Raw genomic sequence first — 236,694 nt, forward strand, 5'->3', positions numbered from 1 at the left:
CCCCTGTCTTATTGTCTGTAAAATGTTTCCCCCTTGCATTTGAGATGGTTCCGCAGGGCAGCTGCAAAATAACAAGCTTCTGTATTCAACTGACCAGGGCATTTGGGCAATTGGAAAATTAAACAAGCAGGTTATCCAATGGAATATTACTGTATTTTGAGGAGTATTTCCCTAACCAGGCACACTTTTAAATAGCAGTGTGAGTTGCACTGCAGGGTTGTTAGTCCAATAAAACGATAGTGAGCTAAATTGTACTACAGGGCAGTTATTACCTGACTACAATAAAACAAAAGAAGACTCAAAAGTGGATTTACTGGAATTTATGTTGACCGTGCACTTTATTTGGTTTGCTTTAAAAATAAATATAGCCTCATTCCTATTGGCAATTTTGATTCTGCTTTAAAGAAGTACCTAATACAAACCTGGAATTTCCTTTTCCAATAAATACATAGCTTATTTTATGAGTTCTCTCGTGATGTCCAGTACCCCAATAATAATATGCAAACAGGGAATTTCCATTAACGATCCCCAAGAGGCATGAAGAATCACAATTCTACTAATTTTGGAGTAAGATCATTTAATTCCCAAACGATTTTTAAAATATCAAAATTACATTTTTATATTGTACATCATTGAGAGTAATGTATGCATCAAGATAAACAAACAATTAAATATTGCATGAATACTTTTTAATAATGGGGTGGTTTCAGCCACGTGACATTTTTGTCCAATTTAAAATTTCTGTTTATTTATGAAGATCCCTATGATATTAGTATGCCAATTATTATTATTAAAATATAAAATCATATGTGCTGATTCTGCATAGTACACTCTACTATTTGGCATTACAAGAAAAAAATTGTTTTGAAATTGCCTGAAAGAAAGTGCGTTCCACCAATGCAAAAAAAACCCCAAACCCCAAGGTCAAACTATTTTAGTCTCCAATCATAGCATTGTTTTGATTTTGATTGTCCCTTCTAGATAACTGTAGGCAATCTGTGCAAAATTTTAATTATGAAAGCCAGTTTCATACCAATAAGATCAGATTCCTCTATCATGCTCCAGTAGGGGTTATGATTTCCCCTTTTTTCCTGCCACTCTGCAAAAAACTGCTGCATACTATTAAACAGAACTTGCAGGAAATTTGGCTTCTATAGTCACAAAATATAAGAAGCAGATGCTCAATTACCGCTAATGAAGGCCAGCCTCAAAACTCAATGTGTTATGTGATCCTATAAAACAATTCATATTTTTCTTGCTTCAGTATGAGTGATTTGGTTATTTTGGAATTCTTCTGAACAGCTGTCAAGTCATTCAGAATTTTTATTCCTAAGTTGAATCCCCTGAACAATTGCTGCCTTTTATTTTATTTTTAATCAACCTTATAGAGCTGCCTCTTAAATTTGTATTTTTTTTCAAAAAAGGAAATTTGAAACATAAAACATGAAGGTTAGATTTTGAAACCTAGGTTAAATGAAATAATTGGGTAAAAGCAGCCAAACAGCAAGCAATTCTTCACTCTGTCCCCCATTCCCTCAAAAAAATCTTCTTGAACTTTAGAAATGTTTGAGAAATCCTGGTCTTCAAGCATAAGGGAACCTGCCTCATCAGAATTGTAATTTGTGAGTGTCATAAATCAGAATGTCACATGACTGGACCAGAGGTGGATTCCTCACAGTTTGGACCAGTTTGACCAAACCAGTAGCAAACCGCTGATGACAATCTGAAGTTAGTTGGGGGAAAGATCAAAAACAACGTGAGAAAATATTATTTCACTGAAAGAGTAGTAGATCCTTGGAACAAACTTCTGGCAGACATGGTTGGTAAATCCACAGTAACTGAATTTAAACATGCCTGGCATAGTTCCCTCTAAGCTGAGCAGTGAGCAATCGCTCACTTAAAAATCATCATCAACTCAGAGTTTTTCAAACCTGCCCAGAAGCCGAAAGGGAAAGTGTTGTATCCTATGTAAATAGTTGGTTCCATGAGAAACACTGTCTGAGCTGGAAACAGGAAGTCGCGCCTGATTGGCTCAGACGCGGGCTGCTCTCTTTTGGCGGGAGTCGCAAATGTATAAAAAGAGCGGTTTCTCTCCAGGTAGAGCAGACGTGTTCCGCTGATTGTCACTTCCCTTTTTAAGAGCTGGATAAAGGAACCGTCTTTACTTAGCCTTGTCTCTGGACTTTTCACTGGCGACGACGGACGGAAAAACCACGCGTGCAAAATGAACAACCTTCAAATCAGCCGGGCTCCTGAATTCTTCGATCTGGAGAAATCCTCCTGGGACGCCTACATGGCCAAGTTCGAGATCTTCCTTGAAGCTGCCAGAATAAGGGACACCGACGCCGAACGAAAGCGGGCAATCTTCCTGAACTACTGCGGCCCAGAAATATTCGATCTCGCCCAGACTCTCACCGATCCGCTCCCAGCCAAATCCGTCGCTTGGGACATCCTGCAAACCAAGCTCGCGAGCCATTTCAAGCCTACAAAACCAGCCATCGTTTTCCGGCACCAGTTTTCAAGAATGGCTCAGCTAGAATCCGAATCCATTAATCAGTTCGCTACGCGTCTTCGAACGGTGCTTTCAAAATGTAAGTTTGATAGCCCAGAAGCTCGCCTCACTGATGCCCTAATCTTCGGCATGAGAAATGCCATAGTCCGAAACAAGCTCCTCACCGAAGACAAGCCGTCTCTCCAGGCAGTAATCAAGCTGGCACAAACCGCAGAGGTCGCCGACGCTGCTGCCAAGGAGCTGAAGGAGCACGACAATCGGGAAGTCATCGCCAAGATCGATTCCACGTTTTCCCACGCAGAAGCCCCAGCCGACCTCAGCCCACCAGCCCTCAACGAGGACAGCTGTTTTCTGCTGCAACAGGACCAGCCGAGACAACCCAGATACCCTCGCCCCGTCGCCCCCTGCGCCGGCTGCCGAGGAAACCATCCGCGCCAACGCTGCCCCTTCCGGGACGCCATTTGCCTCCGCTGCAACCGACGCGGCCATATCGCCAAAGCCTGCACAGCACCCTTGCCTGAGGAATCTTTCTCCACTCCTTGTCCTCCTCGTTTCCAGACCCAAACACCTCAACCGCGCGAAAACCGGTTTCCCTGGTTTTCCGGCCGCAAGAACTACTCAACCGCTAACCGCGACTACTCAAGAGATAACAATCAATTTTCCGTAAATAGCACGGCAACAAAAAATGGGGGCAAGATTGTAATCTCACTGCTCCTAAACAACAAGCCATGCTCTATGGAACTTGACACGGGGTCTAAATACACCATTATGCCATGGGAAAAGCTTATAATGTACATGCCTAGCCTCTCAAAGTCTGACCTTTTACAAACCTCATTGGTAATTAGAGATTTTCAAGGGGGAATAATACCTGTTCTAGGCCAAGTGAATGTACCTATTATGTTTAAGACTGTTAAATGTACCCTTCCTATGATTGTTGTTGCAGGGGCTAGACACTCTCTCCTGGGTTTGGCTTGGATGGAACCATTGGGAATTGAAATTTCTGGTATCTGTACTGTTAACTCTGATAGCATACCTAACTTCTTACAGGAATTCCCAGAAGTGTTTAGCCCCACTTTGGGATCGTATAAAGGGCCCCCTATCTCCTTTTCTATTGACCCCAAGGTCCATCCTGTCCGGTTCAAACCACGCAGGGTACCCCTCCCGCTCCTCCCCAAGCTTGACCTACAGCTAGATAAGCTCATAAGCCAGGGCATTTTAGTTCCTGTAGAGCAGGGGCCATGGGAAACACCCATAGTCATGCCTCTTAAACCGGATGGCTCTTTGAGGGTTTGCGCTGATTATAAGTCTACGCTCAACAAAGCCCTCCAACATCACCCTTACCCCATTCCAGTGGTACAACAGCTCCTTCACTCCCTGGGGGAAGGGAAAGTATTCGCAAAAATCGATTTAGCCCAAGCTTACCAGCAGCTCCCTGTCGATGAACCGACAGCACTCGCACAGACAATTGTCACCCACAGGGGTGCATTTAAATGTATCAGATTACAATTTGGGGTAAGCATAGCTCCCGGGATTTTTCAAAGCATAATGGAACGTTTGTTGTCAGGAATTAAAGGGACCATTCCCTATTTTGATGACATTTTAATTTCAGGAGAAAACCAATCTCAACTCAACAAAAGAATAAGAGAAGTATTACATAGACTACAAGATAAAGGGTTAAGGATCAAACCTGACAAATGTGTGTGGGGAACCAACAGTGTAGAATTCTTAGGATATAGAATAGATGGGGAAGGCATCCACCCCACTACTGAAAAATTAAAAGGCATCAGGGAAGCCCCAGAGCCACAGAATAAAACAGAATTGCAGGCATTCTTAGGCCTTCTAAACTTTTACTCTGTCTTTTTAAAACAGAAGGCAACAGCGGCAGAGCCTCTACACCGGCTACTTCAGAAAGGAACCCTTTGGACATGGGGGAGAACTGAGCACGAAGCCTTTTTACAAATAAAGCAGTTGTTAACTTCCGCAAGTGTAGTAGTCCAGTATAGCACTTTACTACCCGTTAGGCTTACGTGCGATGCGTCCCCATATGGCGTGGGAGGGGTCTTGGCACATGTGTTGCCAAATAATACAGAGGCCCCAATTGCTTTCTTTTCAAGGACAATGACCAATACGGAGAGAAATTACAGCCAACTAGATAAGGAGGCTTTAGCGTTAGTGGCTGGGGTGAAGAAGTTTCATAATTATCTCTTTGGCAGGAGTTTTGAATTGGTTACCGACCACAAGCCTTTACTAGGCCTCTTAGCCCCCAACAAACCAACTCCCCCATTTATGTCTCCAAGATTAATCAGGTGGGCCTTGTTTCTCTCAGGATACCAGTACGAGCTCATTCACTAAGGGGGTAAAACCATCAACCACGCAGATGGTCTCAGTAGGTGCCCAATGGCAGAGTTAGTAGAGGACCCTGCCCCATCTGCTGATGTTTTAATGATAGAGCTCGAAGATAGCCCAATAACAACAGCAAGGGAGGTGGCTGCGCAGACGCAGCAAGACCCAATTTTGAAAAAGGTGGTAAACTGTGTACTTAAGGGGTGGCAGAATGACTCTGTAGAAACAAATTTAAGTGATTTTAAAACCAAAAGATTGGAATTGTCATATGTTAAAGGTTGCCTGTTGTGGGGTGATAGAGTAATCATTCCTGAAAGTCTAAAGACCAAAGTACTCACAATGTTACATGTGGGCCACCCTGGTATTGTCAGGATGAAGGGCCTAGCTAGGGGGCACTTATGGTGGCCAGGTCTGGATACTGATATTGAAAAGTGGGTAGCCAAGTGTGATCCATGCCAAGAGTCTCGGCCTAACCCCCCCAAAACAACTCCAGCAGAGTGGGAACAACCTGCAGGGTCTTGGTCCAGGGTCCATATTGATTTCGCAGGGCCAGTGGGGTCACAATATTTCTTAATAGTGGTAGATGCATTTTCCAAGTGGGTGGAAATCATTGCAATGAATAATATAACCACGAGTGCCACAATTAAGGTTCTGCGCCATTTGTTTGCCACCCATGGCTGTCCTGACATCTTAGTGTCAGACAATGGACCCCAATTGACAGCCAGGCAATTTGAATTATTTTTAGATAACTTGGGGGTCAGACATGCTCTCATCTCGCCTTACTCGTCCTGGGCTAACGGGTTGGCAGAACAATACGTTCGGGTTGCAAAAGAGGCATTGCGCAGGTTAGGCCCTGGAGATGTACAACAGCATCTGGACCAATTTTTGTTAACACAACATATTACACCAAATTCCCACACACACATAAGCCCTGCTGAAATACTAATGGGAAGGAAACTTAGATCCCCACTAGATAGATTACACCCAAGGTTTTGTACTCATAATCCTATGTATGTGAACCCTGAAAGACAATTGTACTTGGGTCAAAGTGTTTTTGCAAAGAATTTTGATGGGGGTTTGAATTGGATGAAGGGAATAATTGTACAACAAACTGCTCCTAAAACATGCATTGTAAAATTGGATGATGGTCGAATGTGGAAGCGGCACATTGACCATGTACGAAAGCGCATGGAAACCTCCCCTGAGCAAACCGCTAAAACAGACTCTCCCACTCTAATAGACTGTAACGCGCAACCCGCCTTAATGGACATTCAAATGGACTTATCGAGTCAGGAAGGGTCCTCCAGCGACGCCGAGCCATCTTCATCCTCAGAGGTCGGTGTTGTGCCTGCCCAATCGACTCAGCGGGCCGGAGCCCAAACTAGGCCCCAGCCGCACTGGGGAAGTACAGGCGAACCGACCTCCACCGTTGGAAGCGAGGACTCAAATGAACTGCGCAGGTCGGAGCGAGCCCTGCGAAGACTGAGCAGATTGGAGGATTTCGTCACGTGGCTTTCTTGAGTGATGTATTCTGACTAAGGAGGGAGGGGTGTTGTATCCTATGTAAATAGTTGGTTCCATGAGAAACGCTGTCTGAGCTGGAAACAGGAAGTCGCGCCTGATTGGCTCAGACGCGGGCTGCTCTCTTTTGGCGGGAGCCGCAAATGTATAAAAAGAGCGGTTTCTCTCCAGGTAGAGCAGACGTGTTCCACTGATTGTCACTTCCCTTTTTAAGAGCTGAATAAAGGAACCATCTTTACTTAGCCTTGTCTCTGGACTTTTCAGAAAGAGTGAGAGGGAAGGAGAGAGAGAGGAAGAGAGGAAGAGAGAGAAACAGATAGAAAAAAGAGAGGAAGGAAAAGAGAAAGAAAAAGAATGGAAGTAAGGAAGAGAGAAAGAAAATCAACATCTAGTTTGAAACTAGCTCAACTATTTAAGTGGCATTTTGATATTGATAGAGTTGCCCTATTATGAGCTCACTGTTTTTTGTTTTTTTTAAAATAATTTTTTATTGATTTTTAAAAGTTTACATAAAACAAACATATAACAGTGCATGTGCCCATCACCTAACAACAACACCCCCCCCATCACCCCCACCACCCATACAAGAGGATTCAAAAAAATTTAATTGTTTATCTATTATTCCTTGGCTCTATCTTGATCAAGTATTACTAAAAGAGTGATTGCAATTTATTTTTCATATTTACATCACAGATTCTACTTAACATATAATCTTTTACCTTATTCCATCGCACCATCAACTTCTCCAATTTGTTGTCATCGAAATTGTTTAATCTTATTTCCATGATTTCAAAATGTATGTGGTCCACCATGTACCAGTACCAATTTTGTAATGTCCATTTTGTACAATCTTTCCAACCTAATACCATCACCGCTTGGGAACTTTCCAATGCTGCTGCTTTAATTTCCTTGAATTCTCCTAGTTCCCTATATTTAATTAAAATTGCTATTTCTTTTGTAATTATCCAGTTAATGTTTAACATTTTATTAATTTCGTTCTGCACTACATTCCAAAATTTCTGAATTTCTGCACACTCCCAGAGCATATGCATAAAAATTCCCTTTTTCTGGCACCCATGCCAACATTTACCCTTCTCTTTCCCCTGGAAGTGTGCAATTTGTACTGGTGTATAGTACCATTTATGTAAAATTTTCCTTCTCATCTCTCTAACTCTCGTATTTTTAATCTTATATATATTTTCTATTATTTCTTTCATTTCCCTTTCATCTATTTGTAAGTCGTCTTGCCAGCATCTTGTCAAACTTTTTGTTACTTCCTCTTCCATCTGCAATAGCATTCTGTATATATTACCGTCTTGTGCTTTACTCTCATTTATCTTTTCTCTTATTATTTTTTCTAAGCAATTTTCTTCTCGTAAGAAAGCTTCTTTATTTTCACTTTTATTTAAATATGTGCTTATTGCATTAATCTGCAACCATTTCTGTTTACCAATCCACCATTCCAATCAAGTTCTACTAACTCTTCCATCTTTCTCATATAATTGTTCAATTCTCGTTATCCCTTTACTATTTAATACTTTGATAATTCTACTTAAGTTATCATCATCCCCTATATTCAATACATATAACGTTGATAGCCTGGATACCCTTATTCCACTTTTCCTCTGCCATTTATACCATATTTCTAAACATGCTTTAAAAGGATCACTTAAGTTACTAATTTCTGTTCTACTCCAATTTTTAAATAATAATTCTTTATTATTTATGTTATTGATTTCTTTTTCTAACTCTACCCATTTCTTTCCCTCCCATAACTGTAGCTCCATTAACCTTTCCATTTGAAATGCATTTCTATATAATACTAGGCACAGGCTGCCCCCCCCCCCCTCTTTCTCTTGTGCAAACTGCCAATGCTTCCTTATTCTAGGTTTTTTGTCTCCTTCAATCCAAAAATTTAATTTGTTGTCCCATTCTCTTAGTTTCGCCTCAGGAAAACTACCCGGTAGAACCTGAAACAAATACATCATTTTTGGTATTATCATCATCTTAAGGGCCCTGATCTTAGCAATTCTTCCTAACTTTTTACCCTTCCAATTTTTTATCTGCTTCTGGATTTTTTTCCATATTAGGTTATAATTGGCCGTCACTATTTTTATTGGATTCTTGAACAACCAAATTCCCAAATATTTCATTTTTTTACAACCTAATTTCAAACCTGATATTTTTTGTATCTCGATTTGCTCTTTAGGGCCAGTATTTAAACATAGTATCTCCGATTTCTCTATATTAACCTTAAGTCCAGATTGATCTTTAAATTCCTGGAGCAATATCATTATTCTTTTCATCATTTCTATTGGGGTTTCAGACATCACTATAGCGTCGTCTGCAAACAAATTTAATTTCAATTCAAAATTCCCTATTTGGTAACCTCTCCATTCCTCATCATTTCTAATTTTGTTTGCTAAGGCCTCAATTGCTAATGCAAATAACATTGAGGATAGTGGGCAACCCTGCTTAGTTCCATTCTGAATTTTAATCATTTCTGTTCTGTTACCATTTACTCTGATTTGAGCTATATTATCCTTATATATTGTTTCCATAATTCTACAGAATGAATCTCCCATATTTAAATCTTTACATAGTTGAAATAGGTAATCATGGTTAACTTTATCAAAAGCTTTATAGACATCTAATTTTAGAATACTTAGTTTTCTTTTGGTATTGGTAGCATGGTGTAAAACATTGACCACATTCCTTATTGGTTCATAAATCTTCCTTCCTTTAACAAATCCATATTGATCTTCTCCAATTACTTTTGGTAAAATATTCTCCACCCTGTTTGCCAATATTTTCATAAATATTTTATAGTCCTGATTTAATAAGCTGATAGGGCGATAAGAACTAGGGTCAGTTAAATCACGATCTGGTTTTGGGACAGTTATAATTTCTGACATTTTCCACATCTGTGGAGTTTCAAAAGTCTCCATTACATTGTTAAACAATTTTTCCATATGCGGTAATAATTCATTCATATACATTTTATAATATTCAGCAGTAAAACCATCTGGACCTGGGGCTTTAGCAGGTTTCAACCGTTTAATAACTCTAGATATCTCATCATTTGTAATTTTTGCATTTAGCATTTGTCTATCCTCTTCCTTTAATTTCTTTTTAACCTCTGTGGTTTGCGAAATAACATACTCTTTTTTGTATAAGTTCCCATAAAAATCTCTCATTATTTTTTCCATTTCTACATTACTACGTTTAATTACACCTTCCTTATCTTTTAAAGCAGAGATGTGGGATTTCTCTTTTCTTTTTTTCAGGTAATGTACCATTTGCTTCATTGATTTATTACCCCATCCCTTAATTCTATGTTTTATAATTATCTTCATTTTATTCCATCTTTCTTCATCAAGTAATTGTAATTTCTTTTTCTTAAGTAATAATAGTGAATTCCATTCTCTATTTCTTGTAATTTTTAAAGTGTCTTGGATTAAATCTATTTCTCTTAATATGTTGTTCCTTTCAGCTTCCCAGGATTTCCTAATAAAAGCTTCAGTACTAATACAATTACCCCTCATAACAGCCTTATGTGTATCCCAGACTATTGTTTGTTTAATCTCACCTGTTGCATTAATACAAAAGAATCCATTCAGTTCCCTTTGTAATTTAATTCTATTCTCCTCATTAGCTGAAACCAGAGGGTTATATCTCCAAATTCTTTGTTTCCTACCGGTCCCTATCTCGATCACTGCCAAGAGAGGTGCGTGGTCTGATAACCAGATACTTTTCACTTCCACTTTCTTAAGATTTGCCTCATCTGTCTTATTAATTAACATATAATCAATACAACTAAATTTATTATGTCTTGCAGAGTAGAAGGTGTCTCTGTTTGCTATGTTTTCATGTAAATCCGTCATATTGATTTTATTTAAGTGTAACTTTTTCTTTCCCCCCCTCCCTGCTGTTAATTCCAAGTTGAAATCGCCTGCTAAGATCACTATACCTTCCGCAAAATTATCTAGTTTCCGTTTTACATTTATTATAAATTGTTTTGCATTTACATTAGGAGCATAAATTACCGCTAAGGTTACTAACTTATTTTTTATTTTCCCCTTAATAAATAACATTCTGCCATCTTTGTCCCTTTTAATATTAATTAATTGAAAGTACACTCTTCGGTTAAACAAGATGGCGACTCCTTTTGATTTGGTTGTGCCTCTCGACTCATCAACTTGTTGCCACTCACTATTTGTAACTAATCTATCTGTTTTTTCCCTTCCTTTATGAGTTTCTGATAAAAATAAAACATCAACTTTACTGTCCCTAGTCAGCTTCATGATTCTAAAACGTTTTTTCTGTGATGAAAGACCATTTACATTCAACGATAATAACCCTATATCACCCATTTACATAATTTTAAATACATTTCCCCCTCCTGCAAAACAGAGCCTACCGGAAAAATGTTTTTTAGTTGCCATGAATCCCCACCCTAGTGCCTCTACCCTAACACCCCCCCCAGGGGGAGGCAACGAAAAAACCTTTCGTTATCGAGAGGCACCCCTGGATCTGCGTTCCACCAGAAAGCTCCGCCCTTTCTCCCCATTTTACATCATATCAAAAGATTCCCCCCTCCTTCCCTCCTCTCCCCTTATTAATTAGCGATATTTTTTTTTAAAAGTACACAAGAAAGAGATTAGTTAGTTGAAAATCATAGTACCATATTAGCAAGTCAGCTCAGTTCAGTTTATTATTTTTTCTTCTGGCGGGTGACCCTTGGCTCGTCCCTCTTCTCTTTCTCCTGGAGAGAATCCAGTTCCTTCTGGAGTGCTGCGATCTTCTCCGCATTGCTTTGTTCTGCTACACGGATCGGTTGGAGCATAAACAACTCTCCCTCTGCTGCTTCTGGCCGGTTTTTTGATGTCTGTGCCTGGGACGCTTCGTCCGGATGTAACCCCAACTGATGAAGCAAATTTCTTCCCTCTTCCAACGATCTCGCCTGGAAAGCCTTGGAATCTTTAAAAACAAATATTGTAGCTGGATAACGCCATGAAAACCTAATTCCATTTTCATAAAGTTGGGAGGTCACTTCTCTCATCTGATTTCTCATTTTAAGGGTTTCAGCAGACAGATCTTTTAAAACACGTATTGGAATAGCTTTGTAGCGTAAGTTTAGAATCTGCTTCAACTCTTTGAATATTTCTGCCGCTCTCCTTTCTGAGGCAAACCTTACAATAATGTCTTTTGAATCCCCTCGATTCCGAGATCCAAAAGCCCAATGCGCTCTTTCAAATTCTTGTAGGTCACATTTAACCTTGTTTTCATTGAACCACTAAAGGATTTCTTGAATAAGATGTTTACTCTCCGCAAAGTCTTTGGGAAAACCCCTCAGACGAAGATTAGATCTGCGTTGTCTGTCCTCCAAGTTAATGATGCGGAGTTCCTGGCGAGACTTCCCCACCTCCAGTTTCCCAATTCTTTGATCTTGTGTTTTGGATTGTTCTTTCAAGTCTGCCATTCCAGCACCAACTATCGATAATTCCTTTTTCATATATTGGAGCAGCTGTCCCATGTCAGCAAATGCTTTAAGCAACGAATCCATCTTTCCTTCCAACTCCGAAGTAGACGCCATCTTTCCTTTGTTCTCGCTTATCCACTTACACATGTTAAAAACTATTACTGTACTTGGTTTTCAACAGCTTGTTCAATTTGCTTCCTCTCAATCCACTTTCACCGAGCTAGAGAGGGTTGTCGAGGGTTAACTTTTACTTTTCCTTCTTCACATGAGGGAGCTTTCTCTCGGTGCGTCTATTATGAGCTCACTGTTATAGACACCACAGTACAGTATTTTATTTTGAAATTCTCTGAGGCAAAACAGGGTGGGTTTTTTATTTATTTATTTGTTTGTTTGTTTAATTTATTTATTTATTTATTTAATATTTCTCTGCCGCCCAGTCCTGAAGGGACTGCCGCTCAGACACTATACTTTTCCGCCCCCCCAAAAAAAAAATTAGAGGGAACACTGATGCCTGAGATAAGCATATATCCATTGTAAGATAAAATACAGGAAATAGTATAAGGGCAGACTAGATGGACCATGAGGTCTTTTTCTGCTGTCAGTCTTCTATGTTTCTATGTTTCTATGACATAATGTTGATGTTATGGAACCAATTCAGTCAGTGCTGGTCCGTAGGCGCTGCCATCTTTTGGGAGGGAATTTTGGGGGAATATTTTTCTTTATTTTTGGAGAGGGAATTTTTTCCAGGGTTTTTGTTATTGTTGTTCTGTGCATTCACAGAAGCTGAGTTTCCTGCACTATGCATGCATCGCCACCTTGTTTTTGGCTTTTTTTTTTTAAAAAAATCAGGTTTTGTTTTGCACTGAGCATGCGCGCACACGCAAAGCACGTGTGGCCACGAGGCACTGCGACATGGCATGGGAGGAAGTGAACCAGCAGTAAGATAAGTTAGAATTCACCCCTGGAGTGGATCCATTTTTACAAGCTTTTCTTTGTGCTCGTCATTAAACAAATACTGTGGTAGTTAAGTGAGACAATGGTTTGGCGTGGGCAGTGAAGGGCTACCAAGATTTTTACTACCACCCTGTGGGCGTGGCTTATGCATTTTCTCTCAACATCTTTCAGTGCAAATTGGGTGCTTTGGGGTGGAGCCCCATTTTCGCTACCCCACTGCATTCCTCCCCATCCAGGCAGTAGCCCACCCCTGGATGTGGGTCCGGTTTGCCAAAAAACCAAAAATAATTGTCAGTTCTCAGCAAAAAAAATAATAAAACATGCTGTGTTTTATTATTATTATTATTTTGGCTGCAAATGGACGGAAATGTGGTTCAATTGCCAAGGGCTGAAAGTTCAGCCATGCGCCCAAGGAAGAGGCCCAGCCCTCAAAATTTCAGAATAGGCTGTGAGTATCTCCATGGAGGCCTGTTGTAACTTTGAATGGTCACTGAGCAACTGGTTGATTACTACAGGTAGTCCTCAAGTTATGACCACAATTGAGTCCAAAATTTATGCTGCTAAGTGAAACATTCATTAAGTGAGTTTTGCCCCATTTTACGACTTTTCTTGCCACATTTGTTAAGTGTTAAATTAGTAACATTGTTGTTAAGTGCATCTGGTTGTCTTTGCTTGTCAGACGGTTGGAAAAAAGAGATCACATCACCCCGGGACACTGTAACCGTCGTAAATATGAATCAGTTGTCCAGCATCCAAATGTAAATCACGTGAGAATGGGGATGTTGCAAAGGTCATAAGTGTGAAAAATGGTCATAAGCCACTTTTTCAGTGCCATTGGAACTTCGAACAGTCCCCAAGTGAACTGTTGTAAGTCAAGGACTACCTATACTTGAAATATATTTCAGTTTCAGGGACAGCTTACTCTAAAACATTACGATTACAAGCTAGTTGAAGAGTGGTTTACTTAGGATGATGGTTAGTGGTTCAGAATACTCGAAAGGACTTATCAATGGTTCCTTATCAAACTGGAAGGAGGAGTTAATTGGGAAACTACAGGTTTTATCCTAGGCCCTAAATTCCTCAATATTTTTTATAAGTGGCTTGGATAAAAAGATAGAGGAAATCAGTTGTCCAGCATCCAATTGTAAATCACGTGAGAATGGGGATGCTGCAAAGGTCATAAGTGTGAAAAATGGTCATAAGTCACTTTTTCAGTGCCATTGGAACTTCGAACAGTCCCCAAGTGACTCAACATCTAGAGACATTGTTAATATTTTAGAAAACCAAGAGAATTCAAAGTTGTGTGAGGTGAATGAAGAATTAAGAATGCTTAAACTTTGAACAAAGACCAGTGCAAAATTATTAACTTATGGTACAGAAATCAAACACACTAGCATAGGATGGAGGAACTCTCTGGGTTGTGAATAGTACTGTGGAAACAAGTTAATATACAGTAGTACCTCTACTTAAGAACTTTTCTACATAAGAACCGGATGTTCAAGATTTTTTTGCCTCTTCTTAAGAACCGTTTTCTACTTAAGAACCCGAGCCTGGAAAAATTTCCCAGGAGATTTCAGAGCGGCACGAAGGCCCAGCCAGCTTCCTGCTATTCACCCTTTAATTCTGGCCATCTCAGGCTTTTCTGAGTTGCCAGAGGAGCCTTTCAGTGGCACTTAAGAGCGAATGAAGATTTTCCTTTCTCTGGGTGCTTGATGTGAGAATAAACCACTGCCAGTGCCCAGAGAAAAGAAATGCTCCCTTCGCTCTGGGCAGCCCAGAGCATTTTCCTTTCTCTGGGCGCTTGGAGAGGGAATAAACCACTTTGCTGTGGTGACTCCCTCACACTGCCTCCCATACACCCGACGTGAGGTTGCCTCCCGGAGCGTCTGGGCGCAGAAAGGCAAAAGGGGGTGCTTCGCCTCGGCCGGATCAACTTGGCTTCAGCCAAACCAAGGAGTCACCACAGTGAAAGAAAGACACCGGCTACAAAGCAAGCAAGAGAGATGAGAGGGGAGCCCTTCAGCATGGGAAGGAAGAGGAAGCAGGTAGCAGCAGCAGCAGCCACTGCCTTTCAGTCAAAGAAGCAGGAGGTTCCCCCCTCTCGCCCGCCTGGGTTTCTCTCTCTGCCAAACAGAACTGCCAATGCAATACTCAGATTGAGGATTCCTTTTCCCCAAGTGCATTATTTTACATTTGGAAACATTAAACTGCATTTTCCATTGCTTTGACCATTTATCTAGTAAAGCTAAATCATTTACCATATTACAGACGCCTCCAGGAATATCAACCCTATTGCACACTTTAGAGTCATCGGCAAATAGGCAAACCTTCCCTACCAAACCTTCCCCTATGTCACTCACAAACATATTAAAAAGAATAGGACCCAGAACAGACCCTTGTGGCACACCGCTTGTAACCTGTCTCTGCTCAGAATACTCGCCATTAACAATAACTCTCTGATGTCTACGCTTCAGGTAGTGCATTCCAGGCATTTATCACCCTGTTGCTGGAGTTGTATTTTCTGCAGTTGAGTTTGGGGTGGTTTACATTAATCTATTTGAATCTATTACATGCTTGGGTATTGTTACGGTTGAAGCTGAAGTAATCATTGGCAGGAAGGACATTTTGGTATATGATTTTATGAACTACATTTAGATCAGAACGGAGGCGATGTAGTTGTACATTGTCTAATCCTAATATTTCAAATCTGGTGGAGTAAGAGTAAGGTATTTTATTGTGAGCAAAGTAGTGAAGGACTCTTCTTGTGAAATAACTCTCTCGATTGTATTAATGTCTGATATGCAGTGTGGGTTCCAGACAGGTGAGCTGTACTCTAGAATTGGTCTAGCAAATGTTTTGTATGCTCTGTTCAACAGTGTAGGATTGCCAGGAAAGAAGCTATGCAAGGTTAGGTTAACAACTCTGAATGCTTTTTTGGCAATGTTGTTACAGTGGGCTCTGGCACTTAGGTCATTCGATATGAGTACTCCAAGGATTTTGACAGAGTAAGGGTCATCTACAATGTTGTTTCCTCTAACTTTATATTTTGTATTCTGATTCTTTTTGCCAATGTGTAAGACAGAGCATTTGTTGGTTGCTTGAGCTCTTTTTGAAGGGTAGCAGCATTGTTGGTGGTGTTAAATAGTTTAAGACAGTCAGCAAAGCGATGTATACATTTCAGCTCCAACTAAGACTTGAACTCTACATATTTTAAACTTGCTGAAAATGAGATATATTCATTTGTTGTTTTGTAGTGAAGTACAGTAATCCCTTGTTTTTCATGGGTGATGCGTTCCAAGACCAAAATTCATGAAAAAGTAATTTCTGTGAAGTAGATGAAATATATTTTTTATGTATTTAACAAAGAATTTGGACTTTTAAAACCCACCCTTTGCATTAAGCAGTCATTTTATAATGTTTCTCAGCTGGAATTACATGTGATATCCTGCCAGTTTCTTTAATAGAGTACAGTAGTACTGTATAATAATTTTATGAATTTTCAATGGATTTAATGGATTTAAGCCCCCTTTGAAAACCCGTGAAGTAGCAAATCCGCAAAAGATGAACGACAAAGTAGTGAGGGATTACTGTATCTATATTATTCCATGTTCAGGAAACATTGGAAACTTGGCTATTTTTCCAGGTCTGGGATAGGGTAATTGTTCAGCACTTTTAAGATTTTACATTTGTTTATATAGTTTCTTTTTGGGGCATGTATAATCTGCTCACTTCATTGTTTCTCATTTTTAAAGTATAAATATCCCAGAGTCATTTAGAGCTGAGTGGTCTTTAAATTGTGAAAACAAACAAACTAGTGATACTTATTCATAGTTAACACAGGCTAAGTGCCATAAAAAGCATTAACCAATGGCTTGAGGCTGTCAAGATCTGCATAGGAAAAACAAACTTAGATTAAAATCCACCATGGCTAAACTGTAACCAGGCATGTCAACCTAATGACAGACAACGTTGACTAGACTGCTAAAGTTGGTAATATACATGCAATTCTTAAGGGAAAAATAAGATTTTCCTACTCTTATTTTTGCAGTAGTTTTTACCGAAGGAAAAGAATACAGTACCCAGTCTGGTAGTATCTTTGTTTCTGAAAGATCTTCAGTCTCTTTTATCTCAGTCTGGATCTCATCTATCAATTATGATTAAAGAAAGACACAAATAGTGGCTTTCCGGGTACCCGTAATTCAACTGAGATGATAAGGCTGGCATGCAATACTTAACACACACACAAAAAATCCCTAGCATACAACACACTATATCAATAGAGATAGTGTGTGTGTATGTATGTATTCTGTACAATTGTTTTACATAGTGAAAGGAAGTGTTTTGCGTCCCTGCTATATATTTGATTTCCTTGGACTGCTGACATTTTGATACCAAAATGAGCCAATATGGCTAACATATTTTCCATATCTCTATGCAAGTCCAAGTGAACCGGAACAAAGCATTTATTTCCCCATTTGTATTGCTTATTTTTCTGTACGGAGGTTAGGAGTGTATCCTCGGCAGAGATTTTAATGGCTGCGTTCCTCCCCACCCCCATTTGAGTCATTGTTAACTCTTGATGACTGCTTGGCTAGTCCTTGCGGATTTTCTTGGCAAGATTTTGGAAGTAGTTTGCCATTGCCTTCTTCGTGGACCTGAGAGAGAATGAAAGGTCAAGAGCTGGCTTTATGCCAAAGGCAGGACTAAAATTAACAGTGTCCCAAAGTCTTAACCACTATACCAAAGTGCCCTCATTTCTTCTCACTTTGTACTTATTTACAACCATGAAGGCGCCTAAAACACGATTTAAGTATTGCCCACAAGATCATATGCTGCAACGTCCTACCGGTCAATGACTACTTCAGCTTCAACCGCAACATCACAAGAGCACACAACAGATTCAAACTTAATGTTAACCACTCCAAACTTGACTGTAAAAAATATGACTTTAACAATCGAGTTGTCGAAGCGTGGAACTCATTACCAGACTCAATAGTGTCAACCCCTAACCCCCAACATTTCTCCCTTAGACTATCCACAATTGACCTCTCCAGGTTCCTAAGAGGTCAGTAAGGGGCGTACATAAGTGCACTAGTGTGCCTTTCGTACCCTGTTCAATTGTCTTTCCTTTATCTCATATATCATATATATTTTCTTCCTTTCATATATCTTCTCCTCTATTTTTACATACTATTATCTTTTTATATATTACTTCATGTCTATTCTCTTCCATATGTATCATGTATTGGACAAATGAATACATGAATAAATGAATAAATAAATAAATAAATAAAAATATGATATACTGTACAGCAGTCTGAATATGATCCAGATAGATCCTATGCATAATGTATCTGTTAAAAAAAGAAAAGTTAAATAAATGTATCCAATAACTAAAAGTCTCCCTAGTGCATTCTGCTTCTTCATGACATCATACCTTTCCACCTTCAGTAAGGAAGCTGTATAGAAGGAGAGAGCTGCCATATTTTATTATTTATTTTTCTTTTATTTATTTATTTGTCAAACATGTATAGAATAGTAGTTTGTATAAACATAACATAAGTAAAACATAATTTCAAAAGGACAATAGGACAGTATGAGAGGGACGGTAGGCACAATGGTGCGCTTATGCACACCCCTTATAGATCTCTTAGAAATGGGGAGAGGTCAACTGTAGACAATCTAAGGTTAAAGTTTTGGGTCGTTTGGGGAAGAAACCACAGAGTCAGGTAGTGCATTCCAGGCATTGATCACTCTATTGCTAAAGTCGTATTTTCTGCAATCAAGTTTAGAGCGGTTTAGTTTAGTTTGAATCTATTATGTGCTTGGGTATTGCTGCAGTTGAAGGTGAAGTAGTCATTAACAGGAAGGCCATTTTGGTATATGATTTAATGAAATACAGTTAGATCAGATCGGAGGCGATATAGTTATAAATTGTTTAATTGCATTATTTCAAGTCTGGTGGAATAAAGTATTATGTTGCAAGTGCAAGAGTGAAGGACTCTTCTTATGAAATATTTCTGGACTCTCTCGACTGTATTAATGTCTGATATGCAATGCGGGTTCCAGACAGTTGAGCTGTATTCTAGAATTGGTCTAACAAATGTTTTGTATGCTCTGTTGCCAGAGAAGAAGCTACGTAAGATTAGATTAACAATACTTAGTGCCTTTTTGGCAATGGTTGTTACAGTGGGCTCTAGCACTTAGGCTGTTGGATATGAGTACTCCAAGGTCTTTGATGGTGAGGGTCATCTACAATTTCATTTCCTCCAAGTTTGTATTTTGTATTCTCAGAGGAAAGACTACTAAAAAAACCCATGATTTGTGCTCCCTCCCCAGAACTCCACTCCTTCATGCACCCAGAGATGTTTGAGGAACAGTATTTGGCTGTCAGGCTGCATATAGTTCTCTAAAGAGTGACTGTATCATGGGCCACACATGTGTGTTACATAGTGAGAAAATGAAGACATTTATTTTCAGTGCTGATGATCTAAGAAGTGCAGAGCCAAGTACATTCAATCCAGGATTGCCAAGAAGCATTTTCTCAGCTCTGTTGTCTCGTATCCATTTGGTTACAAAGGCCATAATATGAGTCACTGATATCTCACAACATGCTTTTTGTTATTCAGCTCTTGCCCTTCCCCAGTTACGAAATCATCTGGTCATAAGTTATATTTAGAACGGAAAAAGTTGATGACATTTATTACAGATCAGACATATGGGAGATTAAATTTAGTTTCAAGTCACAGAAATAAGAGGTTGAGGCACATTTCTCTATAATGACAAAAGTGATTTGCGGCACATTCTCCTCCAATTGTAACTATTTAGGAAGAAATCCAGGTTTATTATGCATACTATATAGAGGTAGTCCTCAACTTACAATTGGAACTAGAGTTTCTGTTGCTAAGGAAAGTGACTTTTAAGCCAGGTAGGTCTCCAATGGCAATCACGTGACCCTTCAACTGCTGTAAATCCCTGCCAGTTGCCAAGCACCTGAATTTTGATCATGTTTCTGTGACGTGTGTAAATGCAAGGGCTTGTTGTAAGTCACTATTTTCAGAGCTTTTGTAACTTTGAACAGCTACTAGTTATAAGTTGAGAGCTACATGTATTGTAGGTAGTTATTAAATATTAATTACATCGATAATCTAAATAGGAGGGCAATGAAAGTATAGGGACATCAAATTTGACCATGGAACGCTCCAACTGGCCACAAAAGTGAGCTGGTTGCCAAGCACACAAAATGGGGTTGTGTGATTATGGAAGGAGGGGGTGCTGTTGGAACTCTGGAACCAGGTCATAGGTACTTTTTTGGGGGGGGTGAACCTTTGGGGAGGTCCTATTGGACCGGGGCAGATTCCTATTACCGTTACTAGTGTGCTGTGCCCGCAACTTCAGTTAGCATGTACAGAAGCAAAATATCACCGAAATCTCATGCATATATGTATCTTCTGATGAGATTTTTCTTCCTGTGCATGCGCAGAAGTAAAGACACACTGGAACGTATGCATAGGCATGCAAGGTAATTGAAGCTGTGCACATAGCCAGTAATGGGCAGCCAAAACTTTTACTGCCATACTGTGGGTGTGGCTTATTTTGTGGGTGTGGCTTAATGGTCATGTGACTGGGTAGGAGTGGCTTACCGATCATGTGATCAGGTGAGAGTGGCTTGAACGATCATCATTGTTCAAGTGAACTGTTAAGTCCTCAACTTACAACCTTACCAGTGTTGCTTGCTGGGGTGACAATTTGCTTTGTGTTTCTAGCGCTCTTCTTCCTGGGTCCCCTGCCCCCGCCTTAGGCTGGGTAGCTAGGCGAACGGGTGCTGCTAGAAGCATAAATGCTGCCAGCGCTGCTTCCACCCACGCCTTCTGCTTGCACCTCAGGCGGGAGGTGGCCACGTGAGGCTGGAGGGGAGCCAAGCAGGAGAGAGGGAAGCTCGTCCAAGGCCAGGAAGGAGGAAAGAGGAAAAAAGCAAGGAGTGCAGATGCAGCAGCAGCAGGGAAAAAAAGGAGAGCCAAGCGGAGACCAGTAATCCAGAAAGTGACAGCTGATGATCAGCTGGAGCTGTGCACGCATCTTCATTTCCGCCAGTGGAACTGCGTTCCATCCCGTCCTGCCTGCTGCCCACCCCTGCATATAGCGCAGTGATCACTACCGTTGCACCGTCCTTTACTGTACCGGTAGCAACACACTAATGTAATGGACTTAAGTGAAGACTACCCATACTCTTAACTTTCTGGAGATTCCAAATCTCATTGAAGCTGATGACAGGGACTGTGTTACCTACCTGTATATAACATTACCACTACATTCTCAGGAGTTCAGGCCCCAGTCTTTAAAATGACCACTTAAAAAAAAAAATCTGGGAGACAGAAAAAAAGGGCTTCACTTTAATTTTACCATTTAGAGTTTTAGACTACTTTAACAATACATTGCAAACTTTGAAAGAAGTAATAACCCAAGAAAAGATGTACCGGTATATTTTCTCACAATATAGCTTGCTAATGTATTACAGGAAGGAAGAGGAGCCATTTAAAAGATGTTTGCATGAAGACTTGCAATTATTTAGTTACTGGCAAAAGCTCATGTACAGGTAAATTAATTAAAAATCAAACACAAATAACAAAGACAAAATTAGTCTCTTTCCAAAGGAGTAAATCTTTAGCACAAAGCGTTACGTCTTTGACACCCTAATTTATATAACAGATAAAAACTTGTATTGTAGGCTGAACAGCCTCTCCATGAGAGTTACCTACCTTTTTGCTTCAGTCATGGAGTCATCTGGATTTTTGTTGCTATAGCAGTCTAAATATCTATATAAGATTGTCTGTCTTTTAAAATCTCCCATGGAGGTTCTCTGCAACTCAGAACCATCTAAGTTAGGTTTTACTGTGGTATAGACAATGCTCTTTTTGCTCCCACACCAACATTAAGGAAATTTATTTTCTAATTCTCACCCTGTGTTTTCTTCCACTTTGAAGATATTCACAAACTATAGCTTTTCTGTTGCTTTACTACACTAATTTTCGTTTCAATATCAGCCATTTGTTCTCTTTTAAATAATATGTTGTAACACAAAGATAAACACACATCGGCAAATCCCATCTCTCAAAATCCCTTTAGCTAAAAATCAAGTAGGTTTTAATGTAAATAAACCGTTAGCTGTTCCTAAGTGAATAATTTTTGCTGAAGTCTTTTAATGAAATGAGAAATTACATTAAAAGTGTAGGACAAGGAACAATTTTAGCAGCAAGGTAAAAACTAATAATTTGTTTAATTGATTTGGCTTGGGACAGGCAACATTACTGCCAAGAAGCTTATTCCTAATTCACTTTTACTTTTAACACTGCAGGTTTTTTTTTAATGAGAACAATGCCTACAAATTTGCAAGAGAATGCATTCTCATCATAAGGAACTAGGACCCTCTTGTGTGCTTTATCCAAAATAATGTATACAGTACTATTATTAATCTTAGTTTTTAATAAACTTACTGTTTTATTGGTCTGGCAGTGACATACATTTGAAAGTTATATACTGTAGTATATTTATATATATCATTCTGAAATCTGATATATCACTGTTATTAGAAATGTCTTGATTTAAAATATGTTTTCATTGATGGCTACTTTCTTTAGGCAAGAAAAACAAAACACACAGCTACAGTATATGTGGTACATTGCTCAACAGTAGTAACTGTGAGAGGGATCTTGGAGTCCTAGTGGACAACCATTTAAATATGAGCCAGCAATGTGCAGCAGCTGCCAAAAAAGCCAACACAGTTCTAGGCTGCATTAACAGAGGGATAGAATCAAGACCATGTGACGTGTTAATACCACTTTATAAGGCCTTGGAAAGGCCACACTTGGAATGCTGCATTCAGTTTTGGTCACCACGATGCAAAAGGAATATTGAGACTCTAGAAAAAGTGCAGAGAAGAGCGACAAAGATGATTAGGAGACTGGAGGATAAAACATATGAAGAACAGTTGCAGGAACTGGGCATGGCTAGTTTAATGAAAAGAAGTAGCAGGGGAGACATGATAGCATGTTCCAATATCTCAGGGGTTGCCACAAAGAAGGAGTCAACCTATTCTCCAATTGTTATTATTGTTATTATTATTACATTCTCTGTATGTAGAAAGGTACAATGTATTCCTTTAAATACCAGGTTCTGGCAATATATTATGTAAGCACTGGGGAATTGCCGGAGGACTGGAAAAGAGCTGATGTACTGTAGTTCCCACCTTCAAAAAAGGGGGAAAAAATAGATCCAGGAAATCCAGACCTATCAGTCTGATCTCAATACCAGGGAAGATTCTGGAAAAGATAATCAAGATTAAAAAATAATACAGGTAGTCCTCAATTTACGACCAATAATTGAGCCCAAAATTTATGTTAAGTGAGAAATTTGTTAAGTGAATTTTGCCCGATTTTACGACTTTTCTTGCCACATTTGTTAAGTGAATCCCTGCAATGGGTAAATTAGTAACCTAGTTGTTAAATGAATTTGGCTTCCCCATTGACTTTGCTCACCGGAAAGGAGTTCACATGACTACGAGATACTGCAACCATTATAAATGTGAGTCCTTTGTCAAGCATCTGAATGTAAATCACGAGACTATGGAGATGCTGCAATGGTCACTGTTGTGGTTGGCTCTGGCCCAGCTCCTGCCCCAAGGAATGTGGAGGTGGATGCAGGGGAAAAATCAACATGTCATAGGCCTGTTTAGATACTCTGAATCCTTTTCTGGAGTGAGTGGCATATAAACACAAACAAACTGTTAGAGAAATGGCTAGTTTATACTATTATATAAAAATTAAAAGTTGTTGGAATTTAGCCTGTTGCAGACAGACGTGATCCTTGGCCTAAAAAGATGGTGCATACTTATGGTGTCCTGTTTGTTAAAAAATGTGAAACGTTGAAAAATTTGCATTTCCTTGGATTAGGGTGGAATGAGAAGAATGGGTTCTGCAGGGAAAACATATACATTTTTTGAAGATGACCAAAGTAGATAGCCCAAAGAACATTTGTGCTCTACGCATGGAGTTGTTTATTGCCCTGAACTACAAATGAAATGAGGTTGATTCTGAAAACCAAAGGAATATTCAGAGCTTTAGCTGCCCAAAGCCCACAGATACACAGAAAGTTGCAACAACTGACTGCTAACAAATCCCTGCCTTGGATGGTGGGGATCACTATGTTATAATGTCTGTTTTTATGAATGAAACCCACACACACACACATTGGCAATACAGACGGTTTTGCAATATGCCAAGGGATAGCATGCTTCTTTCTGCTCTTACAAAAACATTTTTTTCTTTTTTTAGTGCACTGACACCAGCAAACACAGGTATCAATTGTTTTGACTCTCTTGAAAGAGGTTTTGTTACATGCTAGCAAAGAAAATAGCTGTCATTAATCCACAGACATTGACTAAACATCTTAGTAGAAAATATTGAGTGGCATATTTTGACTGTGCATGTGCATTATTTCTGGACTCTAAGGAGCTGGACACATGATCTAATTGATTTGAGTCTAAATTTGCAAACTTATCAGATGTTCCAAGAAAAATGGGATTTAAACTATTTCAGTTTTTATACAACTTCTTGGTTAGTGTTTCGGCTGTTGGATGATCTGAGGATATGGGCATATGATACTGTCAATCCTATTAAGTGGGTTTCCATAATAAATTACATTAAATCTCTCCTCCAACCCTGCAGTTAGGCTAGCAGACCAATATGTACCAGTACCTCCCATCCTTCCTACGCTTATCCAGAGCAGCAGAACTGATTAGTTCATAGTGGGAGAGAACCAATCCAGTCAACTCAACAGGCAAGAGAAGCTGGCCAAATCAAGGTAGATAGTGCACCTGCTAGATAACATCTATTGTGAAATTGTTATATTTTCCTCTTAATCTAACTGTAGTACAAGCCGTTTCTGTTCCATTTCTTTTGCATCCGCTACTCCCTTTTAAGGGACTGTTCTTACTAACACTGAAACATGAGACTTATTCTAAAATAAGGATTATGATTGAGACTTATAACAATGGAAGACCATCAAGAATTTTTGACATCGCTATTATTTTTAACACCTGCACAATGAAGGCTTCACTTGCAATTTGTTTTATATAAGGGGACAGAACTCAGGACAAGGTTCCCCAGAGATGAGCTAAAATGATCACCATTCAATTAATCTTACAGTAAACAAGCACAAACCAAGAAGCAAAAATATATGGAGAACCAGTTACTTAAAATCCTAATATTGTCCAAAGGCTACATATTACATCATAAGATATATTAAAATATGGCATATAATTAATGAATTAGACACATGTAAAATATATAATTTTGTCTAGCTTACTGGAGTTGTTCCAGAGACAATAGGACTTTCTTGCCATATTCTTATAAATTTACAAACTTGAGTTGTTTAATGTGCAAATAAATTATTTGTAGGATAATGGTGAGAAAAAGTCTGAGCAAAAAGCCCCCACTTTCTAAAAGGAGATAATGTTTATTTGGCCCCATTAGAGTCAACCTAAAATAAGCATTAGTTATTTTTTTCCAACTTTCTTTCAAAGAAAGCTGGAACATGTGGACAATCTAAAATCTACCATATGTTGCTGAAAGTTCTAACCAGAAGAGTCACGGGTGACAAATGCTAAGAGGACATCTCTTTTTTATCTCTTCTAGAGCCTTTATATAGGCTCTAGACTCAGCTAATTAAGGAATTTTGGGACTTCACACATCTACAAGTTGCCAAGGTTCTTGATTGAGAAAAATGGTGCCAAAGGTAAATAAAACTCCCAAGCTTTTTTCATCCAGTACCACAAACCTGCAGTAGTTCCATAAGCAAGCAGTTATTTCTTCCCAGTTGCGCCTCCCCAGAATCTAAGATGCTGAATAATACAATGAATGAGAACAACCTGTGGCAGAACTGGCTACATTCCACAAGTTTATTTTGAAGACAAATACATTGTATAAACCAGTGTTTCCCAACCTTGGCAACTTGAAGATATTTGGACTTCAACTCCCAGAATTCCCCAGCCAGCGTTTGCTGGCTGAGGAATTCTGGGAGTTGAAGTCCAGATATCTTCAAGTTGCCAAGGTTGGGAAACACTGGTATAAACTAACTGCCATCCACTCCCAAAATTATTCCTGTCTCTGATAGATTCAGACCAGCGGTGGGTTGCTCCCGGTTTGGTCTGGTCCGACAAACTGGTAGTAGTGGCGGGAGGCTCCACCCACCCGCCTGGGACTTTTCTGTGCATACACAGAAGCTTTTGTGCATGCACAAAGAACAGTACCAGTATTGACAGGATTTAGAACCCACTACTGATAATAATAATAATAATAATAATAATAATAATAATAATAATAATTTGCCGCTACATCACGCAGTCCTAGGTGCTTGGGAAGCGCCCGACTGGTGATGAAATACGAAATCCAGCATAGTGATCTTGTTTGCTGTGTTGTACTGACATAATAATAATAATAATAATAATAATAATAATAATAATAATAATAATAATAATATTTGTATGCCGCCCCTCTCCACAGACTGATTCAGACTATTATGAAGAATGAACACTTTATTGAACAATAACACTGAATGCACAAGATAGGATATGTTATTGATTTTTACAAAGGCACATCAACGAAGTTTGGCAAGTATTGGCAACATCGATTAGGTCCCACAGAGTCGCCCTTCTCCCGTCAACTAAACAATGTCATCTGGCAGGACCTAGGGGAGGAGTCTTCTCTGTGGTGGCCCCTGCCCTCTGGAATCAACTCCCCCTGAGATTCAAATTGCCCCCACCTTCCTTGCCTTCCATAAGATGTTGAAGACCCCTCTATACCGCCAAGCATCGGGGGATTAATTTCTCCCCTTACCTTTCCTGACTCAACATATGAGATTGGTATGATTGTTTTAGAATTGTTAGTTTTTTATAATAATGGTTTTTAAATGTAGTTTATATTGGATTTATATTTTATTGTATCTATTGTTGTTGTGAGCCGCTCCGATTCCTCGGAAGGGGGTGGCATACAAATCTAATGAATTATTATTAATTATTATCTTTGTTTCTTCTGTATTGGCAGTCTTCCCTTTTCCTGTTCTAATTCAAATCTTTCTCCTTTTTTAATTTGTACAGTACTTCAATATATTTTATTTCTGTTTTCTTCCCTCTTTAGGTCTTCTTTATGTGGAATGTTTGTCTATTGTTTTGTCATGTTGCTTATTCATCAGAAATCTAAAATGGGACTGAGAAAAACTGATAGGAATAAGAACAGTAGGAAAAATAATTTAAAACAGCAAAGGCCCCATTGCTGAGGGAGCCATTTTTGTCCTCTCTTACCTCAGGGTTATTATTTTTATTTTTGTTTTATGCTATGACTTTTTCTATTTTTAACAGTTTTATTTTGGCTATTTTATTTATTCTATGCTGCCTAGAATTTGTTTTGGGGAATGTGATGGCTATATATAATTAATGACTAATAAATAAAAATTCAAAAAAATGGTCGGTAAATATACCTGTAATGACCTAAAACAATGACTGGTCATATACACTTGCAAATACTAAGGCATGATTCTTTATAGCTTGTAGTTTGAACGGGTGGCTTTGTCATAGGAATGTAGGGCTTGCCTTCTGAGAAACCACACAAATACCTGATTTATTGGTGGTTTATAAATTTCACTTTCTATAGCAAGTTATCCTGGCTCATTCTTTCTGTTTAGGTGCCCTGTCTGAACTCTTCACCAGGCTACAACTGAGTGGGAGAGAATTGGCTAGAAAATGAAACTACACTCCTGGCTAAGAATTTTTCACTGGCACTTTTCCAAAAACAATTCTCCATTCTAATTTGGTTTGGCAAAGGGTTCTTTCTTTCTGCTTGGGTTTTCTTCTCACAAGCTGCCTCTCAAGACATCCTGTGGAGCAGATCTTCAAATTTGGCAACTTTAAAACTTGTGGACTTCAACTCCCAGAATTCTCCAGCCAGCAGAGCTGGCGTTGAAGTCCACAAGTCTTAAAGTTGCCAAGTTTGAAAACCTCTGCTGTGGAGCTTCTTGCCTGCTTTTTTTTCCCCAGAAAAAGAAATTTTGTAAATAATTTTAAACTACTATTACAGCCAGAAATAGGTTTAGGTTAGGTTTAGGTTTATTGGATTTATATGCCGCCCCTCTCCGCAAACTCCGGGCGGCTCACAACAATAATAAAAAAACAGTACAGTACACAATACCAAATCCAATGCCCACCCATCCAGTTCCAATTTAAATTAATAATCTTATAAAAAACAGTATATATAAAAAACAGGCACACAGTCAATCAATCAACAAAACAACATAGGCAAGGGGGAGGTGTTTTAGTTCCCCCATGCCTGACGGCAAAGGTGGGTCTTAAGGAGTTTACGAAAGGCAGGGAGGGTGGGGGCAATCCTAATCTCAGGGGGGAGCTGGTTCCAGAGGGTTGGGGCCCCCACAGAGAAGGCTCTTCCCCTGGGTCCCGCCAGACGACATTGTTTAGTCGACGGGACCCGGAGAAGGCCAACTCTGTGGGACCTAACCAGTCGCTGGGATTCGTGCGGCAGGAGGCGGTCCCGAAGATATTCTGGTCCGGTGCCATGAAGGGCTTTATAGGTCATAACCAACACTTTGAATTGTGACCGGAAACTGATCGGCAGCCAATGCAGACTGCGGAGTGTTGGAGTGATATGGGCATACTTGGAGAAGCCCATAATTGCTCTCGCAGCTGCATTCTGCACGATCTGAAGTTTCCGAACACTTTTCAAAGGTAGCCCCATGTAGAGAGCGTTACAGTAGTTGAGCCTCGAGGTGATGAAGGCATGAGTGACTGTGAGCAATGACCCCCGGTCCAAATAGGGCCGCAACTGGCGCACCAGGCGAACCTGGGCAAACGCCCCCCTCGCCACAGCTGAAAGGTGTTTTTCTAATGTGAGCTGTGGATCGAGGAGGACGCCCAAGTTGCGGACCCTCTCTGAGGGGGTCAATAATTCCCCCCCCAGGGTAATGGACGGACAGATAGAATTGTCCTTGGGAGGCAAAACCCACAGCCACTCCGTCTTGTCTGGGTTGAGTTTGAGTTTGTTGACACCCATCCAGGCCCCAACAGCCTCCAGGCACCGGCACATCACTTCCACTGCTTCGTTGACTGGACATGGGGTGGAGATGTACAACTGGGTATCATCGGCATATTGATGATACCTCACCCCATGCCCTTGGATGATCTCACCCAGCGGTTTCATGTAGATATTAAATAGCAGGGGGGAAAGGACCGACCCCTGAGGCACCCCACAAGGGAGAAACCTCGGGATCGACCTGTGACCCCCCACTAACACCGACTGCGACCGACCGGAGAGGTAGGAGGAGAACCACTGAAGAACAGTGCCTCCCACTCCCAACCCCTCCAGCCGGCGCAGAAGGATACCATGGTTGATGGTATCGAAAGCCGCTGAGAGGTCAAGGAGCACCAGGACAGAGGACAAACCCCTGTCCCGGGCCCGCCAGAGATCATCCATCAACGCGACCAAAGCAGTTTCCGTGCTGTAGCCGGGCCTGAATCCAGACTGCTGAGGACCTAGATAATAGATCAACTCTCCAATTGTGCTATTGTTTTATTTTGGACTGTTGCTTGTTTAATCACATCCAAGTATCCTGTTGGAATTTTGTAAATAATTTTAAAATACTACTACAGCCAGTAATAGATCAATTCTCCAATTGTTGTGATATTGTTTTATTTTGTTCTAATGCTAGGAATTTTTGTGACAGTAAAGTATTTCATCAATTTCCTTGCAGTATTCCAGAAGTGCCGATCTTAAGTATTGTATCCAAGTGTGGCCGCTGTGCAAAAACAAACTATAGTAAATTGGATCACAAGTCCATCTATTTCAGTCAAGCAACAGGATTCCAGATCTCCAGCGGACTTTTTTCTCACACTCCCTGGGCATGGGGCAGATGTTGAACCCAGAACCTTTGCAAGTATTCGCCTACAACTCAGCAAGTTCCAAGAAACACAGCATGACTGTTACTTGCTATATATTTATTTTAATTTGTCTTTTAATTAAACGTGTGGAGTCCATAATGGCATAAGTTAGGGGAAACTTGGTCATAATTTTGCATCTTAACACAAAGCCACAGGAAAGTATATAAGGCATATGTGCATTTATATAAAACTCTAGAACATGATTTCCCAATCATGGTAACTTTAATATACAAGGACGTAAAATCCCAGAATTCCCCCAGCCAGGTATGTAGGAAGTAAATGGGCCTTATAAAATCAAAGTTTTAATAATTGTCCAATAAATTCTAGAAAAGATTCTATAATTCAGAAGGCACAGAACCAGATGAAATTAACCTCTTTAGGTAGGGCCACCAGAAATAAAAATCAGAATGCCATTAATGAAGTTGAACTCAGATAAATATTTTTTTCTATGTTTAGAAGTCAAATACACATGTATAAGGGGATAATATATGTATATATGTTTGTATCCTTCAAATGCACATTTTAACATCTTTGGGGTTTTTTTTTACAATTTTTGAATTGTGCATTTTAATTTTTTGAAAATCATCATAATCTCTGCATATGGATAACCAGATGTGGACAGCCCCATGTAACTGAATTTTTGCATTGAAGAGAACATTGGACTAAACAGCTTCTTTCAGTTCAATGTTTATATGCTTCTATCCGGCAAACATCCCTTAAAAGTGGTGTTTAAAATAATCTTGTATGCAAAACCTTTGTAGATATGTTGAAGAAGCTAGAACTGATGCTACACATTCCACAATCCACAGGTTTAATAAGGTAAACAATATAGAAGTGACTATGGAGAATGGAATGGAATGGGAAGCAATGAGCCAGGGTGGCACAGCAGGTAGAGTGCTGTACTGCAGGCCACTGAAGCTGACTTGTAGATCTGAAGGTCAGCGGTTCAAATCTCATCACCGGCTCAAGGTTGACTCAGCCTTCCATCCTTCCGAGGTGGGTAAAATGAGGACCTGGATTGTGGGGGCAATAGCCTAGCTCTGTTAAAAAAGTGCTATTGCTAACGTGTTGTAAGCCGCCCTGAGTCTAAGGAGAAGGGCGGCATAAAAATCGAATGAATGAATGAATGAATGAATGAATGAATGAATGAATGAATGAATAAATAAATACCAAAGTAGTTTTTTCTTGTCTAATGGTGAGAAAAAAATCGGCGGAATAATAATTACCTGGAGAAAACATAGTATTTGTTTAGAAAAGCAAAATTGATAGAAAGCTTCTTCAAGCTAGATTATTTAAAAACAATGTTTTTAAGGAGGAGGGGTAGGGGGGGAAATCTACTGAAGAGGAATGCTTGCTCATTATTTGTCCACATTTATTTGGTTGTAATGAGAAATAACCCTCCTCCTCCACTTTAACTAAAATATTTAACTATTAAGGTTAGTTAAGAAAAAAGAGGATGTTGCAGCTTTTCTATTAGCATGGATTGTTGTGATTCTTGTGATCAATATCAATGAAAACATTTTATTTAAACATATATTGATTTAGTAAGAGCTACTATTTTTCTCCAAATATTAGCCCCATCAGTTTTCTATCAGAATCTTTTTCTCTGCTATTCCTCTAGCCCAAATACATTATCTTCAGGGAAAGGTTTCCCTCCTGTGGAAGCTTATTTAAATTTAAAGGGGGGCATTAGTATCATACAGTCTGTAGAGAAACCTAGCCCCTTTGTCCATGCTGGTTGTGAAGGAGATTTGGGGAAAGTGTTGTAGGAGAGGAAAAATGTTAAGAGGTTTTAATATATCTTGGGACATTGTAAAGATTACCTGTAAGATTAATATTCATCAGGTGACTATGTATTTGCCACAATAGTGACCAACCAGATGTAAACAATAAGTATGTCCAGGATCACATGAAACCACTTTAGCATGGATCTTAATGAAGGTAGGCAAGGGATTGAATAGAAAACTTTTAATGCTTTCTAATTATGAACACATGCCATTTTATTACTTTTTCATAATCTTTTATTGTTGAATTTTGAATTGAATGTTGAATTTATTACTAAATTCAATGATCTTTCAACTCCGAAGCCATATCTCAAGGCAAATATAGTATTATTACAATAACAATAACCAATCTGTTTTCTACTTTCTCAAGCCAGCTTTTTACATGGCGATTATGCTGCTGTCTTCAATACTCCCTTGCTATGTAATCAGGACCTCGACCACATGCAGTTTGCTTTGCCACTGCTTACAATCCAATGCTATGTTTTCCTTCTGCTGGTTCTTTTTGACTCCTTTCTGGGTCTTCTCCTTGGCCATGGATCATCTGGCACATCTGCTCCACATTTCCTCTTATCTGCTACAACTGGAATGTCAAACTTGAGGACAACATGACGAGGTGAATTTGACACCCCTGTGCTACAGCTTCTTTAAAACCGACAGTATGTATTAGCTGGTATTAACTTCTAAGGAGTTTTACACACATGCATATCTTTCTCTGCAAGCCCCTAGGACAGCTGACAATCAGATTAGCACATGTAACATTTTTCTTCTTTTTTATACAATTCTGCAGCTTATCTTCTATGTAAAAAGACTCATAATAAAAGTATAGAAAGGCAGGTGATTGGCTACAATGAATTCTTGGCACAATGGCAAAAAAACATTGAATAGGCTGGCTTCAGTTCCCATGAGGAATGTATAATACAGCAAAAAGAAATTTCTTTACATTGGAATAGTAGGGTATAAGGAGGAAAATATCCCGGGCTTAGAAATTGAAATCAAAGTTATATGCCAGTTTCAACTCTGGAAAAGTGTCTATTTCTCCTCCCAGCACATTTGTTTTAAAGCAATACCTTGGATTCTATATTTCTGATTACATCATAATTGAAAAAAGAAATATTTTAGAAGGTTTTCTTCCTGTGAATTTGACCTCTGGCCATGGAAAATAATCAAGTATGTCAGGATTTGATGAGTCCTTCAGGGCATTGGGGTAAAGTTCATTAGAGTTCAAAAAGAGAATAAAATATTTTGATAAATTTTGCTGAGAAGGCTGAAATGTAATGATTATTTTGTTATTCAAATCTAAAAACATACAAAAAGCTTAATGTTATGACTTTGTTAAACACACCTACCATGTAAAATTGCAACAATATTTTTCTTTCGATTCAACACAGTGCACAAATATTGCTAACAAGTAAAAAAATATTGTATCATGATTCCGTATGAAATTTGACATGACAATGAGAATTATAATTTTGAGAACTGGTAATAAAACACATTTAAAACCTCAAGTACACTTTCCCTAACTAAGTATCTTTTTTAAAAATTTTCATGATAGTATTTTAAGATGGTCTCTTAGGTGATGTCTTTTGCCAAAAAACTCATAGCTTTACTAAGTACATAATCCTTTACTCAATAAAAATGCTTTTTGGTTTGGCTTACGACCTAAAAAGTTTTGGAGCATGTCCATCCCATCTAATGAGCCTCCAGGCTTCAAGATAAGATTTTTGTATTTCATTCCAGCCTAAAATAATAAAAATAAAATGAGTAGGTTAAGGTTTCATGTTTATATAAACTTTCTACATTCACAAAAAAGTAAAGATAAAGTAAATCTGGCTACATGGCACTAGTTTGTAGTTCTCTCGTGATTATATCTGTGTTGCCACAAGCTATTTTTTTTTGCTGCAACTCAAAACGTCATTCCACAACGTGACCGGCATGGACATAATCAAGTAACCCATGCTCATAAGTTTCCATGTGTCAAGAAAATCTTTTAAAAGCATCTTATGCTGACAAAGATGATCAATGGACATTGGGCTCTCTGAGATGAACACATGAAGGTTTTTATCACAGTCTCATTTCGTGGCCAAGTTTTATATATGATAATCTGCTCTTAGCAGAGTTTCGTGTGCAGAAATATCTCCTGATTATTTATCACAAAAGTTTACCTGGCACCCAGTCAATTCCTGCCCCTACTTCCCCAGGGTTCTCTGTTACATAATTATGAGAATATTCTTTGTGTTTCTATAATCCTTTCAGAAGGTTGTTTTCCTTTGTCATGTTTTTATAACCATGGATTGTTCCAATAAAAAAATTCAGAACTATCTGTAGTACCTAAAAAACTAACTAACAGATTTAACAGTATAGAATTTCATAGGCAAGTCCCTGCTTCACTAAGGCAGATTGTTATCTTCTTTTGGCAATGTCTATTTATCCATTTTTGCCAGCTGAAAGTTTTAACCACAACATGTTATGTGGAAGGAGGAGGCATGCTATGTGATTACATATACTGGGTCTTGTCTTTGTGGTTGGGCATGTGGTAGAATCTATCCCAGAAACTCACACATTAACATGGTTACCTATGTTGGAGCATTAATAGCTAAAATATGGGCTTTGTTACTGTAGTCTTAATCTATGGATTCAGCAGCAGCCTTTATTACCCAATTACAGTCTTTCATGAAGGGGTGACACAACAGGGAAGCTAATAGGTTTGGGTTTCCCCCACCCTTAATAGTACATTTCCATTGCATTCCTAGTATCATTCCACTTTATATATACGTATCTGAAAGTGTTATTTCATTAATCCAAATCTTTGGAATTGCTTTCACATGGCATTTTATTGTTATCTACCTTTCTCTGAAGTCTAATTCATTTGAAATAATAGAAAATACTGTATTGTAGCCCTGGTTTTAGATTTTGGAAGTAGTTAGCTCTCCAAGCTTGTTTCATTTTATTTTCTGAACGTTTTGTTATCAGACTAGGTAATATGATCAGCAGGATTTTTTTGTTCTATACAGTATAAGATAAAGGGGAAATAGGACAAGAAAATCCTGCTGATCATGTTATCTGGTCTGGTAATGAAATGTTCAGAAACGAAATTGAAACAAGTTTGAAGAGTAAACCACTGCCCAAAACTAACCCATTTTACATATAATTTTCAAACCAGCCCTGAATATTCCTGGAGGTTTTCTACTGGTGAGAAAGATAAACTTCTTTATTACTGGCAAAATTGAGTTCATACTCAAGCTGCATGAAAACAGCTGGACATGAAGTAATGAGATTAGTATAAGCTCTTTTACTGGTTTTCCAATATACGGTTGATACTAATTAGCTGTATAGTTTTACTCATAACTATGACCTTGTTATTCTTCTTTTAGCTAAACAAAACATTAGATCTAATTCTTCAGGATACCTCCTGCTTTTCTGGTGGTACTAGAATTTACTTACTGTTTCATATACAGTGATACCTTGTCTTACAAACTTAATTGGTTCCGGGACGAGGTTCTTAAGGTGAAACATTTGTAAGATGAAACAATGTTTCCCATAGGAATCAATGGAAAAGCAATTAATGCGTGCAAGCCCAAAATTCACCCCTTTTGCCAGCCGAAGCGCCCGTTTTTGCACTGGTGGGATTCCCCTGAGGCTCCCCTCCATGGAAAACCCCACCTCCGGACTTCTGTGTTTTTGCAATGCTGCAGGGGAATCCCAGCAGGGGAATCCCAGCATCGCAAAAACGGGCACTTCGCTGGCAACAGAAGTCCGGAGGTGGGGTTTCCCAGCGAAGGGAACATCAGTGAAATCACAGTATCACAAAAACACCGAAGTCCTCGAAACCCCACCTTCGGACCTCTGTGTAGCATCATAAAAACATGGAAGTTTCCATGGAGGGGAGCCTCAGGAGAATCCCAGCAGTGCAAAAACGGGCGCTTTGCTGGCAACGGAAGTCCGGAGGCGGGGCATCCCAGCAATGGTGGTGGGTTTGTAAGGTGAAAATAGTTTGTAAGAAGAGGCAAAAAAATCTTAAACCCCGGGTTTGTATCTCGAAAAGTTTGTATGACGAGGTGTTTGTAAGATGAGGTATCACTGTATTAGTGGAATCTAGTCCAGTGATGGCAAACCTTTTTTTCCCCCTCAGGTGCCAAAAAGGTGCACAGGCAATAGCGCATGCACGTGTGCCCACACCCATAATGCAATGGCCAAAGCGTGCACAATCCTGCTGCCCTACCCCTCACGCATGTGCGCAGGCCTCACTGAAGCCTCTCGACTTCTGGTAGACCCACTGGGCCTCCCCATTTCACCCGCCAGAGCCTGTGGATAGCAAAAACCAGACACAATGGGCCTACCAAAAGTTCAGAAACAAACTTCTGGTAGGCCCGTTGAGCCGAAGCCTGGGGAGGGAGAAAAACAGCCCAACAGGCCTCCTGGAAGTTCATTTCCGAACTTCCAATAGGCCTGTTGGATCTGTTTTTCATCATCCACAGCTATGGAGGCTTTACTGAAGCCTGAGGAGGACGGGCCTCCCCCTCCTCTCCAAAAGGCTGAAAGTCAGCTGGTGCACATGTGTGCTGAAACTGACATAGGGCAATGCCTCACGTGCCCTCAGGTATGGCTCCGAGTGCCACCTGTGGCATGTGTGTCATCGGTTCCCCATCACAGATCTAGTCCTTCCTGCTCTTCAAGAAATCTTTCAAAATCTGTTTATTATTCTTCCATTATTTTCCTTCGGCATTTCCTTTTTCTCATCTATCTAAACTTTTAAATCTTCAGTTCTGTTTCAATTATTTTCCATCTGGCATTATATATATTCGGTTTATTAGGTAATAAAGCTAATAAAGCCATTTTATTAGTACTACTTACAGGACGATTGATCTTTATTTAACAATATACTTCATCAGGACTGAGAAGCTCTCACAATTAAAACAATAAATATAGTAAAGCATATTAAATTTTAAGCAAATATTAAAATATCTCAATATAAGCTTTATGATTTGTTTTATAAAAGTAAGGCCTTAAAACAAACATAGCAGCAAAATGCATGGCCTTAATAAAAATGCTAAGATAATAAACAAGCCAGATTCAATCTTGAAAGAGACAAAATACGTTTGGTTAATTCCTTTCTGCCATCATGTTGTCCTCCTATACTTAGAATCAGGTGGGGAAAAAGGATAACAAAGAATAAAACTAGTTTCCTTACCTTGGGATTCATTATCCCTTCACATTTAAAGCAACTATAAAAAATATCCATAGAAAACACCTCACTCCATAGGTATCCATAATATTGGCCATCATACCCGCTTGCCAAATGACCAAAGGTTGCTGGCATATTTGTACCTTAAAAATAAACCCAAATAATAATTCTGAATAGCTTGTGTAAAATAAGCAAAACACCACAGAGAACAATCCGAAGATGTTTAATTATGTTATTGAAATATTTATTATGTTTCAGACTGATTTGTCACGCTGAATATTGACAGCCCCAGAGACATTCAGTAATTAAATAGTTAACTGTGTGTGCTTTACTAAGGTCCTCCTATTATGATGTAACATCCTGCCTTTTCTAACATCACATCCTACTTCTTCACCCTCTTTGTTCTTCTCTTATATACCTTCATCACATGAAGACATGTTTTATTATGTTGTCCCTCGCGACATGTTTATTTTGTACTTTTATAATAAAAAGAAATCTTGTTTTTTTTAAACAAATGACTGGGCTCTCAGTCCATCACCTCCCCGGTAATTTCAAGTTCTAACGGACTTTATTTCTCAAACCGTGACATGGTTGGAATCAATGTAGGTATTGACGAGATTGCCATGTACTTCAGGTACTAATTTACTGAAAGACAGCCACATTAATTTGACCCAACAGAAATATATTCTCTCCCTATGTTCTGTGGCTTGAAGCTCATTGAACTGAATTCAAGCAAGCCTTAAGCGTAAAACATTTTCATCTGAGATTTTCTTTGTGTAAACCAGACGTGTCAAACTCGCAGTCCATGGGCCAGATGTGTCACACACTGGCTACGCCCACCCATTTTAGTGAAGGAAAAAAGTCACAATATGTCATATGATGATGCAAGTTTGACACCTCTGATCTAAACTATTTTATTAGCATTGTGCTTTTAAAAAAATAATAATAATGTGATTATATATTTATTCACAATCACATTTCTCTTGATGAAATACTGACAAGGGGTAAATAAAAATTTTGAATTTCCATACCAGAGGCATAGTTCCCTCTAAGCTGAGCAGTGAGCAATCGCTCACTTAAAAATCATCATCCACTCACAGTTTTCCAAACCTGCCCAGAAGCCGAGAGGGAAATTTTATTATTATTTCTGTGCCGCCCAGTCCCGAAGGGACTGCCGCTCAGACACTATACTTTTCCGCCCACCCAAAAAAAAATTTAGAACACTGACCAGAGGTTGCAGATATACCCAAAATTTCTTCACATAATTTGGCATATTCTTGGGCAGGATCAGCTGAAGACTGAGTATGAAGAGCCTGATCAACCTTGCTCAAAACAATCTGACGAAGAGTCAGAAGACCTAGTTTAAGAAGAACACCGAGAGAATATCAGCAGGCTTTGTTTATATAATTGTAACTATGAAAACTGGTCGGCATTCAGTATCAAGTCAAAGTTAGCAGAGAATCTTCTCTGTAATCATCTAGAAATGCTACTTTTGATCATACTGAAGTAGGCTGAACAACAGTGTAAGGAGGTTTTCTAAGATTCCAAATTAAACATTTATATGGGATTCAATATTGAATTCAGTACTCATTAAACTCTTTTACTATCTGAATAAAAATGTACATCACAGCAGATAACAGCATGTCCTCCTCGATCCACAGCTCACATTAGAGAAACATCTTTCAACTGTGGCGAGGGGGGCATTTGCGCAGGTTCGTCTGGTGCACCAGTTGCAGCCCTATTTGGACCGGGAGGCACTGCTCACAGTCACTCATGCACTCATCACCTCAAGGCTCGACTACTGCAATGCTCTCTACATGGGGCTACCTTTGAAAAGTGTTCGGAAAATTCAGATCGTGCAGAATGCACCTGCTAGAGCAGTCATGGGCTTCCCCAAATATGCCCATGTTACACTAACACTCCGCAGTCTGCATTGGTTGCCGATCAGTTTCCAGTCACAATTCAAAGTGTTGGTTATGACCTATAAAGCCCTTCATGGCACCGGACCAGATTATCTCAGGGACCGCCTTCTGCTGCACGAATCCCAGCGACCAGTTAGGTCTCACAGAGCCTTCTCCGGGTCCCGTCAACTAAACAATGTTGTTTGGCGGGACCCAGGGGAAGAACCTTCTCTGTGGTGGCCCCGGCCCTTTGGAACCAACTCCCCCCAGAGATTAGAATTGCCCCCACCCTCCTCGCCTTTCGTAAGCTTCTTAAACCCCACCTCTGCCGTCAGGCATGGGGGAACTGAGATATTCTTTCCCCCTAGGCGTTTACAATTTACGCATGGTATGTCTGTATGTATGTTTGGTTTTTATAATAAGGGGTTTCTTAGTTATTTTAGTATTGGATTGGATTGTTACATGTCATTTTTATCATTGCTGTTATTTATCTAATAAATAAACAAACAAACAAACAAACAAATAAATAACCTTGATTGATCTTGAAAAAACTAAGCTAGCCTGGTTTGGATAAGATTGGTATTTGGATGGAAAACCACTAGGAGAATCCAAGATAAGATATTCCTAAATGGTAAATTACTTCTATATTGTTAGCAATATACCAAGCAGCATGTAAATATTGATTTCGATTTGAGGGAGCCTCAATGTTTGAATGATTCAAGAAACATTTCTTAGATTCCCTTCATAAGTAATCTCATTTAAACAATATTCAACAAACTATATTCAAATATGCTCATTGATTTTCTCTAAGTGGGCTTGCTTCAATCTTTTCTCCATTTTGTAAGGGGATACTTTTCTTACATTTTAGATTTTTTGATAAATCTTACAAAATATATTCTTTATTATTCTGCTAGATTCAGATTACAGTGATCCCTCGGTTAGCGCGGGGGCTACGTTCCAAGACCTCCCGCGCTAACCGATTTCCGCGTTATACTGGATGCGGAAGTAAAAACACCATCTGCGCATGCGCGCCCTTTGTTCCATGGCCGCACATGCGCAGAAGGTGGAGCGACGCAAGTTCGGAGGCTGGCAATGCAATGGTGATTTTTCCGGGCTCCTCGCCGCTACCCACAGGGCAGCGCTGGCGGCAATGGCAATGGCAACCCTCCCTCCTTCCCTTCTCTCCCTCCCTCCTTCCTTCCTGATTTTGGCCAATCAGCAATCAGTATGACGTCATCGGGCGGGAAAAACCGTGGTGTAGGAAAAAAAACGCAAACTTATTTTTTAATTAATATTTTTTGAAAAACCGCGTTGCAGCGTTTCGCGCTAATCGAGAACGCGCAAATCGAGGGATCACTGTATAACAATTCTTTCTTTCAAAATCAAATAAACTAAACAATAATGAAAATACCTGTGTTGGCTAGTCTAGAAGCTACTAGTTTCTCAAGGAGTTCATCAGGGACCCGACTTCCATCTTTATAATGTCTGGACATTTGTTGTAGAGGTTCTTTTTCCCAAACCCAGTTTTCAAACATTTGTGAAGGTACTTCTACAAAATCTGTTTCCACATTAGTTCCGCTAAACCTTGCAAAATCAGTCTATGAAAGATGACAATGATATCAATGTATATACTAATATAAACGATAAAACTTTAAATTGTAGCATAGCTTGAGAAGTAGACATTCAATATTTTTTATAATAGTTTCAACATTTAGGCATGCTTCAAGTAATTCCTATATAGGAATGCAGCAAATTTCTCCAAAGAGCCTGGATAGTTGCATTTTCATTCTATTGTTTCCAGCTGTTCTACAGTGGGTTGGTATTGTCTAGACCAGTGATGGTGAATTTTTTTTGGTTTGAATGGGAAGAGTGCGGGGGGGGGGGGGGTATCGCACGCATGTGTGTCCACTCCCATAATTCAATGTGCTCCCCCTGCACATCCACACATGACCGGCACGCGATGGCAAACCTGTTTTTTGCTCTCCCCAGGCTTCAGAGCCTTTCTAGGAGACTAGAGAGGGCAAAAGCGGCCTTCCTCATCCCCCCTCCCGGGGGCTCCCCGGAGGCTCCATTTGCCATTTGCCAACTTTTGGTTGGACCAGAAGACCCGTTTTTTTGCTCTCCCCAAGCTCCCAAGCCTTTTTAGGAGACTGGGGTGGGCGAAAACAGCTTCCCCACCACCGGAGGTCCTCTGGAGGCCAGAAACATTCCATTTGCTGACTTCCAGTTGGACCGGAAGCCCTGTTTTTTTGCTCTCCTCAGGCGTCAGAGTCTTTATAGGGCCCTGGGAAAGGTGAAAACTGCTTTTCCCACCTCCACTGGAGGCCCTCTGGAGGTCAGAAATGGCCCGTTTTAAGTTGAGAAATGGGCCATTTCTGGTCTCCAAGGGTGGGGGCGGGGAAGGCCGTTTTCAACCACCCCAGGTTTCTAGAAAGGCTCTAGAGATGGGGAGAGAGAAAAAAACGGGCCTTCCCCACCCTGGGGTTACCTGACTCTCAGTGAGCCCAGAAGGCCAAATAAATCAGCTAGCCCGAAAATCAGCTGAGCTTGTGTGCCCACCGATATGGCTCCACGCATGCCACAGGTTCACTTAACTAGTTCAACTAAAATCACACGGATGAATGAATGAATGAAATAGACAAGTACATTCTGTTATCAGCTGCAAAATATGTAGCATTGAGTCCAACAGCATACAATTTGCAGTTCCCAGAATGGGTGGAGACAATTATTTCAGTGATTTGGGTAAATGATTAGATTTTAATTAGATATATGCAAAACAATGGCTGAGACTTATTTTATTTAAAACATCAGTTTAACCCTTTAAAATTTAGGACAATCTACTTATGAAGTATATCCGTGAATATGTTGTCTCCTTGACTTGGTATTTTAGTTCACATGCATGAAATAAAATTGTTCAATCACTATTTAACTTCTGGGAACTGACAATTTTTGTTCAATATAAATTGACTTAAGTAAGCCAATTTACCAATCCTACCATAGGTCATACCAGACTTTTCAGATAACATTCAAGCTGGTCCAGTTTAACATTCTAATGTATGAATGAATCAGGATCAAAAGTGGACTTTACGAGTACAAATTGGGATTATTCTGAATAGCCAATAAACAAATGCACAAGCAGGTTTATTCTGCTTGTAGTATGCTTATGGCTGAGCACATTGGGAACCATCATCACTGAAGAACCAAAGTTTAGAGCTTAGCTTGTAAGAACAGAACAAATAATAGATTTTGTTTTCTTTTGTTAGTCACAAAGTTGTGTCCGACCCATCACAACCCCATGGATAACATTCCTCATGGTAATGGATTTAGTAAACACTGTTAAATAAGCTGTAATTTACCACAATGTGTTAATTCAATCAGTATCTTTGCAAAAATCACTGACAAGTATCATAGTGACTTTTATGAAATCAGGGTTAAAGGAACTATTTTAAATCCAAGTAATAAATAAATAAATAAATAAATTATATTTCAGTTGAAAGAATTTGCCGTACAGTTCTTCACTGCTTGTTCCCTTTCAGCACAGAAGCCCCATACCCATAGTAGAAGAATTTCAGAATAAGGCAGAATACTTACCTGAGCGCATATCTGGTGCATTACATGCCCAAACTCATGGAAGTAAGTTTTCACTTCACTATGCTGCAGCAGTGATGGGCGATCTAAAGTTGGTTTTGTGAAATTAGTTACAAGAGCTGCTATGGACATCATTCTGCTGCCATCAGAAAGAAGGCAGCCAGGCTGGAGACCAAAGCATGCAGCATGCCCATATTTTCCTTCTCTGAGTAATAAAATAAAGTAGATCAAAAACAGAAAAAACATCACAAAGAAAGAAAATGAATTATTTCACACTTCTTAAGTATATGAATGACTCATCCTTTTCCTGGAAGAGTCAGGAACAATACATTTTTCTAAAATTCCATAATGAGCTTGCTTTTGAGATTCTGTCATTATAATAGTCATTGTATGTATAACATTGTATCTTTTAAAAATCTTAAAGCTAAACAGTTTCATTAAAAAAAATCGGTACAACTCTTAGGAGAAAGAGAAAAGGGATACTTTTGTAAGATGTTTCAACTGTATGCTGTATTAAGTCATAGCAATTATCCCAGAGTTATTCTATTGCTTGCAGCATTGGCTTTTCTTTCTACCTAATCTTTGTAAGTCTAGAATTAAAAATAGCAAAATAATGTCTAAAATATTGTAAGATAAAATAATATCTAAAGAAAAACCAATAAAAAGAAAAGTTAAGCCTGCAGGCGATGAGAGTGTAACCGGAGAAATGTTATAGAACGATTGTGTTTGAAGTCTGTAATCTGTGCTCCCTTATACTAACGGAAAGGTACGTGATGAAAAAACTATAGAGGGATTATCTTCAACCAGCCTGGGAAAGTGTTTGGCAGAATTCTGTCTGAAAAGGTATGAGACATAACAAGCAAACTTGGAGAAGAAAGCTGCATGGAGGAGAAAGAAGATTCACTACCTGTTTGTTGATGTAGAGAAAACATGACAAAACAAATCTTTTTGAATTATAGAATCAAATTTGCATGAATATGAACCAAAGGTTGGTTGCTTTAAATTAAAATTTGGTTGGAAGAAATTATACAACAGGTGACTGAATTGAATCCAGAACTACACCTGCTGGAAATTATTACACCAAAAATTAAAAAAAGGATAGATATATAATACTCCGTATAACAACCATGGCCAGGATAGTTTATGCACAAAGTTGGATATCAGATACATCCTCAATGGTGCTCAGAAAATTTTTAGAATGTGCTGAAATGTGCAAATTAACAATGGAGCTGTACAATAAAGAGATGGAATTCTATGAAGCATAGTAATAAATGTTAAAACAAAACAAAAAAAATCAAGTATTAATGAAGGCATTGTAATGGCTCTTGCTTACTTTTCTTACAATGTGATGTAAATAAATAGATATATGTAATTAAAATAGAAGAAATAGAAGTTGGAAACACATTAGGAAACTCAATCCATTGAATATAGAATTGTATAGGTATTAGAAATAGTTAAAATAAAAATAGAAATACTATAAATAACTATGAAAATGTTATGAAAAAGCTGTAAAAGTGGTTAGTTGTTTCTATGTTTTGTTTTCATTTTATGTTTTTGTATACTGTATTTTGTTGTTTTTAAAGGAAAAGCAAAATAAAGATTATTTTTTTAAAAAGTTTGTTCAAATTTTCACAGATTCTCACTGGATGACCTTGCACTAGTCCCAGACTGTAATCCTACAGTCTAATCCTTCTCTGGGAATACAATCATAGACTTGAATCATGTCTACTAAAAGAATTTCTTGGATAAAAAGATAAGATACAAATGCAATCTTTGAAAAAATGTGTTACCTTGGATACAGGTCTAAATAGAACTGCCCCAGAATTTCTCCTGTTGAGCTGTCTTTCACTGTGTAAAGAGTAACGCTCTCATGCCAAACCTGAGCATCTACCACTCGTTCAAATACAAGTCCCAACAGCTGCTGATAAATTTTCAGCAAGCCTTCTGTGACTGCTTCAATAGGAAAATACTCCTTCAGCTTCTCTTGGTCTACAGAATATTTGAGCTCTTCTGTCTGATTCATATAATAATGTAGGTCCCATGCGTTAATCTTTCCATCATATTCAACACCAATTTTTTCACATTCCTTTTTCTTCAGATTTAAAATAAATGTTGTCTCTTCTTTACCCAAAAGTTTTAGTTTATTATTTAGATCATCTGCAAAACAGAAATTTTAAAAAAATTACTTTGAGTGCTTGTTACATTCCATTTCATATTACATTCAAGACTATGAAAAATACTTTTCGCTTTCTCATGACATAATTATTGGATGCTAAAACAAGATACAGTTTTCAATTTGCTTGTGCTGATGTTTCCTGATTTGGTCTATATATCATATAATCACAAAAGAAATGTATTAAATTACAGCTTAGCATTATGAGCACCAGGTCTTCTATGCCAAATGATACTGATTCATAAATGTTTTGACTGATTCTTCCACAATTAAAAGCTAACATTAATGATATTAAAGAAGCAATTTCACTTAAAATAATAGTGAGAATGCACAAAAGAATTCATTTTGGTCCAAATATTATAGCAGATTAATTGAACCAAACCAGTTTGGAATTATATGATCTTGATAAGATTTTATTATGTTCAAAATATCTATTTTAGAACTGGTAGAATGGAATTCCATACTCTAAATCAAATAAAATTGGAAAGTTTTATAAGGTGTAAAATTCAAGAATATTAACTTCATGTCCTAGAAATTGTTCTAGTTAATAAACTAAAAATAATGAATTCAATTTTGAATCACTCGTCTTGTGTTTCATTATTAATTACACAAAAATGTGAAATCACAGCTGCCAGTTCTTTAGCTGGTCTTCATACTCATCAAGTTGTTTCCTTAATACAATATTATCATAATAATTATCTCTAAATTAACACACAATTACTATTTTTTAAAAATTAAAAATACTTCAGATTCATCCTGTCCCTGGCAAAAAGCTCTATTATTTTCACTATAAATGTTTTACTATGACTTAAATTACTCTGATAATATTTTACATGTTAAATGAAAACCAACCTAAGAATGTTATAACATTGTCTGTTATTTTTGCAGTGTTCATTTCAAGAACAAAACTTGCATGTGTGCTATAACCCAGACGTTCTGCTAGTTTTGCCCTCAAAGGAAGAAGCTGTTGAAGAATGTCAGCATTTTCCTAGGAAAATAAAGTTGTTTTGAATCATTAAATATAATATTAAAAACATAAACTCAAAATATGTTACAAATGTAGTTGAAAACTGCAACTTCATATTCTGAATGCAATCAAACTTAATTGTCTTATGAAATAACAGATTTTTAAAAACAGTTTAAAGTTCCCTTTTATTTTGTATTAAAGAATTTATAATGAATGTTTGGACTATTTAGGGAAGATTCTCAGAACAGTGATAAAAGTGTCTGGACTGTATGCCAAAAGTTTCATTTCCAATTCTGGCATCCTTAGAAAAAAGACTGCAGCATGATAACATTGAACATAATGTCTTAATTTAATAAAAAAGGCAAACAATTGCTTAGATGTATTATTCTGGAAATAGTATAAGTGTGTATACAAACAATACAGCATCCAATACGTTTTCTGAAAATAGGAAATGAATCCAATAAATTCAGTATGAAGTGGGTAACAATTAATCTGGCTTATCATTTATATCAGGTTAATTATGTTATTTAGTCCTGGGAAAAGTTATAATATCCTGGATTTTTAAGAATTATCAACATAATCACATTAAAAATGTAAAATGACAGCTAATACAATAATTTTCTTGTGATATAACTGCTTTAACAATGTATTTTTTCCAAGCAAACCTATCCATCTATTTTACTCACTTATTGCTCTGCCTGTAATTAATTCCTTGAATTTTATTCAGTTACATTAAATCTTCTGAGATATTTAGTCCCCAAATTATAGATTATTTTATATAATATTAATATAGAACATAAATCTGGAACATTCAATTTAGAAAGCTTATGCTTCCAAATTTAACACAGTACTTCATATATATAGCTTTGTTAATACAACCTTTATATTTTATTTTGATCTGATGAATGGGAACACTTTTTTCATACCTCTTTGCACCTGCTGTTAAAAGAAGTTTCCATTTTTCGTCTAGTATCTGGAACACTGCACTTCTTCATAACAGGAAAATAGTGGGGATATTTTAAGGTAACTTTATACTTGTCAGCTTCAATCTTCTCTAAACTACTGATAAAATCATCAGGCAGGGAACCTGAGAAACATATTTCAGTGCATGATTAATATAAGGATACATTTTTTCAGACATATCTTTTAACAATAATCAAAAATCATTTTAAATGTTTAGTGGCCAATAGATTTCTACAGGCAAAAGGCATTTAAGGATCTTTAAAATATAAGTTTATTTATTTATTTATTAGATTTGTATTGCCTCTATCTCCCAATGAGTAAGCAATGGTTTTATCAGTTATTCATATTACAGTAATAATTCTTATTCTATTACTAAGGAAGAGCAAAATTGTAGTTATCTATTTAAATGTGTTGTGATAACAATAGAAACTAAAACAGGTATTTATTTTCTGGAGTTAAATGATAAAATATTTAAAATCAAGGTAGAACTTTGTCAAGAACACAGGAACAAGTAGCCAAGACTGGTAGAAGAAAATTATAAACATAAACATAAATAAAGGGAAAATCAAATTAGACTGATTAAGGCTGATCAGCATATCAAACAATTTCAATATAGCACGAAAACTTTCTGTATTTTAATACTACTAATACTGTACTGTTTACCAATATGATGCTACTATTAAAATATAAATATAACTTATAAATAGCAAACAGAAATACTCACGAAGTTCATTTTGAGAAAATATCAGAAATGTGTTATCTTCATTGAGATTTTTGCTAAAATCTATACATAATTCACTCAGTTTTTGCTTGATTGTCTTGATTTCCTTAATGATAATTCATGTATAAAAAGCAAAATGTTACATTAAAGGCGCCACCGTTCATTCAAGTCATGCAGAGCATTCAAAACAAGTGCTTCTCAAGGTGGGTTGTCCCTAATGTTCAGTATGAACATGGAACAGTTTATGTCTATGAAGAAACTGCCATGACCCTCCTACAGGACACAAATGCATTAACGTTTCAAAGAGAGATGCTTTCCTTATGCTAAAATGCTTGTGAACAACCTACGTCCGTTGTTTTGTTTTGAAGAACATGGCCCAGTTTTATTTATTCTTATATTCTCTTCCCATCTTTGGCACACAGTTGTGAAGGAAACAAGAATATGCATCTTTTATAACTTTAGGAAACTATTATTTTTAAGTACTTTTCTGAACTATGGTACTATAGCTAGGTAAGAAAGATAAAGAAATATGATCAATTTATTTAATAAAGTATTATATAAAAGAAATTCCGAGTATTCTTCTAATACATCATTTTGACATAAGTCAACATGGTGTGCTCTCAACTAAAAGAAACACATTTAAATTTAGTAATTCAACTACCTGACACACACATGCATGCGCTTTGGAGCTGATGTAGGGCAATAGCTCGCGTGCTAGCAGATATGGCTCCGCGTGCCACCTGTGACACCCGTGCCATAGGTTCGCCATCACTGGCCTAGAGAAACTACCAATCAAACATGATACAAAGGCAAATGATGGAAAATGAGTCAAAAGGCAAAGGCTAGGATTTACATCCTGCAGGCACACCTATAGGCTCGATACCTATTCTCTAGAATCTTATGGATATACATTTACTTTTCTTTTTGTCTTCAATAAAGCAATTTATCCATCAGCGTTGCCTCTTCGAGAATCACTACTGTTAGATAGCTTCAGTATATGGGTAGAGTTGAGAAATACTGGGGAAAAATCTAACACTTATACAGATTCCCAGTATGTTATGAAGCCTACTCAACCACCTCAGTTTCATTACAGTTTTGAGAGGAGGTTCGCAAAAGAAGACTTGTCATTAATGGATGCTGTTCATGACTGGATTAACAGACCTTAATATCACCCAATATCCACTGGCATTTTATACCCATGTTTCCCTGAAAATAAGACCCTGTCTTATATTTTTTTGAACCCTGAAATAAGTGCTTGGCCTTATTGCCATGGACTCAAAAATCTGATTGGGCTTATTATCAGGGCATGTGTTATTTTGGGGAAAACAGAGTAGCTATTATTTTGGTTAGTTTCCTTGAATACGTATAATTAGAAAGTTGTCCATAATGCAAGGGAGCAATTAGCTAATAAAAAATTAATGTGGTGTTTAGGATAACAGAATTAGAAAACTTCAAATCCCCAATTAGTCATAAATCTTACTAAAAGAGACAGTTAATTAGTTTTACCTTAATGAATATTGTATGGCTATTATTTTATTCTACACTGTTGAGTCTTAAGTTAATGTCTGTTGTTGGCTATACCACACATGTCAAAGGAAAACTTAAGAAAATATGAAACAAATTTGGAAATACAACTTAATAATCCCAATCAATAAGATATGAAAATATCCAGGGCTATCTGGCAAAACATTCTTACCATATCTTCTAGGTAAGACTTTTATGAGATGTATACATTAAGAAGAATATAAAACAAAAGAACTTTAACTAAGACAATAAAATTATATCATTTGAAATAGTCTTTTATCATTTTTATTGTACAGAACTTGCAATCTTAGAATAAGTAGGAAACCAAGGGGACCTTTATATAGGATTTCAATGTCTTATTAAAGTTAAAATTAATTTACACAAATTTTTTTGGACAAATATGATTTTCCCCTTTTTAAAAAAATGTTGAGTTATGTTACACTTACATCCTGGACTTCTGCAGGAAGGTGAAGACCATTCCTTTCCCCCATTTTTATTGACTTCTCTAAGTATCTTTTAGCTTCTGGTCTTAAAATCTCAGGGTTACACATTTGCTAAAATGTAAAGAAATAATAACATTTAATATATGCAAAGTTCAGTATTAATACATGATTTGTATTTCTATATAAAACATGAAATATTTTGCTTGGTATCAGAAGAATAGTTTGACCCTGTGAATTTTATATTCAGTGATGCATGCCTGTTCAGCAGCAAAAACAGTTCTGGCAGAACAGATTCCTGTTTTCCAAATTTCTCGTAATTCCTAAATTGGATTAAAAGATCCTTTAATTTTTTTAAAAACAGATAACATAGCCGGGATATAAAACTGATGTTAAACAGCTTCTGTTGTACGCTAACAGCCTCATAATCTTGAAGACTAGATGTGTAGATCACAGCTAGAGTAAGATATAGTAGCCTGCCTTAAATCACCTAGTAATTTGTCTCAGAAGCAAAAAACCTGATACCAACTAATATTATATTAATATCAATTAACTACTAGTCAAAAACGCTGATCCGCCGGCCAGCCAGCCCCTCCTGCCTCCCTCTCCAGAGACGGTCATGTCCGTCCTCTTTCGGGGGCAGGCAGTTCACTAGCCACTGCTCCCGAACAGCCGAACCCTCAATGGGAGAAGGACAGGCAGCCAAGTAGTGGGGGTCGTGGGGGGAGAAGGCAGCTTGGGTGGCATCCCGTCCCTAGCTTCAGTTCCAGTCCACAGGGCTTGCTAAGTTAAGGTCTGCACTCACCCGAAGGATGGGGGCCAATGGGTGAATGGGATAATGTGGGCTGGGCAGCCTCATGATCCTGCAAGGGCTGGATTAATGGCTTTAGTAAGACCTACCCAGCTCGCCGGCTGTAGTTTGAAGACTCCTGTTTTATGACCATATAACAGCATCAAAGGTTGTAATTCTCAGTGAATGTGCTTTATGGACATGTTATGAATATGGAATACGGAAGAACTGATTTAGAGGTTGTGTGCTAAGCAAAATTATATCCAGAGTTTATAAACTATTGCCTGTTTCTTGGATTATATTAATACATAACTCTATACTGGATATATTGTATTTATTTTAAGTTTTGTGTGATGCATTAAGATTTAAAGTAGAAACGTAGAAAATTGACAGCAGAAAAAGACCTCATGGTCCATCTAGTCTGCCCTTATACTATTTCCTGTATTTTATCTTAGGATGGATATATGTTTATCCCAGGCATGTTTAAATTCAGTTACTGTGGATTTACCAACCACATCTCCTGGAAGTTTGTTCCAAGGATCTACTACTCTTTCAGTAAAATATTTTCTCATGTTGCTTCTGATCTTTCCCCCAACTAACCTCAGATTGTGCCCCCCTGTTCTTGCGTTCACTTTCCTATTAAAAACACTTCCCTCCTGAGCCTTATTTAACCCTTTAACATATTTAAATATTTCAATCATGTCCCCCATTTTCCTTCTGTCCTCCAGACTATACAGATTGAGTTCATGAAGTCTTTCCTGATAAGTTTTATGCTTCAGACCTTCCACCATTTTTGTAGCCCATCTTTGGACCCGTTCAGTTTTATCAATATATTTTTGTAGGGGAGGTCTCCAGAACTGAACACAGTATTCCAATTGTCACAAAGTGATGAGGAAGTGAATCCATGGCATTATTCTAAAAATACATAGAAATGTTGTTATGCGATATGCAAAAGGACTTTCACCATTCCTTTCTGTTCCTTACAACCTCAAGGTTTTTTAAAAAAAGTTTTGAGACAAGGGAATTCAGAAATGGAATGCATTGTGGCAGAAGAATAACATGAACTGAAGCGAGGCCTTTTCTTTGAGCAGAACCTTCATTCAACAAAGAGAGGCTGAATTCATTAGCTGTACAAGCCAAGCCAGATGCTTCTTTTCTGCTCATCAGCAAAAAACGGAATCAAATTGCAGGGCAACACCTCTGGGCAACTGAGCATCTTCTATTGAAAACCATCCATTTTAGAGACAGGCTTCCCGATGGAGCATTGTTTATTCATATAAAAGGAAAAAAACAATGCTCCAATGAACAGCAAAGGAATGGGCCACAAAGGTAATTCAGCTGTCATCAAGACTTGAAGAAGCCATTTAATTGGCTGCCCTTTTATGTACAAAAAACAGTTGTCAGGCAAATATCCAATGATGAATAGATTCTATGGAAAGTGTTAAACCTGGAATAAAGGTTCTTCATATGAAGATAATATAAATTTTCATATTATTGAAGATCATTAGATAGTTTTACAAGTTTGGTTTAAAGTGAGGTTCTTGTTGACTTATTAACTACAACTGTCTCCTCAGTGTACAGAAGCAGGTGAAAGTATTAGTATCTATCTCCCCACACCCCTCAAAATCCTAATTTCCTGTTAAATAAAGTTGAAACTGATATAAGGTAGTGACAACCACTATTCTTATCCCAGTGTTTACAGAGCAGACTTTGTGCTTTTGATGTGTGACTTCACATATTCTTGTAAGTAATAAAACAAATGAAAATGGTATTCCTTAGAAAATAAAGTACATTATTGGATGTTAGCGATCGCTCGGGCAGGCTATTAAATAAATAAAATTATTTTATTTTATTATGATAAAATCAGTATCATAGATATTTTCAATCTCATAAGTCAATGATTATGGAGAAAAACAGCATTTTAAGTGACGAGCAGTAGAATGAACATGGACGAGAGAAAGAAAAGCAGAGGGGCTTCTGAGGAGCAAAGGAAAAACGTACTAACCAAGCATTGTAAGGATAAAGACTAAAAAACCATTTCCAAAGAGGTTCATAGTCCGGACCCCTCGCATCCTGGACACAAACTGTTTCAACTCCTACCCTCAAAACGTCGCTACAGAGCACTGCAGTGCACACCAAGACAACTAGACACAAGAACAGTTTTTTCCCGAACGCCATCACTCTACTAAACAAACAATTCCCTCAATACTGTCAGACTTTTTACTAAATCTGCACTTCTATTTCTACCAGTTGTTTTGTTTTGTTTGTTTGTTTGTTTGTTTATTTATTTATTGGATTTGTATGCCGCCCCTCTCCAGAGACTCGGGGCGGCTAACAGCGACAATAAAACAGTGTGCAATAGTAATTTGGTATTGATGATTAAAAATCTATTAATATAAAAACCAAACATACATACATACATACCATGCATAGAATTGTAAAGGCCTAGGGGGAAAGAGGATCTCAATTCCCCCATGCCTGGCGGCAGAGGTGGGTTTTAAGTTGTTTACGAAAGGCAAGGAGGGAGGGGGCAGTTCTAATCTCTGGGGGGAGTTGGTTCCAGAGGGCTGGGGCCGCCACAGAGAAGGCTCTTCCCCTGGGTCCCACCAGGCGACATTGCTTAGTTTTTCTCATCATTCCTATCATCGTTTTCCTCTCACTTAGGACTGTATTTCTGTGACGTTGTTTATATCCTAAGATTTTTATTAATATTGATTGTTTCTTCATTGCTTATTTGACCCCTATGACAATCATTAAGTGTTGTACCACATGATTCTTGACAAATGTATCTTTTTCTTTTATGTACGCTGAGAGCATATGCACCAAGACAAATTCCTTGTGTGTCCAGTCACACTTGGCCAATAAAATTCTATTCTATTCTATTCTAAAGCACAGTTGCTGATATCAAAAATGTTAAAGTCCTCAGGACTATAGCCAACCTCCCTAGACATGGTCACAAGTGGAAAACTGACCCCAGACTGAACAGAAGGATAGTTTGAATGGTGTAGAAAGAACCAATGAACAGTTTAAAAGAGATTCTGTTAGACCTCCGAAGATCAAGATACAACAATATCAAGTTGCACCATCCATCGTCTCACTAAAAGATGCTGCCATGAGAGAAGACCCAGGAAGATTCCTCTTCTAAAAGGCAGACACACAACAAGCCAGTCTGGAGTTTGTTAAAATGAACGTTGACAAGTCACGTTTTGTAGGAGAATGCCCTCTGGAAAGATGAAAACAAATTAAAGCTTTTTGCTAAGTCACAGAAGAAAAAGTGATGCTATTAAAGAAAAGAACACCACTGTTTACTGAGAAACTGGATACTTTGAATCTGCTAGGGTACAAAGAAATCAGGAGACGATTAGGACATTTTGGAGCAAAATACACTCCTCATTCTTAGAAAATTCAGCCACACTTCATCTGGATAATGACCCAAAACATATATCTAAGAGAACTCAAGAAAGAGACAATAGCCTACACATTGTAAAGAATGGGATTGCCTCTGTAAATAGGACTGTCTGCCTTGTATAAGGCAGTGATAGCGAACCTTTTTTTCCTCGGATGCCGAAAGACCGTGTGCACACACTATTGCGCATGCATGAGTGCCCACACCCATAATTCAATGCCTGGGGAGAGTGAAAACAACTTCCCCTGCCCTTCAGAGGCCAGAAACGGCCTGTTTCCCAACTTCTGATGGGCCCAGTAGGCTCATGTTTTGCCTTCCGCAGGCTCCACAGCCTTCCCCCAGGCTCCAAAGGTAAAAATGACCTCCCCCATCCCCTCAGAGGCTCTCTGGGAGCCAAAGATACCCTCCCAGAGCCTCTGTGCAAGCCAAAAATCAGCTGGCTGGCACACACATGCATGTTGGAGCTAAGCTAGGGCAACAGCTCGCGTGCCAGCAGATATGGCTCCACATGCCACCTGTGGCACCCGTGCCATAGGTTCCCCATCACTGGCATAAGGCAATGATGGCTGATCTTTTTGGCACCGTGTGTCAAAAGCAATGCAATAATGCAATGTGTGCAAACCCCACCCCTGTGTGGACCACCTCCACGCATTCACATGCGAACCCCATGCATGCGCCCGCACTGTGCACGACTCCCCGTGCTCTCCCCACCCCGGACATATACACGCATGACCCCCACATGTGCCCCATCCTCCCACATGGCTCCTGCACGTGCAATCAAGCCCCCCTTGCTTGTTCCCCATGCATGTGCACACGACCCCCTGCATGTGGCCCACACATACACAAACCCCTGAATTCATGCACATCTGCATGTGTACCTCCCCTTGTACATATGCGTGCATTTCCCACATACATCCCATCCCCGCGCATACAAGGTAGAGAACCAAAAACCAGCTGGCCAGTAGGAGGTTCACATGCATGCATGGTGGAGCTGAGCTGGATCGATGGCTCATGTGCCCATAGAGAGGGCTCTGGGTGCCACCTGTGGCATGCATGCCATAGGTTTGCTATCACAGGTATAATGTTTCCTGATTTATTCTCAGTTTCATTTCCACTTATATGTTTAAATCAGAGAATTATGAGCAAAGAATCGGGCCTTATGCTGTTAAGTGCTCATGTCCAATTAGGTATTGGCCATCAGTGCAGTTTTCAATATAAATTGTGTTCTTTAGAAACTCCCTGCTTCACTTTCTGGGCATAGCCTAACAGGAATGAAAGAATCACCATATACTAGTGCCCAAATCACCCCTACCAAGTGATCCAGAAAGACACCACAGGTGTTAATATTGTAAACCAGAAGGACTAGCAGAGATACACTTTCCTTATGCATAGAAGGATGGAAGATTAAGTCAATCTTGAACCGGTCAGGATCAAACTCCTTCGCAGTGGGCAGAATTAGCCTGCAATACTGCACTCTTTCGGGGGCAGGCAGCTCACCGGCCACTCTCCCAGAATATCTGAGTGCCAAGTGGGAGAAGGACAGGGAGTCAAGTGGTGGGGGTGGGGGGACAAGGCGGCTTGGGTGGCTGTTGAGGCACCCAGTCCCTAGCTTACCCACATCCTGTCACCCCTGATTCACTAACAGAAGTCCGCCGGCTTGCAGGAGCCTCTTTTGGCCAGGGCTTGGAGCTCCAGGGTCGGGGTGGCTGCTTGCCCGCTTGGAGCGCTTTTTGATCGCTGCCCCGAGTCCAGGGATGGATGAAGCCCCAGCTAAGAAACAAACGTGGTGGTGGGGTGTTATTTTCCCTTCTCTAGACCCCAGTAAATCACTTTTTTTGCCTCCCCAGCCCCCAGAAGCACTTTTCTGGGCTCAAAGGGGAGGCATGTATGTCCCTGTGCATTGCGCTTTTGCCTCCTGATCCCCAGAAGTACTTTCCCAAGGACATAGGGAGGCACGAAGGCCCCCAGATTTTTGCCTCCCCAGAGCCAAGAAGCACTTTCCCAGGCAAAAGCAACCTTAACTTCCAGTTCCAGCCTGTGGGGCTTGTTAAGGTGAGGGCTGCACTGAGCTGAATAAGAATAGGAAGAGCTGAGATGGGATTAGCAATAGCAATAGGATGGAATGGAATGGAATTCAGCAAGGTTTCTCTTCCCAACCCTAATTTGCTATTCTAGAAGAGAGGGAGGAAGGGAGGGGGGAGGGAGAAAGTGAGATGAGAGATGAGAGATGTTGATTGTAATCCTTGGGGCTGAGAAATTTGCTACAAAACTGATTTTCTGAAGACTTGTAAACAACTTTAAAATAATCTTGTAAAAAGAAAAGTCAGACAAAACCAAATAAAACACCCTCAGCAGAAAAAACAAATTTTAATTTAATTTGTGTGTATTATTTAATGGACTGCCAAATTGGCAAAATGGACTACAGTAGTCCCGCGCTATATCGCGCTTCACCTACTGCGGCTTCACTTCATTGCGGGTTTTCAAGAAATATTAATGAGAAAAATCATTCGCGGATCTTCGCTGGTTTGCGGGTTTCTGAGGAAGTCGATCGGCAGATTTAAACAGCCCGCCGAACTCGATCGGCAGATTTTTCAAAAAAAATATATCTAAAATTGTAAATACTGTATTTAAATACTGTATCTAAAATAAATACTGTGTGGGAAGGGTTTATAAACACTTAAAACAATGAAAACTTACCAAACAATTACAATATAAATACTTAAATAAGTACTATCAGTCGATAAATTCCACATCGCGGATTTCACCTATCGCGGCTGGGTCTGGAACGTAACACCAGCGATAGGTGAGGGACTACTGTACTAAGTTGGCCATGCCCACTCAATCATACAGCCATAAAGCCATGCCCACCTAGCCAGTTTAGCCCCTCAACAGTCTGAGGGTCTGTGAAGTAGCCCCCTGCTGAAAAAGTTTGAGGACCTCTGCCCTAGAACAAGTAGGATTACTATAATGTGGCTTCATGAAGGAACTCTTTACGAGGAAATGTACCACCTTTCACAGGTTAACCAGGCATGAGGACTATCACAATGTAGGAAACGTTTATTTCCACTAAACTATTCACATCCATCATGCCTTTAGAGTGGACATTTAAGCATACAATCTTCCACCCCTCAAGAATGAAGACATTTCTGTGACCTGTCAGTCTAAAGCTGACTAGAGAATGATCTGGCATGATAACAAGTGCATACAAGAATAGAATAGAATAGAATAGAATAGAATAGAATTCTTTAATGGCCAAGTGTGATTGGACACACAAGGAATTTGTCTTTGGTGCATATGCTCTCAGTGTACATAAAATAAAATATATATTTGTCAGGAATCATGAGGTACAACACTTGTCATAGGGTACAAATAAGCAATCAGGAAACAATCAATATTAATAGAAATCTTAAGGATACAAGCAAAAAGTTACGGTCATACAGTCATAAGTGGGAGGAGATGGATGATAGGAATGATGAGAAAAAACTAGTAGTAATAGTAGGGCAGACTTAGTAAATAGTTGGACAGTGTTGAGGGAATTATTTGTTTAGCAGAGTGATGGCACTCGGGAAAAAACTGTTCTTGTGTCTAGTTGTCTTGATGTGCAGTGCTCTATAGCGACGTTTTGAGGGTAGGAGTTGAAACGGTTTATGTCCAGGATGCGAGGCGGTTAGTAAATATTTTCACAGCCCTCTTAAGATCTTCCATCTTACAATTTCTAGCTCTACGCAAACAAAGAAGCAGTGACTCCAGCTATCTCAGATCTGCAGTTCTTTAAATCCCAGACCTAGGTGATGCAATCTTAAGTAAATTGACTTTGTTGGAAGCGAACAGTGAAAGGTCTGATTGTGAAGAAAGTACTTCTCTAGCAGCAAGCAGACTGACAGATGCATTTTCGCTTTCCATCACTGTCCGCTTGGGCTTAGCAATGGTGGCCTTCTCAATTTCTATTCACAACGAAGCTTGCTGATGTGGCTGCATACTGGCTGCCATCACCATCAGGGGAAGAAGCACAATTTTTTTGCATTAGCAGAAAAGATATACAGTGGTACCTCTACCTAAGAACGCCTCTACTTACAAACTTTTCTAGATAAGAACTGGGTGTTCAAGATTTTTTTGCCTCTTCTCAAGGATTACTTTCCACTTATAAACCCAAGCCTCTGAAACTGTAACCAAAAAAGGCAGGGAGAAGCCTCCATGGGGCCTCTCTAGGAATCACCTGGGAGGAAACAGGGACGGAAAAGGTGGGGAGAAGCCTCTGTGGGGCCTCTCTAGGAATCTCCCGGGAGGAAACAGGGCCTCCACCCTCCCTGTGGTTTCCCCAATCGCACACATTATTTGCTTTTACATTGATTCCTATGGGAAAAATTGCTTCTTCTTACACCCATAATTCAATGCCCCTTTCCCCCACATATGCGTGCATGACCCTCTCCCACTGTCCCGCCCTGCTGCGCATATGAGGACAACCCCTCCCACGCTGCCAATTCCCGACTTCCAGTGGGCCTGGTAGGCTCATTTCTTTGCTCTCCCCAGGCTCCAAAAGCTTTCGTGGAGCCTGTGGAGGACAAAAATGGCCTCCCTTGTTCCCACGGAGGCCAAAAATGCCCTCCCAGAGCCTCCGAACAAGCAGAAAATGAGCTGGCCGGTGCATACATGCACACTGGAGCTCAGCTAGGGCAACAACTTGTGTATCAGCAGATATGGCTCTGTGTGCCACCTGTGGCACGCGTGCCATAGGTTCACCATCACTGGTCTATACCAGCCAAATACATTTCTATCTCTTAAACACCAACGGAAAGGATCATATTGGGAATCAAACTGAATCTGGGCAGTAAGTTATTTGATTTTATTGTAAAAAAAAAAAAAGTATAATATTGATTGTGGCTGCAGGTTGAAATGATATTGCTGCATTTTAAAAGTGTTGCAGGGAAGCAACTAGTTGCTGCCAGCTCAAACAGTGCCTTCCTGGCCTTCCCAAAATTGTACAGGGAAAGAAAAGGAACTATCCAGTGGAGACAGCTTTATAAAAGAGCCTAACTAGTCAAAACCCTGCTTCTCCTGTATCCCCTGTCACTATTTCCAGATGACTGTTTGACCAGATGCAGCCTTTTAGGATATGCAATGGTATCCATAGCTGGCTTATCTAGCTACACCTGGAATTCTTTTATGATGTGGTTCTTCTGTAGTCAGAACAGGTTGACTCATTCACCACACGTGAGAATTTGAGTTAAAGAGTTAAATGCAGAGTTAAGGGGGAAGGGAGGGCAAATAGCAAGACAATTAAATACAGAAGGTTCTGACAGCAGAAATAAAGCTAACAAAGGAGTCCACCAACAACTATTAACAGACAGCAAGGCTTATCAGAACCCAGTATTTCAGCCACAAAGACAAGAACAACAGGAAAAAACCACAAGTCTGCCTGAAATGTTGCTTGGGAGCTCAGATACTTAAGTAGCTGCCCAGCTTAGTGCTCATTTTGGATCTTTAGAACAACTCTGCAGGCAACCTGAAGGTAGTCAGCTCTGAAACAAGAAACCCTGGGGCAACCATGACTACGCCAACTTCCCTAGTGGACATTAGGATAACTAAATTGGCAAACTCCACGTGAAAGGGTCAATCAGTAGTGGGGTGCTGCAATGGACTGTCCAGTACACAGTCCTGGTTGGAAAAATGGAGGGGAGATGGGCAGATCAATGGCCACGGCAGCACGGAGTTCCCCCTCGCTGGTGGGGAGACACCGAATCCCCGCTGTCCGGGGGTTCTTGTTCCTATGGAACCAAACCAGATCCTCCCTGAAGGGGAGATGATGCTGGGGACGCTACCGGGGGGTATGATTTGGGGTCAGCATACCCCACTGGACGAACCGGCCTAGTCTTACACCGGCGGCAGTACGAAATCAGCTAGGCCAGGGTAGGCAAAGTTGGCTCTTCCATGACATTTGGACTTCAACTCCCAGAATTCCTGAGCTAGTATGTTTGGATCAGGAATTCTGGGAGTTGAAGTCCACAAATCATAGAAGAGCCAATTTTGCCTACCCCTGGGCTAGCCACGGAGACAATGCAACACAGAGTAACACCTGGGAAGAGGACGATTTAAAGCGCTGGCGAGGTGAGGAAAAATGAAGATGCAGACACATCTCGGCGTCCCCAGTGCGTGTATGCAAGCACCATTGCGAGATTTGGCTTCTGCACATGTGCAGGAAGCAAAATATCACATGAGGTTTCGCCAACTTTCAGTATTTTTTTGCTTTCGCGCATGTGGGAAAGCAAAGAAATTATCAAAAATCAGTGAAATCTCACGCAATTGTGAGATTTTGCTTCCTGCGCATGCCACGGAATCTGAATTCCACACCAGCACACATGACAGATACATGCGCGCGCGCGCACGCCGCATACATGTGTACACATGCCGGTCACCAATAGTGCTCTGGTATGGCCGGCGACGGGCAAGCCTTCATTGGTCAAGATATATTAAACCTTTGAGGTAATTCAGACAAGAAGCACAATGAATACTAGGTCTTTCTCAAGGTTACTTTAACAGAACCTTTAGATCTGTCATGATAGTCCTTGACTTACAACGGTTCATTTAGTGACTGTTCAAAGTTACAACAGCACTGAAAAAAGTGACTTATGATCATTTCTCACACTGATGAGAACTGCGGAATCCCCAGGGTCATGAGATAAAAATTCAAATGACTGGCAACTGACTCAGACTCACATTACAACGGTGGCAAGAAATATCGTAAAATGGGACAAAACTCACTTAACAAAGGAAAGGTCTCATTTAGCAACAGACATTTTGGGCTCAATGGTGATCGTAAGTCAAAGACTACCTGATTCCTCTCCTTCTTTCTTTTTTATTCTCTGAAAAACTAGGGAGGGTTCCTTCTAACTGCTCCCCACGCCCTCTCTGCTTCCCTGTGCTGGGATACCTTTTGCATGGTGGTTCTGTAGGCTGCGGCTCCTCCTTCTGTCTCCCAAAGACATTCCCACATAGAGTGCTGTTAAATCAACTCAGCCTATCATCAATAAACTGTACCCACAAGGAACAAAGATGGTAAAGAGGGCTTGTGTCAGGTACATGCTCAAACACAACACAGTGCTAAAAAGCCTTCTGCGTGCCTCCTATCATGGCTAAAAGAACTCACTCAAAATAATATTAAGAAATCCAGTCTACTTTAGAAGGGTCCACAATAGCTTTGGAAGATTTTTAAATGTGACTCTACTTCTGATGATTACATGGCAGGAGTGAATGAGTGTATCTTTCCTCAATTCTGTTAACAATTTAACCCATTTTTGCAGAGGTCTTTTTTAGGAATGCTAGCCCCAGCTAAGTCATTTATGACACACACACCCTTCCTTTATTTTGCTACCAAAATGAACTAAACAAGCTAATGGAAAGCAGAACCATTAAATATTAATTTAGATGGACACATCTTAGTTCCTGAATCATAGACTGTGTACTACAAACTTCAAATCTAGGAGCACTGCTCCCTGGCTCTCAGCATCAGTGGTGGGTTGCTACTGGTGGGTAGGTGACTCCTTACCAGTAGTGGCCTCCAGATTGGCAAGTTTGCGCACAACCGCTCCGGTGTCGGTTCTGTGGGCGCCACCATCTTTTCCCTTGAATTTTTGTCTTTTTTTGCTTCCTGCGCATGCACGGAAGCAAAATCTCACAAGGGGATGTGCGCGCGTATGTGTGCATAGCGCACGCGCACACACGAGAATTCTCATGGTGCGTGCGCAGCGCACCGGTAACAGCAGTTAACAGGAATCCACCCCTGCTCACCATGTTTTATGAACATTAAGAATGTATTTATGCAACTATTATATAGTTGTACGTAGACTTTTCACCTAATATTGCAAGACTGTTATATTTTTCAACTTGATAACTTCTTCAGGCATTTAATAATATTACTGCAGTGCCTTTTCTATCCTTTTCAAAGAGAGAGCAATTGACAAAGGTGACGAAAGCACCAAGTATCAAAACTCTAATGCTTTTCATTATAAAGAATTCTGCAAATAACCCATAATGTTTATTTCTATTTACCTGTAAATGGACAATCCTTTGGAACACATCCTTTCTCATGCTCATCTCAACATCAAAGTGAGAAAGCTTTTTATCAGCTTCAGTACTTGCTGCACGGACATCTTTATCAGGGGATATGTGTTGTGGGAAATCCAATATGCTCCTTTCCACTATCAGAAGGAAACGAAAACTTTAAAAGAAAATATAACAGATAATACGGTAGGCTGATTTTCTTTAAGTATTTGAAGGGGGAGACTTTCCCATTAGAAATATATCATGTAAACTTTAAACTATGATTACTAAGACATTTACTAGATCAGGGGTGTCAAACTCAAGGCCCACGGGTTGCTTAGATCTGGCTCGCAGAACTGGTCTGAAAATAGCAAAGGACTGGCCCGTGTTTCTGCTAGCAAAAATAGAGTGTGGGCGGGGTGTGTGCTCCCCCCCCCAATCACTTTTGGTCTCCAGAATACTCCAGTAGGCCTTCCAAGCCAAAAATGGGGGCTCCGGAATAGTCCAAGAGGCCGTCCTTGACTCAGAAGATTATAAAAGGGAGGAAAAATAAAATATTTTACCTTTCAGGCTTGTAAGATTCTGCTACTGTAGCCTATGTCAACAATTTATAGTTCTAGTCTTCCTATGGAGTCAGGTTCTTGATCTAGTCTCCTTTTCATAAGGTAATCAAGTAAATCAAGTAAGTATTAAAAAACCAAAATCACAGAAATGTAAACCTCCCTATTTTTATAAGTTTAGAAAACCATGTCTGTGGAGGTGCGGTCCTATGACCATGCCCACCTTGACCACGCCTACCATGACCATGCTCAGGTCCCACACCGGCCCTCCAAGGTCAAACCCAATCCTCATATGTTCCTCAATGAAATTGAGCTTGACACCCCTGTACTAGATGAACACCAGAGACTTTTGTAGGGTATTGAGCTGCTACAAAGATAAAACACATACAGTATTTAATAAACAAATTAGTTATAAATGGGAACAAAAGCAGCAGCAATAATAATAATAATAATAATAATAATAATAATAATAATAATAATAATGCTTTATTTTATAAAAAATGCCTTTAGTAAAAGAAACCATACAAAGTAATTAGCATTTAATATATCTAATTTAAATTCAGTAATACTAGAATAGAGAAATAGTGGGAAACTGGTAACCTGCTTAATGAACTACAACTTCCAGCATTTTCCCACACTGGCCTTGTTACCTAGATTTGTGGTAAGTTTAGTGTTAAGCAGCTTCTAGAGCACAATAGTTTCACATCTTTGAAAAAAAAGTTTTCAAAAATGTAAATAATTTTTTAACATTTTTGGTACATTTTCTACTGAACACTCTATTAAAATTCAGAAGCATGAGAAGGGAAAATATTTACCTAAAGAAAGTTATTTCCAATTACTTTATATGGTAGATAATTTTTGTAACACTAAAATATAAATATCAATTTTTATCTGTCCTCTTCCCATCATCCAAAAATTCTGAGCACAGTTCAATGAACTCATCTTAAAAAAACCGACCTTTAACTACATTGTGAAGCAAGGTAGAATAAACAGACACAGAGTGACTTCAGATTTCTAAGCAAATGTTCAAGGCTGATCAGAGTTTTAAAAATGCCAAAAAACATACAAATAAATCATATTATTGTTTGGTGCTATATGTGATCAGACCAATCTTTTGGCATAAGCACTTTTACTGTAAAATTACATTACACAATCTTTTCTTCTATCTCAGATTTTAATTTCCTACTTATGAAGCCAACTGATACCAGTTATCAATGTAACTGATAATGAGTCTTTGGAGAAGGGCTGCATACAAATCTAATAAATAATAATAATAACAACAATAACAACAACAACAATAATAATAATAACAACAACAACAACTATACTGATATTATATACAGTATATACCTGAATATTCCACTTCTAAATCTGCTAGAGTCTGTACGGTGTTCTCATAAGTGATTTCTTCCATATTAAGTAGGCCAACTTTGTCATAAACTTGCTTTGCTTTCTTGATAAGTTCTTCAGTTTTTGTTCTAATCTGCTCAGGTGAGAGATCCCATTTCAGGAAATTTTGGTCAGTTCCACTGTAAGAAGACACCTTGAGAAATGATGTAATCTCTGTTCCTAATGTCATTTTGAGTAAAATCCTTGGGTTTCTAACTCTGCAAGTTAAAGTAAAAGAGTAAGACAAAAAATTAATACTCCAGGATACTCAATTACAAAACCCAAAGATGAAAACAGAGACAACATATGTAACTGTCCATTAAGGAGAGATGAAAGAGCATGGATAATTATGCTTTTTTAAAAATCTCCCCTTAATGGATAATTATTATTTTGCTAAGGATATTATTATTTTGCTAAGAAATTATATTGAAGATAAAAAAAGGAAAATATGTATTTGGACAATGTATCCAGAAGAATGTTATAGATGAAACTAAAATAAATCATTTTGGGAAATTACAATCCTGGGGGAAAGTGGGAATAATTGACTTTATATATGCTTTTATTAGCTACTATTTATTGAATAAATTACAACAGATAGGTTTATACAACGGGCATCCACAGAAGTTTCTTGCTCTTATCAAAACGATGAAAGCAATGTTGTGATGAAAACTCAACTAATCAATTGGTTTCCTATGGGACCACACTTTCTCTACAAACCCAGCTTCTTTTGGCTGGAAAAGAAATCAAAATCACAGCTTCTGCAACAACTGTTTTATTTGAATGAGTTGTGAAATGGCCAACCCAGAGAGCACAAAGCTTTGAAGTCACATTCATTTTTAATGCATGTAACAGAACATATAGTCAAAAAGAACTGGTTCTTTTACACTTTTACAGCTTGACAGCAGGAAATTTCCTTCTCTGTGGCTGTTTTCCTGAATGCCTTAACAAGGCTTTTCCAGTAGCTGCAGGTCACCTATGCAAATTATCATGATCACTAGGTGGCAGCCAAGTTTTACAACAGCCTTTAGCTCTTTTCTGCCATCTAGTGACTGAAAAAGGTCTACTTATTGATCTACAGATTACAAAGCATCAACCCTGATTAGCTCATTCCTAGCTTAATGTCAATTATGAAAATGCAAATATGAAAGGACTTGCTTCTCCAATTCTATCGTAGTACAGTGATACCTCGTCTTACAAACGCCTCGTCTTACAAACTTTTCGAGATACAAACCCGGGGTTTAAGATTTTTTTTGCCTCGTCTGCCAAACTATTTTAACCTTACAAACCCGCCGCCGCTGGGATGCCCACCTCTGGACTTCCATTGCCAGCGAAGCACCCGTTTTTGCGCTGCTGGGATTTCCCTGAGGTTCCCCTCCATGGGAAAACCCACCTCCGGACTTCCGTGTTTTTGTGATGCTGCAGGGGAATCGCAAAAACACAGAAGTCTGGAGGTGGGTTTTCGAGGACTTCCCTGTTTTTGCGATGCTGCGATTTCACTGATGCTCCCTTCGCTGGGAAACCCCACCTCCATACCTCCGTTGCCAGCAAAGCACTCGTTTTTGTGATGCTGGGATTTCCCTGCTGGGATTCCCCTGCAACATTGCAAAAACACAGAAGTCCGGAGGTGGCGTTTCCCATGGAGGGGAGCCTCAGGGGAATCCCAGCAGCGCAAAAATTGGTGCTTCGGCTGGCGAAAGGGGTGAATTTTGGGCTTGCATGTATTAATTGCTTTTCCATTGATTCCTATGGGAAACATTGTTTCGTCTTACAAACTTTTCACCTTAAGAACCTCGTCCTGGAACCAATTAAGTTTGTAAGACAAAGTATCACTGTAGTTGGTAATTCCCCTCCAATGGCTGTTGCTCCCAGGAGAGTCTTGACTTCTTGGTTCCTTTCCTCACAATATTTTATTATTATTTATTAGATTTGTATGCCGCCCCTCTCGGGAAACTCAGAGTGGCTCACAACAACAAAACAGTACAAATCCAATGGTTAAAAACAATTTAAAACCCTTAATATAAAAAGCAATCATGTGTCCTTTAGGGTTGTTTATAGCTTCTCTATGGCTAAACACCTTTCTCAAATTCCCAAGAGTACTTTTCCACTTGCTGCATCATGGCTGTACAAGCCATTAATTACATTGACAATCAATTTGAAAAAAATCTTAAAATTTTACTGCCATCTAATGGCTGTTAGCATGAACAACAACTAACCTATCATTCAAGGATTTTTTATAAAAAGGGCAGCATTCAATCTGTTCCACATGTGCATTAAGAATGTGCAGTGAGGAATAGCACGATTTAGAGCAGTGGTTCTCAACCTGGGGGTTGGGACCCCTTTGGGGGTCAAATGACCATTTCATTTTTATTTTTTTTCAAATCTTTTTATTAATTTTCTTTAAAATGACAAACAAACTTACAAACATTTAACATACATTGTAGGGCTTCCGGTTTCGCTGAGGATCGCAGCGGAGTCTCTTGGCAGGGCTCTGCCTCGAGACCCCTCCAACCCTCCCAGAGGTCGCCCCAGCGCGATCGGATCGAGTCCGGATGGCTCGATCCTAGAAAAGGGGATTCCCCTCTGCCCGGGGAGCCATCGCCGAGGCTCCAGGACAGAGGGTTCATCCTGCAGCTCTGGTGCAGGGAGCACCGGTCCTCTCCCAAGAGGACACAGCCATTGCGATCCCACCTAACCAGTGGGAAGCAAGAAACATCAAGAGAGTAAAAAGCAGAGAAACTGAACAACCCTAATCGAAAAAGGAATATTGCCAAAGAAGCTACAATTAAGGTAAAAGTCTTTTCTATGTTCCATGCTAAACAAGAAGTTTAAAAAACAAGAAAATTGAATCGGAGTCTAAACGAAGGCGAAAGAGAAAGTTGTTAAAACAACATTGTATCCAGGCGCGAATTAACAGCCGGAACTTATTCTAACCACTTTCACTTGTTTTGAACTGTTAAATTTTTGCAAACAAGGAGATCTAGAAGATTTTAGAATGAGACATTAAAGGATTTATTATTTACAAAATGACATTATTTGGTTGAAAAAATTTTTTTCCCCTCTTGTGAAACATTTTTGAAACATTTGGTTACCGAAAGTTGAAAAATGAAGTCCGGGCTGGGATTTTTCTAGCGGAAGGACCAGACTGCTCACTATTTACCTACAAATTCTGAATAAACATTTATAAAGGGAAAAAAAAACTCTTTTCCTACATTTGAGAACTTTAAAATTTGGATTATTTAATCGACGTTTTTTTTTTTATTATTCTGTTGGATTATTTCCATTGGATTTCGTTTGGATTAATAGCGGTTTGTGGATTAACAGCATTTTCGTTGGATTTACTGCGGAGAGATTTCTTCCTGGGCTGTGAGAGACGGACCGACTTCATTTTAACTTCGTGAAATTAAACTGCATTTGCTTGGAAAAAGTTTTATAAATTTTCTAAAGACTATACCCTTCTTCAAAAAACGGAATACCTTTGCAGTACTTATTAAGGTGTTTCTGACAACAAATTAGATCTTCAATCAATTGTTTTTTTCTTGCGTTTTCCCTTTGATAATTTCAATTTTTGAATTTTAATTCTATATTACATTATATTACAATTGGTTCTGTTTATGCATTGCTAAATTTTCTTTTGGTCTTTGGTCCCCTGTTCCTCCTAATTGAATAATAGTCTTTAACTCTGATTGCCCCCTTTCTTCACATGCTTTTACCCTCCTTCTCACTTTGCTGACTTTTCCTCCTTATCTTTGCAGCTGTGTTAAACTAACCTTTTCCCCTTTTCCCCCTCTTCTTCTTCACATCTTCTTGATATAAACTTTGACTAGAGTAATAAGAATAAATAAGTTGAGCATTAATTAGATATATTTTAAATTTTAAGTGTGTTTGAAATTTAGCCTTTTATTTGAATTAGAACTTTTATTGCTATTAATTAATTGCCACTGATTTAGTATAACTGTTACTGTGGGTTTGGAATTTATAGAATCTCTTTACATACTGCTAACATAAAATAACACTAAATTTAAATTTGAAAATGTCAAGTTCTTCCACCCATACTAAAACAATCAAGAAGCAAACAACTGTTATTTCTTCCCCGCAAAGTTCACCACATCCATCTCCCGCACAGCAGACCTTATCTGCAACTATGTTCACCAAGGAAAAGGACAGGGAGAAACAACCATCTCTGGCTTCAATCCAAGAGACATTAACAACATTAAATGACTTTATGCTAAAATCTCAACAAGACGCAACACAACAGAGAGATGAAATTAAAGCAGAGATGGCGGAAATGAAAGTTGATACAGGTGAAATGAAAGACCAGATGAAGGAGATCAAGCAAGCCTTGCAAGATAATGAAGTACGAATGAAGGCAGTGGAAGAAAAGGCGGAAAAGGTGGAGAAAAGAATTGGTCACTTGGAGGACAAAGCTGCTTCACGTTACAGAGGGTATGATGAATCAATTACACATCTGGAAATGCAACGTGCGTCATATGGACTTCGATTTCAAAACGTAATAGAAGAAAAAGATGAAGATTTAAAGGCCATTATGGCTGACATTATTGGGAAAATCCTCCAGATGGACCCAGATGACATAAAAAGAGAAATCGATGAAGTCTTCAGAATTTCTAACAGCTATATTCGCCGTTTTAATCTTCCACGCGAGATTCACATCAAATTTGTAAGAAAAAGCATGAGAGATGATATATTGCATTGGTCAAGAGCGGGACAACTACAACACCAAGGCAAAGAAATAAAAATATTAAAACAAATCCCAAGACGTGTTCGAGAGACTAGAAGAGACTATCATTTCTTGACCAAACTTCTGATCAAAGAAAACATAACTTTTCGTTGGCTTATTCCACAAGGTCTATCATTGACATGGAAATCAACGAGATATAAATTGGAGAATCTAGACCAAGCAAGAGACTTTTATGAAAACAGTGGAATATGCGAAATGGAACAGATAACAAAAGAACTGGAAGCAATGCAGGCCGAAGCCATGGGGGCACTTGCACAAGTGGAGGACCAGGACCAAGGGACCAGAAGAAAGCAACCTCAACGCGAAACCAAGAAATACAACAAATGACTACATTGAGAGATTTAAAAATCTTTTCAGTAAATGTCAATGGACTTAATGAACCAAAAAAAAGAAAACAAATGTTTTCCAAAATTAAGAATCAAAAAGCTCAAATTGTGATACTCCAAGAAGTGCATATAAAAAAAAGTAATCGGAATTTATTGTTAAATAATAAAATTGGAAAGATGTATGCTGCGTTAGCAGACCAAAAGAAAAGAGGAGTGGCAATGTATGTTGAGAGTTCTATAAATTCCAAACAACTATATAGTGATGATGAAGGTAGAATTTTGATTGTCCAGATTGATATTGAACCCAAATCGCTTGTTATTGTTTCTATATATGCCCCAAATGATGACCAAATTGCATTTTATGAAAAATTACATCAAAAAATTTTAGAATTAAATTTGGAAAATATGTTAATTATTGGAGATTTTAATGCTATAACAAATAGACAATTAGACCATTCGGGGGTGAAGAAAAGTTGTAAAAAGAAAAAAAAGAATTTACTGCCCTCAACTTTTCAAAAAATGAAAGCAGAATTGCTATTGAATGATATATGGAGGGAAAGGCATCCTCATAGCAGGCAATATACTTTTTACTCAAACCCCCACAAAATTTGGACTAGAATAGATATGGTGTGGGCTCCCAAAACAACAGCAGAGTACATACAAGACGTAGAAATAGATGTTAATACTTGGGCAGATCATAATCCAGTTATAGTCTATATGAGAAATATTAAAAAACATCGCAATTGGCAAATGAATAGAAATATTTTGAAAGAGAAAGAATATAAAGAATGGATTGAAAAGGAATTAAAAATATTTTTCGAAATTAATAAAAATACAGACACCACCCCTCAGAACTTGTGGGATGCAACTAAAGCATACATAAGAGGATTAACAATATCCTATACTGCAAAATATAATAAAGAAAGAAAAAGAAAATATGAACAATTAATAAATGAATTAAAACAACTAGAGTTTCTATCACAACAAAATGTGAAAAATAAAGATTTGGGGGAAAAAATAAATTTAATTAAACACAAAATTAGATTACAAGAACAAAATCAGCTATTGGAAAAAATAAAGAAAGCTAAGCAACAATATTTTGAGCATGCCAATAAATCAGGTAGATGGTTAGCATATAAACTGAGAAAACAGAGACAATCTAAATTAATTAGAAAATTAGAAGATAAAGATGGAATAATAAAATATGACCCAGAGGGAAAAGCAAATATAGTTCAAAACTTTTTTAAAGAATTGTATAAAGATGATAATATTGAAGAAGAAGCCGTATTTAAATACCTAGAGAGTGCAGAGTTACCACAAATAACAGAAGAGCAACAAGAAAAGATGGAGAGTCCAATAACGATGGAAGAACTCCTTATAGTTATTAAAAAGCAGAAAAACAACAAAGCCACGGGACCGGACGCTATCCCGGCAGAGTGGTATAAAATAGAAAATGAAGTATTAAGAAATAATATGCTCCAAATTTTTAATGAATGTAGAGTAGATGGGAAAATTCCTAAATCATGGTCGGAATCTTTGATAACTTTAATTCACAAACCAGATACACCAAAAGAAAAAATTAAAAACTATAGACCAATATCTTTATTGAATGTAGATTATAAAATTTTTATAGCAATATACGCAGATAGATTGAAAAATGTGATAAACAGCAAAATTCACTCAGACCAAAATGGTTTCCTTCCAGGTAGACAAATTAAAAATAATCTTAGAACAATTATTAATGTATTAGAGTATTATGAGCAACATTCAGATAAAACATTATCTTTAATGTTCTTAGACGCGCAAAAAGCTTTTGATAACGTGAATTGGACATTTATAAAGATGCAATTAAATAAAATGAGATTCGGCCCCAAATTTGTTAATTTAATAGACGCTATTTATTCAGAACAAACGACAAAAATTATATTAAATAATGAACAATTAGAAGCGTTTAAAATAAATAAAGGAGTGCGGCAAGGATGTCCCATATCACCTCTTCTTTTCATTATGACTTTAGAAGCACTCTTAATAAAAATAAGATCAGATCCAAAGATAAAAGGTTTAACAGTTAGAAAAGAGATATACAAAGTCCAGGCCTTTGCAGATGATTTGACTTTTATAATGGAAGATCCGTTAGTCACAGCACCAAGATTAATCCAAACAATAGAACAATATGGCAAGGTGGCAGGTTTGAAAATAAATAAAAATAAAACAAAAATTATAACTAAAAACATGAGTAAAATACAAGAAAGCAATTTAGAATGTATTACTGGAATGCAAATAGTTAAAAAAGTAAAATATTTGGGAATATGGCTAACAGCCAAAACAATAACATTAAAAAATGATAATTATATAAAATTAATTAATGAAATTAAAAAGGATCTAGAAATATGGAACAATCTAAAAATATCATTTTTGGGAAGAATTGCTACGATTAAGATGAATATCTTACCTAAGGTATTATTTTTATTTCAAGTGATCCCAATCAATCCAGGGGCTAACTTTTTAAAAAACTTAACAAGTGTGGTTAAAAAATTTCTATGGCAAGGGAAAAAGGCAAGAATTAAGATAAATATGTTAGAAGACATAAAAGAGAGGGGGGGGTTTGCGCTCCCAAATTGGAAACTATATTATCAGGCAGCCGCTTTAACATGGATTAAAAACTGGATAACTTTAGAGGACATGAGAACATCAATATTAGAAGGACATGACCTCATGCTTGGCTGGCATGCTTTTGTGTGGTACGATAAAGATAAAAACCATTCTTACTTTAAAAGACACACGCTGAGAAAATATTTATTTGATGTCTGGAAAGACATAAAGAAAAACCACTTTTTAACAATTCCAGATTGGGTTACCCCCTTGGACGCAATAATACATCCAAATTCCATTAATGACTCAAGAAATATAAGATATAAAGACTTGTTAGACAATCAAATGAAATTAAAATCTAGAATTAAACTACAAGATGAAGGGATACAAATTGATTGGTGGCATTACGCACAGATTAGATCCAGATACCAGAAAGATAGTACACTCTATATATTTAACAAAAGTAAAAACCTGTTAAGTGAGTTAATCACTAAAAACCACAACAGAGTAATTGGAAAAATATATAAATATTTGATTACCCACAAGAATATTGAATTAACATTAAAAGATAGTATGATACATTGGTGTAGAAACATAGGTAAAGAAATTGATTTAGATACATGGGAGAAAGTTTGGATGTGCAATTGGAGAATGACTAAATCAGTTTCTTTGAAAGAGAACCAAATTAAAATGTTTTATAGATGGCATCTCCCACCAAGTAGATTAGCAAAAATGTTCCCAAAGACATCACCTCTGTGCTGGAAATGTAAGAAAGAAATAGGATCCTATTACCATCAATGGTGGACATGTAATAAAGCTAAAATGTATTGGAAAATGATAGAAAAAATGACAAAAGAAATTACAAAACAGAAAATAGATTTCACCCCGGAGTTTTGTTTGCTAGGAATTACTAACCAAAATTATAAAAAAGAAATTTTGTACTTGATTATACATATTTTTACAGCGGCAAGGATTATATACGCGCAAAATTGGAAAGGGGAAGATATCCCCAAAGAAGAGGGAGTTATTGCAAAAATATTAGACTGCGCGGAAATGGACATGATGACAAGACGCTTGAATGAACAGGAAGAAACCAAATTTTACGCAACATGGAACAATGTTTATGAATGGATAGATAAGAATAAAAAAATAAAGAAAGAAGAGTAGTAACAAGTATAGATATTTTAGATGATCTTTTCTTATTAAGATTTATATTAGATTTAGTTTACATAGATAGAATAGAAATTTGTTTTTTCTAAAGATTTTTTTGACTTGAAATTAATTAGAAATTTTTATATGACAGTTAATTTTTTTTACTAGATATTTTTTGTATTAGTAGCATTGAATTAGATATTCAACTGTATATTCCTTTTTCTGTATCTGCAATTATACTTTTGAGAAGAGCAGGGATGATACATCCCTACAATGTATGTCAAATGACCATTTCATAGGGGGTCACCTAAGACCATGGGAAAAGACAAAAATTCCCCATGGTATCAGGAACTAAAGCTTCTATTCTGGCGCCTTGGAACATATTTTTACAATCCGACCAATCAGTCGTTTACAGTGGGGGTGTCCCTCTGACCTTCCTGCCAATCAGTTGGGAGAATTGGCGCTGGACTTATGATTGGGGGTCATCACAACATGAGGAACTGTATTAAGGGGTTGCGGCATTAGAAAGATTGAGACCCACTGATTTAGAGTGAGATGATTTCCTGGAAGCTCTACTATAGGGTGGCAGCAGGGGTGGGATTCAAAATGTTTTACTATCGGTTCCGTGGGCGCGGTTTGATAGGCATGGCAGGGGAAGGTTACTGCAAAATCCCCATTTTCTCCCGATCAGCTGGGACTCGGGAGGCAGAGGGGAGGAGCCAGTCAGAAGTGGTATTTGCCGGTTCTTCGAACTACTCAAAATTTTCACTACCGGATCTCCAGGACTGGTCAGAACCTTCCGAATCCCACCTCTGGGTGGTAACATAAAAATAAAGCTGTGTGGACGTGGCCACAGACACATTTTCTGTAGGACAGAATGGTAACCGACATCAGCACACAGTCTACATTTAATTCCTTGCTTTCCACCAAGCACACTTGGTTGAACAAAACAATGTACAGCCTAGTGGATGAGAATTCAAAATTGCTTGTGATGTGCCCATCCATCAGACTCCCAGATTTGTTAAATAGGCATGAGAGAACAATGAGAAGTCACCTTTCGAAAAGGGGAATACAACATAATGTATGTAAGGAGTAAAAAAGAATAATGGAAGCCAGGGAAAGATCTTAGGTAAATATATCATATGAAGCAGGTCAGAATTCAATAGCAAGCCTATTGATAAGACAGCATGATAAGCCATGATTGGTTTTCTCCCTAAAACAACCAGCTGGCTTCATACAATAACTTCTCAGTAAAATAGTTAACCACAATTGCTGGTTAGCATAAAAGTTTATGATAAAACCAAACATGCCACATTAGTTTATATTGTGAACCAGATTATTTATGGGTATGAAATTGTGGAACTGAAATCCTGCTGAAGGTTAGCCTCTTAATACTCTGGGGCTGGGGTGCTCTTTGATAAAGGCAGAAAGCTTTTAAAAATACTATATTCTGATATTTTTTAAAAAGTCTTTCCCTTCTTCATCGTATTCTTGATCTCTTGTTCTGTCTCATCATTCTAAGTCTTTATATCAGAAATGTGTGTTTTGAAATTTTCCTCGAAGTAGCCCTTATCTGAGATGAAGAAAAAGTGCCTAGATATTTTATAGGGGACACTTCTTTTTTTCTCTTTTTTCTTTTTCCAGAATATGAAATTCTTCTAATTGCAAAACAGAAAAAACATCATCTGAGCAAAGTATGCAGTAAGGATGGAATGCCAAGGAATATTTCCCTATCGGCAAAACCATTAAAAGACCACACCAAAGAAATACAGTCATGGTTGGAATTTTGACACCATCAGAGAAACATAATACTGCTAGGTTTTATTCTTGTCTTCAAAGAAATGCTGGAGTCCTGGCATGCCTAAGACACAAATGAATTTTTTTCCTATCACAACATCCCACATAGCAACATAACAGACCAAAGCCATTTAGAGCTAAATTCTCTGGCAAAAATTCCTCAAGTTGACATAGCTTGAACTCAGCCTTCAAAGGAAAACATAGGAGGAGTCTTGTTCCTGTCTTATGTCCATTAATCAGGCAAAGAATCCTTCTGAGATTTTCATTAGCAGTACAAATTTAAAAAAACCAGTACTCTCAGGATGTTCTATGTACATGCATCATGGTAAGCAGAATTTGTTCAAACAAGGATGCTAAAACCCCTCTATTTTCAAACCACAAAGGCTTAATGCATTGTGAGAATGCAGTTCATATAAAAAGCTTTTATCCATTTATCAGCTCAAAAGTAAGTATGAGAAGTAAATAAGTACATGCAGCTAGATAAATGATTATTGGCTTTAATTCTGTAAATAGTTACAAATACAAATACAGTTAGACAGTAAGTAATGGAACTGCTTTTACAATTAAGCTTAAATATCATTACTCTTCTTCTTACTTTAAAAGATAAAACTAAATGTTTATGAGAATGCATTTAGCATTAGAAATAATAGAATTTATTTCTATCTCTGTTACTTTCCAACAGTAACAAAAAATATAGTTTTAAAGATATAATGGTAATATTACTTTCCAGACACTAATCCATTGTTCTGGGAATGGAGTTTTCTAGAGAATAAAATGTTCCCTTTTACTCATAGCAGGTCAAATCTCCTCTCAGACTACATCTTTCCCTGGGAAGTTTTCATAAACAAGTCCTCCAAAACAGAAGCCAGGTGCTTAAATAGCACAATACAGAAACAAGTTTAACATGCACTGGGCAAAAATAGAATGTTCCTGGGTTTTTCACAACATTCTATTCAAGGTATGCATTCCATTTTATAGTTGCATCATATTGTTTATGTGTTTTGCAGAAATAAAATGTCAACTAAAAATCAAACTCAAATATTTTCTGATTTTGTATACCTTTCCCTATAATATATTCACATTAGACATTTATGTGTCAGGCTTGCAGCTATCAACAATTTGCTGCTGGATATTAAGCAGATATATAAATGTAGATGAGTCTAAGCTTGGTACAATGATGCTAATGTTTTATCAATATAATCTGTGAAGGTGGCAAAATTGATAAATTCTGTCTGGGCTTTGAAGCTAAATTGGGTCAATATCTGCCAATGTCATTCCAATTGGCCATCAAGATCAAACTTTTCTATTAGATGTTTGAAGTTCACTCATTACTAAGTTAATTGACTCTAATGTCTACCTTTATTGTTTTATTGGTTTATTTTTGTAATTTGATTGTATTTTGTTTTCATCCTTTATCTTTTTCTTTTCCTGGAGGGGTCTGTAATATGGTAAATGATTTAGCTTTACTAGATAAATGGTCAAAACAATGGAAACTGCAGTTTAATGTTTCCAAATGTAAAATAATGCACTTGGGGAAAAGGAATCCTCGATCTGAGTATTGTATTGACAGTTCTGTGTTAGCAAATACTTCAAAAGAAAAGGATTTGGGGTAATGATTTCTGACAGTCTCAAAATGGGTGAACAGTGCAGTCAGGCGGTAGGGAAAGCAAGTAGGATGCTTGGCTGCATAGCTAGAGGTATAACAAGCAGGAAGAGGGAGATTATGATCCCGCTATATAGAATGCTGGTGAGACCACATTTGGAATACTGTGTTCAGTTCTGGAGACCTCACCTACAAAAAGATATTGACAAAATTGAACGGGTCCAAAGACGGGCTACAAGAATGGTGGAAGGTCTTAAGCATAAAACGTATCAGGAAAGACTTAATGAACTCAATCTGTATAGTCTGGAGGACAGAAGGAAAAGGGGGGGACATGATCGAAACATTTAAATACATTAAAGGGTTAAATAAGGTTCAGGAGGGAAGTGTTTTTAATAGGAAAGTGAACACAAGAACAAGGGGACACAATCTGAAGTTAGTTGGGGGAAAGATCAAAAGCAACATGAGAAAATATTATTTTACTGAAAGAGTAGTAGATCCTTGGAACAAACTTCCAGCAGACGTGGTAGATAAATTCACAGTAACTGAATTTAAACATGCCTGGGATAAACATATATCCATCCTAAGATAAAATACAGAAAATAGTATAAGGGCAGACTAGATGGACCATGGGGTCTTTTTCTGCCGTCAGACTTCTATGTTTCTATGTTTTATGTACACTGAGAGCATAGGCACCAAGACAAATTCCGTGTGTGTCCAATCACACTTGGCCAATAAAGAATTCTATTCTATTCTATTCCATCTATTTATAAATCATTGTGAGTTGTTCTGTTTCAGTGATACACAAATATTGATCAAGTGCCATTAGATCGGTGTTGATGCTCAGTGACCAAACAGATTTTCCCTAGGAAGATCTTTCCTCAGCCTGGTACTGTAGATCTCCCCACATTGTACCCTTCATTGCTATAATTCACTCCATTTAGTTTCTACTGATAGTTCCCTTTTCGTCTTTTCTTTCACCCTTCCCAGCATTAGACTTCTCCAGAGAACTAGATCTTTTTGTAACATGTCTGTAATATCTGACCCCGGTAGTGTGTGCTTCAATTGAACTATTATTATTCCATTTGTTTGTTTTCTTGGCTATCCATGGAATTCTTATGAGTTTTCATCAACACAAAGTAGCAAAAGCTTCAATATTCTTTTGATCCTACTTCTTCAATGTACAACCTTCACTCCCTGGAGTGTCACACAGAATATCATTGCCTGTGATCTTCAACAATGCCGGTTGGCGGGTCCCAGGGGAAGAGCCTTCTCTGTGGCGGCACCGGCTCTCTGGAACCAACTCCCCCCGGAGATTAGAACTGCCCCTACTCTTCCTGCCTTCCGAAAACTCCTTAAGACCCACCTTTGCCGTCAGGCATGGGGAAACTAAACATCTCCCCTGGGCACGTTAATTTATACATGGTATGCTTGTGAGTGTGTTTGCTATTACATGGGTTTTTTCTTAAATCGTTAAATATTTTAATTAATTGCATTGTTGTGACTGTTTTACTTGTTGTGAACCGCCCCGAGTCTTCGGAGAGGGGCGGCATACAAGTCCAACTAATAAATAATAAATAAAATAAATGAGCATAGTTACATCCTAGCAAAGCCTCCATTGCTACTCCAGCAAATATTAACCTGCAGTGTATTTTTTGGCTGCTGGTTCCTTTACTGATGATAGTTGATCCTAAAAGACAGAAACTATTAAAACTTCAATACCTTCAATGTCTAATGAGGGTGTATCTGTTGTTGCTGGTTTGATCAACTGTGTGTGTGTGTGTATGTATGTGTGATCTCTGAATCAGACGCAGTTTTAAAAATGTAATAAATAAAGTATAAATTGTTACTGTGTTCCTTGGCTTTTTAAAAATCAGCATGCAAATGGATTATTGAAATAAAATAGGATTTTGGTTGGTTTCCCGTGCTAAATAAGATAGAATAAGCTTGGGTTGGACTTATTGTGTTAAGGAATCCAGCCAATATATTTAAAAAAGTACCTTCATTTCAATTCAAATTTAAAACTTTAAATTTATATGAACAGACAGACAGCTGGGGTATGTATACCAATTATTTTTTAAAAAATTGCCTTTACCATTGCCATAATAATATATGCTTATACCAATAGATAATATATTCTTGTTGACTAGTGTAGCTGTGAAAAATATGTACTTCTTGAGCCATAGCCAAATATATTTAGTTCAGAAATAAGCTTTTCAAATTAATGATCTTATATAACAATTACTATTAGCTTTTTATTGTCACTGATCTGAATCTTGATTAATCAAAAACTATAGTATAATTTTGTAAAGTTAGCACCCACTCATTGAGGGGCTGCCTGTATGCTCCCAGTACGTGTATGTATATTTGTATACATACATATATTGCGCTACCAGTATGCTCCTGTATATGCATGTGTATTTGTATTGATACAATAGAAATGTATATAGATATGCTCCCGTATATGTATATTTGTATTGAAGTATTTTTAAAAGTATTCAATATTATTATTATTTTTTAAAGAGACCAGTTGTAATTCTTGCTGTGGGTTAACCCCATTGATCAATATGGGTTGGGGATTGCCCCTCTCCCAAATTAACTGACAGGAGGAAATCCAGATATTGTACAGGCGACTAGACGGTTCACCTTCTTGGCAACAGGCAATACGTTATCTGCATATCTGCATCTGCACCTCTATAACTGTCTGGTTTGATTCTGCAACCCAACAAGAACGACACAGACTTCAGAGGATAATCAGAACCGCAGAAAAAACAATTGCTGCCAACTTGCCTTCCATTGAGGACCTATATACTGCACAAGTGAAAGAGGGCTGTGAAAATATTTACTGACCCCTCGCATCCTGGACATAAACTGTTTCAACTCCTACTCTCAAAACGTTTCTATAGAGCACTGCACACTAAGACAACTAGACACAAGAACAGTTTCACTCTGCTAAACAAATAATTCCCTTGACACTGTCAAACCATTTACTAAGTCTGCACTAGTATTACTATTTTTTCTCATCTTTCATATCACCCATCTCCTCCCACTTATGACTGTACGACTGTAACTTGTATCCTTAAGATTTTTCTTAATATTGATTTTCCTGATTGCTTATTTGACTCCTATGACAATCATTAAGCATTGTACCATATGATTCGTGACAAATGCATGTTTTTCTTTTAGGTACATTGAGAGGCTATGCACCCAAGACGAACTCCTTGTGTGTCCAATCACACTTGGCCAATAAAGAATTCCATGCATCTGGTTAGGTCCCAGTCGGCCTTCTCGAGGTCCTGTCAACTGGACAATGTCACTTGGCGGGACCTAGGGGAAGAACCTTCTCTGTGGGGGGGCCGGCCCTCTGAAATCAGCTCCCCCCCCCCCGGATTTGTACTACCCCAACCCTCCTTGCCTTTCGTAAAAACTTAAAAACGTACTGGAGACCTCACCTACAAAAAGATATTGACAAAATTGAACGGGTCCAAAGACGGGCTACAAGAATGGTGGAAGGTCTTAAGCATAAAACGTATCAGGAAAGACTTAATGAACTCAATCTGTATAGTCTGGAGGACAGAAGGAAAAGGGGGGACATGATCGAAACATTTAAATATATTAAAGGGTTAAATAAGGTTCAGGAGGGAAGTGTTTTTAATAGGAAAGTGAACACAAGAACAAGGGGACACAATCTGAAGTTAGTTGGGGGAAAGATCAAAAGCAACATGAGAAAATATTATTTTACTGAAAGAGTAGTAGATCCTTGGAACAAACTTCCAGCAGACGTGGTAGATAAATCCACAGTAACTGAATTTAAACATGCCTGGGATAAACATATATCCATCCTAAGATAAAATACAGAAAATAGTATAAGGGCAGACTAGATGGACCATGAGGTCTTTTTCTGCCGTCAGACTTCTATGTTTCTATGTACTTATGCCACCAGGCTTGGAGTCCTTAGATTCCAGCCTCTGGGCACTGAATGTTTAGTATGCTTGGTTTGTAATTGAGTGAATGATTGTTGATATTTAACTTTTATAATGTTTTAGATTAACTATTTAATTAATTGGATCCAATTGTATTTTGTACACCGTTTTATGGTTGACATGTTGTGAGCCGCCCTGAGTTCATGGAGAGGGGCGGCATACAGATCCAATAAATAAATAAATAAATTCTATTCTACTCTATTCCATAATGGCTTTATAGATAGATACTGTAGATATAATTATTTATTGGCCAAGTGTGATTGCACAAACAAGGAATTTGTCTTTGGTGCATATGCTCCCAGTGTTCATAAAAGAAAAAGATACATTAAGGGGCGTACATAAGCGCACTAGAGTGCCTTCTGTCCCCTGTCCTATAGTCTCTCCTATATCTCACATATCTTCTCTACTATATCCTCTATATTTCATTGTGTATTATTGTGTATTGGACAAAATAAATAAATAAAAATTTAAAAAAATTGTCAAGAATCATGAGGTACAACATGTGGAGGTGATTGTCACAGGGGTCAAATAAGCAATGAAGAAACAATCTATATTAACAAAAATCTTAAGGATACAAGCAACAAGTTACAGCCATGCAGTCATAAGTGGGAGGAAATGGGTGATAGGAATGATGGAAGAAAAACGAGAGCAATGCAACGCTTTCATACAAAAGGCTCCACCTCAGAAAAAGTCTGACCCAGCCATTTTTTAAAATGCCTCTCCGTTTGCTAGAAAAGGTGCCGTTTTTAGGGGGATGGAAGGAAGGCGCGGACGATTTCACATCGCAGGCGGTTTGAGAGCCATCTCGTGCGAATCTTTACCGGGGTGACAAATGCCGGGCTGGTGAAAAACGGGTGTGTGTATGCGTTTGGGTGTGCCTTTTGCACCGAATACCTGCTCAAGCTTCGGCCCGCAGAAATGCCCAAGGACAGCATCGAGCGAGAGGAAGACAAGGAGAACGGCTGGACCGCGTTGCGAACGACCCACAGCCAGCCGAGCCGACAAGCCGCTTTCCCCCTCAGCGGCGGCCGCAGCTTCCCACCCACCACGTGCCGCCCAGAGCCACAGCCGGCGACTTGGGGAGGTGAGAGGGGAAAGAGAGCAAGAGAAAGAGAGGGGGAGAGAGAGCGGCGGAGTCACTTCCGCCCTTCTGAGCTCGGCGTCGGGCGCCCTCTACAGACTCGCGCGCGCGCGCGCGCAGCTCGCGTTTTCCTCCAGCGCCTCCTCCCCCTTCCGGAGAACACCGCGGGAGCCAGCCAGCCAGCGGAGGGGAGAAGTTTGCTGCTCCTGGAGTCGGCGGAGAGAAGCAAGCAAGCCATCAGCCCGCCCCGTCTGACCGGCCATTAGCAGCATCACGCCACCCCGCCCGTCCATTCCTGCCAGCACGGTAAGCCACGGCCGCGCGGGGAGGAAGGGAGGGAGGGATGCTGCTGTCCGCAGAATAGGAGCTGCGAGAGCTGTCGCCGCCTTTATACCTTATATGTATACTATATAAGCTGAGTTGGGGACCCGCATCTGGCTCCCCGGTTGGTTTTGTGCGTGCGGTCTCGGGTGTCAGGCCACGATCAAGGCAAGGCACCTGGCTTGCCTGGTTTCCCCTCCCCTCTCCTCCGCTCCCCTCCCCTCCGCTCCCCGGCCGTTATCTTTCCCTCTCCAGCATCCTTATAAGAGGACTGAAGGACCGGAGCCCGCGGCTGGTTGCGTCTTTAGGATTTAGGGGATGGGATGGGAAAGATGGACGAGATTTTGCGAGGTCTGCCTGGCAGGTGTTCCCGGTGTAAAAAAAAATAAAATAGAAAAAAAATAGGATTGCTCTCATTTTACGTGCTCAGACCGTTAAAGATGTCCAGCTGACGCTTGATTGCTTAGTGTAAATCCCAAAGATGTGACATAATTTCAAAGATCAAGATTGCCCAGTTATATAATCCCATCAAGCCATATCGCCAGGGGTTGAATGGCACCGCATCTTTGAATGGGTTGTACCACCATTCGGACAAAACATGCTTCTTTAATGTGGACACAAGCTTCCGCCTCCAGCGAGCCAGGCCCCATAGAAGAAAAATAATGTTTATATGGCAACACTTGCATTTCCATTCTTGCAAATTGCCACTTCATAGAAACATAGAAGATTGAGGGCAGAAAAAGACCTCATGGTCCATCTAGTCTGCCCTTATACTATTTTCCTGTATTTTATCTTAGGATGGATATACAGTATGTTTATCCCAGGTATGTTTAAATTCAGCTACTGTGGATTTACCAACCACGTCTGCTGGAAGTTTGTCCAAGCATCGACTACTCTTCCAGTAAAATAATATTTTCTCATGTTGCTTCTGATCTTTCCCCCAATTAACCTCCGATTGTGCCCCCTTGTTCTTGTGTTCACTTTCCTATTAAAAACACTTCCCTCCTTATTTAACCCTTCACTGTTCTCAAGAACAACACAACAACAACAAAAACCCTTTGTTGTCTTTTCAGCAGTAATTCAAGGTGTGTAAAGCTTATTTTTCAGGATAAAATGTGGAAAAAAATGTTACGAGAAAATGGAAGATGGGCTAAAATACTTTCGTGAAGTTATATAATTCTAATAGGGAGATGTTGCATGTAAATGAAGCTCTGATTCAGTATGTGCCGCTAATCACAAGTTTGCATTGAGGTCACAATGTTCTGGATTTCATTATAAAATGAAGGTTTATGAAAAGTTGGGCTGCTTATAAGTGAAGTGAAAAGTAAGACATTTTCGTGGCTGTCCACAAAGGAGTAGTAAGTAATAGCACCATGACTTCATTGTGGAAATGATGTGAATTTATAATTTGTGTCATTTTTGTGAGTATGTTATGTCATTTTACCTTCTTTGAGATATCTGCTGTCCCAATTATAATCAGATATTTTTGTTTTTCCCCCTAAATTCATTGTTTAAATTAAACATAATTCTGTTTAAATGACACTGAGGGCAGTTCTGAATTTGCAATCAATATTACAAAGAATAAGGGGACAGAAACCTATTTGGAAAAGTGTAGTCCATCCTTTGTAATATGCTTTTGGTTTGGTAGGTAGGACTAGCAAGGGCATAGTTTTAGTTTTAAAGTTTATTAAACATTTAGATTGCACAGCTTCTACTGCACAAATATCTATTTAAGTGCTATATTGTATGCCATATAGCAAAGTACTTAGCATTTGACATCACACAGCAAAATGCTAAATGGGTCTTAGCTATTTACTGTTATGGCTCTCTGTATAATGTGCAAATGGGAATAGTTACTAACTTTATTTATTGATACACTGCCTAAGCTGCCTTTATTATTTTTATAAATAACTTAAGGCAGCTAATATACACAATACTTTTCCCTCTTCCAACTTTCCCCACCACAACAACCCTGTCAGGTGAATTGGACTGAGAGTGACTGGCCATCACCCAGCCATCTTTCATGCCTAAAATGGGACTAGAACTCAGTTTCCTGGCTTCTAGCCTGATATTGTCACTATATGTGTGATTTCCTAGTTAGTTCTAGTTTGTTTTTCATGTCTTTTCCAAACCTCTATTCAATTTGTAGAAGTGCAAATTTAAAAGGAGGGAAGACCAATGGGGATTTGATCAAGAAGCTACATAAACTGTTCTTCCAGATTACGGTACTCTGATTCACATGGTCATTTGTGGTTTGTTTGTAGATTATTCCATAAGTCATATTGCTAAATTCATGCAATATGGAGAGTTGTATTGGTTATGTCATGTCTCTGAATTCATAGGAAAATTGCTACTGAGTTGTTGTTTCACGAGTCATTGTGTATATAAAGTGGGACTTAAAGATAATGGAGAACCCAATCAGAAGCAAAAAAACCCCACCCCTTTTTGATGTGTATGCTTACTTTGTAAATTTCTAATCAGAAGTGTATCTGTTGAGATTAGTAGGATTTATTTTCAGGTACAGGTGAAACTTGAAAAATTAAAATATCATGCAAAGGTTTATTTATTTGAGTAATGCGAAAGGTGAAATGTAATATATGAGGGGGACTCATTACATGCAAGGCAAGATAGTTCAAGCACAGTGGACCAACGCCAGCATATGACATGGCTCCCCAAATCAACACAGACTCTGGAAACTTCATACTATACTGCAAGCATATTGCTGTGTGCGCCTCTCCATTCTTCCTCCATACTCTGGGTCCCTGGTTTCCAAATGATATGCAAAAGTTTTCATAGTCTGTGTTGATTTGGGGAGCCATGTCATCTGCTGGTGTTGGTCCACTGTGCTTCATTAAGTCCAGGGTCAATGCAACTGTCTACCAGGAGATTTTGGAGCACTTTCATGCTTCCTTCTGCAGTCGAGCTTTATGGGGATAGTCACTTCAATTTTCCAGCAGGACTTGACACCAAGTCCTGATTCAATGACCGTAGGATTACTGTGCTTGATTGGCCAGCAAACTCGCCTGACCTGAACCCCATTGAGAATCCATGGGGCATTGCCAAGAGAAAGATCAGAGACATGAGACCGAACAATGCAGAAGAGCTGAAGGCCGCTATTGAAGCATCCTGGTCTTTCATAACACCTCAGCAGTGCCACAGGCTGATAGCTTCCATGCCACGCCACATTGAGGCAGTAATTGCTGCAAAAGGGGCCCTAGCCAAGTACTGAGTACATATGCATGCTTATACTTTCCAGAGGTCCAATAATATTCTATGTGCAATCCTTGTTTCATTGATCACATAAAATATTCTAATTTTCTGAGATGGTGGATATGGGGTTTTCATGAGCTATATCCCATAATCATCACAATTATGACAAATCACGGTTTGAACTATCTTGCCTTGCATATAATGATTCTCATATATTAGGTTTCATCTTTTAATAATAATTATATAATTAATAATAATTTATTAGATTTGTATGCTGCCACTCTCCGAAGACTCGGGGCGGCTCACAACAATGGTAAAAACAATATTATAGTGACACAAATCTAATATTAAAAGAAATAACTAAAACCCTATCATATTAAAACCAGACAACACATACATACCAAACATAAATTATAAGGAGCCTGGGGGAAAGATGTCTCAAATCCCCCATGCCTGGCGGTATAGGTGGGTCTTGAGTAGTTTATGAAAGACAAGGAGGGTGGGAGCAGTTCTAATCTCTGGGGGGAGTTGATTCCAGAGGTCCGGGGCCACCACAGAGAAGGCTTTTCCCCTGGGGCCTGCCAGACAACATTGTTTAGTCGACGGGACCCGGAGAAGGCCAACTCTGTGGGACCTTATCGGTCGCTGGGATTCGTGCGGTAGCAGGCGGTTCCGGAGGTACTCTGGTTTTCAATTGCATTACTGAAATAAATGAACTTTTGCCCGATATTCTAATTTTTTGAGTTTCACCTGTTGGATAGAGAAAAATAAAGAGGCAAGATTTGTGACACAAGCAAAGTTAAAGAGTTTTATTCTGGATGGATATCCACACTTTGTATGTTTGAAACTGGCAGGTGTCCTGTTGTAGATTTAATTCCTTTTTCCCTCTCTGCTCATTGCCAGTAGCAATGAACCTGAAGATTGACTAGAATGTAAAGATGAGCTGGGTTAATGTGGCAGAGAAGTTGAATTGTGAACCAGTAGCTAAAATCTGAGAAAAAAACCTTTTGAAAAGAAACCCTGTCCATTTTGGATTAAGACATCTAATTGTATTCTAAGTGTGGCAGAGATAAAGAAATGATAAAACTGGTTATACTGTACATTTTAGAATACTGTAAGGGAAAGAAATTGGGGAAGGAGAGGGAATCGAATTCAGAAACAAGTGGATGGCACAAAGAAAACACTACCCATTACACTGCAAAATAAACAATGACTGTACAACAAGCAGAGCCTCAAACTATCCCTCTCTCTGCCATTCTGTATTATAGTGCACCATTCATGTGTATAGGTTTTATTATTATTTATTGGAAGGAACCCCTTAGGCCTGCCTCAGCATAAGATGGATCCAGATATATTTAATTCTGAATTATTGGCAGTAGATTGCTTACAGCTAATGTTATGATAATTGCATTCCCCAAATTACATGATTGGCAGGAAAAAAAGCTGGGAAGAATCAAGAGTGGACCTGTGGGTAGAAAAACTGTCAAGTACTAGTACTGAAAATACATTTTTAGTGCTTAAATTCTTTGAGATCTGACACTTTTCATCTTATGTGTATGCATTTTACAACAGGTAATACTTGGTAAATTTGGGAATTCTAGAAAAATGCAAAGCAAATCATGCATGCCTCAAGCGTGCCCAACCCAGGCCTGTATAATGATGTATACTCAGAAATTCAAAGAGACAAGTTTAGTCTCTAAAAAAACCCTAGGATCAGCAGTGAATCAGAACAAAAAAATCCAGGACAGATATTAATCCATTAATTGACTTGTAAAAGTTACAAATTAACCCTTCAAATTTTTGTACTACATTAGAAATGGAAAAGGACCTTGATAGATAGTAGTATAATGCAGGCAGGAATTTAACATTCTTTAAAGCAGTGTTTCCCAACCTTGGCAACTTGTAGCTATTTGGACTTCAACTCCCAGAATTCCCCACCCAGCATTCGCTGGCTGGGGAATTCTGGGAGTTGAAGTCCAGATAGCTTCAAGTTGCCAAGGTTGGGAAACACTGCTTTAAAGGATAATTAACAACTATGATATTTTTAAACCAACCAAGAAGAAGAAAGGATATTTATTTTTTTGATTTGATTTGATTTGATTTGATTTGATTTGATTTGATTTGTATGCCGCCCCTCTCCACAACAGCAATAAAACAGCATATAATAATAATCCAATACTAAAACAGTTAAAAACCCTTATTATAAAATCAAACATATGTACAGACATACCATGCATAAAATTGTAAAGGCCTAGGGGGAAAGAGTATCTCAATTCCCCCATGCCTGGCGGCAGAGGTGGGTAGAATTAAGAAATAAGGTTATGAAATAACATTAAATTTTTTAATTAATAGAATGTTTAATATTATCAAAGAGTGATGTAGATTAATGTAAAGGCTGAAACTGATGAGTAAAACAGGAATTCTCAGACTTGCCAGAATTGTTGAACAAAAGTTTTCAAATCTCAAGACTGGGAAGAAAACAGCCCAATATTCTTTTATTTAAACATTTGGAGGAAAAATTGTGATTTGAACTTTGGAACAAACATATACTACATTTAAGGCCTGATCCTTCTGCACTATACATTATTTATCTTGTATGCAATAAAACAATTATACAAAGCTGTATTGTGTCTGCTGTGAGCCCAAGCAAACTCCTGGTTATGGATTTAATGTTTGGCAAGTCAAATTTCATTGCCATGCCTGACAAGTTTGACAAGCATACTACAAGAAACATTAGAATATATAGCTGGAGGAACTTTTGCTTCCCTTATAAGTCAGAATTTTATGATTTTCCAAGATATCTAAACTGGAAGACCAACTCCCAAATGGCCTTTTATCTCTAATGCTGAATCATTAGCTATTACATTCTACTCTACTGCTTTAGTGAAGAGCATCATTGCTTATGTAAAAGATGTAACAACCTCATTCCCAAATTTTAGCATGGTAGAACATGGCTGAAGAATATAAAATGAAAAAAGAGAAAGAAGTCAAGAAAGCTCTTTTCTCTTATTCTCAAAATTTTGGGACCATCCAGTAAAGCTAGTAAGAATTTTAAAATAGAGAAAAGGAATCAATTTTTCATGCAGTGAAATTCGGACTGATTCTATAGAACCATTAGTAACTTGGCGACCTGGGTGGCTGAAAACAGCAGCAAGAGTAGTAGATGCTTGGAACAAATTTCCAGCAGACGTGGTTGCTAACTGAATTTAAACATGCCTGGGATAAACATATCCATCCTAAGATAAAATACAGGAAATAGTATAAGGGCACACTAGATGGACCATGAGGTCTTTTTCTGGGGTCAACCTTCTATGTTTCTCTGTTTTAACCCAAGCCCGCCATGCCCTCGAGTCGGTTTTCTCGGTGGTAGGTGCTGCCATCTTGTTTTTTGCTTCTGCCTATGCACACAAAACATGCACTTCTGTCACAATGCGAACCGGTGAAGAAGACAAGTAGAATCCACCCCTGGTTAAATTGTTTATATATCTTGGGTTTAATTCCAGTCAAAGTCTAGAAGGGGCTTTGATTTGGCCCAAAGAACTACCATAGCAATTTTACAGTTAGAAGTGAAGAGAAGAGAATTCTTTATTGGCCAAATGTGATTGGACACACAAGGAATTTGTCTTTGGTGCATAAGCTCTCAGTGTACATAAAGGCTGTAAGTGATAAATCATGATCATAGTCATTCTAAAAATACATTCATCATAAATCATAAGATACAGTGATAGTCATGGGATACTAAATAAACAATTGACATAAACCATAGTAGGAAACTAATAATAATAATAACAACAACAATAATAACAGCAACAGCAGCAACAACAACAATAACACAGTATTATTATTCATAAAGAGATATATATTTATCTGAGGCTATTAAACTTTGCAGACAAAGGCTTAGTACAGTAGCTATGTGGGGCAACTGTCAGTTTGTAATCTAATTCTAGTCTACTGAGATCACTTCAATCTAGATTTCTCAGATTTATTTTTGGTACTCCCAAATGTGGTTCAGGTGTGGCTCAGGCTAGAAACAAGGCTGATTGGAATAGAAACGAAAGCTTCAAATTTTTAATTAGTCTTAAATTTATTTATTAGGCTACTGGGCTTCTTTATTGCGTTTTAAATAATTCCTTTCAATCTACTGTAAGAAGTCTCTTAAGCAGATAATACTTCCACGTAGTCTTTTTCAGACCGTTTTATGTACTGTTGGCTGCCCTTAGGCAAAATAATTCATTGTCAAATCATTATTTGAAATTGAGTTGCAGTATAATTTAAAGAGATTATTTAGCTTTTGATTGATTAAAAAAAACAATCAGAGAGGCTGTCTCTCCATCTAACTCGCTTACCCAAACTACCAGTGGACCTTTACTTAAGGGTGCTGCAATGTATTTACTACTGCATTGTTAAAGAACAAATATTGCAGAGTTTGTGGATCATTATCTCTGCTCATGTTGCACACAAGAAGTAGGTCAAATCATTTAATCATTTTCTTTTACATTGTTAATACAACATTGAGCCAAAACTATTTCCCCCATTTTAGGGTCAATCCCTAGTCACTAAGCTATATTCTGAGTTGTTTGCTGATAATATTTCTAATTCAACACACAATGTTGCAAGGTTTTGTTATTTAGCAGATTCCAGCAGGGGCTCCATAGTGGAAAAATTAGACTGATTGTTGTATAGATATGGTTTATTTACTGCTCTCTTATTATTTTATTTGCTGTCTAAAGGGCATGATACAGTTGAATGGAATACATTTGTGTTTGCTTCTTCAGATGAAAACATTGCATGCTGGAGGGCAGGTTTATGCACAGATTGGATCTAGCTTCTTCAGCCCACAGATGGAGGGTTCAGCTGTGGATTAAAAGAATGTTATGAAACTTCTAGCAGTTTGTTAATTTATAAACAGAATCCAAGGATGAAAGAAGACTATTTGCTTTAGACTCCATTTCTTATTCTGGCTATTGAAGATGGAGAAATGGAAATAAAATTAGTTAATCAAATTGGTGATTTAAACAATATCTTTAGAAACATAGAAACATAGAAGTCTGACGGCAGAAAAAGACCTCATGGTCCATCTAGTCTGCCCTTATACTATTTTCTGTATTTTATCTTAGGATGGATATATGTTTATCCCAGGCATGTTTAAATTCAGTTACTGTGGATTTATCTATATTTTTCTTTGAATTATTCTTTGTATTCTATTCATAGATTAATAGCGATAAAATAATATCTAAAAATTTCTTGACCTTTTTGAAGAACTGAGCCCATGATATTTAAAAATAATTGAAAGCTGTTCCTCAAGAAAGAGATTCTCAGTTAAAAATCTAATTCAGAATACAACTTCTCATTTGTCCATTTCTTTGATGCAATAGATGTTAACTTCATTAACAGTGTTTTCATTGTCCTGTTTTTATGATTCAGAGAAACTACATTAAATTTGAGAATGTCTTCAGTGAAGCACCTGGTTTATGCTATCATCCATTTCCTGAGAGAACAGAGTCAGATGGATACTTTCACATCAGATGAACAAGAAAGCTTGGAAGGTGTGTAGAGATGGGCAATTTGTTATTTAAATAAAATGTTGCTGTTAATAAGTGCTTTATTTATTGTATTTTTCTTCAAAAAAACTACTGTATTTTTCGGAGTATATTCGCACCAGAATATAAGATGCACCTTAGTTTTGGGGGAGGAAAATAAGGAAAAGAATCTGCTTACCAGGTATTCATCTGGCTAGTGTCCTTAGCCAACACATTATTTTATCCCCTGGTTAGGACTTTAAAAAACCTTTATTCGGAGAAAGTAACAATGAAAGAGCTTGCAAGCCAGTAAGAGCTGGGAACATCATTAGTACCTGGAAAGAAACATACGGAGCAAGTAGAGCAATGGAAAAACCCCTGCAAAGACTTAGGGCTTGGAAAATGTTCTTCACAGAGAGGAACAATAAAAGAGCTTGCAAGCTGGTAAGAGCTGGGAACATTGTTAGAACCTGGTTAGGGCTGGAATGAAACTTATTCAGAGCAAGTCAGAGCAATGAAAAAAACCCTGGAAAGTCTTAGGGCGTGGAAAATATTATTTGCAGAGAATAACAATGAAAGAGCTTGCAAGCCAGTAAGAGCTGGGAATATTGTTAGCAACTGGTTAGGGGTGGAAGCAAATATTCGGAGCAAGTAGAGAATGAGAAAAAAAAGTACAAAGACAGGGCTTGGAAAACATTCTTTGCATAGAGTAACAGTGAAAGAGCTTATAAGCTGGTAAGAGCTGGGATCATCGTTAGCACCTGGTTAGGGCTGGGAAGAAACGTATTCGGAGCAAATTAGAGCAATGAAAAAACTCTGCAAAGACTTAAGGCTTGGAAAACATTCTTCGCAGAGAGAAACAATGAAAGAGCCTGCAAGGTAAAAGCTGGGAAGATTGTTAGAAGCTGGTTAGGGCTGGAAAAAAAGCTACATTCAGAGTATAAGACACACCCAAATTATCAGCCTCTTTTAGGGAGGAAAAAGGTATGTCTTATGCTTCTAAAAATATGGTATTTTAAAACTAAAGAACTTTAGAGTCCCTTAGACATTTACCTCCGTCATTCTTTAAAAAGTAAAAGAGTGAATCAGAAAGATTGTTCAACAAAGTCAGTTTTCTCTTTCAATAGAGGAATGTTTGGTATTCCAGAATTTGTACCCAGTTCACATGGAGAATTATTGTGGCAGACAAGAATTCAGAAACCTAGTATAGATTGCATATGTAGGATTTATTTAGTATCTAGTAATGTTTACCTTACTATTTAATAAAGGGAAAGATACATTATTTCCTGCTGTATGTTAAGACCCAGCTTGATTGTAAGTACTAGAGTTAACCACCAGTATGCAGATATCTTGTGATGATAAAAGATTTATCTATCAGTCGCTTTAATACCTTGGATTTTCCATGTCACATGGAATTATAATAATTACATAGAAACATCCATGTAGTTTCCTTGATGGTAATATTGAAATATTTTGTGTTTATCTTCATCAGAGCTATTTTTTCACTTCCCAGGCTATTTATTTATCTATAAAATTTATTGGCCACCCATCTTGCCACAGGATAATTAGTCTGTGGTCCTTGAACTGTGATGGCAAACCTAAGACATATTAGGAGGCACACGAGCTCAGGTCCAGTATACATGCACGTACTGACTAGCTGATTTATGAGCCTTCTGGGCACACTGGGAATTGGGAAACAGGCTGTTTCCAGGCTCCGGAGGGGATGGGGAAGGCCCAATTTTTGTTCTTCCCAAGCTCCAAACCCTTTCTAAGAGCCTGGGGATGGCGAAAACGGCCTTCCCCATCCCCCCCTCAAGGTCCTCTGGAAGCTGCAAACATTTTTTTTGCCGAGTTCCAGTTGAACTCGAAATTCGGGGCGGGGGAGGGGGGTGTTCTCCCCAGGTTTCAAAACCTTACTAGGAGCCTGGGGAGGGTGAAAACAGCCTTCACTACCACCTTGAAGTCCCCTTGGAGGCCAGAAAGGGCCCATATCCCAAACAATACTGATAAAATTAGAAAAAAATGTATTTATTCAATTAAGTAGAATGGTACTTAAATCTATATGGGCAGGAAAAAAAGCACGTATAAAACTCAAATTATTGCAAGACAGCAGGGTAAAATGAAGATTTGGTCTCCCAAGCTGCAGCCATGACATGGGTAAAAGATTGGATTCAACTGAAAAACAAGATAATATTATTAGCAATAGAAGGCCATGATCTTCAACTCAGCTGGCTTGCCTTCTTTGGGAAGGAAAAAATAAATGTCACTCTTATTTTCAGAGACATTTGGTAAGAAACTCTTTGTTATTCACTTGGGAAAGAATAAAAAGAAATCATTATATGAAAATCCCAATTTGGTTGTCGACCATGGGAGCAATGACTTATCCAGATACTACAGATTTAAATAAAATGGTGAGCTACATAGTGCTACTGGATGAAAAAGATGAATTAAAATTGGTTCAAGATCTAAAGAAGCAGGGAATTGTTATTGAGTGGTGGCCATACGTACAAATTAAAACAAAATTTTAAAAAGGCGAAGAGAAATTTGGCATTCAAGAAAAACAATTGGAATTAGATAAAATATTATAAGGAACAGGTACAAAAATGATTACATAAGTATATAATTTCCTTTTATGATATAAATTAGAAGAAGAAACAGTTAAGGAAAATAATGATTAGTTGGGCTAGAAATTTTGGACATAACATTGAATTAGACCAGTGGGATAAATTATGGGAAATTAATTATAAACTTACAGTGGCAGCGGCCTATAAGAACAAACTGTATAAAATGTTTTACTGATGACATTTGCCACCAGCAAGATTGGCCTAAATGTTTCCAAATTTGTCTCCAGAATATTGGAAATAAAATTATAAATCGGGAACATTCTATCATATGTGGTGGACTTGCCCACACGCAAGAAAATACTGGCAAAATGTAAGGGAGTGTTTGTAAGGAATGATGGAATGTGAAATTCAAATGAAATCAGAACTGTGCTTATTAGGAATATTAGACCTGAAAATGGAAAAAGACAAACAATATTTAACCTTACACATACTAACTGTTGCCAGAATTATTTTTGCATAATACTGGAAGCGAAAAAAGATTTCGCCAGACGAAATGGTGATTAGCAAAATTTTAGAATGTGCTGAAAGGGATAGGATGACTATGGAACTAAAAGAAGAAGAGCAATCAGACTACCATAGAATTTGGAATACGGTAGAATTTATAATCAGCTAGAAAATAGGAACCAAAATAAGAAAAAGAAAAAAAATCAAAATTCAAATAACAAAAGTACGGTATTCATGTATATCTGTATTTATTGGGTTAAGCTATTAATAGTATAAGTAGTATTACAGTATTATAATAAGTACTATATTAAATGGTTAAGTATGAAAGTAGTATATCTTTTGACATGAAATACTGTAAAATATACAGTATTTTGTATTTACTCTATTTGATGTTTGTCTTATTTTTTATTTTTTTTTTGTATTTGTATTTTGTGTTTATTAATGTCAGAAAATGTTTAATAAAAATATTTTTTCTTAGAAAAAGAGTTTTTTCTGTCAAGTTCAACTCCTGCTGAACATATGGACATCATGATCATGATGCTGCTAGCTATAGGCCAACAAGTGTGTTGATTTGTTAAATATATTTTTTAAAAATATATTTTTAAATATATTTTTTCTACCATATGTTAAGTTATTCTTGCCAGCCAGGCAGTAGGTATTTGGAAATGGAGGCATATGATTGAGGTTGTGAAACTTATGTCTGAACAAATTTTGTTCACTGTTAAGTCTAGATAATTGAATCCAATTTTATAATATTCAAAATAAATTTATTATTTATCATTATTTGTTTATTTATTTATTTGTTTGTTTGTTTATTATTTATTTATTTATTTATTTATTTATTTATTTATTTATTTATTCGACTTCTAAGCCGCCCAATCCTGAAGGACTCAGGGCGGCTTACAACAATATAAAATACAAGACAATAAAAAGAAGTCAAATATAAAACTAAGTTATAAAACCATTAATTAAAAACCCTAATAAACATGATAAACTAACCCAACATGCATACTAAACATTCATAAAATTTGGCCATAGTTGTCGTTGGTTCATGGCCCCCAGGCCTGTCGGCAAAGCCAGGTCTTTGTGACCTTACAGAAAGCCAACAGGGTGGGAAAAGTACGGACATCCGGGTTGATTCCATAGAGCCGGGCCGGCAACAGAGAAGGTCCCGCCAGCCTGTATTGCTTGGTGGACGGGACCTGGAGGAGGCCAACTCTGTGTGCTTTTATAGGTCTCTGGGAGGTATATGGCAAGAGACAATCCCATAAATAATCCGGTCCTGAGCCATATAGGGCTTTATAGGTAATAACCAACACCTTGAATTGTGCCCGGAGACTAATAGGAAGCCAGTGCAGCTCTCGGAGCATAGGTGTTATACGCTCACGCGGCTGCATTCTGGACAATTTGGAGTCTCTGAACACTCTTTGAGGGTAGCCCCATGTAGAGCGCATTGCAATAATCAAGACGGGAAGTGATGAGGGCCTGAGCGACTGTGAGTACAGCCTCCTGGTCCAAGTTGGGCCGCAACTGATAAACCAGACAAACCTGGGCAAGATCCCCCTGGCCACAGCTGAGAGGTAGTGATCAAAGCTCAGCTGTGGATCCAAGAGGACACCCAAGTTGCAGACCCTATCTGAGGGGGAATGCAGAGTAGAAAAAGTTGTCGAAAATGAGAAGGTGAAGATCTTATGGGACAAGTAGAGATGGGTCAACGTGCCAGATATCACAGTTGTAGAGGACAGAATAGTGCAGTTTATTGATATCGCTATACCAGGAGATGCCAAAGTCAAAGAAAAAGAACTGGAAAAAAATTATGAAATATTGTGACCTGGTCATCGAACCTACACGGCTGTGGATGAAACATGTAACAGTGATATCCATTGTCATTGGGGCACTTGGTACAATGTCCAAGAATTTCACAAGACACATTAAGAAATTGCAGCTTCCTGCAATATCACCAGCAGAACTGCAAAAAACTGCACTACTCAGAACATCATATATTTTAAGAAGATATTTGGTTGATACCTAAGACGCCAGCAGCAACCCCCTATCAACCATTAGTAACAGTCAATGGTAATTGTAACACTTTTTAAAATGTTCGGTTGACTAAATTTCATGTTTAATGAATAAAAGAGATAATAATAAAACAAAAACACGTTAAAAAACAAAACAAAATGGGATCTGGGAGGTTGTATTCTTCTGGTTCAGACCAGTTCAGGCAAATCAGTAGCCCTGACTGCTGGTGGGCCTGCCTGGACCTAATGCTGTCCTATTTAGCCACATTTTCATGGCTGGGCGCATGCGTGAAAGTCACATGCATCAGTAAAGAGCATCCATGGGAGGCTTTGCACACGTGTGGAGGTGTGTTCACATTTGCAAACTGGTGGGGAAGGTAATACCACCCCTGATCTGGTTGCTCAGTATAGAAACATAGAGAAAAAATATATACAGTATACTATATACAGTATCTAACAAGGGCACCATCCATCCTGCATCCCAATCTTATTCCAATTTATGGTCATCAGAGTGTTGAGTTATATGATAGCTGTTCATTATGTAAGTTAAAACATCTTCAGACTATCAGAATCGAAAACCCAGGTTAACGATTATGGTATGAAATTGATGATGATGATAATAATAATATTATTTTTCTAATTTTTTATTTCTAGTGGCAATTCAGTGTTTGGAAACGGTCTTCAAAATTAATTTAGAAGATACCCGTTTTGCAGTACCTTCACGTTTGATAGAAATATTTGCAGATTCCTGTCATAAGGTACAAATAAATTATTTTTTTGTATTATTCTATCTATATAGAGATTCAAACATTTTAATAGGGTACACTTTTCTATAGAGAATTCTAGCTCTCGTTTGTTATCAAAGAATTATAAGAATGGCCTTTCTTATAGGTTATGCCATATTTATGAATAGTTATGATACTTTTGTTAGCCTGACCGAAAGATTTTCACTCAGCTTATAGAATTTATTTTCATCCCTTTTTTGCAAGTTCTGATGGTTGTGATTTCATATAGATCAAGAACTATTATTCATAGATTGATAGACTATTATTGACAACTTGTCATGATTTAAAAATATGGTTTAAAATGTATTTGAGAGCTTATTTGTTTCAAAAATGATAATTGTACATTGTAGACATAATAGCTTAGAAATGTAGAAATGTAAATTTCATGTAGAAATGTAAATAAATGTTTATAATTTAGTTTTATATACCTTCATACAAAGCACCTTGTTTATCTTCAGATATCATAGTTGCATTAATATTTAAACTTGCTTTAGTTTGTATATTTCATGTGTGTATGTGTGTGTGCGCGTGTGTGTATCTATCTGTCTGTCTGTCTGTCTGTCTATCTTTCTATCTATCTATCTATCTATCTATCTATCTATCTATATCTGTATGGAGAGAGAGAGAGAACGAGAAATATTTCAAGAGAAGGCAATCAGATCCATTTCTTCTACATACTGAAGTAAGAAATGGACATAATCAGAGGTGATTGAATATGGTGAAATCCAGCATAGATTGATGCATTGCTTATTCTACTACAGTGGTACCTCTACTTAAGAACTTAATTCATTTCATGACCAGGTTCTTAAGTAGAAACGTTCTTAAGTAGAAGCAATTTTTCCCATGGGAATCAAAGTAAAAGCAAATAATGCGTGCAAACCCATTAGGAAAGAAATAAAACCTCGGAATTTGGGTGTGGGGAGGAGGAGGAAGAAGAGGAGGAGGACAGTCGCTGCCGAAGGAAGAAGGTGAGGTGAGGGGAATTTTAAAAAATCGAAAACTTTAAGGCTTTTTTTAAAAAAAGGGACTTTGAGGCGGCGCCCAGAGAAAGGAAAATGCTCAGTTCACTCTGGGCTGCCAAAGCCTTAAGCACCACCGAAAGACTCCTCTGGCAGCCCAGAAAAGTCCAAGATGGCCAGGATTAAAGGGGAATGGCAGGAAAGTGGCTGGGCCTTCGTGCCGCTCTCAAATTTCCTGGGAAAATTTTCTGGGCTTGGGTTCTTAAGTAGAAAATAGTTCTTAAGTAGAGGCAAAAAAATCTTGAACACCCAGTTCTTATCTCGAAAAGTTCTTAAGTAGAGGCATTCTTAAGTAGAGGTACCACTGTACTTGTGTTCCAAATTAATATAGTAAATGGAACTCAAGATTGGAAATGTGGGCTTGAGTACTCCCAGATTACTATTTTGGATAGTGTCTCTGCTCTACTGTGCACTAAAAAGGAAATTACTTTATAGCATTGATTTGTTTCTGATATTACATTATCAATATTTATTGCAGAATAGGCCCTTTGTGGCTTGTTTAAGATGGGTGATATAAATGATCCTAAATAAAGGGTTATTGAAAATAATGTTTGTCTTTCTTTAAAATGCCCACAGAATGAGATTCTGCCTCTCTCAGATTCTTTGCCAGAGGACCTTGAAAAAGCTGATCAGCTCAAGGATGAAGGTAGGAAACTGAAAAGGAATTGAAGAAAAGAATTCTTTCTGCCATTGATAATGTAGTTCATTTGTTGGTCATGATGATAGATAAGCTCATGAATGAATTACAAATGCTCAGATTATTGGTGTTTAATAGATTATTTTGTATGGAATGAACAGTGTGAGTCTGTTTAAAGTTTAATGTCTCCTAGTTGCTGTGAAAGAATTTTAAAAAATCAAAAAAACATAAAATGTACAGCAAATCAGTATAAATGCTTATTTGAATTTAGGCATGGAAATGTATATTCATTTAAATCAAATATCACATTAGCATAGTCTGTCTTCCTTAATTTTGGTCTAGTGTATAGACTAATATAAGACTTTGTGCTATGCAGCCTATGGTTTATAACATGTTGTATTAACCTAAAAATCCTTAGAATTTCTTGTTCCATGAATCGAGCCTTTTTTATTTGCATCATTATCAGCTTCATTTTAGTAACATAATTTGTTTCCTTTCAGATCATAATATACTGTACATTCAGTGTGACTCCCATACAAATGAATGCGGTCTCATGTTTAGTAGAATGCAAGCAGTAGCTATTTTTGTTGCTACTCCAATTAGCAACTCCCTGCTCAATGCAGTAATATAAATTAAAGCATTTATGACAGATGGCTATCCATCTTCTGCCTCAATGCTTCATTCAAAGACAGTCCATTTCTTTGGACTGTCATTGGTAATTGGTTCCACTTTTAAAGTATTCTTTATAGCTCTATAACTATAACTTCAACCTGTTATTTTTCTATGGCTTAAAACTATTATTTTTTGTCCTGTGTAATTATATGTAATTATTATTACTAACTTAAGTTAAAGGATATTCAAAATTGCCATCATTCAAGACATGGCATCTGGACACAAATCATTTGATTTCAGCTATGATACTCGAGCTGTTAAAACTGTAATGGATCACTAATTTCAGCCAGTTTTTCAAGGAATGTGCCATCTCGTGTCAAACAAAATTACAGGAGACAAATTTTAATAGTCCCGGTTTGTATAATATTGCTCAAAATAATTTGTCTAAAAAAAAATTATGAAGGGCAACCAAGTTGTTATTTATGGGGTGTTTTTTACAGCGCCCTTAAGGCTATTGTTCAAAACAGCAATTCATCATTTCAATTATTCATGACCATTTTATTATGATGATTTATTTTAGGTAATAATCACATGAAAGAAGACAATTATGCAGCTGCTGTGGAGTGTTACACCAGGGCTATAGAATTAGATCCAAGTAATGCAGTCTATTACTGCAACAGGTGAAGTTCATATAAAGCATGCAGATATTTATTTCTGAATTACATTTATACTTTTCTCAGTATATGCCACTGTTCTTCAGAATGCTAGGCCAGATGTTTGTTAATGCCACTGATGTATTTATTGTCCTTCCTTAATTAGGCTCAAATCATCATTTGAAATTTAAGGCCCAATGGAGATCAATGGAACTTCTTTTGAAAAAAAACAAACTCCCATTTTAATAGAGTTAGATGGGTTAGACTTTCTTTAGTATTAGGAATGTGCAGCTCTTCAGTTCTGGAACAGAACAAATACTTTGGTAGACATGTGTGCATTCTTTAAGAAGTTGTTTCTTTTCCTGTCCTTACATAGTAACTCTGATCCCAAGAAAAGATCAGGCAGAGGTTACTTCCGGTTGTCTCCATTTAAATCAGTGTTTCTCAACCTCAGCAATTTTAAGATTTTTTTATTTTTTATTTTATTCATTTGTCCAATACACAAATACATAGGAAGAAAAATAGACATGTGATAATATAAAAGAGGGTGAAAGTGAACTTAGAGGAGAGGATATATGAAAGGAAGAGAATATATAAGATAGGTGAAAGAAAGGAAAGACAATTGGACAGGGGACGAAAGGCACACCAGTGCACTTATGTACGCCCCTTACTGGCCTCTTAGGAACCTGGAGAGGTCAATCGTGGAGAGTCTAAGGGAGAAGTGTTGGGGGTTAGGGATTGACATAATTGAGTCCGGTAATGAGTTCCACGCTTCGGTAACTCGATTGTTGAAATCATATTTTTTACAGTCAAGTTTGGAGCGGTTCGTATTAAGTTTGAATCTGTTGCGTGCTCTTGTGTTATTGCGGTTGAAGCTGAAGTAGTCATTGACCGGTAGGACATTGCAGCATATGATCTTGTGGGCAATACTCAAATCGTGTTTTAGGCGCCGTAGTTCTAGGCTTTCTAGGCCCAGGATTCTTAGTCTATTTTCGTAGGATATTCTGTTTCGAGTGGAGGAGTGAAGGGATCTTCTGGTGAAATATCTTTGGACATTTTCAAGGGTGTTGATGTCTGAGATGTGGTACGGGTTCCAGACAGATGAGCAGTAGTCTAGGATGGGTCTGGCAAAAGTTTTGTAGGCTCTTGTGAGTAGTGTGAGATTGCCTGAGCAGAAGCTGCGTAGGATGTGTGGACTTTTACAATTCTTCAGCTAGTATGTTGACTGAGGAATTATAGAACTACACACGTTGAAATTATTGAATTTGAGAAACAACGCCTTCAAACATGCTGTCTGTCAGAACCTAAGAATTGTGCCTTCCCTGATACAACACCTCCCATGTGGGAATAGCCTTCTGATGTTCTTCTAGAAGTCTTTAAAAGCATGGTTGTTCTCCCAGGCCTGAGGTTAGGGTGACTTTTAACTCCTGTCAGGTGTGTATTTATAAAATATGGAGGTTGTCTTGTCTGGATATATTTTTATTTATTTATTAGACTTGTATGGATATAGACTTTCTTCTGTTTACTTATTTGTTTATGTTTCCACAGAGTAAATTGTCTAGAATCACTCAAAAGTTATATGTCATTTATATTAATAAAACTCTAGAGTAGTGTTTCCTAAAACGTGGTCTGAGGACCCCTGTGGATCCCAAAGAACCCTTCATAAGTCCAAGAAATCTAAATGATTTGCCAGATATGGAAGATATTTGCAAAAATTTAAAACAAGACCATTCTTCTCATTAGTTTTATTTGGTTAAAAATGTAGGGCTTTTTATGAAAAATATTTAAGTTAATATTTAATTGTTATAATATTATTTTGACATGATTCCATAAATAACTATTCTATAAATGCATAGGTTTTAATTTTTAATATGATAAACATCAATGTGTGTGTGTGTGTGTAACACTTTAAAAAAAGGCTCTTTTGGGTCTCCGTAATTTTTAAAAGTGGGAAGGCGTCTGAGAGCAAAGAAGTATTAGAAATGCTGTTCTAAAGGTATTCTTAATTTTGTGAATAATGTGTTCCTTGACAAAACTCAAACATGATTTTGGTAGATCATTTTCCTCAATATTATTTTCCTTTTTAAAAATGTGTAATTGCTTAGTGGAAAAACAAACTACAGCCTTTTTTAAAAACACAAGACAACATGATAATTGTATTAATGGCTGGTCATCAAATGGAGATTATTTTGTTGACTTTTATATTTTTTGAGCTTTGTTCTTTTTTCACACCATAGAGCTGCTGCTCAAAGTAAACTGAACAATCACAGTGAAGCAATAAAAGACTGTGAGAGAGCAATTGCAATAGATCCAAAATACAGCAAAGCATATGGAAGAATGGGGTAAGTAAATTAACTTGTTATATCTCATATTTCTGGACCACCCATCTCCTTCAAAGAGGGACTTGTTCTATTTTTTGTTACATTCTCTTAAAACATGTACTGATGCTCTGAGAGATTTAAAACAGTCATGGAGCAAGATGCCATTCATTCATTCTTTGACATTCTTTCCTTTCTTTCTCCCTCCGTATTTTTCCTTCTCTAGCATTGTTGTCCTTTCTTTCCCTTCTCTCCTTTGTTCTCTTGTTCTCCACATTCTAATCTCTGTGGTATTCTTCTTTCATTCTTTCTTTTTATCCCCTTTTCTATTTTTTCACAAAAGAAGGACTTTGAAGCTCTTTCTAGCAGTCTGAACCATTTTCTCTAAGAGTAAAAGCCATAGATATTTAAAATATTTGCCAACATGTCAAATTAGTACTGTATTTTTCAGAGTATAAGACGCGCCTCCCAAACCTTCTGTACATTTCATTTTGGGAAAACACGGATGAAAAATGGGCCTTAAAAAAAACAACGACCTTTTTGCCTTCCCGCAGCCCCCAGGAGTATTCAGCAGGCTTCCCGAAACCTCTGTGTGCCCTGTTTTTTTTGCAAAAATGGGTGCAAAACAGGTTTGTTTTTTTAAAAAATGGGGTACGCAGAAGGAGACATGCAGAATGCTCCTGGGGGCTGGGGGAAGGCAAAAACACCATTGTTTTTGGGGAAAAATGTGGTGCACAGAGGATTTGAGAGACAACAAAAACTTTTTTTCCTTACTTACCTCTTTGAAATCTTGGTGCATCTTATACCCCTGTGCATCTTATAGTCCAAAAAATATGGTATATATTTTTATTTAACTACCAAGAAGCTAAAAGATTAATTTGAATTCATTAATCTGAATAATAATAATAATAATTTAATCAATTTAATTAGACTAAGCTGTTCAAATTAATACCCCTATGATGAAAGGACTATCTGGGTTACTGCATGACTTCATTCTGATATGCTTCATGATCAAAACCAAAGCAATTAATTTTCAGATTGTAATATGCATGTAACTGTATAGTAAATCCAGTTCTCATGATATCATACTACTCAGAATTGAATTCATATACCATTCACTATTTTCTAAATGTATGCCAATTGTAATAAAATTCTCCTTATATGTGGTGTGATACTTTTAGCTGCACATATGCTTTTAAAGGGGTTTAGTGGAAGACTTTGCTGTTAGGTGCACAGAATCAGAACTATTAATGTAGGTTGCAGCATAAATGATTTATTTATGGGATTTTTTTTCTCTCGACATACATTCAAACAACACAGTATAGCATCTAATTTTCCATGAATAAAATGTGGAATTTTGTTAGTAACTAATATCAATCATCAAAAAAGTTGCAAAGATTCTTTTTCTAATTTTGTCATCCAGTTACATACATTTTCTTTTAATTAAATTCCCTCCTTCATGTTCCTTCAAAAAATATAATACCAATCATATTTCTAACTTATTAACCATTATGCCATAGTGTTTCCTTCCTTTCTTTATTCATTTTTCTATAAACTAAGAAAACCTTGTATAACCAATCAGAATAAATGATGTATTTATGATTTATTCACTATATATGCTCTATAGCCTATGCACCATAGGCTATAGAGTATAGACCGTATATAATAAATAAATCATTTATGCTACAACCTACAAACAATATGATTGCTTATAAACAATAGAAACATAGAAGTCTGACGGCAGAAAAAGACCTCATGGTCCATCTAGTCTGCCCTTATACTATTTTCTGTATTTTATCTTAGGATGGATATATGTTTATCCCAGGCATGTTTAAATTCAGTTACTGTGGATTTATCTACCACGTCTGCTGGAAGTTTGTTCCAAGGATCTACTACTCTTTCAGTAAAATAATATTTTCTCATGTTGCTTTTGATCTTTTCCCCAATCTGATCAACTAACAATTAGCATTGAATTGGCTGAATTGACATTGATAAGTGTCAAAGAAGTCAAGGAGAGGCTAGGCTTGGATCACTTGTGGCAATCAATGCAAGGACTCTAAACTGATGATGTGTTTTATTCTGCCCCCATACGCAACTCTGCCTGCTCTTCTCCTACAAAAACACTTCAGCAATTCTACAGGTAGTTGAGATGAGGGAAGCTTATATGAAATTGCAGTAGAGAGTTACTGCTAGACACTGTAGATAAACTGAGCAATAAAGTTGCAAATATAAATATTTGATGAATGCTGTTTTATAGAGCCAGGGAAATATTAACATTTTTATTATTTTGTGGCATACTTTGAATGTATTTGAGCACATTCCTTTCCCTACAATTTAAACTGTATATTTTCAAAGAATAGATTTTTAAAAATAGAAATATTTATTCAGATTACCCTCATATTGGCTCCCTTTGTTCATATTAGATTGGCTCTGACTTCAATGAATAAATATCAAGAGGCAATTAACAGTTACCAAAAGGCACTGGATCTTGATCCAGAAAATGATTCTTATAAATCAAATCTGAAAATAGCAGAACAGAAATCAAGAGACATATCCAGTCCTGTAAGTTAGCTTTCAAATCATTTGTAAAAATACATTGTTTAAATGTTTTAGTTAACCAGTACTTCTTTACTTATAGCTGGCATATATTTATTTTTAGACGGGAACTGGTCTGAGTTTTGATATGGCAAGTTTGATAAACAATCCTGCCTTCATTAGCATGGTAAGTGTACTTAAAATTATTTTTGCTGTTCCCGGGTTCCACTTTTTCTCATATTGGCTAACTATTCCTTACTTTTCTTGATGTAATATTTTCATTAATTGTTAAGACGATGATGCCATTGATTAAAATTAAATCCTGTCTTTTGCCTTATTCAAAGTGCCTTGTAATTGGAATACAAAATAAAAAAACTCAACAATCAAACCAATACAATTAAAATCAATGGAGACAATGCAATATTCCTGACACCAGGACCATTGAAACTGCTTGAACAGCTAAAAGCCTGCTGAAAGAAAAAGTGTTTTTAATATTTTGCTAAAAACTGGGAGACTTGAGAGTAGAGTTAAGGGTTCGGAAACTTCAGATCGTGCAGAATGCAGCTGCGAGAGCAATCATGGGCTTTCCCAAATATGCCCATGTTACACCAACACTCCGCAGTCTGCATTGGTTGCCGATCAGTTTCCAGTCACAATTCAAAGTGTTGGTTATGACCTATAAAGCCCTTCATGGCACTGGACCAGATTACCTCAGGAACCGCCTTCTGCTGCACGAATCCCAGCGACCAGTTAGGTCCCACAGAGTGGGTCTTCTCTGGGTCCCGTCAACCAAGCAATGTTGCTTGGCGGGACCCAGGGGGAGAGCCTTCTCTGTGGCAGCCCCGGCCCTCTGGAACCAACTCCCCCCAGAGATTAGAATTGCCCCCACCCTCCTTGCCTTTCATAAGCTGCTTAAAACCCACCTCTGCCATCAGGCATGGGGGAACTGAGATACACTTCCCCCTAGGCCTTTACAATTTTATGCATGATGGTATGTCTGTATGTGTGATTGGTTTTTATATAATGGGTTTTTAACTGTTTTTAGTATTGGATTATTGTTATACAGTATACTGTTTTATTACTGTTGTTAGCCGCCCTGAGTCTGTGGAGAAGGACGGCATACAAATCCAATAAATAAATAAATTTCATAGCTTGGCACTTGAAAAGATAGCTGAGCTTCTGACAGTTTGGGCATCTTCAAAAGAACCACATGTTACTTATATAAGGCTCATAATAGGCTAGTAGTGAGATACCATAGTCATTTGATGTTAAGATTAATTAAATCTTAAATCTTTGACTTTCAAAGTGCAGGTTTAACCATTACTCATTACAACTGGCTAATTAAACTACCCTGCCTAATTATTGGCTTTCTTCTGGCTGAAATTATTTCATCTATTTCAGGCAGCAAGTTTAATGCAGAATCCTCAAGTCCAGCAACTGTAAGTATCAACACAGGCAACCTGTATTGTCATAGAGATGACAAAGCAAGCATAACATAGAGGATTAGGGTGAGCACACGTCACTTTCAGGAAACACACCTAGTACTGAACAATTTTATTTCTAGTAATGATTTTTCCATTTGTTAGGGTAGGATGAAGAAGAGATTCTTGCTCTGCTTTTGAACTCAAGAAGAAAATCTGGCATTTTCTTTCTAATATATTTCTGGCATTTTCTTTCTAGTATACAGTGTTCCCTCGATTTTTGCAGGTTCGAACTTCGCGAAAAGTCTCTACCACGGTTTTTCAAAAATATTAATTAAAAAATACTTTGCGGTTTCTTCCCTTATACCATGGTTTTTCCCGCCCGATGACGTCATATGTCATCACCAAACTTTCATCCGCCTTTAATAAATATTTTTTAAAATAAACTTTAATAAATAAACATGGTGAGTAATAATCTAAATCAGGGGTTCCCAAACTTGGCAACTTTAAGACTTGTGGACTTCAACTCCCAGAATTCTCCAGTCAGCTATGCTGTCTGAAGAATTCTGGGAGTTGAAGTCTACAAGTCTAAAAGTTGCCAAGTTTGAAGACCTCTGATCTAAATGGTTGCTAAGGGAAAGGGAAATTGTAATTTAGGGGTTTAAAGTGTTAAGGGAAGGCTTGTGATACTGTTCATAGCCAAAAATAGTATATTTACTTCTGCATCTCTACTTCGCGGAAATTCGACTTTCGCGGGCGGTCTCAGAACGCATCCCCTGTGAAAATTGAGGGAACACTGTATTTCTGTTCTATGATGGGTTCAAAGAAAATTAATATGAGTTTCTAAAATTCAAATCCTAAAAAATGAGTACATGCATGTTATGTGACATCGTTTCTATTACACCACACTTTTAGACTCTAGATGACTCATAATACCAATAGAATACAAAATATAAAGCTTGTAAGTAGTTTTGAGAGGTATCCCTAAGCAGTATGTGATAAAGAGAGCATCAGCGACTATTGAGCAGAATTTGCTGCTCAGAAAATTGTCACTCTGGTGCAACAGCTGAGTAAAGGTTATCCTAAACTTCCATCTGCTGTCCAGGATGGGTCAATAGTTTTGAATGTTGCTGGGAGGTTCAGTAGAGCAAGAAAAACTGCATTCTACCCATCTGGGTGATGATCAGGATGTTTTGATGTTTTGTTGGGAATGTTAAAATCCACTTCATCCAAGACTTTCTCTAGTCAATTCTCATCACATTCTTAGCCTTTGTGTAGAAAGAGCCAATTAAAAGCCCAGTGGTATTTGCTCAGTCAAGGGATCACTTCTTCAAAGTGACTGGAAGAGTCCCTTCCCTTAAAAGAAGTATTTTCCATCCCTCAAATCCAGTTGCCTGTTCCTTGTCTGCTTATGTAAGTCCAGGAAGGGAAAAAAAAACCTGCTTCAAAAGATTCCACAGGTTTAAAACAGTTCCAGAGAACCTTGGAAGCCATTGCATCAGCTATGTCATTGAATTTTACATTTAATTATGTGTGACCAGCTTGCAAATTTAAGTGATTTTTATCTCCAAAATGCCTGCTAAACAAGTCCCAGCAGCCTGAAGTTCTTTTCATCTATCATTCCCCTAACAGCATGTCAATCGATCTAAACCAATCGTTCTCAACCTTTCTAACTCCGCAACTCCTTAATACAGTTCCTCATGTTGTGGTGACCCCCAACCATAGCACCAATTCTCCCAACAGAGCTTTAAGCTAATTGGCAGGAAGGTCAGAGGGACACCCCCACTGTAAACACCGTTAGATTGTAAAAATATGTTCCAAGGCGCCAGAATAGAAGCTTTAGTTCCCAACACCATGGGAAATTTGTCTTTTCCTATGGTCTTAGGTGGCCCCTGTGAAACGGTTATTCGATCCCAAAAGGAGTCCTGACTCCCAGGTTGAGGACCATTGATCTAAACAGAGTTGTGAGATACACAGACATAATAAGGGCACTATTTCACCACCTTGACCAGTGAAATAAATATTTAACATTGTAAGCCACCCAGAGGTAAGATGGGTGGCTGATAAATTTGATTGATAGATGATAGATAGATAGATAGATAGATAGATAGATAGATAGATAGATAGATAGATAGATAGATAGATAGATGAGATAGAGAGGGGGAGGGAGAGATGGAGAGAGAGAGAGATGATAGGCAGATAGTGGATATCCAAACCTAGGCTTATACCAGTGTTCGGTCATATTTCTTCATTTATTAGTATCCGGAACAGGGGTGTCAAACTCACATCGTCACGGTGTCATCACGTGACGTATTCCAACTTTTTCTACCTTTGCTAAACCAGGCATGCCAGCTTGTGATGCATCTGGCATCCGGGCTATGAGTTTGACACTCCTGATCTAGAATCTGTAAAATCTATGTTTACAGTGGTACCTCTACTTACGAACTTAATTCGTTCCATGATCAGGTTCTTAAGTAGAAAGGTTTGTAAGAAACAGCAATGTAAAAGCAAATAATGCGTGCGATTGGGGAAACCACAGGGCGGATGGAGGCCCTATTTCCTCCCAGGAGATTCCTAGAGAGGCCGCATGGAGGCTTCTCCCCGCCTTTTCCGGCCCCGTTTCCTCCCAGGAGATTCCTAGAGAGGCCCCACAGAGGCTTCTCCCTGCCTTTTCTGGTTACACTTTTGGAGGCTCGGGTTTGTAAGTGGAAAAGGGTTCTTGAGAAGAAGTAAAAAAATATTGAACACCTGGTTGTTATCTAGAAAAGTTTGTAAGCAGAGGCATTCTTAGGTAGAGGTGCCACTGTAATTTTCTTGAGGGAACATCCTTGGATCAACAACCAGAGGGAGGTGTATGGAAGTGGGAGGAAAATCTTGCACAACAGCCTTGCTCACTCTCTATTCCAGAGATTAACTAAGAGACAAACTAATCACCAGATTGTTAGGGAAATCTTTAAAAGCCTCCTGAAAACCACTTCTATCCATAAGACATCTGAGGTGGATCATCATAGCTGGCGTCCCACCCCCGGTTTCTGCATAGATCACAAATGATAAGAACTTTCATGGTAAACAGGCAACTGTGTTTTATCAAAAAAAAAACCTCATTGTTCTTATTTGGATTTATGAGAGTGGAAATTGTTTGCATTAATATATCTCATTCTCAATGTAAATAGACTTTACATTTACTTGTAGTCTCTTAAAGAAAAAGAGTATACCATGACAGTTAATAACAATGGATTTGAAAATCTGTATTTCTCTCTCTCAGTGTCATATCTATTCCTTTTAGAATGTCAGGAATGATGACAAATGCCATTGGCGGTCCTGCTGCAGGTGTTGGTGGTCTCACGGATCTCTCAAGCCTAATTCACGCGTGAGTATATATGGGCATAGTTCCCTCTAAGCTGAGCAGTGAGCAATCGCTCACTTAAAAATCATCATCAACTCAGAGTTTTCCAAACCTGCCCAGAAGCCGAGAGGGAAAGAGTGAGAGGGAAGGAGAGAGAGAGGAAGAGAGAGAAACAGATAGAAAAAAGAGAGGAAGGAAAAGAGAAAGAAAAAGAATGGGAGTAAGGAAGAGAGAAAGAAAATCAAAATCTAGTTTGAAACTAGCTCAACTATTTAAGTGGCATTTTGATATTGATAGAGTTGCCCTATTATGAGCTCACTGTTATAGACACACAGTACAGTATTTTGTTTTGAAATTCTCTGAGGCAAAACAGGGTGGGTTTTTTGTTTGTTTGTTTGTTTGTTTGTTTGTTTATTTATTATTTCTGTACCACCCAGTCCCGAAGGGACTGCCGCTCAGACACTATACTTTCCCGCCCCCCCCAAAAAAAATTAGAGGGAACACTGTATATGGTTTAATCCATTTCGTTAGTTCAGTTCAGTTAGTTAGTTTAATCCATTTAGTTAATCCATTTAGTCAAACTTGATTTCATTGAGGGCCACATTAGGGTTGTGTTTGACCTCAGGGATAGGCTCACGGGGTGGGCGTGGCCAGGGTAGGCATGGCCAGCTCGATGGCACTCGTGTCGGGGCACCTGTAGTTGCCCGAGTGCTCTGCCAGTGAAAATGGGCTCCTGATCTCTGCTCTTGGTTGCAACTGTGTCCTGCCACCCTCTGCAAGTGAAAAGTGTGTGGCTTTGCCAAACTCCGTTTTCACTGGTAGAGGCACCATGGGCTGATCCTTTGTTATTTCCAGGGTGGCCCCATGGGCAAGATCTAAGCACCCTTCAGGCCAGATCCAGGCCTTGAGTTTGACACCCCTGAGTAAATTCCCTTGAGAAAAGGTTATGCTTGTTTAGTTTGTTTTGTTTATATCTTTGAGTTGAGTTGAGTCTCTTGGTAACTGCCTGGACAAGTCCCTGTCGTTTTCTTGGCAATATTTCAGAAGTGGTGTTACATTGCCTCCCTTTTAGGGCTGAGAGTAAGTGACTGGCCCAGCTGGATTCATGCCTTTGGATCCAAAGTTGAAAAGAGCTGCTTTAGTTTGGGTGTTAGCCTGCCCTTATTGTATATATGTTGCATTTATCTCCTTAAATAAGCCATCCCTTTTCATCAACTTGCACAGTGCCATTTCTATAGTGTGTGTTAACCAGGGGTGGGCTACTGCCCAGACGGGGAGGAACCCAGTGGGGTTGTGAAAATGGAGCTCCACCCCAGAGTACCCAATTTGCACTGAAAGATGTTGAAAGAAAATGCAGGGTGTCCTGCCTAAGCCACACCCACAGTGTGGTAGTAAAAATTTTGGTAGCCCTTCACTGGTTCTAACCCCCAGAAGAACCGTTGTACATACCTGAACGGTCTTCTCGATGCACTGGAAGGAGAGTCCAACATGGGTAATTACCAATCCTATTGGTAGAGACTGAGTTAATTTAAATATTTAAATGCGAGGTAGTCACCGCCCCTTAGCAGCCCCCAATACCTCAGTTTTAAAAACGAAGACAGTATAGAGGTAACACAATTTATTGAATTCCAACCATATAACAATTAACATAGAAACCTCGCAACCCAAATACTCCGGCGACCTGGCAACTACGCCAGGTGGGTTTGGACTCTCCTTCCAGTGCATCGAGAAGACCGTTCAGGTATGTACAACGGTTCTTCTCCACTGCACTGGGAAGGAGAGTCCAACATGGGATATACCAAAGTTCACATCCCTTGGGAGGGAAAAGGCTGTGCCACGGTCGACGGAGAGGAACAAACCCTCTGCAACACACGCCTCCCAAAGGAAGCTTCAGCCGAAGCAACCGAGTCAAGTTTATAATGACGAATGAAGGTTGTAGGTGAAGCCCAAGTCGCTGCCCTACAGATGTCATCGATAGAAGCTTGGGTATGCCATGCTGCAGACGCCGCCGCACTTCTGGTGGAATGCGCAGTTATGCCAGTCGGAGGCGACTGAGACCTAGCTTTGTACGCTTCTGCAATACAATCCCTAAGCCAGCGACTAATGGATTTGGATGATACCCCAAGTCCCATAGATCTTTGTGCAAATGAAACAAACATTCTGTCAGTTTTCCGAAATAGAGCAGTCCTTCTGATATAAATCTTTAAGGCCCTCCTAACATCCACCTTGTGCCACCTTAACTCCAAAGGATGTTGGCCATGTGTACAAAAGTCAGGAAGGACCAATTCCTGCGATCTGTGGAATCCAGAGTTGACCTTGGGAATAAAGGCCGGGTCCAGTCTCAACACCACTCTATCTGAGTGGAACACACACAAATCCTCACGAGTAGACAGGGCTGACAATTCGGACACTCGGCGCGCCGAAGTAATTGCCACAAGAAATGCCGTCTTAAATGTGAGCAGTCGAAGTGGAATAGATCTTAACGGCTCAAAGGGAGGTGCAGTAAGAGCCTTCAGCACGAGAGACAAATCCCAAGTAGGGAACCTATGTATCTGAGGTGAGTGAGAGTTGACCGCTCCTTTAATAAAGTCTCGCACCCAAGGGTGTTGTGCTAGTGAACGAGATTGAGGCACGTGCACAATGGTCGCGAGAGCTGCTAATTGTCTTCTCAAAGTATTTGGTGCCAGACCTCTATCCACTCCTGCTTGCAGGAACTGTAACACCAGAATAACTGAGGCTTGCTGCGGATTAGCACGCTGTGTTAAACAAAATTTACAAAATGCCGCCCAGGTAGCTTGATAGATTCGCACCGTAGACGGACGACGAGCAGCTTGCATAGTAGATACAACATTGTCCGGGATACATTGGTTTACCAATCTCAGCCTCTCAAGTGCCAGGCGGTCAGCTGGAACCATTGAGGGTTCGGATGACATACTGACCCCTGGCTCAACGCTATCTCGCAATCTGGAATCCTCCACGGAGGAGACACAGAAAAGGCTGTTAGATCTGCAAACCAAGGGCGTCTCGGCCAATGGGGAGCCATAAGTATCAGCTCCGCTCTCTCCTGCACCATCTTGTCCACTGTTCGTTGAATAAGGCATGTTGGTGGAAATGCGTAAAGTAGACCTTTGGGCCATGGAGACAGAAGAGCGTTGACCCCTTCCGCTCCTGGCGTTGTGAACCTGGAATAGAATCTGGGCAATTGGGCGTTTTCCGGAGTTGCAAAAAGATCCACCGATGGAACTCCGAAGCGGCGGGCTATGTCGTTGAAAAGAACCGGGGCGAGTCGCCATTCTGATGGATCCAGGGTCGCCCTGCTCAACCAGTCCGCTTGCACGTTGCTGGTCCCCGCAATGTGCTCCGCCCGCAATGAAGACAGATGAAGCTCGGCCCAATCGAAGAGAGCCGTAGTCTCGAGCATGAGACGCTGTGACTTCGTGCCCCCTTGATGATTGAGGTGGGCCCTGGTCGCTACGTTGTCTGTTAGGACCAGGATATCTCTGCCTTGAACCCAGCAAGCAAAGGCTCGAAGTGCCAGGAACACAGCCCTGAGCTCCAGGAAATTGATGTTGATAGGGGTTAGGTCGTCCTGAGACCATAGGCCCTGGGCCATATGAGGACCCATGTGAGCCCCCCAACCCGACAGACTCGCATCTGTGGTCAGAACCAAACTCTCGTGGCTGTGGAGAGGGGAACCCCGGAATAATGCTGGGGACAACCACCATTTCAGTGAATGTTTGACGTAAGCGGGAAGCCTCACCTGCCGTTGAGAATGGCTCACCTTGCCCTTTTGGTACGGCAATAGGAACCATTGGAGGCTCCTGATGTGGTGTCGAGCCCATGGTACGATCCCTATGGATGAGACGAGAGTTCCAAGTACCCTGGACAACAGGGCCAGCGATACCTGATGTTGACGACACAGATTGCTGACCAGTCGCCGTATGTTGAGGATCCTCTCCGGAGTCAAGGATACCGTGTCCTGAACAGTATCTATAATCGACCCCAGATGTTGGATGCTTGTGGAAGGAACAAGATGGCTCTTTTCCTCGTTGATGGTATAGCCATGTCGCTCCAGGACGGTTCGTGTAAGAGTCAAATCCTGTTGCGCTTGGGGCAGTGACTTGGACATGACGATGATGTCGTCCAAGTATGCCATCACCCGTACAGACTGGGCCCTGATATGCACCGTCAAAATGTCCATCAGCTTTGTAAATGACCGAGGTGCCGAGGACAGGCCGAAGGGCATCGCCCTGTACTGGTAGTGTGTACCGTGCAGGCAAAACCTGAGAAAACGACGATGGGCCGGCCAAACGGGAACGTGTAGGTAAGCATCCTTCAGGTCTATCGACGTCAGAAGGTCTTGATGACGAATAGAGGAGAGAATCGATTGGAGAGAGTGCATTCGAAATCTCCGATACCGGATGAAGGCATTCAGGGACTTTAGATTTAAGATCATCCTGAAGCCTCCGGACGCCTTTGGCACGAGAAAAACCATGGAATAGAACCCCGTGCCTTTGGCATGCTCGGGCACTCTCTCTATCGCCTTGATGTCCAAAAGATGGTCTATCTCCTGCTGCAAATGATGTCTTTTCAACGGATCTCGTGTTGATGGACACTGGACAAATCGGTGCGGTGGGGGCTGAAGAAACTCCAGACGCAACCCTTGAGAAATCGTGGCTAGCGCCCATTTGTCGGTGGAGATACTTCTCCAGGAGACACTGAAAAGTTGTAGCCTGCCTCCTATGGGCGCTAACAGATGCAAGTCACTTGGAGTTGCGCTTGAAGCCCCTTTGGTTTCCCCTGAAGGGCCGTCTCGCTTGTTGATATCCCCTCGGACGGTCCTGAAAGGCCGCCCGGTCACTTCGAAATCCTGATTGACCATACTGGGCTTGTTGGAAAGGCCTAGTCTGACCCCCCGAGGAGGAAGAGTCCCAACGAAATGGCTGGCGACGAGTATAGGGGGTAGCGCGACGCTCCTGTCGCCTGTATGCTCTGGGAAGGGACTTCCGTTTGTCCTTGTCCTCAATGAGGACCGGATCCAAGGCTTCCCCAAACAGTTTCTCTCCCTGGTATGGAGAGGAAGCCAGGTTCCATTTGGACTTAAGGTCAGCTGGCCAGTTCCTTAGCCAAAAGAGTCTCCTGGAAGCCAGTGAAGTTGCCATTCCTCGCGCCGAAAACTTTGCTGCATTGAGGGTAGCATCTGCAGAGAATTCCGCCGCAGCTAATAACTTGCTGATGTCCTGGCGTAAACGGCCATCCTCTGGTCCTAAACGGGCCTGCACCTCTTGCAGCCAGATTATGGAGGCCCGAGTGAAAAAGGAAGCAGCCGTGGCTGCCCTAAACCCCCAACTGGCCATTTGATGCGACTTGCGCAATAAAATCTCCGCCTTTCTGTCCTCTGGCTTTAAGCTATCGCCAGTTTCAGATGGGACCAAAGCCTTTGAAATAAGAGTCATTACAGGCTGGTCAATGGGCGGAAACTCCAACAGCTTCTCCATATCCTCATCCAGAGTATAGAATTTCCTCTCCATGACCGAAGGTCCTTGGGCCGCTGCTGGAGTCTGCCAGGGGCGCTTGATGTTTTGAAGAAAAATATCCGAGGATGGCACATGGTCAGTCTCGGGCTGAGGCTCCTTGAAGAGTACAGTAGACGGTTTAGGTTCCTCAGTAGAATCGGTAGTCTTAGTAGAACCTGGCAAGTTAGCTGTTTGCTTTGCCTTATGGAGTAGAACCTTGAAATAAGAGGCCTTAAAAAGACCAGCCACCACCGGGTGTTCAGGAGTGGTCTCGTCATCTGAGAAATCATAGTCTTTCTCAGTCTCCTCAAACTGGGAAGGCTCTTCAACCCAGGACCCCATACCCGAGAGGGGCGGTACTGACCAAGGATTTCTTGTTGGGCAAGGGTGACGTGTGTTCTGGACCTTTGCTGCCATCCCCTGGGAATATGCATCAGTGACAAGCTCCTGCAACGCTGGAGACATCTGTTGCCATGTGTCAGGGTGCACTCTAAGCCCAGCTGCAGTGGGTGTGAAGGTTGCTGAAGGCCCACTTTTCATAGAATGAGGTGCTGAAGGAGGCCTGGCTTGACTAAGGCCTGAGGCAGATTGACCAGCTGCAGGCAGAAATGGGCCCTGCCTCTCTGGGGACCAATCCCTTTCTGACAGGGTGTCAGTTGGTCTCAACCCAGGATAAGGAGCTAGTGGATCCCTGGCCTGGAACATAATCTGCGCAGGGAGAGGCGAGGCAATTCTTGGTGTTAAAATGGCTGCCTCCAGCCTCTGCTCCAATGCTTTAATTCGCCTCTCTGCCTCTTTGAGAGAGGAAGAAGAGGCCTGCGCCTTGGATTTTTCTTTGGGCTTTGACTTGCCCTTATCTTTGGACACCAAGGTGGGAGAGGATGCCTTTTCAGTCATTTTCTCCTCCATTATTACTCACGAGTACTGTTGTTAACAATAGATCTGCAATTCCACGCTGCTCGGAACGAGAGCTAACAGCCAAAATGGAGATTTTAGGCTCCTTAGGGAATGACCCTGTGTAAGCCCAACGTTGGTCGCGCCCACAAAGTGGGCGGAGAGCAACACTTTCCCGCTTCAAAATGGCGGGCGCTGTTAATAGGCATCCAATTTGGCGGGCGCGGTGCGGCAACTGCCCAAAATGGCGGGCGCGGCCATTAGCGCTCCCCGCAAACCCTTGCCGCCTGTCTTCTTCCCGGGGACCTGTCTCCCCACCTGGAAGGATCCTGCCGAGCCCGCCCAACATCCCTTCTGCCGTTCCAGCGGCTTATAGGGGCTTTCTGACAGCAAAAAAACCGGCGGCGGCTACGGCGGCGGCGGCGGCGGCGCGGCTTTTCTTCTCAGCGCCGAACAGCTGAGAGGCGCTGGCGCGAAGCCAGGTAACGTTCTTCAAGGGGAAAAGCGATCCCCGAGCCTCCCAGTGAGGGGGGCGGACCCCCTCACCTTCGGCTCTCAGCCGGGTATGGCCTCTGAGGCCAGTGACCCAAGGCTGAGTTGCTCCCCGCTCAGGATATGCCCGCTGAGGGAAGGGATCCCCGAGGAGAGAAACGGTGGGGGAAATGCCCACGGAGGGCAGAAACCCCTTTCCAAGAAGTCCTCTTCATTCTGAAACGAGAAGGGAACAAAGGAAAAAAATTAAACAAATCAATTTATTATTAAACATTATTAAACATTAAAACTTCAACAGAAGCAACACTAAAACAGTCTCTACACTTAGACTGAGTTTTTAAAACTGAGGTATTGGGGGCTGCTAAGGGGCGGTGACTACCTCGCATTTAAATATTTAAATTAACTCAGTCTCTACCAATAGGATTGGTAATTACCCATGTTGGACTCTCCTTCCCAGTGCAGTGGAGAATAAAAACTTTTTTGGTTTTTACTTTTTCACTTTATTGTTGCTAATACCCATTCCATTAGTTCACTGTTTTGAGAGTTCATTTGATACAGTATATTGTTGCAAATGCTACCTGTAGTAAAAAAATACTAGACTTCCTGAATTTTTTTTAAGCAATTCTTACCAAGATTGAATTAACATCTTGTTTTTATCTCCAATGACTAGTTCACCAAGCATAGCTCTCACACATATCAAATGTGGCTAAGTTTAGATATGAATTAAGCCAAAGCCAACCAAAACACATTAGGGCTTAATGTGGTATATAAGCTTAAATCTTGTATATTTTTAAAAAACAAAATATAATGTACATTGACATATAATACAGAAATAAAGATTAATTTTTGTTATTTTTATTGTTTTTATATTGTTTAATACAGTGGCTTTCTTTAAATGACAGTCACTAGCAACCACTTGAAGTTATGTGATGGCCTCTCCCCACCAGAAGGTAGTTATGGCCTGGTTCCCACACTGCCCCCCTTCAGTCACAAGACATTTCAGATGCATTCCAAATGGCCCACATCTACAGCCATTGTCAGCACCCCAAAGTCTTGTAACTGTAATTTATGATGTTTTTGACCAAGAAACAGCATTTACTTCAACTTTTTCCGGCAAAACACCCTATAGCAAACAACAGGTTTGCTTTATGCCCGTGGATTCACTTAATTACCATGATTATAATAATGGCGGCTTCTAAAAAGGTAAAATAAAGTTAGTCAAGTGCTGAAATGCTTCACAACCATCACAATTTATAACTATAATGGGCAGGTTTCATTAGGTCAAGGACTACTTGTGCATCCTTAGGTTAACATTAAGTTAGAGAGAATTTTCAAATGCTTATGTGTTTTTCTCTTAGGGTAAACAATAACTTCTGTTTGAATAATATTATTTCATTCATCTTTGAGTATTATACGATAGTGATTGTCTTTATTTGATCTTTTGTTTTTTTTTAAATAACATATTTTGTACAGGGGACAGCAATTTGCCCAGCAGATCCAACAGCAAAATCCAGAGCTCATAGAACAACTGCGAAACCATGTTCGAAGCAGATCCTTCAGTGGTAGCACTGAAGAGCATTCTTGATTCAAGAAACATCAGTTAAAATATTGTTCCACTAATTCCAAAAGGCATATTGTAGCTTGTAGCAAATATCACCATTGTAATTCTTCTCAGACATGAGATAGAAAATTCTTTGTGTGTATTCCTTATTGTCTGTTGGAAACAGATCATTGCACACAGATTTGAACATATCATGTATGTTTAGTGATGCCTTTGTACATGGATTATAATTAGAACCGTTGACTTAACTACAATCTCTGTGTCAGGGGAGCATCTTTATATTAATAAACAACAGCATGTGGATTTTTCATTCTCTTATGAGAATGGATTTTGCAGCATACTGTGCACTGAAAAACAGCTGGTGCATGTCAGAGGAATAGAAGATGGGCTATCCTGTATAAAGGTTATGTATAAATTATATTCGATAAGGTTATTTCTTGCCCTCCAATACAAGGCTGTGGGGTACATATACAATTATGCATGTCTAATTGGCAATAAACATAAAAGGGTTCACTTTTGACAAAGTAGGGTTGGTTATTGGAATTGTTGAAAGAAAAGACAGCCTGAATGTTTGAATTGCTTTAGGATCAGATAATACGGCAGGAGAAAGAAAAGCTATGAGTGGACAGATGGATAGGTGAGGTTATAGAAAGCGGACCAGAGATATTAAGTTGCATTTATAATGTATGAGGACGGACAAATCAGTTTGTAGAGTGATTGCTATTGATTAACTGCTATGTTGGAAAAGAAGATATAGTGAAATGCTTGTTCTTCCGTGTTGTTTTACAAAAAGGATTAACATCCAAATCTTCTATACTATGGGGATGGGAGAAGACAATTGTGAATTCCATCTTTAACAGGTATAATTAAGCAGTGGTGTCCACATAACTTGTGTTCAGTGGTTAGTACAAGGATGAAGTTAGAATGGATATCCAGAAGTGGTACATAAAGGAATGTTAAAGAGAAAGCTCCAGATAATATACAATGGGGAGAATCTGCATATGGAAAGTCTAAAGACCTTTCTTATGAAATGATACCATGCTCTATATTAATATAATTTTAGACACATGGTATCAACTTTATTTGTCATCTATCTGCTTGGATAGTCCTGAAAGGTTGATTGTACATTACAAATCTATTTAAAAAGTTGAGATGGCATACTTAGGTACATTGTTTAAAACATTGACTACTATATAAAAAACTGTGTATCTCTCTATTATGAATCTGATTTCACCACCACCCCCCCGCTATTATTTTTCCTTTTAATTTTTTAAAAGCGGAATAGAATCACTTAAATCATTTCTACAGGAATAGAGCAGTTCATTCAGGAGAAAGCTTTCAGTGTCACAGTATAATGTTATATTTAGAATATTCTGAAATGTTGAGTGGGTGGAAGAACATTGACAACCTTCTGCTCCAAACAACAGTTTGTTAAACATTTATTCTGAATATATGTGGAGCCACTGAACTATCCTGAGTTTTCCACAAACGTTCCTCCCAACTGTGTTTAACAAGTTACGTTGGCAGTAGAACAGATTAAACTGCATTAAATGTATACTCTAAAAGTAGGAGGAACTGCTAACAAATAATAATTTAGAATACGTTTGTAGTCCAGCTGTTAATGATTACCGGTAACTCTAAAACTGTTCTAAATTATACTATGTGTAATGTTCTGAAATCATTTGGTAAATTTACTCCAATGCTAACTTAAAAATTGCTACTATAGTGCTTACTGTTGCTAGTTTTAATTCTAAAATGACGATTCCATGTTTTTCTTAGCTACCCTACCCCTTCTATAAGCATGTGTTAAAATGTCCTGTATATCCTGATTCATTGTATTTCAAATTCAAAAAGTTAGGTGCGTAATACAGCACTAGCACTTTCATATTCACAGTGGAGTATTTGCCAAATGAATACATATTTCAGAAAGTAACATTTAAGTGATCATTCACATTCCACTCTAGTTACTTATCTCAATTTTTCAAGGATAGATAATGGATCTGTCCTCTGTTATTTGGAATAAGTTTAATAAAACAAATATGCCGTTTTCATACAGTATGGTCTGTGGTGTTTTCTTTTCATTCTTTATTTCAGGAAAAAGTCAATTCTCCTGTCTGAAGCTGTTTTAAATCAGGGATATTTGTAGAGGTAACTGTATTTCTAAAAGTTTTTATATTCATAGCTACATATTTTATTTAGAAATGTAGCCATTGCTATTAAATGAGAGACTTTTCATTAAGTTTAATATAACTTGTTTCCCAAATAAAGATGCTATTCTGAGTTTAAAAAAAATCCTATTTCATGTTAATCTTTCATAAATACCAGTGATTATGGTAAGTACCAAAAATCTCCACCCAAAACAGTATTAGTACAGTAATCTGATATTTTCTTATTATTCTCAGCTATTTATGCCCTTTACAGTATTAGGTCTACAGATCTGAATATTTAATTATCAAAACCCTCTCCTTTTAATGAATTGCTAAATGTAGTCAAGGAGATGTGTTAAGATAATGATTTAAATGGTGAACAGCTGCTGTAATGTGTGGATGGTGCAATGAGAATGAGGCAGCAGGGTTATCCAACTGTTATTACTTTAAGAGGCTATTTTATAAGAGAGGCTCTATGAGGGCATGTCCCTCCATCTTTCCCCCCCTCTCTCTCCCTATGTGTGTGCTTCAGTACTGTAGTTGATGATTGATTGCCTGACTTTACCTAGTACATGTATGTATATATTCCTTGTAGACAAACCACTATTTAAAAGACAAACCTCCTGGGTTGTCTCCAAATAATCACATTGTGTGCACTGTCAGAGTTTAGGCAGCATGATAAACCCAGGAGCAAAAGCACAGCACACAGCACCTTTAGATAATTAATAGTGATTTATATACAACTAAATATATGCAAACTTATATGTGGTTAAATACCTCATCATACAGCTACTGATACACAGAGAAGAGCAAAGAGATACACAATGAGAGAGATCATGGGGAGAAGAGATACGCCCTCTAATGGCTTCCCTTATATAGGCAGTTTCTTACCCAGCTTCTTAAATACCGGTAAATAAGATCTAAGGAAATATATAGGAAGTTACTGAAGATGGCAAAGTTCTGCTACATATTTGTTTCTTTCCCAAATCAAATTTGTTTTCCAAACTATCTATTTCTCCAACTCTACTTTTACATGGATTAAAACTATGTTAAAGCTAGATTCATGCAATACTGTATGTGTTGTATAATTCTATATAATGTAGTTCAAACCACTGATCTTTTAAACTTAAAAATCAGTTAAAAATCTGTGTTCCTACATTTATAGAATCCTGTTTTTACCAAATGAAGACTGGGAAAAAGTTTCTAGTTCCCTTCTCATGTAGAGAATTATTTCCCAAAGAATTACAAATCATACTGCGAATATTAGAAAATGTAAAAAGTTTCTAGTCCCCTTCCCATGTAGAGAATTATTTCCCCAAGAATTACAAATCATGCAGCAAATATTTAAAAATGTTCTGTACAAAAATGTAACACAATTAAATAGTTGTGTAAGTTGCCTAAGTCTTTATTTCCAAATAGATTAAATACACATGGTTGGTTGGCTCTTAGCAGCTATTTTTAAATACTCCAGAAGTATCACATTTATTTATGGGAGAATGATTAAATAGCATTTTTTTTCTCTTGGATACAGTTAGATGTATTCTTGATTCATTAGATTGTTGTCAGACAGTTGGTCCATAAATCTTAGGACTTCTAAAAAATATATTTTTTCACTTTGAAGAAACCACACAGACTTGAGCGATATCATCATATTCATATGTCCTTTTCAAAAAAGTATCTGTTAATCTTAAACCAGAGACACTCTAAAATGGAAAGAAAGGATAGACACAGAGATTAATGTGATTGGACAGAAAATAAGGCTAAAATCAAAGCCATTTTAATATCTTACTTGTAGTCCCTGTACTGATGATAGCACTGTAAGTGTCAAATATAGTGATGAAGTAGGATGCAGTTTGCCCAGCTGTCTTCCTGACACACCACACCAGTGAATTGAATTAGTATTGCACATTTCCAAAACCAGATCCATGGTCCTTTCACTGCTAGATAAAATGTACAGATATAATTTAATACAAATACCAGTTTTTAAAAGATTCAGTTCATATCACTTTTCTCACTATACCAGTTTTTCTTTCGGGCAATTTTAGATGGTACGCATTATAGTATGCATTATTTCTGTGATGTTGAATTTCAAATACCAGGACAGAGATAGAAAATGTAAATCTAAAGACCACACTATTTTGAGAAGTCTTTTCTGGGAATCACTTCACAGTTGGGCAAGTCCCTCTAGTCTACATCCTCTCTGTCTCGTGCATAATGGCCTTTCATAAATAATATTGATCTAGTAATTCATACCCATCCATCTGAACCTCAGACATTCAGTGTTTTGGTTATAGGTTTGTAAATAGTATTAAAGAAAATTGAAAAAAGATAGGATGCCGATGAATTAAGAGATTACCCAGCTTGGCTTTTATGCTGCCCAGCAGTGAATTTTAGAAAATTTTAGAAAAAAATAATTTAAATTAATTTAAATAGGAAATATTAAAGCAAGGTACAAAGTGTCTTAGCTCCTACAAAATGTTAGTCTTGTTAACATAATAACATGATACATATGCACATTATGTCTATGAAAGCTTGGTTCATGAAATATGACTAGATTCCGACAGCATACTAAACTACAAACACATCATACATATCTTAGTTAATAGGTTATACAAACAAAGTTCTACATATTTATAATGGAAAGTTCAGCAAAAATACTAATCTTCTTTACAAATATGCTAAATCATACTGTGGTTTGTTTATTTTTGGCTTGGTGTGGTATATACATCTAGCCACTGTGGCTTGTTAAAACAATGAACCAGAGTTAAGCGGTCTCCAGGAAGGACGTCTTTGTGACGTCAAAGCTCCGCCCATGGAATTCCCTATTAGGATTCCCCACCTACTTTCCAGCCTCCAGATCGGCCGAAAACACCGCTGCTGATTGGAAAAACGGTGCTCTGCCACGCGCCGCCGCGTGGCTGTAACCTTCTGAAACAGCCGGGCGCTTCTCGGCAGCCTCCGGAACCTGAACCCGAACTTCCGGGTTTGGCATTCGGGAGAACGCCGAGAAGCCCCGCGGCTGTTTCAGAAGGTGACAGCCGGGCGGCGGCGCTTCTCGGCAGCCTCCTGAACCCGAACCCGAAAAGTTTGGGTTCGGGTTCGGGAGAACGCCGAGAAGCCCCCCGGCTGTTTTAAAAGGTGACAGCCGGGCAGCGGCACCCAGCGGAGTGCCATTTTGCAATTGCCCCCCCCCTTTGCATGCATTAATCGCTTTTACATGGTTTCATATGGGAAACAATGTTTCATCTTATGAACTTTTCGCCTTACGAACCTACTTCCGGAACCAATTAAGTTCGTAAGACGAGGTATTACTGTATATGTAAAAATATTTCCAAGAACCAATTGCTTCAATAGTTTTAATCATAATATGCTAAATATATATTTTGTGAATGTCATATTGACATTAATATGTACAAACAATTGTAATTAGTACAAACAATCTTCACTTAACCACAACCCTGTTTAGCAATTGTTCAAAATTACAACGGTACTGAAAAAGTAACATTGACCAGTCCTCACACTCATGACCATTGTAGGGTCATGTAATCGAGATTTCAGATACTCCACATCATCCTGTGGTCATGATAGTCATTTGTGCACTTCCCTGCTGGTTTCCGACTAACAGTCAATGGAGAAGCTGGCAGTAACATCACAAGTGACATCTGATTAACTAGTGAATCGATTATTGACAGACTTGCTGGTCCGAATTGTGGACATTAGGTGAAGACTACCTGTGCATCTAAAAATAATGATCAAAACAGAATGAGAGCCTTTGTGACACAGTGGTTAGAATACAGTACTGCAGGTTACTCATGCTGACTACCAACTGCCTGCAATTTGCAGTTTGAATCTCACCAAACTCAAGGTTAGCTCAGTCTTCCATCCTTCGAGGTTGGTAAAATGAGGACCCAGATTGCTGGGGCAATATTCTGATGAGGGCTGTAAAGCACTACAAAGTGGTATATGTCTAAGAACTATTGCTATCTCTATAGTGGTTGACTGAAAATAAAGATCACATTCTGGAAGTCCAAATGAGCAAGGAAAAGTATTGCATTACCTGCAGTTTGTTATTTTACAAGTGATGTTGAAAGGCTCTTCCAGGCTGACTGTGTCAGGCATTGTCTCCAATGAAAGCCTCACATCACCGTAACCGGGAGCCTAAAGAGTATTAAAAGCTTAGCAAAGCATGATTGATCATTTTTATGTGCCATCAAGTCATTTTCAACTTCTGGCAAAAACAGACATAATAAAAATACCTTTGTGCACTTTGTCTTTTGGATGAAAGTGCAATAAATTAAATTAACTCTGCAAATGTCATTGAGACCATAATATTTTCCTTTAGCTAGATATAAACAGAAAGAATTTGCCTGAGATTTCTTTTTTAAAAATACTTTGAACCATATCATATATTATTATTATTATTATTATTATTATTATTATTATTTATTAGATTTGTATGCCGCCCCTCTCCGTAGACTCCGTAGATATATATTGTTAGGACTTTGTCCATAACTGTTGGGTTATGTTTCTATGTTTCTAATATATTGGCTGCAGGTGTTGCAGACTGCCAAAAGAGGGCGATAGAGTTCTTAGCTTATTTCTCTGAGTCACCCTCTTCATTACTCTGGCTCCTAGAAAGGCTCTGAAGGCTGGAGAGAACAAAAAAACGGGCCTTCCAATCCAACCGGAAGTCAGCAAACAGGAGATTTCCAGCCTCTGGAGGACTCCAGGGGGTGGAGAAGGCCCTTTTCGCCCTCCCTAGGCTCCTAGAAATGCTCTGAAGCCTGTGGAGAGCAAAAAACGGGTGTGCCATCACTTGCCAGGAGTGGGGAGCAGGGCATGCATGCATGGGGGGGGCATGGAATTATGGGTGTGGGCATGCAGGTGCACAACTCCCCTGCACTCCCCCTTTGGCATATGAACCAAAAAAAAAGATTCGCCATCACTCTGGGGCCCCCATTCGCCTCGAGGTTCGACTACTGTAACGCTCTCTACATGGGGCTACCTTTGAAGACTGTTTGGAAACTTCAGATCGTGCAGAATGCAGCTGCGAGAGCAAACATGGGTTTTCCCAGATATGCCCATGTCACATCAACACTCCGCAGTCTGCATTGGTTGCCGATCAGTTTCCGGTCACAATTCAAAGTGTTGGTTATGACCTATAAAGCCCTTTATGGCATCAAACCAGAATATCTTCGGGACCATCTTCTGCCGCACGAATCCCAGCGACCGATTAGGTCCCACAGAGTGGGCCTTCTCCGGGTCCCGTCGACAAAACAATGCCATCTGGCGGGACCCAGGAGAAGAGCTTTCTCTGGCGGCCCCAACCCTCTGGAATCAACTCCCCCCGGAGATTAGGACTGCCACCACCCTCCTTGCCTTTCGCAAACTCCTAAAAACCTACCTCTGCGGCCAGGCATGAGGAAATTGATTCCCCTTGGCCGCTCCGTTTTATGTATGGTTTGTTTGGGTTGTATGAGTGTTTATAATCAAGGGTTTTTAACTGTTTTGCTTTTTTAATCATTGGATTTGTATTTTGTATTTCTGTTGTGAGCCACTCTGAGTCTTCGAAGAGGGGCGGTATACAAATCTAATAAATAATAATAATCACTGCTATATAAAAAGGCTCTGATGAGACAGCCAAGCTATTACAGAGTTATAGTTCTATGCTTCATTAATCTGTCTAATCCCTTTTAAAGGCACTTAAGCAAATGGCCATCATCCTATAGGGCCATCTTGTGATAATGAAAACAATGAAATAATTAAAAATAAGGGATATGTCCATTTCAACTTTTTAATAACAGTTGACAAATGAAAAAAGCATATATCACTTGTCCTTTTACTGCTTCTGAAAGTTGTTATTGAAGATAAAGATGCTCATATATGCCTAAGTAGGCGTTTTCTGAAAAAACATGCAGGTAAATAGGAATTATCAACAGATAGATACTTCATTTATTCCTTCCGTTCACAGCAAAGAAAATGCAGCTTAGTTTTCTTTAAAGAGAATAACATTAAAAAAGTACTTGCCATTCTTTGAAGTTGGCTGGTTTGCAACCTTCCCCTTTCACCCAAATTTGTCTTCCATACAATGTCAAGCTTCCCAACAACTGTCACACCTTTAATAACACCAGCTTTTTCTGAAAATTCCTGCTTGGGTTTCAGACAATACAAATATTGGCGTGTATCCATTGGTTGTAAGTATGTTCTTGCACCAAATGTTGACACACTGGAGGGAAAGCAAAAATTCACCTCGGCTTATACTTCAGATTTGGATTTCTAGATAATTCATTTAGGAATCAGGCACAAAGAGAAGGAAAACAAAATCACTCCAAGTTAAATTGGAAACCCTTGTTCTTTAGTGGTTAAAAGTTTGGGTTGGCATGAGGAAACAAAGGCTCCCCACCCCAATGGAGCCTCACAAAATGATTTTGAGCCAGTCATTCTCAGCCCAACTGTAAAGGTATGTGGAAGTACCTTGGGAGAAGTGGGGTGGGGCAGGGGGAGAGGAGATGCTGCCTAGGAAATTTTTAATTTTATTTATTTCTTTATTTTGTCCAATACAAAATGAAGGTTGGAGAGAATGAACATGTAGTAATATATATCAAGGAAAGGATAGAAGAGAAGATATGAAAATAAAATACCGTGATACCTCGTCTTACGAACTTAATTGGTTCCGGGACGAGGTTTCTAAGGCGAAAAGTTTGTAAGACGAAACAATGTTTCCCATAGGAATCAATGGAAAAGCGATTAATGCGTGCAAGCCTAAAACTCACCCCTATTGCCAGCCAAAGCGCCCGTTTATGCGCTGCTGGGATTCCCCTGAGGCTCCCCTCCATAGGAAACCCCACCTCCGGACTTCTGTGTTTTTGTGATGCTGCAGGGGAATCCCAGCAGGGGAATCCCAGCAGTGCAAAAACAGGTACTTCGCTGGCAACGGAAGTCCGGAGGTGGGGTTTCCCAGCGAGGGGAGCCTCAGCGAAATTGCAGCATCGCAAAAACATGGAAGTCCTCGAAACCCCACCTCTGGACTTTCGTGTTTTTGTGATGCTGTGAAAATAGTTTGGAAGAAGAGGCAAAAAAATCTTAAACCTCAGGTTTGTATCTCGAAAAGTTTGTATGATGAGGGGTTTGTAAGATGAGGTATCACTGTACGTCAATGAAGAAAAGAGAAGATATATGAATGGAAGAAAAGATATAAAATATATAGGAGAGACAATTGGACAGGGGACGGAAGGCACACTAGTGCACTTATGCACGCCCCTTACTGACCTCTTAGGAATCTGGAGAGGTCAACCGTGGATAGTCTAAGGCAGTGTTTCCCAACCTTGCCAAATTGAAGAGATCTGGACTTCAACTCCCAAAATTCCCCAGCTGGGGAATTCTGGGAGTTGAAGTCCAGATTTATTTAAGATGCCAAGGTTAGGAAACACTGGTCTAAGGGACAAATGTGCAAATGAGGCACAAAAGGAATCTTCCCTTTTCAGACTGGCAAGTCTCTGTTAAGGTAACCTTACATTACAGCCTTACAGTAAAGCAGAATTAGTTCATCTGGTCCTTTTTCGTGTTTGTTCTACCTCAAAAAGCTAACACCAACCTATCTCACAAAGTGTCGCTGAGAGAAAAAAAAATAGGAAGGTGGAACATTGTATAATATTGTCTTGTGCTCCTGAATGAAATGTAAGATAGCTAACTAACTAACCAACACATATTAAATGTTAAGAATCTTGTATTAAATACAATCATTGAATTTAAAAAATGCTAAAGAGTTTTTTAAAAGAATATTAGTTTTCCTCGCATGTTAACAAACATAACATTTATTCTATATCTGAATGGGGTACTGTAATCGAAAGAATGGCACTAATCAATGGGTTATTCCTGGTTTGGACAGATTCTTGGAAACGATAGTGGTGGAGATGGGAAGCTGTACACACCTGCCCAAGATGCTTCTGCGCAGAAGCTTCTGCCCATGCGCAGACGTGTTGCACGCATGCACAAGCGCGCAAACCAGTAGCAATCTAATTTAGAACCTATCACTGGCACTAACAATAAGTTTGTAACATATCTTATACAGGTAAAAAACTTAATGCTTAGGGACAGAAAACACATTTTTATTTCTGATACCAGTGACCCTCTTCATCCTGCAAAATGTTTAATTAAATAAGCAGTTAATGTTTTTTACATAAGAGTCCTTTTTACGTAGATCAATATCTTTTATAATCTAAGTATTTCACAACTGCAAATTTATGTGAGTGGGTTCCAAAAAATCGCAGCCATAAGATTTGTGAGTCTTAGAAGGTTAATTTAGAGAAAGGAAAAAAATCTAAATGAGAAATACCTGCACTTTTAATACAGGGACATACAGTACAGAGCCTATATATAGAAGCAGTTCCAATTAGACACAGATATTTTTGCTTTCTATAGGTGAAGGTAAATACAGAACTCTCAAATAAGATTGGCTGCAAACAAGTCTCTTACCTGTCTCCCCCATGGTTGACTGTATTTAATTCTGCTACATTGTACATAATAGAAGGTTCTAAGGATACCTTCTCCATAAACATTGGACAACTTGTGACATTCTGAATCTGAGCTTCCAAAAACACTTCATCAGTCTGAAAAATCAAGAAAAAATGCTTACATAAAGAACAGTTTGAACTGAGAAAAGTTCCAGCACTTTAAAGGTTTGAAAAACATTAAACCACATAGGCAGTTAGTTTCATGCCTGAAAAATCAAAGTATCAGTAATTAAAGGCAAGAAAAGTCTTCATCCCAAAGGAGAGCAATAGAAGCAAAAAGGTTAGTCGACTGGAATTGTGCTGAACAATGGATGTGGGATAATGTCTTACATTATCCTGGCTTACAGCAATATCTTAAGTTCTGCATATCGATCTAAAATCGCATCAATTCAGAATTTGTCAAAAAAAAGGAAAGTATGTTTAAGAAATGACTGCATTGCATATGTATGCATGCCATGCTTGTGACGTGTTGGACTGCATACTAAGAAAATATGGATTAATGGGGAGCTTTGCCACTGTTTCTGACAATACGCTAATTATCCCAAAAGCTCACCGTAAATGCTATAATCACTATTAACTCTTATATTTTATTCCTAGTAATTTTTTCTGAAGCTCTTATAGGAAGTCCTATAAGAGCCCTATCACACAGGTTAATTTTCTTATCACACTGTTATTTCTTGCTCTAAGACTTCCAACAACAAGCATCTGATCTTATTTTTATTTCCATGACTGAATAGTTGGGCATTAGTGGACTCTGCCAAAATGACTAATTTAGCGTAAGAGATTAGTTGTCAGTTAGAAGTCTGACGGCAGAAAAAGACCTCCTGGTCCATCTAGTCTGCCCTTATACTATTTTCTGTATTTTATCTTAGGATGGATATATGTTTATCCCAGGCATGTTTAAATTCAGTTATTGTGGATTTATCTACCACGTCTGCTGGAAGTTTGTTCCAAGGATCTACTACTCTTTCAGTAAAATAATATTTTCTCATGTTGCTTTTGATCTTTCCCCCAACTAACTTTAGATTGTGTCCCCTTGTTCTTGTGTTCACTTTCCTATTAAAAACACTTCCTTCCTGGACCTTATTTAACCCTTTAATATATTTAAATGTTTCGATCATGTCCCCCCTTTTCCTTCTGTCCTCCAGACTATACAGATTGAGTTCATTAAGTCCTTCCTGATATGTTTTATGCTTAAGACCTTCCACCATTCTTGTAGCCCGTCTTTGGACCCGTTCAATTTTGTCAATATCTTTTTGTAGGTGAGGTCTCCAGAACTGAACACAGTATTCCAAATGTGGTCTCACCAGCGCTCTATATAGCGGGATCATAATCTCCCTCTTCCTGCTTGTTATACCTCTAGCTATGCAGCCAAGCATCCTACTTGCTTTCCCTACCGCCTGACTGCACTGTTCACCCATTTTGAGACTGTCAGAAATCACTACCCCTAAATCCTTTTCTTTTGAAGTATTTCAAGACTAAAATACTGTACATATATTTAAAAGCCCAAGCTGATTCTTACCTTTCATAAAGATTTACAGACAAAGCCGTACTGTAAAATCCAAGAAGCAGATGCAGTCTTTATGTGTGTGAACTCAACTTGATCTAATTTCAATTAAATCAACTCCCTAGGTAAATGTGCAGAGGATATTAGGCTAAGTTTCTTCACAGACAGAATGCAAAAGTACCTGAGTAGGACTAATGTAAACTAGTACTTCTCCTTGTATTAATTAGTTCAAATATTCATATCTTTAAGTTTATTAACAGAGTTCATGAACAGAGTTCATCAATAAATTATATCATTTCAATTATGTGTCATAATAAAACCTGAAGCTAAAGGAGACACAGGAAAAGGGTAATAAAAATAAGCAAGAACTATTCGTCATCAGGATTGAAATATTTATAAATTATTAAGTGACAATTAAAAGTGATTCACTGTTTTAAAAATAATTATAATAATTTATACAGCAGTATGCAGAGATTCATAGATGTTTGCATGTGGACTGCATGATTCCTCTTAGCAAAATAATTCATTATGTTTTCATTCTCTCCAAGAGCTGCAAAGCAAAAACAAACCAAAAAAACCCTAGCTTTTTCAAGCTGAAATCAAAATATGTTGGTGATTAAAGAGGCTAGCATGGTAGAGATGAAAATAGCTGCTTGATCAAGTCTCTTTAAGCACACCCTGCTCTTCAAAACATATGCAAGGAAAATTTCACAGCATGTTTTCTATGGCAGTGCAAATCCTTTTTTAAAAAAAGGTCTTTGTAATCTGCAGAAATTATTCTCACATGGTTGCTTCATAAGATACTTCTGGTTGCCTCTGCATACATGTAGAAAAACCACATTCCCTTGATGAGTAAAAAGGAAAAAGAGGTTCATACACGCTCCCGTGTATTGTAAAACATCTCTTTTAAAGTGTAAAAAAATAGAATAGCAGGCTGAATAATTGTAGCAAACTGCACAGTGAATTCTAGTCTACAGTAACCTGGGATGAACATGAATTCAGGCAAACTCCAGGAGATATTGGAAGACAGGAGAGTCCAGCTGGCTATGGTCCTTGGGGTTGCAAAGAGTCAGATATCACTGAACAACAACAAATATCCCTGGAAACTGACCTGATATCAGCCAAAAAGGAAAAAAAGGCTCAGTCTAGATTTTAATAATCCCAATTTAATTTTATCAAAACAATTTCAAGTCATATGATTCTGAGACTGCAAGCTCCTTCCTTTCAGGTGCATCTTGAAATTGTTCCAGAACTCTTCTTTCCATTTTAGATTAGCACACAATCCACAAATTTTCTGAGTTACTTCAAATTAATTACAGTTATGGGACTCAATCTAAATTACACCACTAGTTATGGCTTACTTGCATTACCCATAGTTAAAATCAATGAAGAATTGGGTGCTCTACTAAAATGTGGTCAATCCTATCCCTTCCTAACCGCACTGGAAGAATCCAAGGAATTGGGGACCCTTCAGAAGGTCATAAAGATATTATAAATGTAGAGCTATGTTTGAATGCAGCCTTTGTCAAGCAAAACACCAGTGACAAATTCAGTTACCTTGCTTCTTGAGCATTTCAGCTTAATTGCTCCCACATTTCCCAGTATCCAATATTTAAAACATTCTTCTATTCTGCAATAATTTCTCATAAATTGACTGCTAATCTCTGGGGTTTCCATATTTCCCTCTAGTAGATTTTTAAAAAGAATCGATTAACAAAAAGTTAGCAATAATTCAGTTGAGGGAAGAAAGCAAAATCAGGTAATATAATGAAAAAGCAAAGTAGAAGGCAATAAAGCAAGAGCTGATTAATCTTAGCAGTAACTTTATTAGAGCAAAATGTTTCAGAGCAAATTTGTAGATTCCACCACATCTATTAAAATTTGAAATAAAATCACACTGCAGTAATGTTATAGTAAACATTGCCACAAGCGTTTAAGAGTTGAAAAGCAGCATAAGCATGTGAAGAAAAATACAACAGATCTTAGACTCTCTCCTCCAATCCAATGTCTTCATAAAAAAGTAGGTAACAGAAACCTAATCATGATGTAAAATGATATAAGCTTATATGAAGGGCTGCATGTACTTCATGCTACTCAAAAAAACCCCAAAACACATATTTTTTTCCTCAGGCCATCCAAACTGAGAGAAACTGCAAGATATATACATAAAAGAAATTTAAATTCTTGGCTGGATGCAAAGAATTACAAGAGGAAGTAAAATGGTTGACAGGTTTTTGTTTAAAAACACTTTCTGTTTGACACACTGTCTAAAATTATATTTCATAGCGGGTTTCAGGCTTCAGTTTGTCACAAACCTTTTGTAACTGGGTGAGGGGGGGGGGGGAAACCTCTCATGAATTCTGCCCTCCACAAAGCAAACATTTTATTTTTTTCAGCAGAAAAATCCTTGCTAATGTTTTTCCACCCAATCCTTTTGATTTTATATACTTTCTTTATCACTTTGCTTAATTTAGGCTTTGAGGGAGGACCATATAAAAGTAAGACCAGGAGTTCTCAGTATCAAATAGCAAATTTTATATCTGGCTTCAGAATTTTTCAGGTAGACAGTAACATTTTCCAGTGTAACAATACTTCAAAAGTATGAAGACATATATTCTGTACATCAGGGGTCCCCAAACTTGGCAACTTGAAGACTTGTGGACTTCAATTCCCAGAATTCTCCAGCCAGCTATGCTGGCTGGAGAATTCTGGGAGTTGAAGTCCACAAGTCTTCAAGTTGCCAAGTTTGAGGACCTCTGCTGTAGATTCTAGAATATGGATTTATTTTCAATTAAAAATTGTGTTGTTTTCCATGTAATGCAAACAGCCTTATGGATATAATCTTGCAGTTGTGTAATGACCTTGAGAATATGTGTTGCTCTATGTTCAAGCAAAAAAAAAAGGAAATTGTTTAAAGGAAATTGTTTTTGAAAGCATTTTAATGATAACTAATGAAAGCAATGGATAACAAGGAAAGAGCTAATGCATTTGGAGAGCAGTTTTTTTTTTCTTCCCACCCTCATCAAACATTTTTTTTTAAATTCCAGAACAAAAAAAAAAGCAAAAGGAAACATTTATGGGTCAGTACAGCAAACATTGCTTTTCCATTATATTTGAACAAAATGTTAGTAACAGGCAGAAAGACAAACAGAAGACAAGCAAACATACATATTTATAAATAATAAATAAAAATTACCACAGAACTGAGGTCACTCTAATGGGAAAATAAAAAGAAAAACATTAGAGAATTTAGGGTTAAATGTTAACGAAAAGAGGAGGATAACCATGTTTAAAATAAAATGCATCGTTTTGCATTTTTTTCTGAATTTAAACAAGACAGCATTAGTAAGAGAAAATGTACACTGCAGTAAAATGAAAAGGATCACTAATAAGACATTTAACTTCTAAATAAGACTTGTGCCAGCAAATGATATAACAAAAGGGGAAAAAATGTGGAATGATAAAGACAATAATTGTACAATGAACACACTGGTAAACTAGTACATGCTCAGGAAAGAGGTTCTACAGGGGAAATAACTGAGTTTCTTTTCTTGTAGGGTTTTGTTTTGTACGCTATCTTTCAATGTGGAAGAGAAACCAAATCTGTTTAGACAAGATTTCCCTCTTTAAAGCATATAATCCAGTGCAATGTTACAGGACACACTGTTGAATAAATGTAATTTTAAAAAATATGCCTTCGTTTCAATTACTTACTGCTTTCAATTCCCCAACTTACTTTAGATTGATGAGGCATATTTCTCTTTTCTGTATGCACCTGTTATGCATGCCTTCTGTTCATTCATTCATTCCAAGACACACTCATCACCTCGAGGTTCGATTACTGCAACGCTCTCTACATGGGGCTATCTTTGAAAAGTGTTCGGAAACTTCAGATCGTGCAGAACGCGGCCGCGAGAGCCATCGTGGGGCTTCCCAGATTCGCCGACGTTTCTACAACACTCCGTGGCCTGCATTGGCTGCCGATCAGTTTCCGGTCATAATTCAAAGTGTTGGTTATGACCTTTAAAGCCCTACATGGCACTGGACCAGAGTACCTCTGAAATCGCCTGCTACCACACGAATCCCAGCGACCGATAAGGTCCCACAGAGTTGGCCTTCTCCGGTCCCGTCGACTAAATAATGTGGTTTGACGGGCCCCAGGGGAAGAGCCTTCTCTATGGCGGCCCCGGCCCTCTGGAATCAACTCCCCCCGGAGATTAGAACTGCCCCTACCCTCCTTGTCTTTCGTAAACTACTCAAGACCCACCTATACCGCCAGGCGGGGGGAGTTGAGACACCTTTCCCCCAGGCTTTCTATATTTTATGTTTGGTATGTATGTGTTGTTTGATTTTAAATATGATAGGGTTTTTATATGCTTCTTTTTTAATATTAGATTTGTTTCGCTATAATATTGTTTTTTATTGTTGTTGTGAGCCGCCCCGAGTCTTCGGAGAGGGGCAGCACACAAATCTAATAAATTGTTGTTGTTGTTGTTGTTGTTGTTATTATTATTATTATTATTATTATTAGTGTGCCCAATCACACTTGGCCAATAGTTTATAGTTTATAGTTTATTTAGATTTGTATGCCGCCCCTCTCCGAAGACTTCTAAAGAATTCTATCTATTTTATCATTCATTCATTCATCCATCCATCCATCCATCCATTCCATATTCTGCAAATACTGTGCAGAAGATCTATGAAAATATAATTAACAGACTGATGCCAGAAGGGCATGACTGTACATTTGTTGTCTCCTGTCACAGTTTTCCCCCACCCCTTTTTAATTTGGCCGATGCAGCTTTCCTCATAAGGATGCTATGGAGCAGGCAACAGATAAGAAACAGAAATGTTATTTCTTGCTCACTAAGACCAGTCTTCTTCATCTAATAAATCTGAATATAGACCCACCTTTGAGGAGATGTGTTGAGCAAGAATACTTTTAACATTTTCCCATGTCAAAACATATATCAGAATTGCAATTATAAATGGTAGATTAAAAGAGGAGGGAGTAAATTGTATTTACTCAGCAATTTTTGCTCAGTTATAACTATTTGTTTGTTTGTTTATCCGTTCATTCATTCATTTATTCATTCATTCATTCATTCATTCATTTATTCGATTTTTAGGCCACCCTTCTCCTTAAACTCAGGGCGGCTTACAACATGTTAGCAATAGCACTTTTTACAGAGCCAGCAAATTTCCCCCACAATCCGGGTCCTCATTTTACCCAGCTCGGAAGGATGGAAGGCTGGGTCAACCTTGAGGTGGTGATGAGATTTGAACCGCTGACCTAAGATCTACAGTCAGCTTCAGTGGCCTGCAGTACAGCACTCTACCTGCTGCACCACCCCGGCTCAGTTTTAGGGATACCCTTCCATGCACGCCCCATCCAAACCATCATTCAATTGTCACAGCACTTACTAGGTTGCTATTTTATATAACCAACATACATACATTTATTGTCAGGACTGACATCCCCATTTTGCACATCTTTTACACTTGCAACCTCATACCAAGGTAATCCAGAGGCTCCATTGTGCCACAGACACCTTTGATGTCCCCCAGGTTCCATGATTATTTAAATTCTTTAAATTACAATTAAATTATTTAAATTCTTTGATATTAAAAAGTGAATAAGCTAATTTGTTATTTACAGGAAGGTTTCTAGATCTGTATACACACAAAAGCATTCTTAAAATGGGGTTGAGGTAGTAAAGAGTATTGTATTTTTGGAGGTATCAGGCTGTACCCTATCGCTGGCACTTGAATCATTTAACCAAGTTTAGAAGAATGTAATAATGTTTGATACATATATATATGTACATGGGGCTACCTTTGAAAAGTGTTCGGAAACTCCAGATCGTGCAGAACGCAGCCGCGAGAGCCATCGTGGGGCTTCCCAGATTCACCCACGTATCTACAACACTCCGTGGCCTGCATTGGCTGCCGATCAGTTTCCGGTCACAATTCAAGTGTTGGTTATGACCTTTAAAGCCCTACATGGCATTGGACCGGAATACCTCTGGAACCGCCTGCTACCGCACGAATCCCAGCGGCCGATAAGGTCCCACAGAGTTGGCCTTCTCCGGGTCCCATCGACTAAACAATGTCGTCTGGCGGGCCCCAGGGGAAGAGCCTTCTCTGTGGCGGCCCCGGCCCTCTGGAATCAACTCCCCCCGGAGATTACAACTGCTCCCACCCTCCTTGTCTTCCGTAAACTACTTAAGACCCACCTATACCACCAGGCATGGGGGATTTGAGACACCTTTCCCCCAGGCTTATTGTAATTTATGTTTTGTTATGTATGTGCTGTTTGGTTTTAATTATGATAGGGTTTTTAGTTTTTTTAATATTAGATTTGTGCCTGTATAATACTGTTTTTATCGTTGTTGTGAGCCGCCCCGAGTCTTCAGAGAGAGGCGGCATACAAATCTAATAAATTATTATTATTAATTATTATTATAAGAAAAGTTATCAAGACAATAAAACAACTCCAGTGATTGCTGGTTTCAAAAGCACAACATTGAAACCTTTTGTATTTTCTTCTCTGAGGATACTCAGGAAAAACCTCAGCAACAGTGACACTTTATCACTGGACATGGCCACCATACCTCACATTTTGTGAGTGTGACATAATGTGCTGTCAAACTTCAAAATGTGCTCTTTGGGTCCTAAATGGCTGGGGATATTTGACAGCGATCTAAACAAAATAAGATCTAAGTATATTTACATGAACTGTTCTTCCAATTACTTTTATTTTATTTTATTTTGTTTCATGTTCTTCTTAGTTTTCTGATATTATTATTTAGTATTCTCTTATAACATAAAAGAAGTAGATGAGTAAGGATGTTTTAAATAATTATATTCAAAACACCCTTACTATCCTTATGGCAGGAGGAAGATACCTTGGTAGAGGCCGACGGTGGATAAACAGATAGATTCATAAAAAAGCACCTGAGCTTTTTTTTCTCACGCAGGAGAAAAATCCTGACATCACAATTTCCATTCCTAAGATACATTTTCTTATATTACTGTGCATTAGAGGCACCAGTTATTTTCTACTTACCTCAGCATTGTAGAATTTAGTTTTAACATCTAGTGGTTTAAGGACCTGCAGGAAAAAATAACAAATGCTAACAGAAAATTTACTAGATTCTTTCACTGGTATCAATTTACTGGCTTTTGTTTTTCTAAGTTCAGCTATATATTTGAGTCAAACAGGAGGTGTCATTAAGGAGACTGTAAGAGTCTGGATGGAGAGGAACAGTTTGAAACACAATTCTAGCTAGTCAGAATAGCTGTGAGTTTGGAGGCCATTTGAAACCAATGAATGTCCTCCTTTAATTTGGGGAAAGGTTGTGCTCTCTCATGCTTAACTGGTATGCAGTTTGGGAGTTTTCCTGAACTCATAGCTGCTTGTCAAAGAGCAAAATTCAGACAATTACATGTTGTGTAGCAACTGCAACTTTGTCTGGATCAGGAGCCCTCATCTAGTCATTCATACCTTGATTATCTTATGAGTACAGTGATACCTCGTCTTACGAATTTAATTGGTTCCGGGACGAGGTTTGCAAGGTGAAAAGTTTGTAAGACGAAACAATGTTTCCCATAGGAATCAATGGAAAAGCAATTAATGTGTGCAAGCCCAAAACTCACCCCTTTTGCCAGCCGAAGCGCCCGTTTTTGCGCTGCTGGGATTCCCCTGAGGCTCCCCTCCATGGGAAACCCCACCTTCGGACTTCTGTGTTTTTGTGATGCTGCAGGGGAATCCCAGCAGGGGAATCCCAGCAGCCCAAAAACGGGTGCTTTGCTCGCAATGGAAGTCCGGAGGTGGGGTTTCCAGCGAGGGGAGCCTCAGCGAAATTGCAGCATTGCAAAAACACGGAAGTCCTCGAAACCCCACCTCTGGACTTCCATATTTTTGTGATGCTGTGATTTCACTGAGGGTCCCCTCGCTGGGAAACCCCACCTCTGGACTTCCGTTGCCAGCGAAGCGCCCGTTTTTGCCCTGCTGGGATTCCCCTGCAGCATCGCAAAAACAGGGAAGTCCGGAGGTAGTGTTTCCCATGGAGGGGAGCCTCAGGGGAATCCCAGCAGCGCAGAAACGGGCACTTCTCTGGCAACAGAAGTCCAGAGGGGGGGGCATCCCAGTGGCGGCGGCGGCTTGGGTTTGTAAGGTGAAAATAGTTTGGAAGAAGAGGCAAAAAAATCTTAAACCCCGGGTTTGTATTTCGAAAAGTTTGTATGACGAGGGGTTTGTAAGACGAAGTATCACTGTATTATTAATTCTTGTAGAAAGGGATATCCTTCAAAACATATGGAAGTTACAGCTAGTCTGGAATGAACTAGCTCAAACAGCTACAGGTTCTACATTATATTCCCATGTGACATCTCTAGAGTTGTTACTTGTCACCAAATGACTTTCGGTTCAATTCAAGGTACTGATTTTGTCCTTTAAAGCCCTGCATGCCTCAGGATCCAGGATCTACAAGGCTGTCTTCTCTCATTAATACCTGCTCTTTCAATAAGATGTGGAAGGAGAAATATTCCTCTTTACACTTAAGAAGTGTTTCATCAGGGACTTTTTTCTGTCAGTGCTCCCTTCCTCAGCATTCTCACAAAGTTCGAGCTGTCCCCAATTCCATTACAATTCCAAAAAAATTATGAAGATTTGTACAAAGATCAAGCATTTTTATCCATGTTGGTTCAATAAGATTTGCTTCAAGTAAGTCCAGTTTTCCATGAAAGTTTCATGTCATAGAAAACTGGGCTTATTGAAAAAAGTACCACTATAGATAGAAGTTTTAAATCATCTTCAGAAAATATTATACTATTTATATTATACTATTACTATACTATATACACAATCTAGAGATTTCCTATACATGGTATTACTGAGTCTCAATGGATGGTAGCATCTTCCAGTCTTAAATGAGTTGATTCTAGGATACATTAAAAATGTAATAATTAATCTGAAAATTTAGCCCAGATGTATGAGCTTTATACAGTGAATAACACAGTGATGAAAATTATTTAATATCCCACCAGCACAATCATGGCTCTTTCTTCGAATTCAATTTTTTTTAGGACTGATACGAAGTAGTGCGGACAAATCTATTAAACTGTGTATTAAATACAACATTCTGAACATTCTCCCCCTCTCAGATTTATCTTATAAATATCCAACACAATGTTGAGAATATAAGAAAGAGACAAATTATCACAGATAATCCTCACTCGGTTAAAGACCTTGGTATACTAATAACAAAAGATTTAAGTGCCAAAGCCCATTGCAACAATATAGCCAAGAAGGCTTCAAGAGTTGTAAATCTAATCTTGCCTAGCTTCTGCTCTGACAATCTCACACTACTTACCAGAGCTTACAAAACTTTTGCCAGACCCATCCTCGAATACAGCTCATCTGTTTGGAACCCATATCGCATCTCAGACATTAACACCCTTGAAAATGTCCAAAGATACTTCACCAGAAGAGCCCTTCACTCCTCCACTCGAAATAGAATACCCTATGAGACTAGACTTTCAATCCTGGGCCTAGAAAGTTTAGAACTAAGACGCCTTAAACAAGATCTAAGTATTTGCCCACAAGATCATATGTTGCAGCGTCCTTCCTGTCAGCGACTACTTCAGCTTTAACCACCACAACACAAGAGCACACAGCAGATTTAAACCGCTCCAAACTTGACTGTAAAAAATATGACTTCAATAACCGAGTTGTCGAAGCATGGAACTCAATACCAGACTCCATAGTGTCATCCCCAAACCCCCAACACTTTACCCTTAGATTATCTACGGTTGACCTATCCAGATTCCTAAGAGGTCAGTAAGGGGCGAGTACAAGTGCACTAGAGTGCCTTCCCTCCCCTGTCCTATTGCTCTCCTATATCTCCTATACCTTTCTTCTATTCCTATATCTCTTCTTCTATTCTTTCATTGATATGTTCTATTACTATACCTTTTTTCCTATTATTTCTTAGATATATTTTACTATGAGTATCTCCTCCATAACCTTCATCATGTATTTTACTACGTGTATATATATACCCACTAAAACCCTCATTGTGTATTGGACAAAATAAATAAATAAATAAATAAATAAATAAATAAATAAATAAATAAATAAATAAATAAAATTAAATTAAATTAAATTAAAATAAAAATAAAATAAAAATAAAATAAAAATAAAATAAAAATAAAATAAAAATAAAATAAAAATAAAATAAAAATAAAATAAAAATAAAATAAAAATAAAATAAAATAAAATAAAATAAAATAAAATAAAACAAAACAAAACAAAACATTGGGAAATAGAGAGAGCCTTGGCTGTATTTTCAATACCTGGAACTTGAAGAACTTTCGGAAGTACATCTTTTCACCGGTCTGTGTGGTATAGCTTACGGCACATACCAAACTGAAAGACACAAAGAGTTGAAAGGATTTTAACTATTTATTTATTAACTGGATTTCTATACCGCCTCTCTCTGAGGACTCGAAGATAGGGACAGTGCATATCTGTTATATATCTGCCTGCCGGTCTGCCTATCCATTACAAAATATAAATAATGGGTATGTGCTTATGAATATAAGGAAATAATAAATATCTCACATATGTGTCCCTATTTCTTTTACTTCATGGTGGATTACATCGTCAATGCAACAGTTCTGCTTCAATTCTGCCACTACAGCAGTAGAGTCTGAAAGGTTTAAACGTTGTGAGCTTGTCTGTAGGTCAGCCTTGGAACAAATTGGAACAAAAGAAGAAAAAATATCACATTAAGTAAAAAAGTAAATACATTTTGGAAGTTATCCATAGAAATGTGTTGCATCACAATTGTCGATTGGCTCAGAGAAAAACAGAAGTCAATACTGTTCTATTAGAAAATTCAAATCTTCACATTTTACAGATGGAACGAGACATATTCAATACCATTTAACTAAAGTCATCCAACAAGTATGATTTGCATACATTATGGAACTGCACTTTTCCTGGCCTAAAAACAAACTGGCATTTGGTGGTCAAGAGCTATACCTCTGCAAATGACTGACACGTGGGCCATGGCCTGTTGGCAGGGCTGGGTTTGCAAGATAGTTTGGTGTTTTTTTAATAGCAGTATGTCTGTTTTACAGTTTACAACACAATTATCATACATTTACTACTGCTTTGAAAGTGGCAATGTTGTTAAATTTTCAGCATTCAGAATGAGGATTCCGAAGGTTGCAAAAAATGGAGACACGTGAGACACAGATAATCCAGGAAATGTAGTTTGTCCAGCCTGCTTAAATATTCACATAGTCATACTGTATATCTATTATATACAGTGGTACCTCATGATACGAACCCCTCGTCTTACGAACAACCCGAGATACGAACCCGGGGTTCAGAAAAATTTTGCCTCTTCTAACGAACTTTTTTCTTCTTACGAACCCCCGCCTCCGCCTCCACCGCCAAGAAACCCCGCCGCCTGGCTGTCACCTTTTAAAACAGCCGGGGGGCTTCCCAGCGTCCTACTAAACCCGAACGCCAAACCCGAACTTCCGGGTTCGGCGTTGGGAGGCCTCCGAGAAGCCCCCGGCTTTTTTAAAAGGTGACAGCCGGGCAGCGGCGGGGGACAAAAAGCAGGCCAGCGCCCGGCTCCTGCCTCTCTGGGGCCGCCGACCGAGCGGAGCAGTGGCGTGGGCGGCCCGCAGCCAGGGTGGGGGAGGCGGGGCGCGCATCGCCGGCTCGTCCCGTTCTGCGGGGCACACAAGGTAACCAGGCGAGCAGGAGGACCTTCCTAACTCCCTCCCCCCGAGCCGAAAACCCGAAGGCAGTCTGCCGCCAGCCGCTTGAGCCAGGAGGCAGGCAGGGCGAAGTGCATGGAGGAATGGGAAGCTGAAGCCGCCGGCGTTTGAGCTTCCCATTCCTCCACGCCCTGTCTGTCATCCTGGCTCAAGCGGGTGGCGACAGACCGCCTTTGGGTTTTTGGCTGGGGGTGGGGACCTTCCTGACTGCATGGCAAAGGGGCGGGGAGGATCGGGAGGCTCAAGCCTCCTTCGGTGGTGGCGGCCGGTTTCTGATTTTTGGGTTTGCACGCATTAATCGCTTTTCCATTGATTCCTATGGGAAACAATGTTTCGTCTTATGAACTTTTCACCTTACGAACCTCCTCCCAGCACCAATTAAGTTCGTAAGATGAGGTATTACTGTATAGCAAAACCTCTGGTCATGACCATAATTTATTCCATAACTTTGGTTGCAAAATGATATGGTCATGACTCGTGACCTGAACCTAGTTTTGGAAATTTGGCACAGAAGGGGAAATCGGCAACGGAAAAAAACAACTGTTTGGGCGGAACCTGATTTGGTCATGCTCAGAAGTGTTCATGACCAGAGGTTCTATAATAGTTCATATTAATTCTGGCTAATACCTTTATGTCAGTCATAGTTAAATCAGAACAGGTAAGATATAGGGATTAAGGTGCTGGAATGGCACCAGAGAGACTAGACTTAAATTCAGACGCAGCCACAGAAATTTCCTAAGTGACCTTGGGAAAGTCCCTTACCACGCCTAGGCCCAGAAATTAAGCACAAAGAATGGTAAATATGGTGCCTTATGTTCATGAAAGAAAGATGGACCATAAATCTAAATAATATATACATCCAAAAGCTGGATATTCACTAAGTAGAAAATTCTCATTCTAAGTAGCTAAATTCCAATAATTACTGAATTTGATCTGAACTGTTAGCAGTTTACTCATAATTAAATTCTTGGGCAAAATGTACTGGGAAGATCTATTACAAAAACATCACTGAGGCCAATCAGTCTCTGTCCTGTTTTATTACTCAAAAAGTTTGCACCACAAAACTTCCAATGGATTATACCTTTAAAAAGAAAGAAATGTGCAGAACAAAGTATTTTCCAGCTTCTCTTTAAAAATTCTCATACAAACAGAATAAATATGCCTTTACAATCTCTAACATTTGTGGATGAAATAAATTTATAAATTACAAATGGAAGAATTTTAACATATTAAGAGTGGCTATACAAAACGAAGCATACCTTTACCAAAATGTCTTTTACAACTTGGTGACTGTCATTATGAACGCTAATATAGCTGGAAAATGTTTCTCCTAAGAATATATTTCTGTTCAAACAGAAAGAAGAAAAGACAATAAAGTTAAAAATATATTTTTTCTTTCTCTAGCTGATTCATCGTTATGTTCAATTGCTAGATAACCCACCCCTGAAAGATTTCCAAAGTTTTTATAATACGCCTCCCAGTCAATGACCTCCAAATAGGTTGATCTGGAACTCTACAAAGTTTCCAAATAATGTCATTGATTAGAGATTCTGACACTTAATGCCCAACAACCTGAAAAACAGCAAGTGGACAAAGGCTGTACTAATACAGTTAGTAGTGATGAAACTGATTAAATCTGCAATCAGTTATGAACCTAGCAATTTGTTGTATGACAAAAGCAACTGAAAATATATTAACAAAAAGCAGAATACAAAGAGATAATATGGATGAATGTGTAAGAATTAGCATAAATGTTTAAAAAAATTAAACACATATGGAAAATCCACTAGTCACACTCTTGCCCATGCATACCAGTTGCTAGGAAACAATATAAGGAAAAAGCTATTTATATCAGATCCACCATACCATACAATATAAATAGTTTTTGAACTTCCAAGCTGCAACTGGTTAATCACAGGAATACAGTATGGTAGATGTTTTGGTCTGGTTTGTTTGTTTGTTTGTTTGTTTACTTACTTACTTACTAGATTTGTATGCCGCCCCTCTCCAAAGACTTGGAGCGGCTCACAATAGCAAAACAATACAATTCCAATACATTAAAACAATTTAACAGCACCTTGACTAACACTTCCAAATATTAAAATGTGGGAATATCTCCAGAATCTCACTGCACTAGTAGAAATGAATATAAAGATCCATTTTTTTATAGACTGTAGAAAACAACTCTACAAACAACTATATTAACCAGAAATAAAGCAGAAACTCTTGTGCTGAAAAGTTAGCATATGTAGTCTTTTTATAGTCTTGGAAAAATAATATTTGAATTAGTTTATGAGATTTCTCCTCGAAAAAATGCAACTAAGTATGTATGTATGTGCTTACGACCACAATTGAGCCCAAAATTTATTATTATTATTATTATTTATTGGATTTGTATGCCGCCCCTCTCCGCAGACTCGGGGCAGCTAACAACAGTGGTAAAACAACATGAACAATCCAATTAATAAAAACAACTAAAAAACCCTTATTATTAAACAAAAAACAAACAAAAAAACATACACACAAACATACCATGCATAACTTGTAGTAGCATAGGGGGAAAGGATAACTTAACTCCCCCATGCCTGGCGACAAAGGTTGGTCTTAAGTAATTTGCGAAAGACAAGGAGGGTGGGGGCCGTTCTAATCTCTGGGGGGAGTTGGTTCCAGAGGGCCGGGGCCGCCACAGAGAAGGCTCTTCCCCTGGGGCCCGCCAAATGACATTGTTTGGTCGACGGGACCCGGAGAAGGCCAACTCTGTGGGACCTCATCGGCCACTGGGATTCGTGCGGTAGAAGGCGGTTCCGGATGTTGCTAAGTGAGAAATTTGTTAAGTGAATTTTACCCCCTTTTATGACCTTTCTTGCTACGACCCTTGTTAAAGGAATTACTACAACTTACAAATATGGTTGTCAAGTGAATCTGGATTGCCCAATGATTTTGCTTGCCAGAAGGTCACAAAAGGTGATCCCATGACCCTGGGACACTACAATCATAATAAATATGAACCAGTTTTCAAGCATCCAAATGTAAATCACGTGACCATGGGGATGCTGCAATGGTCATAATGGGAAAAATGGTCATAAATCACAGTTTTCAGTGGCCTTGTAACTTCAAAGGGTCATTAAATGAACTGTTGAAAGTTGAGAACTGCTTGTAGTCAGGCAGCATAATTAATTCAATAAATCTAAATCTATGTACGAATTCTTACCCAAAATTCTGAGGCAACGTCAACATTTCTCCAAGCATTAGTATTTCTGCTCCTTTTATAGTAGAAGGATCATCTCTCATTAATTGATTAAATAGATCACCTGAAGAATATAGAATTATGTCACATCAGTTTTATTTAGAATGCAAATTAATTAAATATCTTTTATGCATATTTATACCAATAAAACAGAAGCTAAGGATTCTGTAGCTCAGTATTGAACTATAGAGTCCTTGATGCTTTCTGAGCTTAATTGTCAGTTTTTTTGTTTTGGCTTGCAGACAATTACATTACCCAAGTAGGTAGCATCATTAGTGTGAGTATGTGTTAAAGCTATAAAACACATAGACTATGAAAATGAGAAAACTATCATATATTAGAAAATATCAGAAACAACCAACAGATTATTACAAACAGAGTTTATGTGGCACATAAACATGCCTTAAGTAAACCAGAGGCCCCAGTAGCATAAGAAGGAAAAACAGGAATCATCTACAGTATAGAATGTAAGGACTGAAACAACCAATACATAGGACAGACAGCAGAGACTAGTAGAGCACATTCATGAATACCAACCAGCAGTTAGAAGACACAATGGAATCTTACTCTCACAACATATGAACACTCTTAGCCAGTTTCAACCAGGAAGCTGTCCGCGTCTAAATCAAGCCAGTTCTAAAAATGCTAGGGCAAGTGGTTCTCAACCTGGGCGCTGGGACCTCTTTGGGGATTATTTGTTTGTTTGTTTGTTTGTTTGTTTAGTCCAATACATAATACACATTGAAGAGAATAGATATTTAATAATATAAATAAAGAAAAGAATAGAAGAAAAGATATAAAAGTATAGGTGAACATATAAATGAGATAAGGAGAGACAATTGGACAGGGGACGGAAGGCACACTGGTGCACTTATGCACGCCCCTTACTGACCTCTAAGGGACCTGGAGAGGTCAATCGTGGATAGTCTAAGGGAAAAATGTTGGAGGTTGGGGTTGACACTACTGAGTCAGGTTGACACTACTGATCGAACTACTGTTTCACAGGGGTCACCTAAGACCATGGGAAAAGACAAATTTCCCATGGTGTTAAGAACTAAAGCTTCTATTCTGGCGCCTTGGAACATATTTGTACAATCTAACCAATCAGGCCTTTACAGTTGGGGGAGGGGGCCCTCTGACCTTCCTTAAAGCTCTTTTGGAGAATTGGCACTAGACTTATATTTGGGGGTCACCACAACATGAGGAACTGTATTAAGGAGTCATGGCATTAGAAAGGTTGAAAACCACTGTGCTATGTTGAGAACCATAAAGCATATTACACACTTTCCAAAGCAGATAATAAAAAAAAAACCCTAAGAACGAAATTAAAAGATTAGAACACATATTCTCAAGCAGCTAACATCCAACCTCCAGATAAACAGAGAGTAACATCAGGCAAACAATCAAGCAGAAAATATCAAAATCAAGAAACTACCAAGGAGAACGCTCCTAATGTTGGCAGGGCAAGTTACTACAGTATATATAAAGAGGGAGCAAACCTTATGCTTACTAATATTGATGAAGTTAATGAAATATCTTCAAGAAAACAAAGCTCAGGGACTCCACACATATTTAAACACATGCACAGAGTATTAATTATAGAAGTCAACCGTTTCAACTGCCAGCTGCAGGGTGATTTCATATTTGATATATGGAAAAGCTATCTCAATTATCCGGGTCATGGCTGTGCCAAGGTGCTTTTCAAAAGGCAACTGGACTTTTAAAATTTTTATTTATTTATTTGTTTGTTTGTTTGTTTGTTTGTCAAAGAAGTATGGTATTATAGTACATATTAACATAACATATCATAACATAACATAACATAAGTAGAACATAATACAGTAATAGAAAGATTAATAAGACAATAGGACAGGGACATTAGGCCCAAAAGTGCACTTATGCACGCTCCTTAGAGACCTCTTAGAAAAGGGGAGAGGTCAATTGTTGATGATGTAAGGTTGAAGATTTTGGGGTTGGGGGAAGCAACAACAGACACAGGTAATGAGTTCCAGGCGAAGACCACTCTATTGCTGAAATCGTTTCTCTCACCCTCCTTTATTTTTGTTTTATTTATTACAGATATTTATACGCAAACTCAAAACTGCCACTTATCTTAAATTTATTTTATAAATATATTGATACTTCTTTGTTGACAAACTACAGGATAATTTACCCTGGGAAATGTATATTACTTGCTTTGCCTATTATTCCTTGTCCACTCATCCATCCACTCCCTACTTGTCTGGATTAGCAATAGTAACAAGAAGACAACATATTCCAGCAGAGCCTGAGAAAGCTTGTTGCTTTAAAGTAAAAGCCAAGCCACTTTTTCAGAATTTAAGAACCTAGAGTATAAATAGAAACAATTAATTAATAATAATTTGACCTACTTTTAAAACGTAACTTTATTTACCTGGCAGATCTCTTTCTTCACAAGTCACTGGTATATTGGTGAATAATGTAGGCTTGGTCAATCTCATTACTGTGAACATAAAAAGCCAATTCAGTTTAATATAGTACATAAATATTAAAAGAATCTTCAAAAATATAAGACTGATCAGTCATTGCCTTGGCATTTTAAAAAGTAAGGCTAGAGTTAAGTATGTGTACTGTTTTCCGCAAATTGAAAAGGAATAGATATTGTCTTTAACTAAGCATGACCATTTCTCACCCTAGATAATTTCTAAAATGAGCTAAATAAAAAAGGTATAAACAAAATCCAAGAATATGCATGGAAAAAAGCATATATATAAATATAGTATTTGGCCATTTTTTGATTGTTGGCAATGTAAGCTGCACATTTTTAAATATAAAAATCTATCTGTAATGTTTTTATTTTTCTAAATAGTATTCAAAGCCAGGTAATAATGAATGGTGAATATATTAACATTGTTGTGGTTAGCTCTGGCCCAGTTCCTGCCCCAAGGAATGTGGAGGTGGATGTGGGGGAGACATCCATATGCCGCAGGCCTGTTTTGCTCCCGATAGAATCTGCCGACGAAGTCTCCACTGACCAAGGAAGCGTGAGTGACAGGGAAGAGAGGAGTTTGGCAGACAGCCCAGGAGATCAATCATCCTTATCATCCATGGATTCTGAACAAGAATTTATGACGGACCCACGCATGCGTAGAATGATGCATAGGAGAGAACAACAGAAGGATTATTACAGGAGATAAGTGAGGCCACCTGTGGTTGGGTGGGGCTGCAGTAATTAGTGCTACAGATAAAAAGACCAGCGTGCTGGTTTAGCCTCGTGGAAGTTTATCTGCTTCATAGTTTCGTCAAGATCGTGGTTTGCTGTTTCCCTGTTCAAGACTGTGTGTGGAATTTCTGGACTTTGGAATTGGACTCAATTTCCCAGTTACTGGGTAAGGAATTGGGTTGCATTTAACCTGTGCCTTGTGTGTACCAGAAAATCCCTTTGACATTTAAAAAGGGAGTCGTTTCTGCTTTTCTGTTGATAAAGACCTTTTGTTTTCCATCTATCGTGGTGTGTGTGTCTGTTTGAGACTAATTACCCTGCAATTACGGGCGGTTGAGACACGCCGCAGAACAAACATAAATAAAAAAGACAGCATAATGTTTTAAATATTAAGAGAAGAAAATTGTGTTTACTGTTAATATCATTCTATCAATTAGAGCCCTGGTGGCACAGTGCTTATAATGCAGTATTGCAGACTGCCAGCAGTTCAGCAATTCAATTCTCAACAGTTCAAGGTTGGCTCAGCCTTCCATCCTTCCAAGATGGATAAAATGAGGATCCAGATTGTTGGGGGCATTATGCCGATTCTGTAAACTGCTTAGAGAGAGCTGTAAAGCACTGTGAAATGGTACATAAGTCTAAGTGCTATTTCTATTGCTACTTCTGCATTTTCAGATTGCAACTGTGTAAATAGGGAATTGGAGTGTAATTGAAGCCCTAAGAAAATCTAAAATTTCTTAACTTTCTTCACTGAAGTTGGTGACAATTAACACAGGGAATTATCATGATACAGTATATGCATATACAATATATGCATCTGATTGTCTTTTAATATCTGCCATCACAATGAGATTTGGGAAAAATTATTTTTATACAAATCCTATCCTTTGTGAATTAGATCACATTAAAACACTGACATATTTAAGGGATCATCCAAGGAGCAGTAGTATACATTTCTATAATCAAAACAACGAAGTTTATGTTTAATATTGATAAGTTTATGTTTAATATTGATAGGACATTCAAGAAGGAAGAAAACTGAACACAGTACAAGCATACAAGTAGTCCACAATTTATGACTATAATTGAGCCCAAAATTTATGTTGCTAAGTGAGAAATTTGTGAAAAGAGTTTTGCCCCATTTTATGACTTTTCTTGCCACAGTTCTTAATTGAATTATTGCAGTTGTCAAGTTAATAACCCAGTTAAGTGAATCTTGCTTCCCCATTGACTTTGCTTGTCAGAAGCTGATAGGGCCACAGGACATAAATATGAAGCAGTTACAAAGAATCCAAATTCTGATCACATGACCACGCGGATGCTGCAACGGTTGTAAATGTGAAAAATGTTCATAAGTTGCTGTTTTCACTGTAACTTCAGTCACTAAATGAACTGTTGTAAATTGAGGACTACCAGTATAGAAATGCAGCAACCATTCATGTAAGACCAACCATGCAAATACCAAGGGTTTTTTTTAAAAAAAATCACCCAATAATGCTAACTCGGTGCTCCAAAGTAACGATTCATAAGTTTTCCCTCTGTAGTTTAAATTGTGAAAATTTCCAGCAGCTCCTGAGACTTTTGTCAAGGGATCTAAACTGTGAAGATAACTAAGCCCTGTCCTTAATTGTAGGGATGTATAATATAACAATTGTATCATAATTGGATCAATTGTTGTCAAGTGGACCAGGTGTCTCCACTCAACCTTTAATTTCAATGAAACTTTGCACATATATTCCTTATGGTATATAACTGAGGTGTGCAAAATTTTACGTCCTTATTTCAAACCAATTGTTTTACACACTGGAACTTATTTATTTTCAACCGTTAAAGGTATGAACTGCAATATTAAAAATAATTTACATAGTTGGTGTAGAAATTTTGGTTACAGTGTAAACCTAGACAAATGGGATATAATTTGGACTAAAAATTATAAACTGACAAAGTCAACAGCATTTGGAGAAAACCTGTCAAAATGTACTATAGATGGCACCTCCCTCCGGCAAGACTATCACAAATGTATAATGGGATAAATCCACAGTGTTAGAGATGCAAGGAAAAAATGGGGACTTATTATCATATTTGGTGGACTTGCCCAATAATTAAAAATATCTGGATTAAAATACAAAAGTGGATAACGGATATGTTACAAATTAAAGTAAACAGAAGACCCGAAGCGGTCCTCCTTGGAATTACAGATCAAAAAATAGATAAAAATAAGTATTACTTAATAGTACATATATTGACCGCAACTAGAATGGCAATAGCCCAATGCTGGAAGCAACCTAATCCTCCTGAAGATGCATGAGCTCTGCAAAGCTTTTTGCCAAGTTTGGGGAGCTCTAGAATGGAAACTAGTAGTAATATAAGGCGGAAATTTGGTGGATCAGCACAATGTTTAGGGCCAAACATACTTTAAAAGTTTCAAGCGTCTTAGACTAATGGTTGCTGTATGACCTGAGGTCAAAGTTGAGGAAAAATGTGGTGTCACAAATTTTTAGCAAATTGCAAGACAATGAATGGCCAAGTGGGAAGAACTCCTGACAGGTAGTCCTTCATGTATAACTGCAACTGGGGGCAGAATTTATGCTGCTAAGTAGGACAGTCGTTAAGAGAGTTATGCCCAATTTTATGATTTCTTTTGCCATGGTTAAGCGAATCAGTGCAGTTGTTAAGGGGATCACACAGTCATTAGATTAATTTAGTTTCCCCTATTGACTTGGCTTGTTAGAAGGCAGCTGGGTGGTGGTCTCACAAACGATCTTGGGAAGCTGCAACAATTATAAATACATGCCAGTTTGCCACGTGCCTGAATTCTGATCTTAGAGTTGTAAGTGTGAGGTCTAAATGTAAATCAGCCTTTTCTTTTTTAAATAGTGTTTATTAAACATTTTTCACCTTTAAAAACAAGAAAACAACAACAGAAACAGACAAAACACAAAACATAACAACGTAGTTTTATAGCCATTCAAATCAACGTATATACTGTATTCTGTTTTCATTCTTCTACATTGCCTTCCTATCGGTTATAACCACTATAACAATATAACGATTATAACAATACTAATTATTTAATAATTGGTAACTTTGATATTTAATCAAATCTAATTTAAAACTCCTATTTCTTATTTTGGTTTCTGCTTTTTAACCACTTATATATTCTATTTCATACTTTGTAATACTGATACTTCTCTTTCTTTTAACTCCATGGTCATTTTGTCCACTTCTGCACATTCGAGTATCTGATTACTATTTCTTCTGAAGGTGTATTAGCCTGTTTTCAATTTTGCACTAAGGCGATTCTTGCAGCAGTTAACATGCGTAGCATTATACAGTGAAAACTTTTATCCATTTTCAAATCTAATATTCCCAGTAAAAACAGTTCCAGTTTCAGTTCTATCTTTTGTTTTATAATCTCTTCCAGACATTTATTGATTTTGCACCAGCATTTCCTTGTATTGGGGCATGTCCACCACACATGATAAAATATTCCTGACTTGTAAGTGCATCGCCAACATTCAGGGGATAAATTTGGGAACATTTTGGCCAATCTCGCTGGGGGTAAATCTCGTGGGGAGAAAATGCCATCTATAAAATATTTGATGGCATTTTCTTTGTAGGATACTGCCATCGTCAATTTATAATTCCTTTTCCATAATTTATCCCATTGTTCTAGTTCTATATTATGACAGCTTTTTCAGTTTCGTTGTAACTTTGAACAAATGGTTATAAGTCAAGGATTACCCATAAAACAATTAAAAAAATTATGCTAGGCAGATAAACATAGATCCAATGATTCAACTGCTTTTAATATGAGTTTTTATTTCACATATGCTTTATGTTTGTTTTAAAAAAAACCAATTGTTTTACACACTGGAACTTATTTATTTTCAACCATTAAAGGTATGAACTGCAATATTACTAAATACATGTTTATACGGAGTTTTGCAGCAAGAGTCCCAATAAATAAGGATCCCAATCACACTCTTTTGTAGAATATTTTATTTACTTAATCAAATTTCTATAACCGCCTTTCTCACCAATGGCAACTTTTGGCACATACAACATATAAGTAAAAACAACAATATAAAAGATATAAAATCACTTTTAAAAATAGACATTATGAAAAACAGAAATACAAATCATAGGTGAAAAGAGAATAAGAATAGGTCTGAGCTGCTAAGGTCTGAAGTTCTCCAAAATGAATTTGGTTCTCAAGAGGTACATTTATATATTCCACTGATGCCAGTACAGTATATTCCATAGACTAGAAAAACAGGTTCTCTTCAAAGTAATCAGTTTCATTCCAACAAAACTATTTTCTTAGTTATGCTCCAAGCTCAGTAAAGATTAGTAAATATCAAGCTTGTGTTAGTGGCTCAATATCATATCAACATTTTAAAACTTACTTTAGTTTACAAAATCATATGAATAAATATTGAGATATTTGAGCTATCATAAAACAAGCCCAAATCAGGACCTGGTCTCTTCGACTTCATCTCTAGTATTTAAAAATAAAGGCCCAAGCCTTATTAAACATCTTCCAAGATGTCTAATAAATATGAAAAAGAATATTATTGAATTATATTGTATTCTTATCTGACATTCTTTAAGACATATGACAATTTACTTTTTCAAAGTAGGCTACTACCCACTAAAGTTTTTGCAAATTATCCAGCTTAAATTATTTTTCGGCATTCAATAAAAATAAGTCTGATTTAGAATTCTCTAAAGAACATTCCATGCTAGTAATCTGTGTTACAGATTACTAGTGAATGCTATTACTTCAAATGCATATCAAACAGCTAAGACATATTAATTTAATATTTTTCCATGCAGCAGATTTAAGCAGCCCAAATTCTTCTTTTGCTTCATTAAATCTCTTGAAATAATTATTACAAATATCTTACAAAGATAACCATGATACAGAGCAGTTCAAATGTTTCAAATACTTTGGAGATATACAATATTTCAAATCTCTAGTGAGAAAACTACACTTATCAATAATACCTGTTCTGTGGTCTAAAATACTGGTCTCAGCAATTTAAAGATTGGACTGGATACAGGAAAGAAATTATATTCCTCTCAGACATCATATTATTTGTTGCAAAAATCATCACACAATTTACTATATAGAAAACAACTAAGTCTTTTATTCTAATCATGTTTTAACAGTTTCTTTATTTGACCTTTAGATTTGTCCCTAATGAAAGACTGAAATTAGAAGTTGAAATGATTCAAATCCAGATTTGCTAGTTATTTTATTTGTTCATATAAGGCTTAACATGGCTCACACTGAGCTGTTCTCATTAGTATCATCAGCCAATTATATGTCAAAAGTAAAAGAGTACTGCAAACAAGACTCTCTTCTACAGGCTCTGATCTGAATATGTATTATCATTTCCTATGATAGAAAAGCAAAATGTAATCTAACAATGGGCATTTGCTTCAGCTCACCTTAATGTTCTATTCTCAGCACTTTTAGAGGATAGATATCCTAACATCTCAGCTCCTTAGAGGTTACACCAATCAACTCAGGTGAGAGTTTTCCATGTTTTATGTTGAGATTTTTTTTTAATACTGACTCTTTGTAAAGACCTTTAGTAACGTTAACGAGACTACTCAAAAATGTTTTACATTCAATATCTATTAGCATACAGAGATTCCAAAAGTATGTATTAGGTTGCAGAATTTTGTGTTACAGCTATGGAGACACAATGCGCTTTTATAACTTCTGCACAATTTATGTGAATTAGTCACGTGAAGTTTTGACTTACATTTTAAACTCTAAATACAGCCTTATAATTCTATTACAATCATTTTATTAATCTGCGTTATATATCATTTTAGTTTGCATTTTAAATTGCAATGAAGTATTCATTATTTGGAAAACCTATACTACAACTTGTAGAAATCAATTCATTTGCAAATATGTTTTATTACCACTTGACCATGTGGACTGAATCATATTAAGAAAATCATTTAATTAAATAGTAAATTCAGAAACCATGTGAGACTACAATAAGGATTTCTAGAGCTCAACAAACTATTGGTATTTTTAGTTCCTATAGAACTAGAAACATTTAAAATAGTCTTGTATTTGTCTGTTATCGCTTATAAGAAAGTATGATTCACCATGTATCATTAAAGTGCCTTATAACCAGCACATGCTTCATGATTACTTCTGCTTGACTTATCCTGCCAGAAGACACAGCTAATAAATCCATAAATTCCATTTGTAGTTTATTTAGCATTTTTTTGCTCGTTTCCTCCACAAACATTCAAGATTTAGATTTTAGCTTCCTAGGGCATAGAAGAAATAGATCGCTTTGAGCCTAATGCTCAACTAACCCATCTGTAAATGCTACCTACTGTTTAGCCCTTTGTTGGGAAGAGTGGTGAATGGAAGTGTGTGTTTGGCAAATATACAGCAACAAATAAGCTATTTTGGTTTATCAAATCCCAAGTGGCATTCACTTTAGCTAAAAACTAGAAACTATGTATAATCCCATATTTGTGAACAAGCAGATTCATCTTTCCCTTAATGTTTAATTTTTTCCTAAGGCTGTTTGCAACATTTTCACAGTATAATATATCACAAAAAACCAAAATCTGGTTTTCATGTCTCTGGATTGTAGCGTTACAAGATGGAAGTTCATTGTGTTTGATCATGCTATTAAGATTTATCCAAATGTCTTCCAAAACTTGGTTGTTACAGATAGATGGCTCTATTATCCACCACCCTCTATAGAATACATGCAGCTTTAATTTTGTTAAAGTTCTCTGCAATTCTAGAGATAAAGGAAGAATGCTGTCTTTAAGTTTTGATCTAGGTAGAGAAGCACTCCAAGTTCTCCTTAGCTTGCCTTTGTCAGGTCCTGATGGCTTTCCCAAATTGGTCAAGTCAGTTTCTCCATGCTCGGTCTGCAAAGTCTGTTCAGCTTTTACATTAGGTTGAAATTCCTTAAGCCCTTCTGCACTGTTATAACATAAGGAAGTGTTGAAAATAGTTTCTGAAGTAGCAATAGATGGTTTCACTTGTTCTACTTCTATAACAGAAACAACTGGAGGAGCATTTTTAGGTTTAATAGGCAGTTTACATGAAGTGTTTGGAAACCAGGGTACGAAGACTGGCAGCTGCCGTCTAGGAAATTTCTTCAGGGTTTCTTCTGCAATATTTTGTAATGCTGCAGGGTCCTTTTCCCAAGCTCGGTAGTGCAGAACCATTTCCATCCGTGTACAGTGAGAGTCCATGTCTTATTTTAAAAGTTTTCTGGGCAGGCGTGTCTCAACAAACAAGATGTTATTGCTCAAATGAATCTTATTCTGTGTGCTGTGCAGCTGAGAACAGGACCTGGAGTAGAAGTAATAAGATACTCTAGCAACTTTACCATCAAATTCATTGTGATTTTGTTAGTCAATTATTGTACCAATTTATTTTACTTTAAATATATACTTTTGGAAAAATACTTCAAATGGTATATGACACCCTCCGTTTTATTAACAGCTTCTTTCTAGTTCTATTATTGTCATTGAAACCATAAGTTGCTGTGTTACCAATAGGAAACAAATGAGTTGGAACTATGGTATCTTTTGTTTTCAATGTTCAGATATTTCCTAGTTGACCCAAACAGTACAATAACTGGACATATACATTATGTTAATCATCACATATTAAGTTTCATGTCATTCAATTTCCCTATTTATCCCCTCTAGATCGTCTGTTTATGCTGGCTTTGAATTCTGGGAGTCGTAGTTCCAGAAGAGACCTCTAAAAACAAGCTAGACAAGCTGCTTTAAGCTTTAGTACAGACACACTAAAAAAAAAATACAATCCATGTGCACATTTTTGAAAAGATTCAGCATAAATTATCTTAGCTTTTGAGCAGAAGGGCTTTAGAGGCAACAAGCCTGAAAAAGTGATACTAGCCTTAAACAAATCTTCAATAATTTGAAAATAGGCTTTTAAATGTTTTTCCCTATAATCTGCACAAACATATTATTTAAACTCACTAAAACTATTACGGTTGTTATTAGGTCTGCTAATCATCAAAAAACCAGCACTAAAAATTATTTTCATGCCTATAATATGTGAATGAAAAGAATATACACAAATAAGGAACCAAATTTTCCATACATGTGCCCCCACCTAAGATTTTTGTCAACCCAAGTTATACCGCTTTCCCACCAGTAAACTCTCTTCTGAATAGGACACTCTGCGAGATGTAATAATTTTAAAGAAAAGTGTATATGTATAAACATATTTTTGTGCATCTTAGTTCAACTAACAGATTAACAGAGTTGGAAGGAACCTTGCCAGTCATCTAGTCCAACCCACTGCCCAGCAGGAAACCTAAATTTACATCTGCCTCTACCTAGGATCGAACTCGCAATCTCCTGATTGTGAAGCAAGAGCTCTACCTCTAGGTCACAGCAGCTGTATTAACAGTAATATTAACATTATCACATATTAATAATATATATTATATGAATGCCAATAAACAAGTAATTATGCATTTCAAAAAATAAAAGCTGTTTGTTTTCTTCAAGAATAGTAAACTGGGGAAATATCCATAAGTTAACATATATACAGTGATACCTCGTCTTACAAACGCCTCGTCATACAAACTTTTCGAGATACAAACCCGGGCTTTAAGATTTTTTCGCCTCTTCTTACAAACTATTTTCACCTTACAAACCCACCGCCACCTCTGGGAGGCCTCGCCTCCGGAGTTCCGTTGCCAGCGAAGCACCCGTTTTTGCGCTGCTGGGCTCCCCTCCTGAGGCTCCCCTCCATGGGAAACCCCACCTCCGGACTTCCATGTTTTTGTGATGCTTCAGGGGAATCCCAGTAGGGGAATCTAGCAGCGAAAAACAGGCGCTTCGACTGGCAAAAGGGGTGAATTTGGGGCTTGCACGCATTAATTGCTTTTCCATTGATTCCTATTGGAAACATTGTTTCGTCTTAAAAACTTTTCACCTTAAGAACCTGGTCCAGGAACCAATTAAGTTTGTAAGACAAGGTATCACTGTAATTCTATTCTGGTACAATTGTTTGATATGGGTAGTTTTGGATTTATGACTACAATTTTCATTATTAAGTGAGGCAATTATTTAGTGAATTTTGCTCAATTATTACAACCTTTCTTGCAGTTGTTCAATTAGTAACATGGTTGTAAAGTGAATCTGGTTGCCCCATGGACTCCGTTTCTCAAAGGTTACAAAATCACATGACCCAGGATATTGCAACTGTCATAAATATAACCAGTTGCCAAGTGACCAAATTTTGATCACATGACCATGGGGATGCGGCAATGGTAGCAAGTGTGAAACATGGTCATAAATAATTTTTCCCCAGTGCCCTTCTAAATAAAAGGTTGTAGGTTGAGATTTGCTTTATAGAACAGAGTTATCAAGTTCTTTATTTGGGGTTTCTTATCCACAATCCCTAAATACATATAGTTTATTAGGAGAACCAACCAAGAAGATACAAAATTGGTGGCTTTATTTTCATAAACTAACCATATAATTTCTCGTCAGACTTGTTCTTGTTATGGCTAAAATTGAGAATAAAAACCAGAAATGAACTTATTTCTGCCTCGTTTGCAGAATGCGCACAGCCACATAGGAAGCATGATGTTGGATAACCATTTGTCTGAAGGAGTGTAGGGTTTCCTGCTTAAGTAGGGAGTTGGACTAGAAGACCTCTAAGGTGGGGGTCCCCAAACTTTTTACACAGGGGGCCAGTTCACTGTCCCTCGGACTCTTGGAGGGCAGGACTATAAAAAAAAACTATGAACAAATCCCTATGCACCCTGCACATACCTTGTTTTAAAGTAAAAAACAAAATGGGAACGTACTAATTAGAGGGGGGAGAAGATCTGAAATTCATATACTGTATGTTTATGTTTCGTTTTTAATTTTCTTTTGTTAACATCTGGCTATACAAGGTTTTCTTGGCTTATGAAAAATGTATAAAGAAAGAAGGAAGCACTTTGGCATAATGGTTAATAAGTTAGAAATATAATTGGTGTTGCACTTTTTGAAGGAACATTAAGGAGGGAATTTAATTAAAAGAAAATGAATGTAACTGGATGACAAAATTAGAAAAAAAACCTTTTGCAACTTTTTTGATGATTGATATTAGTTACTAACAAAATACCACATTTTATTCATGGAAAATTAGATGGTACACTGTGTTGTTTGAATGTATGTTGAGAGAAGAACCCCCCCAAAAAACAGTCCTTCCTTCCTCTGTCCCTCCATTTCATTCTTCCTTCCTTCCTTCCTTCCTTGTTCCCCCCATTTCTCCTTCTTTCCTTCCTTCCCTCCTTCATTCCTCTCCACTTCTCCTTCCCTCCCTCTCTTTCCCTTTTCTTTCTTTCTCTCTCTCTTTTCCCTGTGCTGTTGTCACTCACTGGCAGGCCAGATAAATGGCCTCAGTGGGCCGCATGTGGGACCACTGCTCTAAGGTCTCATCCAACTGTTGTTGTTATTTTATTCACAAAATACAGTAATACACAGCAAATGAGATTTATATGCTGGATTTTGTATTACAATATCACAAGTCGAACACTTCCCAAGTGTTTAGGATTGTGTGATGTATTTTCATAGGATGCGAACAGATCCAAGTACAGTGCCCTTTTGCAACTGACAGATTGTGATTTTGTCAATGTTTATTGTTTTCAAATGCTGGCTGAGATCTTTTGGCACAGCACCCAATGTGCCGATTACCACTGGGACCACCTGTACTGGTTTATATCATAGTCGTTGTAATTCGATTTTAAGATCATGATATCACCTAGGTTTTTCTTGTATTTTTATCAATTCGACTGTCACCTGGTATGGCGACATCAATGATCCACACTGTTTTCATTATATTATTATTATTATTATCATCATCATCATCATCATCATCATCATCATCATCATCATTATTATCCTTCCCACTGATCAAATTGGAAAGAGGGGATGAAATTGTGCCTCACACATCTCCCTGTTTTTACCCGATTATCCCTGCTCCCACTTCACTGTCCATCCCGAGTAAGGCATCATAAAAAGTGCGAAGAAGAGCGTTGCTTCTGCCCTTATGTCCCAGTGATGGGGTGCCAATTTTTTTACTGCCGCACTGTGGGTGTGGCTCATTTTGTGGGTGTGGCTTGAGTCATGTGACCAAGTCTTCGGAGAGGGGAGGCATACAAATCTAATAAATTATTATTATTATTAAAATTAGCTTGCTGGCCATGTGACCAGGTGGGAGCGGCTTGACAATCATGTGATGGGGTGGCTAAAAGGTCATGTGACTGGGTGGGAGCAGCTAGTCGACCACGATAAGTCTTCAAATAGGTGCTTGGACTCTTTTTCAGTTGATTAAGTCACATTATTTGAATAGCCATAAAAATGACAAATGACAGACAGCATTATTTGTGGAGGAGCACAGTAACATTTTAAAGTTTTGTACTGAACCCACAAGGTTTAGTATGATAACAGATTAGGCAAGTAGCTCAATTTTCTTTAATTGCTATAAAAGTTCAGTTCTAGATAATGATTAAAATGAAATGAAAGTGTTTATGGTTAAAAACATACTATTTAATTATTTCCTATTTTAAAAGTAATTAAGGATCATACTGAGGTACTAGAGAAGGAAAGACAATAAAAAAACTATTAAACATTCAATAAATAGTGCATAAACTTACTATCCCCCTGCATCTCTTCCCCCCACCGTGGGGGCAGCAGCCCATCACTGGGCCCACACGAGAAGAACCGATCCCGCAGTTGCGGGACACCGGTTTTTCTACCAAGCTTGGGCCTTTTCGCCTCTAAACCAGATGCAAATCAGAGCACGACGAGCACCAGGTGAAGCAAATAGCTTCACAACAGCAAGGAGTCGAAAACCAAGTCGTACCTTTCAAGGCCAAGAGATGTTCTTGCTTGGCTTGGGTCACATCCATTGTTTCAGCCACGCCGCGTGGGTCTTCCTTTCTTCAGTCCAGATCAGAAGCGAGCTGTCCCCATCACTCCCTATCCACTCTATTTTTTAAAAAAAATCCTGCTTGCTTCTGGCCTGCTACTTTTAAGTCAATAACGTTTCGCGGAAGACATCACTACCGCAATTCCTTCCGAAACTACAATTCCCGACGCGCGGTTCGCCTTCCGTAGGTTCGATTAATACATATTACAGTAGTATTTTTATTACAACATGGGTTGTCAAAACAATGCATTCTGGTAGTTGTAGTTCCGATGAACCTTGACTTTTAATTTATGGCGTTCCGTTATGGCGCGGTTCGCCTGCCGTAGGTTCGAATAGTATTTTTAGAGCAACACGGGATATCAAAACAATGCATTCTGATAGTTGTAGCTCTGCTGAACCTTGACTTTTAATTGATGGCGTTCCGTTATGGCGCGGTTCGCCTTCCGTAGGTTCGAATATTATTTTTTTAGAGCAATAGGTGTTGTCAAAACAATGCATTCTGGTAGTTGTAGTTCCGGTGAACCTTGACTTTGAATTGATGGCGTTTCTTAGCGTCCTAAGAAGAAACAGACATGCGTAGTGATAAGAAGCCAATAGGCCCAAGTTGAACGCCTTTTTTTTACGTCGCTATAGTAGGCCTCTTCAGTGACGTTTTTCGCTCATTCCTGCCCCCTCCTCCGTCTCCAGGGGGACCTCCGCTGTAGGTTTCCCTAGTAAGAGTCCGCTTTCCCTCGGGCGTTCTCCTTCCTTGTCCAAGATGGCAACATTAAGTGTAAACAAAATCGGGTCTGGCGCTGGGATGGAGGCCGGGAACAGGCACAGCCGAAGCCCGGCGGGGCCTGTTGTGAAGGTGAGGACAGTGAACCTGAGAGGGCGGGTCCTTCATTTTGGCTTCTGCAGGGACCGAGCGATGGAAAGCCGAGAGGATCCGTCCTTTTACCCCGCTGGCGCTTCTCTCCTCCCCCCCACCCCCCATCATTCCCTGAGAATCCTTGGAATGTCTCTGAGTAGATTCTCGCAGGCGGTGTTGAAGCAAAAAAAAGGGGTGGTTATAATTCCCCGCCTTGCCCATGCCAATAAATCAGATTAATTCATCTCTCCCCCCCCCTCCCATCTTGATAAAGCGAATGCTTTAAAGTAATAGAATCTCCCTCGGATGTTTTTAGATTTATATTTTCCTCCTATGTCTGGAGAGTCTCAACCATCCAGGTCATGGTTGTCTCAAAAATGCTTTTTTCAAAAGGCAGATAATTCGATTTTTTTCCCTTGAAGAAGACATTGTTCTTCGTATTTTCTTCATAGATTGAATAAGGAAAAAAGGATAAGAATTGTATCGTTTTTACATGTTGTAAGCCGCCCAAGTCCTCAGAGAGGGGCGGAATCCAAATCAATCAATCAATCAATTTTAAATGAAGTAAAAATAAAATAAAAATAAAATAAATATTCTTGCCAACTGGGGAGGGGATCCTGTGCTTTAGCCCTTCAGGAAAATGTAGTGATGGAGACAAGTAATACAATCAGCCCTTTTTGGATTGAATTATTCTTGGCATGAAATTCTTGAAAGTCTTTCCCCTCGCAAGTGTAGTAAATATAGTCCTCCTCTAAAGTCAGTGGAACTATGAATATATGAAGAGAGGAAATTTCCTTAGTAAATTGAGATTTTTCTCTGTATAGAATAACAATAATTAAAACCTAGGTATTATTCCACTCCAAAAGGCAGTAGATTTTAATCTCTCTTTTTAAAAAAGAGGTCTCTTAGGATGTTCTTTTAGGTGAAAGGAAAAGTGAACTGAGACTAGTAATTGCAATTCTATACTGTTTTATCTGGGACTAAGCCCCCTGTAAAATTGCTCTGAAAAGACATGGATTCTCAGTGTAAGGTTGTTGAAAAAATGGTTGAACAAAATCTGCTGATCTGATATGCTCTAGGACGTGAGATGTAAACTCGTAGCATCCAGCCTGATTGGTGCACAGAATGATTGTTGCAGGTTGAGATTGAATTATATCAGCTAAACCTAGAGGAAATTGGTGATGTCTTCATTTCCCACTCTTAATTGCACCAGTTTAAGCCACATAGATAGCTTTAATCATTCAAAATAGAACTTTCCCCCCTTCCATTTAATTATGTCTGATTCTCTTCTGTTAATTATAGGTTTTGGAATGTGGAGTCTGTGAGGATGTATTTTCATTGCAAGGAGACAAAGTTCCCAGACTTCTTTTATGTGGTCATACTGTATGTCATGACTGTCTTACTCGACTTCCTCTCCATGGCAGAGCAGTTAGGTGTCCTTTTGACCGACAAGTTACTGAACTAGGTATGGTATTTTTAAACCTTGATATATGGTTAAGATTTTGCTGTTTTGTAAGAGTAAGTTGAACTCAACTCTTTTATTCACATTATATATATATATATTCATGTATATGTGTGTGTGTCTATATTAGCCATAAAAGCCAGTTGGGTGACTTTAGGCCAATCTGTTTACCCAAGTACCTGTGAAATCAGTTGTAAGATGAGGACTACGTGTATTCACAGGGACCATGAATATTACATCTGTCATGGCTGAACTGTGTATGAGCGGTACGCATATATGTTGAGTGGATTGTTGCCTTTGTAGGTTTTATAATGGGGTTGTATTGTTTTAATATTTGACTTATTTTATATTGTCAATCAATCAATCGATCAATCAATCATGTGCCAAGCTGAGTTATTGAAAATCCAAGCATCTTCATTTTTGTCTATTATTTGGATCAGAATGAATTAAAGTTTTAGTAAGAATCCAAGATGCTAGGCGTACAAGACTATACAAAGTATATTTGGTCCATGTTGGAAAAATATGTGATGAAGCATTGATTTCACTACTACTGATACTGGTTGTTGAGAAAGAATTGTATTTGAAACAAAGGGGATTTTGAATAGGTACTTAAGAAAATTGGTCCGAACTCTTTCTAGAAAAGTATTTCTCAACCTTGATAATTTTAAGATGTATGGACTTCAAGTCCCAAAATTTCTCAGTCAGCAATGCTAGAAAAATATATCCAGGTCTTTCTCTTGGTTTATCATTTATATTTCCTTTTTAAATTTTAAACCACCAGTTCTATTTACAGATCCAGTGGAATATTTTTTTTCTGGTAATTTTCTTGGTCTGCAGTTGCAAATCCACTTTCAATATCATTTATATAGATAAAATTTGTTTTGCATCTGTCATTAATTAGATAATGTAGAAGGAAAGAAATAATTATATAAATCACTTTTTTCTGAGCATGAAAGTCAGGAGGTTAATGAGATTGATATTCATTTGTTGATAGTTTATATTGACCTCAGTTGCCATTTCTATTATTGTTCTTTTATATTGAGTTTTTAAAACAACCATAGCCAATTAGAGTTGCTATTACAAGATTGATGACCAATTGATGTAAAGTGATTAAATAAATAAAAATACAGAGCCGTATTTCAGTGATAACATATGGTGATTTCTGGCTTTTCCCCCCAACTAGGTGATTCTGGTGTATGGGGATTAAAAAAAAACTTTGCTCTGTTGGAACTCCTGGAGCGATTGCAGAATGGATTGGGTGGTCAGTGTGGAACAATTGAAGAAACTATTGGCCTATCTGGAGAGGTAATAATAATAATAATAGTTCATTTTATTTATTTTATTGTCACATTCAGAGGGATGTATTCTGGTTCCTTGATTTATTTATTTATTTGCTTTGTTGATTGATTGATTATGTGCAATCATGTCAATGTCAGTCCTACATAGAGTTTCTCCAGGTGGATCCCTCCCAAACTGACCTTTCAATAGTTCACTCAATGCCACTGTTATTGAACCCATTCATGTGACTGTTTGTCATCCTCTTTTCCTCTTTCCTTCTGCTTTGTTATTGGCTTTTGCCCAATGTGACCAAAATATTCTTGCTTGCTGCTTCTTTTTCTATTAGCAGCCCATCCTAAAAGGTGCACAATAACTACTGTATCATCTACCTTACAATTCCATTGTCAGTTTAAATGGTTAGGAATTCAGAAATGGCTATTTGCTATTGTTAATAATATACAGATAGTCCCTGACTTACAATGGCAATTGTAACTGTAATTTCTATCACTAAGTGATGTGGTCGTAAAATGCAACTGCATTGCTAAGTAATGGCAATCCTTTCAGTCCCTGTCCCCATCATTAGTTAAATCCCCTGGTCATTAGCTGAGGCAACTCCCCACAACCAAAGTCAGTGGGGAAGCTTGCAGGAAATTGAAAATCTTAGGCCTGCAGGTAAGTAATTCCTTCAGGGTGAGGGAAGAGGCCAGGATTTGTGGGGAGAGTATGTATGGATCCAAGGAGGTACACAAGGGGCTTGTGTCAGGGAAGGGGTGTAGAAGAGTGCATAAGAGGTACAGTTTGAGAAAAGTGCATGAGGGTGCAAGATTGGTGTGCATCAGGAATGTGATGAAGTGGCTGTAGAGCAAAGAGTATTTGTGACCAAGTTGAAATACAATATATTGGAAAATTCACAAGGTATGCCTTATGTTAGGCAAAGGCAATGTTCTAGCAGAGGTCCTATATAAAAGTGTTAAAATATAGTTGCAGTAATTTATTCTTTAGCTATATTTCCCTCAGAATAGATTAATGTAATATATTTTAATTGTGTCGATTTGAATCTATCTCAGAAACACTAGCTAATGCAAAATCTACCTGTCAGAAATTGTGACTATCTTGCATCCATTTAATATCAGCCACTTTAGCTTCTAATTTCATTTCAAGAATGATGTCAAAATACAGCAAAGTACCGTTGAATAGCATTGTGGGAGAAGTGGCTCTCCATATGTTCCTTAGTTACTATACTGCTCAAAAAAATAAAGGCAACACTCAAATAACACATCCTAGATCTGAATGAATGAAATATTCTCATTGAATACTTTGTTCTGTACAGAGCTGAGTGTGCACAGCAGCGGGTGAAATTGATTGTCAATCAGTGTTGCTTCCTAAGTGGCCAGTTCGATTTCACAGAAGCTTGATTTACTTGGACTTATATTGTGTTGTTTAAGTGTTCCCTTTACTTTTTTGAGCAGTGTATTTTAGCAGCCCTATTCCCTGCCATCAATGGTGAGAAATTCTGAGTACTGTAGTTGAGCAAAATTTGGATGATCACAAATTCTTTAACCATTTTTAATTGGATAAATGGCTTTGGAGCTACATTTTGCAAACAAGGCAATCCTGCTTATATTTCTTAAATTAATATAAAGTGCTGTACTCCAAGGGTCCCAACCATTAAGGCCATTGACACTGGGCTGCAGCATGCCAGAAATTGGGCTGTGCAAACAAGCGAAGCCCCATCCTCAGGATGCAGGCAGTACATGAAACCATGCCCCCTGTAGTCCATGGAAAAATTACTCTCCATGAACCAGTCCTTTGTGCCCAAAAAGTTGAGGACTACTGCTTTACTCTTATTTGGTTGTTAGAACAGCTAGATTGGTGAGAATGAAGAACAGGATTTTTTTTTTAGTAATGTTCTCTCAGTTTCTTTCTCTCTGCCTCTGTCTACATATAATAAATGTGGTACAGATCTTTAAGAAAGTTTTTGAAAAACAAATTAAGACCTGGACTTTTCTTAACTATATTTGTAGGGATTTATCTAAAAAAGGTAATATAAATAAAATCACTGTTCTTTTCTTTATTTTTAGTGCATCATCCGATGTGACGAAGATGACACTCATCTGGCTTCTGTGTATTGCACTGTTTGTGCTACTCACTTGTGTACAGACTGTTCCCACCTTACACATTCTACAAAGACACTAGCAAAACACAGGCGTGTGCCACTTGCTGATAAGCCACATGAAAAGACGATGTGTTCTCAGCACCAAGTGCATGCCATTGAATTTGTGTGCTTGGAAGAAGGTTGTCAGGCCAGCCCTCTTATGTGTTGTGTTTGCAAAGAATATGGAAAACACCAGGGTCATAAAGTAGGTTTCATTCTTGATTTCCATCTGTGCTAATAGCAATAGCACTTATATACTGTTTCACAATGCTTTACAGACCTCTCTAAAGGCTGTTTTCAGAGTCAGAATATTACCCCCAATAATCTGGGTCCTCATTTTACCCACCTCAGAAGGATGGAAGGCTTGAGTCAACCTTGAGCCAATGAGAATAATTGCAGAACGGCTGGTAGCCGGCAGACAGCAGAAGTAGCCTGCAGTACTGCATTCTAACCACTGCATCACCATGGCGCTTAATACATGACTGACTGAGTGGGTAATATATATATGCATTCCAATAACATCACTTTAAAGTTGTTTGTCTGCAGTAATATGGTAGGATATCTGTGCAAGAGTATTTGTAATTTTATTGGAAGTGCTGTTTGTATACAGTGCTTATCTTGTTACTCTCAGTCATATTTTAAAAGCAACCAATCTGTATAAAATAGTTCTTTTAAAAGCTTCAATCAAAATCAGACAACTTTTAGAAAAGTAAATTTATTCTTTAAATTTACCATCTCTGTTTTTATTATTTTCAATCCAATGAGATATTGGAAATAATTTATGAAAAAGGTGTTGAGATTCTTTCTGTCTGTTGATAGGATCACACTCCAAAAAACTGAATGAAAGGGGAGCATATTTGGTGTGGGAGATAAAAACAACAAATGATTGAATTGGGAAATTCAGAAAAAAATTACAGAAGGCATTTTCCCAATGCAGCTGTTCAGGAAAGTCAGTTGGGTGGCAGCTTGAAATGTCTCTGCCTGTTCCATTATAAGCCCTCTCTTCATCCTTCATAATCTAGAGTGGAAGATATACAACTCCTCCTGTGCTTCAGTGTGTCCACATGCCCCAAAATGTAGCTACAATACAAAGGGAGAACAAAAACAATCAAATATAGAATATCACTAAACTAAAGATACAGACTCCTGATGCTGTTAAAGAATTTAGAAAATACACTTTGCCATATCTCTTGCATTCTATGTTTTTGTAAGCAAAACAGTTTTATAATAAACGGTGACAAATAGAATGCAGATCAGAAGAATTTCAGGAAAGGATGTTCATTGCTTTGTTTGTTTGTTTTTCCTTTAGCACAGTATTTTGGAACCAGAAGCAAATCAGATCCGTGCTTCCATTTTAGATATGGCTCACTGCATAAGAACTTTCACAGAAGAAATCTCAGATTATTCTCGGAAACTAGATGGAATTGTACAACAAATAGAGGGAGGAGAACAGCTCTTTGAAGATGGTATAGGAATGACCCATACAGAACATGTAAGCAATTTTGTAATTTCTTCAATGTATGCATAATCTTTATTATAAATTCATTTCCTAATTTTAGATTTCTTTTGGCAGTACTGATATGCTACAGTAGTTACATGATTTATGGACTTTGTTGTGCCCCCTTCCAGTAAATAAATTAACAATAACTATGGCAGACACCCAAAAAGCTGATAAAGTTCTTAACAGGAACTTTTATCTGTAGGATAAAACAGGTGTCAAGAGCATTAAGGAGACAATTGATTATGGAGAATTTGAAAACATAATGAAAAAATATCTGGGATGCAGAGAACTTTAAATCTAGGGCAAAGGCACATTCATTGGGATTTTCATTCATTTCTTTAAATAAACTTTAAAAAAAATATTTTGTGTAAATAAATGGCAGAAAACTTTTTTTTCTGATTTTACTCGGTGCTCTAATGTTTCAGCATTTTTAACATTGGAGATACAATACATTGTGACATCTGAAAGTCATGTATTTTTATTTTTTTGTACAGTAATACTAAAAACCTGCTGCTCTTAGTCTTTTATTCTTTCCTCCAAATAATGCAGGATTGTCACATATTAAAAATGAATATTCTCTGTAGCAAGTGATGACATATATGGTTGACCTTATACTACAGAGAAGTACTATTCAAGACAAAAATTGCTTTAGCAGGCACAGTGGTTAAAATGGAGTACTGTAGGCTACTTCTGCTGACTGCCGGCTGACTGCTCAAGGTTGACTCAGCCTTCCATCCTTCCGAGGTGGGTAAAATGAGGACCCAAATCATTGGGGGCAATAAGCTGACTCTGTAAACCTCTTAGAGAGGGCTGTACAGCACTATGAAGCGCTATATAAATCTAAGTGCTATTATTAGTAGTATAATAGTAATGTCTCTGCAGCCTTTCTGTTTCATTTTATAATCTCACTTCAGGTTCCCGGTACCGCAGAGAATGCTCGATCATGTATCAGAGCCTATTTTTCTGACCTTCACGAGACTCTTTGCCGCCAAGAAGAAATGGCACTTAGTGTGGTAGATGCACATGTGCGAGAAAAATTGATCTGGCTTAGGCAACAGCAAGAAGATATGACCATCCTGTTATCACAAGTTTCAACAGCATGTCTTCACTGTGAAAAGACTTTACAGCAGGTAGGGAGTCAATAGCATAATCAAAATCAATATTGGGACAGGTATGGATATAGCTTGAAATGCCAACTCTCAAATACCAATACTGTATCGTACAATTTGTAAATAATAAATATTGGACAAATTGCATTCAGTTATAGATTTTGTTATTGAATTATAACTTGGCTTTACTGAAAATACTGACTTCATAAATAGCAATAGGTAAAAGTGTTTTTGGAGGGTATTGAACTTTATTATTAAAATATATAATTATTAAACAAAATTTAAATACCATTGTGTCCCAACTGTATAAAAGAAGTAAATTAGAATTTAATGATTTGGTTTTCTGTTTAGCCTTTTAGAAATTAGTTAAAAACATTTTGAATATTGATAAGTAATTTATATAACTTGTTTTCTTATTTCTAGTATAGTGTTGCTCTGATTCAAAGAGAAAAAGTTTTTATGAGCAAAGTACTACTATCTTTGTAGTTTTTTTATATTAATGTATTATGAAACAGTTGTATTTATTTCTGTTGCAAAATTATTTTAATCTAAATCTACTAGCGTTGAAGTTCTATTGTAATATGCTTTTCTTAGCCAACTTTGGAGTGACATACAGATCCTTTTTTACTTTGTTGCAGTAATTTAATCCATCAGAAAAATGATAAAAATATACAACAGCATTAAATAATCAAATTAATATCAAAATTAATAAGTATAGCTGTGAGTTATATGACTGATGATATATAGAAAGAAGGGAGGAAGAACTACATATATTATAAGAAAAGCAATTTCAAAATTTTAGTGTGGCTTGCAAGTCTTTTTGACAAAGAGGCCACGAAGAAAAGACTGATTCAGATGTTGACAAATAATGCATATCAGTAATCTGTTGCTGCAGATCATGACAGATCTCTCCTACACAGTATAAGTTCCATGTTATATTAAGCCATAAAATAAAATGGGGAAGAGTTGTATGTTCAGGGATGGACAATATTTCAAAAATTGAGAGTCTACCTTCCAGAGGCCATTTGATCACCTGTTGATTGTGATTGACATCTCATGATCACAACAGTGGATTACTGCAATGCTCTTTTTAAGGAGCATTTGAATAACTATTCAGAAATTGTAGTTAATGAAAAATGCAGCAGCCTGCACAGGTGGATGAGAGCCACTGCAGCCATTTAATACTTGAATTGTGACTGCTGCATCGACCTGTGATAGATTTATAGGAAGAATTCAAAGTGGCCTTTCAAGAACTCTGTATTTTGGTTTCCAGATGTCCCCCTCTCTCAAGGGACCTGATTTGTTTTATACACCTTGGTTCTAAGTTACTTAGTTACCAGCATGTGGGAAGTAAGACTAGCATGGGACCAGAAGCCATGTTTTTCTGTGGAGATATTTTGTGCAATACCATCCCACCAGAGATTTGATCAGTATTTAACTTGGAATGTTATGTAAGGCTGTGAAGTCAGAATTCTTTCGTAGGACTTTTGAAATGTGATTATGATTGTTATTAAATTGGCTTTAGTACTGGATTGCATTTTTATTGATGTTCCTGTGGGGTGGGGGGGGGGTTACTGATCAGTAATTTGCAGTTTTATTGAATATCATTTTAATTGCATTGTAAGCCACCTGTTCTATTTTTTTCACTTCTCCTTCATCATCATCTCCTTACCACAATGAGCAAAAATGAGTTTTCCACTTATTTTAGGCGGGGTTGGGAAAGGAATGCAACTCAGACTTAATCATTCTATTGCCAAATGTTGGCGAAATGATTTGAGGGCCTGCAGGCCAAACACAGGTACTGTGCAAGGCCTGTGAATTCACCCATGTTGGAGCAATTCCCCATTCCGTGTTATGTTGAGAACGCTGATATTTAGATGATTCTGTGCTTATTACACTAAATTTAGCTTCCCTTTTTAGGATGACTGTAGAGTTGTTTTGGCTAAACAAGAGATTACAAGGCTTTTAGAAACATTGCAGAAACAACAGCAACAATTTACAGAACTTGCAGACCACATTCAACTTGATGCTAGCATTCCAGTTACTTTTACAAAGGTATCGTTCTTTTAATCTCTAGGTTAAAGATTCAGAACATGAGTTTGTATTCTTCACCCACTTAACAATTTAGGCAACTTTGAAATTGTCTGCTGTATCATACAAGAATCTATTTGAGATAAGATGTAAACTACAATTAAAAGGTTAATTTGGTTCATGATCTGTAGCTAAAAGTGGAACCTGGAACGCTGAGTTCCATTCATTCTTCTATTTATGTTCTGTCCCAGAAAGAACAAAGAGCATATTGACTGTCGCCCTCCATGAGCCAAGTAGTTCTCAAGCTGTATTTGGCTGAACCGTTATCTGCTAATGAAAGATTGCACAGCTTTTCATTTACATAGGCCTAACAGTGGGTATATTCATGAACTTCAATAGGCATTGACCTATCTGTTTAAACCATTGCCAGGAAAGCAAAATATTAATTTGATTTCCAGAGTTGTAGTGTATCAAACATGGAATCTTCAACATTAATCGCCTTTTACAAATAATCTTTGCAACATTATATGTTACAAGTTCAGGATAGATGGCCTTTTGGGTGGAAGACTTGGTAGTAGTTGCTGGAGCATTCTTCAGGACAGCACTGAAGGAAAAGGCAATCATACACATAAATGCCAAGTTACATCTTCCTTGGTTTAGGTGCATACAAAATTCCACACTCGAGTAGGTTTTAAGAATGTTGTACTTTATCCCCTACTTAACAAATGCATTTACCTGAATAACTATCTGCCTCTGTCTGTCTGTCTGTCTGTCTGTCTGTCTGTCTGTCTGTCTGTCTGTCTGTCTGTCTGTCTGTCTGTCTATCTATCTATCTATCTATCTATCTATCTATCTATCTATCTATCTATCTATCTATCTTCACCCCACCACTACCATAGTTATATTTCAGCCTCCTTTCCCTCTCTAACAAAGATGTTAGATGTATATGGGGTCTTTTAAATCTTTAAACATTTTAAAATTGTTGGATTATTTTGATTTGTTGTTACATGTTGTGAGCCGCCCCGAGTCTTCGGAGAGGGGCGGCATACAAATCGAATAAATAATAATAATAATAATGTTAGTGCAGTTATTTTAAAATTTGTTTCTGCAGTTATTTTAAAATTTGTTTCCATCTATCACAATGTGAGCACCCCATTTCAGTGTATTTCCAAAACTACACATTTATAAAATACTGGTTAATGTTGTTATGAAACATCAAGTTGTTAAGGCCTGAGGATGTTGACAAAATATTTAAATTACTTTCTCAACCCTCAATTCCTGACTTCTGTAACAAAAGAGATAAGACATTTGGCTGACATGTAAGAATGCCTTTGAATGTTAGCTTCTAAGATGAACAAACCTCTCTCTCTCCTGTAGGACAACAGAGTACACATTGGACCAAAAATGGAGATTAGAGTGGTGACACTTGGATTAGACGGAGCAGGCAAAACTACTATTTTATTTAAACTAAAACAAGATGAGTTCATGCAACCCATTCCAACCATAGGTAGGTAACAGATATTACAAATTGTGACTTTCTTGGGTATGTTTTGTTAGGAATGTATAATTAAAGTTCTTTTTACTCTCGTAGGTTTTAATGTTGAGACGGTAGAATATAAAAACCTGAAATTCACTATCTGGGATGTAGGTGGCAAACACAAACTGAGGCCTTTATGGAAACATTATTACCTCAATACACAAGGTAAGAATACAATGCTTTGTGACTTAATTATTCAAAATTGTATTTCTGATCCAAAGGTTTTGGTAGTTAACTCCCACGGAAATTCATTTAACTTCAAAATATAAATATTTATGATGTTTATATTTATTGGTTTATAATTTCTTGGGGATTTGCAAGTCTGTAAATGAGCATGGGATTGTTGTTTAATAAATTAAAAACATATCTCACATATCCTTCACAGAAATCTATGCAAGTTACAGCAAATAACAGTAAAGGCATTTCTCTGAAAAGCAGAAACATAAAAGACAATATAGCAACAATAACAAAAATTTAAGAAAAATAATACAGTGATACCTCGTCTTACAAACGCCTCATCAAACAAACTTTTCGAGATACAAACCCGGGGTTTAATTTTTTTTTTTGCCTCTTCTTACAAACTATTTTCACCTTACAAACCCACCGCCGCCACTGGGATGCCCCGCCTCCGGACTTCCGTTGCCAGCGAGGCACCCGTTTTTGTGCTGCTGGGATTCCCCTGATGCTCCCTTCCATGGGAAACCCCACCTTCGGACTTCTGTGTTTTTGCGATGCTGCAGGGAAATCCCAGCAGGGGAATCCCAGCAGCACAAAAACGGGCACTTTGCTGACAACGGAAGTCCAGAGGTAGGGTTTCCCAGCAAGGAGAGCCTCAGCAAAATTGCAGCATCGCAAAAACACAGAAGTCCGGAGGTGGGGTTTCGAGGACTTCAGTGTTTTTGAGATGCTGCAATTTCACTGATGCTCCCTTCACTGGGAAACCCCACCTCCGGACTTCCGTTGCCAGCAAAGTGCTCGTTTTTGCGATGCTGGGATCCCCCTGTTGGGATTCCCCTGCAGCATCGCAAAACCACAGAAGTCTGGAGGTGGGGTTTCCGATGGAGGGGAGCCTCAGGGTAATCCCAGCAGCGCAAAAACGGGCGCTTCAGCTGGCAAAAAGGGGTGAATTTTGGACTTGCACGCATTAATCGCTTTTCCATTGATTCCTATGGGAAACATTGTTTCGTCTTACAAACTTTTCACCTTAAGAACCTCGTCCTGGAACCAATTAAGTTTGTAAGACAAGGTATCACTGTACACTAAAGGGCGTAAAAATTCTTCAAGAGGATAGTTTTCACTTACCATATTTTTCAGAGTATAAAATGCACCTCTTTACCCCCCCAAAAGAGGGTGAAAACTTGGGTGTGTCTTATACACCGAATGTAGCCACCCCCAGCCACCCCTACTCTTTGGTCTCTGCCTGCCAACAATTTACCTCCTTGCAGCAAACAGCAACAGAGCCTGATTAGCACAAGCCACTGATTATCTGCCTCCCAACACTCAGCTGATTGATTGAAATTGCCAGCAAGCCCATGTGCTAAAATGAAACTAAAGCTGCACGGATGCAAATTGCTGCAGGGAGGAGCAAAGGCTGAAACTGGCTATTTGTTTTTTGTTGAAAGGAGGTAAGTCAGTAACTATAAATGTCTATAGGATGTTCAAATTATTAGACTTATTTTTTAAAGGCTGCTTTATTATTGTTCTAGACAACTTAACAAAATGAAGAAGCTTTTTAAAATAAACCCTTGATCTGAAGAGGCCCAGTGCTATTGTATCTTCTTTTAAATAGCAGAGAATACTTCCCAAAAGCCACATTAATTTTAGAGATCTGTAAAGGTATAATCTGAAATGTAACAATGTCCTGTTTCGTATTAAGATAAGGCAGTTGAGTTAAATCCTGACTTAATCATGTTTGGAGTAGATCTATTTAAATAATTGGGAGGAGTTGGTGTGATTACATTTAAGAAAACTTTCTGGGATTAATATACATTTCTGCCATAATATACATTTCTCCAATTCTTTGCTATTTCTGTGGGTCAGGCACCCATGCACAGAAATACACATCAAACAGTGTATATCATCTGTGCTGTTTGCTGTTTGGCAAATTGCTGGGAGGCAGAGGTTTTTTCCCCTTGTTTTCTTCCCCAAAAACTAAGATGTGTCTTATACTCCGGTGCGTCTTATACTCTGAAAATTATGGTACTTTGGAGGGAGGAAGTAAGAGAGATCTTCATTGGAGTAAACTTTGAGAATCTACCTGCAATCACTGAAAATACTTTTCTCTAGACCCTAATCATTCAGGACATATCAGAAGGGCCTCCAAAGATGATCTTAGTAGACAGATAGTTTCACGAGGAATAAGATAGTCCTTCTTGATCTTATCTTTTATATCTTGATCTTATACCATTCAAGGCTTTGAAAATTGTTGTTAATATTTTGCATTGTTTTGAGAATTAAATTGGAATTTAGTAGCGCTGTTTCATATGTTCCTTATACGGAGTTCCTGTGAATAGATGAGCTGCAATATTTTGAACTAATTATAATATTCCAGTACTTTTATATACAGCATAATGCGAAAATCCATACAAATACACATGTCACTATGATGAAACTGTAATTAGCCATATTACAATTTCATTTACAAGTAGTTCTTGATTAACAATAGTAACTGGGTATATAACTTCCATCGCTAAGTGATGTAATTGTAAAGCATGGTATTATAAAATAACCATATTACTTAGTGTGGCAGTTGCAGCAGTCCCGGTTACTGTTGTTAAGCAAAGACTATGTGAATTGTTAAGTGAGGATTTCATGCGATCACAATTTTGTCTTTCCTGTCTGTTTCCCTATTGACGTTACTTGTAGGAAGCTGGCTAGGGAAGGTAAATTGTGATCATGTGACAGCAGAACTCTGTGAGGAACAGGTATAACTATCATTCATTCAGCACCATTGCAGATTTGGTCACTGAACAAGAGCCGTTAAATGAGGACCATCTGTAACACTTGAAACATTGGTTTGGATCCATGGTTACGTCTCCATGAATTGAAGTTTCTGCTCATGGCTGAATTGGATCCAGCAGAGCTTCCTGTATCTACTATTGCCACACAGACACAGTGGGAAATACTTATATTTTCACTGATTCTTTTATCCTCTTAGTGCTATCCTATTTGGAATAGATTTTATTGGATTATATAAGCATTAAAACCACTTGCTTGCATTTCATTTGCTGGTTCTTCAACTAATAAAGTTTACTTCTGCGTAACCCTGAAAGCTATTTCTAAAGTTTTCTGGTGCTGCATAGGAGGTTGCATTTTTTTGGGGGGGGGGGGTGGTAATATGTCAGTCTGCTTCAAGTAGACGCCAGTTTGGAAATGTGTACTAAGCCCTAGCTTTCAAGTTGAATTTAAAATTTACTCCTCCTCCTGAACTCAAAAAATATTTTTTTTAGTAGGAAGAAGCAAATTCATAACAAATATAATTGCGTAATTGTTCTTTTCCGTAGCTGTGGTCTTTGTCATTGATAGCAGCCATAGAGACAGAGTCAGTGAGGCACACAGTGAACTTGCCAAACTATTAACAGAGAAGGAGCTGCGCGATGCCTTGTTACTGATTTTTGCCAACAAGCAGGTAACATAGCCTATTGTGTTTCCCTCCCTCCGTTTTATTTCCATTGTTTTCATTTTGGCAGTATAAAATAGGAGAAAATACAGAATAAATCAAAAACTGTTGTAATTTAAATGCAATGCATTGCATAATCAATCAATCAATTAATTAGATCAAGACCCCCCCCCCACTACTAATTGTTTTGTATGACTGTGATTGAATTGGCTGACTGATGGGTTTTTAGCTGGTAGTTTTTAATTAATTAGATTTGTTTATATGCACTATTTTATATTATGTCTTGTGAGCCGCCCTGAGTCTTCGGAGAAGGGCGGCATACAAATCTAATAAATAATAAATGATAATAATAATAATCAAACAATCAAAATAAAATAAGTATTAGATTATTCTATTAAAAATAATAACCTTTGGCCACAATTATTTTGTCTGCAGCTTTCATTCAAAACTCAGTTTTCACTATCATTTCTTCTCTCCCAGAGTGGCTAAATGGGATGCGATCTGTGAGGAAGATGACTTTCTATTTTCCTTCTTTCTCTTTCTTCAGTCCATCAGAAGATGGATTGAGCAAAATAATTCTTGGGTAGGGCAGAACAAAAAGGAAATTCTGTCTGTCGCCATTCACTGAATACCAAGTCAGTCCTCCAAAGTGCTGGTCTTTAAGTTAACTTACTGTAGATTATCAATAAACCACGATAAAGGCTGATATGAACGTATATTAGCCCATAATTTAGTAGAGCTAAAATTTTGCTTTTTAACATTCGTTTTTTTGGCCTACCCTTTTGTAGTTATCTGTGTCTGTTTTCTGACGTTGTTTATTTTTCCACTTCTTTCTACAAATGGATGGAACCTAAAACAGGATCCTTAGTTGAATGTTGATTGGAAGGATCTCTCCCTTGGGAAGAATCCTGATATATATCAGTTACAGAAACAATTTAAATGATATGTGGTGTTTCTATCTCTCTTCCAAGAGTTGTAGGTTGGCTGGGCTAAACATCTCTTATTCTTATAAATTTATAGCATTATTGTTATAATAAAGTTGTGGCCTGTCTTTTTTCTCCTTCTCAGTATCCTAAATGCATCTCCTCTCCCTATTATGCTACAGGTCCAAACTGTAAAAAACCCCATCATATTCTTAAATAAGAACATTTACTTTTACACTATTATCTGTCTGCATATTAATGCTGTTCTCTTTACAGGATGTGCCAGGGGCACTTTCAGTAGAAGAAATCACAGAATTACTGAATCTCCACAAACTTTGCTGTGGTCGTAGCTGGTACATTCAAGGCTGTGATGCCCGAAGTGGCATGGGACTTTACGAAGGACTGGATTGGCTTTCAAGGCACCTGGTGGCTGCAGGTGTATTGGATGTGGCTTAAGAGAGCCAGTAAGCATAAAGATCAGTTGTTTATTTATGTGAATTAATATGGTCAGATATGAATTTCATCTAAACCTGTTACTCCTTAAAAACATTTTGTTGGAATGCTAGACTGAAGCACAGTGTAGGTATAACTTGTGTAAATTCCAGTAACCAAGATAAAGTGATCTAATGTATTTGTGGGAAAGGTGCCTTAATTTCTTTTAAAGAAATTTGAACTGAGGATCTTCAGCCTTCCCTATTAAATATTCTTCTCTCAGGATTTAGCATCTATTTAATTTCACTTCTTTCAGTGATGGCCTTGATATATTCACTTGTTCTCTCAGATTTAGGTGCATGTATAATCATTATTTCACATTACCAACATAGTTTACCATATATTAAAGTGAAGCAGGAACTGATTGCACAAATGCTTGGTTCTGGTTAATAGCTCTTGCTCTTAAAATTCAAGCCCATATCTATACTAGTATACAGTATAGTATACACAAATATATAATAATAGTTTTTCACTTCCTGCTATACCCTTACTATTGCTTTTATGTTTTTCCTTTGTTCTTATTTTACTCAGTTTGGATGCTGCTTTTGAAGAAACCCTTCTCTGATATTAAATAATTACATTTGTGCACATATCATTTAGGTAAAATTTCCTATAAGCATAGGATTTGTTTTGTATTTTGGAAAAACTGTTGTGCTAATCAGAGACTAATTTATTACTGTTATTATTCTGCAACTGCGGCTTACGAAGTATATATTAAGGCTGCCTCTAAAATAGCATTAATACGACACATGTTCGTGTTAATTTTTATATACATTTAGAAATTTCTAACATACAAATATTCTATCCATTCAGAGTTAAGAAAGCATTAAGTATAATATCTGACAGATTTGAAGTTATTCTATGACCTGTTCATAAATATATTGAGTGCTTTAATTGCACATGATCTGATGATTTCTTTAACTTCTTGAAAACATATACACTATTTAATTGTGGTTAATTTTTCATGCGCACACTGCTTGTTATTGGTGTTCAATAAATTATAGGCAGCCTTGAAAATGCAGAAATAAGTAACAGTAGTGAAATAGGATGTCCACTTATATAGTTGAGATGAGAAGTTTAAAAAGCAATATTGCAGTTTGTAGCAAAAATGGAAGAATCAGCAAACCATTTATTCAACTCTAGAAGGGTCAGGAAATTTTTGTCCAGGAAGAAAAATGCATTCTAATAAAAATGGAGAGAAAAATGAAGGAAGTCTCTTGAATATTAAAATGATAGGATCAGCATTTCTCAATTTAAATTATTTACAAAGCTGTCAAAGTTACAAACATTCTCGCTGTGAATTGTGGGAAATGTACCAGCCCATCCAAATATCATCAGCTTAGATAAAAAGTGTCCTGATTGCTTTATTTTCTTTTTCCATTTTATGTAGACTGTTTCCGCAACATGTCTTTCTTGCTTTATTCTGTCTTCACATTATTTTTCACCAAAATTCTCTGTAGGAGTTGGATTTTTACACCTTTGACAGATTTCTGTTTCTTAAATTTCTTTGTCATTAAAGCTCACGAAAAGCTTTTCTTATCTCAGTTGGGATGTTGTTGAGAGTAAAAAAAGAGCACTGCCTTACAGAAAAGCTACCAGTGGCAGATATTATTTCAAATTATGTAACAAACATTTTAGAATTTGCCACTATCAGTATTTGCTTAAATTGGTACATGAAAACCAAACTTTCTTTAAAAGACCACGCCTTTGTCTTAACATCTTGGCATTTTTTAAATTGAGATTGCATCTTAGAAACTCTTCTCATTTCCTTGCCATCTTAATCCTTATCAGAATTTGGGAATTGTTAGGCTTTACAGTTCATTCTAATCTGATGATACATGACTATGTCCCTCTACCCTTTAAGATCAGGTTTAGCTTCTCTTTAATATTCAAAATCTGATTTATGAGGAAATCCTGGAAAGTTGAAGATCCTTTAGTTACCATATATATGAATGACATGGAAGCACACTATCTCCCTAGTGCCACAGACTGCACATTTGTTTCCACTTTAATTTGAACTGAGATTTGCTTTCAGATTTTTTAAAATGTGATTCTATAATTTTTCATTTCCCCCCCTTGATATTAGTTGGCTTATTGAAGGGGAAAGTTCTATGAATTGGTAATTTTGATGTTTGTTTAATTCTTTGACTATGTTTTATTGTAATACACATTCTAGGGGGCATGCTTTACCATAGTTAATAATTTCATGTTAATACTTCAATTCATTCATTTTAACTAAATTTTAAGATAAAGTTTGCTTGATAAAATAACTAGAGTAGCCTAGTTCTACACTGAACATTTTGATAATTTTCGGAGAAATCTAGGATTGCATATTTGTAATTCCTGCTAATTTTCTTGGAGAGATTCTAGTTTGTACATAAGTAAACTTTCAGATTCAGAATTCTGATTGAGTGCTGCAACCCGTAGTTCTGTCTTCTAAGACTGCAAAGGGTGAAGCTATAGCTATAGTAAGAAGCAGAATTTCCTTAACTCCTTAAGAATGTTTCTTACCAAAGCAAAAGTTCAAATAAAGTCCAGTGACAATTAAAACAGGATTTAGATAGCAAATATCTAAACATGCTCCATCATCAATAAAAGGCCTGTTTATCTCATTAAAAATGGAACTGCAAAGGAGTCCAAAATCTGCGTTGATGATTGGAAGTATGTGGCAGAACTAGAAAAAACAATTAGCAGTATTGATAATCTGCCAGAGTAAGAACCCCAAGGAAGATGAAACTAAGAATTCCTTCTTGCCCTATTCATTGAATACATAAAAAGGTCAGAACCTGCTGCCATACATGAAGTTAATTCAGATTGCAAAAGGAGGCATTGTTACTTCTCTCTACTGTGATTGCCTTGAGATTTTGCTACTTACTTCAGTAGTGCATGAGCTGCAGTCAGTGAAGGATCAGCCCAGAATTTGGATGCCCAGTTTTAAGATCCTTATTGAATGGTATTCCAAAGTCTGCAGACTGTAAGTAATGGAAGTTGGAGTCATTTACAACCCAGTCCTGGCTCTATGCTGTGGCTTTCTCCTACTTCCCTATTAATACAGTACTATTGGCACAAAGTGTGCCTTCCTCTTCAAAATATAATTGAAGTGATTGAATCATGTTGTTATACAGCGCAAGCATAGGTCTGTGTATTGTGCTGCTTAATACTAAATAATTTTCAGAATCATAATTTTATGATCAGCTTAATGAAATATCAGTTAATCTTTAAAACATAATCATTTCTAAAACAAGGATAGTGAAAAATCTTTTAAACTGTAGCCATCAAGGGTTTTTTTTTCATATTGTGTTGTAGTAAATATTGCTGCATATAATTGTCTTTAAACTAAAAAAAATGCTACCTATTTGAGATAAAATATTTGCTATTGGTTCTCTCCCTTTGGGGGATATGTTTGGATCACAGGCATGTTTCAGCCTTCTGTAGTATTTATGCATTAATGGAAACCTTTAATGTATTAAAATTGGCTATAGACACTACCAAAGCAACTATATAAATAGGGGTTATTTGTCACAAACATTTCTTATCTGCTTTAACTCCTGTCAAGATACACTGCAAGTTTAGATGTCTTTAAGAGCTAAATTGTAGGTGCAGAGCCTGTGTCTGTGAAGTAATTTGAAAGGTTTTACTATATTTTAGTGAGGTCAGACTTCTGCTACTGTATTGCTTGCTTTTATTTCATTTTAATGCTGTTAGACTGCATGATACCACTTGATATATTGCTATTCAAAAGGCGGAATGTAAATTGTTTTATCAATGGCTTTAAATGCTATCGCTTGCTTCATGTAAGACTCAGATGGTGTGGATTTTAGGAGAATGTGTAGAAATATTTGTTGGTTGATATTGACAAAATTGAGCTCTGCTGAAAATATAGTGTACTTGTATAAAAGTATTATTTAACTGAAACTCACAAACGTTACTGTGAATATAACTATTACAGTTGTCTGAATTCACGTTTTACCATATTTAGCATCTTGTTTGTATTGTACATAACTTGTTCAAGCAGAATTTAAAACTTGTTTCATACATCATTGACCTTTAATTTTCTTTAGTGTACTAATGAGTGCAAGTTTTTAAAACTGTTTTAGCTGCAAATAAATTTTTAAGAGCTTCATATAAATTGTTTTAAGAGCAGATTGTATTTCATTAAAGATATCTTTGTAAGATAATGATACAGTTGAATTTTGATTAAATGCAGTGTTCAATGAAAAGAAAGGTATCATATGGTATCACATATAAAAATAATACCATATGCAACAATACCGAGTTACACTGTAGCTTATAACTTTATTTTCTAATTACAAACAGGAATAGGTCAAATGAAGAGGATTCATTGCATAAAAATATCCATCTTCTGAACCTGTAATACATGTAAAATAGCTTACAAAAATAAATATTTAACAGTTGTGATAGTGAATCATAGTAATAAAATTATTTCACCCAAACTGTTTCTTTTTTGAAGCTTATTGTTATCAAAAATGTGAATCTTTCTCTGTGTGGTTGAACTAATACTTGAATTATACACACACACACATTCACACACAGAGCTCAAAAAAATAAAGGGAACACTCAAATAACATATCCTACATCTGAATGAATGAAATATTCTCATTGAATACTTTGTTCTGTACAAAGTTGGATGTGCTGACAACAAAATGAAATTGATTGTGAATCAATGTTGCTTTCTAAGTGGACAGTTTGGTTTCACAGAAGTTTGATTTACTTGGAATTATATTCTGCTGTTTAAGCGTTCTCTTTATTTTTTTGAGCAGTATACACACACATACACACACACCAAAAGCGGGCGGGCTGATAGTCGGATAGCCGAAAATGTTGGATAATCCAGACTCTACTGTATGTGGCCTTGACCTGATTCAAAATCAAGGCAGGAGAAAAATAAGTCTCCAGAGGTTCTGGGATAAAGCAATTCAGGATACAAACTAAAGATGAATCCCACTCTCTGCACACTTATGACATGTATTTTCAGAGACTGCTTAGGCTTCTTCCCCCTGAGCTGTCCAGTAGTTTTGCAAAGCGGGAAGCCGGAACATAGATAAGGGAGGCAACAGGGCTCTGGAGCAGGGTTTGCGGGCATCGATCTCTGCCTGCTTCTTTCTTTCCCTTGCCATCCGTCATCCAGAAGCTTTCTTCTCCATAGCAACTCAATGTGTGTGCGTGTATGGAAGAGAGATCGAAAGAGAGTGCTAAAGTACTTGTTTTATAGTCACTAGCTCTGGTTTGTTGGAAAGTTAGTTTTCATGTCCTCATCAAAAGAAATTACAATTTGAAACACACACACACACCTTAACTTGGAAAAGGAGCTGCAGTGGTTGCTTGTTAGTTTCCAAGTCCTGTAAGTGGATTTACGATTGAAGGAGAGGGACAGAGCAAGAGAAACGGAATGAAGAGGCTTGTTAAATTAGGGGCAGGAGAAGGAATGGGGCATATGGGGCGCTTCCTTACTCTCGGCAGTGGGAGAGGTCTATCTAATTTAACAATTCTCTTTGTGTGTGTGTGTGTTAAATTAGTTTATTTAATGTGTGTTAACAACCACAATCCGTTCCCGAAGGTTGGTTGTTAACCAAAATGGTCGTTTTCCGAAACAATTTTCCCCATAGGAAATAATGGAAATGGATTTAATTGGTTCCCAGCCTTTATTTCTTATGTGTAGAATTGAAAATTGAGGATTTTTTCTGCCACCACATTGTCCCTCATTTCCCCCCCTCTCCCTACCTCTTTGCCTCTCTGCTTTCGTCCCCTCGCCAAGGGAGCAGCAAAGCACCACTTCGGCTATGATGAGGCAGGCACTGAGTTTGCTGGTCCCGGTGGCGGCTTCTTTTCGGGGACAGCGGCGGGGGCCTGGGGCTTAGATGTGATGTTCCCGGCACTGCTGTTCCTCAAAAGGAAGCTGCCAGAGCCGCCGCTATCACCACCAGCTGGTGGGTGGGTGGTAGTGGTGATGGTGGCAGCTCCAGCAGCTTCCTTTTGAGGAACAGCAGCAACGGGAACATCATGCCCAGGCCCCCGCTGCTGCCACCACCACCGGTGTCCTCAAAGAGAAGCCGCCGCCAGGACCAGCAAACTCAGTGCCTGCCTCGTCATAGCCAAAGTGACGCTTTGCTGCTCCCCTGGCGAGGGGACGAAGGCAGAGAGGCAAGAGGTAAAGAGATAAGGAGAGGGGGGCAGGAGTGAGAGACAATGGGTGTAACAAAATTTCTGTTCGGTATCCGAATTTTTCATTGGTATCTGAAGCAAATTTTTGCCAAAATCTTTGGTTGTTATCTGAAAAGTACACTAACCAAGACGTTCGTTAACCGAGGTACCACTGTATATAAATTTTTAAAAATTGGCATTTCCCTTTCTAGTTGAGTCATTAGGTCTTCAAAAGTTAAGCAGGATCAGACCTAATTACTATTTAAAATTTAAAGACATCACTAATATGTCCCTATAGACTTGAAACTGAAATTTTAAAAAAATCTCAGAAAAAGACAATGGCAAATTCTTTCTATATTATTGCTAAGAAAATTTTATGGATGAGTGTCTGAAGTAATCAGAAAGTCCTTGATTCAGAGAACATTACTTAATTTTCCAATACTGAGTCAACAAACCATATTCTTTTATTATAAAAATAGAAAGCAGTTTTAAAAGTCAGCGTGAAAATAAGACGTTGCTAGAAGAAATTAATATAGAACATAAAATAATTATCATACTTTTTAAATTATTGTCATAATTTTTAAATTATAAAGTTTTTACAATGCAGAATTTATTTTTCTTAAATTGATATACAGACATAATATCTTTAGTCCCATGTGCCAAGTTTTCCTGTACTGTACCCATCATCAATATTTTATATAATTTCACCTGGAATTTTGGCAATATTTGGAGAGCCTCTGAACAGATTTTACACTAACAGGATATTCTGTATAAAACTGTTTAGATTAAATTTAACAGAACTGGACTCAAAATTGGCAATAGCATGATTCAGTCATGTTCTCTTCTTAGCTGGTAGCTAGTAGGCTGGAGTTTTGTCAGATTTATCCTTAAAGGAACACTTAATACTCTTGCTAAGTCAAAAACCATAGGAACCACATTATTTAAATATAAACAAGAATTCAATATGCTTTCCATTCACTTCCCATTCTGAGGTGTAATATTGTAATCTGATTAGGTTTACAGTGGCATTTTAACAGATCCTGATCTGTATCTAATCTTTGCTTCAAAAATTATGAATACTTCGCTTACATTGAGCCATTTTTTGGTTTTATCTTTTATACATGCTTTGAAAATACAGACTTAAAAAGAAACCACTCTCAAGAAATCTAATATTCCCAACTAATGTGTTCGTATAACAAGAGTCTTATATTAAGTCATTTATTGAACTGGCCTAATTCAAAGATCATAAAAATGAGTTAGCTTTTCAGTTTGCCCTACCTTTCATCCCACAAAATGAAATAATGGGTAATAGAAAGGAGATAACTGATAAGATAAAATTTTTAGTAGTGTTACATATAAAATGCAAATAATCCTCTACCCAATTTAATAAATTTACAGTGTTACTAAGACTTCATGTTTTTTTAAAATACTGATCTCAGATTTCCACATAAAACTATAGTTTGGGCAATTGGATGAATCTGCATTTACTAACAATTCTGCTTGACACACCAAACACTACTAAAATATTTTTAAATCAGATCTGAAAAATCATTTTAATTTAATTTTTTTTGTGAAGTCCTCTTCAAGAAGACCATTTAACAAGGTAAACAAAATAAAATATTTTGTCCCCAACTGTAGATCATACCAGTAATAATACAACAATATGAAAATGGAATAGCATGTTTCCCATGCCAAGTCATTCCAAAAAGCCTGGAAACCAATTAATATCCAAATAAGACATATTTACAGGAAACAAAATATGATTCTTTTATCTTTATTAAAAATATCAAAAATATTTTTCAGAGCATTTTGAAAACATGAAATCTGTTCTGAACTTTATCATGCCAGAAATACTTAAGATTTCCATGTAACTGAAGTCCCTGAGGTGTGTTTTTTTAATTAATGTTACTATTATTTCACGGTGATGTTAATAATGCTTACATCTTCATAGGGTTTATCTGTTTTTGGATTAACTTTCACATTTGAAATTCTCTGAACAACTTCCATTCCTTTGGTGACTCTTCCAAATACACTGTGCTTATTATCCAGCCAGGGCTGTTATGTGGTTGTAATTAGTTGACATGCAAAAATAAACAAGAGAAGCATTAAAATTGAAAGTAACAATATTGACAAATTGATCCTATTGATCAGTGATGGCGAACCTTTTTTCCCCTCAGGTGCTGAAAGAGTATGTGTGCGGCCTATCGTGCATACACGAGTGCCCACACCCATAATTCAATGCCTGGGGAAGGCAAAAACACTTCCCCCCACCTCCTGGAGGCTCTCTGGAGGCCAGAAACGGCATGTTTCCCAATTTCTGGTGGGCCCAGTAGGCCTGTGTTTCACCCTCCCCAAGCTCCAAAGCCTTCCATGGAGCTGGGGAAGGGTAAAAACGCTCTCCCCCATCCCTCTGGGGGCTCTCTTGGAAACCAAAAACACCCTCCCGGAGCCTCTGTATTAGCTAAAAATCAGATGGCCTACACACACATGCACGTTGGAGCTGAGCTAGGGCAATGGCTTGCGTCCCAGGAAATATGGCTCCGCGTGCTACCTGTGGTATCCGTGCCATAAGTTCGCCATCACTGCTATAATCTAAAGAATATGCATAAACATAAAAATGCCTCTTGACTGGCATTCTAGAAGGCAGACAGGCAGGCAAATATAGATATATCCCAAAATATACAGGAATCATATACAGAGAAAAAAATTCTACTTAGAAGTTTATGTAACTTTTCTAAATGGACAGCAGGACAGAGAAAAAAATAAGTATACTACCTTCTGTTAAAGGAAATGACTGATTTTATTAACATAGATTCTATTTCTACTTCTGATTCTTATGGAAATACAAAACAGATAACAATTCAGTATAATACGATTATTTCATTTCCAAACAAATGTGAAAAAATACAATTGAATTAATGCTACTTTGTGCCGCGGGCAAATCAGGATTTGTTCCATTCCAATCTTAAATTCTTAAATTAGATTTTTTGTTGCCTAATTTACCTAATCTGTATTTGACTGGTTAGATTTTTCCTTATAGTCTAAGGAAAACTCAGAATTGCACCTTAATCGCACTTAGCAGATAAAATACAAAGCCAATCAAACTTTCTTAAAATTCCTGTTCAGATCACTACCTCAATCCTTCTTGTCTCTCAAATGAGTTGTTTTCATTTCAGCTAGATGAAGGCCACATACAGCTCTTAAGCCCCTTTTCTGTGATCCTCAAAGAGCCAGCAGAAATGCTGGCAGAGTGTCCTGCTACTATTGGTATCCCAAAGTTGCTTTTTCCAACTGGAGTTTTTGGGTTTTTTTCTTTGAAAACTTTGTTTCTCATTCAAGAATTACTCTATTGTTTCTCACTCATACTACTCTTTTTGGACGAGAAGATAATTTCAAAGAAAAAAAACACCAAGGAAGTCCAGTTGTCTCTTGGAAAAAGCACCTCTGGGATTGCTGAGAATCTCTATTGACATTTATTCTTGAGATGTAACAAAATACAGTGATATCTCTAATTACGAACTTAATTCATGTCATGACCAGGTTCTTAAGTAGAAAGCTTTGTAAGAAGAAGCAATTTTTCCCATAGGAATCAATGTAAAAGGAAATAATGCGTGCAATTGGGGAAACCACAGGGAGGGTGGAGGCCCTGTTTCCTCCCAGGAGATTCCTAGAGAGGCCCCACGGAGGCTTCTCCCTGCCTTTCCCGGTTACAGTTTCAGAGGCTCGGGTTTGTAAGTGGAAAATAATTCTTGAGAAGAAGCAAAAAAATCTTGAGCACCCGGTTCTTATCTAGAAACGTTCGTAAGTAGAGGCGTTCTTAGGTAGAGGTACCACTGTAACACTTAAAATAAGATTAAGATAATTAGAAAATAAAATCTTGAATCTATTCAGTTTACAACATCACATAGCCCATGGCAGCCTTTCATTCCACAAAACATAACCAGAACCACTGACAAATAGCTGACCTGCTACTTACCGTTGGTACTACTGTTACAAAGAATTGTGAGCCATTGGTGTTTGGTCCTGCATTGGCCATACTAAGTGTATATGGCCTATCATGTCGTAAAGTTGCATGGAACTCATCTTCAAATTCTCCTCCCCAGATGCTTTCACCTCCCATGCCAGTGCCAGTAGGATCTCCAGTCTGAATCATAAAACCCTGCATTGAGCAAAAGATATGGCCTTAGGTTAACACTACCATTTTAATAATGTGATAACAGTCTTACCTCCTCAATTTAATGTCCATTCTTCACCAACCAGAACACCCTACGGATTAATCAGATCTCTCTGAGAAATTCTCAAGCAGAAAAAACAGGAATGAAGTATTAAATCATTCTTTTGAGACCTAAGCAGATGTACCCCAATTACTAGTTAGTGAGAGATACAACCTCTATGAAATCTCTCCAAATGCTATGCTCTAGAGTTACCCTATACTGTCACATACATTTCCCAACTCGTGAAAAGTTGTGAAATACAATCTTGTAAAAAGTATATCCTTTAAGTCAGTATTTCCCAGTATTTCTGAAATTTTAGCATGTGGACTTCTATCTCCCCTAATTCCCCAGTCAACGTCCTGGGAAATTCTGGGAGTTGAGGTCCATATATTTTAAATTTGCAGAGTCTGAGAAATACTGTTTTAAGCAATCCTGGATATATGATAATTAATGTATGAAATATAAGGAAAATATTCTTTGCTTCCCCCACAGCAAGAATACTTCTTTAATTCTCTAATACAACAGGTCAGTGATGGTGAACCTATGGCATATGTGAGCCACAAGTGGCATGTGGAGCCATATAGATGGGCACGTGGGCTCAAGTCTGGCCCACATGCACGCATTGCCCAGCTGATTTTTGGGCCTTCTGGGCCTACTGGGAGTCAGGAAACAGATTGTTTCCAGTCTCTGGGAGGATGAGGAAGGCCAGTTTTTTCTCCCCCAAAGTTCCAGAACCTTTCTAGGACCCTTCGGAGGGCAAAAATGCCCTCCTCCGGAGGCTGGAAATGGCCTGTTTGCCAACTTCCGCATGTGCGCTCCCTCCTGCACTACCCCCCTTTGGCATGCAAACAAAAAAAGCTCACCATCATTGCAATAGGTCATCTCTTAAATATTTCTAAACTAACCAAACCAAATATGGTTTGAGAGACAATATATAGCTCTGTTAAAAAAAGTGCTATTGCTAACATGTTGTAAGCGGCCCTGAGTCTAAGGAGAAGGGCGGCATAAAAATTGAATAAATAAATAAATAAAATAAATATGTCACTCCTGGTTTAATTGTGAAGTCATTGTTGCCCTCTGAGCTTGGTTGTTTGCTTGCATATGTTTTGTTACCCAACTAAGTAATATCAGTGCCATTTAGTGTGGGGTACATCAGAGACTGTAATGCAGCATCTGGAAACCACAGCACTCCCACGTGTACAACCAAAAGAATGGATCGAGTATGCAGATGATATTTTTCTTGTAATAAAAAAGTGACATCTAGAGAAGACATATGAAACAACATCTTTAAAGGAATAAAACCACAAGCGAAGTAGAAAACAATACACTACGTTTCCTTTATATTCTCATCAGAAAAGGAAACTACAAAATAGAAATACAAGTCTATTGAAAAACACCCTAACCTCCCACAAGCAGAGCTGTATAGCAATAAAAAAAGTGGCTGACCACTCAATTTACTGCATAACAACAACTTAACTACCATACATCAAAAGCATCTCAAGAACAACAACGGGCTATTGCAACCATGCAGCAACATTATAGCACATTAAACTCTCCAAGGTATCTTAAATAAAACAAAACACACAGTAGGCCTGTGATGGCGAATCTATAGCAGGGGTGCCACAGGTGGCACACGGAGCCATATCTGATGGCATGTGAGCCGTTGTCCTAGCTCAGCTCCAATATGCATGTGTGTGCGCTGGCCAGCTGTTTTTTGGCTCACACAGAGGCTCCGGGAGGGCATTTTTGGCTTCCAGGGAGCCTCTGGGGAGGGATGGAGGAGGGAGTTTTTTCCCTCCCCAATTCCAGGGATGCCTTTGGATCCTGGGGAAAGCAAAACACGAGCCTACAGGGCCCACAAGAAGTTGGGAAACAGGTTGTTTCCTGTCTCCAGAGGGCCTCTGGGAGGCAGGGGAAGCTGTTTTTGCCCTCCCCTGGCACTGAATTATGGATGTGGGCACTCACACATGCGCATGGCCATGCTCTTTTGCCACCCAAGGAAAAAAAGGTTTGCCATCACTGCAGTAGCCCAATAACAGCAACAGCAACAAAATCCAGGAGTCAACTACAACATACAATGTAAGGAATGTAACACTAGATAAGACAGACAACAGAACTTTGGCAGAGCACATTTATGAACATCAACTAGCAGTCAAACCACATTGTCAGCTTAACTATCATTTCAACTGGGAAACTTGAGTCTGCTAGAGCCATCTAAATCCAAAATCTCTAGGGAATTTCCAGAAGCCTGATATCCAGACAAATAATCCATCAACTCTGCCATCATAGAAACAAACCATTTGAGAGAGACAATTAAAAAAGCTAAGAAGAAAACAAAAACTCTAGGAAGCCTCCTCTCAAGCTGCCAGCACCCAGATAAGCAAGGATTAATACTAGACAAATAATCAAGCAGAAACAGCACCCTAATTAGGAGAAAGTACCAAGGGGGGAAAAACCTCCACACCCTCACCAAGTAAGCTACTATTTACAGAAAGCAAATCCTGCATCACTTAAACTGAAGATGTTATCCAGTTAAGTAATAAACTACATAGATCAAGGACTGTATAGACATTAAAACCTGTGCACATATTCCAAACATATACATATGTTGAGTGAGTTTTGCTTCACTTCACTTTATGACTTTTCTTGTCACAGTTGCTAAGTGAATCATTATAGCTGATAAGTTAGAAACCCAGTTGTTAAATGAATCTGGCTTCCCAAATGACTTTTCTGCTAAGGTCTTAAAAGGTGATCGTATGGATCACCTTTTGGAACACAACAGCGATGTGGAACACAACAGCGGTCATAAATATCAACCAGTCACCAAGCAGCTGATCATGTGGATGCTCTGCAATGGTCGTAACTGAAAAGCAGTCATAAGTCACATTTCTCAGTGTCATTCTAACTTTGAATGGTCATTAAATGAACTGTTGTAAATTTAGGATTACATGTAACTGCCTTAAAATTCTTTCAATGTTTCACTGCATGAGTAACACAGTTTCAGTGAGGGAGCTTAAGCTTTTTAAAAATATATTTTTTTTATTTCATTTAAAAAATTGTTATCATTTTATCTAATGGCTTGATTCCTAGATTCATTCATAGAGTGAAGGCAACATATCAACTTCACATACACAATGTACGAACATTTTAACATTTCTACAACTTAAAAAATTGGCACAGATTTGCTTCAGAAATACAAAACTCATTCGGACATGTAAAGAACTACAATTAACTAGGTACATCAAAGCTACAGCAACTTTGCTAATGTAAATAAAAGGCACCTCAACTTGGCCATTTCACAGAACCAAGTATATTATAAATGCTGAAAGAGATGAGTCTATTACCTTTATGATCCGATGAAAGGTATGTCCATTATAGTAACTATTCCTGCTGTGTACACAGAAGTTTTCTACCGTTTTGGGGCACCTGCAGTCAGAGAGTTATCCTGTTAACATAAAGTTTGGCAACCCAATGTTTTCACTTATACTTAAGAAGGACCCCACTGAGCCAATCTAGCATTGTTTTTTTTAAAAAAATTACAGTGAACAATGCAATGCAAGTGGAAAGACTGTAAACAAGAGGTCTTCAAACTTGGCAACTTTAAGACTTGTGGACTTTAACTTCCAGAATTGGGACCTGGCTGGAGAATTCTTAAAGTTGCCAAGTTTGGGGACCCCTGCTGTAAACAAAACAGGAACACAGTGCCAATTCTTAATGTTCTCAAACACCAATACTCAGAAGTAATGCAATATCAGAATCACCTTCATAACTAATACAATATTTCCCTACATTAAAGAGTCTAAACCCCCCATTCTGTAAGTTTGTGTGTAACGAATGACAGGAAATCAAATGCTACAGAGCCAGTGAGGAAAGGAAAAACTCATCTGCAGGTGGGATTTTTAGAAAATTGTCCAGCTCTATTTTGTTCTTTCGTTTTGCCTCTCAGAAGGGGATGTAGAGCATGTCTTCCTGGACTGTCTTAAACTCAGATAAATGAGCTGTTACAATTCCATTTTTCAGTGGAATACGTATTAGAATTTTATTTCATGGAAAATGAGTTATACGTGGGTGCCTTTGTTACACATTGTTCTATTTCATTCTGTCTTTTTTCTGTGGGTGTATGTTGGAGTATGTGCATGCATGCATCGGGTGCATATTTCTGAATGGACAAAGAGCAACTGAAGGTAATTGTATTCATTTTTTCCATTCTTTCTTTTACCTTTCCATTTCCATTTAGTTCCTTGCTCCACACACTAAAGACATACATTCTTATTGAATCAGCATTCTCCTTCTGAAAGGATTGTAACTTTAATTTCCCAAACAGAAGCACAAAAGAAGGAAGGCAGAGGAAGAAGTCACCATAAAGCAGATGGGTCAGTTTTAGTAACTGCATTTCCCAAACAAGCTCTCCCCGGAAATGTGGAGGTGCAGGAGGAATTGTGGTTAAGGTCTTTGGGACACTCCACCTTAGATAATGAGAAAGGACAACCCACTACATCTCAGGCAGGTATGCATTTGTGTATATGTTCTATTACATTGTCATTACATCCTATACTTGTGAAGCCAATTGTGCATGGTGCTAATTAACATTGCCTCTTTGTTTTGGTTTATAAGATTGGCCCATAATTTGCAATATATGAGAACAAAAATAAGAACAATTCCCCTTCTTTCAGAGTTTGATTCGGATTATCTTACAAAAGGAGGGGGGAGTGTACAAATGAAGATGTGCCCTGTTTGGGGAGAAACAGAATGAACACTTTCCTTAGCTTTCAATGAGAATCTTTTTTTCAGATAAATATGCCACACCAGAAAGCAGCTGTGGGGTTGAAACAAAAGGAATATCTACTACATTAGTGGAAGGTCCAATAATAAATTTAAAATGGTTTTCATATACATACTCGACAGGAAACAGTTTGACATGAATATCTCCCATGCTTGTGTGAATAATGGCACTATCAGAAACTCTTTTGGGCCCTTCAGCTTGAGTGGCTGCCATGACTTCTTCTTTAGATGGTTTCTCATTGAAGACATCTCTATCAGAATCTGCACTCTTGGTATCTTCTGGTTCACGTTTAGTAAACTGAAAAACAAGACAGATGAATCCCAATTTTATTCCCAGTTAAAGTTTACAGAGCTAAAACTAACCAGTTTTGGGAAGACCTAGATCTCTGTAGGATGCTCAAATGTTTGGAAAGGTAGAAAAAAAGAAAAAGGACAACTGGTAGCAAGTGAACAAACTTGGTTATTTTAGCAATGAGTTTACTACTGAAGGAGCTGAAGTATAAAATAAAATATTTCCCCCACCTCTCTCTCCCCCTCCCTCTCTCTCAAGAACCAATAATGACTTGATAGCATATAATTAACACTGTCATTAATACCATCATTATCTGGAACATAGAAAATTTGTAATCTTTCAGATTTTGTTAAAGTAAAGCTCCCAATAATACTCAGTTTGCTTGTTGCAAAGATTCCTGGTATAAATTGCTTTCGTTAACACATCTAAAAGTGTCAAATTCTTGTGAATTTATAATACACTTGTTCTAAAAAATCTGTAAATCAATCTGCTACTGAGTCAACTTCTACTTCCAAATTTGGCATGTGAAGCTCTACAATGATTAGGATCTAAATATTTGATGGATTGATTTCTTTCCTGTATAACATTAAGAAATGGCAGATATATTTGGTGTTAAATTTACCATGTGAAAACTCGAATGTGAACTTGAAAAAGGACTGCATTCTCAAAGATAGCAATAGCTAGTTGCTTCCATAACACCATCAAGAAAGGTACATGAATACAGTCATCAGAAATCAACTTTAAATACACCTAAAATGCAGTTATTTTTGGTTTCAAAGGACATGGAACGTATTACTGACATGACAAGCTCTCCGAGTCTATTGCAACTGTGTATGAAAATAGCTAGTTCTGAATAATGTCACCATATTTCTTGGGAGAAGCTGCTTTCATGGGGGCAAAATGGCTAAGATCATTAATATTTATTGATGAACTTCCATTGGATATGAACCATCTTCCATTGAATGATTAGGCTTGGGAATTGGTCAAGATAAAGTTTTTTGGGCAGAAAGCATCTGGCATATAGCTACAGTTGTGTTGCATATTGTTCTTATCAAGTATCTGTTGTGTATCAGGTAACTATATCAATATGCAAAGGAAGTTTGGTGCAGTGCAGGAGTGTCAAATTCAAGGCCCAGGGTCCAGATCAGGCCCAGGGGATGCTTAGATCTGGTCAGCAGGTCCGTCCTGGAAACAATGAAGGATCACCCCGCAGTGCTTCTGCAAGTAAGAATGGAACTTGGGAAGGCCATGTGTGGCCCTCCCAGACTCCATTTTCGGCCACAACAGCCTCCTGCAGTCCTCTGCCAATGAAAATGGAGCTCGGGGGGCCGGGGGGGGAGCACCTGCCAGCAAAATGGGCATTTTAACTCCGTTTCTGCTGGCAAAATTTGGAATACTGTGTTCAGTTCTGGAGACCTCACCTACAAAAAGATATTGACAAAAGTGATATTGACAAAATTGAACGGGTCAAAAGACGGGCTACAAGAATGGTGGAAGGTCTTAAGCATAAAACGTATCAGGAAAGACTTAATGAACTCAATCTGTATAGTCTGGAGGACAAAAGGAAAAGGGGGGACATGATCGAAACATTTAAATATGTTAAAGGGTTAAATAAGGTCCAGGAGGGAAGTGTTTTTAATAGGAAAGTGAACACAAGAAAAAGGGGACACAATCTGAAGTTAGTTGGGGGAAAGATCAAAGGCAACATGAGAAAATATTATTTTACTGAAAGAGTAGTAGATCCTTGGAACAAACTTCCAGCAGACGTGGTTAGTAAATCCACAGTAACTGAATTTAAACATGCCTGGGATAAACATATATCCATTGTAAGATAAAATACAGGAAATAGTATAAGGGCAGACTAGATGGACCATGAGGTCTTTTTCTGCCATCAGTCTTCTATGTTTCTATGGTTATAAAATACTCAGGCCGCGACAGTTACCCCCTACCCAACAAGAGTGACTTCAAACTGGCCATTCCTATCCTGGTGCCCTGAGATCAAATACAACCCTGATGCGGACTTCAATGAAATTGAGTTTGATACCCCTGCTGGAGTGTTTAACATAACAGGCTAGAAATCAGAAGATTGTGTTGTTTACATCCACATTAGGCATAAAGCAAGACTATGGACTAGTCGCTCCCTCTCACCACCAGGAAAGAAGCACCACAAACTACTTCTGAAAATCTCGCAAAGAAAATCATGAGGACTTGTCTAAACAACCACCAGGAGTTAACATGGATTTGAGAGTATAAAACAGTGCTTATATTGTTGCATTACAATATTAAGTTCTATTATTAAGTCTTGGATTTCCTTAGAGCAGTGTTTCCCAACCTTGGCAACTTGAAGAGATCTGGACTTCAACTCCCGGAATTCTGGGAGTTGAAGTTCAGATCTCTTCAAGTTGCCAAGGTTGGGAAAAACTGCCTTAGAGATTACAGCAATACATAAAGCTATAAACTAAAAATAAAACATACCACAAAAAATCTGTTCTTTTTAAAGGCAGTACAGATTATTGTTGGATCTGCTTGGATGTTCTGGAGAACTGGATTGTCAGATGCTTTCATCTCAACGGTAACAGCCGCACGATGTTTCTTTGCCACTCCCTGGAACAGAGCCAGTTGCATAGCTCTGATATTCTCCTGTTTACCTAGGATTCTCACACATCTATATTTAGAAAAGGAAAATCTAGGATCACCATTAAGTTTCTAATTCATCGTGCAATCTTTACTCTTGAATCAACACCATAATGCAAAATATTGCTTTAATTCAGGACTGACAGGAAGGATGTGTTGTGGGTCCCATTCATGAAGGAATGTCATCTGACAGGACCCAGGAGAGCCTTTCTGCAGGGGCACCCATATTTTGAAACATGTCAGAGTGGGCACAGCTTTACTATGTGAGACAACCCAGGATCAATAACGGCAAACAGAGGTTTGTAATAAATAGTGGATATTTATCTGCAAAATAATATATACTATACATACGCATACTATAGGCCCGTGATGGCGAACCTATGGCAGGCGGGCCACGGATGGCACGCGGAGCCATATGGGAGAGCACTCGAGACTTTCTATGTTTTAGCTCCAGCGTGCATGCCAGATTATTTTTGGCTTTTGCAAAGGCTGTTTCCTCCTCTGGATGGTTCAGGATGCTTCCCTCCAGAGGCAAAAAAAATCCCCAGCAAGGGAGGGGGCGGGCTAGTAGAGCTGTATCGGTATGAACTCACTGATTTTTGGCAATTTTTTTCCTGGCATCTCTGGGTAGAAGAAGCCTTCAGCTGTTCTTCAGAAAAAGTTTAAAGGTCAGCATTAAGACGGGGGTGGGCAGACGGGGGGAGAGGGCTTCATCTGACACAGAGACACCAGAAAAAAAAACGGCAAAAATCAGTGGGTTCATACCGGTACAGCTCTCTGGTCCACATCAGTATGAACCCACCACTGCCTGCCAGGCTTCTGAAAGGCGGGGGGACAGCATGGGAGGGTTCGCATGCGTGGGGGGGAAAGGAAGGAGTGTGGGAATGTGCACTCATGCTAGCACACCCACACACACCCTGGTATATTGTTAGGGGAAACTGTGCTTTTCTGCAAATAATATTTATGGTTTCAATGGTTTTATTGCTTTTGTTATGTTCTTTATTATCTGTTCTGCTATTCTTCACTGCCCAGAATAATGTATGTCAGATGAGTGGCTATATAAATTTAGGGGGGGAAATAAATAAATCCATATTTCATAGTGTCCAGTGTTGTTTGAATACACATAGCAGAAATGAACATCAGAGTTTGACATGGTAGCAACTTTACCCCATGAACAGGTCATGATATATGATCACTTTGTGTTTATTAACCAGCTCTTTATCAATGTAATGAAAAGACTGATATTATTCGAAATGGTCAAGGTTTAATAATGTGTTTAAAATGGCTGAATAACCTTTTTACATGATACACTTTCATTTTTTCTTCATTTTCTGTTGCGTTTTGTTCTTTTTTAGTTCTTATTTCTATATCCTGGAGTAATTATTTAAAATGTATACATTTAGGTTTGATTAGACAACATTCACAAGAATTCTGATTTGCAATGTTTATGTGAGGCAATATTTATATCAAACACAAATGTAAAACTGTTAAATAAAATAGGAATGCTAAGGTTAAATGCTTTACGATCTCTAGAAAAATTTCTTAATATTACAGGTATGCTAGTTACAATTAAATAACCAGAATTTCAAATTACCGATTTGTTTCCACGTTGATAACTTTAATTCCCAACATTGTCCCATAGAGCACAAAATGTCCAGTTTCATCAAAAATGATGTTAATTAACCTTACAGCATCCACCTTTTCCAATTCCCTCTCCACAGCCATACGTCGTCCAAATTCCATATCAGGGAGTTGCTGTCTCATTTGCTGTAGCTCAGTAAACATCTGTAAGATGACATTTAGCCATAAGGAAAGAGTAATCTACCAGAATCTTACTACCGTATATTATCTATTTTATTAATGCCTAACACTATCAAGGATACTGCATTGTTTACACAAACACTACAATAAAATGACTTAAAATAAATATAATCAAACAAGCATTAATTATGAAATATTGCTATTAATTCAATACTGTCAATTCATTTATTTTTTGCCATTACAGTAACTGCATCCCCAAACTGCCCCTGGAGCAGAAAATTTTAGCATGAGATAATATACACAATTTCATATTCAAAAATATATAGAATTACTTAATATGAGACTTTTCATAATTACATAATATGTGGGGTCCAGGAGGAAGTTTGAGCTTCTTGTTTCTCAGCAGTGGCAATTACCCATTAACCAGCCTTCAAACAGAAGTCCAAATGGCCCTATTAGGCTTGAGTTTTAAGAAATCTTGAGTTGTTTAGAAGGGCATTTAGTTAAGAACTATCATCAGTATGTTTATTACTAACGTAGTAATAGCATTGTGACAATACTATTTTATTTTAATAATTTCTGGAGGCAGTTGACGATGAAATTACTATTTCTGTATTAGATGTACTAATTATTTTGTTTTTTACTGAATGTTGCTATATATCAGCTGATATACTGAAATGTACTATTTAAGTTAATCAAAGAATTAAAGCTGTCTAGCAGGGGAAAAACCCTTAGAAAATAAATTAATCTTATAAAGAAATTATTTGCATAGATTTTGCATTGAACTAAGGGCTGGATTAAATGCCCTCTACAATTACACGCAACTCAATTATTTTATGATTTAAACCTTATGCAAAGTTTGTTTCAAAGTGTGAAATATAACAGCATTAGTTATTAGAATATTTACTTCAATCTAGTAATCCATACACTCCAAAAGCACGAAAAAGAAAATGGAGCCAAATGGTAGCATTTTCATATTAATATACCACTAACACAAATCAGCTACAGAATAAATATGAAAATCCATTTCTTACATAATAATTCTTATAATCAAATACAGATAATCTTATCACTGAAAGAATTAAAATAAACCATTGGCAAGTGAATGGTTCCTGGATGAGAAGAGAAATATAACAAAAAAATACTTACACTCAAAGATTCATCAAAGACTCGCATAAGTTTTCCGGTTAAGAATCTAAAAATCCTGACTTTTCTGTCAGAGCCAATAGTAGCCATTTTTTTGCCATCAGAGGAGAAACTCATACTGGTTAGGTAGGCTTTACATTTGGCAAATTCGTATAAATCAGTGTCTGTTTTATATTCCCAGTTCACATTTTTAGGAAATTTATATTCATGGGGAGGACCAGTCCAATATTCAATCATTCCAGACTTGTCAGAAGATACTATGATTTTAAAAACAGAATTCAGTCGTATCTGAGTAAGAGGGGATGTATGTAGTTTATCAAAAATGTGAAGTGGCTGATTATCGCCTCGACCATCATATATAAATATTTTTCCGGTACTCTTCTCAGAGGCTGCAACTGAAGAGATAGCATCTCCTGGGCAATAGACCCACTCACACTGGCCCGGATGGTAGCTGGAATAAATGAGATGGACATAGTATTAGGACTCTTTTTAACATTCCAAAACAAAATTTAAAAACTACAAAGATCAGAATGTACAGAAAAATTAACACTACAGTCTTGTTAGTAACAATATTTAACTAGTTACTAAATCATTCAATGTACATCCTGCTATTCACTTTATCCTTAAAGCAATCCAACTCTGGATATATTCAAAAGTGCTGGTAAGATCACCAAAGAAAAGTCCCTACCATCCAGTCAGAACTGAAAGAAGGCTCCTGGATGAGGAACGAAATGTCTTTTTTTTAAAACCCAGAAAATTCAATTGCTTCTTGAAAAAAACATATTTGGGACAACCATGACCTGGATAACTGAGAATATCCATAGACACTCACAAAAATAAGCATCCTTGCTTTTGACGATGATTGTTTTCTAAAATGTACAGTGGTACCTCTACTTACGAACTTAATTCGTTCCGTGACCTGGTTCTTAAATAGAAAAGTTTGTAAGAAGCAATTTTTCCCATAGCAATCAAAGTAAAAGGAAATAATGTGTCTGATTGGGGAAACCACAGGGAAGGTGGAGGCCCTGTATCCTTCCAGAAGATTCCTAGAGAGGCCCCATGTAGGCTTCTCCCCACCTTTTCCGGCCCTCTTTCCTCCCAGGAGATTCCTAGAGAGGCCCCACGGAGGCTTCTCCCTGCATTTTCCGGCCTTGTTTCTTCCCAGGAGATTTCTAGAAAGGCCCCACGGAGGCTTCTCCCCATCTTTTCCGGCCCTGTTTCCTCCCAGGGGATTCCTAGAGAGGCCCCACGGAGGCTTCTCCCTGCCTTTTCCAGTTACAGTTTTGGAGGCTCAGGTTTGTAAGTGGAAAACAGATCTTGATAAGAGGCAAAAAAATCTTGAACACCCGGTTCTTATCTAGAAAAGTTCGTAAGTAGAGACGTTTGTAGGTAGAAGTACCACTGCATACGTATGTGTGTATAGCTCTTTCCCTTCCATTTACAGAAGCATGCGAGCAATTAAATTAAATTATAAAGTATAATTGCAAATATTAAATGATTTACCCAAGTTTCAACATGTTGATCATGTCAAAGTTCACCACATCAAAAACTTTCATTGCTTTATCATCCCCAACAGAGCAGAACAGTGCCCCTTCTGAGCTAGTTGCAATGCCTTCGATAACACCTATTGTGAATTTAAAAAAACCAAAACTTTCATTTGAGAAAATGTTTGAACAAAATGATTAAAAATGAGTTGCAACATAAACATTCAAACATGGCTATAATCCTATAAAAACCATTTCAGAACACTTCCTATTAAACTTTTTAATAGATCTTTGTAGGATATTGCTGTATGAAGGGTATCCAAAAATCACAATACATGGAGATTTGAAGGCCACTGCAATTTTCTGATTTCACAGCATGGCTTCAAACACAGTCCTAAAAAGCCAGTTATTATAATTGCTTTCTTTATGATTTTGAGGCATTCAAAAGAAAATTCTCAGATGTCTATATTTTGCAGAATGTAATCTTTCCAATCATTTACTAGAATGGTTATTAATTTTACCTGCTTCTGCTGAATAATGTAACTCAAGAGACAGACTGTTATCCAACAAAAACCTTAAAGTTAGTTAAGACTTACACATATCTCTATAATAATATTTAATATTGAAAAGTTGTATTTAGTAGAACAGAGAACAAAGAAAGAAAAATAGGCAATATAAAAATTATGCTATGCAGATACACAATAATTTACCTAAATGGCTACGAAAATGTTTAACAAATTCAATTCCTTCTTCTACCTTCTTCCAGAATTTGACATGTCCATCATGGCTGGCTGTTATTATGAAATCTGTTCTGCAAATACAATCATATGAAAGAAATAAAGGCCTAGATCTAAAGATTCCAATGCGCTAGAAGGTGGTGTACTTCCCTAGTTTTACACACTGATGTTTAAGACACACTTCAGATTCTACTATGATAAAACTGTAAAACTTGAGCAAGGATCTAGAACAAAAGTAAAGGAGTGCAAGGAGAAGCCTTGCCATTTTACACCAAACCTCCTAAGATCATTAATTATTTCAGAATATGTCACACAATTTGGATTAAATCTTTTACCGAATTTGGGATTTTGGATTATGATGTGGATTTACCCCAAATAAATATTCTAGAGCGCAATTCAAAAAACCTTTCCACAGAATTTGAAGCAAGATTCAGCAAACAACCCTGAAGCTAAATCATACATCTAAAGTAACTTTTAAGCAAAAAACACTTTGTGAAAGAGATATACAATGCAACATTAGTTTAAAAAGAAAACTTACTTAGAACATACTACATGAGTGATGACGTCTCTGTGCATATAACTGCGTTCATACATTGAAGCACTGGGAAGATTATCAAGGTAGACATGTTCAAACTCAAGAACTATGAAAAAATAAACATTTTTATGAAGATGCTTCACTTAGATTTGATTAAAACTTAACATCAAAACTTAACATTACTTTTTAATCAGAAGAATGCAAATATCAGTAATCTCAACACATAGCTAGAGCTGTGCATAATTTAAACCCAGTACAAACAAGGAGATATGTGTAGAGTCATGAGGGTGAAATTTTATTTATTTGTTTGTTTGTTTATTTGATTTCTATGCCGCCCTTCTTGAGGGGCCTCAGGGCAGCGTACAACATTAAATATAACAATATATAAGAAATCTAATAACTATAAAAATATGAAAATTTACTAAACATTTTAAAAGACCCCATGTAGACTCACACACATTCATCCAATCCAATCATATCACGTATCGGCTGGAGACAATCTCATCACTCACAGACTCCATGCCCACCCACAGAGGTAGGTTTTTAATGCTTAATGAAAGACCAGGAGGGAGGGGGTGGTACGTATTTCCGGAGGGAGTTCATTCCAGAGGGCTGGGGCCGCCACAGAGAAGGCTCTTCCCCTAGGCCCCACCAGTCGACATTGTCTGGCTGCCGGGACCTGGAGAAGGCTGATTCTGTGGGACGTAACTGGCCGCTGGGATACAATTTTCATTATTGTTAATTCATTTTTAAAAATGTGCAACATTGCTAAGTAGTCTGAGGACTTTACAAATTTAATAAATAGGCCAACTAACTTTTATAGGAAAAATAATGAGTTTGGGCACTCTGCTAATTAATTTAATAACCTGGCTTCAGTTTAAAAAGGGAAACGGTAAGTAAAGGTATAATATAATATAAAGGACATGTAGAAGAGCTAATAAATAGCATTGTGGAATTTCAGTAACAAGCTAATCACATAGTGAGGTAGGATATTTTCAATGTACAATAAGCTACAAAAAATCTAAACAAGTCTTAAAATCAGTCAGAAATGTTAGCCCATTTACTAATAAACCAAATAATAGTCGGTGGGAAAAATAACCCCCAAACTGTTCCTAAGACTAAATAGTAATCTTGATAAAAGAACTAATACTGACAAATGCTATAATATGTGTATGTCTATAGGTGGAATTAATTACGTGAAAAGGGTTATAGATACAAGGGAACATATACAGGTTTGTCACTTCTAGGAAACAGACATCGGTTTTAATCCATAGATCTGAAAGTCGCCTGACTGAGAAAAATTGTTCTAAATCAATTTGTGGAGAGTGGGAACTTGTGATTTAAAGAGTCAATGACTAGGAAACAAGAGGGAGTGAAGCTATTCTCCAAAGCATCTTGAGGGTAGGACAAGCAGCAATGGGTGGAAACTAATCAAGGAGGGGAAAACAATCAGTGGAACAGCTTTCCTCCAGAAATTGTGAATGCTCCAACACTGGAAGTTTTTAAGATGTTGGATAACCATCTGTTGAAAATGGTGCACAGTTTCTTGCCTGAGCAGGGGGATGGACTAGAAGATCTCCAAGGTCCTTTCCAACTCATTATTATTATTAAGCTTTGAGCTTCTTAAAAGTAAGATTTGGCCCCAACCTGTAGGAAATTATCTTTGGTTCTAGAACCTGACTATTATTTTGTGCAACTAATCTATAAGCTGCTGAAAGCTATCTGGAAACAAAAAAAATACATTCTTTTTCAAACGTTTACCATTTAGTATTTGAGAAGTTTACTAAATGAGAAGGTAATGTAATATGCATGTAACTGTATGGTAAACCCAGTTCTCATGGTTTCCTACTGCTCAGAATTGAAATTACATTTCACTCCCTATATTCTAAATGTATGCAAATTGTAATAAAATTCTCTTTATATGTGGTGTGATACTGTTAGCTATACATATACGGGTTGGATTAGAAGACCTCCAAGGTCCCTCCCAACTCTGTTATTCTATTCTAAATCCAGCCGTATTAGATTTAGGCTGCAATCTTGCAACTGTGTACTTGGCATTAGATCACATCAATCACAACAGATTATATGAGAGCATATGCACCAAAGACAAATTCCTTGTGTGTCCAATCACTATTCTATTCTATTCTGTCTGTTCTGTTCTATTCTATTCCCCGAGAAAGTATGTCTGGAATCCTAGGATGGGGATCGATGGGACTCTAGGTACTTCTCCGTTCTTGAAGCTCACAGATTCATTTTTATTTTTTATTTATAATTGATTATACTTTTTACCCCGTCACTATTACGTTTTTTATTGATTGATTCCATTTCTACAGCCACTCAACCAAGGAACTTGGTCCCTGGTCCTCTTTCACCTCTTCTCCTTTTCACCTGCACGGCTTCCCCAGGTAGAGACCCAACCCAATGCTCTGGGTCTTTTTTTCAGACATCTTTTTAAATAGCAGCAACAACAACAGAGTTGGAAGGGACCTGGGAGGTCTTCTAAACCAACCCCCCTGGCAGGAAATCCTACACTACTTCAGACAAATGATTATCCAACATTTTCTTTCAAATTTCCAGTATTGGAGCATTCACAACTTCTGGAGGCAAGTTGTTCCACTGATTAATTGTTCCAACTGTCAGGAAATTTCTCCTTAGTTCTAAGTTGCTTCTCTCCTTGTTTAGTTTCCACCCATTGCTTCTTGGTCCCTGGTCCCTTGGTCCTCTTTTACCTCTTCTCTTTTTCGCCTGCACGGCTTCCCCAGGTAGCGGCCCAACCCAACGTTCTGGGTCTTTCTCTCCTTCCTCCTCAGACCCTTCATGTTTTTCAGACACTTCTTTCTTCTCCTCCTTCTCTTCTTCTTCCTTCTTCTTTTCTTTTTCCTCCTCTTCCTCCTCCTTCTCTTCTTCCCGAGACCTTCTTTTACGAGCGCACTCCGCCGACGCCATGTTGTCTGACGCCAGATGACGTCAGTCGCCGAGGCCCATTCCCGTCGTGACGCATTTACGCCCTCGCCCGCCAACCTTCCAAGCGGCCAATGGGAGCACAGCCCGCGCGGATTCGGACGTCCTCGAATGTCGGAGTTCCCTGTGAGGCGAAAAAGGGGCAGAAGGAAAGAGTAGAGAGCCGTTGCTATGGTAATGTTGGGTGGGGGGGGGCGGTGCATCTCCGGGTCGAAGACTTAAAATAACTTTATTTTCCAATTTAAAATAGTCGGTATGCGTTCAAACGAAATGTACCGGTTAGGTTGCATAGAGCTCTCAAAAGGGTCATCATCCCCTCCAACATGGAGCAATGGTAGAACGGCACACGAGCGCCTCCTTCCGTTTCATTGAAAAGACTGCATTCAACTGCTGTCCGTCCGATAAGGTTAGGGGAACGTGCGATCTTCCAGATGTCGCTGAACAACATCTGGCAGCCCTGGTCACTTGGGATGAGGCTGCGGAGGAGCTACGACACAGCCCGTAGATTGTTTATCCGTAAGCTTAAAGCAGGCAACTTTTAAGACTTGTGGACTTCAACTCCCAGAATTCCTCAGCCAGCTTTGCCTTTGCTTTGCTGGCTGAGAAATTCTGGGAGTTGAAGTCCACAAGTCTTAAAGTCGCCAAGGTTGGAGACCAGCTCTAAAGGACTGCAGTAGCACTGTTTATAATTAGTTATATTCTTCTTTGTAATACCTTCTTTAGATATTTTTTTGTGCCTGAGTTTTTCATTTTCATTTTTTCTTTTTAAAAAACTTGTTATAAAGTTAAAAATATATATTTATTTATCTAATTATTTATTACATTTAAGGTCTGCCCAACCCTTTCTGGACTGGGCAGTGTACAACATGCAAAAAAGAGTGTAAAAAAACCGTTAAAAACCACTCATCTCGTTTAGTGGCCGGATCAAGGTGTTTAGGTATCAACTGTTGATGTGCACGCTGGTTTTGCTTAAACTATTGTATGTCCTGCTTTTAATGACAAGTTCTTTTTTGTCAGCAATAAATATAAATAATACTGCTCCTAGGCTGAGAAACTTGCCAAGGACTTTTCTTCAGATGGGCAAGATGGGTCAGCACTATCTAGAATGTTATTAGAGTCAGAAAATCCCAAAGAACAACTCATAGATGAATGCGAAGAAATATGGAAGCAAGTTGAGGAGGTAATAGGCAAAAATTGCATGTGTTTATGAGATAAGTGAAGCTATGTATCTGAATATTTACTGTTAATTTCCTGGTTTACCCCCTCTGCCTAAGCAGAAAGATGAACTTTATTATTGTTACACAAAATCATTAACTTTAAGATACAAATAAACATTCCCAAAAACCTTTTTGGAAAACATCATCAAAGAGTTCTCCCGTTATAATGACATAGAATAAATTATAAATAGAAGTTGATTGTATCTTAAAGTTATTTTAATATTAGGAATATTTTGAAAGCTATAAGCATTATATAATAGAAATTGATTTATTTACTAAATGGGTACTTCTTAGATACGATTAATCTAAAAAGATTTTGTGTTTAATCGCAATAGCAGATAAATCAATCGAATGAATATGTATCTTTAATATACTTTTTAAGTGGAGTTACCTTATTACTATAAGCTTACATTTTTTTAAAATATCCCTTTCTCCTTCGAAGTGCCATACCAAATTATCTCTTCAAAGTGTTGAAACTCTTCCAATTTCAGATCTGAAGGTAAGAGTAAAGTTTCAGAAGTTTTCTAAGCAATTAAACCTTGTCAAAAGGTGTTGGATTTACGAGCAGGAAATTTTGATCCATTACCATCCACAAAAATTGTGTTGCTTAGGACTCTTATAGCCCAACCTACCTTACAAGCTACTTGTCATGAGAAAAAAGTAAAAAGAGGGAGTACCATGTATGCTGCCTTGAACTCTTGCATAAAAGGTAGAATATAGATAAAATAAATTTTAATCTAACAAAAGAATAAATTTCCATATACAGTGGTACTTTTACTTATGAACTTAATTAGTTCTGTGATCAGGTTCGTAAGTAGAAAGGTTCATAAGTAGAAGCAATTTTTCCCATAGGAATCAATGTAAAAATGCAAACCCATTAGGAGAATCTAAACTTTGAGGCTTTAAATAAAAGCAGCAGGCGGACAAAGCGAAGGCTAACAGAGTAGAGACAATCAGCTAGGAGAAGCAAGGAATGGAGGTCCTAACAAAGGCTAACACTGCCCCAAATCGCTTCCAAAATCACCCCTCCAGACGCTTCCTATGCCGCCTCAAATTGCTTCCAAAATCACCCCTCCAAACGCTTCCTGTGCTGCCCCAAATTGCTGCCAAAATCACCCCTCCAAACGCTTCCTATGCCACCCCAAATCACCGCCATAATCACCCCAAATCGAGGTCCTAACAAAGGCAAATGGATTGAAGAAAGGTAGTAATGAGAATTGAGGCATTTTGAAAGAAGAGGTTATTTTGGTGGCATAGGAAGCGTCTGGAGGGGTGATTTTGACAGCGATTTGGGGCGGCATAGGAAGCATTTGGAGGAAGGATTTTGGAGGCGATTTAGAACAGCATAGGAAGCGTCTGGAGGGGAGATTTTGGCAGCGAGATGGGGTGAAGGAAGCGGTAGGCGAAGAGTTATTGGCAGCGGGATGGAGCGGCTGTGGGGAGTGGGGGAAGCAGAGGGCTAGAGGGGAAAGTGGCAGTGAAATTGGGCGGCTGCGGAAAGCTCCGACGCTCCGTTTTGGCCGCTGCTCACAGCAGCAGCAGCAGCTGAGAGAGAAGCGAGGGTTCGTAAGTAGAAAACGGTTCGTGAGTAGAACCATGAGTAGAGCAAAAAAATCTTGAACACACGGTTTGTACCGTGTTTCCCCGATAGTAAGGCAGTGTCTTACTATCTTTTTACCCCCAAAAGCCCCACTGTGTCTTACTTTGGGGGTATGTCTTATATTGTCCCGGGCACCGGGGCTGGCTCGTCTTCAGGCTTCGGCCCGGGCGAGGCCTCTTCTCCTCCGGGTGGGCGGGGCGGGGCCTGCCCGTTGGGCCCGGCCTCCATCCCTCCTGCGCCGCGGCGGGGCCGGTCCACGATGCGCGTCCTGGGGGCGCCCGGCTGGCCGGCTCCGGAGGCTGTGGCTCGTCTTCAGGCTTCGGCCCGGGCGAGGCCTCTTCTCCTCCGGGTGGGCGGGGCGGGGCCTGCCCGTCGGGCCCGGCCTCCATCCCTCCTGCGCCGCGGCGGGGCCGGTCCGCGATGCGCGTCCTGGGGGCGCCCGGCTGGCCGGCTTCGGCTCCTCCCGCTGCTGCCCAACGCCGAGGATGCCCCGCGCCCAGCCCGGCTACGGCAGCAGGCAGGCAGGCAGCCCCAGGCGCGGCGGGGAGAGCAAAGCCGGCGGCGAGAGCGGCGGCAAAGCGGCGGGGTCCAGCCCTCTATCCAGCGCCTCGCCAGCTATCCGCCGCTTCTTTCTTCTCCAGAACCTGCCGCCGCCGCCGTGCTTCCTCCGCCGGCCGAGGAGTCCTTATCCGCGCCGGGTTTGGGAGACTCTCCTGGGCGCGAAGCTCCCTCGCCAGCGCCACGAACTGCTCTGATGCCTCCCTCGCTTTTAGTACCGTGTTTCCCCGAAAGTAAGACATATGTCTTACTTTCAGGGTATGGCTTATATTAGCCAACCCCCCTGAAACCCCCCATATGTCTTACAATCGGGGGGGTCTTACTATCGGGGAAACACGGTATCTCAAAAAGTTCATAGGTATAGGAGTTCATAAGTAGAGGTACCACTGTACATAAATTATAAATTACCTGTCTTCTGGAATACAATAGTTTGTTCCATCTTAGAATAAACATTATCTTTTTACAAAGTAGAGAACCCAAGGACTGCTAGAAATTCCTGTACATAGAGGAATAGGGGTTCCAAACAGTTTGGCAGCTATCTCTTGAAGCCTTGTCAATTGTCTTAAATAATCTCTTGGAGATTATTTAATTTAGATTATAAATCTGAGCATAGAATTTGACTTGGTGGCCAGAATTGTCCCTTCTAAGTCTAGGATTCTGATTCTGCTGAGTTCCCAGCATCATATTGATGAAATTGAAGTTTAGCTGTAAAGTTCATACAAGTATATTTTAACTGTGTTCTGAGAACATAGATTTTGCCTCAACATGAATATTGTGGGAAAATTATGCGTCTCAATCTCACTTTAACTGGAGTAGTTTTGAAACTTTATTTCAAGCACTATATAAAAATATACAATCAGAATTGTTTGATAGAGAGAGGGGTGACCTACAAATTTAACTTTAAAAAATGAAATAAATTTATATATGTGTATTGAGATAATGTTTAAATGTTGCCATGTTTGACAGCTTTCATTGTTAACGAAACGTTTCAAGGCTTTATCGGCTGAATTTAACGAATGGCAGAAAAGAGAACCAGAAAGTAAGTTTTTCAAAAAATTATTATATACAAAGTTATATACAAAGTTATAAAATCTGAAGTATAGAATATACAGTTGTACTTTTTATAGAATATAAATAATTGTACTAAATTAATGCCTCACCTTTTATCTGCTGTATCATATGTTGGCCAATAAATTTAATAAATAAAATTTGAATTGTGCCATATATATTCACTATATTTCACATCTCCTTTTTTGTCTTTGATGAACAAATTTAAGACACTATTGCTTGCTATTCTTATATCCTTTGGAAATTAATTCTCAGTTTTTGTTTTGTTAGCAATGAAATAATACACTGACATTGATAACACTCTCAGTAATTGTCTCCTTCTCTCTGTCCTGTCTTGTATTTAGTGACCTCTGTACTAAAGTGGAAACTGTTTTATTTTTTGTTCTGACATCTCATTTTAGATGATCTCTAATTAACAAGAAAATTTAACCTGAGCAGTTAGATTCTTCTCCTTTCCTTTCATGTCTTTTATAACAAGCAAATGTATGAAATAGATTACAATATTTATTTTTTATTTAGCATATTTATATATGCTAATACATAATTATATATGAAACTAATCAGGAGAAAAACAACCTAGAACTAAGGAGAAATTTCCTCAGTTAAAACAATGAATCAGTGGAACAACTTGCTTCCAGAAGTTATAAATGCTCTAGCATTGGAAGCTTGCCTCCAGAAATTGTAAATGCTCCAACACTGGAAGTTGTACATGTAAACATGTAAAATAAATAATCAAAACCCCAAAAAGCAAAAAAACAAACATTACATAACCTCATCCAGCTACATTGCAGTCTCTCCTTGGGATCCTCAAAGCTGTTGAAAAAAATGTGTTTTAAGAGCTTTTCAGAATGTTAATAAAGATAGTGCTAATCTCACCTTCCATGAATTGATACTACAGAATGTGACTGGTGGGATAGATATATGTAATTGGGAAGAGGCATGCCTTTAAATAATCTGGTCCTGTGCTATTTAAGACCTTAAAATCAAACTAGTACTTTGAATTACATCCGGCAAATTGGCAACCAATACAGCTTGTGGAATGGAAGATAAAAGGTTGAGGTGTTTCCAAATAGATAGCCACTATTATCAGAACTTTCTGCAAGTACAGTATAGCAAGATCTTTGAATAATAAAAAGGAGTTATCAAAGATGATTGATTATCTGTTTCTTCCACTTGATTATTTCTAAGATCTTGATAGAAAGAAAAATCCCCTTAGATTATGTTTCTCAACAACAGTATCTTTTTCCATAATCAATGTAAATTGATTGAAAGAAAGCAATGAGTAATAAAACACTTCCCCTGAATGGTGTTTCATATTTACTTAAAATGAGTGATACATATTCTTCCTATACTAATAACTTTGTGTTTCAAAATGCAGAAATGTGTTATAGCACATTTGCAGATTTTTGGTTTTCTTTAATTGATTATTCTATTGTTTTGTTCAACTATTTTTGCATAAATATAAATACTGTACACACATTTATCTTTAACTGAATATTGTATGTAGATGTTAATGCAAGAAGCAGTTATTGATTCAATCAGAGTAATAACATTTCGATAGAATTGTTAAGACATCAGAGTACAAATTAAGAGTTTTAGGCCTGCTTTAGGCACAAAATCAATTGGGTGACCTTAGGCCTCTCACCTTCTCTGATCAGGGTGTCCAGCAAACCTGGAAATCAGGGAATTATTGGGGAATTCGTAAAAAAACAGAATAAGTCACGGGGGGAAACCAAACTGTATTAAAATGTTTAAAAGTCAGGGGGAAATCATGTAAAAGAAAGCTGGATCCCACTGCCTGGCAGAGTCAAGCAAAAATGAGCATAACTGTGGCAACAACTAAGAAAACCATAATAATTATAGGCAGTCACAGGAGTCAACATAGATGCATGGTTGGTTGGATAGATAGATAGATAAAATAAGTTTTATAAACCTTTCTTTAAAATCTGACATATTCTCTTTTTCAGTAATTACTACAAATCCAGATGTTCTGGTAGAATTAGGAAGAGAACAGGTATGTGTGTTAATGAGATGTCTGTAACTGTAAAATTATAATTTTAGGAGTAATTATTGGAACTTATGGCTACATTTCCCTAAGAAGCAGTCCACTATGGATTCTTGCTTAAACAAATATGCTGTATATTGATGTAGTAAAAAAAATCAATTAGAATTAAGTAATTGGAGTGTGTTAAGATGAGTCTAGAAAATTTTGATCATCTTAATATAGTATTGTAGATAAGGTTCAACATATGGAAGGCAGCAGGGTAAGAAGTTGTAATTATGATTAAAGTCAGGATGTTGAATTTGAAATAAAATTCTAATTTTTGCTGCCCGCCTGAAGCAACTGTTTACATTGCTCACTAGGATGTCATACAAGAAAAGTTGCAATGATATTACAGTATGTCTATTACTTGTACAACAATTTTAAATCCCTGCTATCTTTTCACTGTGCTGGGCAATTAGTTGTTAATTAGTTTCTAATCTCACTGATCTGTTTCTTTGAGTCTTTTCCCAGATAAGCTGAAAGTTGAGAACTATGAAATGTGTATTTGTGTATGTGTGTGTGTAAGTGAGTGAGAGAGGGTGGGAGAGAAAGAGAGGGAGACTCACCACTGTCTTGCTCAAGGAAACCTGATAGGTAGCAACAATGAAGCTGGTCAACTGCTGGCTGCTCAACCTATCTATTTTGAAAGTAAAGCTTGGTGCTGCTCATGATTTGTCAGTTCAAATACCTAAGAGATTGTATGCCATCTAGTCTCAGCAAGCCAAGTTAGCCCATTGTTCTTGAAAAAAGTCCAATAATTAGCTCCTCTAATTGACATGACATTCAGCTTATAAATAAGCCCTAGTAGTAGATAGTATATATAGCCCCCAGATTTGCTCTTTAGTCAATAATTCTACCTTCCACATGCATTATATCCATTACCTTTTACAGTTATCATGATGGTCCTGCTGCCTCTCAGTCTCTCATTCAGGGAATAATAGAAGGAGCTGGCTATGATTTCAATATGTTATTGTTCATTGTTTCATTTGGCTATAAGGATTCATGAAATAAAAATCACACAATATTTTATCCTGAATTAAATCAGAACACTTATATTAAAAAGTCAATAATGTATCCCAGAATGCCGGACAGAAATAATTTTTAAAAAGCATCCTTTTTCTGTATGGATATAACTTCTTCCATTTTCAATTTAGAATGCAATTCTTTTGTTTTTAGTTGCAGAAATTAGACCAGGAACTTGAAATGGTGCTATCAACAGTTAATGCAAAGAACAAAAAACTAAAAGAAGATTTTATAAGGTATAGATTGTGCTAAATTACTTTGCAATTCTGAAAAATCTGAACTAGCTATTTATGCTTCTCACATTATCTTCAAAGGGAACAGAAATGGTTGAAGGAGCAGGAACAGCTTATACAATGTCTCAACCAAACAGCGGAAAGAATGAGCAATCATGTAGTACATTTTTCTGAAAAAAGGTATTCCAACTTAATTTAAGATAAAGCAAATTGCATTATCAAATTCTTCGGATAATTAACATCCATGTCATTAATAACTAACTCTCCCATTCAAACCCAAATTGAATCTAGAATTATGCTTTTGTCAAAGCATTTACACCCTAATCTATAATTTTGGGTTATTCTCAAAATTTTTGTCCTAACCTATATTTGATTGAGCATTCAATCATTTGGGCTATTTTTACTGTGTAATTCTGCTATGATATTTGGACTTTCATCTTCCTCATTAATTTGAATGTAGAAAAGTTGATACAAAGACATGCTGTTAATTATTGTTTTATTTAATTGCATTGTGATTTAATTATTTAGAAAGCTCATAAACCTTAATCTTTTTATATCTTAGAGCCTTTACGGAACTGAGAAGTAAAATGCTGAAAATAAAAGCTTATAAGGAAGATCTTTTGAATGCGTTGGGAGATTTCCTTGACAAACATTTCCCACTTCCTGAAAATAGCGGAACTGCAAAAAAGAAAAAGGTAGGTTTATTTGCATTTCATATTAAAATCTTGGTTTTGGTATTTATGGATGTATTTATTTATGACAGTCATATTCAATTCTAGTGGACTTGAAGTACCACACACAGTATAAAAATACAATAAACAACATAATATTTTGACAATACAATACTACAGTAGGTGGCGCCAGATTCCTAGTTTAACTCTTTATTCTGCAGAATGCCCTAAAATCCTAAAGCGACTTTAACAATCTCATGGAAAATAGCAGGGGGAAGGAAGTATCACTTCTGAATGCAAACTATTCCAAAAGATGGGACCTCCTACAGAGAATGCCCCCTTCTGTTGCACATCTTAATTGGGAGGGAAACTCATCAATCACTATGTTTGCAACAGATTAGCAGATTCTGCACAAAACAGGGCATCTCAAAGAGATGAAGCTATTATGTGGCTCCAAGCCACATAGACTTTATGGTGATAACTAGCAGCTCAGATTGCATCTAGATATATTGGTAGTGCAGCTCCTACTATGTTAATGTTATATATCAGTGATGGTGAACGTTTTTTCCTCGGGTGCCAAAACAGCTTGTGTGTGCCCTATTGCACAAGCACAAGTGCCTTTACCTATAATTCAATGTCTGGGGAGGGTGAAAACAGCTTTCCCCGTCTCCTGCAGGCCCTCTGGAGGCCGGAAACGGCTGTTTCCCAACTTCTGGTGGGCCCAGTAGGCTTGTGTTTCACCCTCCCCAGGCTCCAAAGGCTTCCCTGGAGCTGGGGGAGGGTAAAAATGTCCTCCCCTATCCTCCCTGGAGGCTCTCTGGAAGCCAAAAACACCCTCCCAAAGCCTCTGTGAGCCAAAAATCAGCTGGCCAGCACACACATGCATGTTGGAGCTGAGTTAGGGCACCAGCTCGCGTACCAGCAGATATGGCTCCGTGTCCACTTGTGGCATCCGTGCCATAGTTTCGTCATCACTGTTATATAACAATAGTGATTCTTACAGGCTGTCAAATTGGTAACTGAGTTAGCACCATTTGTCATTAGGAAAGTGCCTTCTAGATACAGAAGTTTATCACAGAACTCAGCAATTCAAACCCAGTTGGCATAAGTCTCATATGCATAGATTCTGAGAATCTATTTCAGAGGTACTTAGGTAGAAACAAATTTCTATAATATTTTCAGAGAGGTTGATAATCTTTGAATTTTTGCTTTTTTAAAGAGCATAGTTTTCCTTTGTAATCTAATACAGTATTTGACTGCTAGAAAACTATAGGTAAATGTATATTTTCTTTGACAGACATTCTATGTGGTCAATAAAGCATCCAGGTATATTATAGAAGTCTTAAATATTAAATATTCATGGGGAAAATTTGTTAGAGCCATGACAGTGCACAGAGCCTGTTTCCCAATCCATTAATTCCAGCAAGACTATAAGTACATTTTAAGTAATTATAATAAATAAAAGCTTACAGCTGACATTCAAAATTGCCTTGTATACTAAAAGCCGGTGTTGTCAATGATTCCTCCTTGGGTAAGGTATATCTTCAAATACCAGTGAATCTGGACAAGACTACCTGGGCAATCTCTAGCTGAATTTTACCGAGACTATAAGCCACATTGAATTTTAGAAAGAGAACAATCCAAACTTAGAGTTGGAAAGAAAAGAGATAGATGAATGTTTAGATGGGAACAATGGTTTTATCTGTATTTGTATTGGCCAACAATGCAGAAGCAGTATACAGATTTCCTAGCATGTGATCTAGGATCTTTTTACATTGAATCTTTGAATCCTAGCTTTTCAGACCTTTTCTTCATACAACATTCCTTGAAATGTGGCACATTCCCATTAACTTCTGGTACTACTGGTTGTAGATGAATACAATTTTAAGTCTAAAGATAGATGAATGCTTTCAAAACAAATTCATAACTATAATTGAAATCCTGTTTTTCTTTGTAAACATGCACCCCACTTATAAAAACATTTTTACTTTGTTTAGCATTCATCAGAAGAGGAAGATGTACAGCTCATGTCATTACATGAAATTTTAGAGGTAAGAAAGTTAGACTATGTTGATTAACAGTGATGGTAACTATAGTTCAACATAACTGAATTCCATCCCAAGGTTGAAAGGATGCAACAAAATGTACAATACAAAATTGGTATTGGTACATGGTTGAACACATTCAATTTGAAATCATGGATGTTAAAATGAATATGATCAATGAAAATAAAGTGGAAAAACTGATGGGAAGATAGGATAGGGTCAGAGGTGTTATGGCCAGTAGAATTCAAGTCACAAAGAATAAATTGAAATCACTCTATACTATGTAAGTATGTTGATGTTCCCAGTTTTAAAATATTATAAATTAGTACACCCTCATTTGGTGGAGGGATTGATTGAATGATTGATGTTGGGTGGCAGGAGCACATATCACTGCACTGTTTTGTGTGTATTTGTTTATTACTATAAAAATCAATAAAAAATATTTTTTTAAAAAACATCTGAATTCCAGATGAATGATAACTGTCTTAGAATGTTGAGTTTTTGTATTCAAAACCTATTATGGAATCTCAGTTTCATGCTTCCTTATCATGAAGTTAAATGTGCAAATCAGATTTGAGACTCAAAGTTAATGGATTATCCAGGTTAATTGTGATTGGTCTTAAAGCTGGCTGTTTAGAATTGGAAACTCTTCATAAGGTCAATCATCGGAATTAATTTTGTGCGATAAATAATAGATTGAAAACATTCAAAATATAGTAAGAAATGTAAAACGGCTTTCATTCTATACAACATAAATTGAAAAGTATTTCATTCAAATAACAGTTATGATTTTTGGAATTTTTCATCTCAATCTCATCATTGTGAGGACAAAATCTAACATATTGCTATACATTCTCTTTCCAGAATCTCATCAATAACCTGATAAACATACCACACGATCCATATATAACCATCAGTGAATCATTTTGGTCGCCTTACATTGAGCTTCTGCTGAGATATGGGATTGCATTGAGGCACCCGGAAGATCCAAAGAAGATACGTCTGGAAAATTTTCACCAATAGCAAGATGTTTTAAGATGAGGGTTAATCAGTAGAAGAGAGTTAACTAAAAAAACTCTAATCTGAGAAGATAATATTAAGTAGATTTTTCAGGCAGAATCCTACAATATTTTTGGCAACTGGCATCTACCGAACCCTTTTTAAAAGTGTGTGATTGCCACAATTCCTTTTTATGTTTTACTGGTGTTAGTAAATTATGCTTGTATTCTAAAAACTATTGGCTTTGTTAAGAGATCAGATTAAAGGATTATTTTAGACAAGTAGTTTGACTAGCTTTCCTATTCTATCATCAGATGTCAAACTTGAGCATCTGTTAAAAAAAAATGAAATGGCGGGAGGAATAAAACTTGTTGACTTCTAAATGGCATTAGGCATGATTCTGTAAGAAAATATATGAAAGAAATACAAGGGAGATGTCATTAAAAGTTTAAATTCAGATCTGAAAAATATCCGCCTTTGTGCTGGTATCATTAGTCAACTTTTTCATCCATTGGACATGTATTTTTAAAAAAACAATTATAATGGAAAATGTCATAGAATACAGGTAGTTCTCAAGTTATGACCACAATTGATCCCCAAGTTGCTGATGGAAATCAGGGCAATTGTTAAGTATGTTTTGCCCAATATACAACATTTTTGCTGTAGTTAAGTGAAATCAGTGCAGTAATTAAGTCAGTCATGTCATTAAGCAAATGCGGCATCTCCCATTGACTTTGCTTTTCAAAAGCTGGCTGGGAAGGTTACATATGGTAATTGCATAAATACATGCCAGTGGCCAAGAGCCCAGATTTTGATCATGTGACTATGGAGATGCTGCAACAATTGTAAGTGTGAAAACCAGTCATAAGTCACCTTTTTCAGTGTTGCTGTAACCTTGAACAGTCATTAAACAAATGATTGTAAGTTGAAGACTACCACTACTAATATTGAAAGCATGTTTCTTAACCTCATCCATTTTTAGATGGCTTTCAACTCCCCAAATTCCCCAGCCAGCCATGATGGCTAAGGAATTCTGGGAGTTGAAGTCCACATCTTAATGTTGATAAGGAAAAGAATGTTTTTAAAAATACACAATGTGTCTTTTACAAATGTTGTAGTCCATTCACAGTAGAGATTTTAAAAAGCCAATATGGGGGGCCATAATCAAAGCCGCCAGCCTGATCTTTATTTACTCTCATCTATACATGCTTCTGGTTTAGCCTTCAAAAGATCACGACAAGCAAGTGTCTCAGAAGAAATTCTTGAAGTTCTGAATTAGGCGATCCCCAAATCTAATTTTCTAGTCAAAGAACATATCTCTGCTGATAAACAATCAGCAGCACGAGTGAAAATTAGGAATCAGTATAAACAAAGGATGAAAAATCAGAAGGTAGACAATATAGTATTCAATATAAGTGAGGGGAAGCAAGGATACAACATCAGTTTAGCTATCACTCAGGAGAACATTGCTGCTGCGGGAAGAAGACATGACCAACGCCATGGTACCAGGGAGTTTTCTCTTGCTCCATAGGGGAACTCTGTTATCTTCGCTGTTTGGAGACTTAGTTCTGAATTAACTACCCTGTAGGGTGGGGGGAAAAGAGGGGCACTTGTTGGTGGGCTGGGGGGATGGCAAACCCCCTCAGGGAGCCGCTTTGCCCTCTTGGCCTGCATTGATTGGAAGGCGACATTTAAGTATCCTAGCTGCAGCGATCACATCGACAGAATTGAACTGTGAGATTGGAGTCATCTGGGAAGGAAAAACTAAAGTGCTGAAGAAGGTGAAGGAAACAGGCAGGTGAATGATATCGCCAACAGAAAAGTGAAAAGAAATACTTTAATATTCTAAGGACAACAAAAGGATCGGAAATTAAGGAATGGCTGTTTAGCATATGGATACAATGAAGCAATAAGATTAAAGGGATCTATAATTAAAGCGCAATTACCAAAGATTTGGAATTTTGTTTTAAAAGATTTGGTAGAGGCATAAGAAATTTGGAGGAAGTAACTTGAAAATCAGACTTAATTTTTAAAAAATGGAAAAATTAAAACAGGAAAGGCAGAGCTGGGAGATCAGAACAAAAGATGCCATCTGGTGGTCGGAGGAATTATTGCAATGGGTGAACATCCTTATGAACACTTGGTCAGTTGCTGACCTTGAAAGATCTGAAAGCTGAGGAAATTCAAAACCAGATTGCAAATTTGTTATTGTCTAAAAGAAATGTTTGGACTGTCCTTGATATGAATGAACTTGAATAGATGTCAACAATAAGGAACAGAAGGAGTTGGATTTTTAACTACCAAAAATGAAAATTTACAAATTATAAAAGGCTGTAGAATACATTTTTGTTAGCAGCGGGACAGACTGAAAACTTAGTGATTCGTGACTTTGAGACATGGAGACAAGCGATTATTAAGGACTGGTGACACCTCTGAATGAAATTTGAAATTAGGTTGAAGCTGTCAAAAAAAATTTCTGGATTGAACTGTGATTTTAAAGTTATGGAGGAAATTGGTTATGAAGAGTTGGTTGGATTCTTTAAAATAACTTCTTAATGATCTCAGAAGATCTCTTGGAATTGAAATACTTGAGAAAAGAAAGAATGAATCACAAGTGGAATAAATGGAAAAGAAAAGAAGACTGATGAAAATATTATAAATGATGATGAAAAGGGAAAGAATGTTGATAGTGAAATATTGACTAATGTTTACACTGGTGAATATATTGAAATTTATAATGATTCCACTGGGGTTTACAGGGATAAAAGAGATTAAGTCTCCGGAAAAATGAAATGAATATTTTTGAGATGTATAAGGTGATAAAAAGTATAGAAAAAAATAGATATACACAGAAAACAGATTTAAGAAAGAGAAAAAGAGTGTGGGGAAAGATAAATTTTTGGTATAAAGGAAAAATAAAGAAAAGGAAGATATGGAAATGGGGATGGAGACAAAATATATATAAAAAGGAAGTAGTTGAGAAATTAAAAGGAAATGGACGAGTGTTGAAATCCTATAGAAAGGGGTTTTTTCTTTTTGTTCTTCCCTTTATTATAATCACTATCCTAGCTTTAATTGTGGTAAGAATGTTAATTGTTTAGAATTTGATATACAGTGGTACCTCAAGATACGAACCCCTCGTCTTACGAACAACTCGTGATACGAACCCGGGGTTCAGAAAAATTTTGCCTCTTCTTACGAACTTTTTTCGAGTTACAACCGGCGTTCGGAGACTGCTGGGAAGCCGCGCGGCTGTTTTAAAAGGTGACAGCCGGGCGGCGGGGCTTCCCAGAAGCCTCCCGAACGCCGGTTCGAACTCGAACAAAGTTTGTAAGAAGAGGCAAAATTTTTCTGAACCCCGGGTTCGGTTCGGGAGGTTGCTGGGAAGCCCCCCAGCCCGGCTGTCACCTTTTAAAACAGCCGCGCGGCTTCCCAGCTGTCTCCCGAAGCCGAACGCGGAAGTTCGGCTTTGCCGTTCGGCTTCAGGGTTTTTTTGGTTGCACGGATTAATTGACTTTACATTGTTTCCTATGGGAAACAATGTTTCGTCTTACGAACCTTTCGTCTTACGAACCTCCTCCTTGCACCAATTAAGTTGGTATCATGAGGTATTACTGTATATAATTAATATAATTATTTTACTAAGAGTGAAGTATTTTCTGTTCTGTTTATACAGGTTGATATTGTACATTGGATGGATGAATTGATAATGGTGATAGACTAATTTTTGATTCAATATAATTAATTATCAGTATAAATGTGGAAAACTAAAAATTAGAGAGAGTGGAAATAGAACAAACAAACAAAGTACCTGTATATTATGATAGCTTATTATTTTATATATGAGATTGGTTTAGATATATTTGAAAAATCCATTATGCTGAGACTCGAAGAATTACAGTGATCCCTCGATTAGCACGGTCTCGATTAGTGCGAAACGCTACAACACGGTTTTTCAAAAAATATTAATTAAAAAATACTCCACGGTTTTTTTGCTATATCACGATTTTTCCCACCCGATGACATCATACGTCATCACCAATAGTCACTTCTCTGTCTCTTTCTCTTTCTTTCCTGTCATTCTCTGCTTCAATCATTTTCTCATTTCTCTTTTTTTCTCCCCTTTTTTCTATCATTTCTCTCTCTCTTTCTTCCTCTCTCACACTCTCTTCCTCCCTCTCTCATCTCTTTCTTTCCTTCTCTCTCTTTCCTTCTCTCTCCCCCCCTCCACTTGCCCACGAGAAGAAAAAAAGCAACCTCTGCCGGGCAGCTCCCCTTGTGCCCCCGCTTTGTGCCTGCCTCTTGTCCCTCTCTTTTGGGGATTTTTTTTTCTTTTCTGTCTGAGTGCGTCTGTGTGAGCGCGAGAGAGGGAGTGCGTGTATGTGTGTGTGTGTCTGTTGCGGCTTGGGCTGGTCGGCCTCGGAGGCGGGAGAAGGCGAAGAGGTAGCAAGCGGGGAACCCGGCGGGGTGGATGGCGGCGGCGGCATGTGTGTGTGTGGTGGCCGCCTTCAGCTTGGGGTCGCCGCCGGCATGCTCGAAGGACGCGCCGCCGCCCGCCTTGGAGCCCTCGAAAGCCTCGTTGTCTTCTGTGCTCTGCTCGCCGCTGCTCTCCAAGCGGGGCGCAGCGGCTGGGAGCACGCGCCTTTTCTCCCCTGCGTGGATCCTGGCTAGCCGTCGCGCCTCTCTTGAAGATGGGGAGCCTGGCGACGCGCTGTTTTCCCCCACCGAGGACAATCGGGGTAAACTCTTTTGGTTGGGAACCAACCGGCCCGGTGCTCTTTTGGCTCTCTTGGGGTTTCCCCTTTGCCTGGGCAGCAGGAAGACCCAGGGAAGGTTCCTTTGGCCGCCCAACAGCTGATCTGCTCCGCAGCGCGGCAGCAGCGAGGAGCCGAAGATGGGGTTTCCCCTTTGCCTGGGCAACAGGGAAACTCCATCTTCGGCTCCTCGCTGCTTCCGTGCTGCGGAGCAGATCAGCTGTTGGGCGGCCAAAGGAACCTTCCCTGGGTCTTCCCCGCTGCCCACACGCAAACTCCACCATCTGCGCATGTGCGGCCATGGGAAAAAAAGGGCGCGCATGCGCAGATGGTGTTTTTACTTCCGCACCACTATAACACGGAAAATCGATTAGCGCGGGAGGTCTTGGAACGTAACTCCCGCGCTAATCGAGGGATCACTGTACATTGAAGAGTCCTCGGAGAGGGGCAGCATAGAAAACCAATAAATAATAAATAAATAATGACTTTGAATAACAGATAAAATAATGAAGATTAATATGAAAAGAATTACGACACCTTAAGAAAAGTATATAAATGTGTATTGATCTTTATGGGGGCATTTGGTTATGATAAAATAGGGGACAAGAAAAATGAATGATGAATAAAAAGATTAAGAAAGATGAGGAAACAATATGTCTTAAAATTAAAAAGCAAGAGAAAGAATCTTGGTAAATTAAGATAATAGTATTCAATTTGGGGAATTTTTTTTTTTTTTGAAATTAATTGGTAGAGATCCCAGAAGACAAAATTAGATTTTTTTCTTCTTCTTTTTTTAGAAGCAGTACTATTTTAGTAAAATATACCTGGAATAAAGCGTCAAATATAAAGAATTTATGAATGATTGATTAAAATGTATTTTTGTATTTCATTATAATATTGTAATGTTTGAAGGTATATTGATTTATGTATGGAGTGATGGAGAAAAAATAAAAAACTTTGCAAAAAAAATAGAACATTTCTGCTTTTTAACTGGTTTAAGGCTTGATCACTTTTAAAGATTCCTATTGGTATTAATATGTAATTTAGCAAATTCATTATTGTATAGTCCCCATTTTCATAGAATATTACTTTCTTATCTTTATATTTTTTATTATCTGTGAAGTAATACTTTATGCATTGTGTATACTTGTTAAAAGTCTTGCAATAAAATGTCTCACTTCAGCCCAGGTAATTGTTAATAGGTAATGTATCTCAATACTGTAGAGTCCTTTTTCTTTCAAGCAGCCCATGGTTATAAAGGCCACACGCTTCAAGAAAACTAATGTTAAAGTGGAGTTTTGGAATTTATTGGATTATGGTTATTTTTAAAAAGATGTTTTCATCCTTAATGTGTTAAACTTTTAAAACTACTGTACTTTCCATCAAGTTACATCTGGCTTTCTGTTTCATCTTTCCTATGATGCTTGTTATTGTGATATTGATCAGATTACCATCAGTAGCCGTTGCTATGAGGTTAATCACAGCTCCAAGTCACCCAAGGTACCCGAAACATTAGCTAAAATAATCAAGCCCATTTCCTTTAGTTTATTTATTTATTTATTGGATTTGTATGCCGCCCCTCTACGGAGACTCGGGGCGGCTAACAGCAACAATAAAGCAGTGTACAATAGTAGTCTGATGTTAGAAATAATTAAAAGCCCCTTAATATATTAAAACAAAAACCCAAACATACATACATACATACATACCATGCATGGAATTGTAAAGGCCTAGGGGGAAGAGGGTCTCAATTCCCCCATGCCTGACGGCAGAGGTGGGTTTTAAGCAGCTTACGAAAGGCAACGAGGGTGGGGGCAATTCTAATCTTTGGGGGGAGTTGGTTCCAGAGGGCCGGGGCTGCCACAGAGAAGACTCTTCCCCTGAGTCCTGCCAAGCGACATTCTTTAGTTCATGGGACCCAGAGAAGATCCACTCTGTGGGACCTAAATGGTCGCTGGGATTCGTGCAGCAGAAGGCGGTTTCTTTGCCCCAGTTTGGGATCTTGTTGTCACGCCTTGTCTTCCATCATCCTCAGGTTGTTTGGTCTCGTGAGTCTGGGCTATCTCTGATTGGGAGGGAAGTTCCTCTGAACTTAATTCATCACGGCTGGTTCCTTCTCTCTCTGGTTGAAGTCTAGATCTTCTAATTCTTTGATGTGAAGGTTGAAGAATTCACTAGCCTCCTGTAGAGAGTTGATCCTGTATTTTTTTTTTTCAAGGAATGTAATGAGAATCCCCTCCGGTGTTAACCAACGAAATGGTAGATGCATCATGTGTGAGCCATGCCCACCTAGTTCCACAAATGGGGAAAATGTCATGAAACATCAGGGGATGGCAGCATGATGCAGCAAATTTGATACCCATAAGTTATAGCATGTGCTTGACGCAATGAACAGGTAAAAATTTATAATTTGAAGCCACCATTTTTGACTTGTGTAAATGAAATGATAAATGAACTGATTAAAACTTCAGCATTACTGAGCAGGGAAGATTTACCTATCAATCATCAGCTACAGTAAGGAGGATTATTACCTGAAGAATATTACTTGTGTGCCATAACTCCATTTATTTCTTCATCTCTACAGTTTCCTACATTAATTTGAATCCTTTTAGTGGTAGAACTCTTATTTCTGCAGTTGATCAGATCATAATTATGTTTTGTTACTGAAACCCAACTGAGTAATTCATTGTTTAAACCAGTGATTTTCAACCTTTTTTGAGCAGAGGCACATTTTTTACAAAATCCTGGGGCACACCACCAACCAAAATGACACAAAATGACACCCTAAGACACTCTCCTCTCTTTTTCCATCCCTGTCTCCTCCCCACCCGTGTGTGTGTGTGTGTGTGTGTGTGTGTGTGTATACACACTCTTGAACCATTTCCAAAAACAGGTGAGGGCTGGGGGGGTTTCTCTTATTCTTTGGGTGCTTTTTATCATATGCTTTAAATCAAGAGTCACTTCTCTCTCTCTTCGTTTTTCTCTCTTTCCTCTCATTCTCTGACTCAATCATTTTCTCATTTCTCTTTTTTCCTCCCCTTTTTGCTCATTTCTCTCTCTCTCTCCCTTCCTCTCCTTTTCTCTCTCTCTTGCTTTCTTTCTCTCTCTTTCTTTCTCTCTCTCTTGCCTTCTTTCTCTCTCACTCTTGCTTTCTCTCTCTTTTCTTTCTCTCTCTTGTTTTCTCTCTCTCACTCACTCTTTCTCTCTCTCTCTTTCTCTCTCTCTTGCTTTCTTTCTTTCTCTCTTTCTTTCTCTCTCTCTTTCTTACTCTCACTCTCTCAACAAAAAGTTGCGAGACCGGAACCTGAGCTTCCTTCTTCGCGGCACACCTGACCATGTCTCATGGCACACTAGTGTGCCACGGCACACTGGTTGAAAAACACTGGTTTAAACCAGTGTACTTGCATCTCTTCTTCTAATCTCAGATAATTTTAGCATTCTGTCTGAGTTCAAATTATTTCCAGATTAAACAAATAACATTCCAAGGAGCCTCAGCAGGCAGATCTACCCATAATTATAATCAGCCATAGTTCCAGAAACTCCTTTGTTTATAAAACTTTTCAAATTCTGTATTTTACAAAATATATTATGTCAAATGAAATTTAATCTGGCCTTCTCTTTCTGGCGAAGAATACAATTTGCAGGTGCTTCCAACTGAGCTCTAAGATTACAGCAAGCCAAGAAAAATGTAATTTTGGTGGTATTTCTATTGTAATTTAGCACTCATTTAAAGAGTTCTGGAAGCTGTTTCTTGCAGACATACTTTAAATGCAAATTAATCTAGATGACTGTTTTGAGATTCTTGATATATATGAGCAGCAACTTGAGACCTTTAGTATTTATAATAAATCATTTCCTTTTCAATCAGTTTCTCATGTTTCTCCAATGTTATAATATCCTTTCTTTTTCTAAAAGAGCACTGGGGAATTCTGGCTGGTTGGCAAGGAGTTAAGCTGCTAGCCATTTGGTGAAAAGATCATCCAGCAGAGTCTGCCAAAATTCTAAATAAGTCACAAAATCATTCACGTTCAGAAAAACAATCCCTATGAACTGATGATTAATGGGACACTTATCCCCCCACCTTATCTTCTAATTTCTTCAGCACTACCTGCTTTGTTTTGTGGCTTTTGTATAATTTCTGAAATCTGTATTGCTAAATTGTTTCATTATTTATTTATTCAATTTTTTTAAAATGCCGCCCTTCTTAGTTTCAGGGCGGCTTACAACATGTTAGCAATAGCACTTTTTAATGGAGCTAGCATATTGCCCCCACAATCCGGGTCCTCATTTTACCCACCTCGGAAGAATGGAAGGCTGAGTCAACCTTGAGACCGTAATGAGATTTGAACCGCTGACTTGCAGATCTAGCAGTCAGCTTTAGTGGCCTGCAGTACTGCACTCTACCCACTGCGCCACCTCGGCTCCTATTACCGTTATCACCATGTTATCAGGCCGAAGCCATCATTTTGAGTTGGAGACTTTGGCCTGCCACAAGTAGAATAGTACTGTGGGAGTTGGGGAGGGGTGGTTGCATGAATACTATTCACAATAAATTCTTTCCAGATTCAAGGTCATTTTTTGTTCCATACCAGCCAGAAGTACAGGGGAGGATTGTCTACATTGAGAGAACTGGAGTGGTCCATGTAATGAACTTGTGGGTGTGGGGATAAGGGATGAACCTTAATATGGTTGTAGAACTGTAGGAAAAGTTAGTATCGAGTTGACTACAGTTCGTAACCAATACGGCTCTGTTAATAAATTGGAATTTGGAAGAAGGCCAAGGTTTGGACTCTGATTTAGTTCTCGGATGTTTTTTTTTTTAAGAATATAATTCTTTATTGGCCAAGTGTGATTGGACACACAAGGAATTTGTCTTTGGTGCATATGCTCTCAGTGTACGCAAAAGAAAATATACATTTTGTCAAGAATCATGTGGTACAACACTTAATGATTGTCATGGGGGTCAAATAAACAATGAGGAAACAATCAATATTAATAAAAATCTTAAGGATACAAGCAACAAGTTACAGTCATATAATCATAAGTGGGAGGAAATGGGTGATAGGAATGATGAGAAAAAAACTAGTAGTAATAGTAGTGCAGACTTAGTAAATAGTATGACAGTGTTGGAATTATTTGTTTAGCAGAGTGATGGGGTTCGGGAAAAACTGTTCTTGTGTCTATTCCTGTGTCAACTGGAATGCTGACTCATGTATTCAGTGTATATTATGAATACAAATCTATTTATCCTGGTTCCATTTGTGAATATGTAACTGAATGCTCTTGAGAAAACAAAACCCACTGACTAAAGCCCAGTATCGCTGGCCAGTGAAGTCTGGGAGTTAAAGCCTCTTAAGGTTGCCAAGGTTGAGAAAACCTCCAGGGATAGGAGAGGGACATCAGGTAGTTTTGTTAACAGCTGTATGCCAATGATTCAATTCCAATTTGAAATTGAAGTTTAATTTATATTATTACAATAAATCTTTTAATGGAATAATAGGCAGAAGAAATGTCCATTAAACTAGACACAAGAACAGTTTTTCCCCAAATGCCATCACTCTACTAAACAAATAATTCCCTCAATACTGTCAAACTTTTTACTAAGTCTGCACTTCTATTTCAACTAGTTTTTTGTCATCATTCCTATCATCCTTTTCCTCCCACTTAGGACTGTATGGCTAACTTGTTGCTTGTATTCTAATAGTTTTATTAATATTAATTGTCATTTGACCCCTATTGTGTTGTACCACATGATTCTTGACAGTATTTTCTTTTATGTACACTGAGAGCATATGCATCAAGACAAATTCCTTGTGTGTCCAATCACATTTGGCCAATAAGGAATTCTTTTATGTACACTGAGAGCATATGCACTAGGACAAATTCCTTGTGTGTCCAATCACACTTGGTCAATAAAGAATTCTTTTATGTACACTGATAGCATATGCACTAAGACAAATTCCTTGTGTGTCCAATCACACTTGGCCAATAAAGAATTCTTTTATGTACACTGAGAGCATATGTACTAAGACAAATTCCTTGTGTGTCCAATCACACTTGGCCAATAAAGAATTCTTTTATGTACACTGAGCATATGCACTAAGACAAATTCCTTGTGTGTCCAATCACACTTGGTCAATAAGGAATTCTATTCTATTCTAAACCACAAACTCCGTTCACATACAATCTTTCAAAACAACGAGCTTAATACCCCAATCCTGTTTTTCTTTCAGTAATATAACCTCTGTCTGAGTGTAATTTCAGCTCATTTCTTCCTATCATCAAACTTGGATAGCATTCAAGGGTACAGAATGATTCCTTAATCCCCCCGGTTCCCCCTTATAAGTCCCTCAGCTTTAAAAGATTGAATCCCACTAGATACTCCAGCAGTTGAAGACATTATAAGCTACTGAGAAGTTCAGGAAACCAATAGAATTATATTCTGCCCCCCTGCCACCCCCCTATCCTCTGCCCTGCAGCCGGCATAGGTCACTAAAATGATAAAACCGTTTCTGTATTATTTTTGGGCTGGAAATCAAGCTGAAACAGGTCCAGAAAATCACTATCATTCATATTTGGAAATGAACAGCTACCTTTTTTTTCAATCATTAGAACATTGGACATTGGACAAAAATTGTAGATTCAGATTAGCTGAATCACATGCTTTGTTTGAGTGTGCACCTTCCACATGTGTGCGGACTTCCACACATGTGCTTTGCTCAGATGCATGGCTTGCACGCATGCATGTGGCTTCAAAACCTGCCTAAATAGGACAGAATAGCCCTGAACCAGCTGAATATCATTTCTAGATGGGTCTGCAAGTAAAATATGGAACACTTTACAGTTCCACAATGGAAGTATTTTATTTTTATTTTAAAAATGCGGGGAAGATTTTCTATGTTCTGCATTCATGCAAAACCAGCTAACTGATGAATCCACTAACTATAGTTCAGTATAGAAAGCACCAGGTGGGAGGTGCATTTAAGCCATTATTTTATCCTCCCCAGGCACTTTTTAGTCTATCTGCCAAATGACAATGACTTAGAACAGAACAGAGTAATAGAGTTGGAAGTGACCCTTGAGGTCTTCTAGTTCAACCCCCTGCTCAAGCAGGAGACCCTACACCCATGATGGTAAATGTATGGCATGTGTGCCACAAGTGGCAGGCGGAGCCAATGGAGACGTTGCACATACGCACGCTAGCCAGCTAATTTTCAGCCTTCAGGAAGGCCATTTTGCCATCAGGAAGCTTCCCTGAATCCTCCGGAGTGCAAAAAACAGCACAACAGGCAAACCAGAAGTCCATTTTTCTGAACATCCAGTTTGCCCATTTTTTCACAGTCCCAGGTTTTGTGCGCAGGGCAGCATGTGTGTGTGTTTGCAAATGCGTAATGGAGAAGGAAGGGGTGTGGGCACATACACATCCCTGTTTGGCACCCGAATCACTGCCCTGCACCATTCTAGAAAAGTGGCTGTCCGCTCTCTTCTTAAAAACATCCAGTGATGGAGCATGTATAGATTGAAATAATGCAAAATCATCCTTCCCATTTTATTGCAAAATCTTATTTGAAGAGAGGTAGTTTGGATTTAGCTATAATTAAGATATTACGGATCATTTCTTTTGAAAAAGATTCCTATTTTTGCATTAATCTAATGCAAGCTGAATTCCAATCTAAAATAACTTGAGAGGCATTTCCAAGGTTGGAGTTTTCAAATATTTGGGCTAAATATAAGTTAATAACAATCTTTAGCAGTTTCTTTGTGGTAAAGTATTTTCTTCCAACATTTGTTCTTGCAACAAATTACAGGGTTTTAAAAATTATTTTTGGGAAGCATCTACAACATTTCAAGACTTCTTTTGCTATCAAAATAAAATTAAAGCAGGGTCTGATATTGTAAACCCCCACAATTCTGTATTTGAAGACAAACCTGGTTTTTATTTCAAATTAGCAATTCTTACAGTAATTTTTCCTTCTAATATGTAAATATGTATGTATGTAATATGTAAACAATAGCAACTACTACAACAAATGAGCATTACGTTTCAGCAATGTTTCTCAATCTTAGCAATTTTAAGAGGAGTGGACTTCAACTTTCAGAATTCCCAATGCCGGCTAGGAAATTCTGCAAGTCAAAGTTCATCCATTTTAAAGTTACTGTTGTGTCCTTTTCTGCGCCTGAAAAAAACGGGGGGAAACACAATTGCGCATCTTCTTATTGTTATTGAATTGCCCTTGATGCCCTTCAGATATTGTTGGACTTCAAATCCCGGTGAGAAAAATGCATAGAGACGTACAGCTTCCCCATTGATAAACTTTAGCTTCTATAGAGCTAATGACTGAGAGTCAGCTTGGTGTAGTGGTTAAGACATCATGCTGGAAATCACCTTTGATACAAAGCCATTTGAATGGCAGTTAGTCCAGAGGTATCAAACTCAAGCTATCATGGAAAATGTAAGGGGCCGTACCGCATTGCTTCAGGCCGGTCTACCTATGTCACTTTAGCCCGGTCTACCTGCATAGTTTTGGCCCAGTCTACCCAATGAGAAAAGGAAACATCGGGCCAGCATGGCTTCAGCCTGGTCTACCCAATGCAAAGAGAAAACATGCCAGGGGTTTGGGGAGTGGCGTCAAACTGGCCATGCCCACCCAACTGGTCATGCCTACCTACTTGGCCATGCCCCTCGCAGCCCCCCCAAAGACAACCAGAGTCCTGATGTGGCCCTCATTGAAAATGAGTTTGACACCCCTGCTTTAGTCAGTCACTCACTCCCAGCCCTAAGAAATGGGCAAGTCACTTCTGAAATCTGCGGAGACTTTTTATAGGCAGTTGCCAGAAGTCAACAGTAAGTTGAGATGTATTTTATCTCATGCTTTTGGATTTACTTGGAATCACAGGAAGTCAACCCCCCCCCCCCCAAAAAAAACCCCTATTATTGAAACAAGAGTTTAGGTGTCTTCTCTACTTGGCTGTCCTGGAAAAAAACTGTATGGTTGTTAAAAGTCAACACCGACTTGATGATACATAATCAATCAATCAATCAATCAATCAACTCACCAATCAAAAGATTTACAATTGTGTACTTGCAGATACACAAACTGAGGATGGCTGAATCTATATGGTAACAGCCATTTTATACCCTCCCTACCTCCTGTGAATTGCTGGGAAGCTACTTCTTGCCTTATACTAAAATGGAATGAAAATAATAAGAGAAAAAATTCCACAATGGCCTATCCTAAGATTTTTGCCTCTACATATTCATATATTACCTGTTCTCGATCTGGTAGTTTATTACCCCCATCCTTTTGGGGCTCATTGGATGGATATGGTCAGGGGTGGGCTATTGCCCAGATGGGGGGAACACAGTGCGGTAGCGAAAATGGAGCTCCATCCCAGAGGACCCAATTTGCACTGAAAGATGTTGAAAGAAAACACAGGACGTCCAGCATAAACCACGCCCACAGTGTGGTAGTAAAATTTTAGGTATTATTATTATTATTATTATTATTATTATTATTATTATTATTAATTAGATTTGTATGCCGCCCCTCTCCGTAGACTCGGGGCGGCTCACAACAGTGATAAAAACAATATATAATGACAAATCTAATAGTTAGAATCTAAAATAACAATAGTACATTTATCACTGTTGTGAGCCGCCCCGAGTCTATGGAGAGGGGCGGCATACAAAACTAATAAATAAAATAAATTTAAAAGCCTAAAAAGCAAGAAACCCCAATATATAAAAACATACATACAGTCATATCATGCACAAAAACTACATAGGCAGGAGGAGATGTCTCAGTTCCCCCATGCTGGACGACAGAGGTGGGTTTTAAGGAGTTTACAAAAGGCAAGGAGGGTGGGGGCAGTTCTAATCTCTGGAGGGAGCTGATTCCAGAGGGCCGGGGCTGACACAGAGAAGGCTCTTCTCCTGGGTCCCGCCAGACGATATTGTTTAGTTGACGGGACCTGGAGAAGACCAACTATGTGGGACCTAACCGGTCGCTGGGATTCGTGCGGCAGAAGGCAGTCTCGTAGATACCCTGGTCCGGTGCCATGAAGGGCTTTATAGGTGATGACCAACACTTTCACTAGATACGATTCAAAGCAGCCTTAGAGATATAGTGCCAGTAAAAGTGCGAGGTGTCCCTAAGACTTCATCTTGATCTTAAGAAAATTAAAAATGTTAAATCCCTATTTGTGATACCCCTGATGAAGCTGATTAAAAGGATTAGTTTAATCCCATGTAACATTAGCTCTATTTAAAGCTAAAACTAATTCCCTGAGTCAGTTATCTGCTTTTGGGAATTGCAGTGTATCACTAATTGACACAATTAGGCATGTAATGGGAATGTGATCTAAGAAATATCAGTTCTATTGAAATCATTCAGCTGGAAATGTAGCCAATTGATAGTTGTATAACTCACAAGTCTGTTGACCTAATTCCATAGGTGAATCAATAGGAATTTCTTAGGGAGAACTGCTATTTATCCACTCTCAACTGTGGTCACCAGCTCAGTATTCAGACGCTACTAGTTTGCCCACCTCCTTGACTAATCAATGAAAGTTTTAGGAACTCTTATTGTTATGCTTTGGATATCACCAAATAAATTGTCGTTGTCATTTGCTAAAAGATGTTTAACAATTTGAATACTTAGAAGAGGTATCAAAAACGATTCCATTCAATTTAAGTGAAGAATTTGTCCTGGGGTAAGTATGCCATCAGCTCATTTTTCTGAGGAAGCGACGACACTTCCCAGAAGTCAAAGAACAGACACCTGTCAATTCATTTTTTTCTTGGAAAGGAAGATAATTGGGGATGCTTTAATTTTAATTATACTATCTTCTCAGTTATAAATACAGTGATCCCCCGATTATCGCGAGGGTTCCGTTCCAAGACCCCTCGCAATAATCGATTTCTCGCGATGTAGTGGTGCGGAAGTAAAACACCATCTGCACATGCGCGCCCTTTTTTTTCATGGCCGCACATGCGCAGATGGTGTTTTTACTTCCGCACCTGGGAAGACCCAGCAGCTGAGGAGCCGCCTGCCTGCCCGCTTGTCCGCCGCTTGTCCGCTTGTCCGGCGCTTTTCAGCTTGTCTGCTGCTTTTCCGCTTGTCCGGCCGCCGCTTTTCTTGTCCGGCTGCCGCTTTTCCGCCGCTTGTCCGGCCGCCGCTTGTCCGGCCGCCGCTTGTCCGCCGCTTTTCCGCTTGTCCGGCCGCCGCTTTTCTTGTCCGCCCGCCGCTTGTCCGCCGCTTGTCCGCCGCTTGTCCGCCGCTCTGGGAGTTGAAGACCCAGGGAAGGTTCCTTCGGCCGCCTAGCAGCTGATCTGCTCGGCAGCGCAGTAGCAGCGAGGAGCCGAAGATGGGGTTTCCTCGTTGCCCACGCAAGGGGAAACCCCATCTTCGGCTCCTCGCTGCTACTGCGCTGCCGAGCAGATCAGCTGCTAGGCGGCTGAAGGAACCTTCCCTGGGTGCCGCCCGCCGCTCGAGAGCAAGAGGGGGAGAGATAGAGAAAGAGAGAGAAGGAAAGAAAGAGATGAGAGAGGGAGGAAGAGAGTGTGAGAGAGGAAGAAGCAAGAGAGAGAAAGAGAGAGAGAAAGAAAGATGAGAAAGGAAGGGAGTGACGTCATCGGGTGAAAAAATCGCGATATAGCATTTCGCAAAGATCGGGATCGCGAAACTCGGGAGATCACTGTACATACATACATACATACATACATACATACATACATACATACATATCATCCACTGAGACATGAAGCAAATAGGAAGGCAACGGTCCCCTGACATATTGCCAACTTTGAATAACGTGAGATCAAGTAGTAGGAATTGTTTGTCTGCAACTTGTACACCAGGCTAATTGCTTGGTGCCCTTTCAAAGGTTTTTCACTGTTCCATATCTGCCAGGCTAAAAGATTCAGAGGAAGCGGGACAGGTTGAAATAGAAAGGAAGGGTTAATGAATGGCTAATTGAGCACTATCTCCCTCAATTGACATAATTAAAAACAGTGAAACCCATAGATATGTGAAACATTGTTGCAAGAAGCAATGGGGGAAAAAAGTCCTTTCATTGGTGAAAGAACTAGCAATACACATCTACCATAGCCTGTTCCTCTCCATGCTATATAGGAGATGGCAAGACTCTTCCTTGGAAATTGCTAGTTCTGTTTTTTTAAACCCAGCCCAACATTCTCAAATAAGTTCTATTTATTATCGATCTATCGATCTATCTATCTATTGCTTTCTGCTGCATGAGTCCCAGTGACTGGTTGGTCCCACACTGTTTGTTTGTTTGTTTGTTTGTTTGTTTGTTTATATTTATTTATTTATTTATTTATTTATTTATTTATTTATGCATGCCACCCTTCTGCTTAGTCTCAGGGCAGCTTACAACATGTTAGCAATAGCACTTTTTATTTATTTTTTAAAAAAAATTATACATAAATAGTAAGACAAACAAACAAGTAAACAGATAAACAAAACAATAACCAAAACAAAACATATACATGCAAACATTTGGAGGGGGGGAAAGTTTCCCCCCTCTCTTAGAATATTCAATCAGAGAAAAATTTTCTCATAGCTTAGTATTCTTTTATTGACGTATTGCTTTGCTTTACTTACAATTTAATCTGGGTTTTTTTTGAAAATTTACAATTTATTAATTTTATCATTGTTCTTTTCTCTAGCCAATCATAGAGGTTTCCCCATATCTTGTAGTATTCTGAATCTTCTTTTCCTTCCAATTGTTTCCAATAGCACTTTTTAACAGAGCCAGCATATTGCTCCACAATCCAGTTCCTCATTTTACCTTCTCCAGTTGGCCTTCTCCAGGTCCCATCAATTAGACAATGTCACTTGGCAGGACCTAGGGGAAGAGCCTTCTCTGTGAGGGCCCCAGCCCTCTGGAATCAGCCCCCCCATAAATTCATATTGCCCCCATCCTCCTTGTCTTCCGTAAGAGTCTAAAGACTCATCTATGCCACCAGGCTTAGGGCCATTAGACTCTAGCCCCCTGGCCGACAAATGTACTGCATGTTGTTGTTGAGTAGGAATGATTGATATTTAATATAATGGGGATTTTAGATTAGATAAGTGGGTTTTATATTAATTGGATTTAGGATTTGTATTGTATTGTTCTTTTTATATGTTGTAAGCTGCCCTGTGCCCCCAGAGAGGGGTGGATTATAAATCCAATCAATGAATCAGTAAATAGACCCATGTCAGTTTGGAAAGTGACCTTTGTAAAAGCCAGATATTCAGTCCAAGCCAAAATGGCCACAGAAGGGTGTGCTATGCCAGCAGATGATGTAGGGAACCTGTTGTGTCGGGCTTTCTGGTAGAATCCTCCCGAAAATTCACAGGTACAAATTTCAGACACATACACGTTTGAAAATTCAAAACAATGTTCTTTATAATGAAAATTCACTAAGCCCTCTTTTTGTATAGCAAAGAGCACTCGTCTCCAAACAAACTGGTAATTGGTACAAGTCCCTTATCAGTTCTGAGATACTTAGCTTGCAGCTGTGAGGCAATTCACAGTCCTTCTTCTTTCACAAAGTGAAACACACTTTGCTCTGGTTTAGTTTCAAAGCGGGGAAAAAGCAGCGCACCAAGGTTGAAGTCAGCAAAGCAGGCACGAAACACAACGATCAGATAATCCTCCACAATGGCCAAACCCACACGCTGCTCTTTATAGCAGCCTCACTAATTACCACAGCCCCACCCAACCACAGGTGGCCTCATTTTCTTTGATAATAATCTCTCAGTTGTTGCTGCCTATGCATCGCTCTTGGCATGCGTGGCTGTATCATTAACTCTTGTTCCGAATCCAAGGAGGAGAGAGATACTTGATCTCCATCTGAACTGTCTGCCACACTCTCCTCCTCCCGGTCACTCATGTCTTCTTGGTCAGAGGAGCCTTCATCAGCAGATTCCACCAGGAGCAAAACAGGTCTGCGGCATGTGGATGTCTCCCCCACATACACAGTCCTTGGGGCAGGAGCTGGGACAGAGCTAACCACAACAGAACCTATATCTGAACTATCCCCTAAAGGGGCTGTCCCTGGCCATGTCATTAATCATCTGGATCGGCGAAATATGTTTGATTCTGGCCATGGCCACAAGAGAAGTAAAACAATTTTTAATGCTAGAGAAGTCAAAGATGACTTTAAACTAGACCAGCTGTGGGCTCAAAGTTAAGCACCAACATTTTAAGGACATGTATTATAAAAAGATTATTAGGGCATATTCCTAAGGTGGGGAGAGAACATGAGACCTGGGTGTTGGTGTAACTGCTGCTTCCTTGATGGCTGCACCTAGGCTGACTGTGGAACTTTGTCCAAGAGAAGAGTAATGTGAATTATTTTATCAGCGGTTCAAATCTCATCACCGGCTCAAGGTTGACTCAGCCTTCCATCCCTCTGAAGTGGGTAAAAAGAGGACCCAGATTGTGGGGTGTTGCAACATAGTGTCCAGGCTACTGCTGTAAGACACGTGTGTGTTGTCCCGTTTGACTTTCAGCAGATGGGAATGCCTGAGTATAGCTGAAGGGCCGTACTCAGGTTTAACCTATGCTAAAGTCCAAACCCCGATGTTTTTCCTTCCCTAAGCACATTCCACAAAAGGCATGGTTCAGCAAAATTCCTCACTTTACTACCTCACTTACCTGTTGAGTTGTACCTTTCCCATTGGATGAACTTTGCTGCAGTATTGTGCAATCCTTTTGTATTGGACCTGGCTTGTCACATGTATCCTATCCTCTAGATGTCTGTTTATAATAAAAAGAGGTTCCCTGACCTTGGTCAGGGTCGTCTCACCTTGAACAAATTCATGTCTGTGCCTTCTGATTTGGAGAACCCCGAGGCAACCCACTAGGAGCGGGGGGATGTCTGCAGTGGGGGGCAGTATGCTGGCTCTGTTAAAAAGTGCTATTGCTAACATATTGTAAAGTGCCCTGAGTCTAAGGAGAAGGGCGGCATAAAAATAGAATAAACAAATCACTTATCTTTTACATACTTGATGCTCGCAGTTGATTAGGCCTCTTGAGTGCCATCTGTTGGCAAAAAAAGATTGATTATAGACTGTTGCACATTAAATAAAACAAGCAAACAAGCATATGGATAAATGAGCAGTGTTCGCTACAATTCTACTCCGACATAGTTTTCCATACGCCTTGTTATAATCACCAATGAAATGTTAAGTTAAACCTTGAATCATCTCAACTCTAATTATGGCTAGCATCGTTTCTGGCACAAACTGAAGAATTTATCTCATACAAAAACAAGCGTTTATTTTTTGGGGGAAAGGTCTGTATGTGTATTTTCAGCAAGAGAAATGTTTGTAGCTTCAGTCAGGCCTGAATTCTTTACAGCAATTTTAAAGGAAAGTTAAATCCAACAATGTAGAAAACGGAATGTGATTCCCCCTCTTGCACCCGAACACCCCCATCTGGCATCTTGAAAAACAATATTTCAAGCTGTCTTTCAGATATTTTGTAGCTGAATGCTATGCAAGTCAGCTAGAACCATAACATTAACTTTTCATAAAGTTGAGAATTTGATCTTTCCCCTCCCCGCTTCTATCATTTGTCTATTGACACATTTAAATCATTTAATGGCTATAACAGAAACAGAAACAGCTGAATCCAGGTGCACAGTGCCCAGAATATTGAAAACGTGATTCATTTAACTTTTTAAATATAGGATCTTATGTCTACCTAAGGGAGGTCAGTTGGAAAGGAAGGAAATCTCCCGTTTCTAGCTAAGGGTGTCCCTACTACTGAGGTATCTACAGAGTATGGTCAGATGACAGTTGTAAAAGTGCTATTAGAACACTGGACGTCGTTTTAATCATACGTGCCCTTGTCTGCTACTCTCATCCAACCCCAGAGAAGTACTACAGACTAGAATTCAAGAGGGAACTTTTCTACTGCTATTTCATAAAGTTGGAAGAAGATGCTTAAGGTTTTAAAATGAGTAATAAAAACCATCAATAATCTGTGCTATACTGATGGCGCTACTCCAATTGCCCCAAATGCAAAGAAAACAAGTACGGAATTTAAAAGGCAAAGATCACAATGAAACAAAGCAGGAGTAAAATTAAATATAAAGACCGAACTAATGATATGTCCAATAATCAGCTTTGGAATTGACAATGAAGATATCAAAAGGTAACCTATCCTAGTTAGGATTGACTGTTGACAGTAAAAGGAGACAGTAGCCGAGAAAAATGTTCCAGACTAGCACTTGTTAGAGTAGCCAGGAAGGTCTTGGCATGATGTGCCACCTGCAAAAATCAGATTCATGCAAGCAATGGTATCTCCTGTAACACTTTTATTTCTGGATAATTAAAAATAATAGCATGGCCTAATCCAGGGGTGGGCTGCTCCCCGGATTGGGGGGGGGACGCAATAGGGTAGCAAAAATGGAATTCCACCCCAGAGCACCCAATTTGCACTGAAAGATGTTGAAAGAAAATGCAGGGCGTCCTGCATAAGCCACGCTCATAGTGTGGTAGTAAAAATTTTGGTAGCCCTTCACTGGCCTAATCCCTGATTTTTATCCATTTCATTTTCCCTTTTTTCAAGATCCAAAGATGGTTCAGATATTTTGCTGCTTGAGGAGAAACGTTCATCATTGGGAGTGCCACTATTTCCATATATTTTATATCTCAGATTTGGACAGACTAGCAACTAAACATTACTAAGGATGGAGTCCAAGGAGAGCAGGAGAAAACCAGAATATGAAGACTGGTGCAAGGCAGGCACGAGGATACATGTCATGCCTCTCCATACCCAATCTCCATTCCCTCCTCTCTCTTGGTAAGACCAAGCGCCTGGAATATTTCATCCAGTTCTAGAATCTTGTTTCATTCTCTACCTAGAATATCCAAAAGAGTGTACAGTAATCAATATAGTAAAGGTCTAGAAGGAAAAACCTAATAGGAATTGTTAGAGACACTGGATATGTTTAGCCTGGAAAAAAGATTGTGAGAAGAGAGAAAGTGGATTCTGAACTTTTGAAGAATTTCTTGGCAGTATAAGCATTTAGAAGTGGTAAACTCTCCTTCATTGGGGCTTCATAAACATAGATAAAATATGACTGAGACTGTTGCATTAAACCGGTTGCATTAAGCCTCTTTTCTTCACTGATAGACAGAGGTGGGTTCCTTCTGGTTCGCACCGGTTATATAGAACCAGGAACAAACCACCGGTGATGTCATGGAGCCGGTTCTGGTTTGATGGTGGTCCATGGATGCCACCATCTTTTTTGGATAATTTTTTTGCTGATATTTTTTCTTCTGTGCACACTTAGAAACCGAGTTTTTGGCACTGTTATTTTATTTTTGGCTTTTTTTGGGGGGGGGGGGAGATTTTTAAAACTTTTTTTGGCATGCATGCACCTGCAAAGTGTGCGCACCCATGTGGCACAGCCATGTGGTGTGGGAAGAAGCAAACTGGTGGCGAGGTAAGTTAGAAACCACCTCTGCTAATAGAGAGTTGAATTAGACCCTTCTCAACTTTATTTCAATTTTTACTCTTAAACATTGGGAGAGTGCGGGAAGATGGCAGAAACATTTACTGAAGCTTCTTGCTGATTTTTTTTTTTTTTGGCTTGGACCATCAGCTCTTTATTTACTGTAAAAGAAGATTTCTCAGCCAGAGTATCCAACATTGCTAATGATTTGTAGTTTAGATATTACAAATGGCTGTTTATTGCCCCAGCTTGGTCTTGTTTTACATTTAATCACAGTTGCTACAGACTGTACACTGCTGAAATACTTTTTATAAAGTAGCCATTTTAAAAAATTTTAATGGATGATAGCAAGATTCTGAGCATAGTTGGCCCATGAGCTGATTTATAAATATTTTAAATGAATAAGCAAATTGATGAAAGAGAGATTTATCCTATCTTATGAGCCGGGGTGGCGCAGCAGGTAGAGTGCTGTACTGCAGGCCACTGAAGCTGACTTGTACA

At 38.3% G+C, this 236,694-nt stretch overlaps 6 protein-coding genes across 13 annotated transcripts; 3 read left to right on the forward strand and 3 right to left on the reverse strand.

The window, feature by feature from the left end:
• Nucleotides 1-31,809: 31,809 nt before the first annotated feature.
• On the reverse strand, nucleotides 31,810-80,658 carry NLN (neurolysin). The gene is made up of 13 exons (XM_070743270.1): nucleotides 80,337-80,658; nucleotides 63,198-63,454; nucleotides 61,297-61,445; nucleotides 49,061-49,168; nucleotides 47,094-47,196; nucleotides 46,333-46,493; nucleotides 45,292-45,427; nucleotides 44,057-44,423; nucleotides 42,270-42,471; nucleotides 40,090-40,276; nucleotides 38,006-38,134; nucleotides 36,784-36,920; nucleotides 31,810-33,333 (listed from the first exon to the last, which is right to left on the reverse strand). Exons 1-13 carry the CDS (start codon nucleotides 80,375-80,377, stop codon nucleotides 33,202-33,204), a joined length of 2,109 nt encoding a protein of 702 aa, XP_070599371.1. The 5' UTR covers nucleotides 80,378-80,658; the 3' UTR covers nucleotides 31,810-33,201.
• Nucleotides 80,553-118,503, forward strand: SGTB (small glutamine rich tetratricopeptide repeat co-chaperone beta). The gene is made up of 11 exons (XM_070743271.1): nucleotides 80,553-80,829; nucleotides 89,479-89,600; nucleotides 95,314-95,417; nucleotides 97,040-97,109; nucleotides 98,293-98,392; nucleotides 100,603-100,707; nucleotides 103,107-103,245; nucleotides 103,343-103,405; nucleotides 104,620-104,657; nucleotides 107,926-108,009; nucleotides 116,361-118,503. Exons 2-11 carry the CDS (start codon nucleotides 89,501-89,503, stop codon nucleotides 116,470-116,472), a joined length of 915 nt encoding a protein of 304 aa, XP_070599372.1. The 5' UTR covers nucleotides 80,553-80,829; nucleotides 89,479-89,500; the 3' UTR covers nucleotides 116,473-118,503.
• Nucleotides 118,504-119,976: 1,473 nt separating this feature from the next.
• Nucleotides 119,977-159,129, reverse strand: TRAPPC13 (trafficking protein particle complex subunit 13). Of its 6 annotated transcripts, none has more exons than XM_070743278.1 (13): nucleotides 158,772-159,129; nucleotides 146,078-146,146; nucleotides 143,629-143,728; nucleotides 141,677-141,761; nucleotides 139,243-139,370; nucleotides 138,975-139,047; nucleotides 135,685-135,729; nucleotides 131,812-131,829; nucleotides 127,071-127,204; nucleotides 124,623-124,821; nucleotides 122,653-122,753; nucleotides 120,385-120,532; nucleotides 119,977-120,298 (listed from the first exon to the last, which is right to left on the reverse strand). In XM_070743278.1, exons 1-13 carry the CDS (start codon nucleotides 158,815-158,817, stop codon nucleotides 120,206-120,208), a joined length of 1,239 nt encoding a protein of 412 aa, XP_070599379.1. In that variant the 5' UTR covers nucleotides 158,818-159,129; the 3' UTR covers nucleotides 119,977-120,205. The 6 variants fall into 6 exon arrangements, with proteins under 6 accessions (XP_070599379.1, XP_070599378.1, XP_070599383.1 ...); XM_070743277.1 differs by having other exon boundaries at nucleotides 120,385-120,535; nucleotides 158,772-159,029; XM_070743282.1 differs by lacking the exon at nucleotides 158,772-159,129 and adding an exon at nucleotides 158,563-158,684 and having other exon boundaries at nucleotides 120,385-120,535.
• A 375-nt stretch (nucleotides 159,130-159,504) lies between these two features.
• Nucleotides 159,505-180,248, forward strand: TRIM23 (tripartite motif containing 23). The gene is made up of 11 exons (XM_070743276.1): nucleotides 159,505-159,687; nucleotides 160,990-161,152; nucleotides 162,333-162,454; nucleotides 164,509-164,787; nucleotides 165,892-166,074; nucleotides 166,998-167,213; nucleotides 169,113-169,247; nucleotides 170,601-170,730; nucleotides 170,815-170,925; nucleotides 174,264-174,388; nucleotides 175,579-180,248. The coding sequence occupies exons 1-11, from the start codon at nucleotides 159,595-159,597 to the stop codon at nucleotides 175,756-175,758; spliced, it is 1,737 nt and encodes a 578-aa protein (XP_070599377.1). The 5' UTR covers nucleotides 159,505-159,594; the 3' UTR covers nucleotides 175,759-180,248.
• Nucleotides 180,249-182,397: 2,149 nt separating this feature from the next.
• PPWD1 (peptidylprolyl isomerase domain and WD repeat containing 1) lies at nucleotides 182,398-202,535 on the reverse strand. Its single transcript, XM_070743283.1, has 11 exons — nucleotides 202,271-202,535; nucleotides 199,545-199,647; nucleotides 198,980-199,080; nucleotides 198,289-198,409; nucleotides 196,789-197,236; nucleotides 195,473-195,663; nucleotides 193,720-193,909; nucleotides 191,069-191,250; nucleotides 189,515-189,596; nucleotides 185,933-186,115; nucleotides 182,398-184,011 (listed from the first exon to the last, which is right to left on the reverse strand). Exons 1-11 carry the CDS (start codon nucleotides 202,485-202,487, stop codon nucleotides 183,868-183,870), a joined length of 1,962 nt encoding a protein of 653 aa, XP_070599384.1. The 5' UTR covers nucleotides 202,488-202,535; the 3' UTR covers nucleotides 182,398-183,867.
• Nucleotides 202,536-202,569: 34 nt separating this feature from the next.
• Nucleotides 202,570-214,343, forward strand: CENPK (centromere protein K). 3 transcript variants are annotated; one of them, XM_070743287.1, is made up of 10 exons: nucleotides 202,570-202,676; nucleotides 203,520-203,682; nucleotides 204,162-204,218; nucleotides 206,844-206,916; nucleotides 208,913-208,959; nucleotides 210,166-210,248; nucleotides 210,327-210,425; nucleotides 210,808-210,940; nucleotides 212,914-212,967; nucleotides 213,826-214,343. In XM_070743287.1, exons 2-10 carry the CDS (start codon nucleotides 203,608-203,610, stop codon nucleotides 213,982-213,984), a joined length of 780 nt encoding a protein of 259 aa, XP_070599388.1. In that variant the 5' UTR covers nucleotides 202,570-202,676; nucleotides 203,520-203,607; the 3' UTR covers nucleotides 213,985-214,343. The 3 variants fall into 3 exon arrangements, with proteins under 3 accessions (XP_070599388.1, XP_070599385.1, XP_070599386.1); XM_070743284.1 differs by having other exon boundaries at nucleotides 203,548-203,682; XM_070743285.1 differs by lacking the exon at nucleotides 204,162-204,218 and having other exon boundaries at nucleotides 202,588-202,676; nucleotides 203,548-203,682; nucleotides 213,826-214,077.
• Nucleotides 214,344-236,694: the final 22,351 nt, after the last annotated feature.

Source organism: Erythrolamprus reginae, chromosome 2, assembly GCF_031021105.1.
Source record: "Erythrolamprus reginae isolate rEryReg1 chromosome 2, rEryReg1.hap1, whole genome shotgun sequence".
NCBI lineage: Eukaryota > Metazoa > Chordata > Lepidosauria > Squamata > Dipsadidae > Erythrolamprus > Erythrolamprus reginae.

Coding starts and splice junctions, on each gene's coding strand:
- NLN (XM_070743270.1), bottom strand. CDS start 80,377: ATGCTGTCCTTGGGCATTTCTGCGGGCCGAAGCTTGAGCAG. Junction 47,197..49,060: donor TTCCTGCAGAAGTCCAGGAT/GTAAGTGTAACA, acceptor ATTATCATTAAG/GAAATCAAGACAATCAAGCA. Junction 38,135..40,089: donor TTCTAGACTAGCCAACACAG/GTATTTTCATTA, acceptor TTCTTAAACTAG/GTCTTCTGACTCTTCGTCAG.
- SGTB (XM_070743271.1), top strand. CDS start 89,501: ATGTCTTCAGTGAAGCACCTGGTTTATGCTATCATCCATTTCCTGAGA. Junction 89,601..95,313: donor TGAACAAGAAAGCTTGGAAG/GTGTGTAGAGAT, acceptor TTTTATTTCTAG/TGGCAATTCAGTGTTTGGAA. Junction 104,658..107,925: donor AATCCTCAAGTCCAGCAACT/GTAAGTATCAAC, acceptor TATTCCTTTTAG/AATGTCAGGAATGATGACAA.
- TRAPPC13 (XM_070743277.1), bottom strand. CDS start 158,817: ATGGATGTGACCCAAGCCAAGCAAGAACATCTCTTGGCCTTGAAAG. Junction 122,754..124,622: donor CCAGCCAACTTCAAAGAATG/GCAAGTACTTTT, acceptor AATACTCTTTAG/GCTCCCGGTTACGGTGATGT. Junction 120,536..122,652: donor TGTAAAATAACAAACTGCAG/GTAATGCAATAC, acceptor CATTTTATCTAG/CAGTGAAAGGACCATGGATC.
- TRIM23 (XM_070743276.1), top strand. CDS start 159,595: ATGGCAACATTAAGTGTAAACAAAATCGGGTCTGGCGCTGGGATGGAG. Junction 162,455..164,508: donor CTATTGGCCTATCTGGAGAG/GTAATAATAATA, acceptor CTTTATTTTTAG/TGCATCATCCGATGTGACGA. Junction 170,926..174,263: donor TTATTACCTCAATACACAAG/GTAAGAATACAA, acceptor TCTTTTCCGTAG/CTGTGGTCTTTGTCATTGAT.
- PPWD1 (XM_070743283.1), bottom strand. CDS start 202,487: ATGGCGTCGGCGGAGTGCGCTCGTAAAAGAAGGTCTCGGGAAGAAGAG. Junction 193,910..195,472: donor ATCAACGTGGAAACAAATCG/GTAATTTGAAAT, acceptor TTCTAAATATAG/ATGTGTGAGAATCCTAGGTA. Junction 189,597..191,068: donor GTCAAACTGTTTCCTGTCGA/GTATGTATATGA, acceptor CTCTGACTGCAG/GTGCCCCAAAACGGTAGAAA.
- CENPK (XM_070743284.1), top strand. Junction 210,249..210,326: donor CTAAAAGAAGATTTTATAAG/GTATAGATTGTG, acceptor TTATCTTCAAAG/GGAACAGAAATGGTTGAAGG. Junction 210,426..210,807: donor GTACATTTTTCTGAAAAAAG/GTATTCCAACTT, acceptor TTTATATCTTAG/AGCCTTTACGGAACTGAGAA.